Source organism: Loxodonta africana, chromosome 26, assembly GCF_030014295.1.
Source record: "Loxodonta africana isolate mLoxAfr1 chromosome 26, mLoxAfr1.hap2, whole genome shotgun sequence".
In the NCBI taxonomy this organism is placed as follows: domain Eukaryota; kingdom Metazoa; phylum Chordata; class Mammalia; order Proboscidea; family Elephantidae; genus Loxodonta; species Loxodonta africana.
In genome coordinates this window covers 26,930,876-27,159,259 of record NC_087367.1, presented here as the reverse complement: position 1 = coordinate 27,159,259, position 228,384 = coordinate 26,930,876, and the positions used below count along the sequence as shown (strand labels likewise).

Here is a 228,384-nt window from a genome sequence, read left to right as displayed (position 1 = left end):
CCAGGGGGCTGTATATGCTTTATTTTAAACCACCATCCAGTATATGGTGCTGTTTCTCCAATAGCCAGGATTCATAGGTCCAGGAATCAAGGGGTGGAATTGGGAGTGGCACCACTCAGTATTACTCCTAGTAACCCAATGGTAAAATTTTTGCTTCCTGTCCCCATGACCCTATGCTCTGTGGGTGGAGAGGTCTTAGTTCCAAAGGGAGGAATGCTCCCATCCAGAGACAGAACACTGATTCCATTGAACTGGAAATTAAGAATGCCACCCAGACACTTCGGACTCCTCATGCCTCTGGATCAACAGGCAAAGAAGGGAATTACTGAATTGGCTGGTATGATTGATCCTGATTACCAAGAAGAAATCAAATTAATATTACTTTTTTTTTTTTTTTTAATGGAGGTAAAGAAGAGCATGTCTGGAATGCAGGAGATCCCTTAGGGCGTCTCTTAGTACCATCATGCCCTGTGATTAAAGTCAATGGAAAACTACAGCAACTCAATTCCAACATGACTATTAATGGCCCAGACCCTTCGGGAATGAAGGTTTGGGTCACCTCACCAGGCAAACAATCATGATCAACTGAGATGCCTGCTGAGGGTAAAGGGGAAATGGAATGAGTGGTGGAAAAACATAATTCTAAATACCAGCTGTTACCACGTGACCAGTTGAAGAAAGGAAGACTGTAATTGTTATTTCTTCCTCATACATAGTCATCAAATATTTTTGTTTTTCTCACTTATAAATTGTTAAGATGTAAACCGGGCTAGTGCCTTTTCTGTTGTACTCATGTTAGTTGTATCATGTTAGACGCAAGTGTGACTTTATAATTCTTTATTTACAGATCGTGTATGATTTAGGAAGATGTGTACAGATGCCAAGTTGACAAGGGGCAGACTGTGATGGGTAAGATTGTGTGTCAACTTGGCTGGGCCATGATTCTCAGTGGTTTGGCAATTATGATGTAGTCTGGCAGCTATGTGATTATGTAGTCAACTCCATAATGAGATCTGATATAATGTAATCACCTCCGTGATGAGGTCTGCTATGAACAGCTAATCAGTTGAAAGGGATTTTCCTTGGGAGTGTGGCCTGCATCCAATGTATGTGGAGTTTCCTGCAGCTGGCTTTTGCCTGCTCTGAATCCTGGATCTAACTTCTTGGTTCTTTGGGTTTGAGCTAGCTGCTTAACTGCTGATCTTGGGATTCAACAGCCTCTGCAGCCTGTGAGACAGCCACCTGCCATCTTACTTGCCCATCTTGGGATTCATTGGTCTCCACACGCTGTGAGCTAGAGGCCTGCTGTCTGACCTGCTGATCTTGGGTTTCCCAGCCTCTGCAGCTACATGTTAGGAGAAGCCTCCAGCCTGAGCCACAGACTTAGGATTTTCCAGCCTCTACAACTGTGTGAGACATTTCCTTGATATAAATCTCTCTCTCTCTAATCAAACACCAAACCTGTTGCTGTCCATTCTGACTCATAGCGACCTTACTGGACAGAGTAGAACTGCCCCATAGGGCTTCCAAGGAGCAGCTGGTGCATTCAAACTGCCCGCCTTTTGGTTAGCAGCCAAGCTTTTAACCGCGACACCACCAGGTCTCCTCTGTCTCTCTCTCTCTATATACATATGTACATGTGTATATATATGTATGTGTGCATATATACATATATATACACTTCACTGGTTTTGCTTCTCTAGAGAAACCAGCCTTCGACAACTATGTTGCCCCATTTCTGAGTTAGGAACTGCGTTTCAATGAATATAATTATCATTAAACGAAAATTATTGTATCTGTGGGGAACAAGAAGCTTTTTATAAGTTGGCCATTCCTGCCAATTGTGCACCTGAGATGCACCTGTTTCTGGGTGCAGCCACTTTCTCATCAGAGAACACCGTATCTCATTTATGCCTGAATTGCTTAGAATAGTAAAACAAAACAAAACCCACTGCCTTCGAGTTGATTCTGACTCATAGCAACCCTATAGGACAGAGTAGAACTGCTGCATAGGGTTTCCAAGGCTGTAGATATTTGGAAATGGAAGCAGACTGCCACATCTTTCTCTTGTGGAGTGGCTGGTGGGTTCAAACCGCTGACCTTTTTGGGTTAGCAGCTGAGCACTTAACCACTGTGCCACCACAGCTCATTGTTTAGAATGGTACCCCTCCAACTTCCATCTGAGATTCCTTAGACATAAACTGAGTTTCCAAAAGAATTCAGATGTGATACATTTTTTTAAAAAAACATGGTGGGGGGTAGTCTGGGCATTGTGCGAGGAAAATAAGAACAAATGAGGTTAAAGAGGTCTGGTATATTTTTGTTTCAGTTTTTGAAGGCCTATGCTTTCCATCTTTTTTAATACAGAATCTAACCTCCTTTGCATGTACTTTATTTCTCCCTCTACTCTGCAGGCCCTCAGTAAGCTACTGTTGTCCAGTAAGTATTCATTACAACACTTGGAGTTGTTATCTGTAATGGAGAATTCCGCCATTATCTATGTTATCTCTTTTCCCAGATTTCCCCCCAGCTCTAGGACATGAAGTAACAAAAGTAGGAATGGCTTGAACCAGCTCATTTACCCTTTCACATGAACTCATAACTAACATTATGACTAATCAGCTGATTGCATTAAAGCTTAAGGAACCAATACATACAAATCATTACAGAAGGAGAATTTAAATAATAACCACTGTTAGTATATGGCAATGACCAACTTAATGCTGCAACATTTTTATGAGACTGTAACCAGATTAAAATAGGAAAGAAGAGTACAAATTATCTAGAAGACGAGAGTGGAATGGAGGTTTTTAAACAAATTTCAAACATCCTGAGGAAGAAAAGTACATAGTGCATTTGATATGCTGAAAAAAATCCAATATAGCTGACATATAAAGAACACGAGGAAATAAATAACAGTTATTTTTATAGTTAATACTTACTGAGCATTTACTCAATAAAAATATTACATTTTACATGCATTAACTCATTTAGACCTTACAGCATCCCAATGAGGTAAGTACTAACATTATCTTCAGTTAACAGATTGGGACAGTGCCATGTGGCCATAGCCGCTGACATGAAATAATATAACCAGAAGAAGTAGGCAGAGGCCAGGTTACACAAGAACCTTGAGGGTCACTTTAAAGAATTGGTCTTTATGCTAAGGAAACCAACTGAAGAGTTTTCAGCAGGACATCAGGTTTCAATTTATAAATATCATTTTGGTTTCTTAGTGAAAAATAGAACATTAGCAGACATTTCTAAATTGTTTTCTAAGGGTCAGGCACAATTTTAAAGTTTTTTAAATACATTAATTAACCCACACACTGTGAGGTAGGTATTACTCTCAATTTACAAATGCAGAGACTGAAGCACAAAGAGGACAAATGACTTCCCGGAAGTCATACGGTTTGTGACAGCCAATTTCCAACCCAAGCAAACTGACACTAACTTTGCTATACTGCAATCATGGTGACATGGACTAGAGTGCAGATGATGGCGATAAAGACACATGGAGTGATTTGATAATTTAGGAGAATTGATGAAGAACTAGGTATAGTGGGGAGAAAGTGGGACATGTCAGAGATGATACCAAGATTTATGGCTTATGCAACAGGATAAGACAGTAGAGTGTTTTCCGGGAGATCATGGGTTGAAAAGCAGGTTTAGGTAACGAAGCGAGGATTTCAAGTTTGAATCGAGAGTGTCACACATCAATGGGAAGGTCTGAAGTGCAGAGAGGCTAGGGGTCCAGATGGCCCTGAGAAGGAGTCCTTGCCTGTTATTCTCTATCGCACCATACTTTATATACTGTGTTCCTTCTTATTACTTATCACAACCAGCGACTATTTAGTGTCGTCATCCCTCCCTGGAAGAATCCCCCATGGCAGATTCTCTGCTTGATTGTTCACTATTATATACTCCTGCCAGCTCCATAAATATTTGTCCAATGAATGAATAAGAGGCCGAATTAGAGAATCTTATCACAAAATCTTTGACAAACAGGAATTCAAGTTCTCCTTGAACATGCACGGGGTCAAGAGATGCATTCTTATGAAGTGCTTATTTTTTAACAGCTCTCTTAAAAACTCTTAATTGCGAACCACTTATTTGAAACATCAACCTGTTGGTGCAGGTCTGCTATCTGTTTCCACTCTCTGAAGATAATGACCACACTCCTCCTCTTCCCTTTTTATTTTGGTTTGGTCTTTTTATTAGTATTATTATGGTAAAATATATATTAAAAAATTGCTGTTTCGACCAGTCTTAAGTGTACAATTCATTAAAATTCATCACTTTATCACACTGTACAACCCTCACCACTACACATTTCCAAGTTTTCCACCACCCCTAACAGACACCCAGCACTCCTTAAGCAATAGCTTCCCTCTTTCTCCTCCCCTTGTAGTCACTGATAAACTTATCTCTCTGCATTTCCTGTTCTAGATATTTCATGTAAGGGGGACCATACAATATTTGTTCTTTTGTATTTTATTTCATTCAGCATTAGGTTTTCAAGGTTCACCAATGTCATAGTATCTATCAGGACTTCATTTCTCTTTATGGCTGAGAAATATTCCATTGTTATGTATTTCATTGGTCTATATGTCTATTCTCCTATCAGCACCACACTGATTACTGCAGCTTTATACTCCTTTTTGAAAACAGGAAGAGAGTCCTATTTCGTTCTTTTTCAAGATTGCGTTGATTCTTCAGGGCCCCATGCAATTCCATACGAATTTCAGGATTGGATGTCTCCCTTTGTTTGCCCTCAGTTCCTCTATATTACCTGGCTGTACGTGCACTCCAGCTTGTCAGTGTCCTTGATATATGCCCTCAGAGGTTAATCCTCTGACCCAACCCCCTTCCCTCCCCACATTGGAATAGCGCAGTATGTAGAGTAGGGCTATCACCTTCCTTGTTTTGAAAAGTGCCTTTTTTTTATTAATTAACAGCCCAAACCGCATTAACCTTTCTACTAGCTTCATCATGATTTAGAGTCAAATAAAACACCATTTAAAAAAAAATGTTTAAGTATCAAAATATTTGTGAAAATTTAAGGGCACTCCCAGGCATTTTCTTGGAATATGGAAAACAATGACCCAGTTTCATTTTCATGTGTTTACTTCAAAAATATCAAAATTCAAACCTGTCCTTCTTTTATAACCCCTCTAGGGAATCTATCCTAAGGAAATAATCTATAAAGTTTCATTTTTAAAAAGTCAATTGCAGCATTATTTACAAAAATTAAAAAGGAAATAATAAAAGTAATCAAATATAGGGTAATGGTTAAATCAATAATGGTACATCTACTATTAAGCAGCTGTCGAAAATGGTTATTAAATGCATCCCATATTATAATGGGAAAATGCTTATGAAATAAGTAGGGGAAAAGGAGGTTACAACATCTTACCTACCTGCAGGATGATTACAACTATACAAGGGCAGTGACCAGAACCTTAACAGTAGTTTAGTCTCGGTGGTGGGTTGTAATAATTTTCCCAAAATTTTAATGAATGCATAATTTATCATTAGAATTTATTAATTTATAAGGTATAAAACTGACTTTTCCATTTCCTCTGATTCTACATGTATGCACACTAGGCAAGATTAAAACATTTTTTGTTTCACAAATCAAACAAGAAGTGAGAGGTTTTCCTAAGTAACTGGAAAAGAATTGGGAAGAAGCTGGAAAAGTCAAACAAGTCCACTTACATTTTCACAAATTCTTTGACTAGCACAGGGGAAAAAGCATAAAGAGAAGCATATGTTTATAAGAAAAACAATGCCCCAAATGGAAACTCATAAATTCTAAACGGCAAAAAAGGCAGAGAATTAAAGATAGGGGATAATAGCTGTGAATAAATTCCCCTGAAGTAAAAAAAACATGTACTTGTATATGCACTTATATATGCCTTGTATAGGCACGATTTTCACCTTTTTTTTTTTATTAGTGACAGTACCAACGTTAGCTCAGGATAATTTTTCCAAATTATGATTAAGACGTGAAATTCTGATTTAAGTAAAATTCTGTGGAATCTATAAATGATAATTTCATAAGCTTTAAGCTATGAGAGAGCTAGAAATGAGCTTGTTATATATAACTAAATCCGGTTTTAAAAGAACCCATTTGATAGAAAGCATTAAGGCAAAAAATTTATTTATAGTTGTACTCTAGCCATTTCTGGAATCAACCTAAAAAGTTCGCTCCAATGAAGAATGATGAATATGTGAGGCATGGTAATTTACGTAATTAAGTAAAATTAGGCTAATTATATCCACCATTCCGTGTTGTTTTAATGAAAAGGAATATGAATAAAAAGTGTTTATTACAGTGCCTGGCACACAACAGTTGTGAAATGGCAGCTCTTATCCATAGTAATAAACTGCAATATTCTAACTCCTGCATCTGGATTACATGCTTATGTTTTATACTGTTATATTGTGATAATTATGTGTCAACTTTCTAGGCCATGATTCTCAGTGGTTTGACCGATAGTATGTAATCACCCTCCATTTTGTGATCTGACGTGAACAGCCAATCCGTTGAAAGGGGAGTCTCCTGGGGGGTATGGCCTGTATCCAATATACATGGATGTTCTGGCAAAGCTCATTCTCTCTAGTTTCTGCACCTGACTCATCATCCTCTGACCTGTGGTTCTTGGGACATGAGCCAGCAGCCTTCCACCTGACCTGTCAATTTTGGGTTTGTCAGTCCCTGCAACCGCCCGAATCAGAAGAAGCCTCCCACCTGATGCCTGACGCACGGATTTGGGACTTGCTAGCCTCCACAACTGTGTGAGCCATTTCCTTTAAATAAATCTCTCTCTATATATTTATATACTATATGCTTCACTGCTTTTGGTCCTCTAGAGGACCCAGCCTAAGACATACACTACGATAGTAATTTTACAAACATGTAAAAACTACTCGTAAGGCTCAAGAATCTGCTAAAGATTTACTCTGTTGATAAAAAAATGCAGGATATATAGAGACATATGTAATTTTTTAGATGTACAAAAGGTCATAGAGGGACTAATAAATTTTGCTCTCATGTTATAGATGAGGAAACTGAAGCCCCAAAAGGGTTAGGTTGCCCAAAATGCTATCCCTAGTTGAGGGCAGAAACTGATTTACAACAGGGACACCTGGTTTTAGAATTTAGTTCTAATTAAGGATTCAGATTATAATATTAACAAGAACTTAGAAAGCAAATAGAAGATACTTTACTTCTTAACTATTAAAACTTAGTAGATTAAGCTTCAGAAAGAAATCTACTGGCTCTACTGATACTTCTCTGCTGAGCTTCATCACGCTGGACATTCATGATGAAATAAATATGATTTAGGATAAGACAAACCTCATGGGTTGGGCAGTAAAACAAATTAATAAGTATAATTCTTCAAACAGACCTTCCTTTGATAGATATGATCATAAAAACTGGAAGCTGAAGTTGTCAGTGGGTCAAATGGGCTTAAAAACCAAAAACCAAACCTAGTGCCGTCGAGTTGATTTCGACTCATAGCGACCCTATAGGACAGAGTAGAACTGCCCCATAGAGTTTCTAAGGAGCGCCTGACAGACTCTAACTGCTGACCCTTTGGTTAGCAGCCGTAGCACTTAACCACTACGCCACCAGGGTTTCGAGAACTTATAAAGATGCACTGAAAGAAAGCGAGAAGGAGGGAGCGAGGGAGGAAGGAAAGAGAGAATTATTGTTAATGCATGTTGCAGCATCCTGAAGTGGGAAATGATGGGAAAAGTCTGGGAGGTCCCCAAAACAGGAGAAAATAGCCAAGGCAGAAATAAACACAATCTATAAATAGATGAATGAAAAGGGCTTACATAGTACATTCATGTGGGCAAAAAACAAGATTGAAATAGCATGGCAGTTCCTTAAAAAGTTAAACATAGAGTTACCATTTGACCCAGCAATTTCACTCCTGAATATATATCCAAGAGAAATGAAAACATACATCTACACGAAAACTTGTAGATGAATGTTCACAGTAACACTATTCTTAATAGCCAAAAGGTAGAAAACCAAAGTCCATCCACCAATGAATGGATAAATAAAATGTGGTATATCCATACAATGGAATATTATTCAGACATAAAAGGAATGAGGTACTGATACATGCTATAACCCTACTGAATCTTGAAACAATTAGGTGTAAGAAGCCAGTCATAAAAGACCACATATTATATGACTCAATTCATATGAAATGTCCAAAATAGGAGAATCTATAGACACAGAAATTAGATTAGTGGTAGCCTAGGGCTGGGGAAATGGCATGATTGTGAGGTGATAGCTGAAGGCACAGAGTTCCTTTTTAGTATGATGAAAATATTCTAAAATATTTGATTGTGGTAATTGTTGCACAACTTTGTGAATATAATAAAAACCACTGAATTGTACACTTTAAATGGGTGAATTGTATGGTACATGAATTATACCTCAATGAAGCTGTTAAACAAACAAGAATAACTTTGGAAAAGTCTGAAAAAAAAAAACCTGTAGGAATAAAAGTCAGCGAGAAAATAGGGAGAGAAAGCACCTAATTGAGGTAGCTGAAGGAGTGATTAATGAAGAAAGGCAAGGTGAGCTGCCTATTGGCAAAGGTATGAAAGAGAATAATAAACTAGACGGCTAAATAATTATACACTTGGGAGTGGTCAGAAAGGTGACGTGCTTTTGAGAATATAGTCTATGTAACATGGTTTGGCAAAACTTGGTGTTTAAAATTTGCTAGGCCAAGTGGGAAACATTCATTTCCTCAATTGTCTACTTAACATGGTAAAATTCTCACTGCATAAGAAACTGGCAGAACTATCTCTAATTCATTTTTGTATGCCCTGCGGCAACTAGTTTGATGCCTTACACACAGTAAACCCAAATCCAATGCCGCTGAGTCGATTCCGACTCATAGCGACCCTATAGGACACACAGTAGGCTCTCAATAAATATGTGATGAACAAAACTAACCATCATAGCTAGAACTTGAAGCTCTATAATTACAAAACATAACTGAAGCCAAATTTTAGCCATTAAAAAAAGCAGAACTATTATACCACAGTTGAAACGTTTTAATGGACTTTTAAATGAGAGTTTTAATTCAATTAACAACTAAAATATACACAAGAATAATTTATTAATTTAATATGAAAGTAAAAAGATCTATCAGAAAGGTAGGGACAATCTGGGAAATGCTAAGTAAATGCTGTGACTTCTTTCATATTACATACACCACAAAACAGATGCTTTTCATTATTTTGGTAACTTAAAATTTAAATTCTGCTTATTTTTCCATTCAATTTTCTTCCTGACAGATGCTGAATTCTGACCTATGTTTTCCTGACAATATCGACAGACTTATCCAACTACATGATACAATTATGTTTTCAGCATTTAAATTTAGAAACTATGGCTCAGTGTCTAAAAAATAAATTAATTAATAAAAGAGAAATGTTACTAGGAGAAAAATGAAAACAAATTTACCACATGATAAAAATAATTACTCCTCAAAATCAGTAAGTGGTGTGAGCATTATTTCGCTTAGCACACTTGGAAGCACTATATTAAAATGGACTTAAAGCATGGAATGATACAGTGGCTATCACTAAGTGCTAGCTAACAATGTAAATAAAAATGAATGGAAGAGAAAATTAAAAAAAACTTGTTTTTAGCTTAATTGTTGGAGCAGAGTATGTGGCCGGGGCTGGCTGCCGGGCAGCTGCTTTAGCCTTGCTAGCTTGGCTCGCTCGCACGGCAGTTTCCAGACGCACTTTCAACTCAGGAGCCGCCCCCATTACTGTCTTGAAAGCATGTGGATACAGAGGTCCAATATGCATTAAATTCTGGAGTGCAAACTCATGAAGATCTTTGGAGGTTGTACTTGCTGAGGCAAAAGAAACTTCATCCAGCAGGTACGAGATCAACGTTGGAACTAAAAGAGCAAGTAACTGTACTCCTGTAAATGCAAAAATAATGTATGAAGAACCTGAATATCACAAATTTAATTTTAAAGCTAGGCAACTACAATGGTAGTTTGAATTATAAAAAAATGTAAGTAAACATGCACAATCTGAGATCTCAATGATAATTCATAATTAATATTAAACATTTACCAAAAGGAGAGGCTATTAGGGCTGGAGACAAGGTTTGTTAGTATTGTGTATTTTACATTTACGTTAATTTGTTTTATTAAAAAAATACTGGTCAAAAGGTTAAAAAGGAATAAAACATTAAAACTGTCAACTGGCAGAATGTATTTTGAGAGAAAGATTATCTAATTTTAAAGGGCATTCCAGAACAGGGAGGCTGAAGTATGAATAGAAACCTGGTGAGCATCTATTTATCATTATTTAACTAGAACTAGATATTCCCTTCTTTTTCGATAGAAAAGCAATACAATAGTTGTCTCATTTCATCATTCCAAAAACTCCACAGTTAGTGAGGAAAAATCCCTCAAAAATAAAGGAATATATAAAATTGAAAGCTAAACAAACAAAAACCATGTCTGGCTGACATAAATTTCAAGCCCTAAAAATGATTTATTTAGAAGCTTAATCTCCTTTTGCTAGTCTCTTTGTTCATGCCCACATTAACAAATTCATCCTGAAATATAAACAGCATTAAAGCTGATTTTTCTAAAAAAAAAAAAAACCCAAAAACCTATGTTCTTTTATAATCAATGTTGAGAATAATGCTTTCTCTACTTTTAATTGGAAACCCTGATGGTGTAGTGGTTAAGTGTTACAGCTGCTAACCAAAAGGTTCGCAGTTCAAATCCTGCAGGTGCTCCCTGGAAACCCTACGGGGCAGTTCTACTCTGCCCTATATGGTCGCTATGAATCGGAACTGATTCGATGGCAATGGATTTGGCTTGATTTCCTACCTTTAATTTACACTAATTTTTGTAAATTAAATGACAACAGATAGAATTAAAGCCCAGGCTGTAAGGGGGCAGGAGCATCTGAAACAGAATGTGGGATATAAGATTTACTAATGTCACCAATTTACTAATACCACCAGGAAACCCTGGTGGTGTAGTGGTTAAGATATAGCTCATTAATACTTAATATTACAGATTGGTCTGGTAACGAGTTAAAATTACAGTTCTTTTGGTTATTTTATGCTTGAAATTAATTAACTCTTACTTGGAATAAGGTCATTTCATGGACATTGCTAAAGCCTAATTATTAAAAAAAAATTATTAAACTATTTAATTTCATAAATAATATATAAATATATTCTTACTGGTAAAAAATAAAAACAATACAGAATTATTAAAAAAAAAAAAAGGTACATGACTTGCTTCCCTACTTGTCCTCATACTAAGTTTAATTCTAAATCAGGGCACCTGTTCAGGAACTGATCCCAAGGGTCGACACAACTCAAATGTGTATGAGACGCTGACAACGCAAAAAGCAGTAAATTTAGTGCTGAGACTGTAAAATGAGTAAGATTTGGCCCTTATTTTTATATAGTTTATAACCAACTGAGTAAAATAATACAGATAAAATTATGTTGAGTTCCCAAAGATAGACCATGATGTCAGTCATAAAATTTTTAGCAGATAATCTATTAACATCAAATTTCAACTGAACAACTGCTTCACAGCAGCTCTTCTTCCCCACTTTCCCAGTGCTGGCACTGGTTCCGCGCTTCCTCCAGGCAACACAGCAACCATTGGCTCTTCTTTTTTTCTTGCTCCCTATAACCAGGTATTCATTAAGTCAGATTAATTTTTTTTTTTACAGTCACTTCTGCATTCTTTTCTTTTACTATCACAATTCAGGATTATTACTATGACAGCACTGGGTTTTTTTTTTTTTTTTGGAGAGTTATGGAAACCCTGGTGGCATAGTGGTTAAGTGCTATGGCTGCTAACTGAAAGGTCAGCAGTTCGAATCTGCCAGGCAGGCATTCCTTGGAAACTCTATGGGGCAGTTCTACTCTGCCCTATGGGGTTGCTATGAGTCGGAATCGACTTGACGGCAGTGGTTTTTTTTTTTTTTTTTTAGGAGAGTTATTGCAATAACTTTAAAATCTCTGTCTCCTTTCATAGTTCCTGCAAATTTTTGCAAGAGAAGAGAAAAAAAATTTTGATAGGGAAAAAACCGATATAAGTTTTACCTGAAGAGCGATCTGGCAATATACGTTAAAAGCTTTTAAAATATGCATTTCCTTCGACCTAGTAATTTCACTTTTAGGAATTTATCTGATGGAAATGATAAAAAATGTGTGTAAAGATTTCTGTACTAGGATGTTCATCTCAGAATTTTTATGATCTCGAATCACTGAAAATAGCTTAATCATAAGTTACTAGTTTAAAAAGAACAGTCTCTTTGCAGTAATTAAAAATTACATTTTAAACACAAATATTAGATTGTGATGAAATCAAGACTGAAGTAGATAACAAAGAGAAGTAGGCATTAAGCTGTATAAGTCTCTAGTTAAATGTGGTAGCTAGTTTTTCATTAAATGAAAAATAATAATTAAAAATTTCAAAATTTGAGGTATTTTTAATAATGATTTTGTTATTAATATTAATCTAGTTATATTTGTTATAAAGCGTTACACCTCTACTAAGACCAGAATGTTTTTAAATAAATCTATTAGAGATTGATATTTTTGCTAGTTCTTAAACAGTGCATTCATAGAAAATAAAAAAATCAGTGTACTGAAAGTCATTAGTAACTAATTTTAACTTCCTGCTTATAAAAATATAAATCAACTCAGAACACTATGTTACTAACACACACAAAAACACTAAGCTTTCAGACAGTAAACACTCCTTAGTCAACTTACTGTTGCAAAGCCTGTGTCTAACATCAAACAAGATTTGTATAATACAGATCTTCATTTTAGACTATTGGCTTTTTTAAGGAAATACTTACTGTTCTGTTCTTCACCAAGAGCAACCAATGTTTCAAGTACTTTGATTCCTTCCTGAACAGCTACAAGTTCAGTGTTACTGGTTGGTCTGTTTCTTTCAACAGCTTTTAGCTTTTCAACCACTATTGGAGCTAATGAATGGATATATGGAGTTGAAAGGGCACGATTGGAATGCTGGAAGACTGAGAGGAGAAGCTGGTAACATTTGGCTTGAACCTATATAAGAAAACCATTTTATTCATTAACATGCATGATAGTTCTTATGTGCTCTATATCACATTGCATCTTAATATTATACTGAAAAGATACTGCAGGATGAAAAATAGAAATGTGGGATGCACTAATGTCATTTGCTGAATAGCATAATTAAGCTTTCAATAAGCTAATAATAAGTAGATAATACTAACTGAAGAGAAATTAAATAAATATAACTCAGTTACCAAATTATCATGCTTACATAATTTGCATATTTCTATAGTGTAGAAAAAATCAGAAACTAGGAATTCTAATTTCTGTTTTTTTATTCTTTTAATTTGCAATTAATTTACAAATGTCCCTCCTACTTTAGTGAAGTTAATATTTGAATGATCTCAAAGAAAGCTGTAACAACACACTGCTTAGACACCTCAAACGAATTTGGATTCCCTGGAAATGACTGCTTACACCAATTTATGCTTATCAGGTCTATAAAGTCTCAATGGCTCCACTTCTGAAAGATTTTGTTTTAATAATGACAACAACAACAAAGGAGAGAAGGTCAATCAACATATGGGACAAATAGCAGAATAAAAATGTTGCAGTGCTAGTATTAAAATACTTGTCAATTAGTGGTTATTATGGGAAAGTATCAAACAAACTTTATTAAAAACAAATGAGGCTATAAAATTTCTCATGGACTTTACCTTTGCATACAAAATGTGTTCACAATTTTAAACAAAAGCTGTTACTTTTTTAAGTTTTACAACTCAGAAGATGATTACTTGACACGTAAGTAACTTTTCATACAAATTATTCTGTAAAAATACCATCTCTCATTGATCAATTTAAGGAAAAATAAAACTTCAATTTTTATAAATGGCTACTGGATTTATGATTTTTCTGTATTATAGAACACTTATAATAAACTTGAAAAATACAGCCATGTAAAGAATTTTTAAAAATCATACACGAATCCGCCTAAATAATTTACGAGGCATCTTAAGCTTAGTATGTCCGAAACTGAACTCTTTAATTTCCCCGTCCTCAAGTCTGCTCCTCTTCAAGTGTTCCTAATTTCAATCAACAGCACTACCATTTGTTTATTTCCTCAAATCAGACACCTAGATGTCATTTTTGACATGTTCTTCACTCTTACAAACCCATGCAACTTTATCTAATCCATCGTGAAGTCTTAACTTATTCAACTACCTAAATATCTCTGGAATATATCCGTGTCTCTTCCCTGTTGTTACTACTCAAAATCAACGATAAACAGCCTCCTAACTGGTGCATCGGCATACATCCTTGACTCCTTCCAATCTTCTTCCACCATGCAGCAGTGGCCATTTAAAAAAGCAAATTTGCTATCGGTTCCCTGCCTATTGCCCTTAAAAACTAAAAAACAAACACAAAACAAAAACAAATCCACTGCCATTGAGTCGATTTTGACTCATAGTGACCCTAAAGGACAGAGTAGAACTGCCCCATAGGGTTTCCAAGGAGAGGCTGGTGAATTTGAACTGCCGACCTTTTGGTTAGTAGCTGTAGTTCTTAACCACTGCCCTACTAGAGCTCTGTCCTATTGCGCTTCAGGACAATTTTTAAAATCTTCAACATGAACTATAAGTAGGGTAACCATCCATCTTGGTTTGCTAAAAACACTGTCAATTTAGGCCTTTTATCCTTGTATAAATATTAAAAACATCTTCTTTCACTATCGAATGTGCTGGTTTAGACAAATAACTCTCACAGCCAGACAAGCCATAAAGTCATAAAGCTCTTCCATGATTTGTGCTCTCTCTGGCAGCCTTTTATAGGCTCTCCACACTCTAGACATACTAACCTTTTTTTCAGTTTCTTATTCCAGAGTCCTGTATTCTCTTAAGTCAGAGCTTTGCCCATAATATTCTGTCTGGGTAGCTCTTCCACTCGTTTTTATCTAGGTACCTCCTACTCATCCTTAGAATCAGCTTAAACATACTTTCCTTATGTGGCCTTCTCTACCACCACAGAAAAATGTAGCCCTCCTGTAGTAAGCCTCTATAACACCTTATATTTTCCCTTTATAAAACTGATTACACATCTAAAGCCTGTCTTCCCCACTAGTCTCTAAGCTCCCTGAGGGAAGGGATTATGTCTGTCTTGTTCATTGCTCTATCTTCACCATCTGGCTCAGGTCCTAGCACATAGGAGCTTTCCATTGATTTTTTTGTTTTAAGGTTTTAATAAATAGAAGATCTACATGTATACCCATGAAAAATTATAACTAAGACTTTAATCTCATGTTGATACAGCTAAAAGAACTTAAAGAATAAAAAACTAAATAGTGTGTTACATCATATTCTAAAAAAATTACTTCTTGAATCTCAGAGACAAGGGTGGTATAATTTCCTTGTTGGCTTCAACTATACATATTATGTAATCTAATATATACTATCCAATCTAAATTTTTCTTCAAGCAAGTGAAATAATTCTTTCTCTTGTTTCTGTATATATTAACATGCTAATTATTTTAATAAAGAATATGGAAGATTAATCATAATATTATCCAACAACAATTAAGAACTTTACAGACATTATTTTACATAATTCTCATAAAAATCTCATTAAGATACTATTAGAATCCTCTTTTTACAGATTGATAAAAGGAGCTCCAGTTGTTCAAGTTCACTATACTAACATGTGCTAGAGATGGAATTCAGACCCAGGCAACGTGACTGGCCATTACACGTTATTGTCTCCCTATAAAGATTACAAAATAATCCATTAGACACCTTTTAGCTCTAAATTTCTATGATGATTTGAAATATACAATTAGATCAATGTAAAAAAAAAAAAATCAATCTAGATGATATCCAATGGTGTTTAGGCCCAGTGATCTTTCTCAACTTTTCCACTTAAAAACCATACTGTAAATACTTAAGATTTGGTGGGATCACCATATTTTAATGAATCAACTTGAAAGTTTCCTGATAAAGTGGAATGTTTACCTCTATGTTTAATTTTTTTATGTGTAACTTACCCATGGGTCACATGAATTTAATGCATTTTTAAATCTGTTCATGCAGCCATTCTGTAATGACTGGACTCCTATTATTTCACTACTAGCAGACCACAGGAAGAGTGCAATTGCTGTTAGCATGCTTACTTCATCTGGCATAGGCATAGAATCTTCTGAAAATAAAAAAGAAAGCAATGTACTGTTTCGGAAATGTTTTGGAATTCCAATCACAACCACCATCCCTCCCCTGCCCCCCATATTTATAGCAGTGTGTGCCTCAATCTACTACAGTCTACAAACAATATATGAGAAGTCATCTAGTGTGGAGGAAACTGAAGGTTCTTTATTAGAAGTCTCTGTACTTTAAGTCCTTTCTCCTTGTTTTTCTAGATGATACGATACTAATTAAAAACTTTCAGGCAAAAATCCTAAAGAGAACTCTAATATGGAAAACAAAGTAAGATACAAAAAATGATATGAAAATAAAAAATTAAAAGTAATTTGACTTGTTTGGTGCGTAGACTGATCAAAACTTTCAAACCCTTGCATTCCAACAAAGTTAAATGATAATAAGATATTCTAATTTATTTAAAAAACCAGAGTAGATTTTGTTAGTGTATCACCTTTCTATTCAGTAAACTTGAAAACCTCTAATTTCCATTAAACCATAAAAAGATATCCTGTATGATTTCCTGAAGACAGTATTCTATCAATTTTAAATAATTTCTTGCTACTGTAATCATTTATTTAGGAATAGACATAACTTAACCTAATGAAAATAAAGTATGGAATTAGTTAAATTTAAGAAATACATGAAATATGTACATTTATTCTAAAGAAGAATACTAATGAACATATAAAATAAATTATCTTGTGATACCATTTCTTCGACAGCCGAACTTATCAGTACTCTAGATGTGAATATGGGCTAATTTGGTAACTTTAAACAGACAACAATAATCAGTACCTTATGAGGATTACAAACACATATATTTGTGTTGCTAACATTATCTCATAATGAGGGTACCAGCTATTCATAAAATCGGATGGGCAAAGAACAATAGCCTAGAAGTCCATTAACTGCTTGTTAAGGAAGAACAGGTTTCAGATTTGAAGGTTTTAGCCAGTATATAATAACCTGAGTCCTACATGTTAAACCTGAGAGCTCTACAGTAGGAATATTATTCTAGTATTGAATGGCGGAATGACAACAATCGCTTATACCAGAGTTTTGTGAGAAAACAATCATTTGCTTTTTAAATTATTTTAAATTATGACTTTAAGAAGATTGCAGCATCTAAATACCATCTCCACTAAAAGGAACCAAGGTCTTTTTGAGAAGTGACTAATCCCAGAACAGAGACAGGGAAAATATAAGACGAATCCATTATATCTTGGTGCCAGAAACTAAAGATGTACTCAAGAAATATGGGGACATGTCAAAATGACATAGGAGCCACCTTGAAAAGCTCCCAATGGCCAAACCTGGGACAATTTGAGTATTAAAACTGATAATAACTGTAAGGAAGCCATCAAACTAAGAAAAAGAATCATGAATCTGTTCTGATTTTAATAAATATGTAATAAAAGAAAGGCAAAAAGGAAGGTCTTCCTTTCAGTAGAATCATGAGTCAGAGCAAGGCCAAGAGCCGACTACAGAACAGACCATCAATTGCTCATATGCAAGTTCAAGTTGAAGATGAAGAAAATTAAAACAAGTCCAAGACAGCCAAAGTAAGGCCTTCAGTATCCCACCTGAATTTAGAGACCATCTAAAGAACAAATTTGATACGCTGAACACTAACGACCAAGAGCAGACAACTTGTGGTATGCCATCAAGGACATCATACGTGAAGACAGCAAAAGGTCATTAATAAGGTAGGAAAGAAAGACCAAAATGGATGTCAGAAGAGACTCCGAAACTTGCTCTTGAATGTACAGTAGCTAAAACAACTGGAAACAATGATGAAGTGAAAGGGTTGAACAGAAGATTTCAAACAGCAGCTCAAAAAGACAAAGTAAAGTATTATAATGAAATGTGCAGAGATCAGGAGTTAGAAAACCAAAACAGAAGAACATGCTTGCATTTCTCAAGCTGAAAGAACTGAAGAAAAAATTCAAGCCTCCAGTTGCAATATTGGGCAAAATATTGAACAATGCATGAAGCATCAAAAGAAGATGGAAGGGATACACAGAGTCATTGTAATAAAAAGACGTGGTCAACTTTCAACCATTTCAGGAAGTAGCATATGATCAAGAGCCAACAGTACTGAAGAAAGAAGTCCAAGTTGCATTGAAGGCACTGGCGAAAAACAAGGCTCCAGGAATTGACAGAACACCAATCAAGATGTTTCAACAAATGGATGCAGCACTGGAAGTGCTCACTCATCTATGTCAAGAAATCTGGAAGACAGCTACCTGGCCAACCGACTGGAAGTGATCCGTATTTGTGCCTATCCCAAAGAAAGTTGATCAGAAAGAATGTGGAAATTATTGAACAGTATCATTAATATAACAGAGAAGTAAAACTTTGCTTAAGATCATTCAAAAAAGGTTGCAGTAGTACATCAACAGGGAACTGCCAGAAATTCAAGCTGGATTCAGAAGACGACATGGAACAAAGGGTATCACTGTTGTTGTCAGATGGATCCTGGCTGAAAGTGGAGAATACCAGAAAGATGTTTACCTGTGTTTTACTGACTATGCAAAGGCATTCAAGTGTGTACATCATAAATTATGGATAACATTGCAAAGAATGTGAACTCCAGGACACTTAATTGTGTGCATGTGGAACTGGTACAAAGACTAAGAGGCAATTGTTTTAACAGAACGAACGGGCAAATCTGCTGCAAAAGACCTCTTTAAAGTGTTAACACGGCATGGTTTAAAATCAGCAAAGCTGTGTGGCAGGGTTGTATCCTTTCACCATTCTTACTCAATCTGTATGCTGTGCAAATAATCCAAGAAGCTGGAGTACATGAAGAAGACCTTGCCATCAGGATTGGAGGAAGACTCAGTAACAACCTGCAATATGCAGATGACACAACCTTGCTTGCTGAAAGTGAGGACTTGAAGCACTTATTCATGAAGATCAAAAACTACAGCCTTCCATTTGACAAAGTTCAACACTCATTCATGATAAAAACTCTCAGCAAAATAGGAATAGAAGGGAAATTTCTCAACATAATAAAGGGCATCTATACAAAGCCAATAGCCAACATCACCGTAAATGGAGAGAGCCTGAAAACATTCCCACTGAGATCAGCAAACAGAAAAGGATGCCCTTTATCAGCACTCTTATTTGACATTGTGCTGGAAATCCTAGCCAGAGTAATTAGGCTAGATAAAGAAATAAAGGGCATCCAGATTGGCCAGGAAGAAGTAAAAGTATCTCTATTTGCAGATGACATGATCTTATACACAGAAAACCCTAAGGAATCTTCCAGGAAACTACTGAAACTAATAGAAGAGTTCAGCAGAGTATCGGGATACAAGGTAAGCATACAAAAATCAGTTGGATTCCTCTACACCAACAAAAAGAACATCGAAGAGGAAATCACCAAATCAATGCCATCTATAGTAGCCCCCAAGAAGATAAAATACTTAGAAATAAATCTTACCAGAGATGTAAAAGACTTATACAAAGAAAACTACAGTACACTTCTGCAAGAAACCAGAAGAGACTTACATAAGCAGAAAAACATACCTTGCTCGTGGATAGGAAGACTTAACATTATAAAAATGTCTATTCTACCAAAAGCGATCTATACATTTAATGTAATTCTGATCAAAATCCCAAGGACATTCTTTAATGAGATGGAGAAACAAATCACCAATTTCATATGGAACGGAAAGAGGCCCCAGATAAATAAGGCATTACTGAAAAAGAACAAAGTGGGAGGCCTTACTTTACCTGATTTTAGAACCTATTATACCGCCACAGTAGTCAAAACAGCCTGGTACTGGTACAACAACAGATACATGGACCAATGGAACAGAATTGAGAATCCAGACATAAATCCAACCACATATAAGCAGTTTTGATATTTGACAAAGGCCCCAAAACAGTTAACTGGGGAAAAGACAGTCTTTTTAACAAAGGGTGCTGGCATAACTGGATATCCATCTGCAAAAAAATGAAACAAGACCCATACCTCATTCCATGCACAACAACTAATGCAAAATGGATCAAAAACCTAAATATAAAATCTAAAACAATAAAGATCATGGAAGAAAAAAAAAAGGGACAACGTTAGGAGGTCTAATACATGGCATAAACAGTATACAGAACATTATAAAGAATGTAGAAGAAAAACCAGATAACTGGGAGCTCCTAAAAATCAAACACCTACGCTCATCCAAAGACTTCACCAAAAGAGTAAAAAGACTACCTACAGACTGGGAGAAAGTTTTTAGCTATGACATTTCTGATCAGCGCCTATCTCTAAAATCTACATCATACGCAAAAACTCAACTGCAAAAAGACATATAACCCAATTAAAAAATGGGCAAAAGATATGAATAGACACTTCACTGAAGAAGACATTCAGGTAGCTAACAGATATGAGGAAATGTTCACGATCATTAGCCATTACAGAAATGCAGATCAAAACTACAATGAGATTTCATCTCACTCCAACAAAGCTGGCATTAATCCAAAAAAAACACAAAATCATAAATGTTGGAGAGGCTGTGGAAAGATTGGAAAACTTCTACACTGCTGGTGGGAATGTCAAATGGTACAACCACTTTGGAAATCGATTTGGCGCTTCCTTAAAAAGCTAGAAATAGAACAGCACACGATCCAGCAATCCCACTCCTTGGAATATATCCTAGAGAAATAAGAGCCTTTACATGAACAGATATATGCATACCCATGTTTATCGCAGCACTGTTTACAACAGCAAAAAAATGGAAGCAACCAAGGTGCCCATCAACGGATGAATGGATAAATTATGGTATATTCACACAATGGATTACTACGCACCAATAAAGAACAGTGAGGAATCTGTGAAACATTTCATAACGTGGAGGAACCTGGAAGGCATTATGCTGAGTGAAATTAGTCAGTTGCAAAAGGACAAATATTATATAAAACCACTATTGTAAGAACAGGAGAAATAGTTTAAACTGAGAAGAAAACATTCTTTCGTGGTTATGAGAAGGGGGGAGGGAGGGAGGGTGGGAGAGGGGTATTCACTAATTAGATAGTAGATAAGAACTACTTTAGGTGAAGGGAAAGACAGCACACAGTACAGGGGAGGTCAGCACAGTTGGACTAAACCAAAAGCAGTTTCCTGAATAAACTGCTTCGAAGGCCAGCATAGCAGGGGCAGGGGTCTGGGGATCATGGTTTCAGGGGACATCTAAGTCAATTGGTAAAATAAAATCTATCAAGAAAACATTCTGCATCCCACTTTGAAGAGTGGCATCTGGGGTCTTAAATGCTAGCAAGCAGCCATCTAAGATGCATCAATTGGTCTCAACCCACCTGGATCAAAGGAGAATGAAGAACAGCAAGGACACAAGGTGATTACGAGCCCAAGAGACAGAAAAGGCCACACGAACCAGCGACTACATCATCCTGAGACCAGAAGAACTAGATGGTACCCGGCTACAGCCGATGACACCCCTGACAGGGAACACAACAGAGAACCCCTGAGGGAGCAGGAGAGCAGTGGGATGCAGGCCCCAAAATCTCTTATGACCAGACTTAATGGTCTGAGACTAGAAGGACCCCTGTGGTCATGGCTCCCAGACCTTCTGTTGGCCCAGGACAGGAACCATTCCCGAAGTCAACTCTTTAGACATGGAAAGGACTGGACAATGGGTTGGAGAGGGATGCTGGTGAGGAGTGAGCTTCTTGGATCAGGTGAACACTTGAGACCATGTCGGCATCTCCTGCCTGGAGGGGAGATGAGAGGGTGGAGGGGGTTAGAAGCTGGCGAAATGGGACACCAAAAGAGAGAGTGGAGGGAGAGACCGGGTTGTCTCATTAGGGAGAGAGTAATCGGGAGTGTGTAGCAAGGTGTATATGGGTTTTTGTCTGAGAGACTGACTTGATTTGTAAACTTTCGCTTAAAGCACAATAAAAATTATTAAAAAAAAAAAACTACAGCGTTCAGTATGGATTACACCTCAACATAAAAAAAACAAATATCCTCACAACTGGGCCAATAAGGAACATCATGATAAACGGAGAAAAGATTGAAGTTGTCGAGGATTCCATTTTACTTGGGTCAACAAATCAACACCCATGCAAGCATCAGTCAGGAAATCAGACACATTGCATTGGGCAAATCTGCTGCAAAAGGCCCCTGTAAAGTATTAATAAGCAAAGATGTTACTTTGAGGGCTAAGGTGTACCTGACCCAAGGTATGGTGTTTTCAGTTGCCTCAGATGCATGCAAAAGTTGGACAATGAATAAGGAAGACTGAAGACTTGATACATTTGTATTATGGTGTTGGCAAAGAATACTGAATATACCATGGACTGTCAGAAGAACAAACAAATCTGTCTTGGAAGAAGTAAAGCCACAATGCTCCTTAGAAAGGAGGATGGTGAGACTCTGTCTTATGTACTTTGGATATGTTATCAGGAGGGGCTGGTCCCTGGTGAAAGACAGCATGCTTGGTAGAGGGTCATCGAAAAAGAGCAAGATGCTCAGTCAGATGGATTGACACAGTGGCTGGAACAATGCTTAAAAATTGTGAGGATGGTGCAGGTCCAGGCAGTGTTTCTTTCTGTTGTACACAGAGTTGCTATGAGTTTGAATCAACTCAATGGCACCTAACAAAAAGTAAGGTTTCCCTTTCAGTAGAATGTCAGCTAATAAATGTAAAAGGATAAATAAATGTAGATGTTAGAAAATTATCATTTTGAAAGCATCATAGCAGTAACTCATTCTGGCAGCAAGTGTCAATGGATGTTAAAACCACTAAGTGAAGGTTTAATGGGGAACAGAGAATTGACACAGCTTCAAACCATCTCTCTACAGATTACTTATTAATTATAAAAGAGAAAAATGGCAACTTTAGAGGGAAGAAACATGGAAAACATCTGCTTCAACAAGTTATTAAAGTTCACATCCCTAATAATGGGATAAGGCAATATTACATGCCTCTTCTATATAATGGTCTGAGAAAGATATAACAGCACTTATGCAGAATTCCTGCAAAAATTGCCTAACTGAATCGAATCCTGAGGAAAAAAATGGGACAATTTCAAACTGAGGAACATTCTACAAAATAGCTTGTATTCTTCAAAAACACTAAATGTCATGAAAGATAAAGAAAGGCTGGGGAACTGTTCTAGAATAAAGACAACTAAGGTAATGTGACAACTAAATGCAATGCAGGATCCTGGGCTACAAACTGGGTAAGTGGGGGAAAAGAAAAAAAATCTATGAAGCTTATTATTGCAAAAACTTATAAAATTTACATAGGAACAATAATAGCATTGCATCGATGTTAAATTTCCTAAATCTGATTAATTCTTCTGTGGTATGTGAGAAGAGAACGTCCTGTTCTTAGGAGATCTGTGAAGGATTGAGGGGTGAGGGGTCATGATGATTTCAATTTATACTCGAATGGTTCAGCAAAAATCATACCGATAATATTAACAATAATAATATGTGGCTACAGAGAGAGTGGTGAATGTGCAAAATGCTAATAGTGGGTGATCTAGGAGAAGGGTACACTGGAGTTCACTATATTACTCTTGTAACTTTTTTAAAGTTTGAAACTCATTTCAAAAGCAAGGTTTTAAAAACAAACAAAATTTACAGCAACCTTAAGACTGATTCATTAACATCTGAGGAGATTTATGTACGTGTGTGTGTATACACCTATGTAAATATATAGACACAGTTTTTGTGAAAATTGTCTTTGATTTTATAATAGGAAACATCATTTTCATAATGGAAATTCCCTACTATAATACTTTTTCTTGAAAAGCAAGGAATTCTGCTTGCCTTGGTACACACATATATACCTGTGGCCTTGATCTCTGCTTTATAACTGACCATGTCTCCTGAGAATTAAGTTCTGGACAAAATATAATACTGGGCAAGCTCATTGTCTTATTATACCTTTGTCGTCATATGAATGAACTAGCTTGATAAAATATCAAAACTTTCCTTTACAATTGACAATTAAAAAATATGTAGGATAATTGACTACAGATCCCTCACAAAAAATTAAAACAATATTTATATTAAAAAGAAAATTTTAAACTATTGCTTTTTCTCGTTTTTCGTATGTATCTCTCTCTCTACGCTGGTTAACGAGGTGATGTCGAGTCAATTCTGACTCATCGCAACCCCACGTGTGTCAGAGTAGGATTGTGCTCCGCAGGGTTTTCAACGGCTGATTTTTTTAGAAGACTGATGTTTTTGAAATGCCAGGCCTTTCTCTCCAGGTGCCCTGCATGAACTCGAATTGCCAACCTTCTGGTTAACAGCCAAGTGTGTTATATATATACATAAATATGGCATCTAATGTTTCTTTAGTTTGTTAAAATCTACTTTAAAAAGCAAAATATTCAAATATTCTCTTAACATGTAAGTCATGATAAAGCTAAAATAGGTTTAGTAGCATTAATAAAACTTATTAAGCTTTTCCATTCCAAATAAGTAAAATTAGAAAAAAATTCAGATTATAAAACTATTACATATTCATTGTTTAAAATATAAAAAGGGTATGCAGAATAAGATTAAAACTTATAATTCTACCACTGTTTACTGTTAAGGTTTTGGTTTAATTACCTCTGGTATGGGTTACTCTTTACCAGTTTATTTATAAATATATGTTTTAATAAATAGAATATCCAAATGTAAATACCATCCTGTACTTTATAATTCTCCCACTGCCAGATAGTTTCAGTGATCATACATTTTCATAGTTGTAAAATTGTTGCTGTTATCTGCCTTTGAGTTGCTTCCAACTCTTGGCGGCCTTATGTCCAACAGGTCAGAAGGTGCCATCCTCACGACTGTTGATATGCTGAGCCCATTGTTGTGGATTGGGTAAATAGGCTGTAAATAACCTTAAACATAATTTTTCGATGAACAAAGTCAAAGGGTATGAATTCTTAAAGACTCCTTGTACATGCTGCAAAATTGATTCCCTGATAGTTGAAACCATTTTAAACTCTTCAGCAAAATATGAAAATGCTATTCTTCTGGTACCCACTGTAACACCGTCACATATAAAAAAAATCAGTTTAACAGGTAAAAATTTCTATTTTTTTGTTTTCATTTGCATTTCTTTGCCTACTGATGAGGCCAAATTTTTTTTATATGCTTGGTAGTCATCTCTTCCCTTTTTTACTAACTCTTGTTCTTTCCTTCTACTGGGTGTTAAAGGCTTTTCTTATAAAACCTCTTCCTATATTAATGGTATCAACTCTGACATAATATACTGTCAGTTTTTCAGCTGCCGTTTAATATAAGATGTTTTGACAGGTAGAAGTTAATTTCTTTATAGCTGAATAGACTGATGTTTTTCTCTGTGATATATTCCAATGACTTACGCTTAAACAGTCTTTTATCATTCTAAAATAAAAGATTCACCTATATTTTCTTTTTAAAAAAATTTTACATTATCATTTTAATTTATCTGGTATTTATTTTGATGCATGATAAGAGGTGTGGACCTAACTTGAATTTATTTCACAAATTGCTAAGTGACATAAATCATTTGTAGACTATTGTATAGGTTTTCATCATGCATTATATTCTCATGTGGAAAACAAATAATAAAGTCCATTTGCTGGCAAAAAAAAAAAAGTGCTTCTGGTTCTTTTATATTGTCTTTATAAGAGAAATAAAACTTGAAAGAAAAAGTCTAACAGAAGAAAAATGCACAAAAAATACGAATAATAATTTCCTAAAAATGCAAACACACTCATAAAAATTCTTAATTTCACCAGTTAAATGTCAAATGCAAATTAAAACAATAAGCTAGTACATTTTACTATCAGATAACAAAATTAAAAAGTTTGACAATAACAAGTGTTGGTGAGGATGTGGGGAAATAGGAATTATCAAACACTGTTGGTGGGAATGTAAATTCATATAGCTGCTTTGGAGAGCAATTTGGCAATGTCTGATAAAATTAACATTAAAATGTGCTAACAATTCCATTCCTAGGTATATACACTAGATAATCAGAGCACATGTGCATGAGGAATTTCCAAGGATATTCACTGTAGCAAAATTTGTAATTGGGAATAATTAGGGACAGCAAAAGTAGCCACTGACAGGCGAATGGATAAACAAATGATAAACACATATGATGAAATGCCACACAGAAGATAAAAACAATGAGAGTTTTATACATCCACATTAATAGATCTGAAAATTTTATTGTTGTGTGAAACAATTAAGGTAGAATGAGATATTATGGTCTATATAATTAAAAGAATTATATATAAAAAAACACCAACAGAACTCCCATATATTGCTCCTGGTTATTACTCTCCCTCTACATAGTGGAGTACCTGGGCGGCGCAAGCAGTTAATGTGTTCAGCTGCTAACTGAAAGGCTGACGGTTCAAGTCCCCCAGAGGCAGCTCAGAAAAACGGCCTGTCGATCTACTTCTGAAAATTTAGCCATTGAACCCTATGGAGCAGTTCTACTCTAACATGCATGGGGTCACCATGAGTTGCAATCAACTCAACGGCAACTTTTTTTTTTAACATATAATGCATATATATTTATTAATACATATAAGTAAATTTATTAACATATTGACATATACTTATTAGTATAGAAAGTATATCTACTCATATACGTGTGTGTGTTTCTGAAATGAAACATCAAAATCAAGATTGTGGTTCCACCTGGAGATACCATGGCATGGTGACAGGTACTTCAACTTTCTTTCGTATTTTATTTAAAAAAAAAAAACAAAAAAAACTTTAAACAAACATAAAAATACAGATATTCTGCAAGTTTTTTGTTTTTGAAAATTTCCGCAATATGAATCTACATGCTAAAAAACACAAAGGCATTTAGAGTCAACAATCCAGAAAAGGGTATTTAAGTTCATATCTGAAAAATGTGACTAAACCACCTCGGTAAATTGGTTCAATGTTATACTGCATATTTCTGACACCCATTAATTAATTAATTAAGAGATGGATATCCAAAGAGATGAAAAATGTGTAAACTCTGATCAGGTTACCTGGTTGAGAATATTCCAGGATGCATGCAAGGGTACTACGGATTAGAGCGGTCCATTGTTTTTGCGTTTCCTCAGTTTTGGCCATTGAAAGTGTCACAATACTTTTGATCCCCTGAAGAGCGGCACTGACTGGGGGAGGAACCTGATTATCTGCAGATTTTAGTGCTGTGTCTTTCAATATTCTCGCAATTAAAAATAGAATCGTGGGCAGGACTGTCATACATCCTGAAATAAAAAAAAATTAGATTACCTCTTAACTATTTCAGTTCCCATCTTACTGTTGTTTCAATTGCTTACATTTTTTGAAATTTCTTGTGGTTTAATATTACTCTCTTCCCTGTTTTAAGACAGAATTTACTGCATTACTGTTATTATAATTCAATGTTCGAAAAAGAATAAGAAAATGGCAAGTTATTTCAAAGAGACAATTATTTTCTTTTTTTTCTCCAACTAGCCTTATTTTTATTACTTCTAATATTTTACCTATTTAATATTTCATGCCCTTCATAATGAGAGAAGAAGATGGTAAAACAGAGAGAAAGCACTATCATATACTGCGTGAGAGAAGCATCTGGGTGACTTGGTGAATCATAGCAATTTTAAGACATGTAATCAATCATCAATATACCAAAACCAGCTTAGTCAATTCAGGAAAATGAAGAAATATAGCGTGAGCAAAGAGAGATGAAAGAATCCCAGAATATGTATGGGAAAGGATTTTAAAGTCATCAAATTCAACCTCCAACTTAATGAAGGAATCCCCCTCACCATTCTCACATGCACGCATTATGGATAGCCTCTGCCTGCAAAAGTCCAATGAGAAGTCACTATTTTCACAGATGTAGAGTAGCTCTTGATCAACTTAACAGCAACTAACAACAAGTAGCTCTTGATCAACTTAACAGCAACTAACAACAACAACAATAAGGTAACTCTAAGAACGAGAAAGGTCTTCCTTGTGTTGAGCTGAAGTTTTATATCTAGTTCTACCTTCTAGATAAAACAGAAGGAAAGGCTACTTCTTTATCCTATAGTTCTTCATATCTGCAGATAGCTATTATGTCTGCCTTCAATCTTCTCTTTTTCAGTCAACAATCATTTCTTTACGTTCTCCTTAGAGTTGGCTGTCACTCTTCTCCGATATTTTTTAGTTTGCCAATTTTTCAAGAGTGGCAACCAGACCAGAAAATAAAGAACTTAGTAATTTTACCTTTTGTCTATCTGCTAAAATTCAGTGTCTTCTCCCAAGCTGTAGTCCTATCTCTTCCCTGAAGTTTGTTTGCAATATACCTGAAAAGAGCACCTTAGGTTTTTGGTTTTCTAAATCTCCTAAGGCTCCTAAAAGGTAAACAAACCCTTTAAAAAACCAACTTCTCATCTCACATTTGAGATTTAAGAGGAAAACAAATCGTAAACACTGCTTAAGATCAAGGCAGGCTCATCTTTGTCTACGGTAATATAATGCATTCCCATGTACTGATCAATACTGTACCAGCAGGTGAACAAAGGGACGGTAAGTCAGAGAGTATGGTAACCGCTGCTGCCACCAAACGGGCGCTTTCTTCTGAGAGTCGAGTTTTAGTGGCTGTGTGACTTGGAGAGTCCGACATCTTGGTACTAAGATGTGGCATATGCCGTACTAAAATAAACATCAACAGCTCCATAGTTGCAAAGACAAGAGATTTTCCAGGAATAAGACCACCGCTGTCACCTCCTTCTCCTAATACAGGACAGGCCTCTTTTTCCACATCATCTTCATCTTGAGAAAAAAAAAAAACTGGTGAAATTATCAGCAAAAATTAATAATAGGAGATAAAACAACACAATAAGTATATTTGAGAAATCTTTTAAAAAGGTTTACAAATAAATGCCTTACTGATGCCATGTCTTTTTCAGTATAATTCTCTGCCTTGCTAGAATTCTGTGCACTGACCTCTCCTTAAAACCAACAGACAATTCATTTTACACAGAAACACACACACTTACCCTAATATGTGTGTGTGACCGTCTGTATGTGCATTTCATAAAAGGAAGAAAACATGTTATTAGGCTGAACCACATGACACTGGCATGTTTGAAGATGAAAAATAGTCAACTATCACCATTTTCATTTGGTTCATTCTAATAAGAGCAAAATCAATTTCAACTCTTCTAAATTCATTTTTAATTAAAATTTTTAAATCAAAAAACTCCTGGCATTAATATTTTAAAAAATAGGATCTACGTCAAAGTTACTATAATTTCTAGTGCTTACTCAAAGTGTTTCTTTTTTCTTGCAGATAATCCTGAGCAGCTCTTACTATCTGTTGCACGACTCCAGTAACCAGCAGCTGGACGGACGGTGGATTCCAGGTCAACAGGAGGCGGTGCAAAACATTCAGCAACTCAACACCAATCAGCTATTATAAATTAATACAGACAAATTTCATTAATTTTATTTTCAAAGGTCAAACTTATATTATTAAAATCTGAGGAAATGTACACGTAAAAAAGATTGTGAGGTAAAACTAACACATAGGACTGTGTAACAAATAAGAACAATATAACTATCTTGAGAAATGCTCACATTTTATCCCAACTTACTTTCGGGCAACAAATGGCTTTATTTACATATTTAAATAAATTTTATATTCAGACATGACCATTCCCCTAATCCTTTCCTCTACTTGGGCTAAACAGTTTTGCTAGAGCCCAGTGCCACTGAAATATATAACTTCCAACCTACATTGAGTACTCAAGAGTTTTCTACCTGAGATTTGAGGTATTCCTCGTTAAGCGCTTCTCCCATTCACCTCAGGAACATTATAAACTTTCACCATCCACATTACGCCTCTTATTCCATCATCTTCTACATCAAAGCCATTCAATGAACCTGCCTCAAATTTCAAATGGAAAAAAACTTATCTGCAGCCAAAGCTAGCTTTATTTCTTTCCTTAAGATCAGCCACTTATCTAAAGCTGATTAATCCATCTTTCCTCTTGTGCTCCCTATATTCCACCCTACTGACTTCAGCTTCCTAGGGATTCTTCAAGGACCTCAATCATATCTCATAGGGCTTCAACCTCTCTCTGGTCAGGCTTCCTTTCCTCAGCATAAGGAAAATGCTCCACCCTCTCCTATCAAGTATTCCCTTCTCTTCTACTCCTCCCCCCAACCTCCCGCTCAAACTGTCAGATTCCTGTATCTACCCCCACACTCTCTGTCATCTCTGTCTTGCTCCTTCCTTTCCCAGCCCAGATGCTTCCACATCCTTCACTGTCTCATTTACTCCTCCATCTTCCACAATCTGGCTTCTACCCACCTATGAAAATGTTCTCTCTGAGGTCATCAATGACTGTCTCTGGACTCTTTTCTGTTTTTATTTACTGAATTTCTGCTTCTTATGACAATGTCATCTCTCTTCTTGAAACTCCTCCCTTGTGTTTTTTAAATCCACTCTTATTTCTTCTCCTACTTCTCTAGTCATCTCCACCGCTGATTTCTCTCCCTTTTCTCACGCCTTAAATGTTATTTATACCTGGGGATCCAATCTTGGCCCTTTTTTTCTTTGTGTTTTCTGTCCCCCCTCCCTGTTCTGGGACTCCAATCACCCGCAGGTTATCCTTCTTGATAGAGTCCCACATAATTCTTAGGGTTTCTTCATTTTTTTTAATTCTTTTATCTGATTTTTTTTCAGCTATGTTGGTGTTGATTCCCTGGTCCTCCAGATGTCCCAGTCTGCATTCTAATTGCTCGAGTCTGCTCCTCTGACTTCCTAGTGTGTTGTCTAATTCTGTTATTTTATTGTTAATCTTTTGGATTTCTACATGTTGTCTTTCTATGGATTCTTGCAACTTATTAATTTTTCCAGTATGTTCTTGAATAATCTTTTTGAGTTCTTCAACAGTTTTATCAGTGTGTTCCTTGGCTTTTTCTGCAGATATCCTAATTTCATTTGTGATATCATTAAGCATTCTGTAAATTAGTTTTTTATATTCTGTATCTGATAATTCCAAAATTGTATCTTCAGTTGGGAAAGATTTTGATTCTTTTATTTGGGGGGTTGGAGAAGCTGTCACGGTCTGCTTCTTTAAGTGGTTTGATATGGATTGTTGTCTCCGAGCCATCACTGGGAAACTAGTTTTTCCAGAAAATCCGCTAAAAAAAAACTGCAGTCAGATCCCTATCAGAGTTCTCCCTCTGGCTCAGGCTATTCAGATGTTAATGAAGCCGCCTGGGGAGGGTGGGGGAGGGAACAGAGAGATAGGAGAGTAGCACCTCAGAATATAGCCAGAGTTGCTTGTCTTGCTTGGAATGACTGTTATATCTGAGATTCCCGCGGGCGCCTCGCCTATGTGTGCTGGCTGTGTGGAGATTGCCCCCAGGGGGTCTGGCCCGCTGGAGTCACGGTCAGATCCTCCGCTTCCAGCCCCACGCCCAGCGTCAAGGCTCCCCTACTGGGACGGTGCACTCTCAACTCCAAAATCAGTCGCTGCCTCCCAGGGACTTCTCGTCCCTCCAGCCGCGTGGCCGTGCCGCCCCCGTGAACCAGGTAGGCCCCCTCCCGGGGTTAGTTCAGATGGGTGGAGTAGCTCCCCGTGCTTGTGACGCGACCAAGTGTCCCGGCTGGAACGCTGTTCTCCCCACTCCAATACCAGTCGCTGCCTCCCGGGGACTTCTCCTAGCGGCTGCGTCCCACGCCGCCCGCGCGACCCGGCTGGTCCCCTTCCCGGGGTTAGTTCAGGGGGTGGAGCAACTCTCCGTGTTTATGGCGTACCTGCGAGCAGTCCAAATCCCTGCGGGACGGTTCCCCGGCTCGGATGCTGCTCTTTCTGCTCCAAGATCAGTCACTGCCTCCCGGGGACTTCTCCTACCGGCTGCGTCCCACGCCGCCCGTGGAACCGGCTGGTCCCCCTCCCGGGGTTAGTTCAGGGGGGTGGAGCAGGTCTCTGTGCTTGTGCCGTACCTGACTGGTACGCTGGCTCCAGGCTCTGGAAACTATCGCTGCTTCCCCGTATTAGTTCGTTCTCCGTCTCTAAATCCGTGTTTGTTGTTCAGGGTTCGTAGATTGTTATGTATGTGATCGATTCACTTGTTTTTCCGTGTCTTTGTTGTAAGAGGGATCCGAGGTAACGTCTGCCTAGTCCGCCATCTTGGCTCCGCCCCCCCCTTTTTTTCTTTTCATCACTTTTCTTAGGCTCCTGTACTCATTATTTCTCCTGAATTATGAAAGGAGCCTCACAACTGGCCTCCTGTCCCCCTTCTCATCTCTTAAAAACTAACCTTTACAAGATTGGTAACGTGATCTTCCTGAAAGAAAGTTAATCACGTCCTTCCTCTACTTAAACATCTTAAATCATCCCCATATCATTTTCTGGATATAGTTCTAACTCCTTGATATGCCATAAAGAAATCTTCATGATTTCTGCTGTCCAGGCTCACCTCCTAACAACCCCCACATATTCTATTCACCTCAGCCATAGTCAGTGACTCTAGAGCCTCTGAACTTGTCATGTTCTCTTGTGCTTCCTTTCTTTGTATTTGCTGTGCTCCCTGGGAGGCAAACTCAATCCCCTTGTGCTGCCCTGCTAACTCCTCTTTTAAGATTTGATTCAACCACCATCTTCTCCGAGAAGCCATCGTTTACTTTCCTACGATAATGCCAGTGTTCCTCCTCTCTAGTCCCATTATACCCAAACATACAGCTAGCCCAGCATCTACCTTACTGTACTTATCCCCTGCTCCACGTGCAGCTTAAAATCATCTTTGATATCTATGACTCAAACAGTGTCTGAATCAGGACAGGCACAGAATAAAAGCTGTGGAGTGAATAAGTACAGTTTATATACTTCAGTTTACTCTGACAATGTTGAAATGATAGAATTCAGCTCAGGAAAAAAAATTCATTCTATTTTAAAGCAATATTTGAATAAAGAAAGAATTACCAAATTAAAAAAAAAAAAAGCTAGGTATATGAGATATTATGTTAAAACCAAAATAATACAGAGTTTAAAAATAGTAATCTGTCTTCATTCACAGATTAAATTTATAGGTTTGACAATTTGAAAACAACCCTGAAGATTCTTACAGTAACTTATAATTTAGCACAGGCACAGCTTCAGGCTGCAAGGTCGTGATATAAGCAAGAGTCAATCAGAAAGGGAATTTTGCAATCACAGAGCGTCTGCTTTGTTTTTGATTTTCTGTTTTGGTCAACATCATGTGCAAAACTAATTTTGATATAATAAAATGATAGTAGCTTTGTTTTTCATCTGTTTGTGTTTCATGGAAAATTACCCCAAGTGATACTATGATATTGTCTACAGAGTTGGTTCTTAATATGAAAATAAAGGAATTCCTAAATGAAAAAGTATAACAAATTCAGTGCTTGCCTGATTCTGTCACATGAAGTCTCTAAACATTCCATACAGAAATTAGAAAAAGTAATTCATAAGCAATTCATTAGATGACTACTTGAGTCAGCACAGAAATATTTCATTTAAGAGATAAAACTTTATCAAACATTTCATCATGGCATGATTAATTTTAATCATTATCTGGGATTGTAGGTATCCCCTAAATTTCTGGTTTTACTTGAGTGCTAAAGAATGAATTAAAGAAGGTGTGGTGACTAACTCTAGTCTGGGCACGCCTGGTTATTCAACATTCAGTATAAGGTTCTACATGAAGCCCAAATCCCGAATATTTATAATATTTATTTTTTATGTGAGAAAATTATCTTAAGATAAATCTGATTAAAACAGCACATGGAGTTAATTAGAAATTACAGAAAGTCACTGTACCTGGTCTTCTGCAACATGGACTCGGGCATAAGGAGAATCTAGTAAGGTGTGTAAGGCCTGTAAACATGCCGTAACATGTTCGATTGGCTCCTCTGGTCTCGGCGAACAAAGGAACTGTATACTCACACCTGCAGTGTACACAATAAAAACATGGGTTTGTCAATATAAATGCTTTATGTTGCCTTGACATCATTTTTTCCCCTGCTTTTCTTAGATATTAGTTTAACAGTATTCATCAATGCCTTAAAGCAGAGTTTAAAACAGTTTCCAAATTAAGCATCCAAACCCAATATAGGTTGTAGCTCTGCAATTTGGTTAATAATTAGATTGGGGGGGTTCCCCCAGGTTATCCAGCTGATTATGAAGACAATCAGTTTTTTATTTCTAAGACATTTTAAAATAACACATTAAAGGCAAATCAATGAAAATTATAAAATAACTTCTCATTAAACGGTTGCCGCCCAATTTTTCATACATACGAAGTTTTTTAAATGGTAAGCCAGAGAGGCACCACGGGTATCTTAATTTGTTTAAGGGTAAGGTATTGTTTTGGAAGTCTTGCGCATTTTTATTTATGAGATCTACCGATGAGTTCTATAATTACACCTTACCAATTATACTCCTCCCCTTGCCCCTAGAAAATATGAGCTTCATTAAAATGTATAAATTCTTGAGTGTTAAAAGACCATCTACAAAGGAAATTATAAATTAAGATATATTTAAATTTGTTTTAACTTTGCATTTTTTTTCAGGCAATCTGTTAAATGTCAAGTAAAAAGAACCCATCACTGAGAAAATAAAAACCACATGATTAATATTTTTTCTTAAAAGTTATTCAATACTCCTCTGAAAGTGAACATGAGAGCTAAGTTTTTTAAGAATAGTTTGTAATAATTAATTTCTAGGTAAAAAATTCAGTTAACAATTTTGAAAGTGAGTGGAAAAATCCTCCTTTTACTATTCCTCCTCTGAATTGTGCTTCAGAAAACTTTTCCATAGCATTAAAATGAAAGATAGGCATTTTCAGAAGTGATGCCTCTTGAAATACATTAACACGACACACCTACCTAAAATCAGATGCATCCTGTCTTTGTTAATTTCTGGCAATGACTTAGCACTAGGCGTTGCTACCGAGGCCTGGTTCAAAATCACAGACGTACAACGTTTTTGTGAACCAGATACTGCTGCCGCCTCTGTTGTGTCCGAGCATGTAAATCCTGTACTATTTAACCAAAGCGCCACTGCATGGAGAACTGGGGCCCAGGAATTCCGGTAGTGAAGTCTAGCCGTGTCAATAGTCTCAGGAGTATAAAATGCTCCACCTGGAAAACAATGAAAAACGTTACTTTCTACTACAAGTGTCCACTCATTTATGAACAACTTAACTTATAAATACCTGTTAAATACCAAAGAGCAATCTGGCCAAAGAGATTCTCCTCTTCACAAGATAAGTATACTAGAAAGCATGTCTTTCTAGAAAGTATACCTACTGGGCAGCATTTTCATCTGCTGCACATAGAGTTGCTACGTGTTGGGACCAACTCCACGGCACCCAACAGCAACAAACCTTGTCCTTGCTGCTGCTGAACCAGAATGCCTGCTTCTTCCTCACTGGTGCCGGGGTTCTAGCCTTTCCCCTGCTACTGTTCATGCCATTACCTTTTTCCACCCTGTTGTCTCAGGTGTCATCTCTTCATTGTTGCCATCAACTCCTGGAGCCCCTGTTACCTTCTCTTTCTACCATATCCAGGAACCTGTCTCCTTTCTTTTTTTCTCATCTTCTGCTATTTTTCCCTACTTCCTGTTTCTAGTACCAACACTGAGGACTTCCTCATCTCTCCTTGCTGTTATGATAGATGAAGAAAGGCAAAAAGAGGGAACTTCATTTTTTTTGTCAGTAATATGTGAGGAGAAAAAGGAGTTTTTTTTTTTTCCAATAGGAGCTGATGGTATGTTTTCTAAATAAGAAAAATATTAATGATGACTTCTACAGAAATTTCTGTAGGAAAAACAAACCAAAGTACAACATTTACGAATGGGCTTTAGGAACACAATTCACTGGTAGACAAGAAACATACACATTAATCAATACAGTAATTTACTTCATCATGGTTATGCATAATGACTTCGTATATACAATTATTTAGAGCATTCTAGTTCATACAGTTATTCCTATAACAGTGTTAACATTTTCCCTTGGGCTAACAAATAAGCTTAATGCTGTATCTGGAATCCATAAATTCAATATGGAGAACATGCTTTTATAAACAATGTCTATAAAGTCAAGTTTAAGGCCACAGAAATTTAAGATGTTATCATGAGTACTATCGTTGCTAGCCTTCACCAAGTCCATTTTGTTTAATTACTACTTTGAACTCCATAAAAGCAAAACACTGAATGCCATACTTACCATCTGGGGGGAGCTGGCTAGCAAATTCAGCGGGTAAGGTCAAAAGCGCATAGTCTTTTAATGCTGCCAACCACAGGCGGCTGAGAATTGGCAGTTCAGGTTGTACGAGCGTTATTAAGCTATCTGGTGGTAGTTCATCTACGGTGCCATAATCATCATCGTCATCATCAGTGTTTTTAGTAGCTCTTTTTGGTTTTGACTCAGCTTCCTTTTTAATATTCATAGCAACTACATATACCTAATAAGATATTCAGGAGGAGAACATTGCAAGGCATAAGATAAAAAATGAGATATTCTAGGTCGCTATAATTATGCAGTTTCATCATAAAAAGAAATTGATTATAAATATTAGACATTATACAAGTTCATGATTTTCTGATAACCACAAAAGTATAATTCCACCTGCTTTGGAGAAAACCTTTTTTTATCGAGATGACGTCTGACTTTTCCTCTCACAGCTTTACAAAGCCCCCTTTTGTATGTTTTGTCTTTACCATAGGGTATAACTTCCTGTTTACTGATTCCACTTTCCTAGATTATTAGACACAGTCAGACAGCATTCAAAGAAAAAGGCTGAGGGGGGGAGGTGGCCTGAGAAGAAGTTTCTATAAATATCCTCCTAAACCCCCTTTTTATACAGTTCTTAAAAGATATCTAGCAATCTAGAACTTATAACAAATACCAGAACAAACAAAATTACTTGCTGGTCATATATATTATCTGTATCTTTTCTCCCTAGTTTGAGAACCAAAAAGATGTATAACAGTTAACTTTCCTGAAACATAACTTTACATATTCTTCTTTGGTGAGTTATGTTTGTTTGCTTTCTTTTGTCTTTGTACATGCATTTACACTTTGGTAACTGGCACATACACAGCTGGATAAAACATCGATGATAAAGCAGGAAAAAAAAAGAGAAAGAGAATAAATTGCACTAGATTAAAATCTTGAGAAAATTGTTTTCCTTCTACACAGTGTTTTCACTGTACCTAAGTATATATAATGAGGTAGTCAGAAACCCTGGTGGCATAGTGGTTAAGTGCTACGGCTGCTAACCAAAAGGTCAGCAGTTTGAATCCACCAGGTGCTCCTTGGAAACTCCACGGGGCAATTCTACTCTGTCCTATAGCATAGTTATGAGTTGGAATTGACTCGATGGCAATGGGTTTGGTTTGGTTTCTGGAATGAGGTAGTCAGAAACCCTGGTGATGTAGTGGTTAAGTGCTACGGCTGCTAACCAAAAGGTTGGCAGTTCGAATCCACCAGGTGCTCCCTGGAAACTCTATGGGGAGGTTCTACTCTGTCCTCTAGAGTCGTTATGAGTCGGAATTGACTTGACAGCAACAGGTTTGGTTTTTAATGAGGTAGTCTTTGCATCTATGTAGTAGGCTGGAAGTTTCTAGGTAATAGGACTGGTTTTATCTTTTATACTGTATTAACTATACTATACTCTACATGTATTCCTATACTATATTCCTATATTATGTGACACAGAGAGAGCATACAATTGTCTATGTTCTAGACAATGATAATAGGAGACTTCATGAATCTTTGTTTGTAAGTAAAAACATTCTTTAACACTGTGATGGTCTGTAATAATAATACTGACACTCAACAATCCAGAAATATTAATAGAAACCAATGAATTTTTACAGCAGACACTTTGAATCTCAAGCTATAAATATATCACATGTATATTTCCTAGTGGCTTTAGGCTTGATATTTTTCTAAATTTGTTATTATGCTGATGTTTTAAGAAAATGTCTCAATAAGCACTGTGAATATAATCAGCCATTGTACTCATCAAATCCTTACTAGGAGGCACCTATTTTTACCTTGCACTTGCTATTATGATAGGGCCTGAGGCAACAAAGATGAGTAATTCATGGATTTTGCCTTCCCTGAACTCACAGACTAGTTTAATGATGGGGAGTGAGAAAGTGCTGAGAAAAGAATTTTTAAAAAATTTCCTTTAAATGGTCAGTCTTCTCTACTACATTCCACCCAGTGCCTACCTAGGCACTCCAGGGCTTGTGGAATAAATGAACAAATCTCAGGGAGCACCAAGGATGAATGGATCTTAACCTTGGGAGAAAGAGAAAGGCAAGGCAGTTTTTAAGAACAAAATGTGTTCACTTGCTCAGAGACAAAGGAGATGAAAGGGGGATTCCAGGCAGAGGGGATATCAAGAACAAGAGCACAAAAATAAGAAACAGCATGGCATTTTGAAGAAACTGCAAGTTTTTGGTATAGAGTGAGCACAGAGTATAAGGTAAAAGTAGTCGAAGATGAAGCTAAAAGGGACCTTTATGCCTGGTAAAGTAGTTAGAATTTTACTCTATTGGCAGTGGGGAAGGGGAGAATGCTCATTGCAGGATTTTAAGGTCAGAGGTGTGTGTGTGTATATGTATGTATATATTTCTTTTTTTTCTCAACTTTTTAACTTTATTTTAATAGTTATACCATAAAAAGTTTGGAAAATAAAATTTTTTTAAATCATTCATAATTCTCATTTCCAGGTTTTCACATTCTGTCATTATAAAGTTGTATTTCTGCTGTATGGAGAATTTTATATTTAATTTTATTCACTTAACACACCACAAGGGTTTCTCATGTGAATACTAGTCTTCACAACCACTTTTCTTAATGGCTGATGAAGACGATCCATAATACATCTAACAATGCCCCTATCGTTGACATTTTCTATTTACTTCTTAATCTTTACTTAGCCTTGCAAATCTGGGAAAGATGAAATAGTTTTCAAGAAAAGGTGTTTACTTTTTCATATTATAAATAATGCTGCAAGTAAACACTTTTGCTCACTTTTCCGTATTTTGGATCTTTTTTCCCTAGGATAAAATTCCAGAAACAGAATTACTGTGTCAGTATTATAATATTTTTATGGTTCTGAATAGATAACTTCCACCAAATGCTTTCTAAGAGGGTTCTCTATTTCACATTGCTACCTATAATACATGAGAATATATTCTGACTTATTTTTTATGTCTTATGAGACTTATTTCTCTTATTAAATATTATCCAAGAACAATATAAGTTCTCTGTAGAAAAATAAGTAAGAAAAATGAAAAATGAAAAAAAAGTCACACATAGTTCTGCCACTTAGATGTATTACTGTTAACATCGTGGACATGCTGCAGATGTATATGCAATCTTCTAAACAATTATGTGTGTGTGTGTGCACATGCGTACAGTCTTAACCTGATATTCTATTCACTTAACATGTTACCATCACCCTTCAGGTTTAAGAACTACATTTAGGTCATTTCCACTTCTATTTGTAGAAAAATAAAAATCACAACAAACACCCTTGTAATAGAATCTTGTGCATACCCTTAAATATTCCTTAAGATAAATTGATCAACGAATGTGCAGTTTAGAAAGTGTTTTGATACAGACCACCTTCAGAAAAGTTTTACTAATGTCATCATCTTAAAAGTCAAGTTAATTTAATTGGAGAATGTTTTTTATATTTCTTTTTTCCCCATATGTGTATGTGTTCCTTTGTTCCTTCTTTGTGAATAATCAATTCATGTATTTTGTCCAAGATTTGTATTTTAGAATGATTACCCTGAAAATCTTTATAGGAATAGCTGATGACAGAAGTACCGACAGCAGAGAAACAAATAAGGATGCAGTGGCATAGACTACTTGACAGATGATGAAGACTTGAGCTAATAAGGCAGTGGGAAAAGAGGAAGCATTTATTTACAGATATAAAAAAGGCAACTGTGATCTAATGCTAAGTTAAAAAAAGTTGCTATGTTGAATAAGATTCCATTTTTATCTTTAGAATAAAGAGGTATACACACACATACCTATTATTCAGGAATATAAAAAGACTTACATTCGTACATGGGCAGAATATACTTATCGCTATTGTTATATTAGATGATAAGATTATAGATAAGTTTTATTTTCTTTTTTACAGTTTTTCTCTATTTTCTGGATTTGTGCAGTAAGCAGAGATATTTTATTATCAGAACAAAACTGTTATTTTCAAAGATACGAATTAAGTAAAGCAGACAGGAATTAGTTACTTACTAGACATAAGATGAGCGGCTTTGAGCAAGAAGAACTAGTTAAGACTGATACCCAGGTTCTGGTCTGAAGAAAACCCTGTGGAGCAGTTTTAATCTGCACACATGTGGTCACCATGGGTCAGAATTTTTTTTAATAACAACAAGAGCATGGAAGAAAAAAAAAAAAAAAAAAAAGACAGGGAAATATAACCTAGTCCCTGCCCCCAAGTAAGAGAACAGATATTGAGTGAACACATGGGAAAGTTTTATGACTGCAATACTTAAAAAATGTCCATAGGAAGATGAGAAGGGAGAGATTAATTCTAGCCAGAAAAATGGGAAGGTTGAGCTGCTACATACTTGTGTGGGGCAATTAGTTAGGGTAAGGGAGAAAAAAGAGGAATAAAGACTCTTATTTTAGACACACTGGGTGTGAGGTACCTATGCATCATCCAAGTGGAGATATCTAATAAACAGCTGAAAATATGAGATTGGAAGTTAGGAGAGAGGTCTGGATGGAGATGGAGACAAGCAGAAGCTACACTCATGGGTGTGGATGAAGTTGCCCCATAAAGGTATGAAGAGTGAAAAAAGGGACTGGAAAAAATACCAACATTTAAAGAGCAAGCAGACAAAGAGAAGCTAGCAAGGATATTGAGAATGAACAATCAAAAAGAATAAAGAGAGTTGTGTCACAGAAGTCAACGAATGCAGAGTTTCTGGGAAGTTTTTAGAGAGGTCAAGTAAGACAGGGATTGAAAAGGGCCAATGATTTGGATAATTGTTATTAGTGGCTTTACTAGAGTAGTTTAAATGAGGTGGTGAATGCAAATGTAGATGGGGGAGGGTGTTGAGAAATGAGTGATTGAATGTTTGAGGAAGTGAAGATAACGAAACTACTTTAATAGGCCTAGATGTGAAAAGGAGAAAGAGAAGGAAGTAAGCAGAACGGGATAAGAAGTCAGGGAAGAATGCAGACAAGGGGAAGGAGCACGGAGAAGGAGAGGCTGAAGATAGGGAAAGGAGGATAATTGACAGCACTGAGCTTGGAATAGTCTCCTCCTCACCCTCAAGCCTGCGTCATGCCTACTCTCATCCTCCAGATCTCAACTTATATGTCGCTTTCTCCATGAAGCCTGCTCTGAGCCCCTAAGACTATTTTAGGTACCTCTGCTATATGTCGCACAATGCTCTGTATTTTGCCTATTATAGCATCCATTACATTTTGTTGCATTTACTTGTTTAATAGTCTGTCTTCCCCAGTGAAGGTAGTAGTAAATGTAGTACAACTGTCTTGTTCACCACTATATTCTCAATTGCTAGCCTGGCACAGTTGATGCTCAATAACATTTTATTGAATAAATCACAGAGTGGGAGGTAAGGAATGAGAAAAGTTAGTTCTAGGTTTGAGGAAGCCCTCAAAATAATAATAATTATATTAATAACAGCAGATGACATTCATTGTGCATGTATAACATGGTAAGTAACGTACAAAGTCCTTTACACTGATTATCTCATTTAATGTATACCATAAACCTTCAAAATGTGTACAATTATCCATACTTGAAAGTTAAAGAAACATGCTTAGGCAATTAAATAACTTGCCCAATGTCACATAGGTAGAAAGAACAGTTATTAAATATTTACATAAACCCAAAGATTTGAAAGTAGCAATCTGAGGAGTTACAAAACTATCATCTTCTGAGTGAAAAAGGAGGAGCAAAGATAAGCCTTGAGTAGAGCACTCTAGAATACACTGAGCATCTGAGAAGAATGATACAGGAGAGGAAGCTAAGCAGAAAAAAATATTCCTATACAATATTAAGGGCTAAGTTTGAGGTGCAAATCATTAAATTATAGCACCAAGTTACACAAAAATAAGAGTACCAAATAAAAGCGTTCATTATTAATTTAGTTACGTGAGGTTCTGATCTAAATTTTAAAGCAATCATTTATCTTCCATTGAGTGCCAGACACAATACTTGGCCCTTTTATATACATTCTATTAGGAGAAGATATTATTTCCATTTTGTAATGAGGAAACGGAGGTTCTGAAAGGTTAAATCACTTGACCAAAGTCACACAGATGGTAAACTGTAAAGACAGAACCTGTTCTTGGGCCTCTGACTCAACACTTAATGTTTTTTCACTGAACTACACCAAACTTCTAGGAGGTGAATCAAGCACATATGCAAGTCAGCAGCGAACTAGCTAACTGACAAACGATCTATGACCATCAAACTACAAGACCATCTCTACGTTTGGGGATGTTAATGAATATGGCTGGAGAATTCAGAATAATTTTGGAGTCTTTTTGTTTTTTTTTAAATCACTAAATTAGCTGAGATTCAGTTTCTATCAGTAAGAGTAAGTTTTAACTGAAAATTTAGATATGTGAAAAGTTAATAAAGCATTTGTATTAGTTTCAAAGTAAGAAAACAGAAATGGTCATATAGTAACCTTTTTCTTATACTTTGCATATAAAATCAGAGATGTGCATCAATTTGAGAAAACAATCATTTTATCAATAAGAAAAATAATGAATTTTATCAATAAAAACAAAAAATATTATTTTACTTGTCTAAGCCACAAATGGCTGAGGGGTAAACACTCAGGGACACTCTATTTGAAAGAAAGCTTGATCTATAACCTAAAAATCAGAGGGAACTAACTTTCCATGATATCTTATTGAGCTCTACATTTTTTCTTCTGCTTAAAAAAAGAAGAGGTCCTTTAAACTATATGGGCATGCTTTGAACCAGTAATTCCTTATTCAGTGGTCACTGGCTGCTGATGCCGTGGAAATATGGAAGTGAGATATTGGGTTGGCAGAGGAAGAAACAGTTATTTGAAATACCTGAGGTCAAATGATGAGAATGTGAAACCAACTGGCAGAGGAATTTAGAAAAATGAATTTAAAACAATATAAAGAAAGTAGCTGTGGGAACGAAAAAGGTAAAGCTAGCTATTAAACAAATCTAGCAGCCTTAATATCAATAAGTGGTGCCAAGTATCCTCAAATTTAATCAAGTAAAAGATTCTTGGCATGAAATATTTTCTACTATTTATATTTGTGGGGTTTCCTTGCCTCATTTCCAAATAGTAAGTAAAGATAGCCCTTCCTGAATATAAAGGTTTCCCAAAGCTAATGAAGAAATATAATTTTCAAAGGTTTAATAGGAGTTCTTTTAAGCCATCAATGTACATGTGTTTCAGTGATAAACAGCAGATAACAGATTTTCACAAAATAATCCACACTAAAGGTTTTTTTTTAAAAGGTTAGTTTTAAAAAACAAAATTCAAATCAACAAAAAATTTTTACCAAAAGGAACAGAGGAACATTCTCTCATGGATGGAGAAATGATTTTTTTTAAAGGTTAGTTTTAAAAAACAAAATTCAAATCAACAAAAAATTTTTACCAAAAGGAACAGAGGAACATTTTCTCACGGATGGAGAAATGATTAAAAAACAGTAGGTCACAGTTACCTCTGCCCATGCTTTGAGAACAGCCAGCTTTTCCATAGTTGTGGCGCTCTCTCGGTAGAGCTGGCTGGAAGATCCTTTTCCGGCCTGAACTTTGTCCAAAGAAGAAACCAGCAGATTGTGTACTCGACGGAGGTCATTGAGATCACTCACAACTCCACTTCCAATCCATGTACTACATACCTAGCCAAAGACAAATTAAAAAAAAAAAAAAAATTGTATATAAACAAAAAAGTAACACTGTATATTTGAAAATGGAAAAGAGATGCTTTTCTTTCTTAGGGGAAGAAAAACAAAACAAAACATCCCAATACTATGCTTTTTTTTTAAATGACCAATCAACAGTGAGCACTCTACAATCGAAGTGTAAGGATTTTAATTGCATTCCTATGTGGAAAAACAAAAGAACACACACTTAATCATGTTTCCATTGTCTGATTTAACAAAAATTTTAATAGAAAAAGTTCCTCCCCAAATCAGTTTAGTTGTGAATAATTCTTAAATGCAACAAAATTTCTCAATACTTGCCACAGGCAAAGGGTTACACGAGGTGTTATGGAAGACTTTTGAGAGGTCACAGCCTTGAAAACCCTATGGAGTAATTCTACTCTGCACACGAGGTCGCCATGAGTCAGAATCAACTTAGTGGCAACTAAAAACAACAGCACACACACACACACACACACACAAAAAGCACAGGGATAAAACGTAGAACCTGCCCTCAAGTAAAAGAACAAATATTGAGTGAATACATGGAAAAGTTTTATGACTGCCGTAGTAAAAAAATGTCCAGGGGAAGGTAAAGAAGGGAGAGATTAATTCCAGCAAGAGAAATGGGAAGGTTTAGGTACTAGGTGTTTGTGTGTACAGACATGGAGGAGTTACATGCAGAAGAGATGAGATTAGAAAAGTTAGGATCAAATTATGGTAGAATTTAAATTCCATGTGAACTGAATTCAGACTCCGTTCTGCAGGCAATCATGAGTTACCAAGGCTCTGAGCAGGGGGATGGTATTATAAGAACTGTGCTTTGAAAGTATTGCTCCAGTACTTATAGACAGGAAGGGATGTATACGGACTGTGCGCAACATGTTAAGTGACTATTATACTGCTACGGATCAGAGATGATATGCATCAAGCTGGGAATAGAATGAAAAAAGAGAGGCATCTGAGACAGATTTGGAGTTAGAAATCACAGGATTTTGAAGCCAATTAGATATTTTGAAGGAGTCGGGGCAGGGAGATACAAAAGGAGTGAGGAATCAAAAATTGCCAAATTTTGATTGCCAAACCTTTTAAGTTAGCTGAATAGAAGGACTGTTACACTGTTGCTTAGAAAAGGAAAACCAAAAGGAAATGAGAAGGTAAAGAGCATGATTTTGATTGTGAATATTTTGACATGTTGAGTTCAAAGTGACAGTAATACATTCATAGTGAGATATTCAGCAGGCAGGTGGAAACCTGGGTCTGGAATTCAGATGCAAGGTCAAGGGTAACTATGTAGAGTTGGGAAACCTCCCAGCAAAGGTAATAAGTAAAGCAATAGAGCTAGGTTCAAGGATTGAGGGGAAAAAAAGCCTTAAGGACTGAACACAGGGAAAATAGTTATACTTAAGGGACAAGTGGAATAAGAATAAGCAATGAAAGAAATTGAAAAGAAAAAGCCAGAAAAGCAAACAGAAAACCAGGCAAGTATGGTGATTATTAGAACCAAGAAAAGATTGTCAAGAAGGCAAGAGTGGTCTGATTGCCAACTCTAACCAATAATAACCCTCACTTTCTTATATGAAACTGTTGGACTGGCAAGTATTTTACAATTCCCAGCTTTTTGGCAAAAGGTAATAAGGTACATAAATCTCATTAAGGAATACTGCAAACAAGATGTGTGGCAATGCCTCATAATTAATGCATGAACATTTCTGTAATGAAATATATTAAGAGGAACACTAAGAGAGATTAATCAATGCTAGAGTCTCAGCTTCTGGTCAGGATCAAATGAGACCAGGTCAGCTCAGGTTTTGTAGCCAAGTGTACCATGAAAAAACTTGGTTTTCAGGGCATTTGGATTTCAAATCATGCTTAATGGACTGGCATTCCTGTATTTAAAACTCTTAAAAGTTGAGAACATTTATGTAAACTATTTTATTCTCTTATAATCTTAGTTTCAAAATATTCAACTTCATAAACTATAGTTAATAAAAATTATTAAGGACATCTCTTAACTGATTATTATCAATTAAAACATACTGATGGCAAAGTAGGGTGCCAGCCAAAACGAAGCTGAAAATACAATAAAATTTAAAGTGAAAAGAGATGAAATGCAAGTCAGGAAAGAAAGAGGTGTTATTCCTAAAGAAACTAAATATATTGGAGAGATCAGATAAATATTTCTGTAAAATTTGGTAGAAATGTAACAGTAAAAGTTGGGGAAGATAGTAAAAGATGCAGGATTTGGCCCTAAATTTGCATTGCAAAAACCTAAGTACTTTCTCCACTTTAAAGAAACTGAAATTGCAAATTGCAGCTAACACACTATGGTTTGGTTTATGAAGCCAAAGCAGCACTGTATCGACAAAATCATATTCAAAAAAGACGTTTGCCCTACATCAAAAGATTGGTGAATGAATAAACATTTATAAATTTTTAGCTGAAATAAAATACTCAAGGCACACATTATCTTTATGATTGACTTTAAGTTTTTTTTTTTTAATGAACCTATTGATTACTGTTCCCAATTGTGTGACGCTGAGGGTCTCTACTGTAATTCCTAAGAATCACCCTGATTTGAAGGTTTCTCCTTGTAAATTCTAGTTTATTTTAGCACACATGTTGGGATACCATGTTTCATTATCTGCTCAGAGTCAACTCCTTATTTTCCCATAATGCAAGGAACTTGCAGCCCTCTGCGCCACGTGTTTCAAAAACAGGTTTCCTTCCAGGAAGAGAAGGAAAGGAAGCTACAAATTTAAGCCTGCCACTAGAAAAGAATGTTCTTATAGAAAAAGAAGCTGAAGCCAACAAGGAAATAAGAGGTTTAAGGCAAATTCAATAACAGGAAACTCTTCATACCACTCATTCACAAGAATTCTAATAGACTTAACTTTTCTAATGATAAGGAGCTTTACAGAAGGTTTTGTCTGTTTAAACACTGCTCTGAAACATTATCATGACATTTATCTACACATGACTGTCATGGGTCCCTGCTGGCACAGTGGTTAAGTGTTAGGCTGCTAACCAAAAGGTTGGCACTTCAAATCCACCAGCCACCCCTTGGAAATCCTGCCGGGCAGTTCTCCTCTGTTCTATAAGTCAGAATTGACTCAAGGGCAGTGGGTTATTTTTTATGGTTTAATGATTTTTACAGTTTGTGTGTCAATATTCCAAAACAAATTGCATATTCTAATCCCACAGTTTGTATTTCAAGTACCATAATCCTACAACGTAGCTCTAAAACAAGGCTCCCTTTTAGGTCTCTGGTCTGCTCTTGCTGGAAGGAATTCATTTCTCTAAAGGCCATAATTAAGGCAGCAGCCTTCAGTGAAATAAATCTTAACAACAGAAGGAAGAGGCAAATCCATTCAGCCACAGTAAGGAAAAAGTAACAATTTCAAACCAATATCTGCCTGTAGGTCACATGAGGTTTGACCATGGATTCTAAGCAAAAAACACGGATCACAACACTGTACTCCAGAAAACTGGGAAGGAAAGAGCTGCTTATTTTCTGTCCTTATATAAGCAGAATGTGGTTTTCTGAAAGATTACAGTTCAATGCATGAACTTTTTCAGGATGAGGCATATGAAAAAGAGGAACCTATTAAAGGTGTCAAAGCATAAGTGTTTTTGATGGTTTTATGACTCTACAGATACAATAAAGTGAGGCTAATCCTGTGGGATTCATTTTGCAATGGAATTTCCATACTGTGAAATTCTGTTTGAAATAACTTAACACCTAGAAACTACTAGAATTTTTACAACCTCTGGTCAAAAAAAAAACAAAAAAAAAACTTCTATTAATTATAATTATTATACAGTCTTTAATTATTACAGATTTTGAGATTTTACTTTTATTTTAGCCTCTCTTACGATTTTCCTATGTCTGTTTACCTCTGGATAATATAAGAGCTATGTACTCCAAAGTCATGTCCTTAGCTATGACAAAAAAAGAACTCTGATTAGCAGTTACTACTTCATCATATGATACATAATAAAAAAGGAAACTGCCATTGTTGTATTTCCAAGATAAAAATAAATATTATTTGCTTTTTCATGTTGTCTTTCTTGGAAGTGAAATTTTAAGATATCTATGTCAACACTATTTTTCTTACCTGGCAAGCTTTTGCTATTATGTCTGATGGAGTATCTTGTGAAAAAGCTGGTCTTAGAGCTGCTCCCACCTAGAACAATGAATACGAGGATTTCATTTTTAAAGATAATATTCATGAAGCTTATTTTGGTCTGGAGATGAAAATACACAAAACACATCTCTTTTCCTCTCCTTTTCATCACCTCTCCCTTACCTCTCTTTTCAGTTACAATAAAGTTAACCACACCATTTTTATTTTGCTTTCCAGGAGGTTATCAGTATCAAATCTATATGAATACTATACCAAATTGACAATTAATCTTGTGTCTTTTCCTTTGTTTTTAATAGTAAAGATCTTTCCAACAAAACCATGTTACCAGAGATAATACAAAATTGCTATTCTATCGCTCAGTTTTTTTTTTTTTCCTTAATATATTTATAATAGCATTTACCTCAGGAGTGAATCATATACAACTGGGATCAATTCCTTTAAGTAACTGAGTAGTACTAAAACTTCACAATCACTAAAAAAACCATAGAGATGATTTTTACCTCAAAGAGTGATGATTTAAGAGAAGATTGCTCAAGAAATAAAAATGTATGTACCGCTGTGAAGGAATACGCGCTTTAGATTGAAATAAGCCAACATCAGTCATGGACTTTTAATTGTATTAGTAGATTTAATATCTATGAGTTGAATAAAGGAATTACTTGTTGCCATCAAGTTGACTCTGACTTACAGTAGCCCTTATAGGGCAGGGCAGAACTGCCCCACAGGGTTGCCAAGGCTGTAAATCTTTACAGAAGCAGACTACCACATCTTTCTCCCTACCGACCTTCTGGTTAGCAGCTGAATGCTTAACTACTGTGCCACCAGGGCTCCGTAATAAAGGAATTAGATGCAGTCAACTCCTAAGTTGAGATTTCTTCCCTTCACTAGTGATCTGGTCAAGTAAGGCATATCAACAGCCGTGGGAAAATGGATCAAGAGTCCCTCTCTCTGGCTAAAAATGCATGGCAACTAATCCCAATACAGGAGTCTGTATTGGATCCTGTACTGAAGGAGAAAGAATACCATCAAAGACATTACTGGGTAGACTAACAAAACTGAAATATGATAAAAAAAAAAAAAATTTTTTTTTTTTTTATGATAGATTATATAAAATCAATATATCAATGTTGAATTTCCTAAAGTTGATAACTGCCCTGTGGTTATATAAGAGAATTTCTCATTGTTTGGAAATACAGACTAAGGTGTTTAAGGGTGAAGGTACCTGTAAAAGTTAATTCACTCTTAAATGGTTTAAGAAAAAAAAGGGTGTGTGCATATGTGTGTAGAGGAAATGTCAATGTTAAAACACATGGGGCATAATTAACAATTGGTGAATCTGGGTAAAGGGTATAATAGCTTTTTGTACTATTCTTACCACTTTTCTGTAAGGTTGAAATTATTTCTAAAAAAAAAAAGTTCCTCATTCTGAAGGTTGGGTATTTGGGAGCAAACAATTACATATAGGTTTTCTATAGTCACCTGGGCTAGACGCTATAACTTCCTCACCAACACTTATGATGAAAACACAACATATTATCCACATCTGTTATGTTGTGTATGTCTGAGCACAACTTTTAGGTAAGCTTTTAGTGTGTCTGGAGCCAAGACTTTGGCATAAGCACAGCAAAAAAAAAAGTTTCATTATTTTTTTCCTTGTGAATATAATTTTTTTTTCCTTTACATAATCTTCCATTGCTAGGATTAGATTTATTGCCTCATTTGAATAACATAAATACAGCTATAAATCCCAGGAGAAACAAGCATATTTCAGTTTAGAGTGAAATAAAAAATCTTCTGAAAGTATCTAATTCTACAGCAAATATATTACCTACTGTTATTAAAAGTTAATTTATCTTTTAGTATGCTAGGGGCAACTGCTTTTTATTTTTAAAAATGTTCAAGTGTTGACATATAAAAATAATAACTGCAAATCCACAACACTCTTTTGAATGTTCCTTTTATCTTTTCAGCAGCATAGATAACCAGGTAAACACAAGACTGGGAAGCTAGGTTGGAATTTCTATTCTAGTTTTATCACTAATAAGCTGTCAAAACTTAAAAATAGTGACAACAGTTTTACATCATTGTCTCTTCAACTGTGGGTTGACTGAAATTGTTTAACAGACAATGTGACTGAAGATATGTGTCCCACATGAATAAGTAGACTGCGGTGCCAAATACATTCTTCAAGGGAGTCTTTACTCCTTTAATGGTCACTCAAAAGATCAACTTTAAGTTTCTAAATAAATACAGTGCCTCACATTAGCTTGATATTGCTCCAGAATCACATGACCTGGAAATTCTGGCTCAGGCACAGAAGCAAACTTCTTGATAATGTCTTCAAGTGCTTGGAGACCAGCCATCCGCAGCTGGTTGCTATGGTCAGTTGCAGCCATGAATGCCATGCGAATCAGGTCAGAGAGATGAAGTACTAACAGGTCATCTAAAAATAAAAACAGAGGCAACAGAAAAAGTTTTCCAAAAATAAGTATAATAACATAAAAATATGAAACTCTAAACAAATTTCTAATAAAAGCTTTTTTGATCCATATATTTTGCTGTGTTTAAAAATAACAAAGATATACTTTCAAGAAAACTTTCATATTAATCTTTTAAGAACACTAGCAAACCTTTGTACAATATGGCAACACAGATGAAGTTACAGGATGCAAAGTGACATTTGAAGTAAAATAATTAACTTTCCCCAAACTAGTTTGTAATTCCTAGTTGGTAAATTTTTTTTTCTACAAAAGATCAAATAGTAAGTATTTCTGGCTTTGCAGGCCATATGGCTTCTGTCACAACTACTCAACTCTACTGCTGTAGTATGAAAGCAGCCATGGATAATTCATACACAAATGATTATGGCTATGTTTCAATAAAACTTTATATGGAAAGGGGAAATGTCTTTTTTTTTTTTAGTAAAGGGTGTACTGGATCTGTCCTAACAAGCTGAAAAGCAGGCCTTGAAACAATTCAAAGTAATTTAATCATATCCCAGTACAAGGTTCAACAGTTCTTAAAGGAATAAAACAAAATCTAGCATAAACATCCTAACATGTGCAACGTCTGACACCTAATAAAAAATTACAGGAATGAAAAGAATTAGAAAAATATGTCTCATAATGAGGAGGAAAAAAATCAATGAACAGAAAAAGAACCAGAAATGAACCTATAACAGAATTAGCAGTGACCTTAAAACAGCTATTAGAAATGTATTCTCTATGTTCAAGAAGGAAAAGCAAAAGCATGAATGCAGTGGGAGACAAATCAAAGTTAGAAAAGATGCAAATGAGACTACTAAAGATAAAAAAAAATATGAAATAACAATACACTGGATAAGATTAACAGTGATTCGATACTGAAGAAGAAAAGATCAGTGAACTTAAAGAAACGGCAACAGAAATTATCTAAAGAATTTATCAAGCTCAGGGAACTTGAGTTTTTCAGGAGGCTGTAAGACTCTTATTTTTTGATTTCCCTATCTGAGTTGATATCTGGTTTCTCTGCTCTGTGTTCAAGTATTGTGTTCATATCTGATATTATTGATTTTCTAACCAGAGAATTCCCTTTAGTATTTCTCGTAGTTTTGGTTTGGTTTTTGTAAATTCCCTAAGCTTGTGTTTATCTGTAAATGTCTTAATTTCACCTTCATATTTGAGAGACAGTGTGGCTGGATATATCATTCTTGGCTGACAACTTTTCTCTCTCAATGATCTACATACATCATCCCATTGCCTTCTTGCCTGCATGGTTTCTGCCAAGTAGTCCGAACTTATTGATACTCCTTTGCCTTTTCGCTTATCCCTGGTTGCTCTTCAGATTTTCTCTTTATCTTTGGTTTTGGCAAGTTTGATGATAATATGTCTCGGTGACTTTCTTTTGGGATCTACCTTGTATGAGGTTTGATGACCACCCTGGATAGATATCCTTTCATCTTTCACGATGTCAGGGAATTTTTCTGCCAACAAATCTCTAACAATTCTCTCTGTATTTTCTGTTATCCCTCCCTGTTCTGTTATTCCAATCGCTTGCAAGTTATTTTTTTTGATACAGTCTCACATGATTTTTAGGGTGCCTTCATTTTTTAAAACTCTTTTATCTGGTTTTTCTTCAAATATATTGATGCCAAATGTGTTATCCTCCATCTCCCCAATTCTGAATTCCAGTTCCTCAATTCTGCTCCTCTGACTTTCTACTGAGTTGTCTAATTCTGTTAATTTTATTGTTAATCTTCTGAATTTCTGAATGCTGTCTCTCTATGGATTCTAGCAGCTTATTAAATTTTTCATTATGTTCTTGATTAATCTTTTTAATTTCATCTGCTTTCTCTGTGTGTTCCTTGGCTTTTTCTGTTTGTTGCCTGATCTCGTTCCTCCTGTCATTCCTGATGTCGTGAAGAGTTCTGTATATTAATCTTTTGTATTCCACATCTGGTAACTCCAGGAATACATCTTCATCCGGGAGAGTCCCTGACTATCTGTTTTGGGAGTCTGTTGAAGCAATCCTGGTCTGCTTCTTTATGCAATTTTACATTGACTGCTGTCTCTGAGCCATCTGTAAGTTATTGTAATAATTTATTTTATGTTTGCTCACTGTATCCTAGCTTCTTGCTTAGTTTTGTTTTGTGTTTTAGGCTATTAGAGTGAGCTAACTTGATTATTGGAGGCTTTGAAGCACTAATGTCCTCTTACTAGATGGCTAGAGCTGTTACCAGGTTTATGAGCCAACGAGTCTATTCACTATTCTTGTATAGATTCAGCTCAGGTGTCCTGATACTCGGTCACCTAGTGTGTGGTGTAGGCTCTCATCTACTATCTTAGAGGAGCAGTGGTGATGGTTGTGTGCACTGGTTTCTGCTAGTGGCAGGGGGTCACACTCTGAGGACAGTACGGTGCTGACAGCCTTCCCCCAAGTGTCAGTGAGGAAGGAGTGTCTGTTCTCTAGAGCACTCTGGTGGATGGGTTCTGCAGCTGTACCTTAGGCACTCAATGCACATACCTGTAAAGACTGGTAGGCACCACTATCCTCGGAACCCTTTTGCAGGTGGCTAGTTGGTGTGGATGGAGCCTTGAGACCTCAGGTCCCTCCTGTGGGTAGGTGAGGGCCCTATTTAATAGGCAGAGCAGTATCAGGCCTGCAAAACCTGCCTCTCCACCGCACAGCTGAAACAATTACAGTCAGACCTCTAAAGATTTGCCCTTGCAAAATAATAGCCACCTGGATCCATGTAGGGGTGAAAGCCAAAGTCTGTGGCTCACTTAAGCCTGGACTGGAGCTGCTTCTGCTCTGAGCTTCCAGATTAGGGGAGTCGGGAAGTATTTCTCCCATTTGTTAATTTGTTTCTTCTCCCAGGCCAGGAGAATGGCTCAGAGAGAGCACAGCAGGTTCTATTTCAGGCCCAGGGAAATCAACTGTTAATGAAGCGGGCTGGGGCAGAGGGGGGAGGGATCAGATAGACATGAGTACTTTCAAAAGAAGGAACTATTAGATTCACAAGGTATATTAGACAAAATCTGAGCTAAAACATCACTCTATTTTATCTCAGATTCCAGAGGCGTGTGTAGCCTGTGTGCGGTGGCTGGGTCCTTGCTGAGATTGCCCCGGGGAGTTAGGGCTGCATCCCGCGTTTGCCTTCTTTCACTGAAACAGCTTTGTCCTAAACTCCACAGCCCGTCCTGTGGCCGTCACACCAGGTGGCCGGGGTGCTGGCACTTCGTTTGCCTTCTGTCGCTGAAGCAGCCACTTCCTAAATGCCACGGCTAGTCCCGCTGCAGACACGCCACAGGATCAGGGGTGCGTTGCTTTGCTTCCCTTCTTTTACTGAAGCTGCCATGTCTCAGGAAACTACAATCAGCCCCGCCACCGGCTGCCAAAGAACGGCACCAAGGAACTGAGGCGCTGTGCGGGCTCGGCAACTCGTTGCTGCTTCTGCGCTCTCACCCTCCCCCGTCGCTCAGACTGATTCCTTAATTTTGCGTTTGATGCTCAGAGTTCACAGACTGTCATATATGTAATCAATTCACTTGTTTTTTTGGGTCTTTGTCGAAAGAGGGTTCAGAGGAAGCTTGTGACTAGTTCGCTGTCTTGGCCCCACCTCTGCCCCAAATCATCTGTAAGACTCTTAAAGTCTTTTTGAAGCAGTGGAAATGCTATGGCTCAGAAACAAACAGCTGATTCCCAAGTAGCTACTATTTACACAGGCTGTGTTCTTGTCGTCAAGATTACAAATTTACAAACTTTCCATTTTTCGGGTGCTTGCCTAAAATACTGCTTTTAGAATCTTAAATTTAAAAGGAATATCTTTCGGTTTGGGGGTAGGGGCAAGGAGAAGGGGGGAAAAATCTAGCTAAAAGTCCTCAGTGCTTCCTCACATAACTGAGGAAGGAAAAAATGCGCCATCAATAAAACCAGCTATAATAAACTACTGCTAGAATTGGAGAGGAAATTTCCAAGGCAGAAGGAACTGAATTAAAAACGGCCTATTCACATTATGCGAGCCCATAATATATAAAATATTCTCCACAGTAATAAAAATACTCATTATTCCTATTGCACTCTGTCACCTAATTCATAAATCCTAAATTTTGTTTTGTTTTTAAGACTATATCAAGCTACCAAACCCCAAACTAGGCAACTGTCCCTGGAATGAGAATGCTGCTTTCTTCAATAATCAAAGTGCTGTAACTTCTTTACAAAATCTTTCCCTCAACCTTCCTCAAATCAAGACCTCTCTTTTTTCTAAATCCAAAGAGAAGAGCACCTGAAGGGATGAGAGTGGAAAAGGGTACTGGGCAATGATAAAGAATTAACATAACCACAGCGGCCAACTTGTCTGTCAGAATCTGAAAAGCTTAAAACAATAGGAAACTATATCTAAGGAGAGGGACAGCACGCTCTAACTGTTTCAATGGACAGTGAATGTGCGTGCCACAAATAAATAACAATTTACCCGAGGAAGCGATCTATCCAATACCATCCGTAGCCCACATAACAAATAAAAAACAATTATCATATGACACACTAAGGACCCCTGAGCCAAGAGACCGAGTTGTTAGAAAAACAAGATCACCCAATCATAATCTTAATTCTTTGTCTTTAGCCAATCATAGCCTGTAAGTATTTGACTCATAATAAATCGGCACCTGTCAAAGTGGTATAAAAAGCACTTATAGATCGCACTCCTTTGGATTTTGGTCTGTTAAAGCCTGAGTGCTTGCATCCAGGTTTCCATTTCGTTTTCTGATGTCACAATAAAAATCTCTGTTAAAGAAGGCTTTGGTGAAAGTTGTTTCTCCACAACGGCAGAAAGCCCAAAACGTGGAAGGATTTGGGGGCTGACAGAGGTTTATTACTTAAACCCTGCAGAGATGACATGGCCTAGTGGGGAGCTAGTAACTGGCTCTGCTGAGCTTGGGTAGCTCCATGCTATAGGCCACTGCAGTTGGTTGCAAAAGTCTTTGGAGCCCTGGTGACACAGTGGTTAAGAGATCAGCTGCTAACCAAAATGTCAGCAGTTCGAATCCACCAGCCGCTCCTTGGAAACCCTATAGGACACTTCCACTATGTCCCATAGGGTCGCTGTGAGTCAGAATCAACTCAACAGCGATAGGTTTTTTTTTTTTTTTTTTTTAAGAGGTTTATTATATTCTGGGAGTAGTAGTTCCCTACAACTAAAGCTCAGTAGATAGGGAGATGAGGATGATGGCAGAAGAGCCTAGATAACACATTCATTGGTTCTATTGTTTCTCACATACCCTGCCATGATTGTTCAGAATCAGAATGGCAGGCAGAACAAAGTACATCAGGTGGGGGGAGCTGTTATATCAGCTTATCATGCAGCTGCAGATGTGAAATACCCTAGTAAATGACAGAGTATATGAGTTAATCCACCCCCCCAACACAAACTCTACCCACTTTGTGAGCAAATTCCAAATATGGAGAGCCTTCTCTTCTTTTGAGGATATATAAACAAATAAGCTTATTATGAAGAAATACAAGGGTGAAGATCCTAAAGATTCAGAGACTAGCTAACCTCTGAAAATAATGTTCTATATAAACTAGAATAAAAATTTAGAAAATCATTTGGTACCCTCAATAAAATGTAAAAAGTCATGGCTGCTATGGAATAAGCAGAGATAACCATAAAGAACGAGAAGGTTATAATGGAGGTGGAAGAAATACAGAAAATTATAGGAAAACTAAAAACACAAAAGCAGATTTAAGATCCACAAGGAGGCAGAAAAGAGTAAACAATTACCAATTATATACACAGAAAACTTGTGAGGATCTCTGAGAATGCAGGTAAAAGGACAACAAGATACACACACACATACACAAAATAAAAACAGTTAAATACAAAGGAAAGAAAGCCAATCAAAGGTTTTTCACAATTCCTTAAATATTGTATGCGCATTTATGCTTCCATTGCTTTACAAATTCTCTTATTCCCTCTGCTTATAATAAAGCAGTATGGTAGTCAGAATAAGGGCCTCAAAGATGTTCATGCCCTAATCCCTGAAACCTGCAAGTATGTTATTTTACATGGTAAAAGGGACTTTGCAGAGGTGTTTAAGGCTGTGTATCCTGAAATGAAGAGATTATCCTGTATTATCTGAGTCAGCCCAATCTAATCACTTTAGTCCTTAAAAGCAGAGAACCTTTGCTGGCTGAAGTGAGAGAGAGAAAGAGAGAGAGAGAGAAATGTGGCAACTGAAGAGGGATCACAGAAAACCAAAGATGCTAGCTTGGAGATAGAGGAAGGGAGCCAGAAGCCAAGGACCACGTTATGCAGAGGGAAAGATAACCCCTCTAGAGCTTCTGGAAAAGAATACAGCCCTGCCAACATCTTGATTTTAGCCCAGAGAGACACATGTTGGAATTCTGACCTACAGAACTATAAAATAATAAATTTGCACTGTTTAAGCCACTAAGCTGATAGTGATTATAGTAGCAATGGAAAACTAATACAGATTTTGGTTCCATAAGTGGAGTGCTGCTGTAAATACCCAAAACTGCAGAAGTAGCTTTGAAACTGGGAAGTGGGCAGAGGCTGGAAGAATTTTGAGGGGCATGATAGAAAAAGCCTACACTGCCTTAAATATACTTAATAGAAGAAATATGGATGCTAACAACTCTTTTAGCGAGGAGCATGTGGGGAAAACCTAAATTGTCTTAGAGAATACTTACCATGTACAAGACTGTCAGTAGGAGTGTAGACGTTAAAGATGCTGCTGGTGAGGGCTCAGAAGGAAGTGAGGAACACACTACTGAAAATTAGAGGAAAAGGGATACTTACTATATAGTGGCAGAAAGCTTACTAGAATTGTATCCTGCAGTTATGTGGAAAGTAGAACTTGTAAATGGTGAAACTGGACCTTTGGGTGAAGAAGTTTCCAAGCACATTGTGGTGTAGGCTGGTTTCTTCTTGCTACTTTTATAACGTGTGAGAGGAAAGAGGTAAATTGAGGGGAAAACTGTTTAAAAAACAAAATAAAACCAGGAATTGAAGATTTCAGAAATTTTCAGCCTATACAGATTACAAGATGCTAAGATTGAGAGATTCACTGTAAGAAAGCTACTGTAGAGAAGAAGCTGAGGGTGTGCTTGTACAACCTTTTACTAATACCTCAGAACGAGGAAAAGGTCAGACCATTCAGGCACACGAGCTCTTTGAAGAGAATAAGGCTGTGACTCACAGATCCTCTCGATCAAATCAGAAAGCATCTAGAAAGCTCGGGAGCACTGCCCCTCAGCCATCTCAGTGGAAGCCAAAAACACAAATGAAATTATCTAGGAAAGATCTGTAGAAAAGCCTCTTGTCTAATAGCGTGAATCCCTGTGATATACATGGGAGGCTCAGAGGGTTTTCCAGAATTTACATCAGCAGAAACACTACCACCTTGGACTGAAAGAGAAGGAATATGAAATTAAAGATGACAGGCAGTCTCACAAAACACTACAGGCAGAAAACAGGCTTATACAACTACTCAACTACAAACAGATGTTCCCTTTCATGAAAAAGGAAATAGGATGGGAAGGGCAGCACCTTGAACCACAAATGACTAATTTCAGGCCTTAATATCTAATAGAAGTTGTCCAACTGAACGTGAAAACTGCTTGGGACCAAAAACCCATTGCTGTCGAGTCAATTCCATAGAACTGCACCATAGGGTTTCCAAGGAGCAGCTGGTGGATTTGAACGGCTGACCTTTTTGGTCATAGAACACCTTAGCTCTCAACCACTATACCACCAGGGCTCCTGGCTTGGGGACCAGTGATTCCTATTTATATTTTCTGCCCTTTTGAATCAGAATGTCTATAACTTTTATCCTATGCCTGTCCCACCACTGTGTTTTAGGTGCAGATAACTTAGAATTGTGCCCCAGGATAAGCCAGACCTGATTTGGATGACTTAGAGGGTAAAATGTAGGACTTTTGAGATGATGAGATTTTGGACTTTAAAATGGTGCTGTAATAGGTTGAGACAACCTATTAAAACAACAACAATCTAATCAGAGAAGTTCTTCTCTACTATTTCAGCTTCTAACCAAAACCAAACCCACTGCTTCTGAGTTGAATCCAACTCATAGCTCTATAGAACAGAATAGAATTGCCCTACAGGGTTTCCAAGTCTATAAATCTTTAAGGAAGCAGACTGCCACATCTTTCCCCCCCAGAGTGCCTGATGGGTTCGAACTGCGTACCTTTCGGTTAGCAGCCGAGCACTTAACCACTGTGCCGCAAGGGCTCCTACTAGCCAACAATCCTTAGAGTTCTTAGACTTGTGGATTCATCTGCCTCAGTTGTTTTCCCCCTGTGACTGGGCATTGATTCTGTGTCTAATCTGCTCTTTTTAAATAACTCAAAAGTGATTAGGTTTAGGACACACCCTACACTGATACAACCTCATTAACACCACAGAGAAACTCATTTCCAAACAGGATTACATTCACAGGTAGAGAGGTTAGAATTCCAACATATATTTTGGGAGAATACAATTCAATCCATAACACCTCTAGAGCCTAAAGGAACACAACTCTGATGACAACTTGATTTTGGCTTAGTGAGACTCATATTGGATTTACAAACTACAGAATTGTAAGGTAATAAATTTGTGATGATTTGTTACAGCACCAATGAAAAACTAATACAATCACCCTCTCCACTTCTGACTGTAAAACTTTTTCTCTGCCTTTAAAATCCAGCTTCAAAATCACCTCTTTTGTGACGTATCCCCTGGGTCTTCAGGAAATGAATTTCACTTTTTTTATTTTTCCAAATTACTCTATCATTTGAACATACCATAATTATCTGAATGATAAGTCAGACTCTCTGTCTTCTAGAGTAGTTCCTTAGGGATACAGACTATACTTTTTTTTTCTTTGTATCCCCGATTGTAGCAAATAATAACCAAAATCAAACTCGTTGCCATCAAGTCAATTCCAACTCAATAGCGACCCTATAGGACAGAGTAGAACCACACCATAGGGTTTCCAAGGCTGTAATCTTTATGGGGAAACCCTGGTGTCATAGTGGCTGCTACTCTGTCTTATAGAGTTGCTATGAGTTGGAATCAACTTGATGGCAATGGGTTTGGTTTTTTTATGAAACCAGACTGCCACATCTTTCTTCCAAGGAATAGTTGGTGCTTTGAACTGCTGCCTTTCAGTTAGCAGCTGAGCACTTAACCACAGCGCCACCAGGGCTCCTCATAGCAAATAACAGGATTCAGTAAATATCTGTTGAATACTGACATAAATGAACACACTGTGTTCATGACATATTGTGTTTTGCTGATACCCTATATTCAGATTCACATTTTATATATGAATACAACTGTTTTTTTGTTTGTCTAGTTATTTTTTTAAATTTATTTGTGAGCTCTGCTGCTTTGTATATAGAATAAAAATAATCTGGAAAGAATTTTTAATTTACAGACATATAATCTGTCTTTGGATATTTAAAAAAATGATAAGTGATGAAAAGAAAATAAAGTACAACTTCTCTAGTCTCTTCATCTGTAAGGTGAAGCTACTGGACTTGATGATCTCTTTGTAAATTTCCTATAATATCTGATCCAGGAGGTATGTGGTATAAAAAGCTTACAAAAGATAAGAAGCAATGAAGTATTTCACTAATGAATAGTTTTCACCTTTTCAAAAATACCTAATAGCATTTCTGAAATCTGAGAGTTCTAAATCTGCCTTAAAAAAAAAAGAAATCTGCCTTGGAATTCATGAATTCTGACATTCTCCATGGCTGGGATAGAAAGCTCACCTTAGCGTTTTGCTATCTCTTTTACACTGAAGGGCTAAAACTAGGACAATTTAACTGAGGAAACATACGTAAGCGCCGTCATTATCCCAGTGGCAAGTTATATTTACAAACATACACACACTTATCTTTGGACCACCTTCTTCACGTTATCTTCCAAATATGGATCAGAAGGTGGATGGACGGTATAGAGACAGGAGAGAAAACTAAGGTAAAAGGCAGGGAACTTAAAATAACTGAAAGGAATAGTTTAAAGCATGTCTTATAGTGGGAAAATATTCCAAACTTATAAAAATATATCAGGCAAAAGAAGTACTGGTTTTAAATTTACTTGTGGGGTTTCGTAGTTTTGCAGAACGTGCCATGGCAAGATCAAAGTGAGCCTGGTCTGCATTCTCACACAAATTGATGATTCGACACAGGCAGTCGGCAGCAAATACCCGAGTGGCCCAGCGAGGTGCCACAAAGGGCTTTGATTTATCTTCTTCACCTAGTGTGGTAAACATGGTATCATCATCCATCTCATCTTTCTTTTCAGATTCTTCATCTTTTCCACTACTTAAGAGAGTTGCAGCACTCATATCTGTAACAAAAATATAAGCATACTGTAACAATATCACACTTAGCAAAAAAGATGCTTTAGAGATAGCATTAATATTAAAAGACTTCTAATTAAAAAATGACTACATTCTCTTTCTCTAGAAAATAATACAATTCTCAAGTTTATTATTTTCTTAAACAAATACCAAGGGAAGAATAACATAATGCTAATTTATATTTTTCACTAGTTTTGTATACTATATTCAGCCACAGAGTAGCTTAGGATTTTATATATAAAAATTTAGTTTCAACTTAGCTATTTTCCAAAAACATATAGGAAATTCATTAGTTTGTAAGATAATTTAACCTTCAACATTTTTACAGGGATTTACAGGTTAAAAGGAAACCCTGGTGACATAGTGGTTAAGTGCTACAGTTGCTAACCAAGGGATCAGCAGTTCGAATCTGCCAGGTGCTCCCTGGAAACTCTGTGGGGCAGTTCTACTCTGTTCTATAGGGTCGCTATGAGTCGGAATTGACTCAACGGCAGTGCGTTTTATAGATTAAAAATTATTAGCATATTTAAATGTAAACTCAAATTTATGGATATACACCCGCCCCCACATATCTGAAATAAAACCATTTTCATTACTTTAAGAACATATTTAGTATATTAAATACGTACCACTAGAAGCTGCCAGAACATCTTTACAAAGCATTAGCCAATGGGACAGTTTTTCTATTGCCAGAGATGAAAGCATATGCCCCAAAGTGTCATGAATATCAGAACATAATTTTCGATCTGTCTCTCGGTCTAGCATTCCAAAAAGAAGTCCTTCAAGACCAGTTTCTGTTACATTAACACCTTGGTGTCGGCAACGGATATCACTTCGAGAACTAACCCCAGGTGCAAAAGGATTGACATCTGAAAAGTAATATTTACAAATGAACATCTATAGGGTTTTGTTGTATACTATAGATAAAAATTATGGTAAGGCCATCTTAATTCACAACAGGAACAAAACCAGGCAGCCATATATGCATTTTGACATGGTCTGGTCTTCAATTTACATGTCTTTACGATTTTTAAAAAAATTTTTACTGTGCTTTAAGTGCAAGTTTACAAATCAAGTCCGTCTCTCAGACAAAAATTTATATACACCTTGCTATATATACTCTAGTTGCTCTCCCCCTAATGAGACAGCACATTCCTTTCCACCCTCTATTTTTGTGTCCATTCAGCCAGCTTCCGACCCCCCCGCCTTCTCATCTCCCCACCAGACAGGAGCTGCCCACATAGTCTCATGTGTCTGCTTGATCCAAGAAGCTCACTCCTCACCAGTATCATTTTCTATTCTATAGTCCAGCCCAATCCCTGTCGTGAAGAGTTGGCTTTGGGAATGGTGCCAGTCTGGGGCTAACAGAAGGTCTGGGTACTATGACCTCTGGGGTCCTTCTAGTCTCAGTCAGACCATTAAGTCTGGTCTTTTCACAAGAATTTGGGGTCTGCATCCCACTGCTCCCCTGCTCTCTCAGGGGTTCTCTGTTATGTTCCCTAGGATTAAAATTTAATCTGACAATAAAGGTAAGACCCTGCCCTGATATTTAAGACTGATTATTATGAGCTATTTTACACAATTCTCCAGAGAATGCTCAATAAATATATTTGACTAACAAAATATACGTGGGAGAGAAACATACTTCTAACAATTCTGGCTCATGGCACCCCCATGTGTGTCAGAGCAGAACTGTACTCCATAGGGTATTCAATGGCTGATTTTTGGGAAGTAGATCATTAGGCCCTGCTTCTTAGATGCCTCTGGGTAGACTCAAACTGTCCCTTTTGGTTAGGAGTCAAACGCGTTCACCATTTGCACCACCCAGGGCCTCCAATTATCAGCGGATTGGTATTCTAAAAGTTCATTTAAAAACTTGGAAAATCTTTCCAAGTACCATACAATCAAAAGTAACATTATTATGAAATAGTGGTTAAATTTCTTGCTTAATCCAAAAATCTTTTTATAAGCAGCAGAAGTAGTACAACTGGTAGCATTAAGAATGAGTACTATGAGGCTCTCTGAGTTTGGAGCCCTCTGAACCCCAAAGGGAGTAAGACAGAGAGATGTAGGCTGAAAGGTGGCTCTTACAGTTGGGTTGCCCCAAAGACAGAATAAGGGGAGTTTGCAGAAAACAACCACAGTGAGGGGAATTCAAAAATAGCACACAAAGTAGAAAAAGGGTTCCAAGGAAAAAGGACAATACTAGGGAAAGATTAGGCACAGAGGCTTTTTTCCCACTTAGCAGTACACAGTCAACATTTTCACGTATGAGAAATTATGTTTCTGCAATGTGAATTTTAATTCATGTAGCAAACCACTAAACTAAGTGGACATTAATCACTGAGGATGAATTCCTAAAAGGTGAACTGCCAGGTCAAAGGGTAAGCACATTTTGAAAACTTTGGGGACACACTGTCAAACAGCCCTCCAGAAAATTCATACCATTTTACATTTCCACCAGCAGTATAAGAAATTTCTCTTTTATTTATATTTCCCCAACAATGATTATAACCATTATTTTGAATCTCTTGGTCAGTTACACTGATGAAAAAATGTTATCTTATGGTTGTGGTAACTTACAATTATTTAATCACTAGAGATTAAACCTATTTTATACATTGGTATTTCTTATTTGATAAAATATCTGTTTACGTGCTCTACTAATTTTTACAGGTGCAGAAAAGAGTTAACCTAGAAGGCTTGAAACTGGCAATAGACAGGCCCACCCCAGGGTGGTGGCTGGGAACTTGGATTTCAGAAGGGTTCCTAGCATTCCCGGATAAAAGTGGCTCACTGTGCCTAAACTGTATGAACAATATGGTTTGTGCTAAACACACGCTCTCCTTCTATGAATCTGAAATTTTGGGACGTGCTGGGCAGATGGTGCCTACATGACCAGCCTTCAATAAAAACCCTGGGCACTGAGTCTCTAACCAGCTTCCCTGGTAGACAACACTTCACACGTCACAGTTCGTTGCTGGGGGGAATTAAGCATGTCCTATGTGACTATGAGTCGGAATTGACTCAACAGCACTGGGTTTTGTTTTTTTTTTATGTGACTCCACTGGGAAAAGACTCTTGGAAGCTTGTGCCTCCAGCTTTTACCCCGTGCGCTGTTTCTCTTTACTCATTTTGCTTTGTAGTCTTTTCTTTCACTGTAATAAATCATAGCTGTGAATACAACTACATGCTGAGTTCTCCTAGTGAATCATTAAACCTGGAGTAGTCTTACGGAGCCCCAACACATGAATTTGTAAGAGCTTTTTTTTATATGTGTGTGTAGAGTAATAAAGATACAATCCTTTGACATACACTTTGCAAATATTTTTCCTGTCTTACTTTGTCTTTCAATTTTGATTATGGTGACTGACTTGTAGAAATTTTGTATGTATTCAGGAGAGTTATATAACTATTTTTGTTGCTATTTTCTCTCCAAAAAGCAAAAAAGTTTACTGGTAGACTTCTACGATAAACTTCTTTCACATTCTACAATACAGGATGCTTATTAATAGAGCTGTTATTATATGACACTAAAACTGATGTTGTCTTGCTTCTAAGGTACCCCAACGAATTCTGAGCATTAGAAAATTCTAGTCAGTAAAAATTTTCTCTCATAATAGGGGAAATATCTGTCAATTAAGCTCTGAAAAAGCCCCAAACCACTTATCTGAGGAGAGCTAAAGACTAGCTATTAGTTCAACGCACACAGAAAGAATGCAGAAAGATCCACTTTTTTTTTATTGTGTTTTAGGTGATAGTTTACCACGCTAATAGTTTCTCATTAAAAAATTTATGTACAAATTGTTCTGTGACATTGGTTGCAATCGCTGCAAAAAGATTCACCTTTTGCTACCAAAATATCTACTGATATTTCATTGTTTTTATCGGAACTTTGGTCTCACTTTTCTTAGAGGAAAAGTTATAACACAATATGTTAAGCACCAGACTGGAAGCTTTCAGATGTTTCCAAAATACATAGTTTCTCTTTTCAGAAGTCTGCTAGTGATACAGGGCAATATTCCTAGAGTTACTCATACTTGCATACCTAAAACATCCTCAAGGGATGGCAAAAGATCCTGATACCAAATGCTATTAAGTTTTTATTAAGCTGCAAAAATTAAAAAAAAAAAGTAAAACTGCAAAAAAAAAAAAAACAAAAAAACACTGGAAGCTTTAAAGTGATAATGGTTTTATTTTACTTAAGAGTGTTATGAAATTTTACCATATTTCAACATAAAAATGTTACTCAAAAACTAATATTCATTTGAAATGTGGAAGCATTTAAACAAAAAAGGATATTGACCAATAATGTAACTTACTGACACCGCTGCTTTCTTTGTCCCCTGCATTTTTTGCCAGGCTCATGGCATATTCACACACTTCAGCGGCTTCTCTTTGCGCAAGTTGCCGGAGACACGCCACAGCTGCCCGTCGAAGCAACAAGTGGGAACTACACAAGTGAACCTGCAAACAGTAAGAATTTTACGCAAAGTTGTTTAAAAAGCTGTAATTCTTTAACATCACTGGCCCAGTGAATAAACACTGATACCTTACTTGTGAAGAAGCTTTTCATTTAACAACGTCACCTGTTTAAAATAGGGCTATTAGAAAAAAAAAAATATTAATAAAAATATAAATAATATTTTAGTAGCTAAAATAGTTGTCTTAAGACCTGGGCACTAAAGTTCATAAAATATACTTAGCTGAAAGCTCAGAAGGATCTTCTACACATCTTATTTTATACATGGTTTACTAACCTTTGTAATCTCAATGCATTTTCTGAAGAAATCACATTTCATGTATGTAAGGTAACTGCAAACGGTTAACGTGCTCAGCTACTAACTGAAAAGTAGGAGGTTTCTGTCCACCCAGAGGAACCGCAACATAACGGCCTTGTGACCTACTTGTAAAAAAACCAACCACTGAAAATCCTGTGGAGTACAGTTCTTCTCCGACACACAGGGGTTCACCGTAAGTGGGAACTGGCTTGACAGCAACTATTTTTTTTAATTACATATGCTGAACAACATCATCACATAACACAACCATTTCTGCTGGCAATGACTGCATAGAAATGAACATAAAATTTACAAAAATCTAATTTGAATAAACAAGGGACCAGTCCCTGGAAAAGGACATCATGCTTGGTAAAGCAGAGGGTCAGCAAAAAAGAGGAAAACCCTCAAGGAAATGGGCTGACACAGTGGCTACAACAATGGGCTCAAGCATAACAATGATTGTAAGATGGCGGAGGCCCAGGCAGTGTATCCTTTGGTTGTATGAATCAGAAATGACTCAAAGGCTCCTAGTAACAATGTGTAGGCTATGCTTCAGCGTGTCAAAAGATCTAGTCAATACAGACAGTATGAGGACTTTAGGCAATGTGGAATCAAGACAACTACGTGAACGGCCCTTTTTCTCACCTTTAACCTGCCACATCTCCTTCCTAGCTGCCTGTAACCTCACCTCTTATGTCTTTGGATGAGGTTCAGAAAACATGCCCTGTAATAAAACCTTTGATGCTCTGTTAAGGAAATCAGATTGGAGACTTTATGTTAATATATATGAAATTCATTGTACTTCCTGTGGCTTATTGATAAGCTTCACTGAGATCCAGAAACTTGTGCTGATACTTTACCATATGTTTTTTAAATGTGTCTCATCTGATAAAGTCAATATCCACAGTACAATTACACTTATGGGAAAAACAATGGAGAGAGGAACCAGACAACCTGAGGGGTGTGTGTCCTCATCACATTTATCAGTTGCCTGTTTAAGCTACATTATAGAACAAGTTCACCTTGCTCAAGAGATGCTACCTATGACCTCAGAGCATGAATCAGACCATGTCTTTTGGCAAGATGTTATAGATCTTGTTGCAGAATACAATTTAGTTTTTTTTATTAGCTGGCTACTTTCTTTGTGGATGTTCTCTGTAGACATTTCACGTATACCTGGTTTCTGCCCTGTTCTCCTTGACGGTCCAGGACTGATTCAGTTCCCCTTTGTCTATGGTGAAATAAAGGCAAATCTTGTTGACAAAGCTAAATATGCTATTGATCTAATACCTAATACCTTAGACTTTCAGTTAGTTCCTTTGCCTCATCCTGGAAAACCATCTCGTTCCTCCACCTCAATAACATTGCCCCATGGTTACATCTAAGTACCACGCTTTCTCCCTACATATCAGCCCCCGACCCAAATGAGAAGGAGCCTTAGTGGTTAAGCACCCAGCTGCTAACCTAAAGATCGGTAGTTCAAACCCACCAGTGGCTCCTCAGGAGAAAAGACCTGGAGATCTGCTCCCATAAAGACTGCAGCCTAGAAAACCTTATGGGATAGGTCTACTTTGTCCTGCTTTGAGTCAACACAACATCCAAATGAGATCTCACAGTCCATCATTTTAGCACTATCTTGTTAACACCCTCAAGGCCCTTATCCTGCTGTCATTTAATATAATTTGCCTGGCCAAAGTCCAACTATGGATGTATCAAAATATCTGGTTGCTCAATTCTTGCACCCAACTTATTTATAGGTGTTAGGGAAAAATTTCACAACTGGGCAGACTGGTACCATCATATATCAGTTAATGAAGCCAAAGAGGGTCACTAACCTCTACTGAACCCTCAGGACTACCACCAAAAAAACCAAACCAAACTCATTGCTGTCAAGTCAATTCCAGCTCATCCCACCCATAGCGACCCTGTACTTCTCCAGTTAGTTCAACTCCCATATCCCACTCTCCTGAAACTTCTGATCCTGTTCATTGTCCTCTCACACAAAGAACTTATCTTCCCTTGTACTTAATTAAGAAAATAAAAGTCATCAGATAACTCCCTCAAGCCACCAAATCCATAAACTCACTTGCACCCACATTCTTCTCCTTTTCCTTCACGTTCCACTGGAGGAGATAGCTTATGCCTTGGAAATCCTATCCTATTCGAAACCTTGAATTAATTATTCCCTCTCTGCCCTACATCTTTAACTTTCCCACACTACCAGCTCTATGCCATCAGTTTTTAAACCTGCTTGCATCTCACTAGCTTAGGAGAAAAAGAGTCTGTCCTGACTCCACAGCCTTCTCTTTCTTCTCCTCTCAAACCTCTTAGAAGTTGTTTCTGTTCCTACTCTCTCTTCAACTCAATGTATTTTGGCTTCCATTTGCACCACTCTACCAGAAGAGTTCTTGCTAAAGACATCACATCACAAAATCCGAAGGATACGTTATAGTTCTCATCTCACTCAATACTTTGACAATATTTGATACAGCTGACTACTCCTCTGCCATTTAGCTTCTGTGAACATCAAATACTGAATCTCTCTGGCTGCTTCTTCTCTACTTTCTTTGCTGACTCTTTTCCTAATTTTTATATCTTGGGTTCCTCATTCACCCTCTCCCTGGTGATCTCACCTACTCCTATGTATTTATGTAACACTGAATGTTTGTTGTTGTTAGTTGTCATCAAGTTGGATCAGACTCATGGCAAACTTAAATATAAAAGAACAAAACTTTGCCTGGTCCTATGCCATCTTCAGAAACCCTGGTGGCGTAGTGGTTAAGTGCTACGGCTGCTAACCAAAGGGTCGGCAGTTTGAATCCACCAGACACTCCTTGGAGACTCTATGGGGTGGTTCTACTCTGTCCTATAGGGTCGCTATGAGTCGGAATAGACTCGACGGCACTGGGTTTGGTTTTTTTATGCCATCTTCATGATCATTGCTATGTTTGAGTCCATTGTTGTGACTATTGTGTCAGTCCATTTCATTTTGTTTTCATTGACCCTCTACTTTACCAAACATGATGTCCTTTTTTAGCAACTGGTCTTTCCTGATGATGTGTTCAAAGTAAGTGAATCAGAGTCTTGCCATTCTTGCTTCTAAGGAACATTCTGGCTGCATTTCTTCTAAGGCTGATTTGTTTGTTCTTTTGGCAATCTACAGTATATTAAATATTTTTTGCCAGCACCACAATTGGAATGCATTGTTTTTTCTTCTGTCTTCCTTTTTCACTGTCCAGCTTTCGCGTGCATATGATGTGATTGAAAAGACCCTGGCTTGGGTCAGACGCACCGTAGTCATCAAAGTAACATTTTTGCTTTTAAAATCATTAAAAAAGTCTTTTGAAACAGATGTGCCCAATGCAATGTTTCTGGTGTTGTTAGGTGCCATCAAGTCAGTTCCGATTCATAGCGACCCTATGTAAATAGAACACTGCCTGGTCCTGCGCGATCCTCACAATTGCTATGTTTGGGCCTGTTGCTGCAGACATTATGTCAATCCATTTTGTCCAGGGTGTTCCCCTTTTTAGCTGATGATCTACTTTACCAGGCTTGATATCCTTCTCCAGGGACTAGTCCCTCCTGATAACATGTCCAAAGTACATGAGATGAAGTCTTGCCATCCTCACTTCCAAGAAACGCTATGGCAGTCAATGGTATGCTCGCTATTCTTCACCAACACCATAATTCAAATAGATCAGTTCTTTGTCTTCCTTATTCACTGTCCAGCTTTCACATGCACATGAGGTGACTGAAAATATCATGGCTTGCATGGATGAATCTGGAGGGCATTATGCTAACTGAAATGTCAATCACAAAAGGACAAATACTGTATGAGACCACTATTATAAAAACTCATGAAAAGGTTTATACACAGGAAGAAACATTCTTTGATGGTTATGAGGGAGGTGAATGGTAGAGAGGGAAAAACACTAACTAGACAATAGGTAAGTGGTAACTGTGGTGAAGGGTAAGACAGTACACAATACTGGGTAAGTCAGCACAACTAGACCAAGGCAAAGTCATAGAAGCTTCACAGACACATCCAAACTCCCTGAGAGACTGAATTACTGGGCCGAGGGCTGGGGACCAAGGTCTCAGGGGGCATCTAGTTCAACTGACGTAACAGTTTATAAAGAAAATATTCTACATTCTACTCTGGTGAGTAGCGTCTGGCGTCTTAAAAGCTTGTAAGCGGCCATCTAAGATACTCCACTGGTTCCACCCTGTCTGGAGCAAGGGAAAAAGAAGAAAACCAAAGACATAGGGAAAGATTAGTCCAAAGGACTAATGGACCACAAGTACCACAGCCTCCACCAGACTGAGTCCAGCACAACTGGATGGTGCCCAGTTACCACCACCGGCTGCTCTGACAGGGATCACAATAGAAGATCCTGGACAGAGCTGGAGAAAAATGTAGAACAAAATTCAAACTCACACAAGAAATACCAGACTTACTGGTCTGACAGAGACTGGGGTAATCCCAAGAGTATGGCCCCCGGACACCCTCTTAACTCAGTATCAAAGTCACTCCTGAGGTTCACCCTTCAGCCAAAGATTAGACAGGCCCATAAAATAAACAATAGTATGTGTTGCTCAACCACGTATATGAGATTAAACGGGCATACCAGCCCAGGTGCAAGGACAAGAAGACGAGGGACAGAAAAGCTAGATAGATGAAATTGGGAACCCAAGGTCGAAAATGGGAGAGTGTTGACATGTCTTGTGGTTGGCAACCAATGTCACAAAACAATATGTGTATTAATTGTTCAATGAGAAACTATTTTGCTTTGTGAACTTTCATCTAAAGCACCAGTAATAATTAAAAAAAATACATCGTGGCTTGGGTCAGATGCATTTTAGTCCTTAAAGTAACCTCTTTGCTTTTTAACTTTTTTTTTGGGGGGGGGGCGGGGTTCGTTGGATTGTACTTTAAGTGAAAGTTTACAAATCAAGTTGGACTCTCATACAAAAATTTATAAATACCTCGCTGTATATGCCTAACTACTCTCCCCCTAATGAGATGGCACACTCCTTCCCTCCACTCTCTCTTTTTGTGTCCATTCGGCAGCTTCTGACCCCCTCTACCCTATCATCTCCCCTTCAGACAGGAGATGCCAACATAGTCTCATATGTCTACTTGATCCAAGAAACTCATTCTTCACCAGTATCACTGTCTATCCCATGGTCCAGTCCAATCCCTGTCTGAAGAGTTGGCTTTGGGTATGGTTCCTGTCTTGGGCTAACAGGAGGTCTGGGGACCATGACCTCCAGGGTCATTCTAGTCTCAGTCAGACCATTAAGTCTGGTCTTTTTACGAGAATTGAGGGTCTGCATCCCACTGCTCTCATGCTTCCTCAGAGGTTCTCTGTAGTGTTCCCTGTCAGGACAGTCATTGGTTGTAACCGGGTACCATCTAGTTCTTCTGGTCTCAGGGTAATGTAGTCTCTGCTTTATATGGTGCTTTTTAACATTTTAAAGAGGTCTTTTGCAGCAGATCTGCCCAATGCAATATGTTGTTTGATTACCTGACTGATGCTTCCATGGGTGCTGATTGTGGATCTAAGTGAAATGAAATCTTTCACGTCAATCTTTTCCCCATTTAGCATGATGTTGCCTATTGGTCCAGTTGTGAGGATTTGTGTTTTCTTTATGCTGAGGTGCAATCCATACCGAATTGATCTGATCTTCATCAGTAACTGCTTCAAATCCTTTTTCCTTTCAGCAAGCAGTCTTATCTGCATATTGCAGGTTGTTAACGACTCTTCCACCAATCCTGATGCCACATTCTTCATATAGTCAAGTCTCAGATTATTTGCTCAGCATAGAGTTTGAATAAGTATGACGAAAGGATACAATCCTGACGTGCACCTTTCTTGATTTTAAATCATACAGTTTCCCCTTGCTCCGTTTGTCTCTTAGTCTATATACAGGTTCCTCAGGAGCACAATTAAGTGTTCTACATAATTTAATTTCTTGTCTGCTGCTTCCATGGACATTGATTGTTGATCCATGTAGAATGAAACTGTTGAAAACTTCAACCCTATGGATATGAATGCTTATGCCTCCCAAATTTATCTCTCTAGCCAGAGTTCCTTTTTGTAAGCTCTAGGCCGATATAAAAAAAACCCCAATATAACAAACTATAAAAAAACCACTTGTGTAAAATTGAATTCATGATATCCTCTCCTCCCAACTTCCTCCTCCTTCAATGTGCCAATCTCAGGAAATTACATCACTATGCTTATGTCAGTAACCTGGGCCTCATACTTCTTCTCCCTTTTAGCCTACAATCAATTTATCAACAAACTCTCTCGATTCTTCCTGCTTCATATCAATTAAATTCATCTACTTTTTCCATTTCCATTGCTGTCAACTTAGAACAAGCTACTGTAATCTCCTCGCTAGACCATCGTAATTCTTGCCCTGTGGAGTTCATTCTCCACTGTGCAGCAAGAATGAAATTTTAAATGTGCATATCTGCTCTTATTATTCTCCTGTGGAATACCTTATAAGGGTTTCCCATTGCTCGTACAATTAGGTGTCTCGAGGTTTAATATATTTAGAAAGTCCTGCGTGATCTGTCACCTGGCTAATTGTCCAGCCTCATCTTGTGCCCCTCTCTCCTGCTCCTCCTTCTTTTTCAGCCTTAAGCACAGTGGCTAATCAGTTCCTTAAATGTATCACATTCCTTCCCACCTCAGGATCTTCCACATTTTTCTTTCCCTGCCTCCCCCCCGGCCCCCAAAATGCTGTCCGTTTCACTATTATGCCCTTTTCCAAACTAACTTCTATTTATCCTGAGGCTCACAACTTAAATATCATTTTTTCAGAGAAGTCTTTTCAGAATGCCCTGATTGTGACAGGCCACTGCTGCATGCTGTCTTGCACCCTTACCCTTTTCCGGTGCTTATCTTATTTGTAAATAATTACTATTGTCCACATTTCTCTTGTAAACTATAAACTTTATTACGACAAGGCTTGGTTATATCTCATTAATAAATATATCCTCAGTACTGTGCATAATGCCTGACATATAGCAGGCTCTCAATAAATATTTGTTGAATGAATAAATTAACGATTGTGATGACAGCAACCAATATTTAGAAGTTGTTAATCAAGATTTAGGAAATTAAATTCTGTGTGGGAAGGACTAAAAATATGATGCACCCTTTACCTAGAAACAAATAGTTCATCAAAATATTTTTTAAGAGGCAAAAAAGAAAACCAGTGAATAAAAAGAACAGTCATAGAATGACAATAGAAGCTGAAACTCCTGAATTCACAATCCACGAAACCTACATTTTTTGCTCTGTTCTAATTTGGTCTTTTGGGAGACAAATTTGGGGGCTTCCTAAGTCAATCAATGAATGAAGCAGCTTTATACTTACACAAAGGCTAGGAACAAGACTAGAGAGATTGACATGCCGTGGTGCAAACATGTGAAGCTGCTGAAGGCACGATATGGCAGCTGCCTGAACGAGAGAATCTGAGTGGTCCTGGGTTATTGCACAACCCACCAAACAAGAGGAACGGATGGTAGAAATTGTCGCTCCATTCCCTAGCAGCAAGATTAAAGAAAATGTAAAATACAATTATTTTATTAATAATACAAAAAACATTCCTAGAAAACAATTATCTCCTAAAAAATCCCTCCTTCCAATTATTATTCAGTTACAAAAACAGAAGGTCTGCAAAGTTCATACAAACGATTTCAAAAGACAAGTGTATTTGGATGTCAAAAATGCATCTCTTAGATTTCGCTGGGTTTACATTTATTACATTTCTCTGGGATTACATTTATTTCACTAGGTTTACATTTATTCTTTTAAACCTGTCATTGTTTTATTTCAAAGAGTCAGGTGATTCCTCATTCTCTGGTTCTCTGTTCAACCAATATTATCCTATCATTATAGAGCAACTTCAAATCCTCTCTTCCTAATAAAATCAACGGTAATTTTTCCAGAGCTAATTAGAGAAAATAAACTGTAATATCATATACTCTCTCTATAACAATTTCTTAATTGCTAATAGAAGGGATAAAATGTTACCAATATAAATCAAAATGATTTCATATGCATATAAAGACCAAACAAGGAAATCATAGAGTCACACTGCAGTTTTCAAATATGCATTGTCCCATCATCATCACATCAGTAAGGACTTGTAAACACCCATGCTTAACCGATGGTGCCTGTTTAGTCTCTCCATATCCCTGTGACTGGAAGAAAAAAATATCCTCACTTTGTCAAAGAGGACACTGAGAAAAAGACATGTCTAAATCATATATCTTTCAATTCCTAGCATTCTTAGGATGTTTTCCTTTTTCAGTCATTACTTTAAAAAAAATATTTGTCCAAATGAAAGCAACAAAGCATAGTGATTAAGAATACAGGCCATGGAAATTGATATATGTTTGATCCCTGGCTCCAACTACACGCTGGGTACATAAAACCTTGGAAAAGTTTCTTAACTTCTCTCACCCTCAGTATTTCATCTCTACAACGGGGATGATACCGATCTCAGTACTGTTGTCAATTAAATGAGATAATGTGTATGAAAGTATAACCCACTGAAAGCATTTAATAAATGACAGGGGAAAAGGGAAAAACTCTGAAGGTGGTTTATACATTCAGAATAAATTCACAATAATTTGCTGCCTTGAATGGTCACTTTAATCATCAATGGAATTATCTCAGTGGAACTGAGTGGTAAGAACATGGACTTTAGAACCGTGTACGTGCCACTCATTAGTTACGTAACTCTAGGCAAGTTCCTTATCTTCTCTGGGCTTGCCTCGTCACAGAAAAACTAGGTAATATTATCTACCTTATGGCAGTGGTTTTTCAGACTATGAAAAAAAAAGAAAAAGAAGGCAAAAGTCCTGAAAGACAAATGGATGGCACTTCAGGACAAAGGAACTCCATCTTTATCTGTTTTCATTGACGCTCCAAGTAAAATTTCATTTAGAAATGTTTTCTGTGTTCAAATTATACGATTATAAGGATTAAATAAAATGGCACATGTAAAAAGCAGAGCGTCAGGACTTCAGTAAATTGCAAGCATTCAGTATATAGTAACTGCTATTATTATTATTACAAAATTTCTTTAATCAACATGAGAGTAATATTTAGGAAACTGAAAGACAGTAGTTGTCTAGTTGCTTTAATCTAAAATGCATTTACTTACCTTGTAGTTCAGGGCCAACGGTAGTTATTATTGCACCTAAGCATCTACCCAAACACTGATGAACTTCTGTATGTGAAGGTGGGACTGTCAACAACAAGGTAAGAACTAGAGATAAGGTGGGCTCCACATATCCACGATACATCGGGCCACTAGAATCCACTATCAAAGCAAGCGAATGAAGAGACCAAGTCTGGAATAAAATGTGATTTTGTTTTAGTTCTAAGAAATAATTAGTATATATTGATTTCTTTTAAATTAAAGTTTAGTCAATACTAACATCTTAGTTTTTAATCAATGAAATACATTAAAAAAAAAAACTATACTTCTTAAGAAATAAAAGGTAGCATATGGTTACCAATAACCAAAGCAATTGGTGTACAAACGAAATGCTTACAGTTCCTCTGCACTGTGGCTTTGAGTGTCAGAAGTGAAATTTCAAGGATGAATTCATTTTTTTCTATTATGTTGCTGATGTTGTTAGGTGCCTTGAAGTCACTTTCAACTCATAGTGACCCTTTGTACAACAGAACTAAGCACTGCCCAGTCCTACACCATCCTCACAATCGTTGTTATGCTTGAGCCCATTGTTGCTGCCACTGTGCCAATCCATCCCATTGAGGGTCTTCCTCTTCTTCGCTGACCCTCTACTTTACCAAGCATGATATCCTTCTCCAGGGACTGATCCCTCCTTGTCATGGATTGAATTATGTTCCCCCAAAAATGTGCGTATCAATTTGGCTGCGCTATGATTCCCAGTGGAAACCTTGGTGGCGTAGGGGTTAAGTGCTACTGCTGCTAACTGAGAGGTCGGCAATTCAAATCCGCCAGGCGCTCCTTGGAAACTCTACGGGGCAGTTCTACTCTGTCCTATAGTGTCGCTATGAGTCGGAATCGACTCGACAGCAGTGGGTTTGGTTTTGGTTTTTTTGGTATGATTCCCAGTATTGTGTCACTTTCCTACATGCTGTAAATCCCACCTCTATGATGTTAATGAGGGACGATGGGCGGCATTTGTGTTAGTGAGGCAGGACTCAGTTTACAAGATTGGATTGTGTCTTATCTTGAGGCAATCTCTTGAGATATAAAAGAGAGAAGCAAGCAGAGGACAGGGGAACCTCATACCACCAAGAAGGTAGGGAGGAAAGCGTGTCCTTAGGACTCAGGGTCCCTAGGCAGAGAAACTCCTAGTCTGGGTGAAGACTGATGAGAAGGCCAACATAGAGAGAAGGCCTTCCCCTGCAGCTGATGCCCTGAATTTGGACTTTTAGCCTACTGTACTGTGAAGAAATAAATTTCTTTGTTAAAGGCATCCACTTGTGGTATTTCTGTTATAGCAGCACTAGATGACTAAGACACTTCCTGATAACATGTCCAAAGTATGTGACACGTAGTCTCGCCATCCTTGCTTCTAAGGAGCATTCTAGTTGTACCTCTTATAAGACAGATTTGTTCGTTCTTTTGGCAGTCCATGGTATATTCAATATTCTTCATCAATACCATTAATAAAAAGGCATCAATTCTTCTTCAATCTTCCTTATTCATCGTCCAGCTTTTGCATACATGCGAGGCAACTGAAAACACCATGGCTTGGGTCAGGTGTACCTTAGTTCTCAAGGTGACATCTTTGCTTTTTAACACTTTAAAGTGGTCTTATGCAGCAGATCTGCCCAATGCAATATGTCTTTTGATTTCTTGACTGCCACTTCCATGGGTGTTGATTGTGGATCCAAGTAAAATGAAATTCTTGACAACTTCAATCTTTTCTCCATTTATCATGATGCTGCTTACTGGTCGAGTTGTGAGGATTTTTGTTTGCTTTGTGTTGAGGGGTATTCCATACTGAAGGCTGTGGTCTTTCATCCTTGTCAGTAAGTGCTTCAAGTCCTCTTCAATTTCAGCACGAAAGGTTGTCACCTGCATATTGCAGGTTAAGGAGTCTTCCTTCAATCCTGATGCCCTGTTCTTCTTTATTTATATAGTCAAGTCTCGAATTATTTGCTCAGCATACAGATTGAATAAGTTTGTTAAAAGGATGCAGACCTGACGTGCTCCTTTCTTGACTTTAAATCATGCAGTTCCCCCTTCTCTGTTTGAACCACTGCTTCTTGGTCTATGTACATGTTCCTCATGAGCGCAATTAAGCGTTCTGGAATTCCCATTCTTCACAATGTTATTCATAATCTGTCATGATCCACAGAGTTGCATGCCTTTGCATAGTCAATAAAACACAGATAAACAAAAGAGGACTTTAATAAAACCCTAATAAGAATTTTTAAGGCAATATAATTAAGGCTTAAAGAAAATTCTAGAAGTGTTTAAAAAAAAACAGGATTTGTGATATCAAAAACTCAGAAGATAACTGGAAAAATCAGTAATTACTGAAAACCAAATCAATGGAAGAAACATCCTATAACATAGAGTAAAAATATAAAAATAATAATAAATAAAAATAACAAAAAGAGAGACCTGGTATATTAATAATAGGAGTTCCAGAAAGAAAGAAGGAAAAGATAGTAAGAGGGGTCTTTTATACAGAATTTGATAAAATTTCTAAGCTTCAAGATAGAGTGAACATTCTTACACACAGCCAGACCAAAATATAAGGTTACAGACTTATATTCATATTTCAGATAAGTTTCTTAGCAAAATCACTGAAAAGATGTGGGAACCAAGGCAGCCATAATGCCCAAAAGCATCCATTAACTCAGGAGCTTATTACATAAGCCATTGTCTTTTGAAGTGTCAAATATATGCATATTATAAAAAAAGAAAATGAGTTCATCATTGAAGTTTTATTTCTAGACACTCAAAAAGTCACTGCAGAGAGAAACTTTAAGCATAGCATATGCACATTAGTCACTGTATTAGCTTAAATTTAACCTTTTATTTCCAAAGAGACATATTTGGAAGTTTTTACAATAATTGATTAGAAATTAAGATGTTAGTATTTATTAAAGTTTAATTAAAATAAAAATTAGGCTGCTATTAACTTCTCATGTGAAACATCAGAAGATAGAAAGAGTAAAACATATTTTTTTTAATTTACAGAAAAAGATTGTGTGCCAGGAATAGTATACCCAAGTATCATTCAAACACGAAGGCAAAAGAGAGTCATTTTCAGACATGCAAGAATTTAATACATCACTCAGGGACCCTTTCTAAGAAAATTATTACAGGAGGAAGTTTTCCTATCAAATAAAAATAAAATCAGAACAAGGATCTCAAGATAACAGTTGAGGGTATAGAAAAACACCTTTGAACAGTAACTCTTCAGTAATTACAGTTAAATTGTTACTGCTGTCGTTGTGTGCCAGTTGAATTGACTTTCGACTCATGGCAAGCCCGTGTGTCAGAGTAGAACTGCCCCACAGGATTTTCTAAGCTGTAATCTTTACAGAAGCAGATCCCCAGGTCTTTCTCCTGTGGAGCCACTGGGTGGGCTCAAACTGCCCATCTTTTGGTTAGTACCACCAGGGCCCCTATAGGTAAATAACCTGTTGCCGTCAAGTTGATTTCGACTCATATCCACCCTATACGACATGGTAGAGCTACCCCGTAGGGTTTCCAAGGTTGTAAATCTTTATGAAAGCAGACTGCCACACCTTTCTCCTGTGGTGTGGCTGGTGGGTTCAAAACAACGACCTCTTGGTTAACACCGAGTGCTTAACTATTGCACCACCAGGGCTCCTCATAGGTAAATACCAGTAAACAATAATGTGACTGTGAAATGTAAAAATCACGCTTACGCTATTTCTGTACAGATGCAAAATGAAACAGTAGCTTGGAGGCAATGTAATTGATCCAAATTACAGTAAAATGTCCTGTCGTGTAAAAAGAACTATGTAGAGCAGTCACTTAAGGAAGTTTGGTTTTAAGAAATCAAAGTGAGAGGTCTGAGAAAAATTATCTTCTGAGAAAAAGATGAACACAAGAGGAGAAAGAAAACCAGTGCCTACTCTTTGACATAAGGGAAGAAAGCACAACTTCTTACGGACGATCATTTTAAAACTTGGTCTTTTCCTTTAGACTAGTATGAAAGAGGAGACCTCGTGGTACAGTGCTTAAGAGCTCGGCTGCTAACCAAAAGGTCAGCAGTTTGAATCCACCAGTTGCTCCCTGGAAACCCTATGGGAGAGCTCTACTCTGTCCTAAAGCGTCACTGTGAGTCGGAATCAACTTGATGGCAACAGTTGGTCAGTATTAAAGAAGCATAAAAAAGGAGCATGGCCCTTCGATTTCTTGCTTTTTGTTTTTAACCCTTTTGAAAATTTTATGTTTTGCAGAGCTGGAGAACTTTACCAAGAAGTAAAAGACAATCTAAGCCTATGTGTTAGAAGCTTCTGGTAGATTTAATGTCTTTATTCAATCACAAAGGAACTCATTCATTAATAAGTTAATAACAGGCAATAACAAATTAATCACCACTTGTCTGTCAGTTTGTCCTGTTGTAGCGGCTTGTGTGTTGTTATGATGCTGGAAGCTATGCCATCTGTATTTCAAATACCAGCAGGGTTACTCGTGGTAGACAGGTTTCAGCAGAGCTTCCAGACTAGGAAGAGAGGCCTAACAATATATTTCTGAAAATCAGCCAATGAAAACTTGATGGATCACAACAGAATACTGTCCCATACAGTGCTGGAAGATGAAGCCAAAGGTGAGCAGGCACTCAAAATACAAAGGAGCCACAACAATGGACTCAAGCATACCAATGTGAAGATGGCACAGGACCAGGCAACGATTCGTTCTGTTGTACACGGGGCTGCCGTGAGTCAGAAATGATTCAATGGCAACTAACAACAACGGCAATTAAATTTGCCTCTTTTCCCAACCTGTGAGTCCAAATATGAAGGTGGCAAGGTGAATGCTGTTGCCTGCATAGGTTAAGACTCTTAGGTTCATTAATGTGAAATGGCAAATCAAGAGTGCAGAATATTTTCACACATGTAAAAATCTAGACCCTCACTGTAGTTGTATCTACCTGTATATAAAATGATTAAAGAACAAAACAAAGCAAAAAAAATTCTAAGTGTGCGCTTAAAGATTCAATCAATGACCCAGAACGTGGGTTAGAATATTAGCGGACGAGAAACAAAGAAGGGCAGTTATTAAAAGACACACTATCAGTCTCACAAATGTAAGGAAATGCAAACAAAGAGAACACAAGCATCAAAAACCAAACCAAACCCATTGCTATCGAGTCGACGCCAACTCATAAAGACCCTACAGGACAGAGGAGAACTGACCCAGAGGGTTTCCAAGGAGTGGCTCGTGGATTCAAACTGCTGACCTTCTGGTTAGCAGCCAAGCTCTTAACCACTGCGCCACCAGGGCTCTGAAAACGAGCACCAAAAACCTCCAAAAAACCCATTGCTGTCAAGTCAATTCTGACTCATAGCAACCCTACAGGACAGAGTAGAACTGCCCCATATGGTTTCCAAGGAGTAGCTGGTGGATTCAAACTGCCAACCTTTTGGTTAGCAGCCAAGCTCTTAACCAGTGTGCCACTAGGGCTCTGAAAACAAGCACGAAGATAATAATAACTTTTTAAATACATGTTTAAAGAAAAGTATGTGAATGGGTTAAATTATAAGAAAAAAACAAAAAACTTTAGGTTAAAAAACAAAATCCTGTCATAAGTTATTAAAAATAAGACAAAAAATGATAAAGATCTGAACGTATTTTCTTAAAAACTTAACAGAATCATTACTATCTTACAGAGCAAATAATTTCCTAAAAGGTTATTTAAAAATTTCACAATTTAAAAAATTAATCATATTATACCTGGACTTCAGGGGATGTTCCATCTTGTGCTAGAGCCAATAAAATGCTGACACTCGTCTTCAGATGCTGTCCTGAGCCTATACCACCAACATAACGATGCAAGCAGCCAAGAGCCAATGAGTGACCAGTTCTAGATACAACATCTCGAGCTGATTTCAACCTGAAAAGAAGTTTATGCTTCAGGGATTTATTCTAGAAATCAGGAAAGTTTATAATTGCAATTACTTCCTTCCACCCTATCTCTACTTCCTAACAAGAGTAAAGATTCAATTTAAAATGGCTGGCTGAATACAGCCTACTTTAATTTTAAAGAAAATTTAAAAGTAGAAACATAACTTTGCAATTTTTAATATTAATTATTTCTTGAAAATCCAAAAGCTACTTAAATATTATTATAATTTCAAAATAAAAGTAACAGCTTTTATAACTGGTTTTCACAGAAAAAAAAAAAACATGACTTGCATTCACATAATTAAAATAAAAAACAAGACTAAAAAACTACCTTTAAAATATTTTTTAAATTTCACTTAAAAAATTCCTTAAAGTTATGATTTGAACCTCTTTAAAATGCACTATTCCCTTCTCTTTATGAAATATATATACATGTATTTTCTAACTTTTATTTTTTTGTTGCTGTTGGGAATACACAGAACAAAACATACACCAATTCACAAGTTTCTACATATACACATTAGTGACACCGATTACATTTTTCAAGTTCTGCGGCCATTCTCACCCTCCTTTTCTGAGTTGTTCCTCCCTCATTAAACATAAACTCATTGGCCCCTCAGGTTCCTATCTAATCTTTCGAGTCCATGTTCTCAATTTGATCCCGTGTAGATGGTTCTTAAAAGAACACGATGCTCAAGGCAGGCCTTTTTTACTAGTTAAGCTAAACTACCATTTGCTTTTAAGACAACTTAAGAGGATATTTTCAGGGGTCCATCTACTTTCTATGGCTCTAAAAAGTCTAGAGTCCATAAGCATTTGAAATTCTGTTGTACACTTTCCCCCTTTTGATCAGGATTCTTCTATGGAATCTTTGATCGAAGTGTTCCGTAATGGTAGCTGGGCACTATCCAGTTCTTTTCTTCTCATGGCAAAGGAGGCAGTTGTTCATGGAGTCACTTAACCACATATTCCATCTCCTCTTTGTATTCCTGACTCCTTCTTCTGTTGCTCCAGGTGAATACAGACCAACTGTTGTGCCTTGGATGGCCACGTGCAAGCTTTTGAGAACCCAGGCACTAGGCAACAAACTAAGAGGTAGAACAGAAGCACTAAACACGTTATTAGGCCAATTAACGGGATGAAATCATGACCCTAGTCCTCCAAAGGAACCAAATTCCATGAGGCGTTTGGTTGCACATAAGAGGACTTAGCAGCTATTCTTTTATTATTGTTGTAAATGTATCTGCCACTCAACTTCTGCCAATTCTTTTACAGGTGTACAACTTATTGACAGTGATTACAGTAACAGGCTTTGCAATCCTACCCTTAATAAATATGACTGTTCCATCATTATCATTTTTATTAGGTGCTGTCCAGTCAGTTCTAACTCATAGTGACCCTATGTACCACAGAATGAAACACTGCCTGGTCCTGAACCATCCTTACAATCGTTGTTATGCCCACTGTTGCAGCCACTGTGTCAATCCATCTTATTGAGGGTCTTCCTCTTTTCCACTGACTCTCTACCAAGCATGACGTCCTTCCTTCTCCAGGGACTGATCCCTCCTGACAACATGTCCAAAGTATGTAAGACGCTGTCTCGCCACCCTTGCTTCCAAGAAGCATTCTGGTTGTATTTCTTCCAAGACAGGTTTGTTCATTCTTTTGGCAGTCTGTGGTATATTCAATATTCTTCACCAACACCACCATTCAAAGGCGTCAATTATTCTTCAGTTTTCCTTATTCATTGTCCAGCTTTCACATGCATATGATGTGACTGAAAATACCATGGCTTGGGTCAGGTGCACCTTAGTCTTCAAGGTGACATCTTTGCTTTTTAACCCTTTAAAGAGATCATTTGCAGGAGATTCGCCCAGTGCAACACGTCTTTTGATTTCTTTACTGCTGCTTCCATGGGTATTGATTTTGGATCCAGTAAAACGAAATTTTTGACAACTTCAGTTTTTTCTCCGTCTATCATGATGTGGCTTATTGGTCCAGTTGTGAGGATTTTTGTTTTCTTTATGCTGAGGTGCAATCCATACTGAAGGCTGTGGTCTTTGATCTTCATCAGTAAGTGCTTCAAGTCCTCTTCACTTTCAGCAAGCAGGGTTGTGTCACCTGCATAACACAGGTTGTTAATGAGTCTTCCTTCAATCCTGATGTCACGTTCTTCTTCATATAGTCCAGCTTCTAGGATTATTTCCTCAGCATATAGATTAAGTACGGTGAAAAGAATACAGCCCTGAAACATACCTTTCCTGACTTTAAGCCACTCCGTATCCCCTTGTTCTGTCCAAACAACTACCTCTTTATCTATGTAAAGGTTCCTCACGAGCACAATTAAGTGTTCTGGAATTCCCATTCTTTGCAAAGTTATCCATAATTTGTTATGATCTGCACATTCAAATGCCTTTGCATAGTCAATAAAACACAGGTAAACAGCCTTCTGGTGTTCTCTGCTTTCAGCCAGGATCCATCTGACATTAGCAATGATATCTCTGGTTCCACAACCTCTTCTGAATCCAGCTTGAATTTCTGGCAGTTCCCTGTCGATATATTGCTGCAGCGGTTTTTGAATGATCTTCAGCAAAATTTTGCTTGCGTGTGATATTAACGGTATCGTTCTATAACTTTCACATTTGGTTGGATCACCTTTCTTGGGAATAGGCATAAATATGGATCTCTTCCAGTCGGTTGGCCAGGTAGCTGTCTTCCAAATTTCCTGGCATAGATGAGTAAGCGCTTCCAGTGATGCATTCATGTACTGAAACATCTCAATCGATCTTCTGTCAATTCCTGGGGCCTTGTTCTTCGCCAATGCCTTTGGTGCACCTTGGACTTCCTCCCACAGCACCATCGGTTCCTGATCATTGGCTACCTCTTGAAATGGTTGAACACTGACTAATTCTTTTGGTATAATGACTCTGTGTGCTTCTTCCATCTTCTCTTGATGCCTCCTGCATTGTTTAATATTTTCCCCCACAGAATCCTTCCTTATTACAACTCAAGGCTTGAATTTTTAATTCAGTTCTTCAGCTTGAGAAATGCCAAGCATGTTCTTCCCTTTTGGTTTTGCATCTCTAGGTCTTTGCATATGTCAGTATAATACTTTACTTTGCCTTCTCAAACTGCCCTTTGAAATCTTCTGTTCAGTTCTTTTACTTCATCATTTCTTCCTTTTGCTTTAGCTGCTCAATGTTCGTGAGCAAGTTTCAGAGTCTCCTCTGACATCCATCTTGGTCTGTTCCTTCTTTCCTGTCTTTTCAACCACCTCTTGTATTCTTCATGTATGACCGATGTCATTCCATAACTCGTCTGGTCTTCTTCAGTCTTTAGTTTTCAAAGCGTCAAATCTATTCTTGAGACTGTCTCTAAATTCAGGTGGGATATACTCAAGGTCGTATTTTGGCTCTCATGGACTTGATTTGATTTTCTTCACTTTCATCTCGTACTTGCATGTGAGCAATTGATGGTCTGTTCCATGGTCAGCCCTGGCCTTGTTCCGACTGATGGTATTGACCTTTTCCATCATCTCTTTCCACAGATGTAGTCGATTTGATTCCTGTGTATTCCATCTGGTGAGGTCCACGTGTATAGTCACCATTTAAGTTGGTGAAAATGGTATTTGCAATGAAGAAGTCATTGGTCTTGCAAAATTCTATCATTCAATCTCCAGGGGCTATGGAGGCCAGTGAATCCCAGAATCAGCAGGTCAGACAGCAGGCCTCTGGAGAGGTTAACTGATCATGAACCAGAGGCGGCATTCAGATGCAGATCGACAGAGCTTCACCAGGACACACACATAAATCTTAGATGCAGGTCACGCTCCATCATCAAGGCCATTATTTCCAAATACCAATCCTTCTTTGTTTCCAACTTTCGCATTCCAATCGCCAGTAATCATCAATGCATCCTGATTCCATGTTCGATGAATTTCAGACTGCAAATAGAAGAAATCTTCTGTTTCTCCATCTTTGGCCTTAGAGGTTGGTGTGTAAATTTGAATAATGGTCGTATTAACTGGTCTTCCTTGCAGGCTTATGGATATTATCCTATCACTGACAGCGTTGTACCTCAGGATACATCTTGAAACGTTCTTTTTGACAGTGAATGCAACACCATTCCACTTCAAGCTCTCATTCCTGGCATAGTAGACTACACGACTGTTCAATTAAAAATGGCTAATGCTAGTCCATTTTAGCTCACTAATGGCTAGGATATCAATGTTTATGCATTCCATTTCATTTTTGACTATTTCCCACTTTCCTAGATTCATACTTCGTACATTTCGGGTTCTAATTATTAATGGATGTTTGCAGCTGTGTCTTCTCATTTTGAGTTGTGCCATATCAGCAAATGAAGGTCCCGAAAGCTTTACTCCACCCACGTCATTAAGGTCGACTCCATTTTGAGGAAGCAGCTCTTCCCCAGTCATCTTTTGAGTGCCTTCCAACCTGGGGGGCTCATCTTCCAGCACTGTATCAGACAACGTCCCGCTACTATTCATGAAGTTTTCCCTGGCTAATTATTTTCAGAAGTAGAGTGTCAAGTCCTTCTTCCTAGTCTGTCTTAGTCTGGAAACTCAGCTGAAACCTGTTTTCCACGGGTGATCCTGCTCGTATCTGAATATAAGTGGCATAGCTTCCAGCATCACAGCAACATGCAAGCCTCCACAGGATGACAAACTGACACACGTGGGGGTCATCACTATTAATCCTCCCTTTTCCCCCACCCTCCTGCCCCTGGTAACCACTAATAAAGTTTGGTCTCTATATACTTGCTTTTTCTTGTTTTTTTATATAAGTGAGGTACTACAATGTTTGTCCTTTTTTGATTGGCTTATTTTGATCAGCATGTCTTCGAGCTCCACTCATATGGTAGCATGTATCAAAACTTCACTTCTCCTACAGGCTGAGTAGTTTTCCATTGTATGTATGCACCACATTTTGTTTATCCATTCATCTGCTGATGAGTATTTAAGTTGTTTCCACCTTTCGAGCATTTTGAATAGTGCTGCAATGAACACTGGTATACAAGTCTCTTTTCAAGTTTCTGCTTTCAAGTCTTTTGGGTATATACCTAGGAGTGGAATTGTTCTGGAGCCCTGGTGGCACAGTGGTTAAGTGTTCAGCTACGAACCAAAAGGCTGGCAGTTTGAATCCACAGCCACTCCTTGGAAACCCTATGGGACAGTTCTACTGTGACCTACAGGGTCACTATGAGTTGGAATCAACTTGATGGCAATGGGTTTGGTTTATGGTAGTTCTATCTTAAGTTTTTTTTTTTTTTTTTGAGGGACCACCACACTGTTTTCCACAACAGCTGTACCATTTTGCATTTCCACCAGAAATGGATAAGGATTCCAACTTCAACACATCCTCACCAACATGTTATTTTCTGTTGCTTTTTTTTTTAATTTCAGCAATGGTATCTCATTGTGGTTTTGATTTATATCTCTCTGATAGCTAATGAATGATGCTGAGCATCTTTTCATGTGTTTAGTGGCCATTTGAATGTCCTCTTTGGTGAAATGTCTACTGAAGTCTTTTGCCCACTTTTATGACTGGGTTGTCTTTTTGTTGTTGTCAAAGTTTTATGTATATTTTGCTCATTAGATTCTCGTTGGATATATGGTTTCTGAAGATATTCTCCCAATTGGTAACTTTTGTTTGCATTTTTTTTGGTAGTCTTTCGATGAAAAAAAGTTTAAAATTTTTATGAGGTTCCACTTATATATCTTGTCTTTTGCTCTTTGTGCTTTTGTTATTATATTAGATAATCCATTGTTAAAAACTAGGCCTGAAAGCATTGCCCCTGCTTGTTCTTCAAAGAATTTTATGGTTTTAGTTTGCACATTTAGGTCCTTAATCCATTTTGAATTTGTTTTTGTGTATGGTGTGATAGAGAGATTCTGTTTCATTTTTCTCCCTGTGGAAATCCAATCTTCGCAGCACCAATTATCGAAGAGACTCTTCTTTCCTCACAGAATGGACTTAGAACTCTTGTTAAAAATCAGTTTACCACAGACCCACGGGTTTTTTTCTGGACTCTCCATTCTGTTCCATTGGTCTATGCGTCTACTGTTATACCAGTACAAGGCTGTTTTGGTTACTGTAGCTGTATAGTATGCTTTAAAATCAGAAAGTATGAGTCCTCCTACTTTGTTCTTCTCTTTCACCACTGTTTTAGCTATCTGGGGCCTTTTGCCATTGCATATAAAGTTAAGGGTTGGGTTTTCTATTTCTGTAAAGAAGGCTGTGGAATTCTGATTGGGATTGCATTCAATCTATAGATCACTTTGGGTAGTACTGACATCTTAACAATATTAAGTTTTCCAATCCATAAACATGGAACATCTTTCCATTTATTTAAGTCTTCTTTAATCTCTTTCAGCAGTGTTTCATAGTTTTCATTGTATAAGTTCTTCATGTCCCCAGTTAGATTTATTCCTAGGTATTTTTTTTTTTATTTTAGTCTCTTAGATGCTATTATAAACAGAACTGTTTCCCTCATTTCCCTTTCAGATTTGTCATTGCTGGTGTACAGAAGCACAACTGATTTTTGTTTGTCAACTCTGCAACTTTGCTAAATTCCTCTATTAGCTCTAGAAGCTTTCTTGTGGATTCACTGGGATTTTCTATATATAGGATTATATCATCCACAAATAGAAATATTTTACTTCTTTTTTTTCCAGTCTGGACACCTTTTATTTCCTTTTCTTGTCCTATTTTCCTGGATAGGACTTCTAATACAATATTGAATAGAGATGGTAAACGAAAAATTTCTTTTAGAAAGATCAGCACAAAGCTGGTTCATATGAGGCAGAGATTAAGGATGTCCCAAATGTCCAACTTTTCCAAGCTCCTGTACCACTTCATAATCTCTAATATCAACTCTCCCTTTCCCCTCTGCACTCTCCCTCCCATCTTTGGGTTCCCTAATTTGCTATAATGTCTCACAGAACTAAAAAACCTATGTAAAGGAAATGGCTCACGAGGTTGTGGAGGCTGGCAAGTCCCAAATTCATGTCAGACAAAGGCTTTTCCCGACCCACAAAGCTCAGGAGCTGATGAGCCTAAATTGGCACTTCAGACCACAGGCTACGGGCTCACAAGGCTGCAGAAGCTGGAGAATCAGGTCACGAATATGTCACTGGCCCAAGGGGCTGCAGAGGCCAGTGAATCCCAGAATCAGCAGGTCAGACAGCAGGCCTCTGGAGAGGTTAACTGATCATGAACCGGATGCGGGATCCAGACGCAGAGAGAGAGAGCTTCACCAGGACACACACATAAATCTTAGATGCAGGCCACACACCAGGGAAGGGCCTAACTTCAGTAAGGGTGGGGCCTGAGTCACACCTTCCTGCAAGGTTGCAGCCTTCTTTACGACACACTTTATACCAATCCTGCCACATCAACATGCAGAGGTCGGGATCCACAACACGTAAAATGGAGACAATACTGGGAATCATGGCCCAGCCAAGTTGGCACATAAACCCAACCATCACAGGTTCCACATACCTTATTTGCATAGTCCCCCTCAATCACTGTGTGTGTGAGTCACAAAGACCATGACTAGAAGGGCCATATTAAGTAATTCACTGCACTGCAAATGGTGAGAGTGGGCACTCTTGTCTTGTTCCCAATTGCAAAGGGAAAGCTGTCAGTCTTTCTCCATTAAGTATAATGTTGACTGCTGGCTTTTCATATATGTCCTGAATCATACTGATGAATTTCCCTTCTGTTCCAAACCTTCTTCAGGGTTTTCATCAAGAAAGGGTGTTGGATTTTAACAAACGGTTTTTCTGTATCTGTAGAGATGATCATGTAGTTCTTCTTCTTTGTTCTACTGATGTGGTGTACTACGCTGATCGATTTTCTAATGTTGAACCATCCTGAATTCCTGGAATAAATCTCACTTGGTCATGGTGTATGACTGTTTTAACAGGGTGTTGGATTCTGTCTACTAGTATTTTGTTGAGGATTTTTACATATATATTCTTAGGAGATACTAGTCTGTAGTTTTTTTTGTGGCGTCTTTGTCTAGTTTGGGTTATGTTTGCTTCATAGACTGAATTAGGGAGTATTCCTTCTTTCTCTCTCTTTTGGAAGAGTTTAAACAGTACTCGTGTCAGTTCTTTTCTAAATGTTTGGTAGAATTCCCCAGTAGAGCCATTTAGTCCAGGACTTTTTTTGTTGGGAAGTTTTTGACCACTGGTGCAATCTCTTCACTTGTTATGGGTCTGTTGAGACTCTCTATTTCCTCTTCAGTCAGTTTGGGTAGACTGAGTGCTTCTAAGATATTATTCATTTCATCTAGGTTATCTAGTTTGTTGCCACACAGTTGTTCATAATATCCTATCATAATTCTTTTTATTCCTATCAAGTCAGTTGTAATGTTCCCTCTTTAATTTTTATTTTATTTACATCTTTTCTCTTCTTTGTCAGGTAAAATATCTTTTTAATGAATTTAAAAATATGAAAGAGGAAATATTGTATATTTTAAAATAAACTTTACTGGCATGTATTCCTATACAATAAAATTCACTAATTTTAAGTGTACAACTTAATGAATTTTGTTAAATGTATATAATGTGTAACCACCTTAATAATCACAACATAGAAAGGGGCTAACCAATACTAATATTATGTGAGACACATACATGATTTTAAAATTTCTAATCACCACATTTAGAAAAGGGGAAAAGAAACGAGTGAAATTAATTTTAATAAATTTTATTTAACCTAAATCTATCTAAAATATTAAAATTTGAAAATGTAATTAATATAAAAAATTATGAATGAGATATTTTGTATTATTTTTTTCATGCTGAGTCTTCAAAATCTGATGTGTATTATATACTTACAGCATATCTCAATTTAAGCAAGACACATTTCATCTGCTCAACAGCCACATATGACTAGTGGTTACCACATTGTCAAAACAGAAACAAGACATTTCCATCATCCCAAAAAGCTCTCCTTGACCCTTTGTAGTCACATGCCTCTCCTATCTCTCTGACAGCTAATGATCTGTCTTCTACCATTATAGTTTTACCTTTTATATAGTTTCACACAAATGGAATCAGATAGTACAAAGTCCTTTGTGTTTGGATTCTTCCTTTGGTGTAATACTTTAGTAGCAATAGTTCGTTGTTGTTGTTAATAGTTCCATTTATACTCCATTTATGATACACTACATTGACTGGTTGATGAATGGACCCAAAGAAATCTGGATTCTTTCCAGTTTTTAGCTATCATATATAAATCTTCTATGAAAATTCAAGTACAAGTATTTGTATACACATATGTCTTCATTTACCTTGGGTACATATCTACGGGTGGAACCGCTGGGTCATAGGGTTTAAGTGTATGTTTAAATTTATAAGAAATCGTCAAACTATTTTCCAAAGTGGCTATACAATTTTGTATATGCAGCAGAAACGTATGAGTGTCCCATTTACCCTGCATCCTTGACACCACATGGTATTTCATTCTTTTTAAATGTAACTACTTTTTTTTTTTTATACTCTAGTGAGTGGTATCTCATTGTTTTAATTTGCATTTCCCTTATGACTAATGTCATGGAGCATCTTCTCATGTGCTTTTTTGCATTATTGTTAACTTTTTTTGTGAAGTGGGAGTCCCTGAGTGGTATGAACGGTTAAGCATTGGGCTACTAACTGAAAGGTTGGGTGGTTCAAACCAGAGGTGCCTATGAAAAAAGGCCTGGTGATCTGCTTCTGAAAAAGGTCACAGCCAAGAAAACCCTATGGTGTGCAGCTCTACTCTGAAATACATGAGGTTGCCATGACTTGGAATTCACTTGATGGCAACTGGTTTGATTTTTGGCTGGTGAAATGTCTGTTCAAATGTTTTCTTTTAGTTTAAGGCTTGCATTTTCATTTTAACAGTGGTCCAAAAAAAAAAAAAATTAATTATGATACATTCAATTAATTAAAAAAATTCTATGGTTCATGCTTTTTCCATCACATCTGAGAAATCTCTACGTAATTTAAGATAGCAAAGATTTTTCTATTAGAAGTTTTATAGTTTTAGCTCTTACATTTAGATCTGTTATCATTATAAAGTTAATTTTTTTTTATATGGTGTGAGTTAAGACATGGGATTATTTTTTTGTTACATGAACACATCCCATTGTTCCAGCACCATCTGTTGAAAACCTGATCACTTCCCTATTGAATTGCCTTGGCATCTTTGTCGAAAATCAATTTACCATATATATATGAAATTACTTCTTGATTCTGTTCCATTGATCCTATCCTTGTATCAATACTGCAGTTTGGTTACAGTAGCTTTGTAAAAAGTGTTGACATTAGGTAGCGAAAGTTCTCCAACTCTGTCCTTCTCCAGAGGTGTTCTGGCTGTTCTAGATTCTGCATTTCCAAAAAAAAAAAAAAAAGAGTTTTACTTCTACCTTTACAACAATCTGCTTTCCTTTTATCTACTTTATTGCACTACCTGGAATATCCAGTACAATGCTGAGCGAAAGTGGTAAGACCAAACATGCTTGTTCTCAGTTTTAGGGAGAAAGCAGTCAGTCTCTGATCACTAAGTATGATGTTTGCTGTAGGTTTTCTGTAGATGCTCTTTATCAGATTTAGTGTGTTCTCCTCTGAAATTCCTGATTTTCTAACCGTTTTCATCATGAATGGATACTGAATATTGTCAAATGATTTTGTTACATCTAATAAGATGATCGCATTGTATCTATTTTAGTCTGTTAATATGGTGAATTATATTGATTTTCAAATGTGAAACCAACCTTTTAAGTTTGGGATAAACCCCACTTGGTCATGATGCATTACTCTTTTTAAATACTGTTGCATTTGCTTAGCTAAAATTTTGTTAAAGATTTGTATGTCTATGCTCATGAGGGAGATTGGACTTTTCCTTGTAATGTCTTTGTCTGGTTTTGGTATCAGGATAAAGCTGGCCTTATAAGGAGCTGGGCAGTATTCCTTGCTCTTCTGTTTTATCTGGAAGAGTCAGAATAGAATTGGTATTATTCTTCTTTAAATATTTCGTTGAATTCGTTAGTGAGGCCATCCAGGCCTGGAGTTCTTTGTGGAAAGGTTTTACAACTGTGAATTTAATTTCTTTCACAGATAGAGAGCTATTCGGATTACCTATTTTCCTCTTGAGCGAGCTTTGCCAGTTTGTGACTTTCAAGGAATTTGTCCATTTGATTTACGTTGTCACACTTACTGCTGTTGAGTCATTTAGACTATTTCCTTAGCTTTTAATGTCTCCAGAATCTATAATCAATTGTGGTGATATGCCCACTTTCATTCCTGATATTGGTAATTTGTGTCTTTGCCCACGCATTCTCAATCATATTCATTTTCTCTTTCCTGATCAGTCAGGCAAAAGGATGTCAATTTTACAATTTTCAATGAACCAGCTTTTGGTTTCATTGATTTTTTTCTATTATTCCTCTTCTCTTCTTCATTGATTTCTGCTTTTACTTCTACTATTTGCTTCATCTGCTTACTTTTAGTCTAATTTGTTTTTCTAAGTTCTTAAGATAGAAGCTTAAGATAATTGACCTAAAACCTTTCTTCTAAGCATTTAATGCTATAAATTTATCTCAAAACACAGCTTTACCTGTATCCACATAAAGGCTGATATGTTCTATTTTCATCTTTATTCAGTTCAAAATATATTCTAATTTTTCTTGTGATTTCTTTTTTAACCTGTGGGTTATTTAGAAGTATGCTTTTTATTTTCCAAATATTAGGGGATTTTCCAGATATTTTTCTGTTATGGATTACTAGCTTGATCATACTGTGGACAAAGAAATTATTTTGTTTAATTTTAACACTTTTAAATTTACTCAGATTTGTTTTATTGCCACTGAATGTAATCCATTTTGGTTAATGTTCGTGTGCACTTGAAAAGAATGTATACTTTGCTGTTGTTGAGTGTTCTATAAATGTCGACTAGATTAAGTTGGCTGACTGTGCTGTTAAAATCTTCTATACACTCATTGTTTGTATTTTCTCTTTTGCGGGTTCTACTTGTTCTATCAATTATTGGGGTTGCCATGAGTCAGAATCGACTCAATGGCAACTAACAAGAACAATCTTGATGGTAATGTAGCCGCTGCAGTTTCTTTGGATTAATCCTTTTACTTTTAATCTGTTTATTTATCTTTAAAGGGAGTTGCTTACAGACAGCATACAGTTAGGTCTTTTTTTTTTTTATCCAATTTGACAATCTCTGCCTTTTATTTGGAACATTTATACTATTTACACTTAAGCAATCATCAATATGGTTGGGCATGAATCTACCATACTGCTATTTGTGTCCTATTTGTTCCCTCTGTTCTTTGATCCTTCCCCCCCCACCCTTTTTTCCGTCTTCTTTTAGATTTAGTATTTTTTATAATTTCATTTTATCTTCACTACTGGCTAATCAAGGAGCCCTGGTGGTGCAGTGGTTAAGGGCTCGGCTGGTTGGAGGTTCAAATCCACCAACTGCTCTGCAGGAGAAAGATGTGGCAGCCTGCTTCTGTAAAGGTTTATAGCCTTGGAAACTCTATGGGGTTCTACTCTGTCCTATAGGGTCGCTATGAGTCAGAATCGACTTGATGGCAATGGGTTTGGTTTTTGGTTATTGGCTAATCATCTATACCTTTGTTTTGCTTTTTTAGTGGTTGCTCTAGAGTTCATAATATGCATCTTTAACTCTAATACTATATCTTCAAAAAATACTATACCCCTTCATGTATATTATAAAAAATTAACGAAGTATACTACCCTGTGCTCTCGTTCTCTGTGCTACTGTTGTCATGTACTTCAATTCTGTACATGTTAAAACCCTAAAATATGCTGTTATAATTTTTGCTTTAAATAGTCAATTATCTTTGCAAATGATTTAAAAGATGAGATTAGCTCTTTTCATTTTGCACATATTTACCATCTGAGGTGCTCTTATTCCTTCATATACATCTGAATTTCTATTTGGTATCATTTTCCTTTTGCATGAAGAAATCTTTTCTTTTTTTTTTTTTAACATTTCTTATCATGCAAGCCTGCAGGCGATAAATTTTCTCAGCTTTTAGTTGTCTGAAAAAGTCTTTATTTCCACTGATACAGGATTCTAGGTTGACAGTATTCTTCTTTCAGTACTTTAAAGATTTCCCTCCATTTTCTTTTGCTTGCATTGTTTATGAGTAGAAGTCTGCTGTCACTGTTATCTTTGTTACTATGCATAATGTCTTTTTCCCCTCTACTAGCTGCTTTCCAACAAAACAGGGTATACTGCCTGGTTTAAAATCAGGAAAGGTGTGCATCATGGCTGTATCCTTTCACCATACTTATTTAATCTGTATGCTGAAGAAATAATCCAAGAAGCTGGACTATATGAAGAAGAACGTGACATCAGGATTGAAGGAAGACTCACTAACAACCTGTGATTTGCAGATGATACAACCTTGCTTGCTGAAAGTAAAGAAGACTTGAAGCACTTACTGATAAAGATCAAAGATTACAGCCTTCAGTATGGATTACACCTCAACATAAAGAAAACAAAAATCCTCACAACTGGACCAATAAGCAACATTATGACAAATGGAGAAATAATTGAAGTTGTCAAGGATTTCATTTTACCTGGATCCACAATCAATGGCTATGGAAGCAGTAGTCAAGAAATCAAACAATGCATTGCATTGGGCAAATCTGCTGCAAAAGACCTCTTTGAAGTGTTAAAAAGCAAAGATGTCACTTTGAGGACTATGGTACACCTGATCCAAGCCATCGTATTTTCAATCACCTCATATACATGTGAACGCTAAACACTGGATAAGAAGACCAAAGAAGAATTGATCCCTTTGAATTATGGTGTTAAGGAAGAATGCTGAATATGCCATGGACTGCCAGAAGACCAAACAAATCTGTCTTGGAAGAAGTACAGCCAGAATGCTCCTTGGAAGCGAAGACGGTGAGACTTCGTCTCAACTTACGTTGGATGTGTTATCAGGAGGGACCAGTCCCTGGAGAAGGATATCATGCTTGCTAAAGCAGAGGGTCAGAGAAAAAGGGGAAGATCCTCAATGAGATGGAGTGACACAGTGGCTGTAACAATGCTTGTGAGGATAGCGCAGGACTGGGCAGTGTTTTGTTCTGTTGTATACAGCGTCACTATGAGTTGGAACTGACTCAACGGCACCTAACAACAACAGCTGGCAGCTTTTATGATGTTCTCTTTATCATTTTTTTAAGCAATTTGATAGCAATGCACTTTTAACTTTCTTCCCTTGGGGTTCATTGGGGTTCCTGGATCTATTGGTTTATAGTTGTCATCAAAATTAGAAAAATTTTGGCCATTATTTCTTCAAATATTTTTTTCTGAGATTTTAATTACATGTGTGTTTGACAGTTAGTTTGATATTGTCCCAGAAGTCACTAAGACTCTGTTCACTTTTTTTTCAGTCTTTTTTCTCTCTATAATTCATTTTAGATAGTTTATATTGGCGATGTCTTCAACATCACTATTTTTTCTTCTGTAGTGTCTAATGTTCTGTAAATCCTATCTAGCATATTTTTCATTTCATTTATTTTACATCCGTAGAAACTTCCTTTGGGTTACTTTTATGAATTCTATTTCTCTCGTCATCATGCTCAGGTTTTCCTGTACTTTCTTAAACATACAGAGCATGTTTACAATGGCCATTTTAACATACTCATCTGTTAATTCTATTATCTCTTTCATTTCCTGGGCCTGTTTCTACTGATTAATGGTTTCTCCTGGTAATGGTTCTTATTTTCCTGTTTCTTTGCATGTATGGCAATTTATTTTTAAATTTTTTATTTTACTTTAGATGAAAGCTTATAGAACTAGTTTCTCATTAAACAGTCCATACATACATTTTTCTGTGACATTGGTTAACAACCCCATAACATGTCAACACTCTCCCTTCTCAGCCCTGGGTTCCCTATTACCAGCTTTGCAGGTATGGTAATTTTTGATGAGCTTCTAGACACTGTGATTTTACGATGTTGGTTGCTGCATTTGTTGTATTCCTTTAAATACTGTTGGGTTTTGTTCTGAGGTGTAGTAAAGTTACTTAGAATCAGTTTTTTCCTTTCAAGGATTGTTTTTAAGATTAATATAATGAGGATATTGCCCCACTACAAAGGCAATATCCTTCTAAGGACTACACCTAATGCCTCATATACCATATTTTTATGCAAATAACGTGTACCTTCTGTGTTTATCAACCAACTGTACCCTTCCCCTGTGAAGTATTGTCTTAAGTGCCTCCACGCCAATTTTCTTACATGTTGCTGTGAAAAAAATTAACACAGTGCACTTACAAAAGTACCTTGCAGGGAGAGGGCGCACATGGTTGGCAAACGAATGTAGAAGTATGTGTTATTTGTGTAAAAATATGGTATAGAAGATCTTTCCATTTTTTGGATGGTGGAAAATGAACTAGTCTCAGTCCTATGTAACCCTTAGAGATTGTTCACCTTTTCCTTTCTGGTGGTTCTTTCCCTGGTCTCAGGCATGTTCTTTCCACTCATGCGCATATCAGTACTTGGCCGAAAGCAGTGACTCTTCTGCTCATAGCTCTCTCTTTGTGCAGCGCTCTCCTCTCTGGTATTCTACCCCACACATTCTAGCTACTTTGGCCTCCTGAAACATCAAATCTTCAAATTAGTTAAACTTGGGCTTCGCATCCCCATGCTTTAGCCTGGAAATTCCCTCCAGGCCATAATCTGGAGCAGCTGTAGTGTTTACCTTGCTTGTTTCCCATTTCTCTGGAATCATTCCTGTGTTGCCTGCTGTCTAATGTCTGAAAACCATAATTTCATTTATTTTATCTGGTTTTCTAGTTGTTTAAGACAGGAGGGTAAATCTGATTGCTGTTACTCCACTGTGACTGGCAGTAAAAAGTCTTGTGTAACTTTTAACGTTTATTTAAAATAACCAATTTCATTATTTTATTCACACTGAACTAGGAATGTAGAGATTTTAAATGGATCAAACTTCTAAGCCTCATTTTGGACAACCAGAAGGATCAAATAAAGAACATATATAACTTTTTAAGCCAAAAAATACAATGACTAATAATCACACACTAATATAGCAACCACTGGAAGAGAGGATATGATGGCACTAAAAACAAAGCACCTGAAATAACAAAAGTACCTAGAAAGCAACTTTGGTTTCATTTTTCAAAACTCTATTATAACACCTGATAAGCCTTTCAAGACCAGACTTCTGGCAACCTCATACAAGTAAAAGCCAAGAGACCAAAATGACCAAAAATCAACTCCAAGACTCTGGGCAGTCAGTTTGCCTATTGGAAAAGAAGGAAAATTCAAAATGCCATCACAGAACAGATATGAAGAAATGCAGCAATGAAAGAGGTGAACTAAGTTTATCCTGAGCAGTATTTCAACATGCTAGATGCTTGGATAAGTGTTCTTTATCTAAGTCTCAGTTTCTCTAGCTATAAAATGGACTTTATCATTAAACCTACAAAGCAGTCACTTTGAGGAATGAAAGAAGTTAAGACTGAATGCAACTTGAAATCCTAAGGCGTGATACAGATTGAAAAACTATCTTCATGTTACTTCTTAAAAATAACATTTTAGTGGACTAAAAACCAAGGCCAATTTTCTCAGTGATAATTTTCTGTTTGATGAAGTAAATAACGCATAACATACATTTCTCTGAAGTCGCGAAGTGGTTTTTAATTTGCATGGAAAAAAAATACAGCCAGCAAAGAGTTTTATTTTTTCCTAAACTGAGTCTTAAGAAATTGAACCTACTCCCCACTAACTTAGAATGGCTTATAGGAATCATTAAAATGAATTTGTCTCAATGCTAAGATAATATAAAATTTTAATGAGCAAATATAGCTAATCAATCTGTGTATTTAGGTGACTTTGGCTTTACAGAGCCACATATTACATCAGCAACAGACAACATTCATGGAATCAGTCTAAAATAATATGGTTACAGGATGCAGGCGATAGAAGCTATTGAGGAATACTACCAGATTTCATTAACTCTAAGATACCATAGATTTAAAAATACATCATTTTATACAGCAGTATAAAAAATGCTGGCAATGGTGACATTTGTACAGAATAAAACACATTCCAATTTCAGATGGATTAAAATGTGGGAAAAATGGTAACTTAAAATCTGTGCAATGGTTAATTTCATATCACAATCGATTATCTGAAAAACCTAATGAAAATGAGCTGACAGTACTTATAAACCATTAACCAGACAAATTTAAATGAGTGAAATGCCCCTGTATTTCACTAGAATAAATACAAAATACTCCTACAAGTATTAAAAATTAATTAAGCCCCTTATACTGCCCCAAATTTATCATTTAAGAGCTTTCCAAAGAAACATGCACTTATTTTATCTATTATTAACAGAGTATAAACCACCAAATAGATAGCAGAGACTAGCTCTTCTGTCAAAATCTTATCAAAAGGTGATTTCAGAACCAATGGCAAATATTGGAAAGAGCAAAACTAATGTAGCACTAGAGGACAGCAGAAGTCACTCTGCAGAAGCTTAAGTGTTTGGGATAGTTTTAACTATTTTCTGCCTGCTCAGAATAGCCTCAGTGATTTATAGGTATTATCCTATAACCTTCAGAGCTGCCTGGACTTCTTCCTTCAGTACCATCGGTTCCTGATCACATGCCACCTCTTGAAATGGTTGAACATCGACTAATTCTTTTTGGTATAATGACTCTGTGTATTCCTTCCACCTTCTTTTAATTTTTTTTCTTTCTTTCTTTTTTAATGCTTCCTGCATCATTTAATATTTTCCCCATGGAATCCTTCACTATAACACCTCGAGGCTTGAATTTTTTCTTCAGTTCTTTCAGCTTGAGAGATGCCGAGAGTGTTCTTCCCTTTTGGTTTTCCATCTCCAGCTCTTTGCACATGTCACTGTAATACTTTACTTTGTCTTCTTGAGACACCCTTTGAAATCTTCTGTTCAGTTCTTTTACTTCTTCAATTCTTCCTTTTGCTTTAGCTGCTGGGTGCTCGAGAGCAAGTTTCAGAGTCTCCTTTCACATCCATCTTGGTCTTTTCTTTCTTTCCTGTCTTTTCAGTGATCTCTTGCTTTCTTCATATATGATGTCTTTGATGTCATTCCACAGCTCGTCTGGTCTTCAGTCACTAGTGTTCAATGCGTCAAATCTATTCTTAAGATGGTCTCTAAATCCAGGTGGTATATACTCAAGGTTATATTTTGGCTCTCATGGACTTGCTCTGATTTTCTTCAGTTTCAGCTTGAACTTGCATAGGAGCAATTGATGGTCTGTTCCAAAGTCAGCCCCTGGCCTTGTTCTGACTGATGATATTGAGCTTTTCCATCGTCTCTTTCCACAGGTGTTGTCAACTCGATTTCTATGTGTTCCATCTGGCAAGGTCCATGTGTATAGTCACCGTTTATGTTGGTAAAAGAAGGTATTTGCAATGAAGAAGTCGTTGGTCTTGCAAAATTCTATTATTCGATCTCTGGCATTGTTTCTATCACCAAGGCCATATTTTCCAACTACTGATCCTTTTTCTTTGTTTCCAACTTTTGCATTCCAATCACCAGTAATTATCAATGCATCCTGATTGCACTGATATCAATTTCAGACTGCAGCAGCTGATAAAAATCTTCTATTTCTTCATCTTTGGCCCTAGTGGTTGGTGCGTACATTTGAATAACAGTTGCATTAACTGGTCTTCCTTGTAGGCGTATGAACATTATCCTATCACTGACAGGGCTGTGCTTCAGGATACATCTTGAACATTCTTTTTGATGATGAACGCAACCCCAGTCCTCTTGGAGTTGTCATTCCCAGCATAGTAGACTATATGATCACCCGATTCAAAATGGCTAATGCCAGTCCATTTCAGCTCATGAATGCCTAGGATATTGATGTTTATGTGTTCCATTTCATTTTTGACGATTTCCAATTTTCCTAGATTCATACTTCGTACATTCCAGGTTCCGATTATGATGGATGTTTGCAGCTGTTTCTTCTCACTTTGAGTCGTGCCACATCAGCAAATGAAGGTCCCGAAAGCTTTACTCCATCCACGTCATTAAGGTCGACTCTACTTTCAAGAGGCAGCTCTTCCCCAGTCCAAGCTGCTCTAAAGGCATTGGTGAAAAACAAGGCCCCAGGAATTGATAGAATATCAACTGATATGATTCAACAGATGCAGTGCTATAGGTGCTCACTTGTCTATGCCAAGAAATATGGAAGACAGCTTCCTGGTCAACTGACCGGGAGAGATCCATATTTATGCCTAGTCCCAAGAAAGGTGATCCAACCAAATGTGGAAATTATAGAACAATATCATTAATATCACACGCAAGCAAAATTTTGCTGAAAATCATTCAAAAACCGCTGCAGCAGTATATCAACAGGGAACTGCCAGAAATTCAGGCCGGTTTCGGAAGAGGACGTGCAACCAGGGATATCATTGCTGATGTCAGATGGATCCTGGCTGAGAGCAGAGAACACCAGAAAGATATTTACCTGTGTTTTATTAACTACGCAAAGGCATTCGACTGTGTGGATCATAACAAACTATGGATAATTCTACGAAGAATGGGAATTCCAGAACACTTAATTGTGCTCATGAGGAACCTTTACATAGATCAAGAGGTGGTTGTTCGGACAGAAGAAGGGGATATTGACTGGTGTGAAGTCAGGAAAGGCGTGCACCAGGGTTTTATTCTTTCACCATACCTATTCAATCTGTATGTATGCTGAGCAAATAATACGAGAAGCTGGACTATATGAAGAAGAATGGGGCATCAGGATTGAAGGAAGACTCACTAACAACCTGCGTTATGCAGATGACACAACCTTGCTTGCTGAAAGTGAGGAGGACTTGAAGCACTTACTAATGAAGATCAAAGACCACAGCCTTCAGTATGGATTACACCTCAACATAAAGAAAACACAAATCCTCACAACTGGACCAATGAGCAACATCATGATAAATGGAGAAAAGACTGAAGTTGTCAAGGATTTCATTTTACTTGGATCCATTATCAACAGCCATGGAAGCAGCAGTCAAGATACCAAAAGACGCATTGCACCGGGTAAATCTGCTGGAAAGGACCTCTTTAAAGTGTTGAAGAGTAAAGATGTCACCCTGAAGACTAAGGTGCACCTGACCCAAGCCATGGTATTTCCAATCGCCTCATATGCATGTGAAAGCTGGGCAATGAATAAGGAAGACCCAAGAAGAATTGATGCCTTTGAATTGTGGTGTTGGAGAAGAATATTGAATATACCATGGACTGCCAAAAGAACGAACAAATCTGTCTTAGAAGAAGTACAGCCAGAATGCTCCTTAGAGGCAAGAGTGGTGAGACTGTGTCTTACATACTTTGGACATGTTGTCAGGAGGGATCAGTCCCTGGAGAAACACATCATGCTTGGCAGAGTACAGGGTCAGCGGAAAAGAGGAAGACCCTCAACAAGGTAGGCTGACACAGTGGCTACAACAATAAGCTCAAGCATAACAACGACTGTAAGGATGGCTTAGGGCCGGGCAGTGTTTCGCTCTGTTGTGCATAGGGTCGCTATGAGTCAGAACCGACTCGATGGCACTTAACAACAACTACGTCCTATAACCAGCCAAATTGTTATTCTACATGTGAAAACAAAGAATGCCACACTTGGATCTGCAAGAATTCAGAAAACACTTTTTCTTCAGAACTACTATTTGGTAACTGCCCACTTTCTCTTTCTCTCATTAATGATTATGCTGTAGTTTGGTATAATTAATATCCAAAATATAATTATAGTATATAACTATTATATTTTTAGATATTACAGTTAAGGATAATTTACAGAATTCAAGTGTCAATTCTTGACCACTTCTGATTTTCAATTTCTCTACTTAAGCAGTTAATTAAGAACGGAGAGTTACTAATAACTGCATCTTATTAGTTTTACCATCATTATTGATAACAGTTAGAAAAAGAGTGGTTTGTTCCAAAAAGTATATAATTAACAGAGAGAAGAACTTGTTGGACAACTTCAGAGCACTTCTTAAATGAATAACTGGTAGAAGTCCTTGTTAATATTCTTTTCAATTCCATCACGTAACGTTGAAGAGCTGAAATCAGAAACTTTCCCCACACTAAAAGCATCTAACATGACAACTTTCTCAGATACTTAAGTTTAATTAATTATTTAATTAAAATTTGAAATCATTATGAAAAAACACAAAATACTATCACTTGGTACATCATGTGGAAAACTATCGTCCAGCTGATAATTATTGTTTACTTAAAAGACATCATTGCCTATATGAGAAACTTACCTGTTGATAAAGAGACCCACTTACTTGTCAAAGCTATACTGTGCCATTCTAGCAATAAAAGTTGCTTCTCCAACCACCTGAGCCATTCTTCCAAGAGCTTCCCCTGCTGCACACCGTAAGATGGGGTTTGGGTTGTCAAGAGCACCCATAACCAGTGTTAGGGCAGATTTACGAACTTCCTCAGGTCCTAGAGTACTTTTGTTTTCAGCTAAGCCCTATGTTTATTAAAAAAAAAAAAAAGGACAATTTATAACTCACATTATATAAAAGAAAAATGTGCTGCTATCTTCATAAATATACATACATCTTCACACATTATTTTCTTCAGCCAACCTTCAATTGCATTTTCTAGGCCTAGAATCAATACCTATTAAATTGATGATAATCATTTCCCTAAACGTGATTTCAGAACATGATATATAATGTAATCATAGGCCAACTGGCCCAAAAGCCAACAGTCCCTAAGAATGTCTCAATCCAAAGTTGATTTTCTCTTTACTTTTTCCTTAATATAGTAAAAAAAAAAGGCTTTATTTCTATAGCCAATGCCTATAGCTCTTTTCCTTGATGCTTATTAAACATGACTTAAGAAATAGTCATTTAAACAACTATACTTGTTTATTTGAAAACAATAATACCTTATAACAATCTAGTACTGAATAATATAAAAAGTTTCAATACATCATGAGAAGCAAATAGTATAGGGCATGAACTCTGTGAGACAGGTGAAATATTTATCATTCCTCTTCATACATGTGGAAACCGAAGCTGAAAAAACCCCTGAAGGAATCACACTAGACAAACACCTAGTGAGTAGCTAAGCCAGAAGACAATCTCTAAACATAGTATTCTTTCAACTACATAGCATAGACTGTCATGACTTAAGGTCTTCGCCATAAATCAGATATAAGCTTTATCTAATTAGCCTTCAGTAGCCTATCAGGTCTCATTAGTGAGGCATCTTTGAAAACCTGAGAGAACTGACTGGCACTTGTAAAACCTAAGGGGTCAAATCGAAACATGAACTTTAATATTACTAAAATATAAAATACATATTTAATTACAATGTGCCTAATGTAAAGTTTCTAGTAATTTAATAATGTAAATACATAGTTATATACATGTAAACATTTGTATAGGCTAGATAGGCCTAACTTACTAAATTCATTAAGTAAAATCTTATTCTAGAATATTTATTATGTAAATATACCTTCAGTGCACTCAGAACAGCAGTAAATATGTTAAGCTGCACGGCCTGCTGGCGGACACCCTTGGCTTGTTTAACACATTCAGCAAAGTGATCCAACATTTGCAACCTACAATCATAGAATAAAGATCACATTAACTATACTTTTTCTTCAAATATGGCTCAAAAATCAAAGACAACAGGAGTACAAGCTAACTGTTTAGCAAATAATGTCCCACACTGTCTCTTTTCTATTTCTTTCCCACAGCTGGTCCAGACCAGATCTCATCCTGCTGAATCAATATATTGGTATGTAGTTATTAACTAGAAAAAAAAAACAAGAGACCAAAAAATAAGTTTCACTTTGTGAAATGAGGTCATGATTGCAGTGTCTTCCCCATGAAGGCCAGCATCCATAAAAGTGCCCGGCATATAGAAGGTACTCAAGGTTTCTTGAAATTTTTTTTTTTTAAGTTATGTATTTTAGCTTGGGGATAGGCAAATGCATCTGTGTGAAAGATTTTTAAGTTGGGAATAAAAAATGCTGCATAATTTTTTTCGTAAATACACCACGTAGAATAAAATGGTACCTCCTGTCCTATCCTTGGAAACTAATTGAGAGATTTTTAAAAAAGATTTAGCTTTGGTCATTTTTCTAAATGTAAACACCCAAAAGTGAAGTGGTTTTTATATTACCTTAAATTTAAAAAAATGAGACAGTTAACCAAAAAAAAAAAAAAAAAAAATCATGGCTCTTTTAAACTGTTCTGATAAAAGGGTGTGAGCTTCTTCCAGATTATTCTGAAAAGATATAAAGTGACACAAAGGCATCCAGGGAAGCTGGATTTAGTAATAAGATAACTAAGACCTAAACTAGGAAACCAAAATCTCTTCAAGGTCACTGTAAGGGTTTAAGCTTAATTAATAACAGCTCAATTAATAATAGCATGAACTCCAGCTAGAGTTCCCCAGGGCTGAAGCTGACTACTTTTACATTTTTTCTGACACAGATCCACATCTTCTTTGGGTGAGAGAACGAGACGTTATTTATACTGCTAAAACAAGCACGCACATGATAACACAGATATAGTCTCCCAGACTGCCATAACCATCATGTGCCTATATTCAAGCTGAAGTACGTAACTTTTTTTTTTTAAAGCTGACTTAAAAAAATTTTTTGTTTCCTGATTTTAAAATACTTATTGTGATGAATTTGAAAAATATTAATAAAAAGTTACTACCCAGAAATAACCACTGCTGCCTTCTGATATATTTTCTTTCAGGTCTTTATCTTAGTATATAAATATACTGCAGGATGAACTGAATGCCGATTAAGGCGCCCGATGCTTACCTTCATCAGACCCCAGAAAAGGTGTTGGTTGATACGGACAATGGCCGCGGAAGTTGGAATCTGCTAAGGAGTATGTAATAGCTAACCTGCCCAATCAACTAGGCCTGAAAATGGATGACGCTGGAACGTTGGGCCCATACCTGGCTGTCCCTTGAACCATCTAGCAGCTGGTTCCCTCCAAAGTGTCCCTCAGGATAGCTGGTGCTCTCACACTGTTGAACCCATGCAGTTTTATTCGGTAAAGCAAACAATTAGAGGTCTTGGGGATGAAATGATCTCAACCTATTCTCAAAATTTAAATGGGTAAGAAGTCCAGATCGCTGGTGTGGAGGCAGGCGTGGAATGCAAGTACCTACTGGGCCACTTTTGGTAAGCAGAACTATATACACAAGTACATTTTTATGTGCTTTAAAAAACCAAATTAGGACGATTTCTGGCCTTTAATTTTACTTTTTGTATCATGAGTGTTTTCTTACATCAAAATAGTTTCTATGAACAAATATTCCAGACTATGGATGTCCCACAATTTATTCATTCATTCTTTCATCATCAGAGTATTTATTATATTTTTAAAGGAATTTATTTATACTTCACCTTGTTCCACGAAAGTGGTTTAGTAGAGTAAAAACAATCCCAAATTCTAGTTATAGCTCTGCCATTAACTGCTGTGCAACTTTGGGCAAACCACAAACTTTTAGACCTGGATTTTCTTAGATTTAAAATAAACACATTAAAGTAGATGCTTTATAAGATTCTTTCACCTACAGTGTTCTACATTTATGTGGCAACCAAACATTCTTAAAGATATCTGGGTAAAGTAAAATTTCAAATTTAAACTTTTCCCCCCTCAATCATAAAGCAATTATTCAAGTAACCTACAAGTTTAAAGATGTGTGACTCTTTTAAAGGCATATTTTGCAAAACTTCTGAGTCATCTGTGAAGGTCTTGCATTAATTCATTTTTACTACTTTTTGGGAAAATCATCATAAATTTAACAAAATGTCTACTAAAGTTAGGGCTAGTTTTTGTGGGCATAGAAAACAGCAAACTAAAATGCTCATATTAGGAAAAAAGTCAGCTACCTTAGTTTCCCAAGTTCCAGACTTAAGCTGTCTTACACAAATGTTATCGGAGTGTTTTTATTTTGAGATTATTGTTTAAATAGTAACTCACTTTAACTAGGATAGGAAAATCTACTGTTTGAATATAACTTATATGTAACTAAAATTACCTGAGTGACTTCATACTAACCGGTGTTTATAAGAAACATGAGGTAACACTACACCAAAAAGAGCGACAGAGGCATCAATGACCGAGACTCCAAGAGGGAGAGGACCGGGCACCGCCTCTCCAGCAGGTATTCGTAAATAAATGGAGGATGGATCATGCTCTAGGGCCCCACTTCCAGATGCACTGTTTGGCTGGAGCTGCAAAAGAATGACACAGAAAAGCTTTCAAAATCTACTCTGGAATTGTAATTCACTTACTATGTTATTAGGCATGAGGAATGGAACAGAGGAGGAAAGCGAAAAGGCAACAAAAAAACAACAGGATCTGAACATTTAAAAACAGGTAAAATATAATTCAGCCATTAAAATAAGAGTCATCGGTAACACCTTATACAATCTTTAAGATTAAAAAGAATAATTTATGTGAAAATGATGATCATCTCCCAAATGGTCAACAGGAACAAAACAATCAAATCTTTTGTTCTTCTTCAAAAAAGTCTGTATTAAGTATCTGTAATGCTGGTTTTAATGCACAATAATGGTAATTTCTTTTTTATTACTGTACTATGCGTTTAGCCAACACCATCTCTAAGTGCCTAAGAAACCTCAATGAAAACTAAGCCTTCGATCTAAAATATCTTCTTATGTAATAGGACCATGTAATAGGACCACTGTTTTAGATTAAGCCCGTATTTCATCTCCCTGCTTTGTTTACTACCTGGTCTTCAATTGATTTATGGTCAGTTTCTTGAAGCCAGGAGCCAAGAAGAACACTGTCATCATAATGGCAGAGGGACCTGAGGAGGGATGTAGTCGTGTTGGCAGAGTTGTCAGTCAAAGTGAATTCTGCTACCAATTCTCTAAGAAGTGCATTGAAAGATCCTAAAAAGCAGAGCTTCCAGTCAGATTAAAAAGAATAATTTATATGAAATGACAATCATTTCCCAAATGGTGAACATGAATAAAACAATTAAATCCTTTGTTCCCTTAAAACATTCCATACTAAATATCTGTAAGGCTAGTTTTAATCCACAATAATGGTACTGCCTTCTTTTATTATTGTATTATGCATTTTAGCTCAAATTATTTGAAGTAACCAAAAACTTGAATAGCAGCAAAGCAGAGCATACCAAAATTCTTGAGCATGGTTGTACTGGAGACAAATCAATTGTTTATTATAATTTTAATATTTCATATAATATTTGATTTCTGAAAAATATATCACTATTCTTCCCTCCAGATTCCTAAATTATTGACTGTATGATGGTATGTATGAAGCTGATTAGGATAAGAACTATAAACAGGCTGTGAAGATAAACCAGCTGGATCTGAATCCAAGCTCTGACGCCTACTAGTTGCTTTGCTTGGTTTGGGCAACCTACTTTTCCTGTCTGAAGCCAAGATTCTTCACCTATACACCATAATTGTTCGCAAATAACACACACTTTCTATGTTTGTTTGCGAACCACACCCTCCCCCCACAAGATATTTTCAAAAAGTGCTGCTATGCCAATTTTTTTTACATGTTGCTGTAAAAAAAAATTATCATAGCACAGGGAGAGGGTGCGGTTGGCAAAGAAACATAGAAGGCATGTGTTATTAGCATCAAAATACATTAATAGGGATAACTGCCTCATAGGCTTGTGCTTAGAGTCAAAGGAACTAATACATGCAAAGGGCTTAGAACACTGCCTGGAACACACTAAGTGCTCCATAAGTGTTAGCTACTATACATGAAAAGTAAAATGGTTGCTTTCCTTTGCACAGTAAGCCAATCAGTCAGAGATCCTTGATCAGGACTCTGTAATACTGGGGAGAACTGGAAAGGCATAGTAAAGAATTTTTATCAAATACTGCAAATTTTATTTACCTTCGTAAGTTTTTGGAGGCAACAAAGCCAAGATATCATAAAGTCTTAAACGGACCATTGCAGCACTGGCTTTCAAATGAGCTCCATGGGCTTTAATTACAGATGGAATACTAAAATATCAAAAGTATAGTTGGCATCAGTTTATTAGAATAAGTATTATTGAGAAACATTTTTTCAGCAATGTATCAACATACTGTTAGAGTACATTGATAGGCATTACATTTTCATTTTAGTTTAGTTTATGACCTTTACAAACACTTTAAGATACAATTGCGTGTGTGTGTCTGTGTCTGTGTGTGTGCGTGCACACCCTGGCGGCACAGTAGTTAAGAGTCTGGCTGTTAACCAAAAGGTTGGCAGTTGGAATCCATCAGCTGCTCCTTGGAAACCCTATGGGGCAGTTCTACTCTGTCATATAGGGTCGCTATGAGTCAGAATCAATTGACGGCAATCCACACATACGTATATACAGCTAACTGATTTTCACCAACAATGCAAAGACTATTCAATGAGGAAACAGTAGTCTTTTCAACAAATGGTTCAGGGACAACTGGACAGCCACATGCAAAAGAATAAAGTTGGACCCTTACCTCGTACCAAATACAAAAATTAACTTAAAATATATCAAAAACCTAAATGTAACAGCTTTAACTATAACACTATAAAACTCTTAGAACTGAGAAAAGCCCACTACCAAACCCACTGACGTTAAGCCAATTCCGACTCTTAGTGACCCTAAAAGACAGAACTGCTCCATAGAATTTCCAAGGCTGTAAATCCTTACAGAAGTAGACTGCCGTATCTTTTTCCAGTGGAGCCGCTGGTGGGTTCAAACCACCGACCTTTAGCCAAACACTTTAACCACTGCACCACCAGGGCTCCTCAAAACTAAGAAAACATTGGGTAAGTCTTCATGACCTTGGCAAAGGATTCTTAGCTCTGTCACCAAAAGCACAAGCTTCAAAAGAAAAAAACAGAAAAACTGAACTTCATCAAAATTAAAAACTTCTGTGCTTCAAAGGGCACCATCAAGAAAGTGAAAAGAGAACAGAACGGGAGAAATTACTTGCAAATCATGTATCCGACAAGGGATTTATATCTAAAATACAAAAGAACTCCTTTATCTCAATAATAAACATAAATAACCCAATTAAATAATGGGAAAAGATCTGAATAGACATTTCTCGACAGACCTAAAAATAGCCAATAAGCATATGAAAAGATGACGACATCATTCATCGTAAGAAAAATGCAAATCAAAATCACAATGAGATACCATTCACAGCAATTAGGATGGTTAGAATCAGAAAGACATACAACCACAAATGTTGGTGAGGATGTGGAGAGATCAGAACCCTCATACATTACTAGTGAGAATGTAAAATGGCGCAGCCACCTTGCAAAACAGTCTGGCAGTTCCTCCAACGGTTAAACATAGAGTTACCCCATGACCCAGCCATTCCACTCTGGAATATACCCAAGAGTAACAAAAACATATATCCATGCAAGAATTTGTACCTGAATGCTCTAGCAGCATAATTCATAATAGCCAAAAGATAGAAACAACCCAAATGTCCATCAACAGAAGAACAGGTAAACAAAACGCAGCATATCCATACAATGGAATATTATTTACACCAAAAAAAGAAATGAAGTACCGATGATACATGCTCATCACGGATGAACCATGAAAATACTAAGCGAAAGAAACCCAGCCCAAACCCACTGCCATCAACTGACTCTGACTCATAGTAACCCTAGAGGACAGAGTAGAATTTCCCCGAAGGGTTTCCAAGGCTGTAATCCTTACGGAAACAGACTGCCACATCTTTCCCCCGCGGAGCCACTGGTGGGTTCAAACAGCCGACCTTTCCATTAGGAGCCAAGCACTTTTACCACTGCACCACCAGGGCTCCTTTAAGTGAAAAAAGCCAGGCACAAAAATACATTTATTATATAACTCCATTTATACAAAAGTCCAGAGTATGGAAATCTATAAGGAAAGAAAGTACAGCAGTGACTGTTCAGGGCTGAGAGAGAAGGTTTAATGGTGCATAAAGGAGTTATAGCTAAAAGGTATAAATGAGGCTTCTTTTTGAGGTGATGAAAATGTTCTAAAATTGACTGTAGTAATGGTTGCACGTATCTGTGAATATACTAGAAACCACTGAATTGTACATCTGAAATGTATGGTATGTGAATTATACCTCAATAAAGCTGTTAAAAAAAAAAAAGACCTGTATTTCAACCCATACTGTTATTGCAATTTTTTAAGTCACTTTATAAAAGTAAAGTTTCATTTAAGTCTTCTGTATGCATACTAGAGGGAAGAACAAAACATGACTGATAAGTATACATACATATAATAGGATGTTAACTTGTCATAATTGCTTACTTACTGTGACATCATAGTCATGGCACATTCAATAGGGGTCATCAGCTTCCTAATCACATCTTCAGTTAGGAGCTCAGGACAATGAGCAACAAAACTCCTCATTGCTAGATAAAATTTTTAAAAAGGACAGATGTGGAGCAGCTTTAGTGAGGATGAACACATTTATAAAATTATATAAAGATAAATGTATCTACCATTTTCAATTATTATAAAATATAAGGTTCTGAAACCCAAACAAGCCCAAAGAAGAGCCAACTGTAACTAAAGAGAAAAATAATTACAAGAGGCTAGAAGAAAGGTGGACAGTAGAAATACAGGGAGGGGAAATACTTGTTAGGGAGATTTATTGAGTGGGAATTCAGAGAACTTTTAAGCCCAAATGAATTCAGATGACTGCAAAAAAGTCATTTCAAGACAGAATCAGGAGTGGGCAAACGGTCCAGTGAGAAGGATCTCTCGGCTGGCTCTTCAACAACAGAACTAAGACTAAAACACCTCTTAGATGTGTGCAGCCAAACTGCCATCTTGCCCTGTTGCTCTTATCCCCTGCTGACTCCCTAACAAAAACAACTTTACCTGTAATTTTTATAATGTTGATATCTGAAAAATATTTCAACTTTGCAGATTTGATAATGATGTGAGAAAAGACCTGTTTTTTCACTATGAAAAGATTAACTGTAAACTCGGTAAGCCTGGTATTCCTAAGTATCATTTTTTTTAAATACCTGTTAGGCTTTTTTTTTTTTTTTAATTGTGACCCAGTGCTTCTTTGACAGGTGAAGACAGCACTAAATGGGAATTAAGAGGCTAGGTTCCAGTTCCCAACCCATCACCAACTCTAATTCGTTCTAAGAATCTCAACTGCTATTTTATAATTAGCCAACTGAATTAGATTTTTTTAAAGTCTCTTCCCAAATCTAAGATGCCATTTATCATTACATATTAAAAAAAAGAAAAAAAAAAGGAGCCCTGGTGTTGCAGCAGTTAAATACTTGACTGTTAACCGAAAGGTTGGCAGTTTGAACCCACCCAGTAGCTCCATGGGAGAAAGACCTGGAGATCTGCTCCCCTAAAGATTATAGCCTAGAAAACCCCATGAGGCAGATCTACTCAGTCAGATGAGGTCGCTACAAGTTGAAAATCGACTTAATGGCACCCAACAACAACATTAAAATAAAAATTTCAAGTAGTAATTTTCCTTCACTTCATAAATATTTTAATAATATATTAATATTCTGAAAGTACAATCCTTTCAATTCTTACCACATAAAGCTCCAGCACGACCTTCCAATGTCACCTGCCACGTAAAAGAATCTCCTCTGGCCTTCTCAGCCTCCAGTTCCTTTAAAGAACGAGGGAAAACATTTCGCCACAATAATAACATCTTGGGAAGATGGTAACGAACGACAGATGGTCCTGACCAAGAAAAGGAGAATACAAAACCATAGACCTTACACCAAAGAAAATGAGACCCCACACACATTATCTGTCATCATCTCACTCTATCTTAATCACCAAAATTAACATTATTTCCAACATGTTTTTTATACAGAAGCAAAATATACATCTACTGAAGCATAATAAAATTAACCTTAAAATGGATCAATATTTTTAGCACCCAAGAAAGCAGCACCCACAGAACTGTTTCAATGTGATTTTATCACCCTACTAAAATTACATCATTTGTATTCACTTTGGGGGTAAAACTTGCCCCCATACTCTCATCTCTTTTGATTAGCACTAAACTAATCAGGTAGAGGATGACAGAGGTCCTGGCAGTATTTTGTTGTTATATATACGGTTGCTGTGGGTCGGAAGCAACTCAATCGCATCTAACAACAACAACAGGTATATGGCTATTCTGATGGCGAAGGTGAAACCTTACTACCAGCTTTTTCATTAATGTACTTAAGCAATAATTACCAAAAGAGAAAATTACTATCAAATGATGGAAAAAAACCTTTATTACTTTACAACTTAATTCAAAGTCTAGAATGTGAGGTTTAATAACTTTTAAATTGAATTTGCCTTATAATCTATTGACAGTTATACAGTTTAGAAAATCTAGCTGAAATACAATTATACCTAAAGTCATAAGTGCTCCCAGTAAAAGCCATCCAGCTTGGGTACGCTGTAAAGACAGCCTGCTATTCTGTGCAGCAGTTCGTAAGAGATCTTCAGCAATACTTACTACCATCTGCAAGAGAAGGTTAGAATTGGATTTTGATTTAAATAAGTCAAATAAGAAAACACAACTAGCATGCCTCATTAAAAACGTTGTCCTTTTTCTTAAAAACATGGTTAAAAGAGGCAACATCAAGAGTGTTTTGGGAACCAGTAGTCTATTCAGTCCTAATTCCACTGATGACTCTGAGAAGCAAACAGAAACATAGTGGTTAAAAGTGAGCTCTGGAGCCAGACTGCTTGGGCTCAGATCTCAGCTCAGCCATTTACTAGCTTTCTGACCTAGGGCAAATTAACCTCTCTGCCTCAGTTCCCGCATTTGTAAAATAATAACAGGAGTGCCTAGCTCACAGGACTACACAAGGCTTAACTAAGTTAATACACGCAAGGCCCTCAGAACTACTAGCGCACATAACCACTTAATAAATATTATTTGGAAACCCTGGTGGCGTAGTGGTTAAGTGCTACAGCTGCTAACCAAAGGGTCGGCAGTTCAAGTCCGCCAGGCGCTCCTTGGAAACTCTATGGGGCAATTCTACTCTGTCCTATAGGGTCGCTGAGTTGGAATCGACTCGATGGCACTGGGTTTGGGTTTAGTGATATTATAATCCTATATTAAAAGATTTATTGAATGCCTATTATGCATATGTCATTAAGCCAGGTTTATGGAGCTTACAGTCTTAGAAAGAAATGATACAGGAAAATGGACAAAAACAGAGAGCAGCACAGATAAAAGGAGAAAGAGGAATACAGAAGGAGTAATGGTCTGCAAATGGAAGGGCTACCATATACTGAGTGGCTTTGAAGAGATTTCAAGAACAAGACGGAACTTAAATCTGGCCCCTAAACAAATAGGTAAGTTTGGTGTAGGTGACTAAGGTGGTGGATGAAATTCTAATGTAAGAAATGAGCACGTGCAAAGGCATGGAGGATGAAAAAGAAAACGGGAAGAAAGCAAGATGACTAGTCTGACTAGAGCAGTGGGAATTTAGAATGAACAGGTAGAATGAAGGCAGATTATGAAAGTACCACTTTACCAGACAAAGCAGATTACATTTTATTCTGAGTACTATGTAGTCCCTAAGGGTCTCTGTGAGCAAATTTGAAATGGTGTGAGGACGACTGAGGAGAAAACTTCAAGCAGGTAACTGTGTGGCACAGGGAGATGGAAGCCTAGATTCCAGCAGTAGCTGCGAAAGCCAAAGGAATAAATGGACCTGGACAGAGTATTCTAAAAATAATGAGAATTTAAAAATCTAGTCCCAATCTGCCTATGCAAAATTGCAAATAATATTTATATGAACACTTCTGAGTTCTGGAGAAGAAAACCATTAAAACAGATTAAGATATACTATCTTTGTTGTTGCTGTGTGACATCGAGTTGATTCCCACCCATAGCCATCCTACACGACAGAGCAGAACCACCCCATAGGGTTTCCTAGGCTGTAATCTTTATGGGAGCAGATCACTAGGTCTTTTCTCCCTTGGAGCCACTAGTAGGTTTCAGTTAGGAGCCGAGTGCTCAACCATTACATCACCAGAGCTCCTTTATACTATCTTTACTTTCATCAATTATGAAAGCATAGGGAAAAAATTTAACTGATTTACTAAAATCACCCTCAATTTTTATTGTGTATTTTCAAAATGCTAACTTTGACCACTGGCAATAGCATATCTCCTGACATCTTTTAAATAGCAAGATTACTGTTTTTTGTTTTGTTTTTTAGATTTAAAAAAAATTTATTGTGGTAAAATACAAATAACAAAGTTTGGCATTTTAACCATTTTTAAGTGTACAATTCAGTGACATTAATTATGTTTACAATGTTATTCAACTATTACTACTATCTATTTCCAAAACTTTTTCATCACCTCAAACAGGAACTCTGTACTCATTAAGCAGTGACTCCCCATTTCTCCTCCTCGCAGCACCTGGTAACTAATTTACTTTCTGTCTCTATGAATTTGTCACTTGTAGATATTTCATATGTTGTTGTTGTTAGGTGCCGTTGAGTTGGTTCCGACTCATAGTGACCCTATGTATAACAGAACAAAACACTGCCCGATCCTGTGCCATCCTCACAATCCTTGTTACGCTTGAGCCCATTGTTGCAGCCACTGTGTCAATCTATCTCATTGAAGGTCTTCCTATTTTTCACTGATCCTCTACTTTACCAAGCAAGATGTCATTCTCCAGGGACTGGTCCCTCCTGATAACATTTCATATAAGTGGGATCATATAATATTTATCCTCTTACGTCTGTCTTGTTTCACATTTTCAAAGTTCACCCATGTGGTAACGTGCATCAGAACTTCATTCCTTTTTATGCCTGGATAATATTCCATTGTGTGCATATGCCACATTTTGCTTATAGGGTCAGAATCGATTCCACAGCAATGGGATTCATCTGTTGATGGACACTTGGGTTGTTACTACCTTTTGGTAGTAACTGTAGAATACTGATGTCATGAATACTGAGTCCCTACTTTTAATTCTTTTGGGTATATACCTAGGAGTGGAATTGCTAGATCATATGGTAATTCTGTTTAACTTTTTAAGGAACTGCCAGACTATTTTCCACAGCAGGTCCCACCAGCAACACACAAATGTTCCAATTTCTCCACATCCCTTCTGACATTAGTTTTTTGTTTTTTCCATAATAGCCATCCTAGCGGGTGTATGAGTTGAAATCCATTCAACGGCAACAGGCTTTTGGTTTTAGTGGGTATAAAGTAGAAGCTCACTGTGGTTTTGATTTGCATTTTACTAAAGACTAATGGTGCTGAACATCCTTTCATATTACTGACCATCTGTATATGCTGTTGTTAGCTACCTTCAAGTCAGCCCCAACTCACTGTGACCCCATGCACAAGAGAACAGAATGCTGCCCAATTGTGCGCCATCCCCATAACTGATTATGAATCAAACCACTGTGATCCATAGGATTTTCACTAACTGATTTTTGGAAGTCAAGTGCCATGTCTTTCTTCCTAGTCCCTCTTAGTCTAGAAGCTGTTCCTGACTGTTCAGCATCAGAGCACCACACAAGCACCCACTGACGGACAGGTAGTAGCTGCACATGAGGTGTACTGGCCGGATTCAAACCTGGGTCTCTGGCATGGTAGGCAAGGATTCTACCGCTAACTACCAACGCCTCACTTGTATATCTTAGCAACGCAAAAATTTTAGTCCTTAAAGCTTAGAGAAAAATTCTGATATTTTAATAATTACTATAATATGTGTTCAGGTCTAAAATAAACTTTAAAATGGTACTATACCCAGACACTACTGAGTTCTGGTGGCGTAGTGGTTAAGAGCCTGTCTGCTAACCAAAAGGTCTGTAGTTCAAATCTACCAGCTGCTCCTTGGAAATCCTATGGGGCAGTTATTCTGTCCTATAGGGTCCCTGTGAGTTGGAATCGACTTGACAGCAACAGGTTTGGTTTTTTTTTTTTTGGTTTATACCCAAAGTCTATCATTCCTATATAAGAATTAAATATCAAGTTTTAATTAGGGTCTGTTAAACCCATATTAGCAGAACACTGTATACTACCATAGTAACACTGTTGTCAGTTGATCATTCAGTTCAACATTGAACACGGTAAGTGTTCCAATAAAAAACACAGCTTAGTTGCACAACTAGAAGAATGTAATCAATGTCACTGAACTGTACATGTAGAAATTGTTGAACTGGTGTATGTTCTGACGTGTGTATTCTCAACAACAACAATAAAAATAAAATAAATTATTACAAAAAAAAAAGCCCCACAGCTCTTACAATAGCATTTACAATTCTACAATCTCTGTCATACCTTTCCCTTGGCATGAGGAATGCCCAAGGGACACTGATGAACTCCACCTAACAAAGCAGCCATTGCAAAACTGTATCCACTAACAGCTTCTGGTGAAGTCTTCAGGTTGTTGAGCCGTTCTGCACACCTGTCTAGAAATGGTGTCAACTGGAAAGGTAACGCCACAGCCACACAGCGCAAACACCAGGCAGCAGCAAGTCGAGCGGCCATACTCGGATGAAGGAGCACTGAAGTCACAGTCTCCAAAAGCCCTAAAAAAGAAATACTCAAAAAATTATTCTTTAATGAAGTCGAAAGATGTCATGGACCAAAAGACTATACATAACACAATTCAGACCATCATCATTGTGGTTTCACACACAGAATTTCAGAGCTTTGTCAAAAAAACACATACATTACTCAGAAACAGTAGAGTAACTTAGGGGAACGTTTTACAAAAACAACACAGGACAATTACATCTAATAAAATATAAATGGTAATGTAAAATTAAATGAATCTTCAATAAATACTAGTCAACGATTAGAAATAAAACTACTATGACTCTTTTTGATTTATCTCCCAGAGCTTTATTTCGCTATTTAGTTCAATACTCATTATCATTAACAAATGATCTAAATTGCTCATTATGATAAAGGTAATCAATCAGGAGTTAAGTATCAATCATACCTATGACTTTTTAAAACAGTAAAAAAAATACTCCAGCTAGTGACTGAGTATCATACCTATAGATGCCTCCTGGATAAGGGGCGAGGCAGTGGCATTTAGGCTCTGGACCAGGCTCCCGAGCTCCTGGAGGGCACAGACCATCACATGCTGACTTGCTGCAATGTCTGCTGCTCCAGACTTGTTTTCACTGCTCGTGTCATTCACTACTGCTTCTGGAAACACAGCATCATGCATTTGGGTGAATTAAATTGTAATTTTTTTTAGTTTATGTTTTTAAAGCATACCAATTGATTCCTGAGTGCTAAACGGTAGTTAGTTCTCAGGAGAAAACTTATATCACTAAACACTTAAGTGACATAAAAATGTTGTTTAATGATTTTATAACGACACTTAAATATATACTAAGGTATATAGATACTAAGTATGGATACTAAGGTATCTTACTGCTTCTAGTAATGCAACGGTATCTTTGCTCACGTACTTGAGCACATAAGAGGTAGAAATTCAGTGTAAAAAAGCTCAGGCTCTGGAGAAAGAAAACTTGGCTTCAAATCCCAATTTCACCAGTCACATTAGTTATATGACACTGGGCAAGATATTCAACTTTCTACGTCCCAAGTTCCTCCTCCGTAAAAAGAGCTTATGTGCCTATTATAATGATTAATATTACGATGGCTTATACAGTCAATGCGTATAGAGAATTTAGCACAATGCTGCCGCTGGTACACATTCAATAAATGTTAGCAGCTATTTTTTTATTACTGTTACTTTATTATTAGTGCTATCTCAAGTATTCTAATATATTGATAGCATCATTGTTAAGTTACGGATCAGCAAGTAGATCTGTAAGGAAAGTGGCTTTGAAACCATAAGTCTGAAGCTTGTAAGTTATAAGCTCCCTAAGGACGAGTACTATCTGACTCTGGTTTGCTGTTACTCCCGCTACGTGACAGTGTTGCTGGCACTCAAACCATTTCTTCGATGAATCAATGTACAAATATTTTTCAAGTTGTTAACCTAGAATAGATTGATTTAACATACTTAACAAACTTTACTTCATTACTTTAAATATTCTTTAACTCACAATTCATATTTTTCAGTTATGTATTAAAAAATGGCTTTAGGCTCTGTTACCTAAAGCACAATAAAATTAAAAAAAAAAAAAGTCTTGTCCTAAATAATGTTAGAAATAAAAATCTACAACTATTTATAAATTTATTTTCATTTTATAAATTATTTAATATATCTTAGCCAGACATAAACCACTGATTATTATCTACTCATTAAATTATTCCTAACGACTTCTATTAGATAATTTTCCCAAAAGAGACCAAAGTTTATTGGTCAGGGGGCAATTGGGAGGGGTTAAGGGGGAGTTTGGGACCCTCTGTTGTGACCCCTGTCAGACAGTCAGTGGTGGCATCATCTAGTTCTTCTGGGCTCAGACTGGGGGGGGGGGCTGTCTCATAATCTTTAATTATTGAGGTTTCACAGCATATCTATCAACGAACCAATCCAACTGCCGTCAAGTCGATTTCGACTCATGGCAATCCCATGTATTTCAGAGTAGAACTGCACCCCACAGGGTTTTCAATGGCTGTGATCTTTCGGAAGCAGATTGCCAGGACTTTCTTCTGAGATGTATCTGGATGGGTTCGAATCACCAATCTTTTGGTTAGTAGCTGAGCGCTTAACCATTGGAGCCACCCAAGCACTCCAAATCTTTCTGTAGGGAATGGACTACCATCTATAATTGTCCCTCTCTAAGTTATGATATTAAGCCTGTTGGGGGGGAAAAAAAACTCATGTGTTTATAAAATGACAGGCTCCAAGTAGAAAACAGATTTAATTATTTAAAGACAGCAACCCAATTTGCTACTGCACGCCATAAGAGCTATAAAATCAGTGTACCCAGAAACAACCCAGAGCCGTCGGTACTGGAAATAAAACAGAAAACCTAATCTTAAAAATATGCTACCCAAATCCTGAAAAATTCTATTTTATTGCAATTATATATTGTATTAATATCAAATAAGAATACACAACCAAAATGACTATGAAAACACAATCCATAAAATAAACAATATCACCTGTGAGTACTGTGCTCCTTTAAAAAGTCATCTACATGAGACCAAACAGTCCACACTTACTCTAAAGCAAAGATGAAAAGGCAAGGAGGCAGGGGAATTAGATTACTGGAAACAGAACAACTAGAATGGAAATAACGAGAAAGTTAACACACTATGTAAAATGTAATGAATGTCACTGAACAAACCGCATTGAAATTGTTAATTGGGACCCAAATTTGCTGGGTAAACTTCCACCAAAAACACAATGAAATACTATTTACAAAACAAAACACACCCCAGAAAGAGATACGAACTAATCAGATTTGTAAGGCATTTATGAAGAATAATAATGGAGAACTAAATATAACTAAGATAATCAATAACATATATTATAATGTCAATTCTTACCCACTGCTTTCATTTGTTTTTCGATAGCCTGGCAAATTTCCTTCGCGGCTGCAATCTGGGCTTTTTCCCCTAGCAAACTGCCCACAGTAGCTCTTAGGATAAAGGAGACACATCGTCTTGAGTATACAGCCTCTACATGTGTTTGTGTTGCCCGAGGATGAGAAACCAGATCAAGTACATGGGACAAGAATGTAGCAAAGCTACGCTCCAACCACTGACCTCCCAATGTTGTCACAAAGACAACATATGCCTATAAACAGATTAAGATACAGCTTCAGATAAATTTATATAAATGCATTAAAATTAGATAAAGCAAATAAAGAAATAACTGATAACACGCTAAATAAATTCTATATGATAAATATACAGTAAACTATTATAACAACGAATATTATACTTCTTTAAATACAGAAAATTTAAGACTTGAGACCTTATTTAGAAATTCTAGCACAGGAACTACCAGTAAAATTATCACTAACTCAATAAGAGCTTCATGAGAAACTAAGAGAGAGTGGTGAGGGAGGGAAGGAATAGCTGAATTCACTTTGGTGATCAGGAAGGTAACAGGTTATAGGAATAGGAAAACCGTAACATACTAAATAAACACTGGCCTAGAATTACAAAATATTTATGACTTTCTTTGTAAGATACAAATGGCTTACTTCTATTTCATACTTGTTTCAGGGGCAAGGTATCATTGGGCTGATTTTGACTAGGATCATGAAGGACCACTTCATCTTCTTACACAGATAAACAACAGCAACAACAAAACACGTTGCCACCGAGTCGCTTCTGACTCACAGCGACCCTACAGGACAGAGTAGAACTGCTCTGTAGGGTTTCCAAGGGGCAGCTGGTGGATTTGAACTGCTGACCTTTTGGTCAGCAGCTATAGCACACCATAGCTCTTAACCACTAGGGCCCCTCTTATATAGATAAAAGCAAGCATATTTGGTGTTAATTATCATTCTAAAACTTAAGTTCCGAGTCAGATTTAATCTCACAGCAGTAACTGATCATTGATGGTAAGTTCAATTAAAGCATTAGGCAATATTTCTAGTTATAAGGATTCTTGGAGAATACAAAGTTTCAATTAAAACAGAATTCTTTTATATCTTATCATTTCCAAGCAAAATTTGAGAAAATTCCATAAGATATTTACATAAATATAGCAGACACAGGCATATTTAAATGTCAACTATCTACCTCTCCGTATCAGCATGTAATTTTGAATTTGAATGCAATTCATTCATTAACAGAAATGTTCTGAAAGAAACTAGACAGTATAAACAATCTCCATATGTGTTACTTATTAATAGCCTTCCATGAAACTCTACGAGCGATACGGACAAAATTGTTCAATATATGAATATGTCACAAACCTGTGTAACTCCAACTCTCACTTCACGATTAACCGACCCTCCAACTTTTAACATTTCTCCACCACTCTTCAGGAAACCTGATCCTCCACGTAGAAATCCTGTGGCCATGAGTTCTAAGACTTCATCTAATGTTGCTCGCTTTACATTCTGGCGCATTACTTTTAGGAAGAAAAGTAAAAAAAAAAAAAAAAAATTATGAGCCAAGATATTTCTAAAACAGATTAATTAAATCCTATTTTCTAATGATCTATAGTTTTAAAGGGCAAATAATTCTTTTTAAGGGTACTTTCTCTAATTGCAAAAATAAGAATTAGTTAACATGCATTGGACAGAATCTGGAAAATAGAGAAAGGCATGGGAAAAAACAAGCATAATCCCACCACCCAGGCATAACCACTAGTAACATTTGGTATGCTTCCTTTTTCAGTCACTTTACTTTGTGTATAAAAATTTATATAAACATACAAACTTTCTTTGTGTACCAGTGTGAGTGTATGTGTCATGATCTTAAAGTCAGACTTTTCTTGTTTAGTTTTGTTTGTGCGTCTACAAGGACTAAAATAAAAAATAGATGGAACATCTCTACATTCACAAGCAATAGAAATCATTACGACTGAAGAGACCATGATAAAGGATTTCACTCGGGAAAGTTATTAAAGTATGGTAGGTTTTCTTCCCTTCTCCCCTTACCTCAAACCAACTAAAGGAGCTTTAAGAGATCACTTTCTTTTTAATGATGGACCACAAAATCAGTGCCACACCTAAGTCCAAAAGCGTTGAGAAGCAAAAGGCTATGACTGAAGCTGGCAGCTTCATAAAAGAGTAAAGAGAAGTAGCTATGTTGAGGTTAAGAGAGAGATTTATTCTGTGCTGACTAGCTGGTCTGGGTGCTGTTTTAAAAAGGACCCCACATAGGAGACTTCCTGCCAGGATAAGGTAACCTTAGCGAATTCTGAGGGATGCAGAAGAGTAGTAAATGACCAGAGACAAGGGGATTTACACTCAGATGTTCCGAGTGGGGGTTCACAAGAGTGTTTTAAACACTAGCTGAGCTGAGAGAGCAGCAGGGCCAGATCATGACAATGTCAGGCAAGTGAGGCCTCTCCTGTGTCTTCCCCTGCTCACGGCTCATCTGACTCTGACAGCAGTAGAATACAGTGGAGAGGCAGAAAAAGGCCAAAGCTGCCCCACCCCTCTTCCCACTGCCAGCTTCCAGCCGAAACCATGTTTGAACTGGGGGAGAAGAAAAGCTTCAACTTTGAAATTCAGGGTTTTGCCTATTAAAGAGAACTGAAAGTTTAAAATACTGAGACTCTACCTGTGACTAGATATGGATAAAAAAATATGGCCTCTGCCTAAGATCTCATCTATCGATAGGAAAAGAACAAGCTCATAGTATAGAAATGAAGGGCCAGTGAGGGTGGAATTGGGCAGAAAGAATAAAATTATTATTTGCTTGCACCCAAAACAGTTTATGCACATGTTTTTCCTCTATTTTTTAACCTATTATATAGTGAGGAATTTATCTTTTCACCACATTATTAAAGACTACATAACAACATCCAACTTTATGACTATACCACAACTTATTTAGCCACCATCCTCTGGCTGGACATGTGTAAGTTTCCAACTTAATCCCGAGATATGCACCTTTTGTATATAAATCTTAGATTTTCAAAAATTTTTTTGGTCATTTTTCTTGAAATAGATTAACTGGGTCAAAAGGCACAAAATGTTGAAGACTACTTTCTTAAAACGCAATAACAATAAAAGCTTGCAGGTGGCTATCTAAAACTATTGGTTTAAAGACTCAAAGAAGAAACTACTCTATAGGACTAACAGCCCACATGAACCACAGCCTCATCTATCCTGAGACCGTAAGAACTAGATGATGCCTGGCTACCACTAACAATCATTATGACCAGGGACACAACAGATGGTCCCAGATAGAACAGAAGAAAAACACAGAACAAACATCAAATTCCTAAAAAAGGCCAGACTTACTGGACCAGTAGAGTAGACGATCCCTCAAGACTATTGCCCTGAGATCCCTTTAAACTTGGAACTGAAGCCCTCATGGAGGTCACTTTTTGGCCAAATAATAGATTGACTCAAAAAATATACAGTTTCACCTGTGAATACTGTGCTCCTTTAAATAATTACCCATATGAGATCAAATGGTCAGTATTTACTCTAAAGCAAAGACGAGAAGGTAAAGAGGAGTAGGGAAGATAGATTAATGGAACCAAACGAGCAAATGGTAAGAATGCCAACACATTGTAAAAAAATGTAACCAAGGTCACTGAACAATACATATAGAAACTATTAAATAGGAACCTAATCTGCGGTGTATGTTTTCAATGAATACAATAAAAGAATAAACATGAAAATTTTACATCACAATGTTTTAAAAAAAACCTTACCAAATGAGTTATAATTTTTTCTATTTTCTAATTTGACAGATGAAAACCCTTATTCCATTGTTTAATTTTACATTTTGACCACACTTGGACAATTTAGATAGATGTTATTTATTTTTACTATTAATATCATAGTCTCAACTAAAGAATATTATTTGAGTTCAACCATCTTAAGTTATATTGACTATCCATTGCTGACCTTTTGAACTCTATCACCTTAGAGAATACATACAGTGCCAGCAACAGAACGGTGATAGAAATGTGGACGTTAAATGTGCCCCTGGCGCAGCTTTAAAACAAAATGACGAACATTTGAATGAACAATGGAGGAAGGGAAATGCTTTTTATGCAGTGGCAAAGAAGCTGTCTGAAATATGTTCAAATGTTTGGTGGGAGGTAGAACTTGTAAGTGATGAAGCTGGATATCTGACTGAGGAGATTTCTAAGCAAGACCTTAAAGGGGCTGCATGGTTTCTCCTTGCCACTTACAGTAAAATGTGAGAGGAAAGAGATGGGCTTAAAAAATGAACTGTGCAAAATGAAAACAGAACTGAAAGATTTAGAAAATTCGGGTGTACAAACTAAGGACATGTGTCCTAGAATGTTCACCAAGGACGTGGCTACACAATTTTTTCTAAAGAGATTAATCCTGTGACTGATGGGTCTAACCAACTATCACAGCAGAAAACCCATCAGCTTAGACTGAAGGGGACAAGAGAAAGAACGAAAGGAAAGCACGCTGTCTACCTCTTAGAATTTCATAGGTAGGAAACAGGGCAAAGGAGCTACAACTGTTGTCCTGTAAGAAAAGAAAAGAACCATTCCTGGAACAGCTCAGAGATCAGCAGAACTGTTAGAAGGAGCATGGGAAGCAGGGCCTTCTTGGTTTCAAAGGATGGGGACATGGTCTCCTGGATTTCAAAGAGTGGGGCCATAGCCTCTAAGCTTTCAAACAGCCGTTCTGCTGGGCTTTAGACCTGCCTGGTGCCTGTTATTCCTTCTTTCCCTCCTATGTCTCCCACTTGTAATGGAAATGTCTACCTTGTGCCTGTTCTTTGGAAACAGATAACTTGTAATCTCCATTTCACAGATTCACAGATAAAGAACAATTTCTCCCCAGGATGGAATATGCTTAGAGTCTCACCCATATTTGATTTAGATGATTCAGTAAATGAGGTTTTGGACTGGAGCTGATTTAAGACTTATGGGATGATATCATGGGGAAAATATGTTTTGCATGTGGGAAGGACATGAAATTTGGTGAGGGGAGGCAAAGGGTAGAATGTTATAGATTGAATTGTGTCCCCTCACAATAGGTACTGTAATTCCTAACCTATACGCCTGTGGTTATAATCCCATTTGGGAATGAAGTGTCTCTGAAATGTTAATGAGGCAGGATTATGTAGGGTGTCATAAGTCAACCTCTTTTGAGATATAAAAGATATTAAATAAGCAAGCAGGAGAAGCAGAGATGGGGGAAGAGAGATGCCAAGTCACATGAAGGTCACCCAAAAGCAGATGCTAAAAGAGACTAAGACCTTCCTCCAGAGCCACGAGACAGAGGACGCCTTTCCCTAGAGCTGGCACCCTGAATCTGGACTTCTAGCCTCTTAAACTGTGAGAAAAAAAAAATTTGTTTGTTAAAGCCACCCACTTATGGTATTTCTGTTAAAGCAATACTACATAACTAAGACAGCGGTTAAGTACCTAGGCTTTAGAATTTGACTACCTGAATTTGAATTTCAGCTCTGACACTTATAAGAACACAAATTAAACAATATTTCTAAGTCCCAATTTCTTCATCTATAAAATGGGAATAACAACAGTACTTATAACTCATGGGACTTTCGTTAGGATTAAACAAAACAATTCTGCAATATGCTCAATGCAGTACCTGGCACATAGGTAGCACTTCTAAGTGTTGCCTATCATCACTATCTAATTCATTAATTGAAATAATTATCATTAAAGATGAGAAAACCAAAGCTCAAAGAAATTGGGAAGAGTTTCACTGATAATAAATATGAGGGCTAGGACCTGCATCTATACTGTCTGTTTCTCTGTGATGTAGGGTGTGGTAGGGATGGGTACAACAGCACAGCAGGGCTTACTCAGCCTTACTCGGAGCTCTCCTTGAGGCATCTCCATGGAACTATGAGGCACAGAAGTCTCTTAGAAAAATCAATGCTCCCTCTGATTCTGCTTACAGTGATGATTAAAAACAACTAATGTTGTGCTATACATGAAGATCTACTGACCAGAGGCTGAACTAAGAAAGCATATTAAGTACTAGATTCCTATCCCACAAACATTATACAAAACCATTTGATACATGTTATTTGTTTCTATGTCCACCAGAATTGCTACATAATATCTTGTACATTATCATCATAAAAACTATCTTGACTATATCAAGGAAAATGCCATTTGGGTATTTCATTTTACGAAAAAGAAGATAAAGATACCTGACAATTTAAATGCTTTAAAGTGACCTGTCTAGATGTAATAACTAATTTAGAAGATAGCATCCCATATACCTTCAAACATCTATTATATTCTAATCAAGGGTTGGCAAATAACATTACCTGTGGCCTGTTTTGGCATCAATGCTGTTGCCATGACTGTTCCTAAGAGTTTAGACACTGCCACTCGTACTCCATAATTTGAGTTTTCCAAAGCCTTAAAGCAGAGAGTAGCTATATTTTCCAGTTCAGCAGTCCACATGAATACAGCTTCGTTCTGTAGTTCCAGCAGACACTGGAATTAAAAAGTAAATTATATCCTGGAACTTTCACTTTTGGAAATGGAGTAATAGGAATGTGATTCGCCCTCCCTCCTGAAACAACCAGAAAATTGGAAAAAATATATGAAGACACTGGACATCAGGATAGTGATCCTTGGAAGATGGGAAACAAACAAAGTGAGCCTTCTGACTGCCCCAACCTTAGGCCTTGAGTTTTCAGTACTTAGGGGGAAACATATAACACTAAAACACTATATTAGGGGATAAAAAAAGGTCTCAAATCAATAACTTCAGCTTCCACCTTCCACTAGATCAAGGGTAAATTCAACACAAAGTAAGCAAAACAAAGGAAATAATACAGAGCACAGAGAAAATCTGTGAACCAGAAAACTGAAAAATAATAGGAATGACAGCAAAAGCTAATTCTTTGAAAAGAGCAATAAATTTGATAAATGTAGTCAGACTGATTAGGAAAAAAAGAGATAAAAGGCAAATTATCAAAGTTAGAAACGAGAAGGTCATATTACTACAGGTCCAACAGACATTAACAGAGTAATAAAAGGATATTACGGACAAGTTTATGCTAATAAATTTGACAACTAAGATTAAATAAACAAATTCTTTGAGACACTATTGAATCTCACTCAAGAAGAAACAGATTACCTGAATGGCCAATATCTATTAAAAAACTACGGTTGCAGTTTAAATCCTTCCTGTGCAATTTATTTTGTGTCAATTACACTTCCATTAAAAAAAAAGAGTACATCACATCTTAAAAGTTCTATAAGCTCTTACACCGTATTAGATAACATTCATATGTAAAATACTTTAGCTTGATTATTTGTTTTATAATTTATGGAATAAAAATACAATTAAGGTTGAAATAAGCTATAATTTGTTTATACTATTTGTGAAATTATAATAACACTCTTGCACACTATTATTTTACAAGTGAGAAAACAGAGGCACAGAAAGATTAAATATCTTTCCCAAATTAGATAGATAGTAAGGGGTAGGGCACACATTTGAAGCAGGAATTCTAACTAGACAGCCTACACACTTAGCCACTATGATATTATTAATTCTAAGACAGGAGATAGAAAGATATCACTACCTTTAGGTACCTTGTTCTCTCATCTGAGGGAAATTCTTAGCCATGAGAATTGAAGATAGCCAGAGAGAGGAAGGCTAATATGCTATTTGAATAAATTAATCAATCAAAGAATGCAGAGATGGAAAATAAATTCCTTACCAGAAAAAGGTTCTATTCTTCTATTAAAACCAGAATGAGTAGCTATATTTAAAAACAAATCTGTAAGTTTTTAACCTACTTGGCATCATACTTTAAAACTTGAAGAGAAAAAAAACCTTGACTGTTTAAAAGAGCAAGCGGGATAAACAGCAGCATTATAAACTGGTGGAGTACTAACCTTGGCAACTGCACATCTAACAGCCATTGACCTGTCCGTCAAGAGGGACCTGGCATTCTTATAAATATCCCGATGAGAGGAAGCTGCTGCACCAACCAGTCCATTCAGAACTTTCCGTAAACTCATTAAGATTTCACTTCGCCCTTGAGACTGGACGTGTACATAAACCAAATCTTAAAAACTGTGTTGTAAAACAAATTTCTTATTTAAACAAAAACATACCAAAATTTACAAATTCTCTGAACCTAATAATCTTACCTCTAAATTTTAAACAGTCAGTAATAAATAATTACTCAAAACTTAAGAACCCTAGAAAGTCCCTGAAAGGTAAGAGTAATTATTATTCAATTAAATATCTTTCTAAGAAATTATATTAAATAAACATATTCCAAGCATAAACAAATACAATTCTTATGACATACTGAGGTGCAATAAAATGAGAACAGGAAGACAAATTCAAAAGCATCAATATCATATGTCAAATCTTCAGAATTTGAAAGGTTAAGTAAAAAGTAGTTAAGAAGTAATTTTATAAACCACCCAAAAGAGATGTAAGAAGATATTCGACACATTTAAAAACCTTGGAACTCATATATTTGAGGGTGAAAGGAAAGAATACAATGTAATGCACATTAACAGAAGGGGCAAAATTTTAAATCACCTTCTTCCTTGATAAGCTGTATGAGTTCCACAGTGACAGCAAAAAGGCAAATATTTATTTTCAACTGCCATCTAACTCTTGCCACAAGCAAAATATTCAAATATAATTGGTTGTAAAACTCACCTCTGCACTTTTCAGAGATTTCAAAAGATTATTTACTGTTTCTGGAAAGGCACTGCCTAACATTCTCCCCATTTTTTCATAAAATGCTCCAACACAAGCCACTGCAGCCCTGTAAGAAGGGACAGTTTCACTGGTTATCGTCCAGATTAACACAATTTCGTTTTATTTTTCTCACTTTTAAAAATCAATTTTTATTTGTCTAGGACACATTTTCCTATAAATCCTTAGTTTTCAACTTTCAAAAGCAGCTTGCTTATTTCTTATAGTTATAATAAATACTACAAAGTTAATAAAACTGTATTCTTGCTAAGAATACAAGAGAATACATAAATATACACATAATAAATTGTGCCTATCCTTTAGGAGAAAACCCAAGCTTTCCCTTTATGAAGTCTTCCCAAATGTGTCAATTTACAATGCTTCCTCCTTTAACTTGACTATTTTATATGTCTATATCTAAAGTCACGAGTAGAACCATAAACCCGGAAAATGGGAAAGATAACTTAAACATTTTGTACTCATAGTACTTGCCTGGTACTACGTAAATAATAGTATGCACTATGAAACAGGTGTAAAATTCATGGAAATTACTCTAATGGAATACTCGGCTACCTGAAAGAAGAAATGTTAACAGCATAACAGCTCTGTGGCGGTGAAACTACCCACCACCACTCAGCAAATAGTGAGTAAGCAGAGAGCTGAGTTCAGCTTAGCCAGGCAGGAGTAGAACACGACAGCTAAGACTCACAGCTTAGCCAGGCAGGAGTAGAACACGACGGCTAAGACTCACAGCTTAGCCAGGCAGGAGTAGAACAGGGCGGTTAAGACTCACAGCTCAGCCAGGCAGGAGTAGAACAGGGCGGTTAAGACTCACAGCTTAGCCAGGCAGGAGTAGAACACGACAGCTCAGACTCACAGCTTAGCCAGGCAGGAGTAGAACAGGGCGGTTAAGACTCACAGCTTAGCCAGGCAGGGGTAGAACAGGGCGGTTAAGACTCACAGCTTAGCCAGGCAGGAGTAGAACACGACGGCTCAGACTCACAGCTTAGCCAGGCAGGAGTAGAACAGGGCGGTTAAGACTCACAGCTTAGCCAGGCAGGGGTAGAACAGGGCGGTTAAGACTCACAGCTTAGCCAGGCAGGAGTAGAACAGGGCGGTTAAGACTCACAGCTTAGCCAGGCAGGAGTAGAACACGACGGCTCAGACTCACAGCTTAGCCAGGCAGGAGTAGAACAGGGCGGTTAAGACTCACAGCTTAGCCAGGCAGGAGTAGAACAGGGCGGTTAAGACTCACAGCTTAGCCAGGCAGGAGTAGAACAGGGCGGTTAAGACTCACAGCTTAGCCAGGCAGGAGTAGAACACGACGGCTCAGACTCACAGCTTAGCCAGGCAGGAGTAGAACAGGGCGGTTAAGACTCACAGCTTAGCCAGGCAGGGGTAGAACAGGGCGGTTAAGACTCACAGCTTAGCCAGGCAGGGGTAGAACAGGGCGGTTAAGACTCACAGCTTAGCCAGACAGGAGTAGAACAGGGCGGTTAAGACTCACAGCTTAGCCAGGCAGGAGTAGAACACGACGGCTCAGACTCACAGCTTAGCCAGGCAGGAGTAGAACAGGGCGGTTAAGACTCACAGCTTAGCCAGGCAGGGGTAGAACAGGGCGGTTAAGACTCACAGCTTAGCCAGGCAGGGGTAGAACAGGGCGGTTAAGACTCACAGCTTAGCCAGGCAGGGGTAGAGCAGGGCGGTTAAGACTCACAGCTTAGCCAGGCAGGAGTAGAACACGGTGGCTAAGAGCACATGCTTGGAAATCTAGCGGGTCTGTGCTTAAGTCCTAGAACTTGCCACTTGGCAGCTATGTGACTTGAGCAAGTTACTCTGAAGCTGACAGAGGTCAAATAAATTTAGTTCAGGATCATACAGGTAATAAATAGTAGCATCGGGGAGACAACCTTCCTCTCTTGACTCCAAATTCCATAATTTCTTTTCAAAACTGAACTATCCGGTGGTTTATACAAAGTGTGTGAACCCCTGCTCTACCACATATACCTTCCACTCATCTCACGCTAACCTCTAACCTGGTGAATTTCAACATAACCATCATGAATTTGCTGAAGCGTCTGTGGGGAGCTTTCCTTGATACCGCTCTCCCCCGACACTGCAACTAACCTTACTTAGGTGTTATTTCCCTCCCCCAGCAACTTTCACTGTACCGTAACTGAGGACTTTCTTATCTGACTCTCACAAAATACATTCCTATAGCTGTTTCCTCAACATCTGCTCCAAAAATGTCTGCTCTAGGCTCAAACTACAAGTATGGGCTAGGAGCTAGGTTAAAACTTTAATCTAGGGGTCAGCAAATTTGTGGACCAAATGGTCTCAACAACTCAACTCTGCCATTGTAGTATGAAAGCAGCTACCATTAAATACATGGGTGTGTATGTATTCCAAGAAACTTTGTTTATAAAAACATGCAGCTGACTAGATTTGGCCTAGGAATACAGTTTGCCCATTCCTGCCTCCATCCCATAACCTAGAAACCCTTTTCTTTAAATCCCAGACGAGAACATCATCTCCACCCAAATTTACCAAAAGCCCTCTGTGTACTGTAAATTGCTGACATTATACCAATTCTCTGTAATTTGCTGAAAATCCTAATGGCAAGTGGAGCACATGAGGAAGTACAGCCCTTTCCCCAGAACTACTCAGGGTTTTTACTGTCAGCAGCACACCGCAGGTTCTGCCCACCTGAGGGTCTTTATGGGTTGGCAGTCCCTTAAGATAAGTTACTCAGAAAGAACAAATAACCTTCAAGGGTTCCTATCAAAGTAAGTACTCACAATTTTGTTGGTAAGTAGGCTGCAGTGTCATCTTTATTTTTGATAATGTCATTACATTTATCAAGTGTTTGAAAAACGGTAAAAGTATCCCCAATGCTATACAGGGCTGCGAGATTTTTAGCTAGCAGTTTCCGTGTAGGTGGTCCAGGTGAACTACTTATTAATCCAGTTAGTTGTTCAACAAGTTTTTTCTGTTTTTCCTTCACATCAGTCTGTTATTTAAAAACAACAACAAAAATTACCATTTTTTTAATGTATAGTGGTGCAATGCTTAAGCGTTTGGCTGCTAACTGAATAGCAGGCAGTTCAAACCCACCCAGCAGCTCTGGGAGAGAAAGACCTGGATGGAGATCTGCTTCCGTAAAGATTACAGCCCAGAAAACCCAATGGGTTAGTTCTACTTTGCCCTATAGGGTCTCCAGGAATCCGAATTAACTTTACGACAACAGGTTAAAAGTAAAAATGTAGCAATACAGTCATTTTATTTAAAGGATGGAGATAATTAAAAAACCGTATGTAGGAGCTAAATGCATTTGCTCCTGTGAAGGGAAATAAAGTGGGAGGAGAATCAGGAGACTCCTATCTTTTCGAACAAGTTTTTAAACTGTTTCAACTATGTACAGGTATAATTTTAACTTTAAAGCTAAATTTTTAGAACAGTGGGAACGGAAGGAGATAAAGCGAAGGAGGCAAATACAGACAACTCTTAAAGAATTTCATTATAAAGGAGAAAAGAGAAATGAAACATTAGCTATAAGGGAACATGGGATTAAGAAACAGGTTTTTGTTTATGTTTTGGTTTTGAAGATGGGAGATAACACAGCATATTTGTGTCCTGAAGGTACTGCTCCAATCGTGAGGGGAAAATCAACGATATAAGACTTCAGAGAATGGGCAAAACAGATCCGTGTTGTGAGAAGTCAGGATAGTGGTTACATCTGGGGGTTACTGATTGAAACGAGCATGAAGGAGGTTTTTGTATTCCTGGTAACATTCTATTTCTTGATTTGTGTGATAGTTCTATGGGTGGGTTCTCTTTGTAATAATTCACTGAGCTGTAGACTTACAATGTCTGCACTTTTCTGCATGTATATTATACTTCAAGTTTAAAGGTTTAAAAAAACTGATAATACAGGAGAAAAGGAGGAAATGGAATCTCATGCACCAATGGAGAGAATGGCCTTCAACAGGAGCGTGGACAGTTCATTCATAAAACAGGAGGAAAAGTACAGTGTACAGATACACACGTGAGGGAAGGAACAGATGTAGTGGTGGAAACACGTGGATGTTCTCTGTAGGTAGTATTTTCACAGTGAAATAAGAAGCAAGGCCATCAGTTGAAAAAGAAGAATGGAGGAGGAAGTGCTGGAGAACTAAGGAGAAAAATTTAGGTGTGAAACAGTTTTCCAGCAAACCAGGGGACTATACAGTAGGATTGCTAGACAGCACTGAGGGACCACTTAAAGTTGATGATGATGAATTTAACATAACACCAGTCACTTAGTCATGTTTTTCTCCAGTCAGAGACATCGAGCCGGCAGCGAGCTAGATTTAAACGAGGTTTGGGTTTTGTCACAGAATAGTAAAGGCACAGAACAGAAATTCCTGTTACAATAAGAGTTTCAAGTTCCATAAGTGACCTGCAAACATAAGATGTATTTTCTTACAAATCATGAACACGTAATTTCTCTATTATGCTTACCCAATTAGAAAGAAAACAATACCATACCTTGTTGGCAGCAACCAAGACTTTATCAAGAAACCGCAGCCATTCAAAAATAAAAACTGGTCTCTTTGCTTCCGTGATTTGAGCCAAAGCGTCTTCATTTAACAGCAAACTGTGCGCTAACTCCATTATTGACGAAGTTTTAAATTCACACCTTAAATTGATAAAGAAATACTCATAAGGTTTTTGGTTTTTTTTTTATTTTAAAACTTGAGCTTAGTGAATGAAACCACTAATAAATAAAAACTGTGTCTTTACGTCTCATTTCATTTGGGAAAACCTAAGCAACTCCGAGGCAAAACCTAAAAATCTAATTCTAAGGGACAAGGATATACAAACAGAATTTAAAAAGAGAAAAAGGAAGCAACCCATGCTCACTGAGGAAGAATGAATAATAAAGTGAAAGAAAAATTAAATGTGGCAAACAAGGCATTACTTCAGAAGAAACGCATGTCATCAACCCATTTCATAAATGAGAAAACAAGCACCAAGACCAATCAGCACTGATAACCCTTCCTCCTTTTTCTTGTCCATGGCTCGGTGCGTACCACCCTTACCCTTTCCTGCTGCACCTATCCCAGCATAAAGGTCCCAAATTAAACGTCTCTAAGAGGTCTTCCTGGAGGCGGCCAGGTTCCCCCGCGAAGCTTCAGTGACAACCGCGGGTGGCCCGGGAATGCAGCCGGCAGAGGCCTCGCGTGCCAGGGCTGGTTTCACCTGGCTACTCCGAGGGCCGCCGCTCAGCGCGGGGCCTGGGGAAAATGCAAGAGGCCGCCGCAGGCCTGGCCCCAGTCACTAGGGCTGTCAACTCCAGGAGGCGGCCGCTGGGAACCGAGCCCGCAGCCTGAAAAGTGAAAATGTTCACATTACGGGTTCAGATTTCTTCCCCGCCCCTCTGGAAATACACAGGGGGCAGGGGTGTGTCTGCGTGTCAACGTGCACGCTTTGGCGGAGCACAGGGTCGACCTCACCTCCTAGTTTGGCAGTAGTGATCAGCTGAGCTCTGCGGAACACGCAGCCGCCAATGGAGCCGGAAGTCCCGCCTCCTACGCGCCTGCCAGCAGGAAACGAGGCGACTGCGCGAGCGCGGAAGACCGGTTTTTGCGCAAGCGCACTAACCACGCGTTCCTAGATCCGCCTTCCGCAAATCGCTATTTGATTGTGCACAGGGGAATCAGGTGGCAGCAACGCGTTGGCTGATAGGCGCATGCGCAGCGCGCTTCTTGAGGGCTGGGCAGAGGTGAGTAGAGCTGCCAGGTAAGGTGCTAGGGGCTCTCGATAGAATAGTGAAGGCCGGATGTGTGCTGCTTGTAACTACCTCACTACACCATCATCCACATTCTCACCCGTGGGTGGTAGCGTCGGTGGGTTGGTTGCAGCAGGCAGGAGCTTGAGGGGGAAGGTATCCGAAGGGGCGTATTTGGGAGTCAGGCGTTTCTTGTCACCTTTCTACTCCTGACTGTACGTCCAACGACTTAGGCTATCTCTCCGCTTGAAGCGTAATGGGATTCTCAGTGTGTCTGAAACAGGACTCCTGTTGCCACCCCCCCCCACCCCGTCAAAAGCAAAAACCCCTTTCTTGGTGTCTTCCCGCTCTCAAAAAACGGTGACTCTTTATTCTTCCAGATATCCAGGCTAAGAGCCTTGGAATAATCCTTGGCATAGCTCTTTCATACATCACCTCCAGTCCATCGGCAAATCCTGTTAGTTCAACCTTAAAAATACACCCAGAATCCAACCACTTCGCACCACCTCCACTGTTGTCACTCTGGTCCAAGCCACCATCATCTTTGCCTGGATTATTGCCTTGTGAACTTTATGATTATGCTTGATGGGAATGGATGATGCTATAGTATATTATACCGATTAAAACGGAGCTTTAAAAAGAACCTGGGACCCCCATTCAGGTCTGATACAAACGCCTAGCACTCAGTGCTAAATGGGTTTCTTAAAAATAATCCAATCCTATTTGCAGCAGCAGGAGTGCTAAGACCTGGATTCTTTGTGGTTTTGAGCAAGTCATTGAGCCACAGTGAGCCTTCAGTTCTCCACATGGAAAGCAGGACTAACTATTCTTACCTTCTTGTTCCTCGCTTTTGACTAGGCTCTGACTCATGGCGACTTCTCAAAAAAAAAAACCCAAACCCACTGCCTTTGTGTTGATCCTGAATTATAGCAACCCTATATATACGACGGAGTAGACAGAGTAGGAGTTCCAAGGCTGTAAATCTTTACGGAAGCAGAGTGCCACATCCTTTCTCCCGCAGAGCTGAGGGTGGGTTCGAACTGCCAGCCTTCCAGTTAGCAGCCGAGCACTTTAACTATTGCACTACCAGGGCTCCATGGTGACCTTAAACCAAAATTCATTGCTGTCAAGTTGATTCTGACTCATAGCGACCCTATAGGACAGAGTAGAACTGCCCCCATAGGCTTTTCAAGATTGTAATCTTTGCAGAAGCAGACTGCCAGATCTTTCTCCCACGGAGCGGCTAGTGGGTTGGAACCCCTGATCTTTTGTTTAGTAGCCAAGCACTTGACCACTGTGCCACCAGGCCTCCTTTCATGGTGGCCTTACTGGGTTGTTAATGATTAAATGGGATAAAAGGGTGTGATGTACTGCATTAGTACTAAACCATTATGTGTAAAATTATTATTATTAAGATGAAGAATCTGAGGTTTAGAGATGACAAATTACCACAAATGCTGCATGCAATCATATGTAACTTAAATTTATTATGTTATAAAAAGCAAGGATGGCAAGACTATATCCTACATGTTTTGGACATGTTATCAGGAGGGATCAGTCCTGGGAGAACGACGTCATGCTTGGTAAAGCGGAGGGTCAGTGAAAAAGAGGAAGACCCCCAATGAGATGGATTGAGACAGTGGCTGCAGCAGTGGGCTCAAGCATAACAAGGACTGCGATGATGATACACGACCAGGCAATGTTTCGTTCCGTTGTACGTACGGTCGCTACGGGTTGGAATCGACTGGACAGCACCTAACAACAACAACATGTTATAAATGAAAAACAGACAGAACTAAACTAATGTTTAAGGATGCACACGTGGGTAATAAAACTGTAAAGAAAGGAAGGAAGTCGCTGCCATAAAAGAATAGTAACTGCTATTAGAATGAAGAGTCCTCGTGGTGCAGTGGTTAAGAGCTTGGCTGCTAACCAAAAGGTTGACAGTTTGAATCCACCAACCACTCCTGGAAACCCTATAGGGCAATTCTACTCAGAACCAACTTGACAACACCTAACAACAACAACACTAGAGTGGAAGGAGGGTGTACAGTTGGTAGGGGATGTAGAGGGCTCCTGGGGTGGCTGATATGGTTCTATCTTCTGGTACGGGTGCCACATCTATTAATCTACTGATGTATAAGAAATTATCCCCAAATTTAGCAGTTTAACAATGATGATTTATTATTTCATAGCCTCTGTGGGTCAGGAATTTGTTAGCACTGTAGCTTAGCTTGGATGCTCTTGTAACGTTATAGTGAAGATGTCAGCCCAGGCTAAGTCATCTGAAGGCCTGACTAGGGTGGGAGGATCTACTTTCCAAAAGGGTAACTGTAGTGATGCACAGGTTGGTACTGGGCGTTGGCAGGAGCCCTTGGTTCCTTGCTGTGTGTACTTCTCCAGAGAGCTGTATGAGAGTCCTCACTACAGGACAGCTGGCTCCCTCCAGAGTGAGGGATCTAACTAAGAGCAAAAAATAGAAGTTTCAGTGTCTTTTATTACCAAGTCTCAAGTCCTGCTCCATCATTTTCACAATATTCTGTTGGTTACACAGGTAAGCCCTCTTCACTGTGGCAGGGGACTACACACGGACGTGAAAACTGAGAGGCAAGAATCACTGGAGGCCATCTTGGAGGGTACCACATGGTTGTAAGATTATCTGCTTTATATTAATTCATTAAACATTTTATGTGCTTTTCTATATTTATAATATATTTACAAAAATGTTTTTTAGGAAATAAGACTGGCAATATAGGAAAAAATATTCTATTACTACAGAATTATAAATATTATTAAAGACCCTTCTTGTCCTCATCGTAGCCAAACATTTCTTAAGAATTCATGATGTCTGGGACACTGGTAGGCAGTGGGGATAGAGGGGACTTGTTGTGTGGTTTATAGCCTAGTTGGGGAGGTAAGCATTCAGAGTATTAAAAATCAGTATAGTAATATTTTTTTCATCCACCATAATTATCCATACTCTTTTGGTTGTGGTTGATAGAACTCCTACTCAAATAAGTTAAAGTATGGGAAGGATGCTGGATCACAGCATCAAAGAAAGCTACAAGCATCAGAAATGGGAACTAGGACTGGAGACTCATTGCTTTTTGGCTTCCTTTGTCCCATTTTGTCTGTTTTCTTTGTCTAGCTTCATTCTGCAGACACGCTGGCTCTCCAGAGCTCAGCTTCGCATACTCCTGGTTCAGAAACCCTAGTCAAGAGGGCTTCTTTCTCCCATAGTCCTGTCGCTGGGACATAGGGTACTTTAATTGGCCATCTTTGTGGAGGAGTTCCTGGGTGGCACAGATGGTTAAGCACTCAGTTACTAATTGAGAGGTTGGAAGTTTGAATCTACCCAGAGGTGCCTTGGAAGCAAGGACTGACGATCCACTTCACAAAGATCACAGCCATTGAAAACCCTATGGAGGGCAGTGCTGTGAAACGGGAGGTTGCCAGAGTCAGAATCACTCAAGGGCATGGTGCCTAAGGGGGTATAGGATACTGTTATGGCCTGAATTATGCCACTCAAGAATATGTGTTGGAATCTTAATCCCTATACGTATGGATGTAATCCCATCTGGGGATAGGTTTTTTTTTTTGTTAGGTTAATAAGTCCATATCAGTGTAGGGTGTGTTATAAGCCAATCACTTTTAAGATATAAAAGGAGCAGATTAGGCACAGAGAAGCAAACAAACAGGAATGGGGAAAAGAAAGATGCCAAGGAACTCCAAGAAGAAAGGATTTCCCCCAGAGCAGATAGAGAGTCTTCCCCTAGTGATGGCACCCTGAATTTGGACTTCTAGCCTCTTGAATCGTGAGAAAATAAATTCTGTTCATTAAATCCAACCGCTTGTATTTCTGTTATAGCAGCGCTATAAAGCTAAGCTGGATACTGAGATAGTCACCTCCATCAGAGCCATTTGGAAGTCAGAGGGCTGGGTTCCCAAAGGAAAGGATGCTGGGTAAACAAAAATAGCATATGTGCCCTACAGCAAGGGACTTCACTTCTTACCTATCAACTGGACCTGCAGCATTGACATCGCCTGAGAGCCTGTTAGAAATGCAGAATCTCAGACTCCAACCCAGAATTAGATTCTGCATTTTAAAAAGATTATGTGATAATTTGTATACACAATAAAATTTGAGAAGCACTGGTCCGGATAATTATTTTATCCTTTTTACATGGAAACTGTCCCCCAAAATATTTCTATGTGAGAGATTTGCTACTATGTCAGGTTCCAAATGAGCAGCTAGAACATGAAGTGCTGTAGGAATTTAAGAGAAAGACTTGGAGTGGTCAGGACAGGTTTTTGTGGAGCAAGGCAGCCTAGGCCTGGGAGGACTGAAACGTCTGTGGTATGTTTAGAGGACAAGAGGAAGCCCATGGTGGCTTGGATCATGAATTCTAAAGAAGAGTCGGGGGAGGTCTAGATTGTAAAGGGCCTCTTGTGCTGTGCTGGAGTGACTGTTCCATTCCTTCAGGGTAAAGTTTATCGAAGGATTTGAAACAGAAGTAGCATGACCTGATTTATGTTTCAGAGAAACTACTCTGGAGGAAGTGCAGAGGATGGACTGGAGGAGAGATCAAGGCAGTGAGATCAGTTAGGAAGCTGTTAAAATAATTCAGATGAGAACGAAGTACCTGTACTAAAGCAGTGGCCACAACTGTAGAAAAACATGAGTGGCTGTGAGCGATATTGTGGAGGAGGAATTGAGGGGTTCTAAGAGGTCATTTTTTTTTTTTTTTTTTAAGAGGTCAGGATGCAAGAGAAAGTGGTGACATTCCAAGAAAACCAAACCTATTGCAGTTGAGTCAATTCGCAACTCATAGCGACCCTTTAGGACAGGGTAGAACTGCCCCATAGGATTTCCAAGACTGTAATCTTTATGGAAGCAGACTGCCACATCTTTCTCCCACTGAGAGGCTGGTGGGTTCAAACAGCCAACCTTTCGTTTAACAGCCAAGCGCCCAACCATTGCACCACCGGGGATCCTTATGGCAACATTAATGACGTGGAAATATAGGAGATGCAGGATACTTTAGGGGAATGATAATGAGTTGTTTGGATTGTTGAGTTCAAGAGGTCTGCAGATGAAGATGTCCAGATGACACTTATATTTGTAGTAGAACTGTAGAGAAAGGTCATGGCCCCTGAGGGTTTATTTCCATTTTGGTAAACTAAAAACATCGTAATTGTTTTTTTATCCTACTTGATTTGTAGATACTACTTTCATATGAAGTTAAACATGGCAGAAGAAGAGGACTACATGTCTGATTCCTTCATTAACATCCAGTAAGTGAATATATACATTTCATGTAGTGATGTGTCTAAGACATATGTGATTATTAAGCAATGGGATTTATTTTAAGTGTAGGGTTGAATGTTTGGTCTTCTTGCTTTATAGAAATACCCTCTATGTGTCCATTTAAAAGACTAGGAGCCCTTTCCTCCCTTGTAATGCCCTTGATCCTTTTTATTCCTGTCTCCTAAGGAAATTTACTCCTTTTTCTTTATTTCATCTTATTGTCTCTTTTAGCTATTATTCAGTTTTGCTCTTTATTTTGTCAGCCTCTTAGAAAAATTAGTGAACACTTACTGCTGTTAATTTCTTCACCTTTATACTTTTTAGTTTCCTACGACATGGGACCAGCCTTCATCTTCCTACTAAAGCAGCCATTCTAGATCACTGATTGTATTCTAATACAGTCGCATTCAGTGGCCTTCTCCCAGTTCTTAATCTCCTTGACACTGCTGCAGAATTTAACTCACTTTTGCTTTCTAAAGCTTCCTCTCTTTGTTCTCTGCCCTGATTCCCTGCCCTTTCCTCTTGGCTGTGTTGACACATTTGTTGCTGTCACAACGTAGTCTATTGAATTTTAGCAATATTTCTACCGCCTGTTCAAATATCTTTGCTATCATTAGTAATGATAGCAAAGTTGATCACAGAGGTAGCAGTGAAATGTTAAGTAGTGTCAAGTGAGTAAGTGGCAAAGTTATGAGAAAATTTCATGTAAATTTTAATCTTTACAAATTTCTGAATTTGTAAAATAATCTTTTTTAAATATTAAAGTAATCTCCATTATTGTCCAGGGAAGATATCAGACCAGGATTGCCAATGCTGAGGCAAATCCGAGAAGCCCGTCGAAAAGAAGAAAAGCAACAAGAAGCTAATTTGAAAAATAGGCAGAAGAGTTTAAAAGAAGAAGAACAAGAAAGACGTGACATTGGGTTGAAGAATGCACTAGGTTGTGGAAACAAAGGGTTTGCTTTGCTCCAAAAGATGGGATATAAAAGTGGTCAGGCTCTTGGCAAGACTGGTAAGTCACATTCGTAAGTAAACAGGTATTTCTAACCAGCAAACTGATGTATTGATGAGTACCAGAGATGCAAAGTTTCATATATGTTACCAAGCTTTGTAGACAACCAGCCTTTTGAGTACTTTTCACTTTCTCGTATGTTTTAGACATTGCATGTGAGATCAAGTTACATAGGCTTATCAGCCCAGCTCAGCCTTAGAGGCAGTAACAACAGGGATGGACATGGCTTACAATGGGGACAGCAGCTAAGAATGGTGACAGATGATGGGTTGAGAAATTCTAAGGGACAGTAAAGCAACATTGAAGATGATGGCGGGACCCTGGCCTGTGTGCTTTATGCCTGTGGTAGCTATATGTGACCACCAGTTGGAGAAGCTCAATTCTTACCTCTCTTTTTAAGAAGTGAAGCTGATTAAGATGTAGAGATAATGTGTTAGCTTCTATAAGCTGTTTTTCTTTCCTTCTGGTCTTTGAGTTGCTTTGCTTCCCACCTAGCAAGGCTTTGCTTCCCCTTAGGGCTTTTACTCCCTTAGGCTTACAATATCTGTGTTTTTACTTCTTAAAGCTCCACCTTCAGGAGTCCCTAGGTGGCAAGAATGGTTAAGCTCCTGAGAGGTTGGTGGTTTGAACCCACCCAGAGGCACATTGGAAGATAGGCCTAGTGATCTGCTTTCAAAAGATACAAAACCAAAACTAAACCCATTGCTGCCAAGTAGTTCCGACTCATAGTGACCCTGTAGGACAGAGTAGAACTGCCCCATAGGATTTCCAAGGCTGTACTCTAGAGAAGCAGACTGCCACATTTTCTCCACAGAGCTGCTGGTGGGTTCAAACTGTCATCTTCCAATTAGCAGCCTACCACTTTAACCACTGCAGCACCAGGGTGAAAAATCACAGCCTTAAAAATCCTGTGGAGGAGTTCTACTTTGCACACAGGAGGTTGCCATGAGTCGGAATCAGCAGCAACTAACAACAACAAAGCCCCACCTTCTGGTGGCATGGAGGCTGTGGGTCAGCCTTACTGAGGACTACGCAGTTAAAAGGCAGGAGAGGTAATTGATTACAGAGTATTGATGTTCAGCTTTCAGTTTTGAACATCATTAAAACTGGAGGGGATATGTACAGAGCATTATAAAATTGTGTGCTATACTTACTTAACTGTAGTCTGAGGAAGAATTTCTGGTTTGTGCTTTCTCTTTTTTAGGAGATGGTATTGTTGAACCAATTCCTCTCAACATCAAAACAGGTATGTAATTATTTTTTAGCATATTGTTATTTTTATTTTGGCTATAAACACTGGGCAAGTTTGATTTCTCAATACCAATAATAATTTTTGCTAAGCTCTAGTCTAGCGAAGAATGGGAATTCCAGAACGCTTATTTGTGCTCATGAGGAACCTTTACATAGATCAAGAGGTGGTTGTTGGACAGAACAAGGGGATACTGATTGGTTTAAAGTCAGGAAAGGTGTGCGTCAGGGTTGTATTCTTTCACCATACCTATTCAATCTGTATGTATGCTGAGCAAATAATACGAGAAGCTGGACCATGTGAAGAAGAATGGGGCATCAGAATTGGAGGAAGACTCATTAACAACCTGCGTTATGCAGCTGACACAACTTTGCTTGCTGAAAGTGAAGAGGACTTGAAACACTTACTAATGAAGATCAAAGACGGCCTTCAATATGGATTGCAGCTCAACATAAAGAAAACAGAAATCCTCACAACTGGACCAATGAGCAACATCATGTTAAACTGGGAAAAGATTGAAGTTGTCAAGGATTTCATTTTACTTGGATCCACAATCAATAACCATGGAAGCAGTAGTCAAGAAATCAAAAGACACATTGCTTTGGGTAAATCTATTGCAAAGGACCTCTTTAAAGTGTTGAAGAGCAAAGATGTCACCCTGAAGACTAAGATGTGTCTGACCCAAGCCATGGTATTTTCAATCACATCATATGCATGCGAAAGCTGGACAATGAATAAGGAAGACCCAAGAAGAATTGACGCCTTTGAATTGTGGTGTTGGCGAAGAATGTTGAATATACCATGGACTGCCAAAAGAACAAACAAATCTGTCTTAGAAGAAGTACAACCAGAACGCCCCTTAGAAGCAAGGATGGCAAGACTGTGTCTTACATACTTTGGACATGTTATCAGGAGGGACCAGTCCCTGGAGAAGGACATCATGCTTGGCAGAGTACAGGGTCAGCAGAAAAGAGGAAGACCCTCAACGAGGTGGATTGACACAGTGGCTGCAACAATGAGCTCAAACATAACAACGATTGTCAGGACGGCTCATAACTGGGCGGTGTTTCATTCTGTTGTGCATAGGGTCACTATGAGTCGGGACTGACTTGATAGCACCTAACAACAACAACGACTAGTCCTTATGTTTGCTTAATACATACCTTATTTATGATGGTGTGGCTACAGTTCTTATCATAGGAAGCCCTCAGTAAATGTTTGTTGGTTAAACTTCTAAAACTTTTAAATGAAAAATAAAATAACTTTTAATGAGTGTAAAATAAAATTTAGAACATAAAAAACGGGGAAAAAAATCTTTTTATCCATTTAAAGCACAATGCTTTTTGGCTACTGAAATGTCCTAGAAGTGATATGAGACCAATCCATTAATTTTTTTTTAATACTTGGATGAACTCAAGACAAAAAAATGCTTTATTTGTATACCATATTTATATAAAAATATGACAGTTGTTGCTATTTTCCTGATTAAAAATAATTTTAATGCCCAATTTTATAGTAATAGTATATTGGATAAGACTAATCTTGTAAAAATCAGATCGAAGTTTGGGTTTTTTTTTTTAATCTGAATGTTTTCTCCTATCAGCCTTGTCAAATGATTTTTGAAAGATTATACTCAAATGAGAACTGCATTTAATTTGTAAATATTTTAGTTGACATCTGTTGAAGTATAATGTCAGTAAGTTACTCATCAGAGCGTTCTGTTTGAACAGGGAAAAGCGGCATTGGTCATGAGGCATTATTAAAACGAAAAGCAGAGGAAAATTTGGAAAGCTACAGAAGAAAGGTACACATGAAAAACCAGGCTCAAGAAAAAGCTGCAGAACAGTTTCGGTAAACCTTTGTATTTGAGCTGTTTCTTTTTTCATCTCCTGTTTCCTGGTACTTAGGTATATAAGATAGCTAACGAGCACATATAGACCGTATGTGTACAATTTTTTTCTTTTAATTAGGATGCGACTTAAAAATAAGCAAGATGAAATGAAGCTAGAAGGAGACCTTAAAAGAAGCCAGCGAGCCTGTCAGCAGTTGGATACCCAGAAGGTAAGCCTTTTACCCACCTTCACTTTGGTAAAATGTTTTAGCACCTGGTATGACTTACTGTGTATTTTTATTAAAAAAATAAAAATTGAACTCCACGCCCGCTTTATCTGGCTTTCCTTCAGGGTGCACTTGTGATCTGTGATCATTGATACTCACGGTAATGACTTACTCACTGCAGGAACCTGAGTTGTCAGAATTACCCTGTGAGGGTTAAATAACATTTTTACATTTAATTGTTCTGTCTTTATTTGAATATTGATTACTCAGCACTGGTATGTATGGAAATTCTGTTCACCAGAATATTTGATTAACCAGAATAGCCTATTTTCAGTCCATATTCAGTGCTTTATGTGTGTCTAACCAGTAAATCAAGGCTGGATGCTGTTCATTTCCAATTTTAATGGTTTGCAAAATCTATCTTAGTTATTATCTTAGGGATTCAAGTACCATCACAATAAAAATGACTTCATTTAAAGTCTCAAAAATGTTTGTAGTAAAATTCCCCTCATATATAAACAGATGGCTAGAAGCAATCTCTCACTCCTCTGTATTTCCGTAGTACCTTATTTTGAACTTATTTCATGACACTTAAGATTTTCTAACTTGTATGTATTATTTTATGCCCAAAGCATATCTTCCTTACTAGACTGTCAGCAACTTAGGGGCAATATTCTAATTGAACTTGGTAGCCCCATAGTTCATGGTACAGTGCCTTACTCTTGGAGCAGCACACAGTAAGTATTTATTGAAAGAATGAATAGATGTTAAAATGAACATGAACTGGAGATAGATTTATCAGTACCGCTGAGCTCTGTTTAATTGAAACTAATTTTGTGTTTTCAGAATATTCAGATTCCCAGGGAGGCCTGGTACTGGTTGAGGCCTGAACAGGAGAGTGAAGAAGAGGAAGAGGAAGAAAAAGAACAAGATGAAGATGAAGTTAAGAGTGAAGATTTAAGTGTATGTTTTGGCACCAATTCCTTTACAGCAGGGTTTCTCAGCTTCTGCACTATTGACATTTTGGACCAGATAATTCTTTGTTGTAGGGCCTGTCCTGTCCATTGTGGAATGTTTAGCAGGATCCCTGGCCTCCATCCATTTAGATGTTGGTAGCACCTCCAACCCCTTGTGACAACCAAAAATGTCTCCAGACATTGCCAAATGTCCCCTGAGGGGAAAAATTATCCCCGGTTTACAACCACTGGTTTACGGGATTATTTTATAAGCCCCAAATTAAAACTCATATAATTTTTTCCGTTAGCTTCAGTTTGTTCTCTCACCTCAGCTTGGGTTTAAATGATGGATTAGTTGCAAATGTAAATTAATTTATACCTTGTTTCCTGTTAAACTTCTTCAAGAGATTCTAATGAATAACCCCCTCTCCAAAAGAAAAAAAATACCATCTAAAGAAGGTGGGGATTACCCAAGAAAGGAATATATATTCCTAGTTACTTGTATGTAAGAACTTTTTGGAAAACGTTCATAATTTGAAAAGCCTTTGCTCCCTTAATGGGGAGACAGTTAATGAGAATTGTTATGGCAAAAATAAAGCAGTGTGCACCCTCATACCCATAAAGGTGAGGTAGATTCCTTGGCAGTAGGAAGGGTCTTTAAGGGATGCTGATTATAGTAGAGCCAACCAAAAGTGATTTTCTGAACAAGTGTTCTCTGTTGTGCCTAGCAGATTTGTAAAAATCTCTGGGTGGCTAGTAAACTAGAACATGTTCTAACATGTTACTTCTACCCTTGCCACCTCTAATAACTGACTGAAAGTATAGCAGAAAATTATGGCCTTGGATTAATTCAGTGTGATTTATGGGACTTCAGAAAGCCAAGGTTCTGTTTAATATAAACTATTGATGTACTTCTGTCCTCCTATATCTAGGTAATGGAAAAACTACAAATATTGACAAGTTATTTAAGAGAAGAACATCTGTATTGTATTTGGTGTGGGACAGCCTATGAAGGTAAGAAGATACTTTAGACTTTTTCAAAATACTAAGAGTGCTCTTTGATTTTTAGCTTTGAGCTTTTATAAAAGTAACATTTCCCATAGGCAATGGAAATGTCTAACTGCATCCAAATGGCAATGTGGAATGAATGTCTTAAAGAAATAGTGGTTTTGGAAATAATTGAGACTTTATTAAGGTTGCTTTTAACTTTTCAGAAACTAAATGTGCAAAAGGTAACTTTTCAGTCTTTTACTTCAAAAGAAACAATATTAGAATCTCTTGAGGAAGATGAATTTTTTTCATGCTTTATTTTTAAAGATTCTTTCTTCAGCTACAGATATTTGAAAGAAATTTGTATTAAATTATTAGAACTGATTTTTATGTAGTTAAATAGAATATTGTCTTCAAACCATAAAAATCGGAAATCTTGAAATCCACCCCATTTTTGTTTTCTTTTTAATTGTACGGGAAAAAATGGTTTAAAACTTGCCAAATGTCTCCTGGAGCCGAGTGCGTCCCCTTCTGATCCAGTTACCCCTGCTGCCTTTGCTAGCATGTATTTAAGAACTTTGTACTTGACAGTGAAGAAGTTGCAGCTATAGTTGTTGCTTTTATCTTTTCCTGCTTTAATAAGTAGCAAACACAGATGATCAGATCTACAATGTTACATGGAAATACTTTTCTAGAATAGTTTACTATAAAAATTGTCCTAATCTTTTGTTTTCCTCACATAAAATTACAGATAAAGAAGACTTATCTTCAAATTGCCCAGGACCAACTTCTGCAGATCACGACTAAAAATATTCCCAATAAAGTGGAACCTAGAAAAGTGTTCATGTTTCCTGAACAGTTGAGCAATTAGAATTCATTTTTTTTTTTTATGCCAGTAAGGAATGAGGACCTTCATATAGCATTGCATTCATTTTTGTACTTTAAACTCATAGCCACTCTATAGGACAGAGTAGAACTGCCCCATAGAGTTTCCTTTAGAAGGATATAATTGTGCACTGACTTGAGAAAATAATGGGATGCTATTTTAGAACACAGGTATCACAGACATGGCCAGTTATAATTTATGATGGTATTGTGATACTTCTGGGGTTTAAGGACACCAGTAGGTATCCCCTCTTCCCCTCTTTACGTTGAAACAAATCGAATAATGAGGCATGAGAGTCAGAGGGAGATTGATATATTAGTTTTATTAGGGATGAAGCTGAAATAGAGAACATGGTTGACTTGTTTTCCAGTCAGGCTTCCTAATGTTTCTCCCTAATTGGAGAGAGCAGCAGGCCTCTGCTTGCAGGGACAGAGCCTGCCCTAGCGTTTAGAGACCAGTTAGTTCTCAAGGTTAAAGAATCCACCAGAGCTGAGCCTTACATGCTCGGTTCCTTCTCCCAGTATCACCAATCGGATAAGATACTTCTCTGTTGGGAAGGAATGAATGAGGGTTCAGAGAGCTTGTTTCCATACTTCTCTCTCCAAAGGAGTGGTTCTCTTCCCTGTATGCAAGCATAAGGAGGGGAAAAGTATTCCCCTCAGTAAGACAGAGGTCAGGGGCACTGTTCCATTAATACCAAAAATTCTAATCAGTTTTAGAAACAGTAATAATGATGCTTCTGGTAAAATCTTGAGTTTTCATGGAAATGTGTGTATCCAGTGTAAGTGACCAGTTGCTAAGTTTTGGCTAAAGAAATTTAGGAACTGGGGGAGAACATTAAATACTACTGTATTTAGGAACCCCTTGACAACATTCCCAGCAGATGGTAATCTAACTTCTGTCTTCATTCCTCTAGCCACAGAGAGCTCACTGCTCTAAAACAGACCACTCCATTGCTCTAAAAAATGCTTTTGTTTTTCCATCTTAAGCTGGAATGGGCTTACCTGTAACATGCCACTAGGAAGCCCCATCCATCAAAACCAAGAATTTTCTTTGAAGTTCATATTCCTAGATGTCTCCATTAGTGATTTTGATTCAGCTAGTCTAGGGTGGCTCCTAGGGGAGCTGTGACCTCACCTTATAATGTAGCTCACCTTTCAGGAGCACTGAGCAAGAGATTCACCTCTTCTTCTTTTCTAGGAACAGTATACACAAGAACAGCAAAAGCTAGTCTTCACTTGAATGGATTGAGACAATCAATGTGACTGGGATTCACTGCTGATCTAATTCACTCAGTCTCAAGTTTACTTTGGGGAGTTTTAAAAAAAGATAATGCAAAGGTCCCACCCCTAGAGATTTTGATGAAGTTGGTCACTGGCCTGGGCATCACTACTCTTGGTTTTAAAATGAAGCAGAGATTGAGAACCACTAACCAACTTAACTTCTTCATCCAGGAAATGAATCATTGTTTTTATGAATATAAAGATATATAAAATATTGGAGTTTATATGATTGTATAGTATTGTTAATGTTTATTTCCCAAGTAAATGTCAAATTTTAAAAATTTATTTAAAAAATAAAATTGTAGTAGTAACTAAAACAAAGGAATACACCTTTTCCTTGAAATTACAGTAAAGTCCTTTTCTGTCTTTTCAGCTAACATACCTACATTCAGTCAGTCCCAAAGCCATGTGGATTGTTTCACATGGAATGGAGTTAGACAGGAACTGGCTTCTCTTTCTCCTCTTACTGACTATGGGGACAAGACACCTGCCCAAGGGCCCAGACTGTTTCTGATATGTTCTTGAAGAATTATGCTGAGAATAACCTTGATGGCACCCATGACCCCACCAAGGTTATGCTTCCCATTTCCAGAGCTCTGGCTCGCAGCACTAGACCTGCATTAGAAAGTGGCAGATGTTCCTCTATTCTTACCCATTTAAGGTTAAAAATACAGGTTTTCAGTATGAATATAAACATGTTTTTATTCATATAGACCTTTTACAACTTCTTAACTAGAAAATAATGAGACTGAGGGAACCAAAAGAATGAAAAGAACTTAATTTGTATGGAATTTCACATTTATATGAAATTTGAAACTTAAGACAAAGTGAATTTTAACATATCATGTCACTCTTTGTTTATATTGTGTTACATATCTTTTCAAAATTCTATCTAGAAGTTCTAAAATGTTTCATTTTCATAATTATAAATCCAGAATACTGTAGTTCCTGACATTGAGAATAAGTAAATACACTTCAGTGTACCAAATCAGTTTACCTTATACACATTTACTTCAGGTGTTACTTGCCAAACATTAATCGTTAAAATTTGAAAGTGAGTATTATTATTATTTAATATCAGGCATATTTTTTTGTAGGATACAACAAGACATATTCGACACTTCCTTTTACTGCCCACCAATTCAAAAGCTCTTAGTTCTTGCTTTATGCAGGGCAGTGTACTCGATGCCTTGGTGTATACAAAAATGAGAGACTATCCCTACTTTCCAGAAATTCACAGTAAATGAGGGAAACAGCCATATAGGAATGACTGTGCTCCAGGGCCAACTGGTAAGCATGAGACAGTAGTGAGATACTAAATGGGAGTAGCAGGGAGAAGAGTAATTCTGAATGGACAAGGTGAAACACTATGTAAGTAGATTTAGAAGGAAGGCATTACCATATGGCCCAGCAATTCTAGGTACGCGCCCAAGAGAAATGGGAACATATGTTCACACAAAAAGCTGTACACGAATGTTCATAGAAGTATTATTCATAATAGCCGAAAGGTGGAAGCAGCCCCATGTCCATCAACTGATGAATGCATAAACAAAATGTGGTATATCCATACAATGAAATATTATTTGACCAGAAAAAGGAATGAATTATTGACCCATGCTACAACATGACTAAACCTGGAAAACATTGTTAAGTGAAAAAACCACATATTGTGTGATTCCACTTCTATGAAATGTCCAGAATAGTCAAATCTGTACAGATTTGGAAGTAGATTAGCGGTTGGCCACGGCTGGTGGAGACAGGAGGAAATGAGGCATAACTACTAATGGGTACGTGCTTCTTTTTGGGGTCACAAAGATGTTTTCAAATAGATTGTGGTGATGGTTGCACAACTCTGAATATACAAAACACCACTGCATTGTACACTTTAAACAGGCAAATTGTATGATCCATTAATTATATCTGGATAAAGGAGTTATTTTAAATTAACATTGAACAAGGAGTGCATAATAGGAGGTAAAAGTGGGGCGACATGCCAGGCCAGATTGAGAAGGCAGGTCGAAGAGAGTCATTTGAACTAAATCCTTTATAGATTTTTGGGCAAAGAAGTAACATGATCAGATCAATGTTTAGAAAACAATGCAATGCACGAGAAAGATTTTAGGGGCTAGAATAAAAGCCAGTTATCTGAGTAAGCAATAGAGGAACTGAATCAAGGCAACAATGGTGAAAAGGCAGGGACAAATACAAGAAATAGTTCAGGGGATGAACAGAGAACATTTGGCACCTGACTTGGGATGTAGAGGAAAGGCTGAGTGGAAGATAAAGCCATATTCTGCTGAGAGTGTATCTGAATGGTTCTTAAAAGGCCCATACAAACTGAGAATATGATGAAAACTCAGAAAAATGTACTACATATTTATCCTTCATCTCTAAGGTCTCATCCAGCTCTGAAATTTTAAGATTCTGTATACAAATCTGCATATTAGGCAATTTATAAACACTTTGAGGAGTCCGAGTGGGGCAAACACTTAAGTGCTTGGCTATTAACCGAAAGATTGGCAGTCAACCCACACAGAGGCACCTTAGAATAAAGGCCTGGCAATCTGCTTCCAAAAGGTCACAGCCATGAAAACGCTACGGAGTGCAGTTCTACTCTGCAACACATGGGATCACTATGAATTGGAATCAACTCAACGGCAAATGGATTGGTTTGGTTTTATTTTTAATCAACACTTTGAAACCCATGTGTGGACCTCCTGGATGTCCAATCCCAGACCGAGAATCCCTAGACCAATTTCTCACTGTTGGCATACTGACATTTTGAGCTGGATAATTGTTTTGGAGGGCTGTCCTGTGCATTGTAGGAGGTTTAGCAGCACCCTTGGTCACTACCAGGGATGCCAGTAGCACACTTTCCCCCCAACACATACCTTCCCCCGCCCATGTGAGGACAACCCAAAGCGTCTCCAGATGTTGCCTAATGTCCTGTGGGGCAAAACTGCCCCAGCTGAGAACCACTTCCCTAGATCATAATCTGCAGACTTCACAGTGTATCAGAATCACTTGGAGGACTTGTTACAACATTTCTGGGCTCACCCGAGTTTCTGTTTCAGAAGGTTTGGGGTGGGGACCAAAATTTTCATTTCTAACAAGTTCCAGGCGATGCTGATGCTTCTGGTCCAGAGATCACACTTTGAGAACCACTGGTTCTCAACCAGGGGTGATCTGGGGTAGATGGCAGGGATGTAGCTGAACATCCTATGATACACAAGACAGCCACCCACAACAAAGAACTGCCCAGCCCAAGATGCCAACAGTGCCACTGCTGAGAAACTCTGCCCGAGAGTAAGCTATTCCTTGATGTCAAACAATTGCAGATCACGGCCCGTTAGCTAGACTGCAGACAGCGTATTTGAGAATGAAACAGAACAGAAAATAACGACATGCATCAAAAACAGTAATTGATTTGTGAAACTTTTAAGTAGATACATAGATGGATCGGTAGGTAGGCAGAGAGACAGAGTTGATTTTCTTTAATCATGGCAGTTATGGCCTATTAAGTGTGAACACTGAATGAGCGAATACTGAGCCAGTGCTCCTAAGGGAAATACAGGTTTAGGTTCCTGTGAGGCCTGGTCACATTTTTTATCAATCAGTCAATACATAACCTTGTTTTATGTGTGCTTCCATTTAAAGACACCTTATTTAATACAACTGATGCATTAACATCAAATGAAGCTTATCTTAACATGTGCATTTTTTCTGTAAGGCACCTTACGGCCTTGAGCTTAGGAACTCCAGACAGCACGTCAACGCTATGCTTGGGAGCCAATTTACACAGGGTAATCACCAACAAAAAGCACAAAAATGAGAAAATGGGGCACTAAATAGCCTACAAAAAGGACACTTGTTTATATTGTGAGAGCTGAAACGAGAAGGCTGAGCATCACCTCGGTTGACCTCAAATGGGAAATGGGGTGTCAGCGACTCAAACTTTTTCTCACTTTGTGAACATCTAAGAATGACTGTGAGAGCACCGGGGGACTGATTTTGGGGTTACAAATTGATTTCAGAGAGTAGGCCAATTTGCAAATATGGAATCTATGAAAAACAAGGATTGACTATAGAATGAAAACATATACAGAGTTGCAATATTAAGAGTTTTTTTTTTTACAGTGGTCAAAGAAGTGTAGAAGGTACAGCAAACCAAGACTCTCCAAGGGTTGTGTGTTAGACTGGATGATGGCTCCCAAAGACGTCCAGGTCCTAATCCCTGGAACCCCTGAATTACATTGTATGGAAAAGGGGTCTTTGCAGATGTGATTAGGTTAAAGATCTGGCGATGGGGAGATTAGCCTGGATTATCCAGGTGGTTCTGAATGTAATCACAAATACTCTTGTAAGAGAGAGGCAGAGGGCAATTTGGCTACACAGAAGAAGGCACTGTGATCATGGGAGCAAGATGCTACACTACTGGCTTTGACAATGGAGGAAGGGGCCATGAACCAAGGGATAGAAACTGCCAGCAGAAGCTGGAAAAGGTAAGGAAACGGATTCTCTGCTAACGCCTTTAGCTAGAGCACAGCCCTACCCACACCTTGATTTAAGATCAAACCAAAAAAAAGAGTTGTTGTCAAGTTGATTCTGACTCATGGTGAGCCCGTGTATGTCAGAGTAAAACTGTGTTCCACAGCATTTCAAATGGCTGATTTTTTTCACAAGTAGATTGCCAGGCCTTTCTTCTGAGTTGCCTCTGGGCGACTCGAACCTCCAACCTTTCAGTTAGCAGCCAAGCATTTTAACCATCTACACCAGCTAGAGCTCCCAATTTTAGACTAGTGAAACTGAGTGTGAACAGCTGGCCTCCAGGGAATAAATGTGTATTATTTTAAGCCACCAAATTCACAGTTATTTGTGACAGCAGCCACAGAAGAATAATACAGGCTTCAATCAAATTAACCCCCAAAGTCAGACAACTTTGTGAGGTATTTTCTTTGCCTCACAGGTTTACCTACTACAGCTTTTAATTAGTTGGAATTTAAGCCAATAATGAGGCCACAGTACACCTGTCAACTGTGGTCCTTTCATCTGTGACCATTCTGAGAAAAGACTAGGTCACAATCACAGACACCTAGTCACAGACATTCAGTGCCGGATGGACTTCTAGATATAAAGAGTAAACATATAAACGGAGATGTTTGCCATACTGTGTTCCTTAGCCCTCCTCTATACAATATTCCCTCTCTTGGCAGTCCCCTGGATTCAATGATGACCTCCGTGTACGAGCCTAATCCCAGGATTTCACCCGAGCTCCTAGCCTGCATTTCCTACAGTCTGCTCTCATCTTCACCTGGATGTTCTGGCAGCATCTCCACAATGGGACTCAACATCTTACCTCCATATGTGCTCTGCCTCACCATGCCCTAACTCCTTTAATGGCACCATTTACCTGCCGCTCACCTTGAAATGCACCTGAAAGTAACCTTAGAGGTTGACCTTTTCCTTAATCTCTACCTCCAATTAGCTGTCAACTCCTATTAGTTTTACCTCAATTATACTTCTTGGTTTTCTCCCCTCCTTTTGTTCAGACTCTCTTGGCCTCTCAGCCTTCTAACCTTTTGAATATAGCCTCTTCCTGCTCTAACCCATTTTAAAGACTTTTTTTTTTTTTTTTTTCAAAATACTGCTTAGGTCACACCCTGCTTAAAAAAAACAAAACTCATTTGTCACATTTGGAAGTTGCTAGGCCACCAAGTCATTCTAAAAATGGGTAAATCAAGTAAATATTTATCCCATATTTCCTATTCAGACTGAGAAACTTCTATATGTAAGAATCACAGACGGTAAATGTAAGAGGTTTGATAAAATCAGAAAATCACTCTTTTGCAACTCCTAATGAAATAGTGAAGCCCTGGTGGCATAGTGGTTAACAGCGTGGCTGCTAACCCAAAGGCCAGCAGTGGAATCCACCAGTTAATCCTTGGGGACCCTTAGGGGCAGTTCTGCTCTGTCCTATAGGGTCGCTATGAGTCGGAATCAACTCGACAGTAATGGGTTTCGTTTTAATGAAATAATGGGTGCAGGCAACATTCACCAATAGCTGCTAAAACCATGAGGTGAAACGAAGCTGTATAATGGATGATACCACCTGAACCCACTGATCAATCTCAGCATCACCAAAAGCGGGACAATCAGACATCATGTTCCTCCTGAAAGGATACAGTAGAGAGTATACACCATCACCTATGGAGTATCCTTGAAAAAAAAAAGGAATTTAATCAAACTTTTAACTACCAGTTCATAGGTAATGTGAGGGATAGAAGAGCTTGTTATGTGGCACCATGGGGATACCATCAGCCAAATCCTGAATGGAGTTTAGTCTACAAGACATACGATCCACTTTATTTCTGAAAAAAACAGCCAGAGGAAAGAAAAAAACAAAAAAGCAGGTAAATGTTATAGCATAAGAGACACATGAACCAAATGCAATGTTGGATCCTGACGTAAACAACAGGAAAAAGACAATAATTGAAATAGGAAAACTGAATACGGACTATTACATGAATGAAATCTTGTTAATTTTATTGAGTGTGACAATATTACAATAAAAGGCTTTATCTCCTAGATACATATGTAGACACACACACACACACACACACTGAATTGTGTTGAACATCTGGAAGTGTCAGACATCATGTCACTTTACCCCTAAGTATTTCCGTGTGCATTGCCTGAGGGTAAGACATTTTGCTGCATCATCACACCAAAGAAAATTAACAATTATTTTATAATGTCATCTAATGTGAAGTCCGTATTCAAATGTCCTCAATTGTCCCAAAAATGTCTTTTATAGCTGTGTTTTTTCCTTTTTAATATCCAGGACACAATCAAGATTCAGGCATTGCATTTGGTCATTCTATCTTGTAAGTCTCGTTTATATTTAGAATATTTCCCCTGCTTTTTTTCCCCCAAGGCATTAACTCTTTTGAGAAGCCCAGGTCAATTATAGCATAAGCTACAGTCAGAATTTGTCTAATAATTTCCTTATGGTTAAATTCCCCTTAAACACTCTGGACAAGAAAACTAAATAGCTGATGTTGTATAATTCTTCTTGTATCACAATAGAAGGCCGATGGTGTTAGGTTGTCCCACTCTGGGTGATGCTCGTTTTGATCACTTGGTTATTGTGGCGACCCCAGGATCTCTCCATTGGAAAGCTACATTTTTCCCTTTGTAATTGTTACATCATCAATGGGATTACACTTAATTCCTTGTGAGATTCTGTTCCCCTACACCTTTTCGTCCTATGGTTTTAGCATACACTGATAAACCCAAACCCACTGCCGTCGAGTTGATTCCGACTCACAGCGACCCTACAGGACAGAGTAGAACTGCCCCATAGAGTTTCCAAGGAGCACCTGGCGGATTCAAACTGCTGACCTCTTGGTTAGCAGCCATAGCACTTAGCCACTACGCCACCAGGGTTTCCATACATTGATAAGGCTTGCTTTAGTCAATTATTGCATTGGGAGTTGAAAACAAGTATTAACTGTTTTTTTTTTTTCATTAACACTTTAAAAATAGTTCTAAGTCCTTATAAAAGGATTTTCTCTTACTGTGATTCTTCTCATTTTCTATTTAGCCTAAATTTGACTCATTTGAAAAATACTGTAAAATCACATGGTAGCTTTAGAATGGTGAATTGGTTACTATAAAGTTTAAATTAACCTGCAGGGTCTTCCAAGTTATAGTCTAAATTATTATCTGGCATTCCCTACAGCAATTCAGGGCAACAAACTACTGTACCCAATGTTCCTCAAATATATCTTTTCCTGAACTCATGCCCCTTGTACCAACTGCCCATGTGGTCACCCCTCTACTCATGCAAATCCTTTGCATACTTGGATGTCCCATTGAAATGTCTCTTCTAAGCCCTGTGCCATGATGTTTAGTAGGAGGTGATCTCATTCCTCCAGGTTGACTTTTTCTGTACTTACTACCTTACAAGAGTTATCTACTCTTTAAGGTGTTTGTTATTATAAATACAAAAATAAAAAGAATCACTATGTAGCAAACATTAGTAGACACAAAAAAACCAGTTGCTGTCTAGTGGTTTATGACTCATGGTGACCCCATGTATGTCAGAGTACCACTGTGTTCCATAGGGTTTTCAATGGCTGATTTTTTGGAAGTAGGTTGCCAGGCCTTTCGTTCAAAGTGCTTGAGTTAACTCAAACCTCCAAACTTGCAGTTAGCAGCCAAGCGTGTTAACTGTTGCACCACCCTGGCACTCCTAGTGGACTCAATATCCAGTTTAAGGAAAAAAGTTGCCATTTCCTTTGAAATTCACTTCCACAATCATATCACTGCCCTCCCTCATTAGATATAAGGCACTATCCTAAATTTAATGTTTCATATTCCCTTTCTTTCCTTTATTGTTTTACTATATTTGTTTAGATCCTTAAACAAAATAACTTAGTTTCCCATGTTCTGCAATTTTATATAAATGGAATCATTCTGTATGTACTTCCTATAATCTCTTTTGTTCAGTTAACATTATGTTCCTGAGAGATGTATCATGGTATTGCACTTAGCTACAATTCATTCATTTTCACTGCTATATAGTATTCCAGTGTGTGACTATAATACAATGTATTTATCCATTCTCTTTATGATTGACATTAGGGGCTGTTTCTGGTTCTTTTATTTATTATAAACAGGCTTCTATGAACGTTCTTGTAAGGATGTATGTAGTAATGGAAATGATGGCTTTGAGGGTACGTGCAACAACTTTATAGATAATGCCAACTTGTTTTCCAATGAGATTGAATATCACTTATCTTTTTATGACTATCCTATTTATCCAACTGGCTTGTAAGTCAATTAAGGCAGAGAAGGTCTTACATTATTTCTTGGCCTAGAAAGAGTAGATACTCAATATATATTTATTAATTGATTCATTAATTGATGTAAGAAAAAAAATTTGGAAGGATTTTCCCCATGTTCAGAATAAAGAGATGAACTAGAAAAAAAGTCAAAGGTAAGGATACTTTTGATGTAAACAATGAAAACTTTTGTGCAACTGTAGTAAAAAATTAAGAGGAAAAAGGAAAGCAGAAGGTAAATACCTATTGATATTCTCTAGCAGATTTTAGACAGTTAAAGGAAAATCATGAATCAGAAGCAGCAGCAGGATACTTTTTCATTCGGGCCCTAACATGACTTTGACTTCTTTTCCTCTGGATCATTTTTCCACTTTTTCAAGGTCTTCAGTATTTCAGGTGCCTTAAGTCGTTCCTTGGGATCTTTTGAGAGTAATTTTTGTAGAAGATTTTTCTGTAATGATAATGAGAGTCAATACTAAGAAAAAAAACACTGAAATTAAAAAAAATTTGATTACTTTCAAATGCTTACTTCCTTGGTATCAAATACATCTGGGAAGATGCCTTGCCTTAGATCGTTAAAAATCTGAAAATAAAAAAGATGTAGTAATTAGGTAAGTATTTACTTGGGAGGAAAAACAAACTTAGAAATCACTAAAGACTAGGGATACCCTAACTCAAGGATAGGCTCTTTGGAAAATTCTTGATCTTTGGGAAATTCTCCTTAGCCAAGAAGCCAGTAAGACCCTCTCTGCCCACTCCCCACACCTAATAACCATCCCTGACATTATCCAAAAAGCTACTGCTGTCAAGGCAATTCTGACTCTTAGTGACCCTATAGGACAGAGTAGAGCTGCCCCTTGGGTTTTCAAGGTTGTAAATCTTTAAGGAAACAGATGCCACATCTTTCTCCCGTGGAGCAGCTGGTGGGTTCAAACCACCCACCTTTCGTTTCGGTTAGCAGCCAAGCATTTTAACCACTGTGCCACCATTACCAAGTGTTAAGTTCATTGTATGCATTATTTTCCTTTATCCTTGCTGGAACCCTATCCTATAGGTACTTTCATTATCCCCATTTTACGGAGGAGGAGGCTGTTGGCTCTAGGTGAGTCTCCTTTCCTGAGCTTCACACTTAGATCTCCAGTTGCCTATCACCTTTAGGGAAAAGCCCCGGTGGCGCAATGGTTAAGACTCAGCTGCTAACTGAAAGGTTGGCTGTTCAAACTCACCCAGCAGTTCTGCAGGAGAAAGACCTGGCAACCTGCTCCTGTAAAAATTACAGCCAGGAAAACCCTGTGGGGCAGTTCTACTGTGTCTCACGATGAGTCAGAATCGACTTGATGTCACTTACCAACACCAACACTGCCTTTAGAGGCTCCCCACTGCCTACACAAGAATGTCTATATTCTTTTCTCAATTTAGTCCCAATCTGCCTTCCCAGCCCCACTAACCACCATTTCCTTGTACTTCATATGCTTGAACGAAGTGACACTGCCTGCTGTTTCCAAACACACCCTGCACAGTCCTGTCTGAATGCTTGAATCACCTTCATCCTGTACTGGACTTCTAAAAGCCAGTGGATGCTTCAGGAAAAAAAAAAAAAAATTTTTTTTTTTTTGGAGCCTAGGTTAAATGCCTCCATGAAACCTAAATCCCTACAGCTGGAAAGATCTCCCTTTTAGCTGATTCCATAACACTTTATGCCCTACCCTAAAACATTTATTTCATTCTATTTTCTTCCTTTTGAGAAAATAAGTTCCTTGAGAATAAGGCTTATTCATTTATATAACCCTTAGCATAGTGTCTTATACAAAGCAGGCAATCGATAAAAATTTACTGACTGACTTGAATAAGAAGAAATAGTAATCGTTTTATGAGATGTACACGCCTTCCGGAGAAGATCAAAGTTTTTGGTCTTTAACAGAATGGCTGGCAAACTTGAAATAGAGAAAATCCATATTTCATTTGCAGTAAGAAATGTTCAAGCCCATACTCACAAAAGGACAAGAACAGCTGTGGCATTTTGAAGATGATGGGGTTTTTTTTTGCAATTTAGTTTATTTGTTTTTTTCCCCCTTAATTCTTTCTTTGAGATTATTTACCTTGACTGTTTCCTGAACAGTAGTACATATGTGAAGAAGCTCAGCAAGAATTAGCCCCAAAGCAAAGATGTCCACTTCATTTCCATATTCTTGTAAAGACATCTGAAGAGAGCAAAATGTGATATTGACATCTGTTACTCATCCAATAGAAATATGCATGCATTGAGAAACCAAAAAAGTTATTTTACCAAAATATTTTAAGTCACTTAACATGTATGTTTTATTAGCAGGAGTCGTGGAATCAGACTGTCGAGGTTCAAACCACGGCTCTGGTACTATTCAAGTTAACCACAAATGTGGGACTAATCTCAGCTATAAAAAGAAGATAACAATAGTGTTAACCTCAGAGTTTGTTGTGGGGATTAAGTGAGATACAGCATGTAAAGAACTAAAAACAGTGCCTAAACCCAAAACTCACTGCCATTGGGTCGATTCTGCCTCACAGTGACCTTACAGGACAGAGCAGAACTGCCCCCAAAGGGTTTCCAAGACTGTAAATCTTTATGCAAACAGATTGCCTCATCTTTCTCCCATGGAGCAGCTGGTGGGTTTCAACCACCAACCTTTCAGTTAGCAGTCAAGTGTGTTTAACCACTTCGCCACCAGGGCTCCTCAGAAACAGTGCCTAGTAGGGGTAAGATATTTAACCCAGTGCTGGCATATGGTAAGGACTCAAAAATGTTAGACATTATTATAATTATTGGCCAAGAATGCTAGATTATATATCACACATTAACAACTTTAAGTCTAATGCTAAAAAGGTAAATGATAAGTTTAAGCCTTTACCAATTCTACCTTCGTTGGATCCAATATTTCAAGTAAGCAGGTGATGAAGATGTGGAATAAACAGTAAAATATTACCAAAGATGCTTCTTCCATTAAAAAAACTTGTATGCAAATGTTCACAGAAGCTTTATTTGTAATATTCTATAATTAAAAACAATCTAAATATCCCTCAACAGGAAAATGGGTGAACAAATCGTGATATATTCGTGCAATGGAATACTGATCTGAAAGAAAAATGAATAATCTACTGGTACTGGTGGTGGTGGTGCAGTGGTTAAGGACTCAACTGTTAACAAAAAGGTCAGTGGTTTGAACCCACCAGATGCACTGTGGGAGAAAGACGCGGTAGTCTGCTTCCATGAAGATTTGCAGCCTTGGCTGAGGCAAGCAACAGCACCCTAAGCTGGGAACTCAGGACAGGGCCCCTTTGCCTAGGTGCAGACATAAGGGGTCCACGGACTTTGAATGCCTTTCACCCCTACCTAAATCTGCGTGGGTCCATTTCAACAGTGTAGGCCCTCATTAGCACAGTACAGCAGGGTATATACTTGAAACCTATTTTCAACTGTAACAGCTAACAGGGAGTGGCAGGTTCAAGACATTTGACACTACCCTGCCCATTAAGCAGGATCATCGCCTACCCACATCATGGGCCTGAGGACTGGTGGCTCCACTCCACCTAGCTACCCACGACACGGGTCCAAGAACAAGTAATGCCTCCCAGTCCTTACAGCCAACAGCACTGAGTGCCCAAAGTCTGGCTGCAAAACCCAACTACCTATGTCCTCTAGGGAACAGGGATATGTCTTCCACTCAGGCATTCAGGGCCAGCCATCAGCCCCCTGCCTTGCTCACCAAAGGAGCCCCTGTTACAGTCAGATATCTGTGCCTGCTCCAATCACCCCTGCCCATTTAGAACTGTAGGTGAGAATCTGTACCACACACTTGGTGACCAACGACCTGGACATCTGAGCTGAATCCACACAAGAAAAGTAAATGAACTCCTGGGCTCACATACCTAGTAACAGCTCTAACTACCTGGTGACAGGTTGTGAGAGCTTCAAAGATACTAATAATCAAAGTAGTGCACATGACCAGCCTATCTGAGCATATCAAAGCAAAACAAAACAAGAAGCTAGGGCAGAGTAAGCAAATATAAGATAAATAAATATAATAACTTATTTATGGCTTGGGGACAACAGTCGATATCAAATCACATAAAGAGGCAGACCACGATGGCTTCAGCAAGTACCCAAAACAAAGAATCATGAAATCTTCCAGAGAAACAGAATTTCTTGGAATTAACGGAGGTAGAATTCAAAAGATTAATATACAGAGCTGTTCAAGAGATCAGGAAGGAGATCAGGCAAAACGCAGAACAAGCTTGATAGAGGAACTAAGAAGGTTATGCAAGAGCATAATGACAAATTTAACAGGCTGCAGAGAGAGAGCAAACAGAAATCCAAAAGATTAACAATAAAATTTCAGAATTAGACAACTCAATAGAAAGCCACAGGAGCAGAACTGAGGCAATGGAAGTCAGAATTAGCGAGATTAAAGATAAAGCACTTGACACCAACTTATTTGAGGAAAAGTCAGATAAAAGAACTTAAAAAAAATGAAGAGACCCCAAGAATTATGTGGGACTCTATTGAGAGGAATAACGTACAAGTGGTTGGAGTGCCAGAACAGGGGGGATGACAGAAAATACAGAGAAAATTGTTGAAGATTTGTTGTCAGAAAACTTCCCTGATATCGTGAAAGATGAGAAGGAATCTATCCAAGAAGCTCATCGACCCCACACAAGGTAGATCCCAAAAGAAAGTCACCAAGACATATTATAATCAAACTTGTCAAAACCAAAGATAAAGGGAGAATTTTAAGAGTGGCTAGGGATCAATGAAAAGTCATCTACAAAGGAAAGTCAATAAGACTAAACTCTGACTACTCAGCAGAAACCATGCAGGCAAGAAGGCAATGGGATGACATACATAAAGCCTTGAAGGAAACAAACTGCCAGCCAAAAATTATACATTCAGCAAAACTGTCTCTCAAATATGATTGTGACATTAGGGCATTGACAAACGGCTCAGGGAATTTATAAAAACCAAACCAAAATTACAAGAAATACTAAAGGGAGTCCTCTGGTTAGACAATCAGCAACATCAGGTAACAATCCAAGATTAGAACACAGGAAAGAACAACAAGGTATCAATCCAGATAGGGAAGTCACAAAAATAAATCAAAGCTAAAACACTGAAAATAGGGAAACAGAAGTGTCAATATGTAAACAATGAAAACATTAAAACAAAAAAGAGGGACTAATTAATGTAGTTATAGAACTTCCACATGTGAAGAAGTCAAGGCGATATCAGGAAATAAAAGATTTGTTTAAACTTAGAAAAATATAGGTAAACATTGAAGTAACTACAAACGAAAATAACAATCTTACACATCAAAATAAAAAAACAAGAAAAACATAAAGACTCAGCAAATACAAAATCAAGAATAATGAAAAAGATGAAAAGAAAATACATAAGGAAAAATGACTCAGTACAGAAAATTAAGTGGAACAAAGAAACTGTCAACACTCACACACACAAAAATACATCAAAATGACAGCACTAAACACATAAATAAAAAAAAATACCTGTCAATAATTACACTGAATGTAAATGGACTAAATGCACCAATAAAGAGACAAAGAGTGGAGAATGAATTCATAAAAAAAAAAAAAAAAACTGATCCATCTATATGCTACCTATAAGAGACACGCATTAGACTCAAAGACACAAACAAACTAGAACTCAAAGGACGGAAAAAAATATATCAAGCAAACAACAATCAGAAAAGAGCAGGAGCGGCAATATTAACCTCTGAGAAAATAGACTTTAAAGCAAAATTCACCACAAAGGATAAGGAAGAACACTACATAATGATTAAAGGGTCAATACGTCAGGAGCACATAACCATAATAAATATTTACACACCCAACGACAGGGCTCCAAAATACAGAAAACAAACCCTAACAGCATTGAAAAGAGACATAGACAGCTCCACAATAACAGTAGGAGACTTCAACACACCAATTTCAGTGAAGGACAGAACATCCAGAAAGAAGCTCAATAAAGACAAGGAAGATCTAAATAACATGATCAATCAACTTGACCTCACAGACATATACAGAACAATCTAGCCAAGAGCAGCCAAGTATACTATCTTTTCCAAAGCATGTGGAACATTCTCCAGAATAGACCACGTATTAGGCCACAAAGCAAGCCTTAACAGAATCCAAAACATCAAAATATTACAAAGCATCTTTTCTGACCATAAAAATAGAAATAACTAACAGAAAAAGCAAGGAAAAAAATCAAATACATGGAACCTGAACTTCTTGCTCAAGAACTACTGGATTATAGAAGAAATTAAGGATGGAATAAAGAAATTCAGAGTCAAATGAAAATGAAAACACTTCCTACCAGAACCTTTGGGACATAGCAAAAGCAGTACATAGAGGTCAATGTATAGCAATAAACGCACACATACAAAAAGAAGGGCCAAAATTAAAGAATTTTTCCTACAACTCGAACAAATAGAGAAAGAGCAGCAAAAGAAGCCCAAGGCACCATAAAAAAATGAAATAAAAATTAGAGCAAAAATAAATGAAACAGATTATAGAAAAACAACTAAAAGAGTTAACAAGACCAAAAGCTGGTTCTCTGAAAATATAGTCAAAATCCATAAGCCACTGGCCAAACTGACAAAAGAAAAACAGGAGAGGAAGCAAATAACGTGAATAAGAAATGAGATGGGTGATATCACACAAGACCTAACTGAAATTAAAAGAATCATAACAGAATATTATGAAAAATTGTACTCCAACAAAGTTGAAAACCTAGAGGAAACAGACAAATTTCTAGGAACACACTACCTACATAAACTAATACAAACAGAGGTAGAACAACTAAATAAACCTGTAACAAAAGAAAAGATTCAAGAGGTAAGTAAAAAACTCCCAAAAACAGCAACATAAAAAGCCCTGGCCCTGACGGCTTCACTGGAGAATTCTACCAAACTTTCAGAGAAGGGTTAACACCACTACTACTAAAGGTTATTTCATCAGAGCATAGAAAAGGATGGAATACTCCCAAACTCATTCTATGAAGCCAGCATAACCCTGATACCAAAACCAGGTAAAGACACCACAAAAAAAGAAAATTACAGACCAATAGCCCTCATGAACTTACACACAAAAATTCTCAACAAAATTCTAGCCAAAATAATTGAACAACATATCAAAAAAATAATTCACCATGACTAAGTGGGATCCATACCAGGTATGCAGGCATGGTTCAACATTAGAAAAACAATCAATGTACTCCATCACATAAATAAAAAGTAAGAAACACATGATCTTATCAATCGATGCAGAGAAGGCATTTGACAAAGTCCAACACCAATTCATGATAAAAACTCTCAGCAAAATAGGCATAGAAGGGAAATTCCTCAACATAATAAAGGGCATTTATACAAAGCCAACAGCCAACATCATCCTAAATGGAGAGAGTGATTTGGATGTTATGTGAACATCATATTACAGGCAATCCCCGGGTTACAAACATCTGACTTACATACAACTCATACTTAAGAACCGACTGCTGCGTTTGAGAGCCATGATGTTCTTCACAGTGATATTTTCAAAAGAAAATTAAACAGAGAGATAATGCTACAATACTCAAGAGATGAGACTGGATGCTGCTGCCTACAAGTCAAAGCATGCACCATTATACAGTAAACTTTTTGTTTATAAGTAGGGAAAGTTCACTTTAAAATAATGACAGAAAGTACAGTACATACATAAGCCAGTAACATAGGTGTTTATTATAACTATCAAGACGTATGTATTATAGGTTATACATGTACTGCACCATTATATACCTAGCAGTGCAATTGCTTTGTATACAAGAGGCACGAGATACATGTGTTGCATCCGAGAAGCTGTTGTGTTTGCTACATCTGGTTACATCTGCTACATCCTGTTCTCCTATAGAGATTTCTGAACTCTATTATAACCTTATGGGACCACAGAGGTACATGTGGTCAGACGTTGCCCAACGGGATATTATGGGGATGTCACTGTATTTTAAAATTCTGAGAGTGACAACCTAGGATACAGGAGATATTTAATAAAGTCAGGAGTTAAAAGGGAATCGTTAGCCCTTTATAGTATTCTACTTTCAAACTCTTCACAGAACTTAAATTATGTTTTGTGCTAAATGGTCCAAGCCACCCCCAAAGGGATGACGTAGAAGCCCTCTCCATCTTAGGCTCTCAAACCACTACATAGCTCAGTACATTTCTTTTTGGGTAACAAAACAGAAGAGGTATTTTATATTTTATCACTAAAATCATCTTTAAAGGGCAATAAGAAATAGAATGGACAACTCGAAAAGATGAAAAATGGACAATAGATCAATAAAAACAAAAAATACTGTTAGAATTAACTATTTAATGAGAAACTAATTTGCTCTGTAAACCATCTAAAATATAATAAATAAGCTTAAAAAATCAGAAGTTAGTTATTTGATAAGACCAATAAAATTGACAAACCTTTAGCTAGACTGACAAAGAAAAATATTGTTGGAATAGAGCCTATATATAAGGTAAACATTCACAAATTAATAGCCTCACAAATAACCAATTAGATACAAAAATTCCATTTTAGTAGAAAAACACTATACATATTCAGGGAAAAGCTTAAAAAGTAGGAACAATCTTTATAAAGAAAAAAATATTTAAAAACCATCGAAGAATATAAAAGCAGCCTTGAGGTAGCCTGTATCATCGTTCCCAATTGTTCACTGCCCTTCTGGTGTTTATTATAATGTGTTTACATTTATTGTAAATGTAAAAAATTGGAAACTTTGCTTCAGGCTCAGCAATGCAATTTGCTCTGGGCAATGAAATATGAGTGGAAGTGATGGATGCCACTGCTGAGCAGAGCCAATAAAAGCCATCATAAAGGTCTATCTAGTTCTGCCTTCAGGACAACAATGACCCAGACAGGGTTTTTCCTTCAGCCAGAGCCCTGGAATGAAGTAGACATGTGGACCCCAACTGCAGCTAGCCTGTGGCCAACACGTAAGGTGAGCATGAATGATACTGTGCTGCTTTGTAAGCCACTAGGATATTGCAGATCCATGATATTATTACCAGAGCATACCCTGCAAAAGCCGACTGATGGAGGACCTAAATTAGTGTGAGACACATCCCAATTTCCTGCAAAAGTCTCAAATATAATTTGGGTCTCAAATATAAGCTGACATCAAATATATGTATAGATCTCAATTTTCCTCAATTGAATCCTTAAATTCAATGCAACTACAAACAAAATCTTAACTCCGCTCATTATGGAACATGACAAGCTGACTCTACAGTTGGAAATAACTTATGTAAATGCCCACCAATAAGGAAGTGGTTAAATGAATGATGGTACATCTATATTCTGGAATACAAGGCAGCTGGGTAAAGGAACGTACCATTTGTACTACCTATTTTTACTGAGTGAAAAAAGTCACAAAATAACATTACAGTATACTTCTGAAAATCTGTGTCTATTTTTATGTTAAAATGTTTGTGTGTATATTTTTGTATATTTTTATATAATTCACAGAAAATTATCTAAAGGGATAAACAACAAACTAGTAAGAAGAGAAGCAGAGAGGGAGGTTAAGGGAAATTTTACATTTCCATTCTGTACACTTCTGTGCTGTTTTAACTTTATAAGACTTGCTATTATTTTTATAATTAAAAAAAGCAAAAGAAGTAAAAAACAGACAGAAAGGAAAGGGACCATACCTGTTCTGGGCTCATGTATCGCCATGTTCCCTTGTCAACTGTTCGCTTTTCATCATTTTTCAAGGATGTTACAAGTCCAAAGTCTCCAATCTTTACTTGTTTTATATGTACTAAAAATATGTTACTTGGCTAAGGGAAAAAAAAATTAATTTATACATAGCAGTCTGACATACTTTTACCACATATCTGAATCATATTTAGCAACAACCATCTTTCTATTAACTTATAAGTAAATTACTTATACTATCTCCCTATTTAACCTTACACAGGCATTTAGCCTTACACACGTAGCCCAAGTCAGGAAATTTAAAATTATAGGTCTTTAAAATGTCAGCTGAAGGAAGTAAGAAACGTTTCAGCTAACAGCAGAGAAGGCTGGAGACATACCTGCCTTCAAATATCTGAAGAGCTATCAAGTGGGTGGGTGGGTTGATTCTCTATGATGCCAGAGAATGGATCTGGCAGTAGAGGGTGGAAATGACCAAAAGATTTGTTTTCGCATATCCTAATATACTAAGGGAGGCAGTGGTGGTTCAACGGTAGACTTTTCACTTTCCATGCAGGAAACTGGGGTTCAACTCCTGACCAATGCACCTCAAGTGCGGTTATCACCTGTATTGTCAGGAGAGGCTTACATGTTGCTATGATGCTGAACAGACTCCCTGGGCGGCACGATTGATAACTGCTCAACTACTAACTGAAGGGCTGGTGGTTTGAACCCACCCAGAAGTGCCTCGGAAGACAGGCCTTGTGATCTGCTTCTGAAAGTCACAGCCTCGAAAACCCTATGAAGCAGTTCCACTCTGCACACGTCGGGCAGCCATGAATCTGAATCAACTCGACAGCAACTAACAACAAGGATGCTGAACAGGTTTCAGTTGAGCTTCCAGACTAAGACAGATGGGGAAGAAAGGCCTGGCAATCTATTCTGAAAATCAGCCAATGAAAACCCTATGGATTGCAATGGTCGGATCCACAACCAGTCACGGGGACTGCATAGGACCAGAAAGTGTTTTGTTCCATTGTGCATGGAGTCTCCATGAATCAGGGACAGACTCCATGGCAGCTAACAACAACAACAACAACAACAACAACACTCTGTTGTGTGGTCCAAAGAACAGGAGTTAAAGAATTTCCCATCCTAGAACCCAAGGTCAGGAAGAGGAGAGTGTTGACATGTGTGGGAATGCTGCAAATGTAAGTCCTTAAAAGTCCTTAAGACCCTTCTAATTCTGAGATTCTCTGAATGGGTCTATTCTCAGCAATGCTGCCGAGTACCCTGTGCAGACCTTCTCCTGGAGGCTTCTTTTTTTATCCAAATCTTTATTTATTTCAGGCAAAGATATTTTGTCCATGGAAGGCATTTTTTAATAATTTTTACTGTGCTTTAAGTGAAAGTTTACAAATCAAGTCAGTCTCTCACATAAAAACTTATATACACCTTGATAAAAACAATACTTCCAATTACTCTCCCCCTAATGAGACAGCCCGCTCTCTCCCTCCGCTCTCTCTTTTCGTGTCTATTTTGCCAGCTTCTAACCCTCTCTACCCTCTCATCTCCTCTCCAGGCAGGAGATGCCAACATAGTCTCAAGTGTCTACCTCATCCAAGAAGCTCACTCCTCACCAGCATCCCTCTCCAACACATTGTCCAGTCCAAACCATGTCTGAAGAGTTGGCTTCGGGAATGGTTCCTGTCCTGGGCCAACAGAAGGTTTGGGGACCATGACCACCAGGGTCCTTCCAGTCTCAGTCAGACCATTAAGCCTGGTCTTATGAGAATTTGGGGTCTGCATCCCACTGCTCTCCTGCTCCCTCAGGGGTTCTCTGTTATGTTCCCTGTCAGGGCAGTCATCAGTTGTAGCCGGGCACCATCTAGTTCTTCTGGTCTCAGGATGATGTAGTCTCTGGTTCATGTGGCCCTTTCTGTCTCTTGGGCTTGTGTCCTTGGTGTTCTTCATTCTCCTTTGATCCAGGTGGGTTGAGACCAATTGATGCATCTTAGATGGCTGCTTGCTAGCGTTTAAGACCCCAGACGCCACTCTTGAAAATGGGGTGCAGAATGTTTTCTTAACAGATTTTATTATGCCAATTGACTTAGATGTCCCTTGAAATTGTGGTCCCCAAACCCCTGCCCCTGCTACACTGGCCTTCGAAGCATTCAGTTTATTCAGGAAACTTCTTTGCTTTTGGTTTAGTCCAGTTGTGCTGACCTCCCCTGTATTGTGTGTTGTCTTTCCCTTCACTGGAGGCTTCTTTTATGTCAATGTCTCTAAGCTTATGACAACTTAACAAACACAACCCCCTCACCTTTACTGGAGACCAAGTTAACTGGAAGCTGATCGCTAGCACCAAAGTATGTTTTCCATGTAATCATTTAAGCAAATTTAAAAATAAAAGGAAGGATAGATGATGAAATCAATGTTGTCATCCTTGAAAAGACTAGACTTTCAATATGATTTTGGGCTATACACATGGAGAGGATGTGGCATAACAGTTATAAGAGGGCCTAGTAAAGAAACTGAGAGGAGAGGGCACAAGCCCAGAGAAGGCTGCAAGAGGAGCTTCCAAGAAGCCAGCCTGAGAAGGCCCATGCGGAAACTGGCACTTAGATTAGAATTCAATTAACAGAACGGAATCTAAAGCCAATAACACACATGGAAAGGTGTGGACGTGCGCAAGTGAATGTGGAGGGGGGGATGCCTATACTATCTTAAAGTTATCATGTAGGAATCTCTTAGGTTTGCAATTGAACGTGCTAGTCCTGAGAAACAGGAGTTTGAGTTGATGATGTTGTCTAAGAACAAAAGCTGGATGGGATTGTAGTAAAAACATCATCTCAATTATTTAGAGTTCATTAAAATTAAAAGAAAAGCGATAATGCCACATTTTGTCTAATCAGATATGATTAGGCGAACTGTATGGTTGTAGAGCACAAAAAATGGGTGCAAACTTTATACAGGAGACACAAGGAACAGGGGCTGATCCTCAGGCTGAAGCTGACCAGGGACCCTGGACCTCTTAGGGGACTGGACCTCCAACAGAGGAGCAGCCACAAAGAGTAAACTCTCACTCCAGAAACCCATATGTCTAGGTTCCTCACTAGAGCCTTTGGTCGAGTTCTTAAGATTCCAACATAAAGAGGTAAACACTACAAAGTTTTTACAAAAGAGGGCTTTATTGGGTAAAGACCATTCTGTGGCAAACCAATTGCAGCTGGAAGTTAGCAAAGCACCACAAATAAAGTGCCCACCTTCACTTGCATCTTCTCTCAAATGAGAGAAAGCAGCAATTGTGCCAGTGAGAGGCAGAGGGGCAGAGGATGAAAGAAGGATCCAGCATTAGACTCTGACCTTTGAGCAACTGTACGCATAGAGCAAAAATTCTCTGCAGACAGACACAGGAAAAGACCGCTCCATAGCAAAGGACACAGATGACGTAGGACACAGGAGAGAGTGGGCAGATGAGGTCAGAGAAGAAAGGAGAATCCAGTCAGCACCAGGACAAAGGCACTTCCCAGAGCCACAGCCAGCAGAAGGTTTCACTAATTCATTTTGAGGACAGCCTGGAAGTTAATACCCAAACTCCCGTACTTTATTTGCAGGTTAATATACATCAACAGGAAATCTTGGTGCCATAGTGGTTAAGTGCTACAGCTGTTAACTAAAAGGTCAGCAGTTGAAACCTACCAGGCACTCCTTGGAAACTCTATGGGGCAGTTCTACTCTGTCCTATAGGGTCACTATGAGTCGTAATCGACTCAACTGCAATGGGTTTGATTTTTGGTAAATCAACATGTGTTCTTACTTTCTTATTAATTCTATGTATGACTTATTCCAGAGTGAAGGTATAGCCATTCTAAACTTATCCTTCTGAATGTAGTTATAATGTTCTAACATTAAAAAACACCTTCAGGTATTGTTAAAAAGAGATATTGGAACCAGGTAGACTTACACACTGAGGCGCCAGACATCCAGCCCCTGAGCAGACCAAGGTAGTAAAACCTTTTAAGGGCCAAAAGCTTGGAGACTTGAGCCCACCCAGAGGCACCCTCGGAAGAAAGGCCTGGTGATCTACTTCTAAAAAATCAGCTATTGAAAACCCTGTGCAGCACCGTTCTACTCTGACACACATGGGGTTGCCATAAGTCAGAGTCGCCATGACTGCAACTATTTTTTTGTTGTTGTTGTTGTTGCTTTTTAATTTTTCTTACTCCTGTCTAGGTTCAACACCTACTATATACATGCATGCTTATTTTTCTCCAGGAACTTTTCTGCTTTGTTCCTCACTCCTGGCTGTTTTAGAGAAATGAGGTAAGTAGACAGCCAAAATCCATACAGATAAGATGCTTCTGCCTAGAAAAGAAAAAGGCCCATCTAGAGTGATCAGGAAAGGCATTATATAAAGGGAGTGGTGCCAGAGGAGACAGGCAGAAGAGGGGTGCATGTGAGAACATGAGCAAAGTTTCAGTGGTAGGGCTCAGCCTGGCTAGTTTGTGATGGGAGTGGGCGAATCCCAGGGAAATGAGTATGGAGGGGAGATTGTGAAAAGCTGTTCTGTCTCTCTTCTTTCATTTTGATGTGAAGGAAAATGGGAAAACTGTTGGTCCAGACCATGAAAGAAGCTAGGAAGCCAGAAAAAAATAAAAATACTAAGGGATGATTCAATGATCCAAGTTTTAGACTACTGAGATTTTCCAATCATGGAGCAGAAAAATCTACCCAAATGCCAAGAAAATACCTGACTCTGGACACAGTAGTCCTCCAGAGTGATGGCTGAGAGGTTGGGAGAACCATGTTCCCAAATCTACAGCCACCAACCATGCCCGAGTGGCAGCAGAGGCTAGGACAGGGCAGCTCATTGGCTGTGCCAACCACAATAATTATTTACATGGAAATGTTCAGGATACTAAAGCTCTAAGTGTTTACAGGAAACCCTGGTGGCATAGCGGTTAAGAGTTCAGCTGCTATCTAAAAGGTTGGCAGTTGGAATCCAACAGGTGTTCCTTGGTAACCCTATGGGGCAGTTAGTTTTACTCCGTCCTGTAGGGTCACTATGAGTCAGAATCTTTGTTATGCAAATGAGGTGGCTCTTGGGTGGGGGCTGGACGGGTCAGAAAGGCCTACCACATGGTATCTCCCACACTTCAAAGGAAGGAGTTGAGCAAGGCTAGAGTTGAGTTCAACCATTTGGGCAATAATTAATCAACTATGCCTACATAATAAAACCCCAACAAAAACTCTGGACACTGAAGCTCAGTGAACCTCCTAGTTAAAGAAAGACATCAATGTTGTGAAGGTTATTCTTCCTTTGGGACATAGAAGCTCTGCGTTGGGGACCCTTCCAGACCTTGCCCTATGCAGGTCTGCATTTGTATCATTTTGTTATAATAAAACTGTAATTTTAAGTATAGGGCTTTCCTGAGTTTGGAGTTGTTCTTAGGAATTGCTGAATCTGCAGTGGGGAAAGCCCCCAAATTTGTAGCCAGCAGGTCAGAAGTGAGGGGGGCCTGGGAACTTTCAAGCTTATGGCTGGCATCTGAAGTCTTTTGTTTTTTTCTTTGTAAACATTTATTTATTTCTTATTGTACTTTAGATGAAGGTTTACAGAGCAAATTAGTTTCTCATTAAACAATTAATACTCATATTATTTTGTGACATTGGTTGCCAACCCCAAGACATGTCAACACTCTCCCCTTCTCTACCCTGGGTTTACCGTTACCAGCTTTCCTGTCCCCTCCTACTTTCTAGTCCCTGCCCTGGGCTGATGTGCCCATTTAGTCTTGTTTTTTTTTATGGGCCTGTCTAATCTTTGGATGAAGGGTGAAGCTCAGCAGTGATTTCAGTACTGAGTTAAAAGGATGTCGGGGGCTGTACTCTTGGGGTTTCTCCAGTCTCTGTCAGACCAGTAAGTCTGGTCTTTTTTTGTGAGTTAGAATTTTGTTCTACATCTTTCTCCAGCTCTGTCCGGGACCCTCTATTGTGACCCCTGTCAGGGCACTCAGTGGTGGCAGCTGAGCACCATCTAGTTGTGCTGGATTGGCATCTGAAGTCTACAGCAGAACTGGCAAATTGTTTAACTTGTGAGATCTGACCTCGCTCTGGTGGTTAAGGTCAGAGGAAGAAGAACTGCATTTGCAGCTGGTGTCAGGGAGGAGATCTGGACTTAGAGTTAGTTGGTGCGTGTTGGAGGAGGCAGGCAGACACAATAATTAGTAAATTACATTTAAAAGCTCCTAACAAAGCATTTTCCACTTACCTTAAGGTCTCTATGAATTAACCGTTGTGAATGTATATAAGCCACTCCTTTTGTTATTTGCTCAAATAAATCCAAAGCCAAATCTTTGTCTGATTGCTTGCCTCTTCTGCTTTCGATCCATTGCTCCAGTGTCCCTTTATCACAGAACTCCATTTGGATGAAAAGACATTTAGTCACTGACCTGGATATAAAATTCACAGAACGTTAAAAGGAGAAATAAAAAATACATTTGTGCTTTTTTATTATACTTATCTTCTTTTTTTTTTATTAACTTTTATTGAGCTTCCAGTGAACGTTTACCAATCAAGTCAGACTGTCACATATAAGTTTATATACACCTTACTCCGTACTCCCACTTGCTCTCCCCCTAATGAGTCAGCCCTTCCAGTCTCTCCTTTCGTGACAATTTTGCCAGCTTCCAACTCTCTCTATCCTCCTATCTCCCCTCCAAACAGGAGATGCCAACACAGTCTCAAGTGTCCACCTGATATAATTAGCTCACTCTTCATCAGCATCTCTCTCCTACCCACTGTCCAGTCCCTTCCATGTCTGATGAGTTGTCTTCGGGAATGGTTCCTGTCCTGGGACAACAGAAGGTTTGGGGACCATGACTGGCGGGATTCCTCTAGTCTCAGTCAGACCATTAAGTATGGTCTTTTTGTGAGAATTTGGGGTCTGCATCCCACTGATCTCCTGCTCCCTCAGGGGTTCTCTGTTGTGCTCCCTGTCAGGGCAGTCATCGATTGTGGCCGGGCACCATCTAGTTCTTCTGGTCTCAGGATGATGTAAGTCTCTGGTTCATGTGGCCCTTTCTGTCTCTTGGGCTCATAGTTGTCGTGTGACCTTGGTGTGCTTCATTCTCCTTTGATCCAGGTGGGTTGAGACCAATTGATGCATCTTAGATGGCTGCTTGTTAGCATTTAAGACCCCAGACGCCACATTTCAAAGTGGGATGCAGAATGTTTTCATAATAGAATTATTTTGCCAATTGACTTAGAAGTCCCCTTAAACCATGGTCCCCAAACCCCCGCCCTTGCTCCGCTGACCTTTGAAGCATTCAGTTTATCCCGGAAACTTCTTTGCTTTTGGTCCAGTCCAGTTGAGCTGACCTTCCATGTATTGAGTATTGTCCTTCCCTTCACCTAAAGCAGTTCTTATCTACTAATTAATCAGTAAAAGACCCTCTCCCACCCTCCCTCCCTCCCCACCTCATAACTACAAAAGTATGTGTTCTTCTCAGTTTATACTATTTCTCAAGATCTTATAATTGTGGTCTTCTACAATATTTGTCCTTTTGCCTCTGACTAATTTCGCTCAGCATAATGCCTTCCAGGTTCCTCCATGTTATGAAATGTTTCACAGATTCGTCACTGTTCTTTATCGATGCATAGTATTCCATTGTGTGAATATACCACAATTTATTTAACCATTCATTCGTTGATGGACACCTTGGTTGCTTCCAGCTTTTTGCTATTGTAAACAGAGCTGCAATAAACATGGGTGTGCATATATCTGTTCGTGTGAAGGCTCTTATTTCTCTAGGGTATATTCCGAGGAGTGGGATTTCTGGGTTGTAAGGTAGTTCTATTTCTAACTGTTTAAGATAACGCCAGATAGATTTCCAAAGTGGTTGTACCATTTTACATTCCCACCAGCAGTGTATAAGAGTTCCAATCTCTCTGCAGCCTCTACAACATTTATTGTTTTGTGTTTTTTGGATTAATGCCAGCCTTGTTGGAGTGAGATGGAATCTCATCGTAGTTTTAATTTGTATTTCTCTAATGGCTAATGATCGAGAGCATTTTCTCATGTGTCTGTTAGCTGCATGAATATCTTCTTTAGTGAAGTGTGTGTTCATATCCTTTGCCCACTTCTTGATTGGGTTGTTTGTCTTTTTGTGGTTGAGTTTTGACAGAATCATATAGATTTTAGAGATCAGGCGCTGGTCGGATATGTCATAGCTGAAAATTCTTTCCCAGTCTGTAGGTGGTCTTCCTACTCTTTTGGTGAAGTCTTTAGATGAGCATAGGTGTTTGATTTTTAGGAGCTCCCAGTTATCTGGTTTCTCTTCGTCATTTTTGGTAATGTTTTGTATTCTGTTTATGCCTTCTTCTTTTTCAGTAATGCTTTGCTTATCCGAGGCTTCTTTTCCTTCCATATGAAGTTGGTGATTTGTTTATCCATCACATTAAAAAATGACACTGGAATTTGGATGGGAAGTGCATTGTATGTATAGATGGCTTTTGGTAGAATAGACGTTTTTACTATGTTAAGTCTTCCTATCCATGAGCAAGGTATGTTTTTCCACTTAAGGATGTCCTTTTTAATTTCTTGTAGTAATGCTTTGCAGTTTTCTTTGTATAGGTCTTTTACATCTTTGGTAAGATTTATTCCTAAGTATTTTATCTTCTTGGGGGCTACTGTGAATGGTATTGATTTGGTTATTTCCTCTTCGATGTTTTTTTTGTTGATATAGAGGAATCCAAGTGATTTTTGTATGTTTATCTTATAACCTGAGACTGCCAAACTCTTCTACTAGTTTCAGTAGTTTTCTGGAGGATTCCTTAGGGTTTTCTGTGTATAAGATCATGTCGTCTGCAAATAGAGATAATTTTACTTCCTCCTTGCCAATCCGGATGCCCTTTATTTCTTTGTCTAGCCTAATTGCTCTGGCTAGGACTTCTAGCACAATGTTGAATAAGAGCGGTGATAAAGGGCACCCTTGTCTGGTTCCGGTTCTCAAGGGAAATGCTTTCAGGCTCTCTCCATTTAGAGTGATGTTGGCTGTTGGCTTTGTATAGACCCCCTTTATTATGTTGAGGAATTTTCCTTCAATTCCTATTTGGGTGAGAGTTTTTATCATAAATGGGTGTTGGATTTTGTCAAATGCCTTTTCTGCAACAATTGATAAGATCATGTGGTTTTTGCCTTTTGTTTTATTTATATGGTGGATTACATTAATGGTTTTTCTAATATTAAACCAGCCTTGCATACCTGGTATAAATTCCACTTGGTCGTGGTGAATTATTTTTTTGATATGTTGTTGAATTCTATTGGCTAGAATTTTGTTGAGGATTTTTGCATCCATGTTCATGAGGGATATAGGTCTGTAATTTTCTTTTTTTGTGATGTGTTTACCTGGTTTTGGTATCAGGGAGATGGTGGCTTCATAGACTGAGTTAGGTAGTATTCCATCATTTTCTATGCTTTGAAATACCTTTAGTAGTAGTGGTGTTAACTCTTCTCTGAAAGTTAAGTAGAACTCTGCAGTGAAGCCGTCCGGGCCAGGGCTTTTTTTTGTTGGGAGTTTTTTGATTACCGTTTCAAGCTCTTTTTTTGTTATGGGTCTATTTAGTTGTTTTACTTCTGATTGTGTTAGTTTAGGTAGGTAGTGTTTTTCCAGGAATTCATCCATTTCTTCAAGGTTTGCAAATTTGTTAGAGTACAATTTTTCGTAATAATCTGATATGATTCTTTTAATTTCATTTGGGTCTGTTGCCATGTGGCCCTTCTCGTTTCTTATTCGGGTTATTTGTTCCCTTTCCTGTATTTCTTTAGTCAGTCTGGCCAATGGTTTATCAATTTTGTTAATTTTTTCGAAGAACCAGCTTTTGGCTTTGTTAATTCTTTCCATTGTTTTTCTGTTCTCTAATTCATTTAGTTCAGCTCTAATTTTTACTATTTGTTTTCTCTTGGTGTCTGATGGATTCTTTAATTGCTCACTTTCTATTTGTTCAAGTTGTAGGGAGAGTTCTCTGATTTTGGCTCTTTCTTCTTTTTGTATGTGTGCATTTATCGATATAAATTGACCTCTGAGAGCACTGCTTTTGCTGTGTCCCAGAGGTTTTGATAGGAAGTATTTTCATTCTCATTGCATTCTATGAATTTCCTTATTCCCTCCTTAATGTCTTCTATAACCCAGTCTTTTTTCAGGAGGGCATTGTTCAGTTTCCAAGTATTTGATTTCTTTTCCCTAGTTTTGCTGTTATTGATTTCTAGTTTTATTGCCTTGTGGTCTGAGAAGATGCTTTGTAATATTTCGATGTTTTGGATTCTGCAAAGGTTTGTTTTATGACCTAATATGTGGTCTTTTCTAGAGAATGTTCCATGTGCACTAGAAAAAAAAGTATACTTTGCAGCAGTTGGGTGGAGAGTTCTGTATAAGTCAATGAGGTCAGGTTGGTTGATTGTTGTAATTAGGTCTTCCGTGTCTCTATCGAGCTTCTTACTGGTTGTCCTGTCCTTCTCTGAAAGTGGTGTGTTGAAGTCTCCTAGTATAATTGTGGAGGTGTCTATCTCACTTTTCAGTTCTGTTAAAATTCGATTTATGTATCTTGCAGCCCTGTCACTGGGTGCATAAATATTTAATATGGTGATATCTTCCTGGTCAATTGTCCCTTTTATCATTATGTGGTGTCCTTCTTTATCCTTTGTGGTGGATTTAAGTTTAAAGTCTCTTTTGTCAGAAATTAATATTGCCACTCTTCTTTTTTGCTTATTGTTTGCTTGATATATTTTTTCCCATCCTTTGAGTTTTAGTTTGTTTGTGTCTCTAAGTCTAAGGTGTGTCTCTTGTAGGCAGCATACAAACGGATTGTGTTTCTTTATCCAGTCTGAGACTCTCTGTCTCTTTGTTGGTGCATTTAGTCCATTTACATTCAGCGTAATTATAGACAAGTGTTTAGTGTTGTCATTTTGATGCCTTTTTATGTGTGTTGTTGACAATTTCATTTTTCCACTTACTTTTTTGTGCTGAGACGTTTTTCTTTGTAAATTGTGTGATGCTCATTTTCATAGTATTTGATTTTATGTTTGCTGAGTCATTACGTTTTTCTTGGTTTTTATTTTGAGTTATGGAGTTGTTATACCTCTTTGTGGTTACCTTAATATTTACCCCTATTTTTCTAAGTAAAAACCTAACTTGCATTGTCCTATATCGCCTTGTATCCCTCTCCATATGGCAGTTCTATGCCACCTGTATTTAGTCCCTCTTTTTGATTATTGTGATCTTTTACATATTGACTTCAATGATTCCCTGTTTTGAGCATTTTTTTTTTAATTAATATTAATTTGTTTTTGTGATTTCCCTATTTGAGTTGATATCAGGATGTTCTGTTCTGTGACCTTGTGTTGTGCTGGTATCTGATATTATTGGTTTTCTGACCAAACAATTTCCTTTAGTATTTCTTGTAGCTTTGGTTTGGTTTTTGCAAATTCTCTAAGCTTGTGTTTATCTGTAAATATCTTAATTTCGCCTTCATATTTCAGAGAGAGTTTTGCTGGATATATGATCCTTGGCTGGCAGTTTTTCTCCTTCAGTGCTCTGTATATGTCATCCCATTGCCTTCTTGCCTGCATGGTTTCTGCTGAGTAGTCTGAACTTATTCTTATTGATTCTCCCTTGTAGGAGACCTTTCTTTTATCCCTGGCTGCTTTTAAAATTTTCTCTTTATCTTTGGTTTTGGCAAGTTTGATGATAATATGTCTTGGTGTTTTTCCTTTTGAATCAATCTTAAATGGGGTTCGATGAGCATCTTGGATAGATATCCTTTCATCTTTCATGATGTCAGGGAAGTTTTCTGTCAGCAGATCTTCAACTATTCTCTCTGTGTTTTCTGTCCTCCCTCCCTGTTCTGGGACTCCAATCACACGCAAGTTATCCTTCTTGATAGAGTCCCACATGATTCTTAGGGTTTCTTCATTTTTTTTTTAATTCTTTTATCTGATTTTTTTTCAGCTATGTTGGTGTTAATTCCCTGGTCCTCCAGATTTCCCACTCTGCATTCTAATTGCTCGAGCCTGCTCCTCTGACTTCCTATTGTGTTGTCTAATTCTGTAATTTTATTGTTAATCTTTTGGATTTCTACATGCTGTCTCTCTATGGATTCTTGCAACTTATTAATTTTTCCACTATGTTCTTGAATAATCTTTTTGAGTTCTTCAACAGTTTTATCAGTGTGTTCCTTGGCTTTTTCTGCAGTTTGCCTTATTTCGTTTCTGAGGTCATCCCTGATGTCTTGAAGCATCCTGTAAATTAGTTTTTTATATTCTGTATCTGATAATTCTAGGATTGTATCTTCATTTGGGAAAGATTTTGATTCTTTTGTTTGGGGGGTTGTAGAAGCTGTCATGGTCTGCTTCTTTATGTGGTTTGATATCAACTGCTGTCTCTGAGCCATCACTAAGATATTGTAGTGATTTATTCTATATTTGCTCACTGAGTCTTATCTTGTTTTGTTTTCTTTCACTATACATGGATGGGCTACTAGACTGTGCTATCTCGAATGTTGTAGCCCTTGATTTACTTATGTCCAATTATCAGCTGGTTTGGGCTGTTGCCAGATATATATGCCTGAGTCTATTCACTGTTCTTGAGTAGAATCTGATTTTGGGTCATCAAGTGTGTGCTGTACCCTAACACCTATCCACCTTGAGAAGTAGTGGTGATAGTTGTGTGCACCAGATTCTATTAGCAGCTGGGGTTCACACTCTGGGGGGGCAGGATGCTGACAGGCTTCCCCCAAGTGTTAGTGAGGTAGGTGTGTCTCTATTCCTAAAGCACCTTGGTGGGAGGGCTCTGCAGCTGTACCTTAGGCCCCCAATGCAAGTACCTCTACAGATTGGTAGGTTTCACCCTCCTTAGACCCCTAAGGCAGGAGGCTAGGTGGTCTGGGGGGAGCTTCAGCCCTCAGTTCCCTGTTGTGGGTCAGTTAGGGCTCTGTTGAATAAGCAGAGATATCAGACCTGGGAAACTTGTTTTTCCAGTAAATCCGCTGACTGGGACGCTGGCTCCAGGCTCCAAAAACAGTCGCTGCTTCCCTGTAGTTGTTTGTTCTCTGTCTCTGTCACTCAGGGCAACTCTTTAAATCTGTGTTTGTTGTTCCGGGTTCGTAGATTGTCATGTATGTGATCGATTCACTTGTTTTTCCGAGTCTTTGTTGCAAGAGGGATCCGAGGTAGCGTCTACCTAGTCAGCCATCTTGGCCCCCCTCCTATACTTATCTTCTTAAGAGCCCACAAAACATGTATCAAAACAGAAATCTACATATGATAAATAATTTGAATCAAAATATAATAAGCCATTTTTATTTAAATGAGAAGATCCCAGAAGTCCAAAGCTGTATTTGTTTAGATAATTTGTAAAGTATTAGCCTGCCCATGCTTTAATGCTGAAGGTCTTTGACCACCTTTGCTAACAGATAGGAATAAGGGCATTAATACAATGGAATCATAGAAACCCAAAGTCTTTATTATATAAAGTTAATTTGAAAAAGTTTAATTCATTATCGATCTACCGAACATCTATTTTATGAAAGACACAGAACAGGCATCTAGAGGTGAAAAAATGATTTAGACATTGTCCTTGCCATAATGCGGATTATAGTCTAAAACGAAAAAGATAAAAGGAAACAAACCTAAAATAACAAGTTTATGTATACTAAGGGAAGTGCCAACAAATTGCTATGGGGTATAAGCTGGAGGACTGACTTTGCTAGCCATGTTTTATGGTTTTCACTGAACTAAGTTGGTCATAATATTAATTTCTATTCTTTGAACCTGTTGGTTAGAAAATACTAATTTCTATTCTTTGAACCTGTTGGGAAGAGGTAGCCAAGAGTTTGCTGAAAGCTGCAGAAGTTCTATATGCTGATGGTCACTAACTCCTGAAATTGATAATAAAGTTCTCAGCTACATGGGATGTAGAATGGGCCATCTCTCAGGAGAAAATGAATGAATAGGACTCCAATGGCTTCAGAATTTCTGGGAGAGGATTATCCCCAAGAAACACAGGGTAATTTTCAAAGGCAGATGCCATCTCTTTAGAGCCTCCAGTCCTTTGGCAGTTCCTTGCTGAGACAACACACGAGTGACGGAAGGCAGAGTGCCTCATCACAGCTTATTGTCTTAAAATCATTTTTAACACCTACCACCCCACCATGAGTGGTGTGGTTTCATTGGAGAGAGACACCTTGACTGCACTCTTCCTATCAGGGGCCTAAGAGAAGGGCAGAAAAGTGCTGGCAGTCAAGGAGGGAGCTTCCAGATCCAGCATCTAAAACATGTTAAAATTTCCCTTACAAGGCTTATATGCTGTACTGAAGCAGGGGCTCATGACCAAGACTATACATTAAACAATTGAGTCTGGAGAGCTAAACCTGAAATTTTGAAAAAAAGCTGAGGCCAATTAAAAGGGGGTTTTAAAGCAAGTTCGGAGCAAGGAGTGGGGCAAGGAATTGTTCGTTGTCTCCTTACCTGCAAAATGGAGAGATAACCAAGTCTCTCAGGGTGGTTGTGATTATTAAATGTGATAACTAATGTCCATGTCCAGTAGCCCACACATAGTAAATGACCATTTCCTTCCGTCCCATTATGGCTATGGGAATTTCTTTTTCATTACCTTGAATTATTTGTGCTGTTTTCTGGATCATAGTCATATCCGTCCCAACAATAATGGTAGTGAACAATATTTGCATGATTAAGATTCGCCAATGCTTTTACTTCCCGCTCTACCTTCCTAGTTAAAAGAAAGAGAGAAGTTTCCTGAATAAACTGAATGCTTCAAAGGCCAGCATAGCAGGGGCAGGGGTTTGGGGACCATGGTTTCGGGGGACATCTTAGTCAACTGGCATAATAATATCTATTAAGAAAACATTCGGCATCCCACTTTGGAGAGTGGTGTCTGGGGTCTTAAAAGCTAGCAAGTGGCCATCTAAGATGCATCAATTGGTCTCAACCCACCTGGAGCAAAGGAAAATGAAGAACACCAAAGACACAAGGTAATTATGAGCCCAAGAGACAGAAAGGGCCACATGAATCAGAGACTACATCAGCCTGAGACCAGAAGAATTAGATGGTGCCCGGCTACAACTGATGACTGCCCTGACAGGGAACACAACAGAGAATCCCTGAGGCAGCAGGAGAGCAGAGGGATGCAGACCTCAAATTCTCATAAAACAACCAGACTTAATGGTCTGACTGAGACTAGAAGGACCCTGAAGGTCATAGTCCCCAGATCTTCTGTTAGCCCAAGACAGGAACCATTCCCAAAGCCAACTCTGCAGGCAGGGATTGGATTGGACTATGGGATAGAAAATGGTACTGGTGAGGAGTGAACTTCTTGGATCAAGTAGACACATGAGACTATGTGGGCAGCTCCCGTCTGGAGGGGGGATGAGAGGGCAGAGGGGGTCAGAGGCTGGCCAAATGGACACGAAAAGAGAGAGTGGAGAGAAGGAGTGTGCTGTCTCATTAGGGGGAGAGCAACTAGGAGTATATAGCAAGGTGTATATAAATTTTTGTATGAGAGTCCAACTTCATTTGTAAACTTTCACTTAAAGCACAATAAAAATTTTTTTAAAAGTAAAAAAAAAAAAAAAAAGAAAGAGAGAAAATCAAAGTATCAGTATACACCCCGATAACAACTACAAAACACCTTGAGTAACAGGAAACAACTATCTCCACTCACTGACTGAACAGTCCCCGTGCTTTCCACACCCTGAGTTTTTGAATGGAAGTTTTAGAACCTCTGAGAAGAAAAAGTTGGCCTTCGAGGAGCTTACGGTACAAAGAAGGCCAAGAAAGCACAAAAGAAAAAAGTGAACATACAGAAAAAGCAAAACTGTTCTCACTCTCAACATAAAAGAGACAGCAGTGACTTAAAAAGTCCCAAACATCAATTTAAAAAATCATTTAAAGTAGTATTTCAAATGCCAATGATGCAATTTCGGAAGCTAATTCATAAATCATGTTTTGTTTAGGCTTACGTTAAACTCACTTTGGATTTTATAAGCAAATTACATCTGGTCAGTACAGGCAGGTAATCCAGGCAGCATGAAGAACCTAATCCAGAATTTTAAATATGTGGCAAAAACACACAGAGGACATGATCGATGCAGAGAAAATGAGACTTCACTGTGCACTGTGGGAGCTTTGCAGTACTGCATAGTCAAGAGCACAGACAATTCTATGCTAAATAGAGCAAATAAATTTGATATTTCAAGGATGAGGCAGGATAAGGAAACATTTTACAATTTTTTTTTGAATTATAAAACTTCTGTAACTACTGTTATGGATTGATTCGTGTCCCCCAAAAATGTATATCAACTTGGCTAGGCCATGATTCCCAGTGTTGTGTGATTGTCTACGATTTTGTCATCTGATGCGATTTTCCTTTGTGTTGTAAATCCTACCTCTAAGATGTTAATCAGACAGGATTAGAAGCAGTTATGTTAATGAGGCGGGACTCAATCTACAAGATTAGGTTGTTTTAAGTCAATCTCTTTTGAGATAGCAAAAAGAGAAGTAAGCAGAGAGACCGGGACCTCATACCACCAAGAAAGTAGTGCCAGGAGCAGGGTGTGTCCTTTGGACCTGGGGGTCCCTGCTCTGAGACACTCCTAGACCAGGGGAAGATTGATGACAAGGACCTTCCTCCAGAACTGACAGAGAGAGAAAGCCTTTCCCTAGAGCTCGCACCCTGAATTTGAACTCCTAGCCTCCTAGACTGTGAGAGAATAAATTTCTCTTTGGTAAAGCCATCTGCTTGTGGTATTTCTGTTATAGCAGCACTAGATAACTAAAACAACTACGTTATATAAAATTTGTAACAATAAAGAAAAACTTATCATAATTTGACAATCCTAAAACCATCAGTTACTATCCTGGATTATTTCTTATAGTCTGTCTTCAAACATATTTTTATATATTTGTAATGATAGTATATAATACTTATCCTATTTTTTCAACATAGCATGGTATCTTTACAATTTTCCTTGTTATACAATCTGTATAACCACCACTTGTAAATTTTTATGTAAGATTTAAAAATACACAAAAAGTAGAAAAACTAGTATAATGAGTCGGAATCGACTTAAGGGTAACAGATTTGGTTTTCTGGTTACAGAGCTATCACCAACTGAAATAGTTCACTGACTCCTGGCCAGGCTTGTTTCATCTATGTTCCAACCCACTGCCTCATCTTACCCTGGACTATTCTGAAGCAACTTCTAGTGTCATACCATTTCATTTGTATATATTTCAGTATACAACACTCATTTTTAATGTCTGCAAAATAATGATTGATTAGAGGAAAGAACAACAAATAACCATTTCTCTATTGCTGGACTATTTTGTTTGTTCTTATTTTTCACTGTTATAAATGACACTGTGATTTATATCTTCTTTCATAGCTTTTCCGTAATTTAGATAATGCCCTTAGAATAGGTTCCCAGATGGGACGTCCCTGGGTCAAAGCATGTATTTTTGGCTCTAGATTAGTATTTCCAATTTTAAAAGTGTTGTACCAATATACAAAGCCACCAGAAATGTCCAAGATACTGCACCCTTATCAACACTGAGTATTATTATTTTTTAAAATTGCAAGTATATGGAAGAAACAACAGTACTTCATTCCTGTTAAGTAAAACAAGGAAGAAGGAAAAAACCTTTGTTATTGCTGCAAAAATATATATGTGTGTGTGTATATATAAACAGATATAAAAATGTAAATATAAATAAATACATATATATAACACAACACTTGCCAATTCAACGTTTTCAGGTATTCAATTTAGTGATATCAATTACATTAATCATGTTGTACAACCATCACCCATAATTGTTGCCAAATTTCCCATCACCATAAACAAAAACGCACTGCCTCCTAAAAATGCCTCACTCTTTCCCCCAGTAAGCCTTGTAAGTATGAGGGTATTTCAACTGCAAGGCATTGGACAGCAGACAGGAAGTACACTTGATTGACTAGGGTAAAGAACGCCTAGTTGTGGTGAGACTGGAACACTTATACACTGCTGGTGGGAATGTAAAATGGTACAACCACTCTGGAAATCAATTTGGCGCTTCCTTAAAAAAATAGAAATAGAACTAACATATGATCCTGCAATCCCACTCCTTGGAATATATCCTATAGAAATAAGAGCCTTTACACAAACAGATACATGCACACCCACATTCATTGCAGCACTGTTCAAGATAGCAAAAAGACGGAAGCAATCAAGGTGCCCATCAACGGATGAATGGATAAATAAATTATGGTATATTCACACAATGGAATACTATGCATCAATAAAGCACAATGATGAATCCATGAAACATTTCATAACATGGAGGAATCTGGAAGGCATCATGCTGAGTGAAATTAGTCAGCTGCAAAAGGACAAATATTGTAAAAGACCACTATTATACGAACTGGAGAAACAGTTTAAACAGAGAAGAGAATATTCTTTGATGCTTATGAGAGGCAGTGGGGGAGGGAGGAAGGAAGAGAGGTTTTCACTAATTAGATAGTAGATAACAACTATTTTAGGTGAAGGGAAAGACAACACACAATACACGAGAGGTCAGCACAACTGGACTAAACCAAAAGCAAAGAAGTTTCCTAAATAAACTGAATGGTTCGAAGGCCAGCATAGCCGGGGCAGCGTTTGGGCACCATGGTTTAAGAGGACATCTCAGTCAACTGGCATAATAAAATCTATTAAGAAAACATTCTGCATCCCACTTTGGAGAGTGGCATCTGGGGTCTTAAAAGCTAGCAAGCGGCCATCTAAAATGCATCAATTGGTCTCAACCCACCTGGAGCAAAGGAGAATGAAGAACACCAAAGACACAAGGTAATTATGAGCCCAAAAGGCAGAAAGTGCCACATAAGCCAGAGACTACATTAGCCTGAGACCAGAAGAACTAGATGGTGCCCAGCTACAACCGATGACTGTCCTGACAAGAAACACAACAAAGAACCCCTGAGGGAGCAGGAGAGCAGTGGGATGCAGACCCCAAATTCTTGTAAAAAGACCAGACTTAATGGTCTGACTGAGACTAAAGGACCCCGGAGGTCATGGTCTCCAGACCTTCTGTTAGCCCAAGACAGGAACCATTCCCAAAGCCAACTCTTCAGACAGGGATTGGACTGGACTATGGGATAGATGATGATACTGGTGAAGAATGAGCTTCTTGGATCAAGTAGACATATGAGACTATGTTGGTATCTCCTGTCTGAAGGGGAGATGAGAGGGTAGAGTGGGTCAGAATCTGGCCATATGGACACAAAAAGAGAGTGGAGGGAAGGAGTCTGCTGTCTCATTAGGGGGAGAGCAATTAGGAGTACATAGCAAGCTGTTTATAAATTTTTATATGAGAACCCAACTTGATTTGTAAACTTTCACTTAAAGCACAATAAAAATTAAAAAAAAAAAAGACCACCTAGGACTCCGTGCCCCTACTCTTTTGCTCTTGTTATTTTCCTTAGACCAGATCCTTTTTTTTTTTCCTTCTCTAGTCCCTGAGAGATCAATCTGGCCAAGTTGCACACAGTAATAACTGACAGAAAGCAATAAGCAAGACTGGTCCACTGGGCACATGGAATTAAAGACTTCCTTTTTGTGTGTTTCTCTTCCTGAGGAGTCTCTACTATCCAGCGGGACCGAAAGCAGGTAACTCATAAAATAAACAGAGGAAGCAATCGATTATAATGGGAAGACAGTGGATTGACATTCAAAAGGATGAAGTCTAAATCTCCACTATGTTACTGTAATAGTCTCCAAAGGCAGTCATCATCAGTTCCTTTCCTCCCTGTGCTCACATAAACCAAACCAAACCCACTGCCGTCGATTCCAACTCATACCGACCCGACCCTACAGGACAGAGTAGAGCTGCCCCATAGAGCTTCCAATGAGCACCTGGCGGATTTGAACTTCCAACCTCTTGGTTAACAGCTGTAGTGCTTAACCTCTATACCACCAGGGTTCCATGCCACTCCTCAAATCAAGAGGTAGAATCTATTCGCCTTCATTTTGAATCTGAGCTAGCCTTCCAAACCCGATTCCATCGATTCGATTCGGACTCACAGTGACCCTACAGAGCAGAGTAGAACTGCCCCATAGGGTTTCCAAGGAGCGGCTGATGGAGTTGAACTGTCAAACTTTTGGTTAGAAGCCATAGATTTTAAGCACTATGCCTCCTTAGTGACTTGTTTAGCCAATATAATGGGATGAGAATGACGTTCTGGGACTTCCAGGACTAACCAGGTCAAAAGAAGCCTTTCTGTTTCTTCCCGGTCTCTTGAACAATCCCTCTCAGAACCTACCCACTAAGTTGTGAGCAGCCCCGCCCATATGAACAGGCCATGTGGAGGCACTGTGATTGACAGTCCCAGCTGAACTTCCAGCCCATGCCAGCATCAGCTGGTAGCCATATGAGAGAGTCGCCTTGGACATCCAGCCTAGCCAAGGTTTCAGATGACCCTTTACTGCAAACTCATGGAAGACTCCAAGTGAAAACTGCCCAGATGAGCCCAACCAATCCACAGAACCAGGAGAGATAACAATAAACCGTTTTAAGCCACCTCAGTTTTGGGTGGTGTGCTATGCAGCAATAACCAGAACAATTGCCAGCCTGCTTTTCCCTTAGATAAATAAGTTCACATCTTTAGATCTCAGTCTCCTAATCCGTACAATGAGTTTACAAATCGCAAATGTCACCTTCAGCCATATGATTCTATAACTTCTAGTCACCAAGGCTCAAAAGGATGATCAATGGTATATTCATTTTCTGCTGAAATAACCAGAGCACGATGAGATCATTGCAGAGTAAGTCAAGCTCCTGATGGTAAAATTAAATTTTTAAGGAAGACCAGAAAGAAAAAAATTGTAGAAGAAAATGGAGAATAGAGAAACATAAAAAGAATAGTGTAGGTTCAACATATCTTCTCATTAAAAAAAAACAAAAAAGAACATTTACTACTTACTCATTATCATATTTAACACGTTTAATAACATAAGTCTTCTTATCAATTCTGTGTTTTGCTTTGAAAACGTCGCCATATCCACCTGAGCCAATTGGTTCTATTTCTTCAAAATCCTTAACAAACCTTAAAAGATAAATATCACATGTTATTCTGAGGTACCATCAGGTCCTTTCCTTTTAATATCACTTTTCTAATGGAATACATAACAAACATGATTCTCCCCTTCTGAATAAGGAAGCTCCACATCACAGAAACTCTTGAACCACAAAGGAAAGAAGGCCCTCCCCTTCCACTTGCCATGGAGAGTCCAACATGGATTACCTGTGGTAGTCACAGTCAACTCCTGGCTGTACAAAAGCCATGGTAAAGTATCTTACTACAAGTCTAAAACTTCAGAAAGAATAGCCATGTTGCATTCCACAGATATATGAGCATACGTTCCAAGTCTGCCTAGGTTTCTAAGGACTCAGTTTTCCCCTTCCCCTCATGCCCCACATTCTATCATGAAGCCTTGCCGACTCTACTTCCAAACATCTCTCTGCTATCTGTCCACTCTTCTCTGTCTCCAACATCTTCACACCAGTCCAAGCTTCTACCAGCTCCTGTAGTAACTTCCTAACTGGACACCCCACTTCCTTTCCTGCCCTCACTCCAATTCATGATCCATGGAGCAAGCAGAATGATAAAACTTAGTCTGACTATGTCACCCTGTTGTCTAAACCCTCCAAACACTTGCCTTTGCATTTACCAAAAAAAATACATCCCTTAAATGGCCTATAAGGTACCACATGACTTGGCCCCAGCCTCGCCTCATGGTGCTGTGCCCTCGCTCACTGTACTTCCAGCACACAGCCTTCTCTCTGCTCTTGAACACTGACAGCTACCTTTCCCAACTTAAACTTCCCATATGCCCTTTCTTTCACCTAGCACCCAACCTCCCCACCTTCCTGCACTAACTCTTCCTCCAGGCCTCCCCACAAATGTGACCTCAGAGAAGCCTTGCCTCACCCCTCACGCAAAATCCAGCGTTCCTATTTTAGTTTCTCACCATCCCATCACTTTTCCTTCACAACCCTGACCGTAATTTTTAACTACAGACTTATGCATGTAATTGTTTCTTTAATGTTGATCGTCCCTGCAAACTCCATGAAAGCAGGAACTACTTCATTTAGTTCCTATTGTAAACCCAAGGCCTAGCATAGTGCCAGGCATGTATTAGGTGCTTAATAAATATTTGTTGATTCTTTATTGTTTTTTAAACTTGCATGCAATGACCCCTTGTTGCATATACCAAAACCAAACCCAACCCATTGCCATCTAGTCAATTTCAACTTATACCGACCCTACAGGACAGAGTAGAACTGCCCCACAGAGTTTCCAAGGAGCGGCTGGTGGATTTGAACTGCTGACCTTTTGGTTAACAGCTGAGCTATTAACCACTGTACCACCAGGGCTCCATTCTCTGCATCAAAAAAAACCAAAAGACAAAAAACCAAACCCATTGCCATGGAATGGATTTCAACTCATAGCGACCCTACAGGACAGCGTAGAACTGCTCCACAGAGTTTCCAAGGAGCAGCTGGTGTATTGGAACTGCCGACTTTTTGGATGGCAGCCAAGCTCCTTACCACTGCTCCACCAGGGCTCCATTCTCTGCATGTAAAGACCCATTGCCATTGAGTCAATTGCGACTTATAGCGCCCCTATAGGACTAAGTAGAGCTATTCCCACAGGGTTTCCAAGGCGCGGCTGATGGATTTGAACAGCTGACCTTTTGGTTAGCGGCCAAGCTCTTAACCACTTTGTCACCAGGGTCCTTTTTTAGATGTCTCATTTAAAGCAAAACACATGATCTACAGCAGAGAAATCTTTAATTCCTGTGAAATCTGGTATGGAGCTGGAGACTGGAAAACAGATTCAAATACATCATTCTGGTTCCTGCAGGGGTACAGGGCCCGGAGGCCTGTCCCTTCAATCTCCCTCTCACTCTCTGAAGACACCCACCACATATCTTTTTTTGGCAATCACTGGTTTCCAGAATGTTTATTTTCAGAAACTTCCACAGATATCACCGAAATCCATATAAACATCACACACACCACACCACATCCCATTTAGAACTGTCTAAACCCTTTTTTTAAGCCCTACTGTGAGAGATGGTCCTTCACGGGCCCAATTGTGCTAAAAGAATTTAAATTGTTCAGGTAGAAATATAATTTAATTGACCTCATGTACAACAGGCCCTTAAGAAACTTTTATTGAATTAACAATCTTTAAACAAATTCTATTTTATAGTTCCCTCTTACCTGGAGTCCATAGTATGCTTGGTATTCCCGACTGCTTCTGCCTTAAGACAATCAAATCTAGGCGCCAAAGTTCTAAAAAAATAAGAAAAGGTAAAGCTCAAATGAAACTGAAATCAAATATAACTTGACTAACCAAAAGTTTGGAGGACTGAACCCACCCAGAGGTGCCTCGGAAGACAGGCCTGGTGATCTGCTTCTAAAAGGCCACAGCCTTGAAAACCTACGGAGCAGTTCTGCTCTGCACATAGGGGGTCTCTATGAGTCAGAACTGACTTGACAGCAACTAACAACAACAACGTGCCCTGTATTCAGCTTTTTATATTTTGAGTCAATTATTTAGCCCCCGGTGGTGTAGTGGTTAAGCGCTTGGTTGCTAACTGAAAAGTCACAGCCTGGTTCAAATCCACCTGTTACTCCAAGGCAGAAAGATGTGGCAGTCTGCTTCTGTAAAGATTACAGCCTTGGAAACCCTATGGGGCAGTTCTCCTCGCAATGGGTTTTTATTAGAATAACAAGGTTCCTGTTCCGGTTGCTGTTGAGTTAATTCCAACTCATGGCGATTCTACAAGTGTCACGTGCTACATAGGGTTTTTAGTGGCTGATTTTTCTGAAGGAGACCACCAGGCCTTTCATCCGAGGTGCTTCTGGGTGCACTCGAACCTCCAACCTTTATGTTAGCAGCTAAGCATGTTAACTGTTTGCACCATCCAGGGACATTAGAATAACACGATACCCAAACAAACAAATTCACCGCTGTCAAGTCAATTCCAACTCATAGCAACTCCCTGTGTTACTGAGAGAACTGCTCCACTGGATTTCTTGGCTGTAGTCTTTATGAAAGCAGATTGCCAGGCCTGTCTTCTGTGGAGCCACTGGGTGGGTTCGAACTGCCAACCTTTAGGTTGGTAGTTGAGCACAAACCATTTCTGCCACCAGAGCTGCCTGAATAACAGGATAAAAAGGAAACCATTGCCGTTTTGTCAATTCGGACTCATAGTGACCCTATAGGACAGAGAAGAACCACCCCACAGGGCTTCCGAGGAGTGGCTGGTGGATTTGAACTGCTGACCTTTTGGTTAGCAGCCGAGCTCCTACGCACGGCTCCGAATAACAGAGTAGCAGTGTTAAGTAACCCTTTTCTTCATAAAACTATACATTTGTGACTCTCCTCCAGTCTCTAATAATTTTTCATGCCTTTCTTGGTTCCTTTTCTCACCTTAACCCATTACTGTTGGAGTACCACTAGCCTCTCCTTTTCTCCTTCCAGACTCAACACTTCCAGAAGCACATGTCCTTGCACCATCATTCTAGTCATTGTGCTTTTGTACTTCATTTCCTACTGGCAGTAAGCCACCTGAAAGTGGAAGTTCAACCACCACCTAAAATTAAGCCTACCCAAATTGTTACCTTCCCTGTAGCCATAAATCCTCAACTTCCTTAACGCCATCAGTGTCACAATTCGTTTCTGCATCTCATTCAGAACGGAAGCAATCTTCACATCTTTTCTCCTTTACCTCTTCTTTACCTTCTCACCCAAATGACATAGCTATTCCTTCAAGTCATGCTTACTCTTCCTTTCCAGTCTTTCTCACAAATTCTCCTCATCCCTCCTCAGTGCCACAATAACCATGGCTCACGGCTTGACCCTCCCACACATAAACTTCTCCTCTCTCTACTCACACGTACACATCAGCAATCATCTTTCTTCAATATGTCGACCTACTGTTCAGGCATATTGGTGGCTCAGAAGGGCTCCACCTGCCCTTTCACTCATTTTATATTTACATCCTTGCTTTTCTCTTTACCAAAGGAAAAAAAAAAGCCAATTTGCTATAACATATAATATCCAGTCTTTTTTTTTTTTACCTGAGTTATCACACTATTTCTACCCTACCTACTTGTCTACAAAATAATGCACTTCTCTTGTACATAGCTCTCCAAGCCCACTTCCTCTGTGAGTCTTATCCAAAAGTAATGCCCTTGACCAAGTACTTTAACAATACTCACATCATGTTTTTTTTTAATTAATTTTTATTAAGCTTCAAGTGAACATTTACCATTCCAATCAGTCTGTCACATGTAGGTTTACATACATCTTACTCCCTTTTCCCACTTGCTCTCCCCCTATTGAGTCAGCCCTTTCAGTCTCTCATTACTCACATAATGTTTTATGTCTATAGTGTAGTATATGCATGTATTCAAAGATTTCTCCACATATGTAACATTATTTATTTATACAGTTCAAACTTTTTGTGAGCCTTAACCAAGTTCTCTATCTCTTCTGAAATTTCAGTCAAATAAGAATATACAATACTCTGCAAATACTGAAGACTATTAATAAGGTTGACAGGCTAAGTCTGAAATTAAACATCACTTCAAAATATGCTCACTGAATAATGGTACTCACCTTTTTACCTTCCTTTGATTATTTCTGAGACTGTCCTATAGCAAAAGAAAAGGGAAAACTTAGTTTCAGGTGATTAAGCCAACTATCAGCTTGCTAAGGAAGTTTCCTTCCTCTTTTACTTCTAGCTGGTTCTGTGACCATATTTCTTTGTATATAAGATGAACAGTTTCATTCAGTCCTGCCTCTCAGTTTACTTTGCAATGTTCTCATCTGTTACAGCAACTGGGCAGACATGGTAGGAGGGGACAAAAAAGGGAACTGTAGGACATGTTCCACAGAAGCACTGGTTCTCCAGGTAGAACGAGGGCTTCAGGGGTCCCTGGTGATCTCCTGGGTCTGCAGTTCTCAATAAGAGGGTGTGAATCAGAATATCCGCAGTGCTAATAAAGACACAGATGGAGTCCAGGTACCTGGTTTCTGAAAATTCACCAGAGCTTTGTGATCTAATCATCAGTTAAAAACTGCAGTGGTTTTTAACTGATGATTAGCACACATTAATCATTTCATTTTAATACTGAGCACAAAAGGGGGATATCTCATTGATTAAAAAAAATTAAAATTGATAGCCCTCAAAAATTATAAAAGATGATCACTCATTTCACAAAGCTATTCTTCACTTATATTCCTTTGTATTCTGGTAGGGTTTGTGGTTTTTTGAACAATTTAAAGAGGTTGGCATGGAGAGACAGGCATCAGACTAAAACTTCCTGAGCTCAGACAGCCTGCTAGCTTCAGTACTGCATTATGACTATACTATGATTAATTTAGACATTCTCCTGTTAATGGACAATACTTGTCCATTTTTTTCCCTAACACAATAGGAACGAAATTGCAACTCTGTTGTGAAGAACATCCTTTTACATGTTTCCCTGTGCGTGCAGGCAAGGGTTTCTGTAGGACACAGCCCTGGGAATGGAACTGCTTGGCCATATGGCATGCACGTGCTCAGCTTTACTACATATTGCCAAATTATTCCTCAAAATGGTTGTGTGGATTTGTACTTCCACCAGCAGGCACAAGAGTGATCACTGGAGCACAGCTGTGCCAACACTTGGTATTGCAAGACGTAAATTATTTTTTAATTTTATTGTTGTAAAATATAAATAACATAAAATTTGCCATCTTAACCATTTTTAAGAGTACAATTCAGCGACACTAATTACATTCGGGAAACCCTGGCAGTGTAGTGGTTAAATGCTATGGCTGCTAACCAAAAGACTGGCAGTTCAAATCCACCAGGTGCTCCTTGGAAGCCCTATGGGGCAGTTCTACTCCATTCTATAGGGTTGCTCTGAATTGAAATCGACTGGACAGCAACTTTTAGGAAACCCTGGTGGTGTAGTGGTTAAGAGCTATGGCTGCTAACCAAAAGGTTGGCAGTTCAAATCCACCAGGTGCTCCTTGGAAACTCTATGGGGCTGTTCTACTCTGTCCTATAGGGTCGCTATGAGTCAGAATCGACTTGACGGCAACAGGTGGGTATTAACTACATTCACAATGTTGTGCAACCATTGCCACAACAGAAATGGTAACACTAATCATCACCACAACAATTATCTGATTTTTAAATCTGGTTGTTACTTTGAGTTTAGGTATGATTTCTTTAAAAAAAGAGAAGAAGAAGAAGCAGAGCTGTAGGAATGAATCTTCAAATATTATCCAGTTGCTGGAAGAGAAAGCAAGACTATAGGAATACATGAAAATATGAGAGTGAGTAGGGAAAGAAAGATGGGAGGCAAGTATAGAAGAATTCTGCATGGGAGCAATGATAGTCAGCAAAGAAGAGAGAGAAAGGATCAAAAGGCTGCTAAATATTTTTCTTTAGTAAGAGTAAATGAGACAAAAATATAAAAATCCTGGTTAGGTACAGGAGATCACTTGTAAAAGAGGAAACACAAAGGAAGATTAACTAGGGAGCTCAGAGACAAATACTATACCACAGAAGATGAAGAAGAATCTTTTGAACTGTCACTGCTGTGCTTTTGTTCAGATTCACTGGCTGATAATCCATTTTCAGGTACTAATTCAATAGAGCTAGAAGAAAAGGGGTAACTATTAGGTTGTGAATTCTGTCCTTTTTTTTCTTTTTTGTATATGAATCAGTCGTTTCTTTCTCTACATTCTCCTCAAACATTAAACATTTTCATAAAAATGGTTCCAGGCAGTAACTTGAATTTGTTTAATATCACAGATGTTTGTCCACACTTACGATGTGCTCGTCTCAAAAGAAACGCCACTGGAGTCACTGGGTGAAGTCACGAAAGAACCAAACGATGCTGAGTCAGCTTTCTGAAGATTTCAAAGGAACTGTATTAACTTTCCATAAGGGCTCAGTCTCTGTATATTAGCTACTACACTTATTTGCTACATTTACAACAATAAATGATAAGATTAATGTTTCTTTATGTACGTTTGATCTAGGTTTAAAAAATAACCCTGAGTTGCTAAAAGAACTTGTATCCCTCCCGGGGAAGCCCCATGCTCGTGGTCCACTGGTGGTACACAGAGTGCAGGGATCGTTTCGCTACATGATTTGCTATCTTGGCATCAAGCAAACAATCTAACCTCAGATCAACTTCAGAGGGAATTCAAAATATAAAAATTCAATCCAACAGCAGTACGTACCTCTGATGTTTTTTCTCCTGTTATCTCATCATATGCGAGTTTGGCAGCAAATTGTTTTGCCTCCTGTTTAGTAGAACCAGCAGCAATACCATATTCTTTCGACCCAATTCGACAAGTATAATGAAATCTAGGAGAACTGATGGAAAGTATATCACATATCAAAACTATTGTAAATCTAACTAATGATTTGAAAAATTCACGTATTGACAAAGGCTTTAAAATAACATTAATTTAATAGGTACACTTGTAGCTCATGCCTTGTATAAGTTAAACTTTCAGTAAGATGGCTGACCAATGGCTTTGAATAATCAGGACTGGCTGATCTCTCATTTTGCATTTTTCCAGGCAACCTCAAACTCTACTTTTTCATTGAAAGATCTGGCACAAAGGTACTAAGTAGGTTTTTAAAAATTCCCCAAAGGTCAGAAGATATGGGGGGTAGAGAAAGAACAGAGAGACCCTGGTGAATTTTTCAAAGATGCTCAAATGGGAAAAAAGAAGCCAGAACAGAAAGTGGGGCTTCACAAGCCATGAAGGTACAATACTACGCACTTTGTAGGGGACGGAAAAGCATACATCAACATTTTCTGCCATCAGTTTATGTACACACAAACTTAAGAAAATCCCCATAGTGCAGAGCCAAGTGCTAAGGTTCACACGTTCCTTGTATCAGAGGGAAAAACATTTGTAGTTAGGCAAGGATACCTGGACTATAAGTACTATTTTTAACGGGGCAAAGTAAGGGACATGAAATTTATATCATAGGGCTGCTTTATGTTACTACAAAAATTATTCCAGTATTATTTTCTTTTGTTTTATGTTTCCATTCCACCACACTGTTTGCTGTACTGTGGTGGCTTGCATATTGCTATGATGCCAGACACTATACCACCAGTATTTCAACCACCAACAGGGTCACCCATGGTGAACAGGTTCAGCAGAGCTTCCAGACTAAGACAGACTAGGAGGAAAGGCCCGGTGATCTGCTTCCAAAAATTTGCCAATAAAAACCTTATGGATAAAAATGAAACATTGTCTGATACACTGCTGGAAGTTGAGTCCCTCAGGTTGAAAAGTACTCAAAATACAACTGGGGAAGAGCTTCCTCCTCAAAGTAAAGTGGATATTAATGACATAGATGGAGTGGACCTAGCCAGATGAATTAAATAGGTACCAAATCAACTACACCTGTGGAAAGAAATGATGGAGAAGCTCAATATTATCAAGATAAAGCCAGGGGCCGACTGCAAAAAAGATCAATTGTTCATATGCAAGTTCACACTAAGGCTGAAGACAATCAAAGCAAGTCCACAAGTGCCCAAGTATGACCTTGAATACATACCACTTGAATTTAGAAACCATCTCAAGAACAGATGTGATGGATTGAACACTAATGACGGAAGACCAGAGGAGCTGTGGGATGACATCAAAGGTATCATACATGAAGAAAGTAAAACATAATTAAAAAGATAGGAAAGAAGAAAAAGACCAAAACGTATGTCAAAAGAAACTCTGAAACTTGGTCTTGAGTGCAGAGTAGCTAAAGCAAACAGAAGAAAGGATGAAGTAAAACAGCTGAATGGAAGATTTCAAACAGTGTCTTGAGAAGACAAGTATTATAGTAAAAGTATTATAACAAAATGTACAAAGACTTGGAGTCAGAAAACCAAAAAGGAAAAATACAATCACTATTTTTCAAGCTGAAAGAACTAAAGAGAAAATTTAAGCCTCGAATTGCATTATCAAAGGATTCTATGGGCAAAAAATTGAATGACGCAGAAAACATCAAAAGAAGATGGAAGGAATGGATACACAGAGTCACCGTACAAAAAAGAACTGGTTGACATTCAACCATTTCGGGAGGTGGCATATGATCAAAAACCACTGGCACCGAAGGAAGAAGTTTAAGCCTTACTGAAAAAAAAAAAAAAACAAGGCTCTAGAATACCAAGTGAGATGCTTCAACAAACGGAAGCAACCTGAAAGTGCTTACTCATCTATGTCAAAAAATTTGAAAGACAGCTACATAGCTGTCCATATTTGTGCCCGTTCCAAAGAAAGACGATCAAATGTAATGTGAAAACTACCAAATAATATCATCAATATCACATGCCAGCAAAATTTTGCTGAAGATAATTGAAAATCAGCCACAGCCACGCATCAACAAGGAACTGCCAAAAATTCGAGCCATATTCGGAAGAGTGTATGGAACAAGGAATATCACTGCTGATATCGGATGGATCTTTGCCGAAAACAGAGAATACAGGAAAGATGTTTATCTGTGTTTTATCAACTATAGGAAGGCACTGGATTGTGTGGATCATAACAAATTATGAATAGCATTATGAAGAATGGGAATTCCAGAACACTTCATTGTACGCATGCAGAACCTGCACAAAGATCAACAGAGCACAAAGGGATACTGAGAGGATGAAAATTGGAAAAGGAGTGCGGCAGGGTTGTATCCGTTCATTTTATTCAATCTGGATGCTGAGCAAATCGTTCAAGAAGCTGGACTATATGAAGAAGGAGGCATAAGGATTGGAGGAAGATTCATTAACAACCTGCAATAAGCTGATGACACAACCTCGCTTGCCAGAAATGCAGATGATTTGAAGCGTTCACTGAGGAAGGTAAATGACTATAGCCTTCAGTGTGGATTACACCTGAATGTGAAGAAAACGAAAGTCCTCATAACTGGACCCAGAAACAATATTACGATAAACTGTGGGAAAAAACTCAAATTGTCAAGGATTTCATTCTATTTGTATCAACAAGCAACACCCATGGAAGCAGAAGCCAAGAAATCAAACGCTGTATTGCACTGAGAAAACCTGTGAAAAAAGATCTCTTTAAAATCTTAAAAAGCAAAGATGTCACTATGGTAACTAAGGTATGCTTGACCCAAGCCATGATCTTTTCAATTGCTTAACATGCATTCGAAAGGTGGACAATGTAGACAGAAGAACTGACGCATCTAAATTATGGTGTTGGCGAAGAATACTGAATATACTACGGACTGAAGGAGAACAAGCAAATCTGTCTTGGTGGAAGTACAGACATAATGTTCTAATCGCTGAAAGAGATATCATGCTTGGTAAAGTAAAGGGTCAGCAGAAAGAGGGAGACCCTCAATGAGATAGATTGACACAGTGGCTGCAACAATGGGCTCAAACATAGCAACACTGGTGAGGATGGCACAGGATCAGCCAATGTTTCATTCTGGTGTACATATGGTCACTATGAGTCAGAGCCTGGCACCTAATCTAACAACTATGACATGTTTTGATTGGAGCTGTAGAAGGAAACACACCTAACCAGGGTGAGTCTTCCCCACCAGACCCAAGAGCAGTGATTGGGATCTGAGCTGAGTGACTGGATTGTTTCTATCACTCCTCCTTTGCCCAGGGACCCACCAAATAGGTTTCTTTGTGTTTTAAGTATCTGATGTTAGAGTGCTTAATTCAAATGAACCAAATTGAGAAGCTATTAAAATAGCTTCTTAATTAATAAGAGTGACTCACACCATTCACTTTTGACTATTCCATTCCAATGAATACTATCACACCCCCCATCCCCAATCCCCCAATCTAAAAGCCATCAGGGTGAAAATAAAAAGTGAACAGCTGAGTCAATTGTTAGGCAGTATCCTAACATTATCACACTGTTTGGACTATTTGCCATTTAGATAGTTCTCTTCTCCTTCAATTAACTGGTTGGCTGTAGCTAAGAAACAATCTCCTCACACTCAGTGGCTTTCTACTTTCCCCAGTACCAAGTCATTGTCTATCCTTACTTCCACACATCTTAGCTCGCTGGTGACCTTCTCACTAACCCTGAACTCTCCTAGTCCCTTCACCTCACTACATTCCTCAAATCCTGGTCTCCTCAGTCTAGGGCCCTAAAACCTATTTCTTCTAGAGAGGGACACCATTTAGTTGAATCTCAAAGACCTTACAAACAGCTCCCTAATCTGACAACAGTGTCAAGAGTCATTCCACAAGTGAGGCAGAGCAGTGTTCACAGCCACTGCCCCCACAACCTCAGGAATGGCAAGTTTGCCATATTCCTGGAGCAGGAGCTCCTTGTACTCTCTTAGGTTTCTCGCAAACTAAACCATCCAGATACAACTCAGAAATAAAGAATAACTCAGATTTGATCACCTATGGTATATGGGTTTCAAAGCTTCAGCAATTAAGCATTTTAATACTTGAAGTACAAAGATGTCCAATTATTTATAAGTCATATAAAAACTTCCATGTAGAATGTACAAAAAAGGACAAATATTTCTAGAAAATTAGATACGAAAATAAGTCTGCTTTATTGCTAAGATATAAGGAAACAGAAGGAAATCCCAAACTACATCTCACCTTCTGACGTCGGACTCCCTTGGTTCGCTCACAAAACATTGTACATAATTTACAGAGAGTTGTGTCTTCTGGGCAAATCTATTGACAAGACCTATGTAATTCCCAATGGATAGCCCTTCTGAAGTGTCTGCTGTCAGCAGTGATATAGAGCTGACCGTCTACAAAGAAAAAAAATCTTATTTAATATAAGCGACAACAAAGATTTAACTCTTTTATTTTCCTAATAAAATTACTAAATGAGCAATCTAAAAAGACAGCTCCAATTTTATGTACTCCCCTATTACACACCTTGAGCAAACGTGTAAGTATATACATCTTATGCTACCCAAAAATATCCACAGGGACAAATTTTAACAGTAGGAAAGAAATTGTCTATTTTCCTTTTATAGTTGGTAAAGAAAAACAAAATAGTCCATTTTCTTTGTTTTCCCATGCAAAATACTGTAACTTTTTTAGTTTGCAATTTCTTTTCCAAAGTCCCATCACATTTTTTCATTCAGTTTTCTATCCTGTATACTTCTTTTGGTTTAGTGTAACCTTTCTAAATCTCAAAAATGAGGTAACGGAGATTTAGTTAATTCTAAATCTGGGAGCTCAATTTAACAGGAAAGATAAATACAATAGTATGATTTCTTCTATTGTTATCTGAACCTTCTTTTTTCTAAGTCTGACACAATCTTTTTCAAAGTTTGTCTGTTATTTATCTTGTCCAATAACTTTTTTTTTTAAAGCTTTTGATTTTTTAAAATCTTCTTTATTATTTCTTTTACATTAATTTCTGCCTTTATTTTTATTATTCTCTTTTGTTTGTTTTTTGGGTGGGAGGGTATTCTATAGTTTTTTTTTTTTTCCCCATCTTTACTCGGTTTTCTTGCTCATTATAATTTAAGAGTTTGTGATTTTGCCTGATTTAAATTTTTTTTTTGACTAGGGTTACATCTCAAGTAAGATTTTTCAGGATAATATGTTCAAAGCTAAATTTTCCCGTATCTTTCAATATATGAAATGATCCCCTGTTGTCTCACATGTAAATGACTTCATGTCTCATTTTCTAGCCATTTCTCCACTGTTTCCTACTTTCTAGTGTTGCTAGAGCCAACTTGGAGCCCTGGTGGTCCAGTGGTTAAGAGCTCAAGCTGCTAACCTAAAGTTCAGCAGTTCAAATCCACCAGCTGCTCCTCTGAAACCCTATGGGGCTGTTCTAATCTACCTATAGGGTCACTATGAGTCAGGATCAACTAGATGGCAATGAGTTTTTTAGAACCAACTTAGGTTTCTTTTTTCTTTTCATTGTTTCATTTTACATAATTTCCTTTTTCTTCCTAGATGCTTGTGGGATTTTTTCTTCATCCCTGGAGCTCAGCACTTTCACAAGGACCAATCTTATTCATGGTAGTTCTGTATTGTCCTATATCTGTTAAGCTGTTTCAATCTTCAGTCAAATCTTCCTTTATTTCAGAACCACATTGTGCTAAAATCTCTTCAGATATTTTTTTCTGTACTATTTATACTGCTCTCATCTTCAGGAATACCAATTATGTGTATGTTGGTTCTCCATTATACACCCTCCATATAATTCACTCTCCTTATAATCACTTTCATCTCTTTCTCTTTTTCCACTGCTCTCCCTCAGTTAGGTGGAGGGGACACCTGACAGAACCTGTCAGCTCATTTCTCACTGTTTCCTTTCCGTATTTAACTTTTTAGTATTAAACTGCTGCTGGCACTCTAAACAGACATTATCCAGCTTTGCCTACTATTTCCTAGCTGTACCTCTCACTCAGAGTTCTACAGAAATAGAGATAGGGAAAAAAAGACTAAACTTCTGAATGTAAAGGAACTTGCAAATGGCTTTACTTTGTAGGTGGGTATTTTCCCACAGAGAAAAATATAAAACATTTGTGAGTTCCCTCTTGGGGATTAAAAAAAGAAAAGCAGTTACCTTATTTTCTTTATTAATTATCTCATAGGCGATTTTAGCTGCAGCATTTTTTGCTATCTTCTTTGTTTTACCTTCAGCTGCTGGAAATTCTCTGTCCTTTATAATAACTTGAAATGTAAACCTGATTACAAAGAAAATATTCACAAAATATTATAAAACTCATGCATTATCTGAGGACAAGCTCTCCAATCACTGCTGCCTCCTGTGAGGAGCTTTGAAGGCTTGCATCTATGCTCAGTAAAGAAAGTAAATAGTAACTTCCAAAAAGTAAAACAGCCATATGCTTGAAGTATGGAAAGGCTTATACCCTCCTTTTTCTCAGGAGTCCTCTGAAGTTACCACCTTATGAGAAGGCGACTCTCTCAGAACTCTTTTGCAACTTTGCTAACAGGTTAAAGATATTGACTTTAAAACTGTGCCAGAGATATCCTTCCCCCAGGTTATATTTTATAGAGACAAATTATTTTGTAAAGCAACTTACCTTAAGTCATGTGGAGGTCCTGTTTTAGACAGTTCAAGATATTTAACTGGTACATCATGCTTTTGACTGTATTTATTAAGTTCCTCCATGAAGAAACCTGCTGAAAGACCACTGGCCATTTCGTCTTCCAGTAGCCTAGGAGAAGAAATGTTTGAAAGAAGTGACACAGAATCATAGAACATATATAATCTGACTTCCCCAATCCAGTTTAGGAGACAAAAGGTAGTGGGAGAAATTCTTTCTATGACTCACTTTAGCACTACAGATATTCAGAGGAAACTTTCTTACAAAAGTTTCTTTTCTCTCCCATGGACTGCAGAATCAAGCTAATTTCTCCAAATTTTTCTACTTTCAAAACTCAACTGGCCAAGGAACAAAGGGGCTCTTTCTCTTTAACTCTGCTTTCACTGTCAAGTGCAAGCTTGTCCACCTGCCTGAGGAGGTAAAAAAAAAAAAAAAAGCCTGCAGGCATAGAATTAGAATTCCTCATTCTGAGCAGAAAAAGGCCCAAAGAACCTATAATAGGTGAATTTTGTGACATCATGAAAGATTTAGCTGCAAGGGAATAGATTCCTCATGAAATCCCCCAAATCTCCCTTTGGAATTTGCAGAAGTCAATTTACAACCTACCCAGTGGGTAAATTGAGATCCCAGTTTATGGGTCTCACTTGACCAAGACCACAGCAATAATTTAAATTATAAACAAAATTTAAAAGATACAGAGAATCTCGCAGGATAGAAACAAGCGGACAATAGGTCACTGGCAAGCACTAGCCTGGCACTCCAAGATTCATCACTGAGTTCTGTCAGCTAGAAAGGAGTCTGGACCTGTGCTTCCCCCCTCTGCTCATCCCCTCCTCCCACAGTCTGAGCCCCTGTACAGAATATGCCAGAATTTCCATACAGAGGCTGCCCCTGGGACCAGGGCCTGCTTTGCTCATACCATGAACTGCAGGATTCCTTCTCCAAAAATCCGATCACCTGGAATGAAAACAGCTCTTTTCTCATTTCTGTGGTCCTTTTCTCTTCCCCCTGCAAGTGTCTGCTGTACATACTTGGATGTTGACTAAGTTCTACCCCTCCTGGGCTCCTGTGAGCATGCCATGGCTTACTCCTGTAGGGCCACACGACATAGATGTGTATCACACACAAAAGCCCAGTCCATATTCCGCACCAAGAATGTACCTTGGCTGGAGAATACTTCTGCCCACAGAAGCACCTTTTTCTACTTTGCACATGGCCCGATAGTGGCCCTGTTCATGTATCATCTCTTGACAGACAATTTCTGCATGAAGCAGTTGATCCACAAATTAACAACATTTGAGTTCCTCGGACCCCAGCCAAACTGATTACCAACTCACAGTGATTTAGCAAATGGGAGTAGATGGGGAAAGACATTATACTTAGTAAGCTCTCAAAATTCGGCCTTAGAACCCTTGGTTACTTTTGAGACTCTGCTTTCTACTCTCATTTTCAAAACCTGAAGATTAGGAATCCTAAACTGCCTGAAGATAGCTCCCAGGGTATTAATTTGCCTCTATTTCTTTCCCAAGTTTGCAAGGAATCAAATCTCAGAACAGACAGAACAGAGGAAGAAACAGGCTTTTGGAAGTGCCTGCTTCAGATCCCTTCCCTGGGAGCCTGTTCGTCCTCTGTGCTCCTGCCTCCATTAGAGGCTTCACCTAAGCCTGGAGGGGACTTAGGAATCAGCTTCCACTCTTCTCCAACTGTTTCCTCAATATAACAGGTCAATTCCACCTCCTAAGCTTCTCTTGAAAACGTCCCCTTTTCTCTTGGCCACCTTTGTCAAAACCCTCATCAACCCCCCTCCAGACTCTGACCCCATTGCCAATCCTACTACAACTCCCTGGTAAACTCACTCTCACACTTTCCATGATAACTTTCAAACCTTCTCCATACTCCTCACACCTCCCACTTCCCTCCCAGCTGATGACCTGGCTTCCTTTCTCACAGTCAAAATAGATCCCTTAGTTTTCCCATCTAACCAAAAACTCCCTCCCAAGGCCAAGGTGACGACAATGTGAAAGGTGCCACCTGGAGAGTCCTGCAGCACAGTGTGCCTGCATCTGCTCACATCCTCTCCATGTTCAATCCTGCGAGGGCAGTCCTGTTCCCTCTCTTGTTCAAAGCCAGTCCTGCCACCTAAGCTCTAGATCCCATCCCTTCCCTCCTACTCAGGCACTGCCATCTGCTGTGGCCTTCCCATCAGCATTTAAACATCCTCAGTCTCTCCCACCTGGAAAACAAAATCAATCAATCAAACAAACAACAACAAAAAGCAACCTCCCTAGAAACCCACTTCTCCCCTTGTGCCCTGGCTCAAGTGTTCTCTCTGTCTCTCACCATTCACAATCATTTCTCCACAGAACTGTCTCATTTCCTCAGCTCACTCCAATTGGCTTTCTTCCTATCATTTTATGCAAACAGCTCCTGATAAGAGCTCCAGTGACTTCCACGCCCATATTTCTAGCACACCTCTTGTAGGATGCATCTTCTCAGCAGGAGTAGGCCCTGTTGACCTCTTATTCTGGCTTGGAAGGCTCTTTTGGTTTTTGTTCTTCCCTAGCCACTCTTTCTAGTATTCCTTAGTCTTCTTAGCCTCTAAATGCTGTAGCTTCCTAATACTCAGTCCAAGACCCTATTGTCTTCACTCTATACTTTGTCCTTAAGGTGATTTCTTGCATGTCCATGATTTCAATTATCATCTATATGTCACTAACTCTAAAACTTACATATGCAGTTTAGGCCTCTCTCTGAATTTCAGATCTTTATATCTTATATCTCCAGTTGGACACCCTGAATGAACTTTAAACTCAAAAATATCCAAAACTGTATTTATGATCTCCCTCCAAGCTGGTTCAGAGTTTCCTTTCTCAGAAAATGACTCCACCATCCATCCACGTCTAAAAGCCACAAATCTGGGAGTCATCTTTGATGGTTACTTTTTGTATAAACGTGGCTAGGCTATCATGCCCAGTTATTTGGCCAAACACTAGTCTAAATGTTGCTGTGAAGGTGTTTTTTAGACATGCTTAACATCTACCATCAGTTGACTTTAAGTAAAGGAGATTACCGTCAATAATGTGGGCAGGCCTCATCCAATCAGTTGAAGGCCTTAATCCTTTCAAAGTCCAATTATTTTTTGCTTTGAATTTTTTTAAATACCATGTGTTTTCATTAATGGAAACATGCTGAATCATGCAGTATGTTTAAAATTTTGGTTGGCAATATGGATTTTGAGAAATATTATCTGGTACGGTTATTAGAGAACTTCCAAGGTTCTCAGCCCCCATAATTAGTGGTCACCTGCCTTTACCACCGGACCTTGGTTGCTGATGTTTTTCATGGCGCCTTCCATTTGGTTAAAAAAAAAAAAAAAAAATTTTTTTTTTTTCCATTTGGTTACATGGGGAACCTGTGGTTTTCCAAATATGACATAAAACGCAAAACCAAACCCACCAGGGACTCATAAACATGCTTACAAGGCTTATCTAAGGGTACAAATGCCAAAAGAGACAAAATTTTTACCCAATCACGCTTTCAGTTTCTATGACCTTACTTGCAAGCCTGATAACTCAGCTATTTTGCTTCAGCTAATGTTTCTTTTGCCTTTTGCCATTATGAAAATCCCCACTGGAGGGCAGCAAATACTTTCAGTGGTAAAAGTATACCACCAAAGAACCTGAGAGTTGGAAAAAGTGGATAGTACACTGTACATACCAAGGACCAGGGAAGATTAAGAGCAAAAACTGAGGTTTCCCAGAGAAGAAAGAGTCCTTCCCCAAGACTGTAACACAGAAATTCTGCCTGAGTTTCCAGCCTGCCAGACTGCCCTATAGATTCTGGACTCAAGACTTGTTATGGACTGAAATGTGTCCCCCAAAATGTGTATCAACTTGGCTATGCCATGATTCCCACTATTGTGTGGTTCTCCACCATTTTGTGATCTGATGCGATTATTCTATGTGTTGTAAATCCTAATCTCTACGATATTAATGAGGCGGGATTAGAGGCAGTTATATCAATGAGGCAGGACTCAATCTATAGGATTAGGTTATATCTGGAGTCAACCACTTTTGAGACATAAAAGAGAGAATCGAGCAGAGAGGAGGAGGACCTCATGCCACCAAGAAAGCAGCACTGGGAGTGGAGCACATCCTTAGGACCTGGAGTCTCTGTGCTAAGAAGTTCCTAGGCCAGGGGAAGATTGATGACATGGACTTTCCCCCAGAACAGAGAGAGAACGCCTTCCCCAGGAGCTGATGCCCTGAATTCAGACTTCTAGCCTTTTAGACTGTGAGAGAGTAAATTTGTTTATTAAAGCCATCCACTTGTGGTATTTCTGTTATAGCAGCACTAGATAACTAAGACACAACTATAACATCAACTCTTGTCTCAGTTTTCAGCCAGCTAGCCTGCCCTACAGATTTCAGATTTGTCAGTCTCCACAATTATGGGAGCCAATTCCTGAAAATAAATTATGTATACCATATCCATCTAATCGGTCCTGTTTCTCTGGACAACCCTGACTGATACAACATACAGCATTCTTGACATCTCCTTGCCCTACTTTCTAATCCATAACCAAGTCCTGTAACTTCAAAATCTATCTACTTCTCAACGATGTCTACTGCTACCATCCTGGTTCAAGCCATCATCACCTCACTCCTGGGCTGCTGCAAGAACCTGATAACCAGTTTCTCATAGCCACTTCAAATTCTTCTCTACCCTGCAGTCAGCGTGATCTTTTTAAACCACCAATTCAATCATGCAGCTTCCACAAGACAACCAAACTGCTTTTGTCAAGGTCAAGGCGATGGCCTCCCCATCACTAAATCCAGTGGTCAGTTCTTAATCTTTGTCTACTTGACCTATAACCAGCGTCTAACATGGTGGTTCATTCCCTTCTCCCACTTCCTTGGCTTGGACTTCGAGGACACCACACTCTCCTGGTAATCTTCCTCCCTTACGGCTGTCCGTTTTCAGTTTTTTCTGCTGGTTCCTCTTTGTCTTCCATTCTTCTAAATATTGTAGTGCCCAGGGACCCAGTCCTTGGACCTCCTCTCTTCTCTACTTGCTCTCACTCCCTTGGTGATCAACTTAAAGCTTCTGGCGTTAAATTCCACCTATACAATGACGGCTCTCAAGTGTATGCCTCCACTACCAACTCCTGACTGCCTCTGTGCAATCCGTTCCCTTCTGAAATGTTTTTAACTCTACCTCTGCCACTGCCTTTTCCTAGTCAACTCCTACTCTTCCTACAGAGATCTCAGCTCAAATGCTACTTCTTTTAGAAATCTTCCCAAATACTCTAGAAGAGGTCCTGATTTGGGACTGTATCACAGCCTTTATCTCTTTTACTGGTAAAAAGGCCAATGGGGCTGATGCACAGTTAAGAGGGGGAGAGGGTAGAAAACTAATCAACGTGGTGGGCGGGCATCAGAGCACATATACCTTCTAGGCCATGGTCAGTGTTGTTGTTAGGTGCTGTTATAGATTGAACTGTGTCCCTCAAAAAAGTGTATCAACTTGGCTAGGCCATGATTCCCAGTACTGTATGGGTGTCCACCATTTTGTGATCTGATGTGATTTTCCTAAGTGTTGTAAATCCTACCTCTGTGATATTAATGAGGCAGGATTAGAGGCAGTTATGTTAATGAATCAGGACTCAATCTACAAGATTAGGTTGTACCTTGAGTCAATCTCTTTTGAGATATGAAAGAGAATCAAGCAGAGAGGAGAGGAATCTCATGCTACCAAGAATGAAGAACCAGGAGGGGAGCACGTCCTTAAGACCCAGGGTTCCTATGCTGAGAAGCTCCTAGACCAGGGGAAGATTGATGACATGGACCTTCTCCCAGAGCTGACAGAGAGATAAAGCCTTCCCCTGGAGCTGGCACCCTGAATTTGGACTTCTAGTTTCCTAGACTATGACAGAATAAATTTCTCTTTATTAAAGCCATCCACTTGTGATATTTATTATAGCAGCACCAGATAACTAAGACAGGATTTGGTACCAGGAGAGCAGGGTGCTGCTGTAACAGATTCTTAAAATGTGGAATGGGTAGAGGCTGGAAGAGTTTTAAAGTGCCTAATAGTAGACGCCTAGATTCCCTTGAAGAGACTGTTGGTGGAATTATGGACATCAAAGGCAGTTCTGGTGAGGACTCAGAAGGAAGTGAGGAGAGTTGTAACACCGGAGACAGTCCAGATAGAGAAAAGCAGCAGTAGAGAAATGGCAGCAGCAGAACCAGGAGACCAGGGAGAGATGGCACGGGAGCTGACTCATAGAGCGAGAGAGGCTTCCCGGTAGAATGGAGTGCCTCAAGGCTACACTTGCCAACCCGCAAAGCAAGAGAACTGAGTGCCTTCCTCACAATCTTTACTTTTCAGCCTATTGTTGTAGCCATTATGTCAATCCATCTCACTGAGGGTCTTCCTCTTTTTCCAAGGCCCTCTATCAAGATGGTGTCCTTCTCCAGAGGCTGGTTCCTCCTGATAACATGTCCAAAGTACATGAGACAAAGTCTCACCATTCTCACTTCTAAGGAGAATTCTGGCTGTACTTTTCCAAGATAGATTTGTTCATTCTTCTGCCAGTTCACGGTATATTCAATAATCTTCACCAATACCATAACTCAAAGGCATCAATTCCTCTTCAGTTTTCCTTATTCATTGTCCAGCTTTCACATACATATGAGGTAATTGAAAATACCAAGGCTTGAGTCAGGTGTAAGTTAGTTCTCAGAGTGACATTTTTAACTTTTGAAAGAGGTCTTTTGCAACAGATTTGCCCAAGGCGACACGTCATGTGATTTCCTGACTGCTGCGTCCATGGGTGTTGATTGTGGATCCAAGTAAAATGAAACCCTTGACTTCAATCTTTTCTCCATTTGTCATGATGTTGCTTATTGCTCCAGAATAACATGGTCAGTACCCAGCTGTTATTCTAATTGCAGTAGGAAGCCACTGGAGGGCTCTAAGAAGAGGGGTGACGTGATCTGACTTACGTTTTTGACTGATCACTCTGATGCTGGTGAAGAACAGAGTATGGGCGTGGGGCATGAACATGAGTAGAAGTAAGGAGACCACGTGAGGCTCCTGCAGTGGTTTAGGTGACAGACAGTGGTAGCTGGAAGCAGGGCACTGGAAGTCCCTAGAATCTGAGAAAAGGAAGCACATTCACATTACAGCCTGGAATTGGAGAAAGAGCTTAGGCATTACAGCGACACAGACCTGGACTAGACACCTCTGTGGGCCTTTGACCCATGATCTGAAAACAGGAATAAAAATGCCTGATTCGCAAGATTGTCATGAGGAATAAGTCAGATATAAAGTCTTTAGCAGAATCCCCCACCCCACCCACATAACTGGCCTCAAAAGGGTATACCAGGTCTGCAATCCCAAACTCCAAATAGTTCTGATAACTAGGGGTTTTTGTTTGTTTATTGTTAATTTATTCATTTTGGTAGGTTTGGAGCTACCTGTGTTGACCTGAACAGTCATGAGCCATTTAGAGTCTCTATTATACTTTGTTACCTATATAACATGTCACTGCAGAAATACTAATATGTTTTATTATGAGGTACCGCCCCAAATCCCTCCAAGGACATTCTATAATAAGTAGTATTTACACTGCATTGCCTTTCTAAAATCCAAAAATCTCTGAATTCTGGAACAAATCTGGCCCAAGGGTTTTGAATAAGGGACTGTGAACTGCACCATTATTTTCAGGAACCAACGTGTCATTTAGTTAGTCACGACCATGAGGCCACATATCCAACTGAAGGGGTCACAGATCTCAGAACTGCAGTGACAAGAGAGCCCCTGGCAACTATACTCTAAAGTCCTATAGAATGCTCCAAATCCTCAGTACAACCAGTTTGAACATGCGTGAACACATGAATGTATATGTAAACTAATAAAGTGCTGCACTGGTATGTTTGAAACAGTACTTTTGAGTTTGGAAACAAGGAAATAGGTTTCTTTTTAATTATCTTTGACAAATCTGGTTTTAATTCTATGTTATCATTTTCAGAAAGGAGATCTCCACCATACTGACTAACAAATATTATCTGTCCCTCTTATTCATGTCCAGAAGTTTCTTTGGCTATGCCCACCTTCCCTGCCAGCAAACTGGGAGCCCCCCGTAGACCAGACCACCTCCAGAGTCTGCACAATGCTTGGCCTATAACATGCATTCAAATAATACCTAATTAATAAATGACTAAACTACAGGTTGAGTGTTATGGATCTTCTGGTTCAAAGAGGCAAAATGAAGAACAAGAGTATAATCTGTCCAAGATTAAATAGTTTCTAACTGACAGCTGAGAGTGTATCTTTTAGCTTCCATTCTGGCAAGGTGTTCTTAGCACTAAGGAGAACATGAGCAAGAGGATATCTCATTATTCTGGAATTCAAAAGAGAACTGATGAGTTACCATTCATTTAACAAATATTTATTGAGCATCTATTATGTACCTGGCACTGAGGTTATGCCAGTGAACAAAACACATAAGTCCCTGCTCTTGTGGACTTATTTACTAGTAGAGGAACAGATAATAAACTTATAATAAGGATCAGAGTGTGATAAGTTCTATGGTGAAAAACAAAGCAGAGTAAGGGAGACAGAAGAGTAAGAGTGACAGAGTAAGCCAGCAGCAGAGAGAGGGGGATAAGACGGGCAGGGTGGTGGTATTTTCATACAGTGTTCAGGGAAGGCCTCTCTGACAAGGTGGCATTTGAGGAAGCACAGGATGAAGCTAGGAGCTGGTCCATGCAGGTATGGGGCGGGGAGGGGCGAAAGCGGAAACAGTGCAAAGACCCAAACGCAGCAGTGTAACAGCGAGGACGCTGTGTGGAGGGAGCGAGAGGGCTCGTTTGTGGGCCTTGACAAGGCCTGAAGACAGGATTCTTATGAGAAGGGAAGCCAGTGGGGGAGTACCTGGCAGGTGAGAGTTGGCTCTGATTTACAGAACACTCTGATAGCGGTGTTGAGAAGAGGTAGTGGGTCAGGTAGAGGCGGAGCAGGTGCCGGGCTAGCGGGTGGGACACCACCGTGACTGTCTAAGCAGGAGATTTCTACCCACGGACTATTAATCAAGCTGTGGCTACTTCAGGCCTCCACACATTCCCCATGTCAAGTCGTTGGGCCTATCCTCACCCCCTCCGCCGGCCTGGGAGCGATGTATGAATCGCTCTGATAAAAATTCTCACCGCGCTCCACGACCCTCAGCCCACATCCGGGAAGGGCCCCGCACAACCGCGGCGGGGCTCTGACCGCTCTCCCGGCGCTGGCTCCGGGGGCCTCGTACCAGGGTCTGCATTCCCGGCGCGGTCGCGGGATCGGCGCGCGCCTCCGCCCAGCTGCCGGGCCGGGCCCCCCGCCTGTCCCCGCGCTCGCCCCGCTGTCCGCCTGCCCGGCCGCCCCCGCGCTCGCCCCGTGCCCGCTGCTCCGGCCTTACCGCCTGACGACTCCGCTCAGCCCGCGCTGCTGCTGTCCGCTGAAGCTCTGCGGTGTCTGAGCAGCTCGCTCTCAGTTTCGTTTTCCCGGCGAACCCCGCCTTCCTCTGCGGCGGCCTAGCCAGCCGCGTGCCCGCACACGTCCGCATGAGTTCCGGGCTGGGGGAGATTGGCGCCTCCACCCGCAGGCTTGCGGGGGACGCCGCGGGGCGGGCTGGGCAGCAGGGGCAGCCCCAGTGTGGAGAGAAGGCCTCCAGGCAAAGGGGAGGACGCAAGGTCCCCAGGCGCCAGCCGCGGTGCCAGGCACTCGTCTGGGATCAGAGATCCCAGTTAACTCCTCCACGCAAACATTTTGGCTGGCTTTGGTGGCGGTGGGCAAGTGGATATTATCAGCTCCATTTTACAGTAGAAGAAACTGTAAGTTAACACCCCGGGGTCCTGCCGCTGGTAAGTGGCGACGCCAGAGTGCAATTCAAATCCAGGCCAGTAAACCTCAAAGCACCCCTTTCCAACACTACTGGCTCTCTCTCATGCCTACAAAGCTGGAAATGAAGAGGCCTGGGGACATAATTTCCCTTCAGTCTGTTTCCACTCATCCTTCCAGGGACTGATTACCCGATATGCAAGGTAAGCACATGTTTAGGATGTCAACAAAACAGGGGCACCAGGTGTCCAAAGCAAAGACCCGTAGATGCCAAGCGACAGGACATACGGAAAAGCGAGCGCAGCAGTGGAAGGGAACCAGCAGGGCGCCAGCTCCAGGGCATGAGACTGTGCCAGTCAGTTCACACAGCGTCATGAGGGAGCCGCACACGTGGCAAGGCTGTTTAAATTATGAGGTTTCGTTTTGTTTTTGTTTTTGTTCCACTTAAACACCTTCTTGACATCTTTCTTTCAGAAGCAGTTGGGTTTTTTCCTACTGTTCAGTTACCCTATACATTCTTTGTCACCTCTACTCACTGATGGGCGATTCTTAAAACATATTTAGGCGATGATGGAGTATTAAAATGTCTTTCTAATACGCATTGGGAAGCACATGCTGTAGCAACAGGTACAATCTTGGAATCGTACATTTATATTCTAGACGCTTTAGAAAATATTGCTGAAGACTAGACACAAAAAGGAGCTACCAAAAGAGAAGCTGAAACATTGCTAACAAAATGCAAACCCAGGCATACTGCCTTGTATTGCGCTTCTCAGATATAGCATTTTTTTTTTTTTTTTACAAATTAAAAGTTCGTAGCAACACAGCATTGAGCAAGTCTGTCGCCACCATTTTTCCAATAGCACGTGCTCACTTTGCATCTCTGTGTCACATTTTGGTAATTCTTGCAATATTTCAAACTTCTTCATTATTTTATATCTGTTATGATGGTCTTTGATGTTACTATTGTAATTGTTTTGGGGTGCTACCATCTGTACCCATATAAGATGGCGAACTTAATGGATAAATGTTGTGTGCTCTCAACCAGCCATTACCCATCTCTCCCTCTCCTCAGGCCTTCCTATTCCCTAAGACTTGACAATATTGAAATTAGGCCAATTAATAACCCTACAGTGGCCTCTAAGTGTTCAAGCGAAAGGAAGATTCAGATGTCTCTCACTTTAAATCAAAAGCTAGAAATGATCAAGCTTAGTGAGGAAGGCATGTTGAAAGCTGAGATAGGCCAAAAACTAGGCCTCTTGCACCAAACAGTCAAGTTACGAATGCAAAGGAAAAGTTCTTGAAGGAGATTAAAAGTGCTACTCCAATATCCAGACACCTCGAGGGACTAAGTTGCTGGGGCTGGGGCTGGAGACCATGGTCTCGGGGGACATCTAGGTCAATCGGTATAACACAGTTCATAAAGAAAATGTTCTACATCCTACTTTGGTGAGTAGCGTCTGGGTCTTAAAAGCTTGTGAGCAGTAATCTATTGGTCCTATCCCATCCAGAGCAAAGGAAAATGAAAAAAAAACAAAAAACAAAGACACAAGGAAAATATTAACCCAAAGGATGAAAGGACCACATGAACCAAAATCTCCACCAGCCTGAGCCCAGAAGAACTAGATGGTGCCCAGCTACCACCAGCAACCACTCTGACAGGGATCACAACAGAGAGTTCCGGACACAGTGGAGAGAAAAGTGTGGAACAAAATTCAAACCCATGAAAAAAGACCAGACTTACTGGTCTGACAGACACTGGAGGAGCCTCCAAGACTACGGCCCCTGGACACTCTGTTAACTCAGAACTGAGACAACTCCTGAAGCCCACTTTTCAGACAAAGATTAAACCAAAAACCAAACTTGTTGCCATTGAGTCGATTCTGACTCATAGCGACCCTGTAGGACAGAGTAGAACTACCCCATACGGTTTCCAAGGAGCACCTGGTGGATTCGAACTGCTGACCTTTTTTTGGTAAGCAGCTGTAGCTCTTAGATTAGACAGGCCTATAAAACAAACAATAACATATGTAAGGAACGTGCTTCTTAGTTCAATCAGATACCTGAGACCAAATGGGCAACACCAGTCCAAAAGCAAGATGAGAAGGCAGAAAGGGACAAGAAAACCGGACAAATAACACAAGGAACCTGAGGTGGAAAGGGGGAAAGTGTTGTCACTTGTGACAAAACATCAGAATGTCACAAAACAATATATGTATACATTTTTGAATAAGGACCTGAAATGAGCTGTAAACTTTCACCTAAAGCATACACACACACACACACACAAAAACTCTCTAAAGCTAAAAAAGAAAATAACCGCCCCCCCCCCCCCCCCAAAAAAAGTGCTACTCCAGTGAACACATGAAGGCGAAACAGCCTTATTGCTGATATGGAGAAAGTTTTAGTGGTCTGGATAGAAGAGCAAACCAGCCACAAAATTCCCTTAAGCCAAAGCCCAATCCAGAGCAAGGCCCTAACTCTCTTCAATTCTATGGAGGCTGAGAGAGGTGAGGAAGCTGCAGAAGAAAAGTCTGAAGCTAGCAGAGGTTGGTTCATGGGTTTAAGGAAAGAAGCCATTTCCATAACATAAAAGTGCAAGGTGAAGCAGCAAAGACTGTTGAAGAAGCTGCAGCAAGTTATCCAGAAGACCTAGCTAAGATAATTGATGAAGGCGGCTACACTAAACAACAGATTTTCAGTGTCGACATAGCAGCCTTGTATTGGAAGAAGATGCCGTATAGGACTTCCACAGCTAGAGAGGAGAAGCCAACGCTTGGCTTCAGAGCATAAAAGGACAGGCTGACTTTTTTGTTAGGGGCTAAAGCAGCTGGTGACTTTAAGTTGAAGCCAATGTTCTTTTACCATTCTGAAAATCCTAGGGCCCTTAAGAATTATGCTAAGTCTACTCTGCCTGTGCTCTATAAATGGAACAACAAAGCCTGGATGACAGCACATCTGTTTACAACATGGTTTACTAATATTTTAAGTCCACTGTTGAGACCTACTGCTCAGAAAAAAAGATTCGTTTTGAAATATTACTGCTCATTGACAATGCACCTGGTCACCCAAGAGCTCTGATGAATATGTACAAGGAGATTAATGTTATTTTCATGTCTGCTAACGAAACATCCATTCTGCAGCCTATGGATCAAAGAGTAATTTTGACATTCAGGTCTTATTACTTAAGAAATGTATTTCATAAGGCTGTATAGCTGCTCTAGATAGTGATTCCTAAGATGGATCTGGGCAAAGTAAATTGAAAACCTTCTGGAAAGGATTCTCCATTCTAGATGCCATTAAGAACATTCATGATTCATGGAAGGAGATCAAAATATCAACATTAACAGGAGTTTGGAAGAAGTTGATTCCAACCCCTGGATGACTTTGAGGGGTTCAAGACTTCAGTGGAGGAAGTAAGTAACTACAGATGTGGTGGGTATAGCAAGAGAACTAGAATGAGAAATGGAACCTGAAGATGTGACTGAATTGCTGTAATCTCATAAAACTTTAGTGGTTGCGGAGCTGTTTCTTATGGATAAGCAAAGAAAGTGATTTCTGAAGATGGAATCTGCTACTGGTGTAGATGCTGTGACCATTGTTGAAATGAAAACAAAGGATTTAGACTGTTACATAGACTTAGTAAAGCAGCAGGGTTTGAGAGGGTTGTCTTCAGTTTTGAAAGTTCTACTGTTGCAAAACTGTTGTGGCTCCTATAGGACAGAGTAAAACTGCTCCATAGGGTTTCCAGGGAGTGGCTATTGGATTCGAACTGCTGACCTTTTGGTTAGCAGCCAAGCTCTTAACTACTGCACCACCAGGGATCCTAATAGACTAAAAAGAAAAAAAAGACTACAGTATAAACATAACTCTTATTTTTATTGTGATTTAGGTGGAAGTTTACAGCTCAAGTTAATTTCTTATACAAAAATTTATACACATATTGTTATGTGACATTAGTTGCAATCCCTATAATGTGACAGCACACTCCCCCTTTCTACCCCAGCTTTCTTGTGTCCATTCAACCAGTTTCTGTCCCTTCCTGCTTTTTCATCCTGCCTCCCCCCATTTGGTTTCGTGTATGATTGAACCAAGAAGTACACTCTTCATGAGTATTATTTTATGTTTTATAACCTAGTCTAATCTTTATCTGAAGAGTGGGCTTTGGGAATTTTTTTTTAATTTCACTTTTTTTTTTTATTGTACTTTAGATGAAGGTTTACAGAACAAACTAGCTTCTCTTTAAACAGTTAGTACACACATTGTTTTATGACATTGGTTAACAACCCCATGACATGTCAACACTCTCCCTTCTCAAACTCGGGTTCCCTATTACCAGTTTTCCTGTCCCCTCTTGCCTTCTAGTCCTTGCCCCAGGGCTGGTGTGCCCATTTAGTCTCGTTTTGTTTTGTGGGCCTGTCTAATCTTTGGCTGAAGGGTGAACCTCAAGAGTGACTTTATTACTGAGCTAAAAGGGTGCCTGGGGGCCTTACTCTCAGGGTTTCTCCAGTCTCTGTCAGACTGGAGAAGTCTGGTCTTATTTTGTGAATTAGAATTTTGTCCTGCACTTTTCTCCAGCTCTGTCTGGAACCCTCTATTGTGATCCTTGTCAGAGCAGTCAGTAGTGGTAGCCAGGCACCATCTAGTTGTCCTGGACTCAATCTGGTGGAGGCTGTGGTAGTTGTGGTCCATTAGTCCTTTGGACTGATCTTTCCCTTGTGTCTTTAGTTTTCTTCATTATTCCTTGCTCCGGAAGGGGTGAGACCAATGGAGTATTTTGGATGGCCACTCACAGGCTTTTAAGACCCCAGACGGTACTCATCAAAGTAGAACGTAGAACATTTTCTTTATAAACTATGTCATGCCAATTGAGCTAGGCGTTTTCCGAGACCATGGTCCCCACAGCCCTCAGTCCAGTAATTCGGTCCCTCGGGGAGTTTGGATGTGTTTATGGAGCTTCCATGACCTTGCCTTGTACAATTTGTGTTGGCTTCCCCAGTATAGTGTACTGCCTTACCCTTCACCAAAGTTACCACCTGTCTATTTAGTGCTTTTCCATCTCTGCCCCTCCCCTCCCTTGTAACCATCAAAGATTCCGTCTTTTTGTGTGTAAACCTTTTCATGAGTTTTTATAAATATAACTCTTATATGTACTGGTAAACCAAAAAATTCATGTGACTTGCTTTATTGTGATATTCACTTTATTGAGGTGTTCTGAAACTGAACCCACAATATCTCTGAGGTATCCCTGTATGTATTTATGTTGGTTATGTGCGATAAGGGGGGCCCTGGTGGCACAGTGGTTAAGAGCCCAGACTGCTAACCAAAAAGTGGGCAGTTCGAATCCACCAATCACTCCTTGGAAACCCTATGGGGCAGTTCTACTCTGTCCTATAGGGTTGCTATGAGTCAGAATCAACTTGATGGCAACAGGTTTGGGTTTTTTTTCGTTTTTGATGTGGAATGATATATTGCAGCATTTTCAATGGACAATTCAAGCTCTCCAAAATTCAGAAGTAAATTTAAAGATGTGCATAGATATCTACCAGTCATTAATAGGGTATTTACATAATTTAAGAGAAGCTTTTGAATAATTTGAAAACATAACAAAACAAATACTGCCAAATACTGATTATCAAGCAGTTCACCATTGCAGAAGCATTAGAAAGAAACGAGTAAATGATGGAAGTGCTCCGAGAGTACTGAGTGCCAGTGATCAGTTTTGTATAACCCCATACTATGCCATCATTGACACACTTGAATCTGCATGAAAAGAAGGGCAAAAGTGTATGAAGTTCTTTCAAATAAATTTTCTTTCTTAAACAATGTGGATATTATACCAGATGAAGAATACATGAAAGCATCCGTGAAATTAGTGCAGGCTTATCCCAGTGACTTAAATACAAACCTTTGCAAAGAAATGCAGCAAATTCATTCCTAAATGAGAACTGCATGTTTGCAGATTCAGGAAAGACAAATTTTACTCCTGTAGGCATCTATGGGAAACCGTGGTGGTGTAGTGGTTAAGTGTTACGGCTGCTAACCAAAGGGTCAGCAGTTCAGATCCACCAGGCGCTCCTTGGGAACTCTATGGGGCAGTTCTACTCTGTCCTGTAGGGTCACTGTGAATCAGAATCGACTCGACGGCACTGGCTTTGGTTTTTGGTTGGTTAAGCATCATGATTCCATAATAGATGATAAAATTCAATGCATATTTCTCAATGTTGAAGTTGCTTTGTGCATATTCCTAACTTTCATGATCACAAACTACGCAACAGAACGCACGTTTTTGTCCCTAACAAGACTCATAAACCCTCAGTGTACAACAATGATTCAATAAAGACTTAATTATCCTTATCTTGTATGGTAGTAGATATTGTTTGGCAGCTTAATTATGACAAAATCACTGAAGAAATTGTAAGAGCAAAGAATAGAAAAGGAATATTTTTAATTATACCATGTTACAGATGAAAGATCTACCTAAAAAATAAAATATAGTAATTTGTTGTAATATTTGTTTTCTGATCATTAAATTTTCTTTTACGACATCTTTTCATTTGTTCATTTATAATTGCAACATTTAGTATGAAACAGGCATCAAAATTGAAGTACGAGCCATTTAAAGCAAAATTGGTGAAAGTCAGTTTTCTGTTGTGTGGGAGCAACAGAATTTTACGCTGATTGTTGAAACAAGTAAGTTGGCTCATTTTCTTTGATGTAGGATATGTGGAATGTTCTGTTTGTAGAGAATGAGGTATTGTTACTGGTTGGAAACCCCAGGTTCTTAGTCGTCTGACTCGTATTGGCCAATAAATGAGAGACTGAGGTGGGAGAACAAAAAGGCACCTTGATTTCATTGTACAAGGAAATGGAGTCACTTCGTGCTTATTGCTGCCAAACCTGCTCGCTAAGGGAGGGTAAGCGGGTTACTTTTAAAGCGGTTTACAAGTAGGAGTTTATACAAGTTACGTCAGCAACATTCTTAATAGTACTACCCAGGTGCAATGGAGTTTACATATAACCTCCAAACAAAAGCAAGATTTGAATGCAAAGCTGAGGTGGGGGGAGCCCAGCAAAGGAAAAGATTTTGCAATACAACACTGCAGGGAAGGAAGCCAGGTAAAGAGTACGGCACTGTGTGGGTTCGGTCTCAGTATGTAGTAAAAATCTTAGTAACCCGCATTCACTAAAAAACTTTATAACCCAGTTCATGTCATTCCGCTATAATGGCATACACTCACTTTTGCGTTCAATCACTAATATTATAGTCTCATTTAAAAAGAATTTACATTGCTCTTTGAGGAAGACATGGTCGTTGCTGCAGGGCTATCTCGCTTATCCTCTCCTGACTCACCGCTGTTCGCTCTCAAGGAGGAACAAGTGGGTCAGGAAGCCGCACCACAGCCACGGCTTTTATGGACACCAGAAAGACACCCGAGGAACCAGAGGTGGCCATTCACCAGATTAGAATTACCCTAACCAGCTTCAATGTAAAATCCCTGGAGAAGGTGTGTGCTGACTTGATTAGAGGCTCAAAGGAGAAGAACCTCAAAGTGAAGGGACCGGTTAGGATGCCTACCAAAGACTCTGAGAATCACTACAAGGAAAACTCCTTGTGATGAAGGCTCTAAGACCTGGAATCATTTCCAGATGAGAACCCACAAGCGACTCATCAGCTTGATCGGTCCTTCTGAGACTGTTGAGCAGATCACTTCCATCAGTATTGAGTCTGGGGTAGAGGCTGAAGTCACCAGATTGTTGCTGTTGTTAGGTGCCATCGAGTCAGTTCTGACTCATAGCAACCCTATGTACCACAGAACAAAACACTGCCCGGTCCTGCACCATTCTTAAAATTGTTATGCTTGAGCCCATTGTTGCATCTGAGGCAGGCAAGAGATCAGAACGGCTGAATTAAATAGCCTCCGACACAGTATTCTTGGAATCTAAACCTAATTACAGACCACCATATAACTTTTGCTGCTGGTACCCGAGAACTACTTGTGATTAACAAACTGGGTGCTTAGACAAGATAAGGGGCTACACTTCAAGGCCTTGTGTGCTTGACCACCTACAAATTACTGAGAATACTCCTGAATTGTTTTTCAAGGCCCCACCACGTGCAGAGCGTGTGCAGTAAAGATCAACGTGGCCTACGAATGACCTTCTACCTGAGACAAACATGAGCAGGGACCCCTCGCCGGGACTTGAACCAAGGTCCAGAGGCATCATGCATGCACGACATCTCAGGATAAGTCCTCTTCGACATGCCAGCAGCCTTTGTGACAGACTCCATCTTAGTTCCAGCAACCTCTGCGAGAAAATCCATCTTGAATTCTAACTGCGTGCACATTTGATTTTCAGAATCCCTCCCCTTCTCCTGGAAATCTCCACCCATTTAATGAATAAAGATAATGCCTTTTTCCCACCTAAAAACTTAAATAAACCCTAGGAAACCCTTTGTTCAGGGAGAGACTGGAGGCTAGTGTAGGTGGAAGCCCCTCTCCGTGTCTCCCTCACAAGCCTTTACTCTCTGTCACCAATAAACCTTTGTTCGTGTGGAACCTCTGAGCCTCTCCTGGTCATTCTTGGTCAGTGGAAAGCAAGCACGTAGGCAGGGCTCAGTCCCAAGCGGGGAAGCCTTGCCCTATAACACAGCCACTGTGTTGATCCATCTTGTTGAGGATCTTCCTCTTTTCTGCTGACCCTGTGCTTTACCAAGCATGATGTCCTTCTCCAGGGACTGATCCCTCCTGACAACATGTCCAAAGTCTTGCCATCCTCGCTTCTAAGGAGCATTTTGGTTGTACTTCTTCTAAGACAGATTTGTTCATCCTGAAGTCACCATGGCAGATGCTTAAATCAACTATTTTAATAAATTTATTTTGAGTTGGTAAAAAATAAAAAGAATTTACATCATGGATAGCTAAGACACACACACACATATATATAGATGCATATTTATAACTCACATATCCCGTTCGAATGTGCGAGTCAGCAGAGGAGGGGGCACCACAGATACCACAGATTATTAGTGTTTAGGGCCCTTACATGCCTTAATCCGGCCTTGCACCCATCCATTCATTCAACAAATTTGCCAGCCACTATACTAAGTCCTGGAAGGACCTCTGGTGGGCGCTGGGTTGCTACCCTAAAGGTTGGTAGTTTGAACCCACCAGCCACTCTGCAGGGAGAAAAGACCTGGCAATCTGCACCCATAAAGATTACAACCTAGGAAACCGTATGGGGCAGTTCTAATTTGTCATACAGAATGGGTATGAGTAAGAATCAACTCGACAGCACACAGCAACAATGATACCAATTTGCAGTGAGTCCAACAGTGAAATTTACTAGGAAAATTCTATCTCAGTGTTTCATACTTGTAAGAAATCCTACTAACTTGATGGACACACTTCCAGCAATGAGTGGCTCATTGGCACAGTGATTCAGGAGTGCTGAGGATTTACCTTGTGTCATACACGGTTTCACTCATGTATTCTCAGGACAATACTGTGAGGTATGTGCCAGTAATGCCCACATTTATCGGATGAGAAATCTGAAGTCTGAGGCACAGAGAAGTTAAGTAGCACAGCTAGTAAACAGTGGAGCTAGGAGTACTGTCATCTATAGGTGGTTCCAAGATGGGCCTCAAGTATACATTAAATATTGTGCATTGGCCCGAGGTGTCCATTCCCACCTCCTGTCTACATTCTCCTGTGTTACAGGTTATCAAATGCTAAAAACTACATTTTCCTTGTAGCTCAGGTCCTGGACATGATCAAAGTCCCTCTCATGTGAAGGACTGGTAGGAGATTTGGAAGGCAAATGGGAGCAGAGCCATCATTCTGTGGCATTTCTAGGTGACCAAAAACCTCAGTGGTGGATGTTTGTAAGGAGTCCATTTACCAGCTCTCAGGGTGTGGGGAGTGGCTGTGGCAGCAGTGGTAGTAGCAGCGTGACAACATGTTTTCTGACTTTTTGAAGCCCCTGGACTGCCCAAAAGAGCTTAAAGAAAGAAAATGACAACCTCAAATATGGTCAGAAGACACAGAGCTTTTATGACTGCCCCAGAAGAACCTCTTATTGCTTGTATCCTCAAGGCTGAAGTTACAAAAATCAGGTGGAGCCTACTGCTGCAGGTTGCAGAACTATAAACTTAATTTGCAGCTTCACTAGGTCCCTTGTGTGAACATCGAGGGGCTTCACTGGGAAATAATGGGACCCCGAGAATTCGAATGGATTTGAATGCATCCAAGCACCCCTGCCCTCCCAAATTCTACTGAGCCAAATGCAATACTTCCACCATTGTCTGATAAGGCTGGTGCAGCCAGGCTTGAAGGCCCTGAAGCAGTCACCTTGCAAGAAGATGCTGATTCTCCAAATGCCCCATCCCTATTTCATGCCTCCACTCCTAGAACTAGAATCAGGTCCTAGCATTTCCCCAAGAGGATAAGATGTGATCCAGAGGAGATAAGATTTCGCTATTTATCAGCAGAAACCTGGGAAATATAAATGGGAATGGTTCTAAAGGTGCCACAGTGAAGGCAACATAATTTAGATTATGCACTCAATCTGCTAGCTCCAGCAGCTTGGAGTAGCTCTAACGGTATGCTCAGGTGGTTGACTATAACCTGGGCTCAGTTATAGCCCACATGAAATGAAATTGTAACTCCAAGTAATGCACATGAAGAAATAAAAAATACTTAGGCAGCCAGGAATACTGGAGTAGATTAATCATGTGCAGCCTATTCACTCAGTCCTTACTCATGTTCCCCAAGAAGATCCAAAGGACCCTCCTTCACCAGGCATCGAGAAACATTGCGGAAGAGAGTATCAGCATCCTTGAAAAGCTCTGCAGTGGCTGCCCCCTGTTGGTGAGTGATGTCGATGGGAGATGCTGCCATTGAAAAGGGTCACTGGTGTCAGTTGGGGATTATAGATCCCAGAATGTTAAAAAAAAAAAATAGAGGACACTTAAACCCCCAAAGAAAAGGGCTGCAGGGTTAGAACAGTAATCGGAAAGGTTTGATCACCAGAAATCTTTAGTGGTGGCAAACTGATCCTTGAATTCTTAGATCTGAAATAGATGGGCAGCTCATAAGTGTATTCAGTGGCATCACTAGGGGATATGGGAGTGTGGGCCGCATCCCCTCACACTGTCAGAGAGAGTGACACCAAAAAGACCCCAGGGTCCAAGGGCACTGTAGGGGAGGGGCCTCCAAGGCAGTGGCATCACTAGGGTTAGTGTCATCCACCACCCAGTGCAGTAACTCATCACCACCATCCCCATTGCAGACTAGTTACTAGGTCTGGTGTAACCTAGCTCACCTACCAGTCACGGTGCTGGCGGCTGGGTCACGGCACCCGCCATGGCCAATGGGAGAAGAGAGGAGCTGTTGGGAGCTGCAGGGAGCGGGGCCAGGAAGAGTGGGGCCACGTGGCCCAGAGATTAGTCTTGCATGGGGGCTGGCCAGGCCAGGCCACTGTGGGGGAGAGTTTGCCGGCCTGCCCCACCCATGGAGAGGTGACACCATGAATTACCGCACTGGGTGACACCAACCCTAGTGAACCATTGATCATGTTGATGAACAGGTTTCTAAGACCATATGGCACTTTACTCCTGCTGTGTCAACCTTTGTCTCTGAACTCACTGAGTTCACTGTGACGAGATGATTGATAAAGAAAAATTTGAGCATGGCACAATACACTGGCATTAACTTGAAGTGAATTGATGTATGATGTATTATAACGGTCCCTCTCAGAGTTGTTCCTGAAGGACAATATGGGAAAGAAAATCCTCCCGGTGGGCAGAACTTTAAGCAGTACATTTAGTGTGGTGGTTGTTGTTAGGTGCCATTGAGTCAGTTCTGACTCAGTGATCCTACCTACAACAGAACGAAACACTGCCCAGTCCTGCACCATCCTCGTAATCACTGTTATGCTTGAGCCCATTGTTGCAGCCACTATGTCAGCTCATCTATTTGGGGGCCTTCCTCTTTTTCCCTGACCATCACTTTAGCAAGCATCATGTCCTTCTCCAGGGACTGATCCCTCCTGATAACTTGTCCAAAATATGTGAGACGAAGTCTCGCCATCTTTGTTTCTAAGGAGCGTAAACTTCTTCCAAGACAGATTTGTTCATTCTTTTGGCAGTTCGTGGTATATTCAATATTCTTCACCAACATCATAATTCAAAGGCATTGATTCTTCTTTGGTCTTCCTTATTCATTGTCCATCTTTCACATGTATATGAGGGTGATGATGAAAACACCATGGCTTAAGTCAGGCACACCTTAGTCTTCAAGGTGACGTCTTTGCTTTTTAACACTTTAAAGAGGTCTTTTGGAGCAGATTTGCCTAAAGCAATGTGTCTTTATTTCCTGACTGCTGCTTCCATGGGTGTTGATTGTGGATCCAAGTAAGAAGAAATCCTTGACAACCTCAATCTTTTTTCCGTTCATCATGATGTTGCTTACTGGTCCAAATGTGAGGATTTTTGTTTTCTTTATGTTGAGGTGTAAACTGTACTGAAGTCTGTAGTCTTTGATCTTCATCAGTAAGTGCTTCAAATCCTCTTCACTTTCAGCAAGCAAATTTGTGTCATCTTCATATCGCAAGTTGTTGATGAGTCTTTGTCCAATCCTGACACCATGTTCTTCTTCATAGTCCAGCTTCTCGGATTATTTGCTCAGCATACAGATTGAATAAGTATGGTGAAAAGATACAACCCTGACACACACCTTTCCTGACTTTAAACCATACAGTATCCCTTTGTTCTGTTCCAACAACTGCCTCGTCATCTATGTACAGGTTCCTCATAAGCACAATTAAGTGTTCTGGGATTCCCATTCTATGATTTGTTATGATCCACATAGTCAAATGCCTTTGCATAGTCAATAAAACACAGTCAAACAACTATCTGGTATTCTCTGCTTTCATCTTGGATTCATCTGACATCAGCGATGAGACCCCTCATTCTATGTCCTCTTCCAAATCTAGCTTGAATTTCTGGCAATTCCCTGTTGATGTACTGCTGCAACAGCTTTTGAATGATCTTCAGCAAAATTTTACTTGCGTGTGATATTAATGATATTGTTCAATAATTTCTGCATTCGTTTGGATCACCTTTCTTTGGAATAGGCGTAAGTTTGGATCTCTTCCAGTCAGTTGGCCAGGTAGCTGTCTTCCAAATTTCTTGGTATAGACAAGTGAGTGCTTCTAGCGCCTCAACCATTTATTGAAATATCTCCGTTGGTATTCTGTCAATTCCTGGAGCCTTGTTTTTTGCCAGTACCTCTGTGCAGCTTGGACTTCTTCTTCCTCAGTATCATCGGTTCTTGATCATATGCTACCTCCTGAAATGGTTGAACAAGAACCAATTCTTTTTGGTACAGTGAGTCTGTGTATTCCTTCCATTTTCTTTTGGTGCTTCCTGCGTCGTTCAGTATTTTACCCATAGGATTCTTCAATATTTCAACTTGAGGCTTGAGTTTTTTTCTTCAGTTCTTTCAGCTTGAGAAATGCCAAGCACGTTCTTCCCTTCTGATTTTCTAATATTTAGTAGTCACTTGAAAAAGAGGATGCCAGAAGCTTGTACAGATCCAGGGACTAAGAATTTAATTGGATTTTCAATGATTTGGAAGGAAGAAGATTGGAGGGTTCGTCATAAGGAGGTCTGGGGAAAAGGATGTGGTGAACCACTCAGAATGGACACAAAGTGTGAGCATATTGAGTTTCCTTAAGAATGCTCACTGAAGGTATTCACTTCTGAGGAGGCTTTTGAGAAGTATGTGGGCAAGAAGACTTCTGCTGTGGATGTCAAAAATGAATAAAGAGGTTATGGCAACAGCAATGGTGGACATGGGTGAGTTCATCAACATGGACTTCTCCTCAAGGCTGATCTGGCTGCTGAGCACCCAACATGCCAACAGCAGAGACCAACACTGAGTCCCCAGTGTACAGCAGCATACTCCCAGGGACATCAGTTAGCCACTCAGTGGCAGACCACTTACATGGGAATCCTTCCATCATGGAAAGGGTAGAGATTTATCTATCCTCTTTAGAGTAAACACTTATTCCAGACATGGATTTGCTTTTATTTCCTGCAATGCTTCTGCCAGCGCCATCATTGTTGGACGTTCTGAATGCCTTGTGGACCATCACAGTACCCCTCACTGAGTAGCTTGTTTTACAGAAAAAGAAGTGAGACAGTGGACTGTCTATCTTAGGATTCAATGCTTTTAGCATGAACCACATCATGTCTTAAGAAACAGTGGGATGGAGTATTGAAGTATTAGTTACAGCCTTATGTGGGAGACATGGAAGTTGGAGGTTGGAGTATTGTACTTCAAGGTACAATACATGCTGTAAACTAGGGTGGGGTTTCTCTCATGGCCAGAACACATAGACCAGGAAAAAAAGAGTAGATGTGGAGTGTTGTCTCTCACGTTAGAACTAATAACCCACTTGCAAAATGTGTACTTCCTGCTCTCATGACCTTGGGCTCTGCTTCTACCAGGGACACAATGGTTCCTTGAAGAGAGGATCAAAGTTGCTTCTGGCCATTGCAGATTCTTCATGCCATTGAGCCATCAGGAAAATAAGGACATTACTGAATTGGTTGGAGTGATTAATATTAATTACCAAGGGAATATAATGTTGCAGGTATGCAATGGAGTCAGGGAAAAGCCTGGAACCTAGAGGTTCCCCTGGGATTTCCCCTAGTAATTTACAAGTTCAATGATAAATGTTAATGGAAGTGTGCAGCTGTCCAACACAGGTAGGACTGCTAAGGTCTCAGAGCCTTCAGAATTGAAGGTTTGTATCACTCCACCAGCTGGGGAGCTCTCTGAGGGCAAGAGGAACATGGAAGAAAGAAGTTATAAACACCAGCAATGGTTTTTTTTATGGTCTCACCATCAGTTGTAGAACAAAGGGCCGTAGAAACTATGCATGTTTCCTTCTTTGCTGTACATACTAATGAATTTTTTTTTATTGTATCTTCCTTTCTTTTTATATTAGATTTGTTGTTGGTGGTAAATTTTATAAAATAATCTTTAGGTTAAAAAAAAAAAAACCAGTGCCGTCAAATCTTTAGGTTAGAGTGTCTTAAAGTGGGATTGTGACTGAAGTAGAAGAGAAGGATCACATAGGAATAAGCATAAAGATTTAGCGGAAGAGGATAACCATGATTACATTTGAAGAAGGGACAGTTGCATTAGGTGGGAGCATATCATTGTTGCTTGCCTGAAAGATCATTGGCAGGAGTGGGCTGTACTAGATATTGTTAGCTCTTATTTAGCTTCTATTCCCACCCCCTTCTGTATCTCCTCATTCCCTGGATTATAATGTATGAACGTTCCAAACCATGATTTCTAAATTTCTGTAGATCTAACATTCTGCACATAATTTGCTAATGACGAGCACTAGTGCAAGATTTGGAAGACGGAAGGGAGGATAAGGCAATCCTTCTGAGGCAGGACAAGCTGGCAAAGCAAGCTCCCATGCTCAGGGACGTTTGCAGGAGTTGGACTCCGATTCCCTTTGTCAATTCTCCCAGGGTGTGGGAAATCCATGGAGGGGGCAGTTGTGGAAGCAGTGGCAGTGGTAGATCCTGAACTTTGGGTAGTGTGTACAGTGGGAGCCTCCTGATTTCCATTCTTCCAGTCCTTCTAACAATTGGAGCCCTGGTGGTGCGGTGGTTAAGAATTGGGCTGCTAACCAAAAGATCAGCAGTTTGAATCCACCAGCTGCTCCTTGGAAACCCTGTGGGGCAGTTCTATACTGTCCTAAAGGGTCGCTATGAGCTGGAATCCACTCAACAGAAATGAGTTTGTTTGTTTTTAATGTCTTACTAAATCTTTCTGATTGGCATACTTATGGTGGTTTTTTTTCCTGTGTTGTTGTTAGCTGCCGTTGAGCCCATTCTGATTCATGGTGACCCCACGCATTACAGAATAAAACTACACAGGATTCTCTTGGCTGTAATCTTAACAGAAGCAGATTGCCAGACCTTTTCTTCCATGCTACTCCTGGGTGAGTTGGCGTTCAAGTGCAAATCATATGCACCCCCTAGAGACCTTGTTTCCTGTACTGAACTCTAAATCAAGGAGAAAACTCCCTGAAAATGGAGCCTACACTGAGGGAGTAGAATTGAGAAGTGGAGATTAAGAATCACATCCTTGTTGAGCCCTGGATAAAGCCTCACCTGAAGCTAGACCCACCCTGGGCTCTTCAGTTAAAAGGGCCCCCCTCCTTTTCCCTATATGCCAATTTGAGTTTGATTTTCTGTTTATTATATCAAAAGCACCCTAACCTATCTGATAACTTAAAAAACACTTTTTGGGAAAATTTTTTTCATTCATTTATTTATTTGGTAAATATTTATTGAGTGTCTACTGTGTGCAGCATTTCGCTGGAAATACCAATACCAAACCAAACCTGTTGCTGTCAAGTCTATTCCGACTCAGAGCAACCCTAAAGGACAGAGTAGAACTACTCCATTGGGTTTCCAAGGAGCAGCTGGTGGATTAGAACTGCTGACCTTTTGGTTAGCAAGCAAGCTCTTAACCACTGTGCCATGATGAGCAAAAATGACACAGTATCAAATTTTTGCCTAGAAATGAATTCCTAAAGGAAGGGAAGCAATCGCTGTTTTGGAGAATGGGCAGGTAGGTAGGTAGGTGGACAGAGTGAACAGAAGCATCTTTGAGAGCTTCTGTTAATTTTCCAAGATGGCCTTGCTT

General features: G+C 38.7%; 3 protein-coding genes, 1 long non-coding RNA gene and 1 pseudogene across 12 annotated transcripts; 3 read left to right on the top strand and 2 right to left on the bottom strand.

Moving 5' to 3' along the window:
• Positions 1-8,519: 8,519 nt before the first annotated feature.
• HEATR5B (HEAT repeat containing 5B) lies at positions 8,520-134,085 on the bottom strand. 3 transcript variants are annotated; one of them, XM_010595867.3, is made up of 36 exons: positions 133,979-134,085; positions 133,011-133,161; positions 131,282-131,493; positions 128,445-128,553; positions 127,661-127,810; positions 126,073-126,244; positions 121,068-121,225; positions 119,686-119,935; positions 117,265-117,420; positions 116,542-116,792; positions 112,630-112,741; positions 111,808-111,960; positions 110,549-110,648; positions 108,150-108,259; positions 106,998-107,161; positions 106,302-106,477; positions 103,723-103,828; positions 102,537-102,727; positions 80,987-81,146; positions 75,206-75,395; positions 73,408-73,577; positions 65,558-65,702; positions 61,865-62,104; positions 60,971-61,222; positions 50,625-50,806; positions 48,334-48,402; positions 44,012-44,191; positions 36,485-36,722; positions 35,142-35,396; positions 34,075-34,202; positions 29,546-29,690; positions 28,784-29,050; positions 27,292-27,516; positions 16,125-16,276; positions 12,907-13,120; positions 8,520-9,974 (listed from the first exon to the last, which is right to left on the bottom strand). In XM_010595867.3, the coding sequence occupies exons 2-36, from the start codon at positions 133,134-133,136 to the stop codon at positions 9,670-9,672; spliced, it is 6,213 nt and encodes a 2,070-aa protein (XP_010594169.1). In that variant the 5' UTR covers positions 133,137-133,161; positions 133,979-134,085; the 3' UTR covers positions 8,520-9,669. The 3 variants fall into 3 exon arrangements, with proteins under 3 accessions (XP_010594169.1, XP_003416123.1, XP_064133266.1); XM_003416075.4 differs by lacking the exon at positions 133,979-134,085 and adding an exon at positions 133,565-133,972; XM_064277196.1 differs by lacking the exons at positions 8,520-9,974; positions 12,907-13,120; positions 16,125-16,276; ... (1 more) ...; positions 28,784-29,050; positions 29,546-29,690 and adding an exon at positions 32,287-33,090.
• LOC111752254 (uncharacterized) lies at positions 65,599-110,397 on the top strand. 2 transcript variants are annotated; one of them, XR_002787224.2, is made up of 5 exons: positions 65,599-65,711; positions 100,171-101,912; positions 103,967-104,007; positions 104,709-104,833; positions 104,982-110,397. It is a non-coding gene; the product is annotated as an uncharacterized LOC111752254 (long non-coding RNA). The 2 variants fall into 2 exon arrangements; XR_010319485.1 differs by having other exon boundaries at positions 65,630-65,711; positions 100,149-101,912.
• A 36-nt stretch (positions 134,086-134,121) lies between the features above and the next one.
• GPATCH11 (G-patch domain containing 11) lies at positions 134,122-154,410 on the top strand. Of its 4 annotated transcripts, none has more exons than XM_003416076.4 (10): positions 134,122-134,247; positions 136,808-136,902; positions 139,477-139,548; positions 140,347-140,573; positions 141,778-141,819; positions 143,553-143,673; positions 143,793-143,883; positions 144,727-144,843; positions 145,769-145,850; positions 146,578-154,410. In XM_003416076.4, exons 1-10 carry the CDS (start codon positions 134,215-134,217, stop codon positions 146,631-146,633), a joined length of 936 nt encoding a protein of 311 aa, XP_003416124.2. In that variant the 5' UTR covers positions 134,122-134,214; the 3' UTR covers positions 146,634-154,410. The 4 variants fall into 4 exon arrangements, with proteins under 4 accessions (XP_003416124.2, XP_064133268.1, XP_064133269.1 ...); XM_064277198.1 differs by lacking the exon at positions 134,122-134,247 and adding an exon at positions 134,249-134,269 and having other exon boundaries at positions 136,813-136,902; XM_064277199.1 differs by lacking the exon at positions 134,122-134,247 and adding an exon at positions 134,251-134,269 and having other exon boundaries at positions 136,813-136,899.
• A 1,054-nt stretch (positions 154,411-155,464) lies between these two features.
• On the bottom strand, positions 155,465-211,337 carry EIF2AK2 (eukaryotic translation initiation factor 2 alpha kinase 2). Of its 3 annotated transcripts, XM_023555278.2 has the most exons (17): positions 211,221-211,335; positions 208,768-208,920; positions 201,737-201,871; positions 201,256-201,376; positions 199,314-199,471; positions 194,944-195,079; positions 194,528-194,607; positions 194,256-194,352; positions 192,319-192,353; positions 189,912-189,983; positions 187,606-187,728; positions 181,240-181,356; positions 172,842-173,022; positions 166,585-166,713; positions 158,941-159,042; positions 157,371-157,424; positions 155,465-157,292 (listed from the first exon to the last, which is right to left on the bottom strand). In XM_023555278.2, exons 3-17 carry the CDS (start codon positions 201,853-201,855, stop codon positions 157,170-157,172), a joined length of 1,647 nt encoding a protein of 548 aa, XP_023411046.2. In that variant the 5' UTR covers positions 201,856-201,871; positions 208,768-208,920; positions 211,221-211,335; the 3' UTR covers positions 155,465-157,169. The 3 variants fall into 3 exon arrangements, with proteins under 3 accessions (XP_023411046.2, XP_010594172.2, XP_023411047.2); XM_010595870.3 differs by lacking the exon at positions 208,768-208,920 and having other exon boundaries at positions 211,221-211,337; XM_023555279.2 differs by lacking the exons at positions 208,768-208,920; positions 211,221-211,335 and adding an exon at positions 208,291-208,395.
• A 28-nt stretch (positions 211,338-211,365) lies between these two features.
• Positions 211,366-220,743, top strand: LOC100666196 (uncharacterized; annotated as a pseudogene).
• The last annotated feature ends 7,641 nt before the right edge of the window (positions 220,744-228,384 follow it).

What these genes read in the sequence shown, in the direction of transcription:
- HEATR5B (XM_010595867.3), bottom strand. Translation starts at nt 133,136, where the DNA reads ATGGAGTTAGCGCACAGTTTGCTGTTAAATGAAGACGCTTTGGCTCAA. An exon ending in CATGTTTCTTATAAACACCG is followed by an intron (nt 103,829 to 106,301) that starts GTTAGTATGAAG and finishes CTATGATTGTAG; the next exon opens with GTTGCAAATGTTGGATCACT. An exon ending in TAGCCAGCTCCCCCCAGATG is followed by an intron (nt 35,397 to 36,484) that starts GTAAGTATGGCA and finishes ATTGTTTTCCAG; the next exon opens with GTGGAGCATTTTATACTCCT.
- GPATCH11 (XM_003416076.4), top strand. Translation starts at nt 134,215, where the DNA reads ATGCGCAGCGCGCTTCTTGAGGGCTGGGCAGAG. An exon ending in TTGGAGGGTACCACATGGTT is followed by an intron (nt 136,903 to 139,476) that starts GTAAGATTATCT and finishes CTTGATTTGTAG; the next exon opens with ATACTACTTTCATATGAAGT. An exon ending in GATTCCTTCATTAACATCCA is followed by an intron (nt 139,549 to 140,346) that starts GTAAGTGAATAT and finishes ATTATTGTCCAG; the next exon opens with GGAAGATATCAGACCAGGAT.
- EIF2AK2 (XM_010595870.3), bottom strand. Translation starts at nt 201,855, where the DNA reads ATGGCCAGTGGTCTTTCAGCAGGTTTCTTCATGGAGGAACTTAATAAA. An exon ending in GGACCTCCACATGACTTAAG is followed by an intron (nt 201,377 to 201,736) that starts GTAAGTTGCTTT and finishes CTTTGTAATCAG; the next exon opens with GTTTACATTTCAAGTTATTA. An exon ending in TAATTAATAAAGAAAATAAG is followed by an intron (nt 199,472 to 201,255) that starts GTAACTGCTTTT and finishes TTTTCTTTGTAG; the next exon opens with ACGGTCAGCTCTATATCACT.